Genomic DNA, 222,611 nt, shown 5'->3' with positions numbered 1-222,611 from the left:
TTTCCGGCACGCGGTAGACACCCAGGTTTTCAGGACATTAAACCGCCATCTTTCAAACGAGGCCGGGTCTTCAGCGACGCTGAGAAATTCAACATTCACACCACCTCCCTCCCCCAATCGCGGGGATAACGAAAAAAAAATATATTTTTACCTCCTGCAATAACAATCAAACGTCATTGAAAATCGTAAGCTAATAATGTAGAGCCACGATTATTTTGAAGATTCTTTGGGTAGCAAAGTAGACTTGAAGCACATCGATGGTTGTGCCGCAGGGCTATTGGCACGACCTTGACGATCCTGGGGCGCGCGGAAGACTGCCATACTGGAAAACTACCATAATGACAGAATTCCGCCTGGCCTCTTCGAAAATGGCGGAGAAGTACCATAACGGAAAACTGCCATATTTTCTTAAACACTCAATGGAATGATTACAGCAGCATTGCTCTCGAAGTAGTGTATAGAATACTCGGTAGGTAGCGCTGTCAACCCTCGAGCTGTTTCTCAGGTTAACTTTAAAGCTAACAAAAACGCTCCTGACTGTCATAGTTGCAATCACAAATCACCGCATAGATCGCGCACTAGTAGAAACAAATGTTTCCAAAAATGTGTTATAGGGATAGGGAGCAGCACTGTATTCTTATTACGTTTTAAAAAAATTATGGTTATTTTACGTCGCCTCCATCCAAACAGGAGGAAAAGTACCATAATGGAAAACTTCCATAACTTAAAGGACAAAGGAGAATTCTGCCAAAATTTCTTATACATTCTACAGAATGAGGTAAACGGACTTACTCGTAAAATCGTAATGTAGCTAGCTTCATAGAATTTACATTTTTGCACACTGGAATACTTGAAGTAATTGTAGATAATTATTTAATGAGTGCAAATCCAACGCAAATATTCAAGGATTTCCTTATGTTTTTTCATTTTTAGGGTGACAGAATAAAAAAAACTAAAATTTAGATTAAGATTTTTAATGTCCATATTAAATTATTTAAAGTCTACAAAATGTGTTTTTAAGATGCTGAAATACGAGGGAAATATTTTTGTGTAGTGTAGTTTGTTGGCACAGGGCAAGCAGCACAGGCGATCTAGGGGAGACATAGGCTCGTACATGGAATGATGGTGGGCTTTTAACAGGTTTGCAGTCTTTCAAAAATAAACTCTGCTGAAATTTTTTTTTTCTAAAATTTTTATAAAAAAATGTTACTACGCGTAGCATATTATTCTGCTTCTTTAAACATGTCAGATAAATTGAAATTCAGTGTATTGTGTCTTACAGCACCTATAAACGAATTCTGACAAAATTACGACATACACATCAATAACTTTGCGACAAAATACAAAAAGATAAATATTGATAAAGTTCATATTAACTAATTGGTTACTTTAGTTTTCTCATAAATCTTAAACAGAAACTAAAATGGAGTGTACAAAATAAATATGTAGATTACAAAAGTTTAAAAAAAACTTTTTGCTTAAGTTTTTTCCCAATGAATTTTTCTAGATTATTCAAAAAGATTTATAATTTTTTTACACGTTTTATAGTTACTAATGGTTTTAAACGTGCAAGTTGTGATTCTTAATCCAAACCGATATATTATGTCTGAACCAAATGAATATAATAAAAAGTGCATCACCGATTGAACGTCTAATAAATATAAATGTAAATAATTTACTTAGGAATGTAGCACATTCAAAATAATTTAAATTCCTGAAAATTTTCAATATTAAGTTAAGAATTTTTTTTTTGCATTATTTAAATTATTTTCTAATTAAAATTAGTTGATGCAGATAGTATTATCTACATGTTGGTGGAAAAAAAAGCTTAGCATCCAATATAACTCGAAGGTCTTAAAAGAGGACACCATGTTTAATGTCATTACTTACTATGTGATAATTCTAATTTTGAATTAGTTTTTTTTTACTAAATGCTATCGTAATTCAAAGACGTTTGATAACTTGAAAATCAGATCCGGACAGCTGAAATATCTTGCTGAATAGTTTCACGATTATATTTTTTTTTTTTTTTTTTTTTTTCAAAAGCATCTTTTCTTGATCAATTCTGATTACAGTTAAAATATCATTTATTAAATATTAAAGAGTAGTTGAGATAAACTACTACTTTGCGGAACACCTAATACCATGAAATTGCGTTTGAAAATCTGACTGTAAAGAGTCTAGTTGTAAGATAATTAAAACATATACCACGCATTGCTTGACGAGACCTAAAATTAATAATTTTTTAATCATAATATTGTGTTGGAAAGTTGAAACAAAGAGAATATTTGATTTATATATGGATGTTATACTGGTACACACATATATAATTATATATAAAATACGTGCGTGTGTTACAGACGATCTTCGTTATTGAAAACTACGTGGTTTTTTAGGAATAAAATTCATGTGCCTATAAATATAACATAACAAAGGTATTGTTCAATAGTTGTGACTAAAATTTAACTGTCAATAATACTTCAAGAAAATATATACCGAAAAATGGTTGAACACACAACATCGGTATACAACCACTCACTGACTGATACACACTTAATTCAAATATTTTATGTTCAAAAGCAAACATTTTAAAAATGTTTTTAACGTTTGTTTGAGCTTAGTTTATAACATGTTAGAATTATAATGCTACAGTTACTAAAAACTAAAACGCTACAAAATTTAAAAATAAATATATATATATTTTGCAAAACTCCGTTCCCCCGGAGAAACCCCCGGAATGGCCACCGCATGGGGAGCCCAAGAAAAGAAACGGGCTCCCCATTTGGAAGCCACCTGGAAGGTTTTTTTCTGTTCCACCCACCGTTTCTTTGGTAGCCTGACTTGTTACAAGGGATTGTATTCCTACCAGAGAAAATGCCACCATTTTGTCTGGGCAATCCGCCTTGGAGGAGCCGGGGCGCGAACCCGGGTCCTACAAGTCACAAGGCAGGCGCTCTACCCCAGAACCAGAGTGGTAGAGCGGATACTTGCAGTCTTCTTAACACTGACATGATGTTATTCCACGAGTTTACTGTAGTTTCGTGTTTCATTAACACGTGCAGTAACATCTAACCTCGGTAACGAACAAATTTATGTGTTCTTGCGTTTATTCGTTCAGCATGAATTATGTTATTTCATAACAGTGAAATATAATTTGTGTAACTAGTCTGGCAATTTTTTAGTTGATTTCCGGCAAACAAACTTACAGTCCTGCTGTATACAATAATTATATAGAAATATAGACTAGTGACAAAATATGTCGATGGTAAAGTTATTTTGAAATAAATGTTAGTTTTTAAAAGAGTGTGTTTAGTTAAAATATGTGAGTGCTTACAAGCATGAAGTTATTGTATAATCATTGATTTATTTGGTTTTAAAGCCACAGAAAGGTTAAATTTGTTATATCACTTTTTGGCTTACTTTTGTTTAACCGTGCGGAATTTCAGGTAATAATAGTACTGACCTTAATTGAATCAGTTTGTAAGGACTAAGAATTTAGATGACACTAGTTTTGTGAGATTTGCTTACTTATTTAGAAATATTCACATCATTTGAATACAATAATATTTTATTGGAACTTGCAGTACTCCTGAGTACATAATTCTTAGTAATAGCTTACCTCAGGGTTAAGAAGGAGCATAAATAAGATTTTAACAGGACCATAAATGTTTTATTTCATTCAATGAAACCCTCGGTATTATTAAACATAAACTTCTTTGAGTACACAACCACTGAAAGTTTTTTTTATTTTTTATTTGTGCACATAGCGGTGACATCGTTATTTCATTTTTCATTATTTTAATTGTAACAAAAGTTGGAAACGGTGTTTTAATTTTTTGTTGTGTAATATTTATACGTCTAATAGTATAAAACATGTATTATGTTTTAACTGTTACAGTATCAAAAGTTAATTTAATGATTGTTTATGTTTACTTCCGTCCAAAAAAAATTGTTTAAAGTGAAATATCACTTTTCGTATAATTTTGTTGTTTTTAATTATTATGTTCGAACCTTTCCTTCAGTTTAACAACTTAAGTAGATATAATAATTTCGCTATGCAATTAAATACTCCATGCATACTACACTTGATAATATTATGACGAAAATACATTTATTTTTGCAAACGTACGGGTTTCAAATGCAAAAAAAAAAAACATTAATTTTTTTATGGTTCTTGCCATAGGGGAGATTTATTAGGACATACGACATTGCTGATTACATTGTAGGTCATAAGAAAAATCAGAAAACATCAAAACATATAAAACATAAAAAGAATAGGTATTATTACAGCACAGACGGACAAAGTGGGCTAACAAGGACGAGCCAGTAGCAACTAGAACAGTAAATAAAGACGAAAAATACTTCGAACAACGCAGAATTGAATTTTAAGCACTTTTACTAAAGATTCTAGAGGAAACCAGTTGACAAGGTAATGTTTGCAATACTAAAAGAAATATATTATAATCTTTGGTTATTTTTGCATATATGAAATACGGTTTATCACGGTATAACGGAGTATTTCTTACAAAATTAACTAATAATTTTACATTTTAATTTATGTGTTCATTCGGCATAGTTTTTTTTAAACCATGGAAAAGATAATCGATCGAATATTCAACAATTTGGTTTTCTTTTGTTTTATCGGGCTTAATATGCGCAGCTAATACTGGAAAGCTATTCAAATAACTGTTTGCAAATAACTTTAAATATTGGAGGTACTGGGGCAACACAAAACCTAAATGGTAACACTATTTTGTAGTGATACAGTTATTTTCATGTAAATGTACAAATTAACAAATATGTAAGTTTACATGAATATTTATGTTACATTTACAAAAACATTTACGGTGCACAACGGCAAACAGAATAACTCAACAATGAAACTTATCAGATAAAAATTGAAGGAAAAAAAACTGCTATACAGAGACGCGCAGTGTGAATAAACAGTGACGACAGCAAAGACGAAAACCGTAAGCAACAGTTGAGCGAAAAAACAGATATTTTGAAAACCACAACGATGATAGCGCAGACTAACACAGTATATGATTCCTAAGAGAACATTTGCGACGTTACCGGAAAGAGATCTATTCTCTTTTAAGGCACAAACAGATTGAGGTTTGTCATGACATACAGTTTAATGACTAATGTCCGAAACTACATCTTGAATTAATTTACCTATTATTTAAAATGTTGTTTGTCAATTAAAATTTTAATTTAATGAACTACACTAAATTAGTTGAAATTCACATAGATGCTGACTTTCTTTAAACAGACTTGTGTTTTGTTTGTTTTATGTGTAGTTCCTATAGCCATAAAGAATTATAATGTGCCATTTTCACTACATGCTGTGTTACAATGTTCTCGCTGTCACACATCTCTAATGTCAGTCACATACCTTTACAACAGAAGTAAAGGAATTGTTAGGAAATGAAGGACAGGGTGCAGTCAATCAAATCGAGCACAAGACTAAGATTTCCCAGTGCATTTTATTAAGAGCATAAATTCACATTAATTTCATCATAATCAGAGCAATTTCCATAACAGTATTGATCAGGAGTCCGTCAAAACATGAAACACACGCTAGCTGTTTACATCTGAACCATTTTTTTTTAAACTCAGATTTAAGTTATACTATGGATACGCATGTCCCGAGAAGAATAACTTGACATACCAATACCGCTCTAAAAGGATATTGCCACAGTTAAAATTTCATTGTCAAGCAATGTTTGTATAGCAATACTGTCTTTATCGGTTCGATTTGCGATAGAAAGCCATCTACAAACACTATTTCACTTTTCACTTCTTTAAAATACATCAGTGACACGGATTTAAAGAAAATTTTTTTCTAATTTTCCATAACAGGTAATGAAAGTTTTTGAACTGGAAAGTTGCGTGGATAATTTATCATATGAATATTTGACATTTCCTGAACATTTCCCTTCTCTTAAACCAATGTAGCGCAGATACTATGTCTTTATGGGAAATATCTCATACAACTGTATATGTTAATATCTTCTATTATATTGTTACGAACGCAGAAAGGACCCCGACGCACGCCAAGCTGGCTGGCGAACCCGCACGGCCCCTGAATTCACGCGCATCCACTGGTGTAAGGCATGCAACGCGTGCCTGCCCGGATTATAAAGGTCCTCGCTACCCCCGTTCCCCTTCCACCCCTCCTCGCTTCATCCCGCCTCAGGCCATTGTCAATGACCCTTTTAGTGACCTGGGAATTCTGCGGGTTTCCAGAGACCGCCGCGTGGAGCGGCGCGGATAAACACCGCCTTTCTTGATGTTTCGGGTGTCGGGTCAGCCCGGGATGACGCGACTCGTCACAGCCGCTCTCGTCGGTTCGAGCATATAAGCAGCGACGCCAGCCTCCACGGGAGTCCTGAGAGTTCCGCGAGTGAAGGGAAGTGTTTGACATCGGCAAAGATGGTAAGAGATCCCTTAGAGAGTGGCGCGACGCGGAGTGACGGGATCGAGAGAGTGCGACCGAGTGGCGCGAGAATGTGTGTGTGGACAGGCGCGAGGTAAGGGGAGAACAACTGTTGAGCCTTGCTCCATTGAGTGCGACCTGTGGAACTTGACAGAATTGGGTGACTTGCGAATAACAATTTTTAAGTGCGAGTGATTATTGATCAGACATTTTTAAGTACAATTATTAATAAGTAATGTAAATATTGTATAACTGTAATAAAACTTAATTGGGCTATCCCTTAAGAACCCAGTTATCTCCATATTTGTTCGTAACAATATGAAAGAACGTCATCAAAACCTTTTTAGAGTATGAGACGTGAAATTAAGCTGTTTAATTTTTGCTGATGCATTAATAGGTTTTGTCCTTAGGCAATTGCAGTTCAAGGTTCCAGAGGTTCGAAACGCACTTATAGACATAGGCTTAAGGGTGTATGTCTCGTTCCATGGGATTATTTTATATTTACATTTCACATAATTAAACTTGCCGACGTTTTGAGCGGTTGAACGTTCACAAAAGTAATATATAGCATACCTTTTTGCATAATAAGCTTGAAAAGTTGGCTATTTCACGTTGTTATACACTATGGATAAGGAGAATGAAATTGAATATAAAACTGGAACCTTTTATGTTTAAATTCAGTGTAACTGGCTACTATGAGATAAGGTGGAATTTCTTTCAAAAAATATTTAATTTTACCCAGCCTTTTAAAATCCTCACAATTAGTAATATTTTAAGAATTTGAAAAAAAAAATTAAATACATTTTTCTGAAATAAATTTAAACCATATCTCACAGTAGCCACCAGCATTCCTTTAAAACCAATAATTTTCATTTATTTATTCCTCTTGGTTTTCCTTACCATACTGCACAACAATGCCAAAAATTCAACTTTGCCAGCTAATGATGCAAAATATTTGCCCTTGATATATTTTTATTTTGTTGAATTTCAGGCACTCAAAAAATCTAAAAGTTTAACCGTGTAAAAATGAAAATTAAAATAATGACCTGCAATGGGTCACACCCCCTTTAAATGAGCAAAATTAGTCTCTTTTCCGTAGTAGATTCCTCAATGAAGATAGCTGGGAATGTTAAAAGCTGAGATAAAATATTAAGCGTATGTTTATGTTCGCGGGGAGAGAAAACCAAAAGAGAAGGAATGCTTTAAAATATAGAAAGAGAGAGAGAGAGAGAGAGAGGGGGGGGGGGGAGAGAAGGAGAAGAGGAAATTCAAGTGCCAATAGCGGCCGTTTGTTTGCACTCGTATCAGCTGTTCGTGATGACACGAACACCGCCTGTGTATTTCGAGCTGTACCATGGTCACTTCCGATTGCAACGACGAATAGAGAAGATAGTAAAATCAATCGTGTTTCGATTTACGCGCGATCATCAATCATCATCTTTGATCGAACACGTTACAAACGGTATTTAATATGTTACCAAGAAATTCATTGTTAAAATATTTTCCTTGTAAATATGCGAATATAACAGTTTAAATAAATCGTACAGTAATTTTTATTTTGTGGCATATAGGTATCAAACGAATGATATTCCTCAAGGATGAAGGGGTTTAAATCTCCCAAAAGACAATAAACACGGAGTCACAGTGTTAGAATCGTACAAAGTTTTTACTTGTAGCACGCTACAATAAAATGCTTCGGCAACAAAGGTTTTCAAAGACTTGCCGTGTAAATGGCACAACAATTTTTTTTTTAACAGTGAAACAAACAAGAATAGCTCGTAAATATGCGAGCAAACGATCGGCACGTTGTTACATTAAAACAACGGGAGCAAGTTTTCACTTCAGATTGTTAAGGTCCCCCCGCCTGCATTAGCAAACGCACGGCGTGCAGTGCTGAACACGTGAATTACAAAATTCTCTAGATATCCGAGTGGCGACTGTTCACGATAAAGCATTTAAGAACATGCTGATGACAGAAGATTAGTTTTGTTTCCGTATTTAATATTGTTCTGAAGGGTGAAATTTTTTTGGAAACGCATGTCTTCGGAATACAGCTTCCTGAAAGCACTCAAAAGGGATCGTCTTACACCTTTAAATAATATTTTTTCGTTGCCGTTGGCCCACGCACGTAGTTTTTAAACTTTATTGTTTTGAACAGTGGAAAAATGGTCGAAAACGCGTGTTTTTCGGAATGTATAGATTCTTGAAAGCACTCAAGGGGATCGTCTTACACCTTTAAATCTTATTTTTTCGTTGCCGTTGGCCCACGCACGTAGTTTTTAAACTTTATTGTTTTGAACAGTGGAAAAAATGGTTGAAAACGCGTGTTTTTCGGAATGTATATATTCTCGAAAGCACTCAAGGGGATCGTCTTACACCTTTAAATCTTATTTTTTCGTTGCCGTTGGCCCACGCACGTAGATTTTAAACTTTATTGTTTTGAACAGTGGAAAAAATGGTTGAAAACGCGTGTTTTTCGGAATGTATATATTCTCGAAAGCACTCAAGGGGATCGTCTTACACCTTTAAATCTTATTTTTTCGTTGCCGTTGGCCCACGCACGTAGTTTTTAAACTTTATTGTTTTGAACAGTGGAAAAAATGGTTGAAAACGCGTGTATTTCGGAATGTATAGCTTCTCGAAAGCAGTCAAGGGTCTCGTATTACACCTTTAAATCTTATTTTTTCGTTGGCGTTGGCCCACGCACGTAGTTTTTAAACTTTATTGTTTTGAACAGTGAAAAAAATGGTTGAAAACGCATGTTTTTCGTAATGTATAGCTTCTCGAAAGCAGTCAAGGGTCTCGTCTTACACGTTGAAATGTCAGCGATGATGCCGCGGCTACCGTCGGCCGGCGCGCGGCGGGGGAGACGCCAGCCCGTCAGACCCTCATCTCGTTCATGGCGGCCGCCGGCGCCCTCAGGATGCCCTTGGGCGGCTGCTGCCGGCGCGCCGGCGCGAGGAACGTCGCCGAGCCGTTGAGCGGGCAGGCGTCGTCGAAGCGGCGCGCGCGCTCGGGCGCCGAGTGCTGCACCACGCGCGGCGACGCGAACAGCCGGTGGTGCGCCTTGGCGGGGCAGACCGCGGCGCGCGGGGACCCGGGGGCCGGCAGCGCCTCCAGGTCCTCCCAGGACTTCTGGCAGTGCGCGCGGCGCGCCCGCTCCTGCGGGCAGCCGGCCACAACCATCGATACCCAGCACACATCGATACCCAGCACACATCTATACCCATCATACTTGTGACAGAACAAGAGATCAAATAATCAATATTTCGACGTGACAACGTCTAATAAATCTAGAGGTGTAAAAGTAACGAAAAAATGTGTACCCGTATGTATTCGTTACTATAACAATTAGTACTCGTTACTTTCGTATCGTTACTCGTTACTTCTGAATTTATGATACCGCATAACATGGCACATGCTATGTTATGTAACAGCAACGAATCGAGTCGTATTTCGTACGCGTACAGTATGACGTCGCGTAAATAAAAATAAATCGAATATAAACAATTAAAAATATTTGATAATTAACAGCTTTTGTTAACCAAGAAACAATTAAATCTCATTAGAGCGGCTTTATTATAATATATATTTTAAGATAAGAACATAAAACGTGAAAATACGCGATAATAAAAAACAAAAACATACATATTTATAATTTGTAAAAAATACTTTCTTACGTTGTTTCTGTTCGAATCTAAAACTTTGTCTACACACACAATACCTTTGATAAACAGTAAAAAACTTGGACGACGAATTTCCAAATTATACTTTTATTAATAAACAAACATCGTTCTTTGTAACGAATAAGCGCGCGCATGCGTAAAACATGCGAAAGATGCGAGTAACGAAATGCATTCGTGTGTAACGTTTCGTTACTCGTTACTAGATGCCGCACCCGTTACTCAGTAACGAATACATACGGTTTGCTACAGCTCTAAATAAATCGATGAACGAAAAAGGATGACTCATTGTCCCGTTACTCTTTGTCCCGTTACGCTCATTGTACGCTTGCGCCGCATCTATCTCTCTTCCACTCGATTGGAACAACCATCGATTTGACTTTCTCGATGCACATCAAACTTGAAACACTCCCATTCGTTTCCTACTTTTCCTTTCATCGTCCTATCCTTAACAGAATGACACAGATTGGAAGAAGTTAAATAGCAAATAAAAGTAAATTTATCAATTAAATTGTGTATTTCATTTCACTCCTTCTTTTTATCCATACAAAATAGTGATAATTAAAAAAAATATTCAATTTTATTCATAAAAGTATGCAATCATTTTATCAATGTATTGTTATGACGTTTTCACGTTTAACTATCGTCCGTAAACCGACTTTACAGACAACAATTTTTTTTATCGCCAACTTTTGTTAACCAACAAAAAAATTTTTTTTTACACGAACAAGAAATGTACAAGACGAGCGAACGAAACGAATATCTTGGTTCTCTCACACACTTACTTGCTCAAAATATTTGACAATAAATAGCAAACAAAAAAAAATGGCAGTGGAACTTGACGTAACTGACCCACACGGCCAAATTTTGGATACGTTTGAACTCTTTTTTTTCTCCATTAATTTTTTTTTATTACAAAGATGTGATCGAGTGTTTGAGTACTCGCCGGATATGTGTAACTTATAACTTCGATAAAGACCAAATTCATGTGGTCTGAGGTTGCAAATACTTACGTTTATAATACGAAACTCGGACTCGAAATTTAACGTAGAATTCTTTAAAATCACGCAGAGTGAGACAAATATAAACGAATTGTGTTTTCAGCAACATTTCTAGACGCAAATAACACGTAGTTTCCGCACCAGCCGCTAGAATTCGCTGCCGCAGTAGCTGCGTCGACTATTGAATCATTTTATTAGCAGACCGAAATTTCAAACTATATAACGAAACGTTTTGGATAAAAGTGAAAAAGACTAGTAAAAGGTCTAGACCCCGGCTTTGCATCTGATTTTTACTTAAAATATTGCCCATTTTGCTATAATCCATTAAACAGTTAATACTTTAAAGTTCCCCTTTGGCTTTGTGAACTTTGGTTCGCGCCATCCGCCATAGACGACAGAAACTTGGTTACACATATACGTTCCACGCAACTCCCGTCGCTATTACGAAATCACGCCTACCAAATGCCGCATACCGAGACTTAAGATGTTACAAATAAAAAAAAAAGTGTATAGTATTATTTGGTAGGATGTTTGCGATATGGGTATTTATTCACGTAACAATGTTATAATCTAAACGTTTTTTGTCTACACATTATATTGAATTTTAATAAATTGCTCTTTTTAACTTTCATCTTTATAAAACTAATGTAAGTTTTTCTTAGGTTATATTTTATATATTTATTTCGCAGATATTACACATTAAAAAATGTTTACATTTGTCAAAACACCGCATGTAATTTGAAGTGACTAGATGCGCTCACATACAAGCTTGCTGTCGTGAGTGCTAAATTTCCTCTGGTTAATTAAGGGCTCCGCCTACCCGGGCACACACGCGGTGCGCAGAGCTTCAGGAAAAAAAAACGCGATTTCAAAACGACTCAAGATATCCGAGTGGGGTCTGCTTACGAAAAGCATTTAAGAGTTCGCCGAGGGCCGAAAAAGTACTTTTGATTTCTGATGAAGTTTTTGAACTGTATGGCTAAAAACGCATGTTTTCAGAGTAATTTTCAGGCGTGAAACAACCGGTACAGATTCTTGAAAGCACTTAAGGGACTTGCATTACACCTTTATCTTCATTTCTCGGCCGTATAATGTTACGGTCACCGCTCAAATTTCACAGTTATCCTGTGACGACGAGAAGACAGCGCGCCAGTTCAGAGCCTTGCGCTTAGAGGCTATACCGCGCTAGAAGCACCAGCGAGCGTCGCGCCTATCATCCCGCCCTCACCATCACAGATACGCCCCTGACGAGGCGGGAACATTGTGAACCAAAGTGTGTACAGGGTGTCCACAGTTAGTACCTACTTTCGTACTAGATCTAGTACTTTTATAATTTTTTTTAGTGGTCTAGTACAGATCTGGTACTTTTTTTTCTTTGATATAATAATATTATAGTAACTCCAATATGTTTTATTATTAAGCGTGATTATTTTTTAAAAAACTAGAGAATATGTATGTGTGTGTGGTGTGTGTTATTTAAGTTCGTGTTTTGCAATATCATAATAATTTCCTAAATTGTTAAAAATTATAACAAATTATAATTTAGTACTTTTTTTTTTTAAATCTAGTACTTTTTTCTCGCCTAAGTTGGAACGAAATATTTTTTTTTCCTTGCGGACGCCCTGAGTGTGTGTTATTACCTGCAGGTCCTTTGCCTCGCAGCGCATGCGGTCGCGCTGGTAGTAGATGACGGCGAAGATGACGACGTTGAGCACGAGCAGCGAGCAGCCGACGGCGACGGCGACGCTGAAGGCGGCCGGGTGCGGCTGCCCCTGGGCGGGGGCGGGGTCGGGGCGGCGCGGCGTGGCGGCGGGGGGCGGCGCGCAGGCGGCCGGGGAGGCGGGCGTGGAGGCGGCGGCTGTGTCGTTGCGCGGCTGGGGCGGGGGTCGCCGCGCCGAGCCCTGGTACAGCCGCTCGTCGCCCTGCTCGCGGAACAGGTTGTGTCGCGCCGCGGCGTCGCGCATGCCGGCGCGATGCAGCTCCGGCACGAGCCGCAGCCACACGGACATGTGGTGCGAGCGGAAGTGGTTCCTCATGCGCGGCTTCATGCCTGCGCACAGCGCCACACGAGCCCCGCACTTCTCTACACTTTGAATATATATATATATATATATATATATATATATATATACTGTATAGAAGTCGCGAGTGGATAGGATTTACTCTACGGTTTTTTCAGGAGCGTATGGGGAGCAGCTTGGGAACTTCACCGCTGCCGTGCGCTGCCGTAACGCCCTGTATCGTCTTAGTTGGTTATTTACACGTTAGAGCGCAGCACTGTCGCCCGCTGTCATTCCCCGCACCCCCCCCCCCAATCATTCACTGCAGCTCAAGGTCTTTCAACGGGAGTGGGAAGGGGTGTTTGAAGAGTTCGACACTTGTCCGCTAGGGACCACCGCAAGTCGATGCCCTATAGATGGTGGCGATTGCGGTGGTGAATTAACCGACTACCTCAAACCGTATTAGAAATTTTAACCTGGGCTGGCGACTTCTATACAGTATATAATATTCAAAGCTAGTACACTGCCGATGGTTGGCGGGGACAGCAGATAACACCAACCAATATTAACACCAGCGCTTCCCAAACCATCTAGTGGGTAACGACTCGATCCCTAAAACTATCAGAAACCATCGAACAAACCACCAGGAAAGAGATAAGAAAAATCGAAACAAATCGAATTCTGTGCAACATATATCCGTTGTTAAATAAATAACTTTTTTTTTGCTACAAAGTGCTTATATTTTGTCAACCATTTTCAAATCAGAACACAAATTGTTTACCAATAATCAATCTATATCTTAAAAAAGCATATATATATGTATAGGTATATTTGCAATATTTCATGGTAAATTATATATAGGCTTACATAAGGAAGGGATACGATACAAATATGTTTTTTTTTTACTCCACCCTGGACCGATAGACCTTGAAGGTATTCCTATAAGGAAAGGTGGGTCGCCAGCTGAAAAAGTTTGGGAATCACTGATTTACACCATTAGTTTAATTACAAATTAATTGCACTTTCATAAGCACACTTAATACTCCCCACACTAGAGCGTGGCTCGAAAAGTGGCTCTCTCTACTGTTCGTTACCACTCACTACTCGCTCGTTCAACCGCACCGTGACCCCGACATTCGCACCGAAGCCCTTCTCTCGTCGCCCGCTATAGCTCGCCAAGGGGTCAAGGGGTCACTCAACCCTCTCCGCTTCACTCTCGTATCGCTCGAGGGTTCGCCAGTACATGCCACCAGACTCGCGCTCACCGCTGCAGGTCGGCGTCGCCTTTTTTAAAAAAATATACATCTCTGAGGTTCCACCGCTGGAAAGTTCTCGTAAACCTCCGTCTCAACAATCGAAGCTACCAGAGTAATGGCGTTATAGTCACGCCACTTCACGCTGGGAATCTGCCGAACCCTCGATAGGGACAGAGAAGGCATCTGGATTTTGCTTGAAGAAAGAGGCCCACTAATTGCGTGGGAAGACGGATTGGGGGGGGGGGGGGGAGGTGTGTTTCCATGCGCTGGTAGTGGAAAGAGGAGGTACGGGCGTTACCCGTGTCGCGAAAGGGGGTTTCCTCAAGAGAAAAGCGCGGAAAGCGTGCCTCTCGAACCATCTCTGGCCGCCTCGTAACAGTATTATATCCACCCACAATTTTGTTTGCCTATCTGCTGATTCATATGCTGCAAAACCTATAATTTTTTTCTAGTGGGTTCTTCTTGTATCGGTCACCTCACTGGTTCACAGTCGTAATTATTCAAACAGCTTGGAAAATTATATCAGTGCTGGTGCTCTGTCTTAACTAAGGTCAATTTTCAATAATTAACGTTAAATAAATGTTTTTACCTTCAGTCAGGCGACTCTAAGCTATCGTCTTTCGGTATCTTTATCACACCTTACACTTTAAAAGGGACTCCTTAGTGAGTTTGCAGCTTTATCGTCCCGGAAGATGAATCAATGCGTTTTCCTTCGTAAATTAATTTTTGCAAACAATTGCTCCTGATATATCTTGACAATGTGTACTCATGCCAGAGCTAACGCCGTATTGTAAGGCCCAATAACTTGAACATAATTTGTAGAAAGCTGAAATGGAACCCCTGGACACACTTACTTATCTCCAAGTACTTCTGGTGAATGCTGTCGTATTCGTCCCAGACGAGGTTTCGAAAACGATTCCTCTCCCGGGAAACAGGAAGAACGGAATCTTTCTTCTGGTACAGGTTAGGGTTCCTGAAATCAAACAGATCAGATTTAATGTGGTTTTAATATTTTATGTTGTGTGGTGACTATACAACTACGGATGACATAAATGTAACATAATATTCATCGTGTGTTCTGCATTCGGGTTGGTTTAAATACTGCGTAATAGAGTATTGCTATAATCCACTGATAGGAGGTATATAATTTTTTTTTTCAATTTTTCAATTTTTTCTGGTTTGCTTTTAAAATTTTTATAATTTTTTTTTTAAATTTTATTATTTTCATGGAACATTCTTTATACAATGCCATTTTTTTATTTGGTCGTGAATGGGACTTTTGCTAAGCCAAGAAAATAAGTTACACATTATTTGAAATATGTAAAAAAGTCATAACCTACATTCTCATAGTTATTTTTGTCTGCAAGCCAATATTTCAGGGCTGAATAATTTACCGTGCGGTTCAAACTTCCCTGTTACGGAATATTTTGTGCTAACATGCTGAACGACGGGAAGCCTGCATATACAAATCTTTAAAGAAACGCCCGAATACTGGCCTTCGTGTAACTTCGGTATTTTATAAATAAAAAAAAAAAAACTACCGGTAGTATGAATTTTAGCTTGACACGAAATGAATGAACGAAAATCCGAGTCTTTAACCATAACATATTGTATATTAATACTATTATTAAAATATAGTAATACCCAAGAAAAAATTAAATATTGAACGCCAATGATCTCACATCAGAACATCTTGTAGCACCCAGTTGGGCATTACATTAATTTATATGCTACTAGCTAATGCCCGGCATGCGTTGCAATACCTCAATATTTTTTTTTTGTAATTTGTTTGAAGTAGACATACATAAACAAAGCATCTCTTGCTCTAGTTTTCTATCGATCCATCACTCTAAGTATATCTCTATGTCTTTTTCTATGTCTCTATCTACATATATATCTACCTCTATATCTCTCTTTATTTATCTATATCTCCCTCTATATCTCTCCTCCATATATATATATATATATCTACCTCTATTTATGTCACTCTATAGCAATAAAAATATTAAAAAGCTATGTTTTTACCTATTAATATTTCATCTATCTTTTTTCCTGTCACAGGTGTGACATAGGCATATAAAAACACGCGCATATTCGAATACAACGTTGTGTCAAAATTTAAAAGTACTTAATCGGTGAAGAACTTTGTTACGCAGGTTGGTACTGCGTAACGAGGAAACTCGCCCCTGTGGGCTAGTGGGATACCACCCGCCATACACTGCACGGACTCGGCGCGCGAATTTCAATTGATGCGCGTTGGATAGCAGATCCTCGGGTCCACTCGTGCCGAATCGCCTTTGATCGGAGCATGTGGACGTGGTCGGAAGTTTCCGAGCCGCGTTTCCGATTCAGGATGTCCAGAATATTCCTCGCTGTTTTAGTATGGAGCGCAGCGAGTATATAAGCAGGCTGCTAGCACGAGTTCCACAGAGTCTTCTCTCAACCGGCTGCGTGAATAATGCGGTGACCACGACCCGCACCTTCGATCATCGACGCCGAAAGGCTGCCCGCTGTGGTCTTCAAGCTGCGCACGGATCCCGAAAAAGGCGGTAAGAGAGGCCGCAAATTATACAAGTCAGTTATGGACTTGGTAATAATTCAGTGGTAGCCCAGTAACAATTTGCAAGTTGGCACGGGACTTTGGAAGTAAAAAGTATGTGTCGGACTTTGCAGTAAAATTACTAAGGGGAACATAGAAAATTACGCCGAGGGTCATGAAGTGGTTTGCGACTAGGAGCATAACAGAGTTCTGCTCAGCAATACTTTAAAAAAAAAATATATTTTCTCGTTCTATTAATACGGTGAAAATAAAAGGTGCTACTACTTGATTAAACGTTAAGGGCGTAGTGCAGTGGCATTAGCGGGACTATCAGTCGTGGCGTTTAAGACTACCTATGAACATAAACAAGGAGGTAAATTTTTAATGAAAAACTGTTTTAAAATAATTTCAAGCAACAGCATGTTAGGTGATTTGTCTCCAATTCTCTGCACTAGTAAAGTGTTCGTTTTATTACCAAATAGTGTGAATTAAGAGCCGGCGAAAATGTGCAAGTATCAGGGAATCAGCACGGCGGCAGAGGTAGAATAAAGAAATTCGCTCCGTCGATGTTTCCGGTCCGACTGGGGTGATCAGGTCAAGGATCAACGGAAATAAAAAAACACTCGCCGCTATCACTTAAACGACACTGAAGATTTTAGCCAATTTTATTTGGGGAGAAGTGTTGAAATTTAAATTGTGTCAGAAATATCTCGTTCCTAAGTCTCTAGTACTGTTAAAACAATGTCTAATTTTGATCTGTAAGTGAAGGTTTAAGTATTTTGTATTAAAAAGAATTTGTAATTATAACTAAAAGAAAAGGGTCCAGTTAGAATTATTTATTGAGGAATAATTCGTGTGGTTATGAGAAAATGTTTAAAAAGTAGTGAATGGTACGTAATTTTGTATAAATTTATTTCAGGTGTTTTGTTGGTAATCGCTGGAACATGAATTGTAGCAGTAATGTGTAACAGCCAACATAATAAGAAAATTTATATTAATGTATGAGGATTATATGTGTTTGTATAATGTGTGAATAAATCTCTGTACATGCCGTACTAAATATGTGTTATACATTGCTCTGTGTTTCCTTAAGCTCTTGTTGCCATTCTAATTTCCAACGACTAGGTAACAACTTTCTGAGATTTTAAGATTTTGAACGAACGAACATTTACGTTTATATATATACATATATAATTATTCTTTAACTATTCCAAATTTTTATAATCAAACGACAGAAAATTGTTATGGTTTGAAAAAAAAAAGTGTTGAAGCCAAGATGGCGCCCTACGGTTCCTGTCTCTCCCCATCAAAGAGCGACAGTATTTTATTCACGAACGTCCTCCGAAACACAACTTCATTTCTGTCGTGAATGAGCGAGTGCATTTCCCGCCGGCGCTGAGCTGCTCCCCGGGTGACGCGTGATGGACGGAGGCTGGGACCTCTGTGACCGCAGCATGGAGACCACCCAGCATGCCAGCTGCTGCGCCGTCATTTATTTACACCAACCTTTCAAGCCCCCCCCTTTTTTTTTATTATTCCGCGCAGCTGGTTTGTCGCTTTTAAAATTTTTTTTTCCCGAGTATTACTTTTACATGAACACTCAAGCACGGGTAGAAAAAAAAAAAAAAAAAAAAAAAATCATACATATTCTCTCACGCAGAATATTTAATTTAATTTTATACTCTAATACAGCACTTTAAAAGTTATTTTCAATAAAAAAATACATTTCAAAGAATGGGATATTAAATTACGTGGTTTCTGTGCGTCTGCAAAATTATATTTCGCACTACATACTTATTTTTTATTTTTTGTCGAGATTACATTGTATCTACCGTACAGTAACGGCAGTAATTTTTTTACGGGCTCTCTTTAGTTTTTTATTATTTATATATCTATATGTATGCATTTCTCATCATTTTTCATTGCGGTGAGTGTATTAATGTTTATTTTTTTTATAGCTTTAAAATTCCAACATCCTAAGTAATTGGTAGAGCCCTGAAAAATCAGCTTTTATTATTTGGAGAGAGGTTGGAATGCATACCACGATGTCTCATTGAACCATATAGTGTTTTGTAGTTTTTTTCCCCTGTCCTCTCCCGTGGAAGGAAGTGAAACCAGTATGAACATTGCAAAATTCAAATGAACCAATCACATTCGATCCGGCCGGAAGGTAACACGTGGCAGCGGCCAATGCACGACGGACGTCGACTGACTTGTGTGCAAAAGTGTGGAGATCATTCTGAAACCAGAAAATAACGCGGAATTTCGCAGGTCTGTATTAATTATTTAAGTCAGTTTTAAAAGAGAATGCACGACTGACCGCAGGGACTGTGCCCACCACATACAAGTGCAGAACTGTAGGAGAAACCACGACAGTTAAAACCAGCAAAGGTGCATGTTCTTGAAAATCTTTTAAATCAAGCCTTCCTCCGTTGCAAGAATCATCCAAAGAATGTACCTTTAGCTTAATTAGAGTTTTAAGATGAAAGATACCTCACGCGAGTGCTTCAGAGATAAAGATGAGAAAAGTTTTTTGAGCTAAGTCATTGTTCCTCCCCAAGTTGAGTAATTAATTGAGAGCTCATGACAGTTTAGAAGTTGTATTTATACGTCCTTTAATTTATCTTTGCTCCCGTTAAAACATTTTGGGAACTAACTTGGTGCTTTTTTTTGTTTCGCGGATAAATAACCAGCATATCCAGCAACGACGGGACTATGAGCCAACAGAAAAAAATTTTTTTTTCTGTACTTTACAAAAGATTAATTTGGAAACAAGTTGCCCAGAACTATTTTGTAATTCTACAAGAACAAAATTGTATTTTTGTACAAAAAATGGATATGGTTATTTTTGCATTTATCAAATACTGAGTATTTCTTACGAGAATTATTGCATAGTAGTATATTTTCATTGATGTTTCATTTAATAATTTTTTTCCAAACCATGGAAAATAAAATTGAATATTCAAAAATTTGACTTTAATGATGTGAGCAGTTAAAACGTTCAAGGAACGGTTTGCAAATAAATTTTATCTACTGGAGGTACTGGGACAACACAAAATCATGAATGCCCGGGCAAGAATCCGAGACCGCGTATTACCGCGAACACTATTTTGTAGCGATACAGTAGAGTTTTTTTTAATGTAAATGTACAAATTAAAAAAAAAAAATTGTTGTCTGTAAAGTCGGTTTACGGATGATAGTTTAACGTGACAACGTCATAACAAAACATTGATGAAATGATTGCATACTTTTATGAATAAAATTGAATCATTTTTATTTTAATAATAAAAGAATAAGTACTTAAAATTATACTAGAAATCAGATTTTTAAAATGCAAGAATAATTAACCTTTATTGCCGAAATTGTTGTTGTAATAAGCAATGAAAACCACATTAACTTTTTCACTTCACTTTAAACAGTCGACGAAACACTTCACGTGTAGATGTAAGTTGTGTGCTGCCGCTGTCTTTCTTCTCCTCGGACGCATAGGCCAATCGAGTGGAAGAGAGATAGATGCGGCGCAAGCGTACAATGAGCGTAACGGGACACAGCGTAACGGGATAATGCGCGTAACGGGACACTTTTTCGTGCGGGCAGCCGGCGTTCATCGATTTATTAGACGTTGTCACGTCAAAAATATATCTGTGGTTTGACGTGAGTGTTGCATTGCAGCGCGCTCACCCGGTGCGGGCGAACTTGCTCACGTAAATCATCAAGGACTCGGAGAGCGCCACCTCCGACTTGGTGTAGTTCCTGTAGAAGGCGCTCGTCTCGTACGCCAGGGGCGCTCCGAACACGTACGGCAGTTCTTCGCCGTGCGCCGTCCCCAACCGCTGCGAAGGAAAACATCATATAAGCATACGTACCAGGGCTTTTATTTCAACCTCTGATGGACTATAAAAAAAACTTTACATGACATAATAATTTTACCACCGAAAGTTCGGCAAGGTCTTATTTATTTATTCATTCTACATAAACGCCGAAAAGGCTTAGGCATTTGTCATATCGTATGACACAAGCTTCTTCGAAGAAGTTAGCCGCCAGTGAATAGAGGTACAGGGCCAGCGCCTGGATCCCCCTCTCCCTCACGACGCCGCTGTGAGGCGGGTGGACTAATCACTCGGCGCATTGTGCCGCAATATTCGCAGCTCTTGCGATACGTCTTGACGCGGGAGTCAGTTGACGGGGCAACGGTGGCCGAAGTATACGTTGACTACAGGTATGATTATTAAGGCTAGGCTTCACACACCACGTCAATTTTTTCACCCATCGTTTTTTTCGTTTAATTTTATTTAAGGCTATTTATAAGAAAAATAACTCGATACCTCCCTTGAATTTGTGGTTCTGCCACAAGGCAATGGTAAACCATAGTTGTATCATCCTGCTTAGTAAACATATGAACGTCATGGCTGTCCCCACCGTGGCGTTGCCTATGTTCACCGACAACCAGTGATGCACTTAACGACTCAACATCATCATCATCAGTTTGTGTACCGATATAATGTTTTAATCTTCAAAAAGTTTTAATTTGAAATATTTTGCTGGATGTATTATATTCAAGCCCTTAAGAATTTACGTTAAAGGATATAAACTACATAGTTTTAGATCTTACAGTAGTAAAAACCTAATATCGCCTATGTCGTCCCCTTATACAAACAGATTTTCAATTAGTATAATATAACGAGTGTAAAAAGACACTCAAGTGATAATAATTACGAACACTTACGTGGTAATACGTTGAAATTTCAGAACTAGCCCTTAAATTAAAGTAATTAAGAGAAAAAAAACTAACGAAAATTCAGCAGAGCATGTGAGACTGAGCGTTAAGGACTGTCAACTGTAGTTACATACATGGCAAAAGACTACAGGCTACAAGTCACCAGGCCCGAGACAACGCTGTGTAAACTAATATTAGCGGAAGGACCCTAGAAGTAGATCTCCAAACTGTTTACGTATTCCAACACGGACCCCAACTGCGTTCAAGTTCACGAATTCATCCGCGGACGAAGATAACTTGTTGACGTGACGGTTGCGACAACGGAGCACAAGTTCGCAAATGACTCTCGGAGAAACCAGCGGCACGTTGAAGGAAACCTCGCTGACGAAAAGGATTGTTGAAATGTGTTTGGGGTGGGGAGGGGAGGGGGGGGGGGGCGAGATGGGCTCCGTGCCTCGGACATGCGATGATGAACGACGAGAGAAACATCCAAGAACAATTTTTTTTTTTTTAGATGAAAGTAATGCGAGAGTCGTTAAGAAAACTCGCGAAGAACAGTCGGACCCGAGAGCCAGAACAATGAAAGGGACGAAGAATAGGGGAAAGAGACAGCTGGCGGGGGCGGGGGAAAATGGAATGTGCGAGGAAGAAGTGAAAGGGCTTGAAATCCGCGCAGGCACTGCCTGGCAGCTCAAAGTTCTAGTGTCTGGCAGCGTTTTTATTTTGAGGGAAAGAGTCGTCGTGTTTGATCCCGATTCCCGGCTTGACTCAAAAATATTTATGAGGACCTAGTTGGTGGGCAGGGGTTCGGTGCCCACGAAAATCACGGCAATCCTGATTTCCTAAAAAAAAAAAAAAAAAAAAAAAAGTGTTATACACAAAACCAAACGTAATCATCATACACGTCTGTTAATTTACATTTACGAGGTTTTTGATCAAATAATACAGCGAATGAATTTTTTTTTCAGCAGCAAATGCTGATGCTACATCCGTTTGAAGTAATAAGCTTGATAGACAAAGTCAAGTTTTAAAAAGATGTGACTTTTCTGTCGGCTTCCAGAGCCGGAAGAGTGAACGTGTTTACCAGGAAATTCCGAGGATTTGCCTGGCCTCAGGCTATAATTCAATAGGTGTGCTCAACCCATGTTTGCTTTCCCATTGGTATATTTATTAATGAGAACATTTTTTATCGTTGTTGATTGGACTACCTGGTTCGCTTACTTCTCTCCGAGCTGGGCATCGTTAGCTCACGGTAGTAGACGGGCGTGTCCAAATAACAGCGAGAAAGTGTGAAGGATTACACTGCAACTTGCGACTTAATGAATTGGCGAAATTTCCGTATCTCTAATCATGGATTGTTTGCGAAACGGAGACCAGAAAAACAATGCGCCAGTTTTGTTCTCCTTCAACACGACGTGCCGTGCCACACCTCGCTTCTGGTCGGCGAGTTTTTGACCGAACAAATCCACATCCAGAAATGCCTCCAATCATGGAACCAACCGTCTCGCGGTCCTACAACATAATCGTAGGCCAATAAGACCAAAAAGTCTAGAGTTAAAACAGTTTGAATTTCAGCATATCATGAAATTTTAAGTCAGTGCCAATGACTGTATAAATGTACTGGCTGGTTGTGAAATATACCACGAAATATATATTGGTTATAAGTAACGTGCATGTTCCATAGATTTAGAATGTTATGTGCACAAATCATCCAGTTGCATGTATTGAAGTTTGATTAATCCTCATTTGGAAACATATGACAAAAATAAATTTTGGTTTTCATACTTTTTTTTCCTTCAGTTAACTTCTATCTTGACTGACAGAGCTAATCCAAGGACTGGTGGTAGAAAATTTACCAGGCCTAGACGTGTCAAGTGTTTAGAGGTCAGTGGTATAATTAGACGCATATGTTTGAAAGGCTTAAATTTAAAACATAAATATTTACAAGGGTTTTATTAACTTTCATAAGCAATGTGGGAGTTTCCATAGCTGGCTGTTTGGTACAGAGTTAAAAGTTTTTTTAAGGTTATCGTTAAAACACTAGCGTAAAACAACATACGTGTGTGACTGCCTGGGATAAACTTAAGAGAATTCTTTTCCACATCTAACTTCGGTCTCTCTCGCCAGTTACCAGCTGTCGACTCTGGTGAACCAATCGCTCTCGAAAAAAAGGAAAAAGGACAGCAAAAAAACGCAGCGCTGATAAAAAAAAGTTTCCGGAGTGTAAATAGAACCTGTTAAAAACTTTAATGGGCACTGAGCTAGCACTTTATTTTGGGGCTTTTTCTTCGTGGGCAAGCGGCGAAGGGTTGGGTAGCGGTCTGACAACATTGCCTGGCCAATGTTTTATTTCTTTCGACTCCCACCCCCCCTCCTTTTCCTTCCCGAACCAACCAGCCCTCTCCATCAGCTCGTCGGAAGTTCTGCACCGGAGGGAAACTGGATTCTGGCAGTTGGCAACCAATCGGAAACGTGACTTTGTTTTCTCACAGAGGACAAATATTTTCCCTCGTACAGACGAGAAGAAAAAAAAGAAGAGCATGCTTCTTCTATGTCACGTCCGTCGTTTTAGTCTTTTCGGTACTATCTCTTTCCTATACCAGTGTTTCTTTGAAGGATTTTTATTTATTATTTTACTTTTTGTGCCAAAAAAGTGGCACATTTATTATTTATTGTTTATTGCTTGCTCTTTAGTACCACTCAACTTTTGCATTCATAATAAAGTATTTTTAAAATGGGCGTGGCCTACATATGGAGAAAGCCTGATGCTACCAATAACCATTTCGTTGCAAGAGAGTGATTTTAAGGGTACTGCAACTCCATTCCAAGTTTGTGATTGTAAATAATAACAAATATTTTTCTATGAAAATGGGCTGTTTAGACAGGCCTTAACTAATACCACTTATCCTAATTTTATTTATGATTATGAGATTTGAGACCAATGAATTATCAATTGTGTAAATACATATAATCAATGTCAATTTGACGTTGGAGGAAAATTTATTCTTTTAAATACACACTACGCTTTATTTATTATTAAGATGTTTAATATATGTGCATTTTTTTACAACTTGGGCCCGCATAGTCTTGGGTGTATTTGTGTTAATGACGCGGGATGATAATTTCGGCGCTCGCTGGTGCATCTAGGGCGGTATTGCCTCTAAACTCAAGGCTCTGAACTGGCGTGCAGTCTCCTAACCGGACCATTTTGTCGTGGAGAAATAATGATGAAGAGAGAAGGTGTATCGTAAGTCCCTTGAGTGCTTCTTTCAAGAATCATTACCGGATGTTTCATGCCAAAAAATAATAATCTGGAAACACGCGTTTAAGCCAATATCACACTTCCAAAAAAATACAGTTTACAAAGGAAATATGGAAAGAGAATTTCTAATTCGCCCTCAGAGAATGCTTAAATGGTTTTTCGTAAAGAGACCTCACTCTGACATCTTCAGTAGTTTTCAAATCATGTGTTCTTAAAAAAAAAAAATTGTGTGTCCGTTTGCGTGTGTCCAGGTAGGCGAGGCCCTTGAGGGGCCCACGTCGTCAGGGAGGTATCTGTGTTAGTGAGGCGGGATGATAAGCGCGACGCTCGCTGGTGCTTCTAGCGCGGTGTCGCCTCTGAACTGGCACGCAGTCTTCTCGTCGAGCACAGGATATCTGTGAAATTTGAGAGGTGACGGTAACATTATATTGCGGAGAAATGAAGATAAAGGTGTAATGCAAGTCCCCTAAGTGCTTTCAAGAATCTGTACCGGTTGTTTTAGGCCTAAAAAGAACTCTGAAAACATGCTTTTTAGCCATTTCAACTCCTCTAAAAATACAATTTAAAAACGTAATCCAAAATCAAAAGTACTTTTTCGGCCCTCGGCGAACTCTTAAATGCTTTTCGTAAGCAGGCCCCACTCGGATATCGTGAGCAGTTTTGAAATCGCGTTGTTTTTCCTGAAGCTCTGCTCACCGCGTGTGTGCCCGGGAAGGCGGAGCCCATAAATCCTCCTCAGGGGCAAAGTGGAGAGGGGGGGGGGTGGGAGGAGAGAGAGAGAGAGAGAGAGAGAGAGAGAGAGAGAGAGTAATGACACCTGATAACGTTGGAGGTTCTCCCGGCGCGGCGGTGAGAGTGAGCAGCCCTACCGCTGCTTTTCGGAGTGATCATTCGAAGGAACTGCACGGGAAACCTGTCCTGAATATGAGAAACAAATGAAGACAATCTCCGAGTCGGCTGAATCGAACCCGCCGCCTGTAACTAGTAAACCAGTAGACCTGCCCACCACGCACGGCCGCGATCAGGAGACAACACAGCAATCCAAAAGGAGGAAAGGGTAGGTGATGAAGTAAAAAAAAAAAAAGAGAACATATTCATAAAATTCACTCTTTGAATGGGTAGTTAATGCATTCATGCTTATCTATGCATTTCATACCAAAGCATTAGTTTATGTGAAAAAAATGTCATGATATAATTATATTTTGTATAAAACAGTAGTTGTTTTTAAAAATATTAATTTTTTACAGCCACACACAACGTTTTTGCCAAAAAAACATAAACTTGTTACTAAAATAACATCATTTTATCACCTATAACCGTATTTAATGCATCTAATTTTGATAACAAGTTAGATACTTAATAATTTATTCATTTATCATGATGGTAAACAAGACTCCGTCGTCGCAAGTAACCAAGCACGTCAAAAGGTATATTCGCAAAACAATGAATTGGGATTCCACTACTGCCTAGAAAATCCTGCCCCTTAAACAACTGTGCAGAGCAGTGCGACGTAAAACCACATTAAATCAAATAAGAGCAAGAAACAAAATGAAAACTGTAAAGGCGCGCTCACCTGCGGGTAGTCGCTGTCCTTGGTCTGGTAGTCGAAGACGTAGAAGTAGTGCTTGTTGGTGGAGGCGCCGGGGCTGACGCGGTAGCTGAGCACGTCCCCCAGCTGCACGAGCGGCGCCACGAACTCGGCGTCGCTGAGCGCCAGCACGGTGGCGTCCCTGGTGTTGACGGGGTGCTGCACGGTGCGCTCCCAGTCCGTGTACTCGTTGACCAGCGTGAAGAAGATCTCGGGCACGTGGTACGAGTAGGCGTTTCGCACGTAGGTGCGCAGCATGCGGTCCCGCTTCGCGCCTTCGAAGCCGGACTGCACATCGGACGATGAGAACCTAGCACGAGAACTGTGCCCACACTACATCCACACAAGGGACACACACCACAGATGAGAACCTAGCATGAAATCTGTGCCTACTTTACATTCACACCAGGGACACGCACCACAGATGAGAACCTAGCATGAGAACTGTACCCACACTACATCCACACAAGGGACACGCAACACAGATGAGATCCTAACACATTTACTGTATCCACACTACATCCATAACAGGGACACGCTCCACATATGAGAACCTAGCACGAGAACTGTGCCCACACTACATACACACCAAGGACACGCAGCACAGATGAGAACCTAGCATGAAATCTGTGCCTACTTTACATTCACACCAGGGACACGCACCACAGATGAGAACCTAGCATGAGAACTGTACCCACACTACATCCACACAAGGGACACGCAACACAGATGAGATCCTAACACATTTACTGTATCCACACTACATCCATAACAGAGACACGCTCCACATATGAGAACCTAGCACGAGAACTGTGCCCACACTACATACACACCAAGGACACGCAGCACAGATGAGAACCTAGCACGAGAACTGTGTCCACACTACATCCACACAAGGGACACGCTCCACAGATGAGAACCTAGCACGAGAACTGTGCCCTCACTACATCCACACAAGTGACACGCACCACAGATGAGAACCTAGCACGAGAACTGTGTCCACACTACATCCACACAAGGGACACGCACCACAGATGAGAACCTAGCACGAGAACTGTGCCCACACTACATCCACACAAGTGACACGCACCACAGATGAGAACCTAGCACGAGAACTGTGCCCTCACTACATCCACACCAGGGACACGCACCACAGATGAGAACCTAGCACGAGAACTGTGCCCACTCTACATCCACACCAGGGACACGCACCACAGATGAGAACCTAGCACGAGAACTGTGCCCACACTACATCCACACAAGGGACACGCTCCACAGATGAGAACCTAGCACGAGAACTGTGCCCACACTACATCCACACAAGTGACACGCACCACAGATGAGAACCTAGCACGAGAACTGTGTCCACACTACATCCACACAAGGGACACGCACCACAGATGAGAACCTAGCACGAGAACTGTGCCCACACTACATCCACACAAGGGACACGCACCACAGATGAGAACCTAGCACGAGAACTGTGCCCTCACTACATCCACACAAGTGACACGCACCACAGATGAGAACCTAGCACGAGAACTGTGCCCTCACTACATCCACACAAGTGACACGCACCACAGATGAGAACCTAGCACGAGAACTGTGCCCACACTACATCCACACAAGGGACACGCACCACAGATGAGAACCTAGCACGAGAACTGTGCCCACACTACATCCACAGAAGGGACACGCACCACAGATGAGAACCTAGCACGAGAATTGTGCCCACACTACATCCACACAAGGGACACGCACCACAGATGAGAACCTAGCACGAGAACTGTGCCCACACTACATCCACACAAGTGACACGCACCACAGATGAGAACCTAGCACGAGAACTGTGTCCACACTACATCCACACAAGGGACACGCACCACAGATGAGAACCTAGCACGAGAACTGTGCCCACACTACATCCACACAAGGGACACGCACCACAGATGAGAACCTAGCACGAGAACTGTGCCCTCACTACATCCACACAAGTGACACGCACCACAGATGAGAACCTAGCACGAGAACTGTGCCCTCACTACATCCACACAAGTGACACGCACCACAGATGAGAACCTAGCACGAGAACTTTGCCCACACTACATCCACACAAGGGACACGCACCACAGATGAGAACCTAGCACGAGAACTGTGCCCTCACTACATACACACAAGGGACACGCTCCACAGATGAGAACCTAGCACGAGAACTGTGCCCTCACTACATCCACACAAGTGACACGCACCACAGATGAGAACCTAGCACGAGAACTGTGCCCACACTACATACACACAAGGGACACGCTCCACAGATGAGAACCTAGCACGAGAACTGTGCCCTCACTACATCCACACAAGTGACACGCACCACAGATGAGAACCTAGCACGAGAACTGTGCCCACACTACATCCACAGAAGGGACACGCACCACAGATGAGAACCTAGCACGAGAACTGTGTCCACACTACATCCACACAAGGGACACGCACCACAGATGAGAACCTAGCACGAGAACTGTGCCCACACTACATCCACACAAGGGACACGCACCACAGATGAGAACCTAGCACGAGAACTGTGCCCACACTACATCCACACAAGGGACACGCACCACAGATGAGAACCTAGCACGAGAACTGTGCGCACACCACATACACACAAGGGACACGCACCACAGATGAGAACCTAGCACGAGAACTGTGCCCACAATACATCCGCACTTGGGACTCACCACAGATGAAATGTTATATCATGCACTCAGATTATGCCTGGATTCTTGCTAGAAGGCTAAACAAATAATTAAATCCCTGGAATTCAAGTTTCTGGGTTTTATTCCTAGTTAATCAAGTAAATTGAAAAATTATAGAGTGAATATGCATTCTTTTTGTTATGTATGTCATTTCTTTTTTTCTTCTAGAAAACAATAAATGTTTATGTACATAATTAACTGAAATAGATAAAAGTTTGTACTCTCAACTTTTCACAATACAAATCGAAATTTACACTTGAACCAAGATGACTCATGTAATTTTCTGAAAATCTGTATAGACTATCTCACTCTTAGATTGCAGTACACGGCCACAAATTCTAGGAGATGTGTTTCTTTGGAATTTTGATTGGGCTTGAAGCTTTTTTGAACTCAAATCGTAATTTATAATATTTTATATTACCACGCTTACAATTTTGTAATAAATCGGCTCTTTTTTACACTAACTTACAGCAAGAAACCGTTAACACACGTTTATTTGTTCGAAATCATACTTAAATTGTAAAGTGAACTTGATAAATAAATCAATAATAACACATACCTCACTTGTCCAAACACACGGCTGTGTTTATTCTTACAACAGTTTGGGAGCGAACCTCTATCACAGCACGCCCTTGCGCTGATAAGACACATCTTCACAGCCACGAAAACTGTAGGATAATTTGAGTTGGCGTTGCTTTAAAAAATAAATTCCCCTCATTGTGACCGTGTTCGTATCACGTTTCTGACCCCCGTCTAAATTTAATTGCAAAAAAAACTTTGTGGTGATCAACATTTTGATGTGTCAGTTTCTGAGAAAATGCATTTAGGATTAAAAAAATATATTTAGTAACTGTAACATGGAGCGCTTTTGTCTTGAGATTTATTCGGTGGCATCCTATAACATGAATTTATTAAATAAAATTGGAATTGAATACACTTGTAGGTTAATATCTTTTGATGTGATTCATTTTGGAATAATTCAAAGCAGTTCCCAGTGAGAAAGTAACGTTTTAAAATAATTTCGACCCCTTAAAATGTCATTAAGTATGCAAAATATACATAGTCTGATGTACATTACGACGCTTTACGATATGCAAAACCTATTTGTTTATAAAATACAATTTTAAATTCGTATGATTAATGGCAACAGCGCACGACATAGTTAATGACAATCGGCTTATGTAAGAAAGAAAGAGAAATCGCCCATTTATCTCCACACTGCAATCCAAGAGTGGGTTGCCCTATAACAATAGTATTCAAGGAGATCTCAAAGTAGGCTCAAATGAACCAAACATCCTGGCTAGTAGTAATTCACGTTGATCATTCTTAGGGCGGTATTCCAAGACGTTCGGGTAAGATAGCGAATAAGCACTACCTTGTTGGGACACAACCGTAAACTAACTCGAAGACCGTATTCCAGAACGTGACCGAACAGAATCCCAGTTAGGGATCAAATAGGCATCGGTTTTAAAAAACGGTGCCCCGCGCGAAGCTAGAAACTGGTTACAACGCATTCTAGCGGACGATTGGCAAAAATCGATACAATTTTTTGGAAAAAAACTAGAAAAACAGCACCGTGGCACGAACTAAATGTTATAATTCTAATTTTCTAAAGTAATTTTTTAGTTGCTTTTATTTCTTGTTATGACCATCGAAGTGTACATACCATAAAGTTTCATTTGGCACGACAAAACGTTTGGTATGTACCGCGATGTCCACGAATTTAAATATAAACGAATTAATGGAGCCAGTCCACCGTCTGAACGAAAAAAACGAGAAAAAAAAGCTCTGCTCATGCGCGGAATTTGGGGCAGCAGATAGGTCACGGACGGGACACCGAAATCCGTTCCCACGTATAAACGACTGGTATCGTCAAGGACCGGAAAAATTCGCGAGTTCAATGACCTACAGGATAGACTCCACAGTTATACGTACACTCGGGCAGATGCCACCCACTCATTGACAGCTGCATTGTGAGACGTTCTAACGCAGCAGCATGTGATTCGATGCTGCTTTTTAGCTGATTGTTTCTCATTTGCCCAGAGCCCACTTGATGAAGTAGCGAGCCAATAGCAGACGTAACACTGAGGTATAATGAAATGAATCCGCGAATTTTTCCGATATCTACCTATCGTTAGGGACCGGAAAAATTCGCGGTTTCGATGGCCTTCAGGATAGGCTACACATTCCCCTGTACACTCGGGCAAGTAACGCAAGTTCATTGGCTGCTGAAATGTAAATCGTCTCGGCTGGTTTGTCTGTGATTCGATCGTTTTTTGGTTGAGGGTTTATAATTGGTTGAGATTCGTCCAGATGAACAGTAATCCAATAGAAAAATCATGTATTTGAACTCTAGCCTATCGCCGATTGAATCTGCGAATTTTTCCGGTCTCTACCTATCGTTAGAGACCGGAAAAATTCGCTAATTCACTTCGCGATAGGCTAAAATACAAATAGTTACACCTCAGTGCTGCCTATGCTATTGGCTCACAACTCACCTGGACGACTCTGGGCCAGTGAGAAACACTCGATCACAGCCGTATCGAATCACAGGCTGCTACGTTGGGACACCTTCACAAGACAGCGGCCAATGAGAGGGTGACATTTGACCGAGTGTACGTAAAACTATTAAGTTCATCCTAGAGGTAATTGAACCCGCGAATTTTTCCGGTCTCTACCTATCGTTAGGGGCAGGCATTTATCGCGAATAAATCTGAGCGCCTATTAGACTGCAACAAAGTATACCCGTACCAGTGGTTTCTTCCTTGTGATCGGCGGCCGACTGCGAGATAAGTCAATGCCTTATTTGTCCGGGCCAATCAGGACCTGTTCGCTTCCGCACTGACTCACGGTGATTGGTGTTGTAAAAATCTACATTGACCTGAAAGAAACTCACCCAAATGAGAAACACAGATGATGCTACAGTGTTTTAACTTTCAGCTAGTCTCGGAATATTTTCGCGAAAAATGCATGCCCCTACCTATCGTGCACCGAGGAATACAGTTAGGGGACATAAGTCACTAATAAGGGTTCCCCCCCCCCTTTTTATTTGATAACCCAGCGCTCTTAGCCATAAGGCCCTACCGCCCTGGGGCCCCCACGGGCGTGGATGCGGATACGCCGCATACGCAACCAGGAAGAGCGTTAGAGCTTTTGGCTATGCAAAGGGACTGAGGCTACCCATCTCAGTTTATGCACCACCTCCGGCCCCCCACTCCACTCAGCTAACCAGAAAGTTGGATGCTCCCTTACAGTTAGGGGACAGGTAAGTCGTCGCGTGTTGGAATACCGGCCTGTAGAGAGAGAGAGAGGGAGTGTCGCGCAGGGACTGACCTCCACAAGGCCTCGCCGGTGACGACGCCGAAGAGCAGGTCGCAGCGGTTGGTGCCCGCCAGCGCCGCCAGGGTCGCCAGCGCCGACTCTCCGCCGCCGCCGCGCTGCCGGTCCTTGCCCCCGGGGGCGGCGGGGGCGGCTGGAGGCGGCGGGGCCCACGCCACCTTGGGGTTGGCGAGCATCTCGCGGCGCAGGTCCGTCTTGACGACGACGCCGTCGACGCTGGGGCCGAAGGCGGGCAGGTAGGAGGGCGCGGTCACCTCGGCGCCCAGCAGCGCCTCTAGCGGCGCCTCGCGCAGGCAGTCCACCACGGCGTCCAGGCCGCGGCGCGGGTCCTCGGGCACGGAGCAGTTGACGCGCCGCGCGAGCAGCAGCGCGTGGCTCACGGGGTCCTCCACCGTCGCCCAGCTGCTGAGCGGCGAGCCCGACATCAGGATGGCCCGGTGGAACAGACCTGGCGCGAACCGCCACCATCACCTCTTCGAACCAATCATTCAATACGCAGACACACCTGTATTACGCGAATACATTTCGTGTCAAGTAATGTCACAAAAAACTGCAGCTTTTTCTTAGAGTAATGGCGAATCGTGTGCGTGCAGCAGTACGTTGTCACGTTAAACCGTCGTACGTGAACCGACTTTACAGACAACCAATTTTTTAAAATGAAAACTGCGTGAGGAGTAGCGGCCCGCACCTGGCACGACGGCCGGCGACGTGATGAGGAAGCCGACGCAGGCCGCCCCGGTGCCGTGTCCCATGAGCGTGACGCTGCCCGGGTCGCCGCCGAAGCCGGCGATGTTCTGCTGCACCCAGTGCAGCGCCGCGATCTGGTCCATCAGCCCGTAGTTGGCCACGCTGGCCCTGGCGCGCGGCTCCGAGTTGGCGTTCAGGAAGCCTTCAACAGTCAGCCGGGAGAGGGACACCCGGTCGAGTCAGTGGCGTAGCTAAGGTGACTGGCGCCCCCTCTTGGATTAAAACATTTGATTGGGGGGGGGGGGGGGGGAGGCGAGCTATCAGTAACCACAAAACAGTCGCGGCAGAAACCTCCCCCCCCCCCAACTCCCTCTGCTCAGGCGCCCATGGCGGTGGATATCCCTGCCACCCGCCTGCTACGCCACTGGGTCGAGTTCACGTCCTCCCAACACGAACACGAACCAAACGAGCACAATATCATTTCACTGACGAAACATTCAATAAACTTGTAGAGTCATTTTTTTTGACGTGAATACGTCTTTAAAATTACTTCCATAATGGGATGCAATTTAAAAAAAACGAATGATAACAAAATCGGGGGTTACAGTTTGGTGTATTTATCATCTGCATTCAAAATTTAATTACACCGCTGAGTAGCTAAAGGATCAAAGAATCTACGGCTAAAACTCTTCTTTTGGTTTTACGTGAGTACGTCTTTAAAATTGCTTCCATAATGGGAAGCTATTAAAAAAAAAGAGATTGATAAAAAAATCGGGGGATACAGCTACATATCTATCATCTCCATCCAAAATTTAATTACACCGCTGAATAGCTAAAAGGATCAAAGAATCTACGGCAAAAACCTCCTTTTGTTTTTACGTGAGTACGTCTTTAAAATTACTTCCATAATGGGAGGCAATTCAAAAAACCAATGATAACAAAATCGGGGGATATTGTTTGGTGTTCCGCTACATATCTATCATCTCCAGCCAAAATTTAATTACACCACAAATAATTCGTGACGCTAAGTGAGGACTGTGACGGACCGCGCGCGGTGGAGGGGCGAAGCGCCGCCAATTTGTTGTCATTTTGCTGCGTTTCGAGATTTACATTTAGTATAACTTTTGACTCGGAGAAGCTACGACGTTCGTTTGAGTTTCAATCGTCAGTTCTCGTCAAAAATCTACCGAATGCATATATAAAACATTAGTGTAAAATAGTTACAGTGAATATATATGGTGTTAAAATTAAAAAAAAATTGTAATCAAAAATATATAATTCGTATAGCAAGTCGGCGCCTTCTTAGTGTTCAAACATGATTATAACATACATAAAATAGCGTATTTTATATTTTGTATACAAAATATTACCTGAAACGTACACGTATTCACGTACAACACACGGCTATGTCCATGACACAGCCACACTCCATTTTTGTTTTACTTCCGCGTGTGTGCTAATCTTGTTTACAACGAAACACGAAACTCGTCAAGTCGGAACCTGGCTTAGCTCCTACGAAGATTCATTTATCTGAGATCACATTCATTTGAGATTATATCTTCGTTGAAAAACCCGTAAATTTACTGTTATTCCTAACAGTGAACCCACCCGACGTGGGTTCCCGATAAAAAAAATCACCAAAGGCGTACGCAAGGAAAAAAAAAAGTGGGGAGAGGCAATGTGAGCTCCTAAAACTCTATCACTGTCACCAACAAAAGAAAATAATTTCAAAGTAAATAGCAAGGAAAAAGGTTCTTTTCACCCCTGCCCTTTACCAATTGAAATTCGACGCACGCTCCTGAACATCACTGCAGATTATATTTCATTTATTATATTTATATTATATTTTACCCTCTTCTCCCAGAAATACTAAAAAAAAATTATATTTACACAAACAAAAGGAAATAATTTGAAAGCAAACAGCGGGAAAAGAGGTTCTATTTATATTCCCGCAAATCCTGAAAAGAAATTCTGCATACGCTCCTGGGTAAAATGTTAGTGCAACTTGGATACTTTCCCTTGTCGTTGGATGGCGGGGTGTTCGTCACGCCCTGAACAGCCAGACCAGCGCGACCCGCGAAGAAAGCGAACACTTGGCACGGAATTGATTGCACGTACGTCCGTGGGGTCGCACCGGCATTTAAGGCGCATCGCCAAGGTCTCTACGTACACACATACAGCCACGTTTATTTCGCGAACCAAGCAGCAAAGCATATCCGAATTAGATGCCACAAAGGCTACCGCATACAGGATGCAATAACAGCTAAATTGGGATATTCAATTCTCCAGAGTTACATATAACATTTACATGACATATTTCTTAATTACTAAAGCTCCAACTATGCCACAATATCTGTGTAGGGTGTTTGTTATGTACCCGCGACATTATTTGCACTGATATATCTCGTATTTTTATTTAAATTAATAAATAAGGCTAATTATTATTTTAGATTGAAACAAAATGCACATAATATGCACACCAACAACTTATGTCAACATAACCACAAACTATTAGTAACATGGCATTGGGTATCCCTAAACCAACAGCATCTGGGAACTTCAGGGAAAGCGGTGGAAAAATAAATTCCAGAGAGAAAATAATATGCCAAGAGCAGCAATCTATTTCCAAACACACAGACCCGGGATTACCAGATGTTCGATTACCTACAGACTAAACATGATGACGCGATTTTTTTAAAAATTTATTTGGTGTTTTGGAGGGTTAGTTCTGCATGGCGTTAATATAATTCAACTGTTCGGTTTCTGCCGGTGTTTTTATCGGTGAGACCTAACCTGAGGTGCGAATGAAATAAATGAACCAAATGAAACTAGTTTATTTTTCGCTTAAAATACATAATATTTTCAGTATTTCAGTTATAATTCTGCACAAAACTATAAAAAAGTTTGTTTGGCTACCATTCTTTTGATAATACTAATACCACCAAAATTTAATAAGGGGACAAGAAAATTTTTTGTATCCTCAAAAAATTTAATTAGCGACAAAAACTTTTTTTTCTGTAAATAATAAGCCTCTTTGGCGGCCACAAAATTATTTTTACAGCGAAGAACTGATGCATAGCCAGTGACGTCACAGTTGCGTCAGGCTATATCCGGCGGAGAGGAAAAGAACAGCGGACAGTTGGAAATAGTTTTTATTGGCATCGATGACATGCAGATTCGTATAGCAAGACGGGACTAAGGGTATAATTTTTCTCTTCCACAAGGTATTTTAATTTTTTACGGTATATTATTTGTACTCTTAATAAAAGTAAAATTGTCTGAAATGGGTACTTTTAGAACCGATTATAAGAAGGGAAATTCATGTTACAGAAAATTTATACACTAACGAGATGGTTTATTTTTCGTCAAACAATACTTTTGTCAATAATACCCAATAGTATATCTTATGGTGATTAAAATAAATTTTGTAGTCTCCACAATACCATTTTCTTATTAATGCTACAAAAATTTTTCGGTGTAACTAACAAGCCTCATTACAACTTAAAAAACTTCAACAAAACAAAAATAACAACAAAAATAACAACGGACATCACATTTTCATGTTTAGAATGACACCATAAAACGAATAAACGAATGTTTCACCAACTAAATACCCATTAGTCTGGTGTCGCACTACTGCGGTTGAACCAGAGGAGTGGTTGCCAGTTGCTACATTGTTTGAATGCATTTACTTATGTAGTGCATTCTTGAGAGATGTAAATTGTGCACTCGAAGAAAAGCGGTATGAAGTTTTAGCCACCGGTGGCAGAAACTCACATTTATAAAACTTTATGCACATTTAATAATCTTGTCTTTAGCCGGATATGAAAGTAGTGGTATTGTGCTTTTAATGGGTACACAATGATATTTCCAAAGAAAAAAAATAATTTATTATGACAATAAAAGCTGTGTTAACGTAACTTGTTATTTAAACTACAAAAAAAGTATCGTTATGTATCACGCGTCAGATTGATATGTCTTTTATAAAATAGGGTATAATTTTTTTTTTATTTTCGTCTCATTTACACGACTTTTAACGTCTTTTGAGTTGAGGCAATCATCAGGTAAGTGAGCCTGCTTGCCGCCTGAGACTCAGTAGCTGCCCGAGCGTGTTTTTTTTCCTAGTCGCGGTCTTCCATTCCAGGTAATTTTACCGTCGTCCACGCTGCATCCCCGAGTTCGCAGGCCTCAGCAACAGCAGGAGGAACTGAGAGAGCGCGGAAGAAGGAGAAAGGAGGGGGGAAAGACGTAAGCAAGGGGTGGGAGTAGGAAGGAGACTGGATGTTATAGCTGAGCCACATGCACCCACGGGAAAATATAAAAATCTGTTCGAGCCGGCCGGATCCTTACTCCGTCACCGACGACAAACGCGCGCGCGCGGGGCTCTTCGGCGGCCTGCTCGAAGAGGCGAAGATCCGCGCGAACAGTGCGCAACTGTCGCCCTTAAGTGTTCCTGCGTGTCTGGATTTACAAGGGAACACTGAAAAAGAAAAAAAAGAAAAAAATCTCTATCCAGGCGGCACCCACAAACAGCGAGATCTATTTGTTTTTTTGCCGTACTGCTGGAAACTCCGGAACCTCCATTTCCCGGGGCCGGTAAACAAGAATCACTCTTGACCCGGGTCGGACGCCCGAAAAAATCCATGTTCCTACGTCTCAGAATCTTATTTTATGTAGTTTGTTTATCGTTGTGTAAACATCTTAGCTCTCGGTATACTCTCGGTATACTCTCGGTATACGGCATTAGTAGGAGTAACTTCGTGAATGGAACGGAAGTCGATTGGAACGAAAAATGTGCAAACACGGTGATGCCGTCTGTGGAAGTCTCAGAAATCTCAAAAATATGGTTGACATTCGCGATTCATACGTATAAATTTCTTTCGTGAACATCTCAGAATTTACATTGCGCACAGGTATTAAAAAATAAAACTCTATTTAAATACGACTATATTTTATTACTTTATGTTATAATTTATAATCATAAAAATAAATAATATAAAATTTAAAAAAATTCCGCATTTCAATCTTGAGAATCCTTGGTTAACACTGAAACGAAGAGATAGCGCAGCAATAAACAATAACATAAAATAACAATAATAAATAAAAATAAAAATAAATTGTTAGCCTAAATGTATTAGAAATTTCAAGTTGAAATTTTGACTCTGATATCTTAAATGTTGAATAATCTAAATAATGTTAAGATTTGTTTGGATGAAGTATTTACAATTTGATTTCTGTCAATTCAGCAAAAAACCAAATATACATAGGTACACATACTTAGTGTTATAATACGTGTTTTAAAATGTTTCGGGTTAATTTTGTTTTAATGTATATATATTGAACTACCTAAGGAGAAAAGTAATTTTCAATATGGCTATTAATCATATAATTGGCTATCATTAACATATAGATTCATTATTATATTCCATTCAAGAAAGGAACAGACACGAGTAAAAGTCTCCTTTCAACGCATGACTACAAGTGTTAAAAATTACTAGAGTACCCTAAGAATTTACCCATTCCTTTACCATTTTTGACGTGACACCGTCTAATAAATCGATGAACGCCGGCTGCACGCACGAAAAAGTGTCCCGTTACGCACATTGTCCCATTACGCTGTGTCCCGTTACGCTCATTGTACGCTTGCGCCGCATCTATCTCTCTTCCACTCGATTGGAACAACCATCGATTTGACTTTTTCGAGGCACATTAAACTTGAAACACTCCCATTCGTTTCCTACTTTTCCTATCATTGTCCTATCCTTAACAGAATAACACAGATTGGAAGAAGTTAAATATCAAACATGTATAAAAGTTATAGTTAAAATAATATGTTCGTTAAAGTAATAAACATATTTAAATTAATGAGTGCAAATAAAAGTAAAATTATCAATTAAATTGTAGATTTCATTTCACTCCTTCTTTGTATCCATACTAAATAGTGATAATTCAATAAAAATGATTCAATTTTATTCATAAAAGTATGCAATAATTTCATCAATATTTTGTTATGACGTTGTCATGTTAAATTATCCTCCGTAAACCGATTTTACAGACAACCAATTTTTTTTAAAAGTATTTAAACGAAGATAGCATTCTGGCATTAGGCGCAACTTTCCAAGTCCATTCATTGACTACGGTACACCCGCTATCATAATATTTAATTTGATTGAATTTATACCTTACCAACCGTATTTATAGTATCACTCGAGTACTTTTATTATTTTATTTCTGTTAATTATTTGCACTAAAATCAAAGTGAGTTTTCAATACGCCAAGTAAGTAGAACGTCTAACGCGCGTACTTTAGTACAAATGGAGACTGCCATGCCAAAACGTTGTAAGTGCCAAACCGGGCGAAATGTGTATTCCTGTAAAAATAGGTTGTAAGTGCCATGCTTTTTCATGTGTTAAAAATTGGTGACGATTGTGGCGCTCCAAGTGGCAAAATATGTTATGTGAATCTCAAAACGTTGTAGGTACTTAGTGCCATAGTGCGAGTGCATTCTCTATGCTGTTGCTAGTGTTGTGTGTGTTGCCACCTTTATCTATGGGGTGTTGTTTTCATTGGTTGTTTATAAAAGTGTTGTTATTTATTTTGTTTAAACAGTTGTGTGAAGTTATAGTTTGTACCTTATAATGATGAATAGTGATAGTGAAAATTGTAACAAACGAAAAAGTGATAAATGGAAGAAAAACATACGTAAGAAGAAGCGAAATTCTGGCGAAGCGTACGTTTCTGCAGGAAAAGGCTCAGCTAATGTACCACGCCGGGAAATGTCTGTAGAGGTGTGTATTATATTTAATAAGCAAAGTTACAGAATAAAAAAGTCATAGAAGTGATATGGCATGGGCTTTTTTTTTGCTTTAAAATGGCACCAGAGCTTATTTATTCCGCCTTGATGTTTGGTTATAGTGAAACTTTATTAAACAAATGTTATTAAAATATCTGTCACTGTAGTATTCCTGAATAGTGTTACAGTAACTTACTAGACTTAATTATAACCAATATTTTATTTTGTTCTCAGGTGAACTGTAAGTGTAAGCTTTCATGTAGGACATTGCGCCCAGATTACCGTAGTGAGCTGTTCAGGCAGTTTAAACTGCTTGCTGATTATGAGAAACAGCAGGACTTCTTGGCACGGTTTGTTCACCCTCAGGTGATACAGAGGAGGAGACATGGCACTTATGACCATCCGAGTGAGAGTAGGAGACAGCATACATTTACTTACTTCTTGCCACTGCCAGGTGGTTCGGAAGTGAGAGTGTACCAGAAAGTGTTTTGTAACACTTTTGGTGTCACACCTCGTCGAATCCAGTTGTTAGGAGGGAAAATACTAACAGGAGCCACACACTTTAAGGATAAGAGAGGGGGTGCACGTACTGCCAAGAAGAACGAGGAATGGAAGGCGAAAATTGTTGAACATATTGGGTCATTTCCAACCATGGAGAGCCATTATTCAAGGAAAAATTCTGATAAACTATTTCTGAGTCCCGACTTAAATGTCAGCCGCATGTATCATGCTTTTGTTGAAAAGTATTGCTCAAATTATGCAGTGTGTCCTGTTTAGCGGCAATGGTATCATAAAAATTTTTCAAACCAACTTTAACTTACGCTTCCGTGCTTTGCGAGTGGATACATGTTCTACTTGCGATAAACTAGCATTACGGATAAAAATGGCGGGGATAGGGAAGCTTCCGTAATGCAAGAGCTGCATCACCGTAAGGCAGAGAGTGCTGCAAATGGAATGAAAAGTTATTGTGAAAATGCCAAACAATCAGATGCATATGTTGTTTCTTTTGATATGCAGCAGCAGATGTATCTGCCTCAGTTAACACACACCGAAATGTATTATTACAGGCAGATAGCATGTCAAAACCTTGGTATACATGACTCGGGCAAAAGACGAGGACACATGTGTGTGTGGACTGAAGATGTCGGGGGCAGAGGATCATTGGAGATTGCCCATTGTCTTTTCACATACTTAACAACAGAAGTATCGACACAAAAGAAGAAGTTAATTTTGTGTTCCGATAATTGCGCAGGTCAAAATAAGAACCAGATTCTTCTTGCTATGTACCTGACGCTGCTGTCAAAGGGGATTTTTCCAGAGATAATCCACAAATTCCCAGTCAAAGGCCATACTTTCTTGGACTGCGATAGGGATTTTGCAGTCATAGAGCGACGCAAGAAACGATGCACAGCACTCACTTTGAAGGAAATAATCAGTATCATTACTGAATCAGCTATCGAATATCCATTCATGGTGACAGTTATGACAGAGTTCATTGATTTCAAGGCATTAGCTAAGGAGAAACTTTCCACTGGTAAACTGAAAATATCGTCTGCTTCTCAAATAAAAGTATCTTCTGAAAGATTCGGCGATGTTCTTATAGCAACAAGTCACAGTGATATATTACTGTGTGGTCGGATCCTGTCAATGTCCTGAAGCCTGGTGTTACATCAACAGATTTTCTAAACTTCCCATTGGTTGCATCCAGGACTAGATTTGGGCTGCCTGACAACAAGAAAAAAGACATCAGGCACATGCTAGACTATGTTGCTGGCAATGCAAAGCAGTTCTTATTAGATATCCTTAACGAATGCCCTGAAGTTGTGTCCGAAAACCAGTGATAGTGTGCAAGAAAACTGTGAACTGAAAAAGTTTAGGACCATTTTCACTATTGCTTTTTTCCTAAGTTGTCTCATTACTAAAACATACTATAAAAGTATGTTGCTGAATCATCTTAATATTTTGTAGACTAGTGCTTCCTATCGATTTATGTATTTTGCATTGTGTATTAATCTCTTTTTTCTTTTCCCTGATCATAGAATATTTTGCATATGTGGCACTTACAACATCTTGCTTGGCACAAGAAACAATACATCAGTATTATACTTGACTATGGTAATGGCCATGCAATACAGAATAATCTTTATAAATGCCCTGAATTTATGCCAGAAACCCAGTGACAGTGTGCGATTGAACAGTGGACATTCAAACGTTTTGGAAAATTTTTCATATTTACATTTTATTATTACATATAAGTTTGTCAGATAGTGTAAGTATACGACCAGGTATTATTGATGCATCATATAAACATGTATATGAGTGTATCCCATTGTGTTATTTATATTTAAATATGTATTAATCACATTTTTCCTTCTCCTGAACATTTTAGTCAATGGCACTTACAACGTTTTGGCATGGCAGTCTTCAAATATAAATTTTTTTGATGTTGTAGAAGTTAAAGATAGACAAGTTGATGTTAGATGTTTTAAATTAATAAAATCTTGGAAAAAAATTCGATTTTGTTTTTTTATTCGTTTTAAGTATGTGTATTTTCGCAAAATGGTATGCTTTTTTTTTATTCCGACTGCTAAGTTGCACGAACGAGCCGGTCAACCTCGGATGTGTTCGGACTGTTCGGGATGCCTGACTCCTTTTCGGTGAATCTTGGGCTTCCCGAAAAAAAACCTCCTGCTTTCCTTGCTTCCGGAAGCGTAGGAGACGGACACCGGAAGTTCGGGGCGCCGCCGGTGGATGTGGGGCGGAATTGTTTTTCCACGAGAGAAAGAGAAAGAGAGAGAGAGAGAGAGAGAGAGGAAGGGTGGCCTGCCTATCTTTTTTGAACTCCCCTTTCCACCCATTATTTTCACCAGCCCACTTCTCTCGGCCCGGGAGGTACATTGCGGTCCGCACGGAACTCATTTCAATTGCAGAAATCGTTTCGTTTGAGCTAGCGCCCGGCGAACGTCAGGCGGCAACAACTGATAGGACTTTACTGCCACACGCGGCAAGGCTGATGCGACGGATAACGAAGGGGGAAAGGGGAAGGGAGAAAGGGAAAACACAAACTTCCCCCCCCCCCGGGCCAAAACAACTACGTCCACTGGATCCACCCTCATATTTCCGTCGCAGCCACGACATTTTTACTGCTTTTCCAGGGCTTGTTGTTTTACGGCCACAGCCGATGTAATTCGGATTTTGGTTCCATACCGTGGTTACACTGAACCCGACCGCCCGGTCGATTTCTTCTTGTGACACCGAGGCCACGCCGCGTGTCTGGCAGGCGGTCGCGGGTTCGAGTCCCACTTCGGGCTTGAAGCTGCGCCACGTCACACTTCAAATATTCATATAGTGCTATAATTAGATCCACGATTATTTCACGGATTCACCGAGTAAAAAAAAAGTTAGGCTGGAAGCATGAACACATCTTCTCCGCGTCCATGGTTGGACTACAGTTCTCATGACACTCCCTTGACGAGACCTCAGCCAGTTAACACAAGAAGAAGTGGTCACCCATTTACGTGTAATCCGCCAAAATATGTGAACAATGATCATTATTAGGGGCATGCATATTTCGCGAAAAGATTCCGAGGCTAGCTGAAAGTTAAAACACTGTAGCATCGTCTGTGTCTCGTGATTGGGTGAGTTTCTTTCAGGTCAATATCGATTGTTACAACACCAATCACAGTGAATCAGTGCGGAAGCAAACACGTCCTGAGTGGCTCGGTCAAATAAGGCAACGAATTCCCTCGCAGATGGTCGCCAACCACAAGGAAGAAACCGCTGGTGTGAGTATAACTTGTTGCAGTCTAATAGGTGTTCAGATTTATTCGCGAAAAATGCCTGCCCCCTAGTCATTATAAAAAAGGTTTGGTTATATATAGGTAAGCTGAGTCTGGCCTGAAATTTGCGATTCAATGTCCTCCAGGATGGACTCCATGATCCTCTGCATTCCTGGGCAAACGTCGTCTGTTCATTGGCTGTTGACTTGTGAGTAGTCTAAACTAGATGGCTTGTGATTCCATACATAGTTTCTTGATTGAGGAAATGTAATTGGTCTAAAGTCCTCCAAATTAACGGTGAACCACAAACAAAAGCAGCTAAAAGGTATGACTGTTTGGATTGTAGCATATTACGAATGATATCCACACGATTTTTTGTAGTCTATCAGTTATAAGACGTTAACACATCAGTAGGGCCAAGTATTTTCCCAAAAAATCTGAATGCCTCTTATGCTTACGCCAGCGGTTTCTTCATTGCTAGAGACCTGCAAAATTCGCGGATTCATTCGGTGATAGGCTAGAATTCAAACACATATACCTCTTAGATAATTTTTCTATTGGCTTACTGTTCATCTGGACGAATCTCAACCAGTTATAAACCCTCAACCAAAGAATGATAGAATCACAGACAAACCAGCTGAGACTACTTACAAGTTGGCAGCCAATGAAATTGCGTTATTTTCCCGAGTGTACAGAGGTATGTGCAGTCTATCCTGAAGGCCATCGAAACAGCGAATTTTGCAGGTCTCTATTCATTGCGATTGTCGGCCATCTGCGAGAGAAGCCATTGCCTTATTTGACCGAACCACACAGGACGCGTTTGCTTTTGAATACTGTGATTGGTGTTCCAACAGTAAGACATGTATCTGGAAGAAACTCACCCCATCACGAAACACAGACGAGACTACGGTGTTCTAACTCTCAGTTAGTCTGAAATCTCTTCGCAATAAATGCATGTTCCTACAAAACACCCTGTAGCAGAACAAAGGTTTTCCAAATAAGTGAAGCGATATTCGCTGAAATTACATTAAAAAATTTATGGAATGACTGACGAATAATAATAATGAACCAGAGAGCCTGTACTTCAGCGCACACGGCGGATTTCACCGAAAACCGTTGAAAAACACAGCCTACTCTCACCAAGCTAATAATTGAAACTTCAGCATTTGCAATGCATAGGGACCGGAAAAATTCGCGGATTCAATGACCTCTAGGATAGCCTCCATTATCTTCTGCACTTCTCAAGTAAACACGCGTGTTCATTGGTTACTAAATTGTGAGTCGTCTCCACTGGGTAGCTTGTGATTCGACGCTTCTTTGGTCGATAGTCTCTCATTGGCCCAGAGAGATCCAGTTAAACCGCGAGCCAATAGCAGAACCAGCAGAATTATACACATGTTTGAATTTCAGTCTATCACGAAATGAATCCGCGAATTTTTCCGGGCTCTAGCAATGCACTATTTTCAGTATGGCTTTGCCGTTTACATTTAAATTTTTCTACAAAATTAAAATACGTCTCCGAACCAGAAAAATCAGATTTACTTTGAAAGACTACAATCCAAACATAAATTAAGAGTGTGTGTCCCCGTGCGAAAAATTGCACGGTGATATATCCTATAATTATCACATCATGTAAATCAAACGTTATCATCAATAGTGATATTGGCCCTAATTATTTATTTTGAAAGAATAAATGAATTACATTATTTATGTGGCTGTTGGTAGAAATGGGAGCTCACCTTATATTGGTAGCAATTTGTTGTGAAAACATGTGGTTTTATTTTTATATATCCGGCTACCATCATCATAGACGAGATTAAATACACACCCGTTTTCAATTCTAATCATAATAAGCTTTTAATTACTAAAGGTTTCATCAAAATCGGTACAGTAGGATCTGCGTGATGCTCGAGAAAACGAACAGACAAACATTCAAATATTCAATGATAATAGAGAAATCCAATAAAAAGTAATTCAATAAAACAATTTTTCAATTAAAACTACTTTTAACTCAATAATGAATAATTATCTGTACAACCATACCAAATTATTATGGATAAACTGCGTGGTTTTTGCTAAAAAGCGATAAATAAATTTGAGTTATTATTGTATTAATATATATTATTATAATGATTATACACGAATACGAAATTGTGGATGTGTTGAAAGAACAAGGGGGAGGTTTGGAGGTACGCCTGAATGCTCAGTGTTGCTCAACAAGTGGCGTACTCTGAGCTGAGGGCCTCTGGAAGAGTGAAGCGCAGTAACGAAGCAGCGACCTAGACCTTCCAAACAGTCATGACTCGAGGAAAAGGAAAGTATTGCTCCAGTTAATATTTATTTGCGAAAGGTCTTACTTAGACTTTCCCTTTCCTAACCGTGCCAGCATAATTAGATTTTCCGGATACGTTGAGTCTGCTAATCTAAACAGTATCTTCTTTAACACCTGCACAAGTCTGTTTGTACAAAATAAAGTGTCAAAATTCTAACTCTGCTATGAAAATAATTACAAAATTATAACTACCCTGTAAAACATATTTTTGGTAAAATTCCCAATGATATAGTGGAAGTTATAAAACTATAAATTGTGTGGGGAATTTTATTACACCAATGTGGTGGGTCGCCTATGGTGTTGCCTATAATTTCATGGAAATTATGTCTGCCCAATGTATAGGTTAATAACGTCCATTACATGTTTAGGAAAGTCACCAAAAACATTTTTGAAGAGTGTATTTTACGTGAAACTGTTTAGACATTACCAAAAAGAACGGCTTCCAAAAACAAGACATATAAATATTCTTCAAGTCGTATTCGACAGAAAACGATCTCACGAGACTGATTTGGAAATTTCGTGAAATACGTTAATTACGGTAACCCACTTTGTTGCTAGGCCTCATTGTGTTATTAACATTTTGGTATTTATCTCCATTTAGCGGTGATGATTTAGTTCGCCGTTCTAGATCGCGCTCCGGTTAGCGAGCGTCAGACCGCTGCCTGCAAACCAGTAGAAAACGTCATTAATGCCAGATAAAGACCGGCTTTGTAGCTCTGCGCGTTGAATTATGAATCGACGATAATTGGATGCCTGAGTTGATGCGGTCGCACTGGATTCGAAATGAACCGGCGGATCCGTCATCAAAAAGCCAAAAATATTTTCTCCCCAAGGGGGTCGCGGGATTTGCTCTTTCGCTCGCAAAACTCACCACTGGTGACATACCAACACGTCGGCTACACTGTTAAAATTTTTCATTGGTTTTAAATCATTCAGGGAACTTCGTAAACATGCGAATTGCTTCGTAAAATAACGAGCTCTGTATTTTCTTTCTTTGTACATGGACTCTAGAATCACTGTCTACACTGTTACAAATTTTCACCATAATTTATGAAGAACTCTTGTTACAAATTATTCAGGGATTTTCATTATTTTTCGGTTATCTTCCTAAAGTACTAAGTTCACTTAATTGAACAAGAATATAAAATGATTATCTTTAGTGTATTATAAAAAAATTCAAAAACTTGTTAAGACTAATGAAACACACACTTATTTGTTCTACGCGTGTATTTACCCCAAGAAAAACTTGATTCGGAAGATAAAATACTGCGTAGTATCTACGAAGATCCAGGTATTTGAAATTGCGCAGAACACTTTGTTTAAATGAAGTGAATACTTCGCTTAAAAGTCTGTAAATTACCTGTGACTTATAACAGTATATGAACAGTAACAGAACGTTCAAAAAAAGGTTAAACCCCACAGTAAACACACTAGCATTCCTTACACGCGTTTGTTTACCCTGGTAAAAACGGAGCGTACATCTCGACAGTTTGAATTCAGCATAGTCTCTTCGAAGATTGCATTTTCTGGAACTACGACGAGCGGCCTATTCAGGACAGTAATTGGTGCTAGCTTTGAATATATATACTGTATAGAAGTCGCGAGTGGATAGGATTTACTCTACGTTTTTCAGAAGCGTATGATGAGCAGCTTGGGAACTTCACCGCTGCAGTGCGCTGCCGTAACGCCCTGTATCGTCTTAGTTGTTATTTACACGTTAGAGCGCAGCACTGTCGCCCGCTGTCATTCCCCGCACCCTCCACCTATCATTCACTGCAGCTCAAGTTTGTTCAACAGGAGGGGGAAGGGGTGTTTGAAGAGTTCGACACTTGTCCGCTAGGGACCACCACAAGTCGATGCCCTAGAGATGGTGGCGATTGCAGGCGGTGAATTAACCAACTACCTCAAAACCGTATTAGAAATTTTAACCTGGGCTGGCGACTTCTATACAGTATATATATTCAAAGGTGCTAGTGAGGCGGGATGATAAGTGCGACGCTCGCTGGTGTTTCTAGTGCGGTATCGCTCCTAAGTGCGATGTCTGTGAACTGATGGACTGACGAACTGACAGCTTTCCCTCAAATCGGACTGTGGGCTCGGGAGCACTCAAGTCCGGACGGCCGTGTGTGGGAACGTCTCGCCAGTCCAAACTGCCGCCTTAAACATACACACACACACACACACACACACACCAACACACACACACACACACACACACACACACATATATATATATATATATATATATATATACACTTCTAGGGCCATGCAGATTTCGCGAAAAGATCCCGAGATTAGTTATAAGTTAAAAACCTGTAGCATCGCCTGTGTTTCGTGATTAGTCGAATTTCTTTCAGGCGCACGTCGATTGTTACAACACCAATCACAGTAATTCAGTGCGGAAGCAAACGCATCCTGAGTGGCTCGGTCAAAAAAAAGAAACGACTTCACTCGCAGACGGCCGCCAATCACAAGGAAGAAACCTCTGGTGCGGGTATACCTTGTTGCAATCTGATAGGCGTTCAGATTTATTCGCGAAAATTGTCTGCCCCTATTTATCACTGAAAAAATGTAGAAACTATCGGCCTCTTTAAAATAGGACGCTATGCCTAAGGATATCATCTTTGCGCCACGGACTCGGCCGCAATGCTAGGAGGAACAGGTTAGCAAAGAGCAACGAATATGTTACTATGTAAGCGTGTGAAAACGGAATTCATACAGGGATTTAAAAGAGTCAGTCAATGAGACAGTGATAAGAGTATTTAAATAATTTATATTAGTCGTGGGGTTGAAACGTACAAAGTCACTACTGTAAACGGTATATGGCGAGGGCTCAGTTTGGGGGTTATTACGACGGATAAAAATAAAAGACGTAAAGAAGTGTTTGAACCAAGATGGTGTGTTTGGACTAGTGTCCCCGCGCATTCGCGCCGGGGAGGGATAGCCGCGCTGGGGCATGCATTATGCATGCGGGCGGCGGAGCCCTGGCTAGCCTTCGGCACGGAGGGGGGTTGTACCACGCTTATGGGCCCCCTGAGGGGTGGGGGCGGGAGGAAGGGTAGCTCGGCGCTGCCTTTCGGCCCCAGGCTCAGTTCCTCCTCACAGAACCCATTCGTTTGCCTGCGGTTTGGAATGAAACGCAAAGCAAACCAACGTCGATGAACATTTCCTCTCCGTCTCTGCCTCCGTAAAGGGGAGATATAGGAACCGAAAAACAAACTCCATTAAAAATTTCAATATATTTTTTTTTGCGTTGTTGAAGCATAGTTAGAGGCAGGCATTTTTCGCGAAAAAATTAATTTACTGAACGCCCTATAAACTGCAACAAAAGGCATACCTGCAACAGCGGTTTCTTCCAAGAGATTGACGACCTTCTGTGCTTTATTTTACCTAGCGACTCAGAAAACGCTTGCTTCTGCAATGAATTAACTGTGACTGGTGTTTGTAACAATCGACATGTACCTGAAAGAAGCTCAGCCTATAAAGAAACACGGACGATACTGAAGTGTTTCAACTTTCAGCTAGTTTTGAAATCGTTTCGCAAAATTTGGTAGCACCGAAGCATAGTATATAATTAAATATAAGAATTTGAGTTTAAGTGACTGTTTACTGCAAGTTGTTAGCGTTTAGTATTTAATACATTTTTGTAAATGGATACAACTGTAATAAAAATGTTAGTAGACACAATTTCAAAAGCTTTAAAAAATCTTTGAATGTATTTTCTACATATGTATGTTCAATAAAAAAATTCAACAATAAAAGATGAAAACTTGTTATAGCATAAACCCCGTTGAAGCAAATATGGCATCACCCGGTTAATATCTCCCTCCCATAAGTTAGCCGGAAATTTTTCTGATGAACACAATCACGTTGGTAAGATCTTTTTTTTATCAGAGTGTTATATTAATTATATTGTCATTGTTCGTCATTGTGGAACAGTCTAAGGTATAGTTTTTTTTTAAACTAGAAAAAACCAACGCAAGAACGCAAGACACATGGAAAAATGCCAACGAAATTCCAATGACATACCTGTTCATAAACTACGTAAGATGTAAGGAAAATCACTAGGTTCTTACAAACTTAAAAACTTCTTAGCCTACTTTTCGAATCGCGTTTCCATAATCTCATCTTATATAAGTGCTTAGAAAACTTCTAAAGTCGTAACCCTTGCGAGCAAAGAGGAATACTTTTTGGTTTCGGGTTTCTCCTCCACGTTTTTAATTTACCACACTTTCACAAAATTAAGTAAATAAACGTTTTTGGATACAATTGTTGTGAATTTGACCTTTTTTTTGCGAACGCCGAATTTTTGAAAGATTTGTAGAAAATACAAGTGCTATCTTGTGGTCTTACTGTTTCAGATTTTGGGGGTCGGTGACGTCTTTCGGCTTAACGTATTTCATAAACTGCGTAGTGTAGGACCATGGCGGGAGTATAAACCACAAGATATATGATTGATGTTTTGGAGCAAAACATGTCTGCCAACCACTCCTGCACGTGTCTCTGGACAATAGTAGGAGTTGGAGTGGGGCAGAACGCAGGAGTGTGGGCGGAAACGGGAGAACCCCGAGAAAACCCGTTCCTTCCACGGTAAATTCCACCACATTTCCACTGCTACAAAAAATTAAGCGGATTCTTTCAATTGTCGAATACAAGTCAACAAAAATCACAAACGACAGGACAACAATATTAATTAAAAAACCCACAGAACCTTTTCAAGAAAAAAGGTCCTCGGAATTTGTTGTTGGCTCTATCAGTCAAATAACAATCGGAAAAATGGAGGAGACAAACGAAAAACCACTCGATATACTTATACATCTGTGGTTGGTGTATGCACGTTTCCTAACTTTGAGGAATCTGTGACTGGCCCCTCTCGTACTAAAACTCAAGACAGCTTCTTTCAAAGACGAGCGACCCTGATTACACCCCACAACCGCCGCCGCCAGCAGGCACACACACGCTTTCGTACGTCACATAAAATTCTGTGGAGTGGTGCAAAATCAGAAAAGTAGAACAGTCACTTGGGTAGGTATATAACGAACTGATTAACTAATACTGCGAGGGATATTCATTAAGTGAGGCCCGCTTAGTCATTTGAAAAACAGGTTTTTACTGACAGTTTTTGTTTACCACGCATCTACTTCACTTTTCTACATAATCGCCGTTCAGTTCTAAGCACTTTTCGTAACCCACCACTTTCTTTCACTCCTCTGCATTTATGTGCGCCGCCTGTAAATTAGACAGCCAGGACGCACGGCTACTCGCAGTGCAGACGAGTGAAGCGAGAAGCCCGCACGCAGGGGCAGTTATCGTAGCATCCCAACCCCTGCTACGTTCAAGCCGACGCAACGGCACCTTAGCAAGTCACAAGCCCATCAGACATGGCTACTCACCGGCAAAACCAGGAGACAAAGAGAGAAAAGTCAGACGTGTGAAGACTCGAGGCGTGTTGCGATTCGATTTTGGTGTTTCATTCAAACCATGAGAAATATAATCGAATATTCAATTATTTGACTTAATTTCATCACAACGACAAATATGCTTAGTTCTAATACTGGAAAGATATTCAGGGAACGGTTTACAAATCATAAATGCCTGGGTAAGAACGGGAACTCAGTATCTTATAGTGATACTGATGTTTTCAGTGTAAATGTGCAAATGTGCAAATATCTGTAATTTTTGACGTGACGTCTAATGAATTGATGAACGCACGAAAAAGGGTCCCATTACGCAAATTGTCCCGTTACGCTGTGACCCGTTACGCTCATTGTACGCTTGCGTCGCATATATCTCTCTTCCACTCGATTGGAACAACCATCGATTTGACTTTTTCGAGGCATATTAAACTTGAAACAATCCCATTCGTTTCCTACTTTTCCTATCATCGTCCTATCCTTAACAGAATAACACAGATTGGAAGAAGTTAAATAGCAAACATGTATAAAAGTTATAGTTAAAATAATTTCTTCGTTAAAGTAATAAACATATTTGAATTAATGAGTGCAAATAAAAGTAAATTTATCAATTAAATTGTAGATTTCATTTCACTCCTTCTTTGTATCCATACAAAATAGTGATAATTCAATAAAAATTATTCAATTTAATTCGTAAAAGTATGCAATAATTTCATCAATGTTTTGTTATGACGTCACGTCAAACTATCGTCCGTAAACCGACTTTACAGGCAACAAATTTTTTACATGAATATTTCTGCTCCATTTACAAAAAAAAAAAACATTCGAGTGCAGGTTTGTTCCGTGTGAACGCCTATTCCGGCAAGGCAACGCACCGGGAACAGCTGCGGGAGATATGTACCTGCCGCGGGAAGTAATCGCACCCCCGCGCCACTCGAAGCACCCGCCCCATCCATCCTCACGGCCACTCGTGCGAGACTCCGGGCCGCGGGTCGAACCGATAAATTTGCAGCGAGCCCATGGGTCTTGGGAATAAACTTCCTCTAGTGGCTTTTACATTTAATCTGCAGAATTTGTGTGGTGGGTTTGCATTATAAGAAGAGGATACTTACTGCTAACAAAGACATTATTCTGGGTCTTTAATAAGTTAAAAACGGAAAGAAAAATCAGGATCGTACCTGAATTTCGTTCCGTGAAGTGTAGTGGGGTGTTGTTTGATTTTGGCTTGCAAATTATTTACGTTTGTTGGTGGAAATGATAGTTTTTTTTTTGAAATTTAGGAAATGGGGAAAATTTATCCCCACCCCTACACTATGTACAACTTTTCTTATAATATAATTTCTTCAAAAATCATATTCGTTAATAAACACCAGACGCAGCATAAATAGAATTTCTAAGCATGATAATTTTATTACCTATTGTCACAGTCATTTATAAAAATAAATGCATTATAAACAGATTATTTCCGTCGTTCAATTTTATTAATTGCTGCGCCTTAAACGAAGTAATTTTTTCCATGAAAACCTATAAATAATATTATGGACTAAAACTACTGTATACAAATTTGCGTCTATAGATTTCTGGTTGCCCTTTTTACTACCTAAAATTCTGCGCAAAATTTCATAAATAATGAATGAGCTTTGCTCAAACTAGTGTTACATAGAATTTTTGCCAATTACTCCATCCCGAAAAAATAAGTGCCTGAGAAATCATAATCACAATCATTTGAAAAAGCTCTCGTCTCCTTCAAACCAAAAATGTTTTACTACAACGTGTGATCCCTCGGAGGCATCAGTTCGCGAGCACCATGTTTGCTCAGCTAAGTGCTTTGGGGCTTTCCACACTCTCGAAGATCACGTTTCCTTTAAGCCCGGGCGAGGATGTTTCAGCCCCGAAAATCCCGATACATTCCCCTCGACGTTTACCCAAGTTGCGAAACAAGGCTTGTAATTTGTAATTGTGCGCTGGATTAAGTGTTTAGAAGCAAAGGCACAGTAAAGTGATATTTATCTTAGATTAATGCAAAGTATGGGATTCATATTCACTTTTTTATGTCATCCATAATGTGATCACTTTAGAGTTAATGCACAAATATGTACCTCAGAACCAAAACAGCTTAAGTAACTATAGGGTAACTCTATTGGAGGGAAAAATACTTATCTTTCAACTCTGTAAAATGTTTTGGTACTTTTTTTACAAAGGAAAATCCTTGTAAGCCCAGTCGCCAGCATTACCACTGTAAAACCACAAAGCAGAGCTTTGTAAAATTGCATATAATACAAAGCCCTGCCTTGCAATGATACATGGGATATCTTTGGCAACTGGGTTTACAAGGAATATCCTCGTAAAAGAAAATTTTTAGAGTGAATGATACTGTGTTTTTCCTCAACCTCCATATGCGTGTTGCTGGAAAGAAGGAACTTATGATTACTTACTTCCAGATGAGGCAATTTTTCCAACAGCCACAGGCACATATCATTGTAACTGGAATTAGGTTTTTCTGGCTCAACTAAATCTTTGGGCGTTAGCTCTTATCATCAGTCTAGTTAGCAAACATCTTATTTTCAAGAATAAAAATTTTACAGAAGAAAGAGAAAAACCAAAACTCGTAACTCCAACCTTACTGTTGGCCGTAACAACATACATACCTCATAACACCTTAGGTTTAATTTTCATTTATACTATCAATAATAATGAAACTTCATAAACATTAACACATGATTGCTATTATTTAATAATAATTACATGAATAATTTACATAACTGATCTAAGCTAAAATTGAAACCAAAAATTAGTTAAGTTTGGATTTAAAATGTTTGCTAATTCACTCTTTCGTAACTTAGAGTTGATGTTTCTAAAAGTGGAGAACGGTGATCTAAAAAAATATTTGTTTGGTATGATATATATAGAGAACATTAAAAACATAACTTTGTAAAAAATAATGCAAACAAAAATGAAAATTGACATCAAGTGGAGTTTAGAGATGTTATAATTACACCAAAGTTATAACTCTCGCTATGCTTAGAATATTAACAATACCTCTATAATTTCAATACATATGATGAAATCACACCATTACATAAAAAGTAGAGAACAGATAACATAATTTCTAAATATTTCTTTTTTCTTAATAAAGCTAACTACTACTTCAAAAGAAATTTCCAAATTTGTTCCCCTCTCCTCTTTTAAATGTATGCCTATGTAAAAATTCAGAACTAAGTAAATATGGTAATATCTGTTAACCAAATAAAACCTAACTAATCCCTTTTTTTAACCGCAGATAATAATTTTTTAAATAAAATGTTCGTCTTACTTAATTAGTTATTGAGATACGGTTATTAAAAATAAATTAAAATACGAAGTTCAATAAATGAACAATTTTGCGATACGTACTCTAGTTATAAGTTTTTTCTTAGTGTTTTAATTCTGGCACTCATTGATTCGGGAGTGTTTATATTTCGTTTTCAATACATAACCTGTTGGCTTCAATCCAGAAACCAAGAAGTACAAATTAAAATAAAATAAAAATCTACTGTAACATGACTATGAAAATGTTAGCGTTGTCAACTTGGAATAATCTGTTTTTTTTTTTTTTTTTTTTTCACAATCCTCGTATAACCTCTTATCTTCAGGAGTTTACTCAGTAGGTGGTTAGTTTTTGTGTATTTTTATATATAATAATTACAACAAATTTTAAATTTTCTGTCCAAATTCCAGCTGTTGGCAAGTTAATGAAGTGCTTTAAATATCACTGTGTTTTTAATACGCGTGGAACATTGGTGACAAATGTACCTGTGGATAGTTTTAATTGATACACTGAGCAGTTATGCATTACTGATTCAATATTCGTCTGTAAGTCATCGATGTAAGACCACCTTAATTTTTTTTGTTAATGTTTTTTTGCTGTACTCAATTTATTATCTTTTTGCCTACAGATGGTGAGGGAATCGGAAAACGGCTCTTTTGAATTTCGGATGTGTGAGTCCGGATTCACTATTGACTCAAAGACTGTTTGACGACGATAGATTCTCTGACTACTATGGCAAGAGAGTGCTTTCTCTGGTTTCTCCCATTTACTAACTTATGTATTCGTGTCTCTGATGTTTCACATGAAAACTCCTCCCTTCCCCCCTCATTAATTCATTCGCTACACACACACTCACATACATACACACACACTAGCTGAAGTACCCGGATTTGCCCGGGCTAAACCCATAGTAATTTAAGGAACATAGAAGATAGACAGATAAACGCCCCTGCAACTTCACATGGAGATTATTTACGTACAATACGTTCTTAGCGGATGCTTATGTAGCAATAAGAATATATGCGTTCCTATTTTCAAGTCTTATAGTTCTGGAGGATTCGTGATGTGACAGTGAGTGTTATTTCGTTTACATTTGTGTGTTTTTGGGCGCGCGCGTTAAGTTCAAGTTATTTTCCAGCGTCAAGTTTAGACACCAAATGCGTGTGCACAATCAAGTTGACGTAATTTTTTAAATTTTATTTTGGCTTCCGTCATATTTCCAATTATTATCGGGTCGCTAGTGATTCGATCAGATGTGTTCTTACACTTGTGTGACTGGCTTCTAAGGATTAAGTGCGTGTAAAATAAACTTTTTTTTAACGACAAGGGTCATTCAAGTGTTTAGCCATTTGCAGTCTAATAACGAAAAAGTCACAAGTCCCTACTCATGAACTGTCCAAGCTGAAGCGTCAGCTGTCCCTGTTTGAGCGACAAGTTTCCATCTCGTTCCATGCTGGAAGTGTTGTGATCATGAAACTAAATCCACGCTGATCAAGATTTTCATGCCGATGATTACACTTTCGGCCTTTGCCGAAGCCGCGGCACGCTCCTATCCCCCTCCCCTATCACAGCGTCATTCCACCCCTCCACAATAGGAACAGCACAGTCGCCGTGTGCATGTCGGATCTGTCGCACCAGGATTTGCTTCGGGATTACAGGGATCCATAATCGGGCCAGATGTAATGCGATCGATACAGCTGTTTGCCTCACCTGGGGTCCGACGAGCCAACGCAACTATTACCGAAATATGATTTATGTGTCCAAAGGATTACTTTTAATAGCCGGCCCTGCTATTCGGGAAGGTTTTTTTACCTTTGATGTATTCCATTTGATATATATATTTATGGGGAGTAATGGAGAAAGATCCACGGGCAAGTCTATACGTAGAGACAGGAAAAAAAAATTCGTGGATACATTTCGTGATACGCCACAATCCGAACAGTTAGACGTTTGTGCGGCTTCTGCTATTGGTTCAGTGTTAATCTAGAGGACTCTCGGTCAATTATGTACCCTCAATCAAAGAAGTATCGAATCAAAATTCACCCAGTTGAGACGGCTCACAAGGCAACAGCCAATGAACAGGTGACGTTTGCCCGAGTATGTAGAGAATCGCGGAGTCCATCCTGGAGGTCAATGAACCTACAAATTTTTCCAGTCTTTCGATATATTTCATTGTTATTAATACTTTTAAGTTTCATCGACGCCAATTTCGACTTTCTCGCAAATATCTCCGTCTTTCATTTTCTACTCCGAGCGCATTGGGGCATACGTAGTTAAAGAAAAATAAAGCATTCATGTTTGTAAAGGGTTTCAATTTTTTCCTCATGACCAAAAGTGGCGAGATAAACATGTGCTATCCAATTACTGAGGAGTTTTCAAATGTGAGAATTTCCTACCTTAGTTCAGTATTTAAAGTCTCTGTCACGATAATGTAAATGTTAATAAATATTAGGTTTTTTTTCAGGTTGATATAACCCTGCGGAATATTTTCCTTAGAGACGTACCCCATGTAAAAACTATATTGTTAAAAATAACAGTAAATTTACGGACTTTTCAAAAAAGAAGGCTTTTCAAATAAAAGAAGCGTTCTTCGTAGTTCCAGATACCTAGATTTTCGTAAAAACGAAGCCGTATTTCAATACCTGAGTTACACGTTCCTTCAGAAACAAGGTAAAAATTGCGCAGAAAGAAATAAAATGTGTTTTTTCTTTGGAACTAGCAAATTATTTATCTTTGAAACATTTGTGCAATGGGAGTGCATGTCTTGATGTAAGCTTTTGGACATACGCCATTGCTAAGCACATGTATGTCTGTAGAAGAAAACCACAAAAAACACAAAAGACAAAAATACAAAATAAGCAAATAATTGCTGTTGTCAACAGGATATGGACACCACATAATATTCCATAACAGGAATATGGTCAACAAACAAAGAAAAACAAAGAAAAATGGTTAACAGAACGAAAAAACCCCTCAAATGATGACAGCACAAAAATATTGAACCCAAAAAAATTCAGCACAACAATTATTTGTTGGCTTTATTAATACTTCAGGATGATTTATGATAATTCGTGTCCAAACAAGTTAACTCAGTGCCCGTAGATTCTCAACGATACTAACAAGTTTATGGAGATAGTTGGATGATTTGAAACCAGAGTTCTTTGTGAATTTAAGGTGAAATGTTTAACTAGTGTGTAATAAGTGTATGGAAACTCACATTTTGAACAGAATTTTGTCTTCTACAGCATAGCGAATTTGTTGAGTAAGCCTTTGAATATATTTATACCTGCGTGATATAGTTTCCAGTAGAGACCGGAAAAATTCACGGATTCATTTCGCCATAGACTATAATCCAGTCTGTTTTTTTTGGCTGAAGACGGTAACAGTTGGCAGTTCCCGAAAGTTTAAACTGTTTTGTCATAGGAAACATATTTTAGTCGTCGTTGTATTGTTCATAATATATGTTTATCTTTATCGTTGTTTTTTTATATTTGCTGCTTTGTCCAGGTTTTGATGTCTGTCTGCATTTAGTGTTATTGTTGAAATTGTCTCTTCGTTGTTAGCATACCGTGTTCGGTCTGTGCTGGTTTTTTTTTCATGACTAAAGAAGGCTTGTTTTTTGTTGGTTTTTGTTTTCATTTCTTATTCTGCATTAATGAATTTTTCCCCTCGACAAACAGTGCAAAACTGCAATAATGTATGACCAAGATATTGTATGAAATCGAAATTCTCAATTGCATTAATCATTTAAAGAACGTTTATGATCCAAACTTTTGGCCGCTTCAGTGATTGGGCAACAGTTTCTCTGAAAGGGCTCTGGGCCAATGAAAAAACCCTCAACAAAAGAAGTAGCGAATCACAAGCATCCCAGTTAACGAATGTCATGAGTTACAAGCCAGTGAGCAGGTGTAATTTTCCCGGGTGAGTATAAGAGTCCGTCTATCTTAGAAGTCACCGAAACTTGCAATTTTTTTTTCCAGTCCCAATTTTTCCCTCCTGTATAAAATAAAATGAAATAAGAGTTGTTCGCTTTTGTTGAAACTCGAGTTCGACTCTATCTCAAAGAGCACGCTGCTACCCCAACACGGCTTGGCGACTGATGCTTTATTGGATTCGAGAGAGGCTGGATCCGAGCAGCGGGCAGAGGACAGAGCACAAAGGGGGTTCAGGTACGGGTTAGGAGGGCGCGCGTCTGTGTTGCGGAGAGAGAGGGCCACGAGAAGCAGGACAAAGACATCAGATTTTCCACACGCCTCCGTGGTCAATAACTGATGCTATCGATCAGTTTTCTTTACGCCAGAAGAAAGGCAAGACCGGACCAGAAGTTTCCAGCTCGGGTGGACATCTAAACTGTATAAGCTCAACGGGATTTCCACCACAGAAGGTAAGTTATATTGAAAGGGCAGTATCCTAAACAATTTTGCTTCTAATGTTATAGTTTTTGCATATGATTTTAAATAAGTTCATCATATAACCATATATTATTCTTTATAAAATGTTTTTTATACTAAAAGAGCAATTTTTTAATGTTTTTTTGAACTAAAAGAAAAAAAAAATTGTGTCAGTCCTACCATGTTCTGAAAGCTTGAAATCACGAGGCATACAATTTTTTGAATTAACCGTTTGTATCTAGATTTTGTCTTCAAATGCCTTGTTTTAAGTATCTTAATCATGAATTAAATAAAAATTCATTTTTTTTTTACCAAAACCACAGTCATCTGACTTTTTCAGGGTTTTTGAAAATCTAATTTTTACTCATTAAATGAATCATATACTGAAAGCAAAGAGTTTGAACACGATTGCCACACACAAACGGTTAATCTAAAAACTGAGTACCACATGATTTCATGATTTCATTTTATGCTTAATTTTAGATTAATTTTAGACTTGTTTAACATAAAAAGCATTTTTATATAGTTATTTAATAAATTTATTCAAAATAATGTGCAAAAACACCAAATATTAGAAGCAAAATGATTTAGGATGTAGCCGTCTAAACACCATTATTTAGTATACTGTTCCTCAATTGCAACTCAGTCTAATCCACGAAAAACCACTGGTAAGGGACGGTTAAGAAGTTAAACTCAGTGACATATTTAGACAGGCGCAGAGCATTTATTGGTGATAAGGTTACCAGCTTGGAGACCCGAGTAAGACATGAGAGTGTAACATACCTTCGATCTCCTTTTATAAATATAAACAAAGTCATCGTATATGCAACCAAATCGGAGAGGCTTGGAAACATGCTCAGCAGAACAGTTACTTATCCAGAGGAGGAGATCTGAAGGAGCACATAAATTTAGTATACACACCGCTCAAGTTGAGTGAAAGTGTGGATCGACAAAGGCAAACTCAATAAAACACTGGATATCTGGTTCTAATTTACTGGCTAGTTTCTTTGTCACCATAATCAAGCGTACAAAGATATATCAGATAAATAAAATAAACAGGTTACTTTTAGTTATGATTATAATTAGGCAATCACCATTTATGGATGCTAAATTTGTAGCAGTCGACAATCCATTTTTACAGAATAGAATTATAATTTTATCAATTTTGCATAATTTTTCTCAGGCCGGCCCGTTAGTTGTGAAAATACATTAAGCAATTTTACATGATAGATACTAAATTAAGTCAAGCGTATTACTGTATAATATTATAAAAATATATTTGTCAATTTTTCTAATTTCTCAAGATCCTAGAAGGTCCATTATAAAAAGGTCTTCGCTCTGTGGCAATCTGTTGATTATTTGCTTTTTTTTAAAGAGTCTAGAGATTATAAAATTTACATTTCAAATTTATTGTCTACTCATCCTGCCAGCCAGTACACGACGGAAGCACCGGGTATGGCACAGGCGGAGAGTAGGGGTAGGTCCGAAAACTGGTCCTCGGGCTGAAGTACAATAATTCCCGCTCGTGACATGGAACCCACACAAAAGTGGGTACGATCCAGAGGAATTACTCCGAGGATGGGGATCGGAGCACCACGGGAGCCGATCCGAAACACACTACCACACGCGACATGGTGACGACTTTCAATACTACTAAAGATTGAAAAGTAAGTTGGGATAACTCCCTTACTTTAGGTAACTACATATTTCCGAGTCGATGAGTCGCGGAACTTCGTCGCGGAAGAAGACGATCAGTAGTCTTGGCGGTCGTTTAGCCGAGGCTCGCCGAAAGAAATTGTCACAAGTACCCAAAAGATCTGCCCCCCTCAGAGTGTCGTGACCAGAAGGGACAGAGAAACGCTTTATGATTGGTCAGTTGTACATCCTGGGTAGGTCCTGCAAGAAAATAAAACAAAGTGCGGCTGCGCGACTTGCTTCGCGAAGCTGCCACTGGCTCGCGCCACTAGGCAGGTGCTCTAAGATAGTAGCACAGCATACAGGACTCCAGGAGGTGTTGCTGCCTGGTGAGGAAACCCAGGAGTTACCTATGATAGTTCAAAACGTTGCCAAAATATGGCGCATAGCTTCAGTTAAAGGCCTAGACTACAGAGGGGAAGGAGGGATGTTCAGAGGTTCTTGGGCGGAGCCAATGGTTCCTGTAGACTCAGCATGAAATTGAAAAGGAAGGGGGGGGGGGGGGGTTGTGCGAGGAGAATTGTGTGCGCTTGCAAAGACAGCGCGATACGTTATCCCATGAGCATGATCCGACGTGGGACAAACAAGACATGAGAACTGATTAGGGATGCTGGGCACCAGCGAAATACTAGCGGGAGACATGACTGCAGGCGCTGAAGAGGCACTGACAAGTCTATCTCGTACGTGACACGAAGCGAGAGCTACGTGAAGCTGACAGCAATGGGAGCGAGTCCTGCTTTGGAACTCCCAGCCCTGATGTAATGGCGATGCACTAGCTGTCTGGACCGACCCGAAATATGAAAGAGGTCCATGAGTTAAGTTAATTAAAAAAGACATTTGAGCCTATGGATGGCCTACAAAATTAACCAGTAGAAAGCCAAAGGCTAATTGGTGCCGAGGCAAATGCTGGTTTTCGGCTCAAGAGTAGATTTTTATTTATCTTTTATCAGCCAAAATTTGGCCTAAAAGCCAGCGAACATGACAATGAATACTTAAACAAAGTAAATAATAAGTAAGCAAAGGGGAAAAGTTGGCTCGTTGGTTTTGAAAATTCCGAGTGAGCAGAAAAGAATATCATAAATGAAATGAGCACATGCACCGAAAAACGCTATTATGGATTCTGAGATTTCAAGTCATAACAATATCCTTATCGTTAATTATTGAAAATTTGCTTTTGTTAAAGCAGACGGGACATATTAATATATTATAAAGCCTGTAATGAATGATTATTGCTAGAATTTTTACTGTTTAAGTCATTCTTCAAAACTAATTTCATTCCGAAGTCCCAATTAATTTACAATATTATTTTAGGACAACAATTGTCAGCATCAGACATGACCTTAAATTATGTACAATGCCTTTCAAACGAGGCAAAAATGTTTTCTAAACAAAATATGATAAATTATTATGACCAAAATACGTTACACATTACCAAGGGGCATGTATATTTTCGAGGAAAAAAAAATAGGTAAGCTTGTGCAACCTCCCTTGTAATTGGCAGCTAATTGCAAGAGCATTATTTGGCCAGGCCATTCAGGACGTTGTTAATTCAGCTCAACATGACCGTGATTCGTGATCAGACAGTGGTTACGGGTTACGGTACTTGAAAAAAAAACTCCGACGATACCACAATGTTTTAATACGCAGCTAGTACACACAATTACTCCCCCCCCCCACCTTCCCGAACAATTCGAGCCTCTAGCAGTACCTGTACCAGGTAGTTAGGTACACATGATGTCAAAATTAATTATGAATTTTACCAACGTTGTGTGGATGAACTTTAGTTAATTCCTCTCGACGTGTGCAACAAAAGGCTGCAGAACAATGGGAGCTACATAACAACGGGCGTGGGCAAGGACTTAACCGGGAACGCAGCTTTATTAAATTCGTGACTCACCAACACGACCCGGCGCAGATACGACGTTCTCCGTCTGCCAGACGTGCTGGCGACAGCGGCGGGCGTATGTACGTATATGTATACATAGGGATGCCTGTAAAGTACTAAGTTCCGTTTGGCCATTAAAACAAATAAATCAATAAACCCTCGAAAAAAAAGTTTTTATGGGCATTTCAGTTATCTACATTTTCTACTTCACACTTTCACACAGCCACCATTTTAGTTCCAAAAAACACTTTCCGTAACGATGTTCCAGTTTCTTCAAAACCTTTGCATATAATTTCGCCGCCTGGAAATTAAACCAGTTGTCAACAGTATTTTTTTTTTGTAATTGTTAACCCACGTTTCATCAAATCATCCAAAAAATTGACGCCTTTTTCGTTTCAAGAAACGGTAGCCATAATCTTTTGATCCTAGTTACGGAGATCGCTTAAACGTTTTCCGGAGATATTTACTGAGCGCCTGTAGTTAGGCCACACGCATTGCGTATTCGAAGACCATGCTGCGTATGACCAAGGCGTACGTCTATACGGAGGGTTTAAAGAAACTGGTGCAGCGTTTCGAAAAGTCCTTGGAACTGAGTGGTGACTATTTTTAAATCTAAAGTAGATATGCAGTAAATGAAAACTGTCAAAAAACATTTACTCACGAGTTTATTTTTTGACGTGACAACGTCTAATAAATCGATGAACGCCGGCGGCACGCACGAAAAAGGATGACTCATTGTCCCGTAACGCACATTGTCCCGTTACGCTTTGTCCCGTTACGCTCATTGTACGCTTGCGCCGCATCTATCTCTCTTCCACTCAATTGGAACAACCATCGATTTGACTTTTTCGAGGCACATTAAACTTGAAACACTCCCATTCGTTTCCTACTTTTTCTATCATCGTCCTATCTTTAACAGAATAACACAGATTGGAAGAAGTTAAATAGCAAACATGTATAAAAGTTATAGTTAAAATAAACTGTTCGTTGAAGTACATAATAAATATATTTGAATTAATGAGTGCAAATAAAAGTAAATTTATCAATTAAATTGTAGATTTAATTTCACTCCTTTTTTGTATCCATACAAAATAGTGACAATTCAATAAAAAATGATTCAATTTTATTCATAAAAGTATGCAATCATTTCATAAATGTTTTGTTATGACGTTGTCACGTTAAACTATCGTCCGTAAACCGACTTTCCAGACAACCAATTTTTTTTAATGACCAAACGGTACTCACTTTACGGACAATCCTCGTGTATGCATACACAAAGGATGAGTCTAAATTCGACCGACAAACTTTGCTTGCAGTTTTATCACTACAAAATAAGATGAAAACATTAGTAGGACTTATGATCAGGGAATGCAAAAAAAAAAAAAAATTCGAGGGGTTCAATGACCTACAGGATGGACTCCGCGATCCTCTGCATACTCGGGCAAACGTAGCTTGTTCATTGGCTGTTGCCTTGTGAGTCGTCTCGACTAGGTGACTCGTGATTCGATAGTTCTTTGATTGAGAACCTCTATTTGGTCACGAGTCCTGCAGGTTAACAGCGATCCAACAGAAGAAGAAGCACAGAGGTATAATGGTTTCAATTGTATCATATTACGAACTGTATCCACGAGTTTTTTTTTCCGGTCTCTACTTATGGTATTGCGTGCTGGTATAACGTTTTGAAGTTGGGCTGAACATCATAAAATCATGTCCATGTACACAGTGGCGTAGCCAGGATTTGTGTATGGGGGGTGGTAAGTAGCATGCCCCTCCCCGTATTAAAGCGGGTGGTCCGGGAGACCTCCCCCAGGAAAATTTGGTTTTTAAGGTGTAAAATATTTCTAGTTTTCAGTACTTAAATTTAAGTATTGTAATGGTAAACTTTTATTAAATTTTAATATAAAATTTGTTTGAGTGATGAATAAGAAATTAATTAAAGATTTGGTGCTAAGGGGGGTGGGGGTTTAACCCCTAACCCCCCCCCCCCCCCGGGCTTAGCCTCTGCCTGTACATAATAAGGAAAGTATTTAAGCTGAAACTCTGAGCGTCTGGATTATGTTTAGTTGAATGGATTTCTAAAACTATCGTGAAGTTTGTCGCTGTAGCAAAATTATTTCACTGAAATAATTGGGTGTAGTAACTCGTCACAAAAAAAAATCGTCGAAAATTAAGTTGTTAGCACCATTTATTAAACATCATAAACACTACCCAGTTTTTTTATTCCATCCCATTTCCGTTTCATATTGAAGCGCCCGCCGCGCTTCTGTGACGTCATCTCCGTGCCGCAGCCTTCCTTTCCTTCTCCCCTCTTAACCCCTCTCCGCCTCAAGGTGCCAATTTCCCCTTCCCTTTCTTTCCCCCTAGCCTCTCCTCAATTGTAGCGACTGCAACGCCATCTAGCGAATAGTATAAATGAGCGCGTATAACTCTTAATTGTCTATTTCGTGGGTCTCTCTTGGTGGAAGCAGGTCGTCTCTGGCCCGGTCGAGGGGCAGCTTGTCTAGGTAAAATTCTTCAGGAGACGGAGTTAGTGTGTGCACACGATGGCCGTGCGAGTAACGTAAATATTAAATATGCTTGCCAGCCTTGATTTTCATGTAGCCATCCCTTTTGACTTTGACTTTTCACTTAATTTATTTTCTGTGTAATATTTTCTTTTGTTTCTTCTTTCTGCTGGAAGCATTTGCTTACTCCCTCCTGCATGTGGTTTTGATTTTAGTTGCTGCGCGACTTGCATTGTCGGCAGTGGACTCTTAACTTATTTCAACGGCATCCAGACCACGCTTTGATTGCTTTTGGTTTAGAAGTAAGCACGTTAAGTGCCCGATGCCGCCCTTGTATTTTTTTTTTCATAAGAGCTTTCAGCTCCGTATGACGTAATTTTACGCATCGTTTTGCCTCGATTTTGCCCTCTTTCTTTTCCTCCCAGCTGTACCCCCGACCGGAGCCATTTGGTTAAGGCATACCCCCCGTGATCTAGCATATTTTGTTTGAGCACTTCTCTGTATTACGCTTACCTAGCCTTGGCAGTGAATGTCATCATGACGAGACCCACTGAAAATTGTAGCTGTAACAAACCATGTAACCGATCCCTCGCTTCTCTCTTGGGCTTGCATTTCTGTCCGCGGGACTACGCTCTCTATGAGTAATAGATATTTAATATGTTTTTTCGAGGAGTGCACAATTAACGTTATATTAGGTGTTGGTTTATTTTGTAGTACATAATTCCTTGCCCCTACACGTGTTTGGACCGCTCGTATAGTCTGTATGTATATTGAGTCAGTTCCTAAAGTTGTTAACAGCAACGTACGTCTTGTGAATCACGTGTGTAATGACATAATGTTCACTATGATTTTGGTCTACGCTCGCCTCCGGGCCGTAACGTAATGCGTACGCACGTATACTTGAATATTGGTTTCTCTCCTCTCTTATAGTGTGTGGTAACTGAGTCATAATTTCGCACAGAAAATGAGAAAATGTCTATCCCCATTGTCAGAGGCGACTGTTTTATACTGCATGATCCAGGGCATGCCTAGGAAATTCAACTTGTAACGGAGAGAGAGAAGGAATATTAACTTGTTGCTTGTTGCTTGTTGTTTCGTACGACTGTAAGAGATACGCAGTAGTAGTTTGTTTGTTGAATCAGAGTACATTGGGCACAAGGTTCACCCTAGTTTTTTCCATAAGTAAGGACTCAGTAAAGACATAAGGAGTGAAAATCATTGTGAAGGGAATAAACTTCATTAAATGTATGCTAATTTGTATTTGCTACGCACATGCCTCTAGCTGGCATCGAATCCGTTGACAGTGTATGTATATGTGTTAAGTTTGCGAAATTATAACGTTGTTGAGTGCGACTCATGTTCTTTATTTGTATTTATGATTTATCACTTTCTGCTTAACTGTCTTTTCTAGCAAAGACCCCACACACGATTTTCTTGTGCCCCCATACACTTCGCTTGCATGAGTAGGATAATCAGTAGGAGTGTTTGGTGGCGCATGGATGCACCCTGGTGGTATGCTTAACTGGATACCCCCACGCTGCAACGCTGCGCTACTCTGCTTTTTAGGCAGATTATAGTGATAAATCCGTTTGTATTGTTTGTTTCGGTGCACCATGGCCGTCTCCGTGAGCTGGGTTTACCAGTTGCACAAGACCGATTTGGCGCTGCATCTCGAGGAAAATGGTCTGCCCTTGGCGGACACCGATACCGTCGCCGAGATGAGGGCGCGTTTGGTTGACTACCTGCGTAAATCCGCAGGAGCCGCATCTGAAGTCACGACCAGGCAGCCCCCAGCTGATGTGAGTCCTTCCTCGTCCTCATTTAACGTAAAACTTTTTTTTGCCGCCCTTAAAACCATCCCGTTCCTGGGTGGAAGTGATCCCAGGCAGATATTAGATTTTGTGATTAAGGCTGAGAGCCTGCATAAATTAAATTTAGTTCCACTTGAGGCTTTTCTGAAAGCACTCTTAAGTAAAGTTACGGACATCCATGTACCTCTGTTAAATGAGGCCATTGCTCAGGGTACGAGCTTTGATAAGTTTAAAAAAGTCACGGTATGGTTCATGAAGATGCATGGGTAGCGCGGGAATAGTGAATCCCTGTGTGTTTTTGTTTTGACATAACACATGGAGGTTCCTGAATGTTGAAGTAATTAGTTCAGCTAGTGTGGTGAAAGACATTTTCAATAATGACAGATCCATTGTATTCGGATGACTTTTTACTGGACATGGGCATAGCTGTGAAGGAGGAGATGCCGATGGACACATCCACTCCGTGCATGACCGCGAGCGTGCCCATACCCACTCGCAGGCTGGTGTGCGGAGTAGGCAACTATAATGCGTTCGAGTACGTAGAGATGCCCTCCACGCCCGTGTCGCAGGGTGGCGGGCGAGACGTGCCTTTGGGCAACCAGGATCCCTCCGACCTGTACAATTCGCTGGGCGGGATGACCATGTGGGGGGCACGGGCACTGGAGGAGAGAGAGCCCACAAAGAGCGACTTGTTCCCCATGGATGACGACGAGTTTTTCCAGCTGGACAAGAGCGATCTGATCCAAGGCTCCAGTTTGGTGGAGATCAGCGTCGGCGATAATTTCTTGGACGGAATCAGCTTCGACGACATCATGTTGCCGGAGGAGAGCAGCGTTTGCACGAACGTGCAGGTTGCCGGCGGCGTCCAGACTCAGACGGCGAACTTCCCCGCGGTCCAGGTGACGGGCTCGGGCACACCTTCTGGCAGCGGAGGGTTCGCACCCTCGTATCCCGGAGTGGCGTCCCCCGTCAGCCACCACAGCTCCAGCTCGTCGCTGCCCCACCACTCGGCAGCATCGTCGGCCACCCCTCCCCCCTCGGGAGCCAGCCCCCTGCACTACAGGCACAGCACGCTGCACGAGCTGCTGCTGAGGAAGGAGGCCCTTGCGTGCCTTTTCGGACTCGAAAAATTCGAGTGTTACTTGGATTGTAGAGAGTTCGACCTGTATACAGACAACCAGGCCTTAAGTTGGCTGTGCAATCATCCCTCGCAGCTCGGGAAGCTTGGGCGTTGGATACTGCGGTTGTCAAAATTCCGATTTGTAATCCATCACCTAAGAGGTGCGGAGAACGTTGTGGCCGACAGTTTATCTAGAATGTTCAACCCGGATGATTTTGAAATTGATAACCCTTCCCCCCCGGATGCGGTTGAGTTTATTTCGGTGTGCAAAATCTTCCCCGAATCCTTCATAAACCTGAAAGCCTGCCAGCAGGATGATCCTGCATGTATTCGAATCCGGAACGATTTGCAATGTGGAATGGCCTTACCCTTTGCCGAGAAGGATGGGTTGTTAGTGTATGCTGGCCCGTCAGGACGAGCTCAGAAAGTTGTCGTCCCTGAAAAACTTAAGGGTATGATTATCACATATTTCCATGCCTCACTTGTGGGTGGGCACATGGGAATAGATAAAACGTATCGTAAAATTGCCCAACATTTTTTCTGGCCAGAAATGCGTCAAGACGTGCGCGATTTTGTACGCGCCTGTATTGACTGTCAGCTATCAAAGCCCCCACACAATGCTAAAGTAGGGCTTTACTGTGCCGACGCTCCCGTCGCCCCTTGGCAGGTTCTGCATATTGATATTTTCGGACCGCTGACGCGATCAAAAAAAGGCAACGTATGCTTATTAGTAATTCTAGATATTTTTACTAAATTTGTTGTTTTAACCCCCCTTAAAAACATGAAGGCGTCGTCCATAGTAAAAGTTCTTAAGGAACAGGTGTTTAAAATCTTAGGCCCGCCGTGTATTGTAGTATCAGACAACGCTAAATACTTTCAGTCGAACTTATACAAAAATTTCTTGTTTGAATTTTCTGTAAAGCCGGTGTACAGTTCACCGTATTTTCCACAGGGAAATATGAGTGAGAGAACCAACAAGGTTCTCAAGGGAATTTTCACTTCGTTCTACCGCGCCGACCAGACTCTCTGGGACGCCGATCTTGAACTTTTAAATATTGGTTTGAACGCAGCTCATCACAGTTCTACAGGGCATCCCCCCTCCGTGCCTTTCCTGGGGAGGGAACTTACCTTACCCTTGCTCAACCAGTGGGGGTTGCCACCTGTCGACTCTAGTTTGTCAAGTGTAGAGTTAGATCGTGTCTTGGAAGACGTTACTAAGAATTTAGCTAAGGCTAGGGAAAACGTGGCACGAAATTATGATGAAAAGGGCAGCCCATTCATTCGCTGTTGGCGACGTTGTGCTCTGCCGCTCTTACGTTTTGCCCTCATTAGCGGCTAGCCTAAACGTCAAACTTTTGCCGCCCTATGACGGGCCGTTTTTGATTACTAAGTTTTTAGCAGCTAACACTGTTCAGTTACAGCTAATGAGCAATAAACGTAAGTGGCGTAAGGCACACGTAACACAGCTAAAGCGTTTCATTCAGTGATTTAATGCAACGTTTTGGCGGCTAGTGGAAGCCTTAAGATACTTAAGTTTTTTTTTTTTTTTTGGTGTGTGTATTACTACTTTAGGTATGTTTTCTAATTAGATTGTAGAATTGTTAGTAACAGGATACAGTGTTCAGTCGCAGTTCAGTTGATGATTACAGTTTCCTTCAAGCGCGCCCGCCTCCTTTCTACCCCTCCCTTGGGCTGTGCGCGGACAACTCTAAGAGAAGCCTGCTACGTCTCTGCTTTGCCGCTGCCCCTCCGCCCCCTACGCCGCCAGCCCTTGACTGCTGCGGGGTGAGGAGACTGTTGGACGGCGTGGAGATCTGGTGACAGACTCTCCGCTGTTCGGACGCCACCGCCGCCGCGGTTCAGCTCTAGAGGTATTCTCGGCCCGCCAGAAGACGTCTGCGGGAAGGATGCTGCAGAGTTCCGATGTCCGCCACTTAGCGCTGAGTGGCTGAGACGAGGAAAAGCGCCGAGCGCTGCCTGAACCCCTTGCAACCTTGTACCGCCAGAATAGGTCACCTGATACGGCGCTTATCGTTTCTCTCTTTCACTTCAGAAAAAATGGAGGGGGACCTGTCAGCGACACGTCGGACGCGAGTCGCCTGTATTCTACTTGTGCAGCACCAAGGAGATCGCGGTCCCCTGTTGGAGCTGCCACCCGTCGCACCGCTGAAACGAACACGTTGCTGCCCCCTCCAGCGGCACGATCCGGCTAGTTTCAAGTCATTTCTACATCGTCTGAATCAAGGCGTTCGCAAGATACAAGAAGTTGGCTCATGTCACAAACACTGAACTTCAACACGACTTTAAGCTCGGGCTCACAGGGCAGAAGACTTCGTAAGGGGTGGGGGTTGAAGCGCCCGCCGCGCTTCTGTGACGTCATCTCCGTGCCGCAGCCTTCCTTTCCTTCTCCCCTCTTAACCCCTCTCCGCCTCAAGGTGCCAATTTCCCCTTCCCTTTCTTTCCCCCTAGCCTCTCCTCAATTGTAGCGACTGCAACGCCATCTAGCGAATAGTATAAATGAGCGCGTATAACTCTTAATTGTCTATTTCGTGGGTCTCTCTTGGTGGAAGCAGGTCGTCTCTGGCCCGGTCGAGGGGCAGCTTGTCTAGGTAAAATTCTTCAGGAGACGGAGTTAGTGTGTGCACACGATGGCCGTGCGAGTAACGTAAATATTAAATATGCTTGCCAGCCTTGATTTTCATGTAGCCATCCCTTTTGACTTTGACTTTTCACTTAATTTATTTTCTGTGTAATATTTTCTTTTGTTTCTTCTTTCTGCTGGAAGCATTTGCTTACTCCCTCCTGCATGTGGTTTTGATTTTAGTTGCTGCGCGACTTGCATTGTCGGCAGTGGACTCTTAACTTATTTCAACGGCATCCAGACCACGCTTTGATTGCTTTTGGTTTAGAAGTAAGCACGTTAAGTGCCCGATGCCGCCCTTGTATTTTTTTTTTCATAAGAGCTTTCAGCTCCGTATGACGTAATTTTACGCATCGTTTTGCCTCGATTTTGCCCTCTTTATTTTCCTCCCAGCTGTACCCCCGACCGGAGCCATTTGGTTAAGGCATACCCCCCGTGATCTAGCATATTTTGTTTGAGCACTTCTCTGTATTACGCTTACCTAGCCTTGGCAGTGAATGTCATCATGACGAGACCCACTGAAAATTGTAGCTGTAACAAACCATGTAACCGATCCCTCGCTTCTCTCTTGGGCTTGCATTTCTGTCCGCGGGACTACGCTCTCTATGAGTAATAGATATTTAATATGTTTTTTCGAGGAGTGCACAATTAACGTTATATTAGGTGTTGGTTTATTTTGTAGTACATAATTCCTTGCCCCTACACGTGTTTGGACCGCTCGTATAGTCTGTATGTATATTGAGTCAGTTCCTAAAGTTGTTAACAGCAACGTACGTCTTGTGAATCACGTGTGTAATGACATAATGTTCACTATGATTTTGGTCTACGCTCGCCTCCGGGCCGTAACGTAATGCGTACGCACGTATACTTGAATATTGGTTTCTCTCCTCTCTTATAGTGTGTGGTAACTGAGTCATAATTTCGCACAGAAAATGAGAAAATGTCTATCCCCATTGTCAGAGGCGACTGTTTTATACTGCATGATCCAGGGCATGCCTAGGAAATTCAACTTGTAACGGAGAGAGAGAAGGAATATTAACTTGTTGCTTGTTGCTTGTTGTTTCGTACGACTGTAAGAGATACGCAGTAGTAGTTTGTTTGTTGAATCAGAGTACATTGGGCACAAGGTTCACCCTAGTTTTTTCCATAAGTAAGGACTCAGTAAAGACATAAGGAGTGAAAATCATTGTGAAGGGAATAAACTTCATTAAATGTATGCTAATTTGTATTTGCTACGCACATGCCTCTAGCTGGCATCGAATCCGTTGACAGTGTATGTATATGTGTTAAGTTTGCGAAATTATAACGTTGTTGAGTGCGACTCATGTTCTTTATTTGTATTTATGATTTATCACTTTCTGCTTAACTGTCTTTTCTAGCAAAGACCCCACACACGATTTTCTTGTGCCCCCATACACTTCGCTTGCATGAGTAGGATAATCAGTAGGAGTGTTTGGTGGCGCATGGATGCACCCTGGTGGTATGCTTAACTGGATACCCCCACGCTGCAATATAACAGAAAATTGTTTGATATTGAGCACGTTTTATGATCCGTTAGAACCGGTATTCGTTATAAATAACTATTAGTATTTTCTTATTGCACTTTAAAGTCAGAAACTGCAATTTGATGTCTGTAATTATTAAAAAAATATTGTTTCTTGACGAAACATGGCTAAACCTTATTTGTATAATCAGTTTCTTTTAAGTTAGAGTTAAAAAAGGATTATTGGAACATAAAGCACATTACAGCTTTTCCTGTAAAGAAATCAGTTACTCAAAGATAACTACACCGTAGGGATAAAATAACAAGCGGTAACCATAAACTTTATAACTGAGTTTAGGTATGTTGAGATACCCTATCGGAGTCAAGATTTAGTAACAGAAAGTAAATTATGGCTTTGGCTTAAGAGCTGATAAATCTTGGAGGGCTTCTTTTTTTTTTAATCTCTTCCCTCTTTAAATTGTCTGTGCAGTTTAAAAACAAACACCTGTTACGCCGCGAAAGAGAAATTCGTCGGGCGAAGTTGGTGGCAGTGCTTGTTCTTCTTCCTTCTCCCCAACTCCCCTCCAAGCCTCAACCGCGATATTCGCTTGTTTAATATCGCTGCGAGATAAACCGCGCGGCACATTTGACGACGTCTGCGCGCGCAAGAGAAGGACCGCCCCACGCCTCTCCTACCCTCAGCTCGACGAAAGCAGAGAATATTACCCTCTCCTCCGTCGGCAGGGTGGCGCGAACGGGGAGGGTGAGACCCGGGAATCCCCCCCTCCCTTCCCAGGAGGGAGCGACGAAGGAGACGTATGAGTAGAGACCTGAAAAATTCGCGGGTTCATTTCGTTTTATCCTAAAATTCAAATAATTATACCTTAGTGCTTCTTCTGTCATTGGTCCACTGTTAATCTGGAGGACTGAGGGCCAATTAGAGACCCTCACTCATAGAAGTGTCCAATCACAGGCCACCCAGTCGAGACGACTCACAAGTCAGCAGCCAATGAACAGTTGGCATTTGCCCGAGTGTGTAGAGGATATTGGAGTCTATCCTGGAGGTCATTGAACCTGCGAATTTTTCCGGTCTCTACGTATGAGGTCTGTAAAAGGAGAGCATAGCATGTAATGCGGAGTGTGCGTACACATTGCTCCAAATAACGAGAGAGAAATTATTTTTGACAGGTGCTGCAAAGAACGTTCAAGACTCAAACAGATAATTATTCCTACTAAATAAACCAAATAGTAATCAATACATGATTATCTAGCCTGGGGCTACTTAAATATTGTTCATTTGTTTATCACGTTACAGTGTTTAACTGTTAAAGTTTGAATGTCTCTTGCAACACTTATCACGACCAGATAAACAGTGAAATCTTTAACGCTTAGTAAATTATTAAAATAGAGTGTTATAAATAAGAACAGGCATCTTTTTTCGCGAAATAATCTGAACTCTTATTATACTGCAAAAAAGGCATTGCCACGTCAGCAACTTCTTCCTTGTAATTGGTGGCCGTCTGCAAGAGAACCTATTGTCCCATTTGACCGGACCACGCAGGATGCGTTTGCTTCTGCACTGGATTGTAATTCGTGTGCACTGCAGTAGACATTTGTCTGCGAGAAAACTCAAACAATCACGAAACACAGACGGTGATGTAATGTGAAATTTTCCACTATTTAAAGTATAGCGGTCTCTGGTTACATTAAAATAGCTGTTAGCTGGTATCATTTCATGAGGTTGCTATGGAAAGTTATAACCAGGGGGAAAAAAATTCAACTTTTTTCTACATAGCAATAGACTTAAGGTAGTGAAACGTGTACGCATGCAAGTAGGGAAAGAACGTAATTCCATCTCTCAGTTGGTGTTTTTTTTTATCTCTCTGTACTTTGTTCTCCGGGTTCGGGGAGGTTAACTTTGGATCGATCCCCGCGCGCGCCCAATGGCGTCTCCACCCGTGAGTGGTTCCACTCACGTGGCTATCCTCGTGAGTGGTCTCAGCGGCCGGGGTTTCGCGCGCGTGCAAGGGTTATCTCCTGCTGGCCGACTCGCTGGAGATTGACGCATTCCAACCCCCTCTTACCCCCCTCCCAACCCCGCAAGCACCTCACGCTCCTCTACCGACCTCCTGATTGGCCGGCGACCTCTCGGCACGTTCTTTTTCCCCTCCCCCTTCCCCCTCCACGTTCTGGTATCTCTCCCCCCGCCCCAACAATTGTTCTGCGTCGCTTGATCAGGCCTCGGAACTGCCTCTCATCGAGATTGTTTTCTCCCGGCCTCGGCGGCCTGTTCCTGGCGGGTTCACTGACCTCCAGGATGGACCCCACGGTACTCTGCAGAGAAGCCTAAGATGTACATCAAGTTCTGTCCCTGCCCGAACATGCCCGAATATTCACCTTCAGCCAACCTCGGGATTTGTTTTATTTTTGCGCAGGAAAAATGAATTCAAATATTAAAAGTGGTCGGTTAGGTTAGCTACATTAAAACACTTTAAAACGCTATGGACGGTTTTAGTTAGGTTAGTATAGCTACATTAAAATAAACAGAGAAATATAAATATATATAAATAAACCCGAGGTTCGCCGAAGGTGAATATTCGGGCGTGTTCGGGCAGGGACAGAGCTTGATGTACATCTTAGGCTTCCCATACTCTGCATACTCGGGCGAACGTTGCCCGTTCATTGGCCGCTGAATTGTGTCGTCTCAACTAAGTAGGTGACTTCTGATTAGATACTTTAATTTGCCGAGAGTCCTCAGGATTAACGGCGAACCAATGACAGAAGCAGCACGAAGGCAAATTTGTTTGAATTGTAGCGTATCACGAAATCTATCCGCGAATTTTTTCGGTCTCTACTTATGTGTTCTTATTAAATACTAGCTAATGCCCGACATGCGTTGCAATAACTCGATCAATATGTTTTCGTAATTTGTTTGAAGTATGTACACATATATAAAACATATTTCTATACCTCTCTTTAATTCTCTATCTCTCTACATCTCTATCTACATACCTACCTCTCTCTATCCCTCTTTATATCTCTCCATATTTGTATCTATCTATATATCTCCCTCCTGTACACACCTATATATCTATATACTGGAAATATTATAAATATATGTTTTACATAGCTATATTTTCATCTATATTTCTTACCTGTCACAGGTGTGACATAGGTTCATAAAAACACGCACGTATTGGAATGCAACACTGTGTCAAAATTTCAATACAATCGGTGAACAACTTTCGGAGATGTAAGATTTTGAACGAACAAGCATTACATTTTTAATTTAAATATATGAAGTTAGCTGAGGAAGATATGAAAGATTTTCCCAAAAATTCATTTTTTTTTGCTAACGCGATTTGCTGCTGGTAAACTAACAAGTGAAAGATGATATTAATAAATGCAAGAGTGTTGGAGGAACGCTGCAGGGAAGAGACGGTATTGTCGTCGGCGCAGGCTCGTCTTGAGCTCGTCTACAGCTCACTATCAATCACCTTCTGGAAGTTTTAATTTCATAAAGAAGATTACCAGGCGCCGTGTCCCTTCCCCCCTCCCCCTGACAAGAACCTTCACCTGCTTATGCAAGCCCGCCGAAGAAAGCCGGATCAAGTGAAGAATATAAATTTCTGAACCCTCAGTTAGGTGGAACCTTGGTAAAAGAAAAACTCCAACGTAGCCACAGCGGTAGAGGAAAAAAAAACATTTGTAGCGCCATGCACTTCACGAGAAAAAAACATCCAGACCAATTCTGTGGTAAAACTTTGTAGTTCCAGGAGAGTGGACTTAACACTTGTGAACTTTACGAAAATCCCTGAAATATATATTTTTTCGTAAATGGAACAGAAATTTTCATGTAAAATTACAGATATTTTTAATTTGTGCAGTTACACGAAAAAAAATTATATATCACTACAAAATAGTGTTCAAAGTAATAATGAGTTCGGATTCTTATCAAGGGAATTTATGCGTTGAGTTGTCCCGGTACTTTCAGTAGTCAAAGTCATTTGTAAACCATTCTAAGAATAGCTTTCCAGTATTAAATGCGCAGATTTATAAAAAAAACAACACTAAAACCAAATAAAGTCCAATTATTCAATGATTAAAAAAAACTATTCTTGAATAAAAAATAAATTTAAAATTTTGCAATAAATTTCATAAAATATATATTATGTTTAAAAAGAGAAAAAAAGTATTTAATATATGCAAAAATAACCACAGCCATGTTTTGTACAAAGTTAAAATATCTTTGTTTTAGTGTAGCGAATATTTGTTGGTCACTGTGCAGACGCGCTGCTTGCCCGGCCTAACGACTGCGGGCGGCGGTGTGGCCCGCCCTTCTGCCGCTCGTCAGGAACTGCCCGTTAGCGCGGCTAACGGCCGCGGGGAACCGCTACGCCCCGCTGCGCCCCCCCTCTCCCCCGGCAGGGGCTCGCGTTAACGGCGCAGCTGGGGTCCCGAGCGTGGTCGGGTGTTCACGACCGTTCGCTGCGAACACCGGGCAAGACTCGGGCGAGAAATCGTATCGTCTGAACCGTCCGTGTAACTAGAGGCCTGAAAAATTCGCGGGTTCATTTCGTGTTATGCTAAAATTCAAATAATTATACCTTTGCGCTGCTTCTGTCATTGGTTCACTGTTAATCTGGAGGACTGAGGGCCAATTAGAGACCATCACTCATAGAAGTGTCGAATCACAGGCCAACCAGTTGAGACGACTCACAAGTCAACAGCCAATGAACAGCTGGCATTTGCCTGAGTGTGTAGATGATATTGGAGTCTATCCCGGAGGTCATTGAACCGGCGAAATTTTCCGGTCTCTACCTATAACCCCCCTCCCCACTACCCCAAAAAAATATAGCGCTTATCTCAGTACAAGATATAGAAGTGAAACTTCTTTGGAAATTCAAACCCTCGACTCGTAAGTATATCGTAAGCGGTAGAAATGGCATTGACAGAGAGAAAAAATAATATTTATTTTCTCTAAATAAACACGAATCAACAAAATTATCACCTAATTCAAAATAACTGCTCAGTATATCCATTTTTATTGATCAATAAAGATTATTTAACAGTAAATATTACTCACTGTTTAAATACACCATAAAGAAAAAACTATGCGTGTTACTGTTTCTTAAAACAATTTTTGCCGTTCGGAACACGCCAAATCTCTGAAAGAAATATGAAATTCATAACCGGTAGCGCTATCTATGCGGGAAATGCAGGAACTGTATCGGCAGCGCTCTCTACGCTGCTGGTTGAACAAGGAGAAACACGAGTGCCCTGGTAGCAAATATAGAATACTACTGAATTATTTTAAAAGCAGACCGAAATCTCTAAACTATGTAACTAAACGGTTCCGATGAAAGCTAAAGAGACTTGAAAAAAAATGCTAAACCTCGAATTTGGACCTGATTTTTGACAAGGAATTTTATTAAAATTCACTAAACAGTTAATACTATAAAGTTTCATTTTGGCTTTGTGAACTTTGTTTGACGCCTTCCGCCACAGACGTGGTTACACATTTCTGTTCCATTCGCAGAATCACCGGTAACAAATTCCGTACACCGCGAGCTGAGATGTTTACACATAAAAAATTTTCAAAATCAATAAAACTTAAAAAAATTGGTTGTCTGTAAAGTCGGTTTACGGACGTTAGTTTAACGTGACAACATCATAATAAAACATTGATGAAATGGTTGCATATTTTTATAAATAAAATTGAATAATTTTTATTGAATTATCACTATTTTGTATGTATACAAAGAAGGAGTGAAATGAAATCTACAATTTAATGGATAAATTTACTTTTATTTGTACTCATTAATTCAAATATGTTTATTACTTCAACGAACAGATTATTTTAACTATAAATTTTATACATGTTTGCTATTTAACTTCTTCCAATCTGTGTTATTCTGTTAAGGATAGGACGATGATAGGAAAAGTTGGAAACGAATGGGAGTGTTTCAAGTTTAATGTGCCTCGAAAAAGTAAAATCGATGGTTGTTCCAATCGAGTGGAAGAGAGATAGATGCGGCGCAAGCGTACAATGAGCGTAACGGGACAATGAGCGAAACGGGACAATTAGTCATCCCTTTTCGTGCGTGCGGCTGGCGTTCATCGATTTATTAGACGTTGTCACGTCAAAAACTAATTTTCGAACTGTCAATAATGGGTTACTGTCCTGTGGGAGTGCGTGGGACAGAGGTTCGTCAACCCTTCGCCTGAGTCTTTCTGCGCGAGCTCACACATCCGAGGCGCGGAACACGTCCGCGGCGAATCCGGGAGAGTTCACTGCTCGACCTCTTCTAGCGGCAGTAGCCAGCCGAACAGGTTGTTTACATTAATCTATCCAACAAAAAACATTTTACTGGAAGCAACAATGTTCAGCTGGTACCAGTCATTTTCACCACTTTTTTTTATTAACTTGCCTATTTTATCTTGTATGTTTGCCTGTTCGGTACAAATTGTGCAATTCAATTTTAAACTAAATTCCCGATAAGCTATAGACATTGAACATAGCTCATAGCTGGAAGACAATGCAATATTAACTCGCTTTTTCGTATGTCTGCCTTTTTGTTTGTTTGACTGTTCAGTACATATTTTTATTTAGCAAGCCCCCAGGATTGGTGGCTTTAGGCTACGTGCACAACAGTACAGTTATGCGGGATGCAGAACGCAGTACTCCCAGGCGGCGCCTGCGATACCGACATTCCATCTGTTTGTATCGACTCGGGCTTTATTTTTTTTCCAGGAAAATAACAACTGAACAGTGTGATATATTATTGGTAGGTATGCGTGACTTCATATATAATCAGGTGAAGATAAACTGAAATAAACCTACCAAATATGCCAAATGGCACTCTCTTAATACCATCAATATGTTTAAAAAAAATTGCAAAAATTCACAAACACAAGACTAAAGAGGAGAAAATAATAAAAAAAAAACATTTTGATTTTAAATATACAACTCTCCTAAACTGAACTAAAAGTTAGAAAATGATTTTTCCCAGCTTCATTAGAGATTGCTCTGAAAATTTGTGATTATGAAATTTTAATAGCTATGAAGATACTTGGAAGATTAAAATAAAATATGTGAGGTGCATGCAATGGAATATAATAGTTCACCTATTTCACTAACAATTTCATTGTGCTGTAAATTATATGAACTATTATGTGATGTTTCTCAGCGACAGTTACTCTCACACTCCTGACTATTGCATGCGACACACATTGTTTTCCTTCTGATTTTAGTTTTAAACCTCACAAGTAATTCACTATAACAAATTTTCAAGTCAATCTGTAATGGGATTAGGAAAATTTATGGTTTTATAAATCTGTATGAGACAAGAATAAATTATTTTATAATTTGTAGTATGTTTTAAAAACTTGGTATATTAAATAAATTATTAAATTAATATTTAACACTCCATTAGTTTCATGCGAATTTAAGCCATTTACTTTTTGATTCTACCTTTGTTTATTAGTTACCATCAGTATGTATGTGCATGTTTTTGTTGAAGTACCCTTATAAATATTTTTAAATATTAATTTTTATTCAATTGATTAATACTAGTAAAATGTAATGGGACCAGTATTTTAAAATTCTTTAAAAAACGTAAATGTATTCCTAAAAAAAATTTCCCATACTGGTGACGTTTCTTCAATTCAGAGTACGCGATGAGTACGCAGATTCGTAGGGACCGGAAAAATTCGCGGTTTCGATGGCCTTCAGGATAGATTGCACATTACCCTGTACACTTGGGAAAATAACGCAAGTTCATTGGCTGCTGACTTGTAAGTCATCTCTAGAGACCCGTGAAATTCGCGGGTTCATTTGGTGTTATGCTGAAATTCAAATAGTTATACCTTAGCGTTGCTTCTGTCATTGGTTCACTGTTAATCTGGAGGACTGAGGGCCAATTAGAGACCCTCACTCATAGAAGTGTCGAATCACAGGCCACCCAGTCGAGACGACTCACAAGTCAGCAGCCAGTGAACAGTTGGCATTTGCCCGAGTGTGTAGAGGATATTGGAGTCGATCCTGGAGGTCATTGAACCCGCAAATTTCACGGGTCTCTAGTCATCTCAGCTGGTTTGTCTGTGATTCGATCCTTTTTTGGTTGAGAGTTTATGATAGGTTGAGATTCATCCAGATGAACAGTACCCCAATAGAAAAATCATCTCAAAGGTATAAGTATTTGAATTTTAACCTATCGCCGAATGAATATGCTAATTTTTCCGGTTTATACAGATTCGTTGACTTGCATTCTTGCATACTGCACTTCCAGTTCGGACAGCCTTTGTGACGTCATTTTCGTGGAGAAACAAGTATGAGCTACGTTTCACGCGCATTCGGACATGGCCTTGACTATTCTCGTGGGTAATGCATGCAGGCAAGTGGTGGGGGGTGGTGAGGCCACCGGAACCACACGCCGACCTTCCGGTCCCCCCCCCCCCTCTTTCACTGCTTTCCGGACGTCGGGAGATGTGAAGGATGGGAAACTCTCACCAGAATAAGCCAGGCATCACGAAAAAATATGAAGTAGGGCCGACCTCCGTGGGGTATTTGCATGCAAACGTCGGCTTTTTGTTTGGGCAAAGTATGGGCGTGTATTTGTGTTATTTGGAAAATAAAACGTGTGCGTGTTCTTATGTACGCGCGTTAGAACCTATACTTACTTGGCGTCATAAAAAAACTTTAATTTTGTATGCAATAAATTTATAGAAATAAAATAATAAAAGGACTGAAGTGGTATTATAAATACGGTTGGTAAAGTATAATTTCAATCAAATTGGAAAAATTTAAATAAATACTGAGCATTCAAAAATAATATATAACCTTGTACAAAATAAATAATTTTATTTAGTAAAATCACTGAGATGTATTTTATTTTATAATGAAAACCAATAAACACGCTGAACGTTTATCCTAATTCATAAGCTATAATGCAAATAGATTGTACATAAATGGGAATTGTATCACGGGATACTTGACACGCTTTGAATAATTACAGTGTGAAGAGATTTTTGTACGTTTAGAAGGATAGTCCTTGGAAACTCAGTTGCCAAAGATATCACTTGTATAAATTGCAAGGCTGAGCTTTGTACCATTTGAAATTTTACAAAGCTCTGCTTTGAAGTTGCACAAGTGATATCGTTGACAACAACTGGGTTTCCAAGGATTTGCACTGTGAAGGTACAAACAATATTTTTTACAGTGAGAAGTTAATGCCAAACACCTACAAACCATCTGACCTAATCGCGTGCGATCCGAAGTGGAAGAGACACGTGGCAGTAGCCGATGAAAACGCGTAAGTCGACTTGAGTGCCGCACTCGTTATTTGGAGTCCAACCCTGAGCGCCAAAGAGCAAGGAGTAAGGCGACTGCCGTTGGTTTGTAAGCACGTTTCACCGCGTGCTTCGCGACGCACCACGCATGCGCACTGCGCGCAGGTCTGATACGCATTGCCTCCGTCACGTTCACAACGCAGATTCGTGTGGCTGCGTTTTTACAAACCCTTTGCAGCGCAAAGCACGTGCGTAATTTGTGTCGCGCCACCTGACAGGCAGCTATGTTTAATTGGTCCCCTTGCGTCCAATTAAAGTTCGGTGCAGCTGGTAAAAAAAAAATCTGTTTGCTAAAAGATTCTCCCATAAATAAGTAATAAACAATTCCAAATCTAACGTTATTATTAGTCTAATTAATTTTTGATACTTGCTACTTACAAAATATGAAATACCACTTTATGACAACCGAGAGACATAAAAAGTAGTGCGTGGAGGTCCCTCCGCGCGGAAGAAGTGAAACTTCGTAATGTGGAAATGAAAATAGGAAGGGGTAGAAATTTATTTTTAGTGAAATCATATCGTATCAAATCAAACTAAAATAAATCATGAAATGATTCAACGATAAAAGCTTTTTATTTAATTAAACGGACGGGTTCGCCCCAAGGAGAAAATTGACGCGGCGAGACCTCGTGGTCATTGAGAAATGACACACACTCGCTCTGTCTGTTTCTATTCCCCCTCCCCAGGAGCGTTAAACGTTTAACCCAACCTTGTTGGAAGTCGCATTAGAAGTTTCACTTCAAAATCAACTTTAGGAAATGAATTTCTGTTTTACATTTGTTGGTATTTTAGGCTATGTTTAACCATGACATCCAATATAATTTTTTCCAAAGTAGTAGATTTTTAAAGACGAGGTTAATAAAAATATACAAAGTATTATTTTATCAGTTATTGCGAAGAACTCTTGGCTGCAGACTATCCACCGAAGTATCAGGACCAACATCCAAAATTAACCATCTACAAGCAAAAAATTGAAATTATCTGAGGTTTTCACCGGTGCGCTATAATGGAAGTATGAATCACTCTCGGGAAATATTTCTACACCATCGCTGTAATTTAATCACTTGCTAACTAACACGATTTCATGCTCGCACAATTCATCGCTTATTCTATTCTCTTTCAACACAGGTGAGTTTTTTTTTCCAGAGCGTGGAAGCTTCTCTGTTTCCGATACCTTCACATCCTTTTTTAGCGTAGTTTTTATTTATTAATTATTTTTGCATTCCGCTTTTGCAGTGGCGCACCTGTATGGCTTTAAAGGTAGGAAACAAAACTTAATTAACGCAGCAGAGAGCAGTTTACCAAATTAATTTACGGATTCTGGCCGGAAATAATTATCGGGGAGACGAAACGCCAAATTCCATTGCTGCATTGCTGTTCATTATCTTTTCAAACACATCTGTGAAACTCCTCACGTCATATAATTAGAGACCCGTGAAATTCGCGGATTCATTTCGTGTTATGCTATAATCCAAACAAATGTACCTACTCTTATATTGCTTCTGTGATTGACTCACAGTATATCTGAAGAACTTTCAGTCAATGAAAAACCTTCAACCAAAAAAGTATCTAATCGAATCGCAAGCATCCTACTAGTTGACTTGTCTCCCGAGACAATAGCCAATGAGCAGGTACATCTGCCTGAGTATATTATGGGATTGTGGAGTCTATCCTACAGGTAATCGGAAGCGCGAATTTTTGCAGTCTCTATGTATGAGTTAATATGCCTAATGTGACAAATTTTCTTAAACCCAAGAACAAATCCTCAATTCCCGTGATCGCCAACGAGTACCGCTTGAGTGGCGAAAGTCGTGGGTTCGATCCCAACATTGATGAGTCTTTTATAACCTCGATGGTCCTGTCGTCATAAGTAGAGACCGGAAAAATTCGCGTATTCATTTCGTGATAGGCTGAAATTCAAACATGTGAATAATTCTGCTGGTTCTGCTATTGGATCGCGGTTTAACTGGAGCTCTCTGGGTCAATGAGAGACTATCGACCAAAGAAGCGTCGAATCACAAACTACCCAGTGGAGACGACTCACAATTTAGGACCCAATGAACATGCGTGTTTACTGGGGAAGTGCAGAGGATAATGGGGGCTATCCTAGAGGTAATTGAATCCACGAATTTTTCCGGTCCCTAGTCATAAGAAACATGTGCATAAAAGTGCGACGTAAAAAAACCTACTAAAACCCGAAACCAAAGATTGTGATACGCAAGACAAACGGTACTTAATCCGTAACCTTCGTATTTATCATACGTGGATCTGGAAAAATTCGTAGGTTCATTGACCTCCAGGATAGACTGAGCGATCCTCTGCATACTCGGGCAAACGTCGCCTGTTCATTGGCTGTTGCCTTGTGAGTCGTCTCAACTGGGTGACTTCTTTGGTGAGGGTATCTAATTGACCAAGAGTCCTCCAGAATAACTGTGAACCAATGGCAGAAGAAGCAAAATTGTTTTTAATTGTATCATGTTGCGAAATGTATCAGCAAATTTTCCCGGTAGCTAAACTTGTACTCATTATTCGAGAACGAAAGTTTCGCTCGTAATTCGAACTCGTTCCAGGAAAATGGGAAAAAGGAGGGAGGGGGGGGCGAAGCACCCCACACCCCCTCCCAATCATTCGAAAATGTCCATGGGCTAGATGGTATTAAAGTTCTGTGGAAGCTCCCTACAATTATTGTTGTGGAGGGAGGTGGGGGGAAGTGGCAACTCCTCAAATGTGATAATTGGAATTAGAATAATTTTCTTAGTCGGTAGGATTGTGAAATGTGCTTAGTTGTGGTGTGTATCGTCTATGGCATAGCAAGCGGTGTACCACGAGCCCGTTGCCTGGTAAATAATAAGTAAACGAATCTCTGGTGCATCGATTACTTAAATAATCAATTCATATCACATAGAAAAATAAGACACGATAGTGCTATCTCCACTCCTGTAATAATCTCATATAAATATGATTGCACCGGGTCGTTACTCAAAAGTTTCGAAGGTTCCGTATAATTGAGTCTATAGGTACGTCCGTTATCATTAAAAGTAAAAATTTACCTGGGACGTTATTTATCACAGTATAGGTAATCGGTGTTAGTGATAATCGCTTTTGTATGCAAATTAAAAAAAAATAATTAAATTAAACGCCAAAGGTTACATTACAATAATCAGTTTTTATGGCTGCAAGAAAATATTTTTGTCACAGAAAAATCAGTTCGTGACAAAAAATAAATCTTATTATTATATTGTGGACGTTGTACTATATATATATATATATATATATATATATATATATATATATATATATATATATATATATATATATTCTGTTAACATGAAATATTTGGCTGGGGGTCTAGATCGATAGGCTATTTTGTGGCTAGTACAAAACTAAGGTGATATCTACATACAATAATTTAACTAGGCCAATTTTTTTTTTTTTTAACGCAGGCATGCTTAAGCTTTTGCATAACACCGAGCACGAAATAAAAAAAATTCTTTACGTGTTTCGTAGTTGGCGCTGAAAGATATTCGACGAATTTCACACATCGTGTACGTTGCGCGTGGGTGTAAATGTGTGTGTGTGTGTGTGTTTGCGCGCGTGAAGGACAGCCTTTCCGCAAGTTCGCCGCTGCGACCCGCCGTCCACTACACCGTACATAAATCACTTTCCTTTCAGTCCATAAAACTTAAAGCACCGCAGCAACTTACACTTCCGAAACACCTCTTTGTTCCAAACCCCCCACCCCACCACCCCCGCCTGGTTGGGGGGGGGGGGGGGGTGGCGCAGCGCGCTGGCGAGAGGCCCCCCCCCCCCCACAAAGGGCTCAGGGCGAGTCTCGCGTCGCGAGGCGTGCACGAACAAGGCACGTCCATTAAAAACACGTTCCGCGGGAGCACGAGTCCTGCTTTCTCGTTCATCCGTCCCGTGCACTCAAACATTTCACTTATTAATAATTTCCATATTTGAGAGAGGCGTCCATTAACTTGTCTCCGCTTACAAGCCTCGCGCGGCCGCCGACATCCCTTCTTTGCTGAGACGACCCGGAGCTCTTTTGAAGCTGCCAATGAACTTCCATGCCTAAGAGTAGAAATGGAATGGGAAAGTACTTCCTAAGGATTGGTAGAGACCGGAAAAATTCGCGGGTTGAATTAACTCCAGGATAGACTCCAATATCCTCAACACACTCGGGCAAATGCCAACTGTTCATTGGCTGCTGACTTGTGAGTCGTCTCGACTGGGTGACCTGTGATTCGACACTTCTCTAATTGGCCCTCAGTCCTCCAGGTTAACAGTGGACCAAGCACTAAGGTATCATTATTTGAATTGTAGCATAACACGAAACGAACCCGCGAATTATTCAGGTCTCTAAGGATTGGTCACACACGAACCTTTTGAAGTTTTCATTTTATCGTCAATGCTACTATTAAAGAGACTTGTTTTTCCTTAATTTTTTAACCCGTTATCTCCCTTACATATGTTTTTATGTCTCTAATATTTCCAACAAAATTATGTTCACCTAGTGTAATATAATGGGAGTTGAAAGTCGTTTGTCGGAAATTAGGTATTTCGGCACGCTTTTTTTAAATTTTTATTATAATTATAAAATTATTTTTGGAAATTTTATTTTCTATATAATTTGGTTACAAAAAGGGTGATTTACATTTTGTTAGGCTGGTGTACTCTACTTAGTTAAACTTTGCGCCAGTGGACCGAAGCACCTTTTCTCAGGGACCAATCTGATCTTCTGCAAGTCTAAGACGTCGTTGGCAGCCCGGTTGACATTTCTCCTGCTTACAGTCACGTTCCCGGCCTGTAAAATTATTTCCTGCATGACTAAATTTGCCTACAACAGCTCTGGACGAGTTGTTACCCCTTTTCAGAGACGAGCGTAGAACAGCGCTTACCGTCACGCATACGTCTTAGGTTCCCTCCTCGAAAGTCACGTTAGGAGGCTCGTTCCCAGCCTCGTTGCGTTTTTTGTACTCTCTCACCCCCACAGCTACCCACCGTGGTTCTGAGAATTTAGCCCAGGATCATTGACCTGACGTGAACCCCATCAGGCAGTGGCCGACTTCAAGGACGATTTGCTATAGAAAAAAATATGTGCAAAGATGGACCACCCACGACATCTAGTGGCAGAAACTGTTACTTCTGCCCTTGTCGCTAGCGAGTGGAGCTGACGCCCGCGACACCTAGTGGCAACATTGCTAACCTCCTTTCCTTCCCCTGTAGGCCACCAGAGAGCAGCACTGCTGCGCCATAAGGCCCTATGCTTTCTACTCGCGTCCTGTAAAAGTCGATCGTATGTAGCTTTCTGTGCCCGCCGGTAGAGAGCGCAGTGTTCGCCCTTCGGCGCAAACAACTGAAGTCGTAGTTACGCCCACCTCGGTCACCTCCGGAAGTTTTCGGCCCAGAGCCGAACCTTCCCCCTCTTTTCCCTAGGGCCGAGCGCCCGTTTTAATTAGAAGCTTTGTCCGCCATCGCGGCACTTTGACTTCGGCTCCTTACCGCGTCACCTCGGCGTCCTCTCTGTTAAGAAGCTTTTTCGCGGCAACGACGAACTATTTCGAATAAGGAATGTAGTCAGCTGTGTTAAGGGATGTGATCCCAGCTTCAAAATTCTGTAGTAGCCAGTCAGTCGTAGTAATTAGAAAACAAGTCATGTTTTAGTTTAAAGTTTGTTAATTTTTTTATCTTTCTAAATGATGATTTCTGCCGCGTCATCCGCGCAATTCTCGGTCCGCGCCTTTCGGATGTCTGCGCGAGACATTTCCTGAGTCCAGGAGCTACACCCTGTTTGATGAGTACTCCGGTCTATTTTTCCTCCCAGAATTCCCGTTTGTTGGCCTTTTCGCGCCGACTGTGTTGGACTGTCTGAAAGCAGGTCTAATTCATTGGAATTTGGCTTGTGTTTCAGACAGGGTCCAACATTTGGGTGGCGAAATTGCACCCATCATGTTGTCCAGGACCTCGAGATTCGAGACTCTTTAAGAAGAGTTTTATCGCGGCCTGACGTGCAACTTTGAAGCCCCGGATGATATTTAAAATATAACTTCTCCCTACCACCAACGAAACAAATTATTTAAATGAATACCAGCGAGCAGTGCCATAGAGAAATTATCAAATAAGAATATGTGAAATTGTTACAGTAATGAGTGGACGAACCTAACCTGCTATAATACGTCATGAAGGACATATTCTAAATTGTTTTTCTGTGCTTGTTTTGTTGTTAACAGTATAATATAACGTGTTTTAATAATATCGGGCTCGCCCTCCCTTTTGTAACTTTTGTAACTTTTATTGTGAAACCAAAACAAATGGTAAACAGAATTTAATTTAATTTTTCTTTTTTAAAATAAACCAGGAAACCTATAGACCAATATACTTATGTAATGATTTATTTATTTATCATTTACCTATATCTATTTAAACGATACACTAGCTCCCAAGTTGCTTGTGTGCAGGGAGTATAAAATTGTCTTGTTCACCACCTCGTGCCACCTCTGGTAATACTTGTATTTTTTTTTATAAATTTGCTCAGCTGATTTTTAGGCCTTTTTATTAAATTAAAATAATATAATTTTAGGGCACGAGGGGCGTATCAGTCACGCAAGTATATTAATGAGAGATCAACAAAAGGAAAAAAAAATCATTACATTCAGAAAGTGCCCTTATATTTTAGTTATTATGATGAAAAAAGATCAACATGGCATGTGAGAATGAGACTTAAGTGGTTATAGCTAAACATGTCAAACTAACGCCTTGTATTCTGAAATTAAACCTGCGAAACAAGACTTCCTACAAAATGTGAGATCTGAATAATTTTTTCAATAATAAGAGAGATTAACAAATTTTTGAAATGAAATGGTGGATATATAGTATTTTATATATTTTAATATTATAACTATAAATGAAACAATAAATAAAACATGCTATATTTTGTTTTTCTCTAATGAATCCATGAAATTTAGTGTTCAACGACACGTCGACATCAGGATCAATCAGAAACGACGTTAAGTGATGGGATAAGAACAGTGACGGAATTATTGGCTGATGGAAAACGGGAATACGTCAAGAAAAACCTACTGGCTCACAGTAATCCACCACGTTTCCCATTAAAAAAAAAAATTGGTTGTCTGTAAAGTCGTTTACGGACGATAGTTTAAAGTGACAACGTCATAGCAAAACATTGATGAAATGATTGCATACTTTTATGAATAAAATTGAATCATTTTTATTGAATTATAATAATTTTTTATGGATACAAGGAAGGAGTGAAATGAAATCGACAATTTAATTGAGAAATTTACTTTTATTTGCACTCATTAATTCAAATATGTTTATTACTTTAACGAACAGATTATTTTAACTATAACTTTTATACATGTTTGCTATTTAACTTCTTCCAATCTGTGTTATTCTGTTAAGGATAGGACGATGATAGGAAAAGTAGGAAACGAATGGGAGTGTTTCAAGTTTAATGTGCCTCGAAAAAGTCAAATCGATGATTGTTCCAATCGAGTGGAAGAGAGATAGATGCGGCGCAAGCGTACCACGAGCGTAACGAGACAAAGCGTAACGGGACAATGTGCGTAACGGGAATAAGAGTCATCCTTTTTCGTGCGTGCAGCCGGCGTTCATCGATTTATTAGACGTTTTCACGTCAAAAAAAATAACTTTGTTGCTCGCAGTCGGAAATCGTGTCCTGATCAACCTTGTTGGTCGGGAAGTGATATGTCCACCCAACCATCGTAGAACCCACTCGGTCATGGGCAGTGGGATAAACAAGCAGATATACATTGCGAGTAGCTCAACTCGTTATCTATCACACATACATGTATGTTAAATATAAGATAGGAACTAAATCCAGCTATAATATTTATCTTTATTTAAATAAAAAATTAAATATTATACTTTTCCCGGTGGGATTGTATTACTGGGTTGGAAAGTGTTAAAATTTGTTATTTTGTATTAATTTGATTCACTGCCATTAAAATGGAAGATGATATCAAACGTTTTTGTTAAGTACAATTTTCTATTAGTTACCTGAGAAAAAATGGCAATAAAATGTTCGTAAAACATTTACCCGGCATTGTCTTATAATATATATTTTTTAATCATAGCACTTAATACGCTACTCCTTGCTTCACGTGACTAAGAATTATATGTTATATAAGTAATATATATTTTTTATAGTTGAAAATTTACTGTGGGTAATTTTTCCTAAAAATGGGAAATAGACGATTTTGGAGAATTTTGAGCCAATCTTGTTAATTAAGTTTTTAAGGTCATCTAATATGACGCACGTAAAGTCGCAACCCAGGATTGAGGACGTGACGTCACCATCCAAGATGGCCGACTCAGTTCCTCGGCACCACATCCAAAATCCAGTTTCAAGAGAAACAAACCCATACAGGCCTACTACTGGCTTCTGGTTCCCTATGATAAAGTAGGCAGCAGAAAAGTGGGTCCCGTTCCAGCTAAGAGTAAAAGATGATAATGTCAAAAATTTTAATAAGACACAATTTTCAAAGCAACAAACTGAAATATACTACAAAGGTATAATTACTAATTAAATTTTTAGTCTAGAGAATTATTTCATCCACAATATAACAATAAACTAATGTTGGGTACAATATTTAGGTAGGAGATTAGCGTCGAGTCAAATAACTCGTGGTCCAATGGCAAGGGAAATTTAGGGGTACAAACATTTGCAACCTAGACTGTCACAATAATAACGCAAATCGTGCAGGTTTCTACGTATAACTGTACGGATAACCCACGATTAAATAGCTAAATTACACATCTATCAGCTAACCAAACTCTCCTTATTCGTCCAGTTCATTTTGAAGCTCCGGAAAATTAGATACTTCGAAACTGAAATACTTTTGCAGTAATTGTAGCAGACCCTACCGCTGTGTATGTGTGAACGTGTGTGGGAAAGAGGCGTGAGGGTGGAAGTGGTTAAGGATATTCTCTCCACGTTCTCATTCCGCCTCTGTTCCGCCGTCATTTGTTCTCATCTCTTCCTCTTATTGGCCGCAGGAGCGAGGGGTTGTTTGCTCCGTGCGCGGATGCCGACGCAATAGCTTCGTCCACATTGCTTTAGTTGAGCTTGGGCTGCACACAGATAAACCCTACTTAAAAGTCTAGAGCAGCGATTTTTTCGGTGGATTCATTGTGGTAGTAAAGAGTACTTTAAGTACATATAGGTACACGTACATATACTGAAACATCACACTGATGTTTGGATTACAATTCTCTTGGCGTGTTATTAGCGATCCGGAGTCGGTTACAAACACGTAACCCGCCAAAGGACGTGACTTCGTTATTGACTAATGAGTAAGGCCATGCATATTTCGCGAAAAGATTCCGAGACTAGTTATAAGTAGAGACCTGCAAAATTCGCGGATTCATTCGGTGATAGGTTAGAATTCAAACACACATACCTCTTAGATAATTTTGCTATTGGCTTACTGTTCATCTGGATGAATATCAACCAGTTATAAACCCTCAACCAAAGAAGGATCGAATCACAGACAATCCAGCTGAGACAACTTACAAGTCGGCAGCCAATGAACTTGCGGTATTTTCCCGAGTGTACAGGGGTATGTGCAGTCTATCCTGAAGGCCATCGAAACCGCGAATTTTGCAGGTCTCTACGTCATAACGATATCATTAACTCGTGTAAACATCTTGGGACCCGCCTAGTCAGGGAGTGCATTTGCGCTAGTGAGGCGGGATGATAAGTACGGCGCTCGCTGGTGCTTCTAACGCGGTATCGCCTCTAAGCGCAAGGCTATGAACTGGAGCGCAGTCTTCTCGTCGTGCATGGGGCAACTACTATATTTGATCGGTGACCGTTACATTAGATGACGGGGAAATGAAAGTAAGGGCGTAGTTCAAGTTCCTTGCGTGCTTTCAAGAATCTGTACCGGATGTTTCGTGCATAAAAATTATTCTAAAACGAGGGTGTTAGCAACTTTAAATCTAAATCTATATATATATATATATATATATATATATATATATATAGTTTGTAAACGGAATACGAAAACAGGAATACACATCCACCTTGAGCGTATTCTAAAATGTTTGTCATAAACAGACACCAATCTGAGATATTTAGAATTTTAAAATCCACAAGCTTTGCAGACTGTATAGAGCCAGGTAAATAAGGCCCTTAACCGTGTTCAGAAGAGCCTGATGAAAGTTTAGACTAACATTATTTAACAAAGAATCGAAGTATTATTGAACAGTCACTTTGGAGAAAAACAAGGATCGAAAAGAAAACGTAGTTTTTCGCTAAAGGGAAGGCACTTTTTTTTAAACGCATTGCCTGAACTCGAGTCGTATATTCTCCAGAATAAATTTATTGTGTTCGAAATAAATGAATACCTTTTAAGGAGAAATTTCGCTGGGAACGGTAAGAACGGGAGAAAACAGTTCAGTGACGAGGGCTCTGTGTCATTCGTCGCAGAAAATATGATTTTTTTTCCCCCCAACAGGGAGCCATCGGAAATCCAGTTCGCAACTGCTCAACTGAATTAATTTGTTTCCGATATTTCAAACCCTACAGGTGCGCCAGTGCGGGGTGTGATAAATATCCCTGGGTGGGGAAATTAAAAAAAAAAGATGATGTGCACCCTTTGGAGAGAATTGGAAGGTACCAGGAACCCAATAAATAAACGCGTAAAGTCCTTTTATTCGATTTTGATTCATAATCCTGTGACATAAAATCCGTATTCCAGTTAACAAGCTTCTCCTAACGTATCAGTTGGCTTTACTGATAATAAGTCGCCGTGACATCATTAAAAATCATCGCACTCCCGTTTGTACAATAATGAGCAAGGGTAGCCCTTTATACACATTTTGAGTACGATCATGAGCATGTAACGAGAGTTAAACTATAAATAGGTTAAAATTTATTTCCTATGAATTAAATGTATTTTTCATACTGTTCTACAGAACATTTTTCTAGTTTACATATGGCGTATACAATTACTAACGTTCTTGACATGTTTTATAACTTTACCAAACACATTTTACGTTGTACTTAGTTGATTCCGATGGAGCAGTTCCAACCATGGAGTTCAGAATTGTTAAGGGATGTTAATCTGTGACTTAGTGGGAGTAACTTACTACCTAACCGTCACCATATTGCGAACACCAAAAAAAAAAAAAAAATGTTGAAATAGAGCTTAGATACGCCTAACATTAAATAATAATAATGTGTTAGGATTTAGTCGTTAAACACGCAGTCATTTCCATAAATTACACCCAAAATACACACTTCACCCACAATGATTTTTTTGTAAATGAACAGTAATATTCATGTAAAACTACAAATGTTTGTAAATTTGTACATTTATACTAAAACAACTGTAAAACTACAAAATAGTGTTCGCAGTAATACTGTGTTCGGATTCTTACCCGGACCTTCATGCTTTTCAATGTCCCGGTATACTTCCAATAGTTAAAGTCATTTGTGGACAGCGCACATTATCACAAATTAAAATTTTGAACTTTGCGCACAAATTTCGTAAGAAAAACTCAGTATCATCTAAAAAAAAAGTATTTAATGTATTTTGAAAAAAAATAGCCATGTGTTGAAAGTTACATTATCTTTCTTGTAGTACGGCAGGTGGTTTCCAAAGGGATCTTTTCTAAAATGACAGAACTATTTTTATTTTCTTTGCAGTAACTTTTTAATGTCTCGTAAAAACATGGCGGACAATCATCTGGTAGGGCCATGGACATTTCGCGAAAAGATTCCGAGACTAGTTATAAGTTAAAACACTGTATAGCACCGTTTGCGTTTCATGATTGGGTGAATTTCTTTCAGGTACACGTCAATTGATCCAACACCAATCAGAGTAATTCAGTGCGAAAGCAAACACGTCCTGAGCGGCCCAGTCAAGAAAGGCAACGACTTCTCTCGCAGACGTCCGCCAATCGCAAGGAAGAAACCGCTGGTGCGGGCATGTCTTGTTGCAGTCTAATAGGCGTTCAGATTTACTCGCGAAAAATGCCTGCCCCTATCAGCTGGCCATGAAAGGGGGCTTTTACGTAGTGTCCTACTGGTTTTCAACTGACTCTCAATCGGGGGGGGGGGGGGGGGGTGTCCTCGAGGGCGCTTCGCACAAAGAAACGGACGCTAAAGAAGGTGCAGAGGGGTATGGGAAGGGGGGACGCGCAGACTCACCCAAGACGCCGAGCCGGTAGTTGACGGTGACGACCACCAGGTGGCCGTAGCCGGCCAGCACGGAGCCGTCGTAGGGGTTGCCGGAGTTCCACTCGTACGACTCCCCGTGGATGTACACCACCACGGGGTACAGCGTCTGCGAGCCCTCGTCTGCGACACACAGCATCGGCCACACACACACACGCGCGGTCACTTAGCGCACACTTCATCCTATCCCTTCACAACGAACTTTCATTCCGGGGTGATTCACGTCCAGAGCCACGGTTATTCCGCGTATCCATCGAGTGCCAAAGTAGACTTGAAGCAGACATACATCTGCAATGGTGTTCCTAGAACAAGGGTCGGCAGACTTGCGAGTGGGACGAGCCAAATATTAAGTAAACTGATTCCCCAATTTGTTTTAGAAAGCCGCTGAACGTATTTTCTCCGTATCTACATGAAATATTTAAGACGATAAATCAAAATACTTTATTCACTAAATCAACATAAAGTCTGCTTAGGAAAGAAAGAAAAACACGTGAATGTAAAAAAAAAAATGGTCGTAGTCATTAGTAGAGCTGTACTGATAAAATAATGAAACAAAAAATTATTATAATTTATTAATTATTACAATAAAAGAAGCACCCGGGCGAGTTCATGCAGGGCGGTGCGATGGTAGGCGCGCGCGCAGGTTGGGAACACGCCTTGTGATTGGGCCGTTTAACTGTGATCGGCATATTTTTGACGTGACAACGTCTAATAAATCGATGAACGCCGGCTGCACGCAGTAAAAAGTGTCCCGTTACGCACATTGTCCCGTTACGCTCATTGTTCCGTTACGCTGTGTTCCGTTACGCTGTCGGCGAGTGCAGTAATAATAGGTTATGTTACAATTGACTAAAAAATTATGGTGATTCATATAATTGATGATAGATATTTGATTACAGTTTATTTATATGAAAACATGTGCATAATTATATTTAAACTTTATAGCTAAACGCCAGTTTTTAAAATTAATTACAATTCATCTACACGTGAACTGTTTCGTCGACTGTTTATAAAGTGAAGTGAAAAGTTGATGTGGTTTTCAGTGCTTATTTCAACAACAATTTCGGCAATAAAGGTTGGTTATTCTTGCATTTTAAAAATCTGTTTACTAGTGTAATTTCCAGTATTTATTCTTTTATTATTAAAATAAAAATGATTCAATTTTATTCATAAAAGTATGCAATCATTTCATCAATGTTTTGCTATAACGTTGTCACGTTAAACTATCGTCCGTAAACCAACTTTACAAACAACAACATTTTTTTTCTTGTGCGGTGGAAGCGCAGTGAATTGTAGAGCCGCGAAATGCTACGAGAAGAGCCGCATGCGGCTCGCGAGCCGCGGTTTGCTGACCCCTGCGGGCCTCTGAGCCAGTCACTATTGCAGGGCCCTGATTTTTTTTGAGGGGCTTTTCAAGGGGGGGGGGGGGGGGCTTGGAGGTATGGAATATCCCCCAGGGGTAAAAGTAGCTCGGGAAGCTCTGAACAGAAAGATTTCATGAAAAAAAAAGAAAGCGCTCTAAACAATTTTTTTTTCTTTTAAAGTCAACGAGTAACTTATAATCTCGTCGATGGTTTTACTAATTTATGTTAGAAAATGTTGATATTCTTTCCTAATTATTTATTCTTGGGTTAGTTTTATAACTGCCACCGATTAAAATCCGGTGAAATCAAGTTTTTGTGCGAGGAATTTAAATCTTTAAAAAAAAAGTTTCCGATATTAGTAATGAAAACTCATTTGAAAGCAAAATTTACCGACTAGCATTTCGAATTATGTGCTTATAACAATCTAAGTACATCCTTTTCCCATTTAGTTCTATAATTTTTCACAGAAAACTAGACAAAAGACGAAAAGATGTGGTACGGGGCCCTTGTCAGGGTTTCCCTGCCCCTACAACGTTTTAATTCGCGTTGATGAGTGCGCTACAGTTCTCCTCGCGCGCACTTGACAACGGCAAGCCAGTTATAAAACAAGAGTAACAAGTGGTTGCTCGGCATAATATATGACCTTGCTATCGACCGATAAGCGATGAGCATCAATATATATATATAAGATGTGTGTTCATTTTCAGTTGTTCTCCGAACGTGACTGTTACTGAGTGTCGTCATGGAGTTGAACCTGTTTATTTCTGTTCATTCGTGAAATTTATAATAGCTTGGATAGGGTTGTAATCCAGAGTCTCCAACAATATTTGAACATGTACATCGGTGTATAAAGTTCTCTTGGATATTTGCGGCCGTTTTTTCTGGATTGGCCTTGTTATCGACGAATGAGGATTATATAAAAAAAATATAAAAAAAAAATAATTTCTTTTTGCACAGCTTAAGTTGAGTGTAGCCAGGAGTGAAATTAACACGGGGTATAGTCGTGGCTCCAAAAATAAATTTATAAAATAAAACTTTTTTTTTTAGTTTATAACTACAATTTCTTAATTTCTTCTTGTTCCAGCAGCCATTTAATTACTTATTCTAAATATGTATGACTCCATACTTAAACGTTACATAATTCTCTTCCAAAGAATGCATTTTAATTTGAAGAGCTCTTGGAAAATGCATCGATAATTAAAAAATTAAATTTTTCAGAAGCAAAAAAAGTACCTAATTTGCTCCTTGTCATTTAAATAATGCGAAACATATGCTCTAACACAAATAACACCTCCTATTCTCCTTCAATGTTCTAATCAACATTAATATGCAGATATGTTAAACAATATCATGCTTGAAACTTAATTATTGATATAAGAGAAGCAGTTGAAAACAAACAAGTAAACAACATAAAAGTAAAAAAAAGGTAGGCAACATTTATAGGCTAGCATACATATAAATAAAAAATTACTAATAGTAAGGATAATGGTAATATTTGCTTAAAATACTGTTTACAGTGGTTATTTTTGCTTAAAATACTGCGAACAATGGTAATTTTTCTAAAAATATGTGGGAAATGTTTTTTTTTTTTTGCTGATCTCACTATATTTCAGAGGCACACATCGTACAGTTTCTGCTTCAACAGTTGGTTCTAGGCATGCCACAAGGCATCAGCACAGGATGGACAAAAAATGCAAAATGACTTTTTTATTTTTTTACCATAAGCTCTTCAATTATATTAATTAAGAAAGAAAGACACTAGTTATTGTTCATATGTTTCGTTGCCTCTGCGACTTCATGTCCACTCTCGAATATCAAAGGAAGGTGGTAAATCGGAAAACCTGTACCTACCTCCACGGTAGGTATTTTCTGTCTTCAGAAGCGATATCTAGGCATTGAAAAAAAACTCACTCTTTCAATTACTTTTAGGATAGACTCCACAGTCCTTGCACACTTGGGAAAAATTTCCTCGCTTATCGGTTGCTTGATTGAGAGATTTCCAATCTGGCTTGCCAGTGATTCGATACTTTTTTATGAGAGTTTCTCATTGGCCCGGTGAGTTCTTAACATAAACTGTGGGCCAATCACAGAAGCAGGTCAAAGTTGAAACCTTTTTGAATTTCAGCCTACTACGAAATGAATCCGCTTATCTCTAACGGTATCGAGTTAAATCGATGTCAAGAAATATATGTAGAAAATAGATGAATGAGATTAGGTAACATGATTTCGTATTCGATTGGAAGCAGTTTCAGTTGTGCTCTTTATGCCATTCTGTGTAAAAAAAAATTAAATAATTTGACGATTTATTGCTGTTTTTCGACAGAATAAATCATAGAACTGCTGTGGTTATAACTTGTGAAACGAATGAATGCGGTGGTAACGAGTAAGGACGACGACCGAGTGTTTGAAACTATCGCAGAGCCAACATCCGTCGCAGAGAATAATTGCAAGCCGGCCATTCATCAACAAACCACGAAAAAAAAAAAAAAAGAAAGGAAAAAAAACTGGCGCGATCAACATCCGAAAATTACATTTCACAGCAAAATAAAAAAAAAAAAATAACTATGCTCTCCGAAGCTTGTAATTCCCTTCGTGTTGAGTGTTATAGTTCGTAATGTTCATCAAGCGAATGTGATTTCCCACGTCCCATGCTGACGTCTCTATTGATGCGAGTAACTTATAATTAAAACTAGCTGCAGTACCCGGCGTTGCCCGGGCTGAAAACAGGGTGACGGGGACCTTTTTCTAAATCATATGTAGTTAGTAATAAATTGTCTTCTTAATTTAAATGCACTATAGAAAAAAGCTGAAAAATAAGATATTATATATATCACTATCTCTGTCTCTCTTTTATATTTAAATAAATTGTGTAATGCGTGCGCACTTATACAAAAAAACAGACGAAATGCCGCTATATAACATGAAATACACATTTTTTGAAACGATTCATTCTCAAACTATTTAAAAATATTTATACCGTCTCGGAAACCTTCACGGGCATGCGCATAACAACTCACCAAAATTTCATCGCAATCGGATGCATGGTATAGGAACGCATACGGCACAAACAACCGAAAATTAAAGACATCAAACGATGGTGCGTTTAAAATTCAAGGCAACTCTATCTATTGACGATGTTAAGAACAAAACTGTTATTAGCGCCTTTATTTTGCTAGCCGCTGCGAGCTCCACTAAGCGGGCTGGTCTCACCAAGGAGAAAAATATGAATTGGCCAGACCTTACTATGTGCATGATCGTGTGGCATATATAGAGAAATGACACTCACTCACTATTTGTATGTCTATGACCTATGATTTTTTCTGTTATAAAATGAAATTATCACTTTTTTACTCCCTTAGGGATGGAATTTCATATTAATATGTGGTCTGTGTGTTAATCCAGGTTATGAGCTCGCTGTAGGCCAAATTTCATACAGATCCGTTCAGCCGTTCTGGCGTGATTGAGTAACATCCATCCATCCATACAAACTTTCACGTTTATAATATTAGTGGGATAAACATTTCCATCATACATTACATATGTGTAACTCTAGCGGTTTTGCCATCGCACGCAAGAATAGCTCGCAGATGGTAGATTTTTTCCTACTTACTTGACACTTATCGTCATATTTTGGACAATTCACACAATATCTTTATAAATTGTAGCCTATGTGTTATTCTGATGTATAAGCTATATTATTGTAAAGTTTCATTAAAATACATTCAGTAGTTTTTACGTGAAAGAGTAACAAACATCCATCCATTCTTACAAACTTTCGCGTTTATAATATTAGTAGGATTTTTTTGAGACACATTAATATTATTGATATCGTCTGCCACGGTAACCCCAGCGAGGTGGCGCAAGACGCGATAAACTTATAACTGTAGATTGGACTCCTCGTTTGAGAGGAAGGTGTTCATCCAATCCCGCATCGGAATTTACATAAGGCGGGCTGTTTCGTTGTGTTTAGTTCGCTAAAGCTAAAATTGGGCTTTAAATCAGTGGAAAGAGGTTACCGGAGATTCAGTTTTGTTAAACTACAATACTGACCACTAGTGGTTGGCGAGGTGAACAACAATGTTAAAAATTTTCATCATAAATTTACAAAAAAAAAAAAAAGCTGGTTACAAATTATTTAGAGATCTTTGTAAATTTATCTTTTGACTTCGTTAAATTTCCGGGAACTAAGTTCACTTACTTTAAAAATGAATCGACGAGAATAATTTTGGTATGTATTCCAAACTTCAAAAACTGTTTAATACTACTGCAAAAAACACAATTATAAATTCCACGCGTGTGCTTACCATATTTAAAACGAAAAATTGAACTAGAAAGTTGAATTACAGAGTTGTTTTTGCGAAGCCCGAGTTATCAGAAATTATCAAGCACTCTCCGTTTATTTCAGGTAAATTCTTCGTAGAAAAGTCAGTAAATTTACAGTAATTTCTTGCAGCGTAGCATCTGAGTAATGGAATACTGAGCATTTTTTTTTTGAAAAGCTAAGATCTATAGACCGTAGAGCATTTTTTTTGATTGGCCTTCTGCTAATAATACACGTGAATTTATAAGGCTCTAATTAAAATTGTAAAGGTCATCGTCTGTATTCAGAGATAATTTCAACTGAAATGTTATTACATGTGATGCTAATACTGCCAGACACAAACAGCACTACTGGGGGAAAATAAAAATCTTTGGATTTGGAGATTGGTTTAAAAGAGGGAATTGGTTTGGATCTCTTAAAAGAAAGGGAGTCCACCCGCCGTTACATTGGGGGAGACAGAAGTCCGAGTGAATGCCGTCTGAAATGAGTGACGCGCCAGAGTGCCTGTTCCCCTTGACTCGCCCAAGTTTGGGAAGTCGGGGGGAAAGTTTGGGAGGCATTTCCCAGCTCCGCTGTACTCGTACATTCAGCATTCAGCAGGCTGCTTCATCCATGTTGTGCGGCCAAACAACGTCTCACGCTGAAAATACAGTCTAACTTTAAATTAGCATGAAAATAATGCAAGTGGAACTTCTTACCGGACTCGAGTCCGTTAAAGTCAACTCCAGTCCACTCTCTGTGGCGCCTCGCCTCTATGGTTGAAAGAAACTAAGCAAACTTCTAGTTTTTATGGGTATAAATGTGCAAATTTACAATTTAAATGTTTACATATTCATTTACACAGCGACTGATACAGTTATTATTTTTTTAGACTACCAAACACGAATCCAAAGAGATTAGGTTTGCAGGTATGTACTGTTGGGGAAATAGGTACCGATGGTACTACTTATTTATGAGTAGAGGCTGGAAAAATTCGTGGATTCATTTCGCGATAGGCTAGACTTCAAACTCTTTCACATTCATGCTGCTTCATTCATTGATTGGACCACCGTTAATCTGAAGGACTCTGAGCATATGAAAAACTTTCAACAAAATAAGTATTATCGAATGACATGTATATCAGTTAACACGTGTCATGAGTCAGTAGCCAATGAGCAAGTGCAATTGGCCCGAGTACAAACTTATACGAACCGTAGATTTTGAAACGAGTTGCTTTAATGGGTATTAGGCCCCGCCACTTCGGATTTTTCCATCTTTTTTGCTGTAATTATAATCTTGAACTATTTATCACAATTTACGGCATGTCCAGGCATAAATAATATCTCCCAGACCTTATGGACCTGGTTGCAACCACACATTTACTAACTGGCTCTGGTCTGTAAGCGCCGCGAGGAAATAACTTATTATTTCACGCGGGCGACTACAACGGTCATGATATAATCACTAGAGACCGGAAAAACTCGCGAATTCATTTCGCGAAAGGCTAAAATATAAATAGTTATACCTCAGTGCTGTCTCTGCTATTGGCTCACAACTCACCTGGATGTCTCTGGGCCAATGAGAAACGCCCGACCAAAGCTTTATTGAATCACAGGCTGCTACGTTGGGACGTCTCACAAGACAGCAGCCAATGAGTGGGTGGCATTTGACCGAGTGTACGTAGAACTATGGAGTTCATCCTACAAATCATTGAACCCGCGAATTTTTCCTGTCCCTAATAATCACACCAGTTCATAAGTGTTGACTTCAACAAGTAGAAGCTAAAGCTAAGTCCAAATAAAAAAAAATAGCATTGAAGCTTTATTGCGAAGCGGTATCACAATGTTAGGAATTGCAAGATGGATAGGGCCTAATCCCACTCAACGCAGAATGCTCGGATGTCAGCACCACAGACGGGCTCGTGCTGGTTATTTTTATCGTGCGTGTGACGTGCTGTTCCCTCCGTCTCGTTTTTAAATTTTTTTCCCCCTTCGAGGGCCTGCTATGGATAGTGAGCAGGAGGGGGGAGGGAAGCTCTCGGAAAGATGCTCTGTGCCCAGAGGCTGCGGCGAGCTGGCCTTGTTAGTTGCGTCCCAGCCCTTCAACCCCCCCTCCTCAACCGACCCTCTCGAGCCGGACTGCGAAGGAATCCCGGCTGTCCTCCAGAAGGCCAATCAGGTCGGCTAGCGGCCCTCGTCGCTACCCGCCGGCCGGGACAACCTTTCCCCCGAGGGTACAGTCGGTGCCACGTGTCTCGACTCTGGCTCGACGTTCCTCGGAACTACATGAGAAGCATTTATGTATTTCTCTCTAGAAATATAAAAAAAAAAATACGTTCGCTCATTAGACTGCAATAAGTAGAGACCTGCAAAATTCGCGGATTCATTGACCTCTAGGATAGACTCCACAGACCTTTAAAAACTCGCGGAAATGACACATGTTCATTGGCTACTGAAGCGTGAGACGTCTCGACTAGGCTGTCCGTAATTCGGCACTTTCTTGGTTTAGTGTTTCCCATTGGTTCCCCGGATAAAATGTGGGCCAATCGCAGAAGCGGTACGAAGGTATAGTTGTGTTGATGCTAGCCTATCGCGAAATGAATCCGCGAATTTTTCATGTCTCTAGCAATAAGGTATTCCCGCGCCACACTGTTCAACATTTTCACCTTAAATTTACAATGAGCGTTGGTTAAAAAAGATCTAGGGATCTTCTAAAAATTTACCGCTATCTTCGTAAACGTACGTGTAATAAGCTCACTTACTTCGAGCATGAATTCACGAGTATAATCTTGGAATACCAGCAAAACTTCAAAAACCTTTGTAAAGGCTACTTGTACGAACACTCTTATGTGTTCCACGTGTGTGCTTAACTTGTCTACAACGAAAAAAAAAAGATTACGGTGAAGTTTATACGAACATACTGTTATCTGAACTAAGAATCGAAATCTTTTTTCTATAAATTTTATTGTAGTTTCTAACTACAGCGATTGGCGGCCGGCTGCAAGAGAAGCCATTGCCACATTCGACCGGGCCATACATAACGCGTTTGCTTCAGCGATGGATGGCTGTGATTGGTGTGCTGACAGTAGACATAATTAAACCCAGCCAACTACTGAACACACACAACGCTACAAAGTTTTAATACACAACTGGTCTAGAAAAAAGTTTTTGCGGATAAATACCTGGCCCTACTTTTCCTTCTGCCGGTGCTTTTGTGTCAACATATTTCTGCAACGACTTAATGTTTATTTATTTATTTATTTATTTATTTATTGTCTTTAATGGTGGCGAAGTTAAGGCGGTATGCCTTCTCTTACACTTAACCACTTTTCTGCAATGACATCAAAGATTTGAATATTAGAAACTAAGCATGATATAGACTAAATATTAAGAGAACAAATTAAAATTTTAACTTAATGTTCAAATATTAACTATTACAAAAGATTCAACCATAACTAATTATAAAGTAATTAAAAACTAAGAATAGACATACATAAAAAGGAAAGTAATTAAACATACAGCAAATAGTATCAAAACCGAGAAAAAAAAAACATTAGGTGCTACTACATTAAAACCAGTCACTCGCTCATTCACACACAGAATCAAGCAGTAGGGTAGCAGCGAAGTGGTCATGGTGAGCAGTTGTTACAAAGATGTTTTTTCAGCCTGTACTAAAAGGATGCTAGATTTTTTTGTTTGCCTTGTCGCTTGGTCTAGTTTATTCCAGAGCCTGCTACTCACGGTTGCCAGTGTTCGTAAGCAAACATCGCGTGATGCTGTGCCAGCGGCAGCAGGTAGGACATGTCACGTGGCACAGACTATAGGAACGCACAGACGCAAGTCAGTCGCCTCTGCGCCCCGCTGACTGTCTGCCGGGAATCACCGGAGCAAGTGCGTTCAGCTGAAGAGGGTCCGACCCTTTCGGTCCAGTGGTCGGAGCTCCCGGCTGGTGAGACAACAGGTCATGAGTCGGACATTTTTCACGTGGCAACGTCTAATAAATCGATGAACGCGCGGCTGCACGCACGAAAAAGTGCCCCGTTAAGCACATTGTGCCGTTACGCTGTGTCCCGTTACTCTCATTGTACGCTTGCGCCGCATCTATCTCTCTTCCACTCGATTGGAACAACCATCGATTTGACTTTTTCGAGGCACATTCAACTTGAAACACTCCCATTCGTTTCCCACTTTTCCTATCATCGTCCTATCCTTAACAGAATAACACAGATTGGAAGAAGTTAAATAGCAAACATGTATAAACTTTATAGTTTATATAATCTGTTCGTTAAAGTAATAAATATATTTGAATTAATGAGTGCAAATAAAAGTAAATTTATCATTTAAATTGTAGATTTCATCTCACTCCTTCTTTGTATCCATACAAAATAGTGATAATTCAATAAAAATGATTCACTTTTATTCATAAAAGTATGCAATAATTTCATCAATGTTTTGTTATGACGTTGTCACGTTAAACTATCGTCCGTAAACCGACTTTACAGACAACCGAATTTTTTTTTTCCACTTGTGGAAGATTTACTTCCAGGGCCTAGGGTCAGCTCCGCTGCGTTTTCCCTTCGTCGTAGTATCGCAGAAGACAATGGCGAACCAACGTAGAATCATCACGTCATCTAGCCAACGCCATGATAATCTCCCCATGGCGATCATGGAGGATTTAAACCAGGTTATTGGTTGATCACCCACTGATAGTAATAATAATCATATTCATCGTCACCATCGTTCTTTGAATGATTATTGCAAACGGAAAAAAAAGTATTTTTTTTCGACTTACACCATTGTTGGTTACATTGTATGTCATAGATAAACCTCAAAGCCATCATCGTCATCATCATCGTTTTTCGTCTTCGCCCTCCTCATAATAATCACTAACATCAACTTCAGTCGGCCATCACTATACGCTCCACGTGTGTGTTTATACCCTAAATGTGTTTTTATTTTTAATTATTTCGGGGGCAATTGACACCCAACCCCCCCCCCCCCCCCGAAACAAACACACAACCCGAGGATCCGATGGCGCCCAAAGACCTCGGGAGCACGTTAAAATCAACATACTTCAATCAGCAACGTTAGCTGTTGAGGCAATTCAAAACACTGTTATTAGCGATCGCGCGTTTAAAATTCCAGACAACCTCAGCTATTGAGGAAATTCAAAACTAAACTGTTATTAGCGCAGTTAGTTTGCTAGCCACCGCTAGCTTCACTAAGCGGACGGGTCTCGCCAAGAAGTGTAAAAAAAAAAATTGGTTTCATTGTTATATCTCCGGGTCCCATCACAGTACGGAAATAAAATATACAATAGTTTTTAAGTCAGATCATGAGCTTTAAAACCCAAAATGTTTCATTAAAATCGGTATAGTAGTTTTTTGCGTGATGCTCGAACAACAACCAGACAGTTACAGTTTTACAATAGTGTATATAGAAAGATACAGTAAATTCACACCTAAATCCTAAACACGAGCTTGTAACAATCTGCCTATCCAGTTTATTTATTCAATGCCGTAACTTTTTATCGCCAATATATTTTAAGTGTAAATTAATTTTTATTTCAGATAAGTATCATATTTTTGAGAGAATGGCATTACTCCGGACCTACGAAGGGCACAAAGCACATGAAAGCGATTCATTATATTTAACAGGATGGACGTAACGTAACATTATTACAGCTTCACGTCCGCCATCGGGTAATTTTTTTAAGCACCTTACTATATTTTAATCAACGTGGATGCCTCTTGCGTATTTGAGTTTTTTTTTTGTTCCACTGCCTCTCTGCATTTTGTTTTGACGGCCGTGGGGTGAAGTGGCGAACCTTTCGGCTCGGAGGAAAATTACGAGAGACAGCCACTGAAGTGCTTTCGGGATAAAAATTAAAAAAAAAAAAAATTAAAAAAAACACTGCCCAGCTCTTGCAGCATGGATACATTAATCTACTAGCTTTGGACACTTTTATTCCCCAGCATGGTTGGGGAAATTGAAGCACAAACATCAAACATCGTTTTCCCACGACGTGATGTAAAATATATCACTATTATTAATTAACTATAGTACTGAAAGTTATTACAATAGCGTGTCTCACGCTTCGCGAGGTAAACGTAGGGAATGTTCCGTCGCTTCTTGTGTCGAACAAAAACGTGAAACTGAATCTCTCAAAAAAAAAAAAATGGTTGTCTGTAAAGTCGGTTTACGGACGTTAGATATAACGTTACACTTAAACTTCCGAGTTGTTTATTTTGTTATAAAAAGGGTACACATACACGTGGAAGAAGTTAGTGTTTTTATGCAGTCGTCTTTACCACTTTTGAATGTTTTGCATGGATACTAATATTATTATTGTTCCAAGTAAATGATCCGAGTACCCGTAAATTTAGGAAGATAACGACACATTTATCAAGACCTCTGGATAATTTGTAACCAGCGTTCGTCGTAGATGTAAGGTAATAGACCTAATATTTAACAGTGGATACAGGGATACAGTGTAGTTGTAATGTGAGATAAAGTTTAGTTCGTAACCATCTCAAGACTATTCTTTTGCTGCAGTAAGAATAGTAAGTAATCTAAGATAAATAAATTATTAAAAAAGAAAAATTCGAGCCGTGTTTTGTTCCATAATACTGTGAAAATAGGTTTGTAGATAACATACTTTTTTTTGTCAACCAGCATTTATTACCAAGTAGTGAAGCAACATCCAAGCTACGTTTCGTTCTTCCGTCAACGCAATTCGTGCGCACAAAGGCATCTTTGTGATCAGTTTCAACATTTTATTCGGTAAAATTCCATTGATTTGCAGTTTTTTTTAAATTTCATTAAGGTTACAGTGCATGCACTTACTGTATGATGTGCGCCAAAGGATTTTATTCAAACTGTTTGCGCGTTGAAAGACAGGGTTACTTAGAGCAAATAGGTTCGCGCGTGCAAACTAGGTTTGCACGTTGTCAGAGATAGGGTTGCTAAAGTGCAAATGAAGATAAATATGGATGTATGAGTTTTCATCACGTAACTACTCATTCTGTTTGACCTTGTACGTGGGAGGATGACTTTACGGTCAACGTACACGAATTCACAAAGCACATATTCGTCTTCATGACTGTGCGAATGATGACTCACAGTTCTCACGCGATAACGTTTGAGCGACGAAAGAGATTAAACAAGGATTAATAATTTCGAATCCATTTTCCTACACGAATGTTTGAAACGTTATCAAATCTGATTTTAGCAATTAAAAAAAACAAAATAATTTTTTTTTTAACATTTCATTTTAGATTTTATAGAGTGATGACCATTCACAATATGTACGCTTTACTTGCTTAAATGCTACCAAATGGAGGTTAAAAGTTTGTAAATATGGTTTTAATATTGACCCATTATTGGCACGGAATAATAAACGTACTTACGTACTTTAAAGTACCATCACTTATTAATAGTTTTCCAAAAAATCTCCTCTTAAGTTGTAACAGAGCTAAATATTATTATAATAGATACATATAAATGTGTGAAAATTGTGAAAAAACTTTCTAGGGACAGGCAGAAAATATATGCATCTATGTAATTACTGGTTATAAAATCTAAGAAAGTCTATTTGCAGAAAGTGAGTAATTACTTCTGACCATTGTAATGTAAAAATAAACGAAACTATTGTTTGCAGATGATTTTAAACCTATTTAAATTCTGAAAATACTGTATGCTAAAGTGTAAAACAAAAGTTTACTGTATTTTTTCTTCCCAAAATATTCAAAAGGAATAAAAGCAATTAATTGGCCATTTCACATCAAAAAATCGCATTCACGACCTCCGGTGAGCGGAACAGTGAAATGATGAATACGGGATACATACTTTAATATTGACAAAGCGCTATTTTAGGAATTTTCCGCTTCCTTTTCCCCCCCTTTAGCAATATACATACATATAAACAAGGTTACGCGGCACAGATATATAAAACTGCTCGGGGAGCATTCATCATATTCGCAGTGGGAAGTCCAACAATACGGCAGACTATTCAGCGAACGAATGACATGTGGCCAAAAACCGTTTTTATTTAGGTATCAAGAGATTGCCATTAGGGAAATTGTGAAAAATTCTCCAGGTGCAGGCAGGAGATAGATGCATCATTTTTATTCATAGCAAACGCAGCTTAGTTTGTTAATAACCTTGAGGAATGTTACATTGAATTAAATTTTTTTATTAAACTTCATTTTATATGATTTACTGGCGTGATAAATATACATATATATGTATGTACCTCGGAGAAGGGTTTAAACTAATTGTAAAGAAAAATTGTTATGTTTGATATTATCAACTCGTAGTTAAGCACTGTTTATATTTAAAACTACAAATTATTATTTTTAAATAAGAAATATTCCATGATTGTTTTTATAATTATTTACCCTTGTTGAGGTAACCAACAGTTAGACGAATTTAGTTTTTATTTTACCTAACTCATTTCAATCACGCGCGCGGGGACGTTTATGAAGTTATCATTTCCCAAGAAACACTTTTATGAGTTAGCCACGAAACACCGGAGCTTAAAGAACACTATTCGCTTATAATCACCGTGCTTTAAGGGACCTAAAAAAGAAATTAAGCAGCGTTTAGCAGAATTACGAAGTAATGAACCATTTTGTCTCGCGCGCTCCCTTGAGGTACGCACCTAAGGGGAAAATTTTCTCTTTACGACTCGCTTCCCTGCTTTCTTTCTCTCTCTCGCTCTTTCTCTCTCCCCCATCCAAACTGAACATCACGGCTTATCTCGCCTACTCCCTCTTCCCTTCCCCTTTCCCCTACCCCCCGGGGCAGGGGGGGGGGTGGGAGGGGTGGGAGGAGTTTTGCCAGCACCGCTGGTTTATCACTTTACTGCACTGGCAGGTCTCGTTTACGACCGCGAGCCGTTCATCCGCCGCTTCACGTCGGCGCGTTCGTGCAGCCTCGGCTAACTCCGGGAGGGGCGTTCGGGCCGACCGCTATACGAGCCGCAATCCACGCACGAGACACGCGTTTAGATAATGCCCGGCGTGAAATTTACAAGGGGGAAAAATATATATATGGGGTCATAAAAAGCTACCACAGGCAGACCGCGCCTTACAAGGCGGCTTCCGTCCTCGTGGTTAACCTTATTTGCAGACATTCTATATATATATATATATATATATATATATATATATATATATATATATATGTGTGTGTGTGTGTGTGAATATATATATATATATTCACACACACACACATAGACTTGTGTTTCAGTGGCACACACATGGGTAGGAAAGTTATGAAAAAAATTGCAAGATCTCCGTGAAGGTAGTGTGTTATTTGTTACAAAACACCTGGAATCACAAACAACACAGGCAGTGATGCATGTTGAAAATGATAATGCAATTGTTGAAATCTCTCGATGTTAGTGTAAGTTTTTAAAAATAAAATTTCTAATTTTATTATTATTAATTTCCTCACGAAATAAATTCCTGTTAACGCCAATTAAGTGTTTCAAATAGGGAATGCTTTGGTTTAAACCACAATTAAGTATGTGTTTTTATTTCTTTCAGAAATTCGCGATAAATTGGGGCTGTACTGAAACATTTTGTAAAAATTAATCCTGGGAAGTGTGTAGTGGTGATCTCAAATTAACTTTATGATAAGTAGAGCACAAAAATATTGTCACTTGTTAATATATTTTGGCATTATTTACAAATATCATTCTTTGTTACCAGTAAGATTACTTATACAAATTATTTGGAAGGTGGACTTAAAAAAATGTTTTGTGTTGGTTTAAAAACATTTTCTCGATGTGAGTTCTTGTTACTTGGTAGTGATAAAGACGACGTAAACGTAACTGAAAAGTAAAAAATAAATTGTAAGACCTTTGGAAAACATTCTTGTTCATCTCATGGATTCGCAACGTGTCTCATCAAATGTGACACAGAGACACTCGCACATCCTACAGAACTATCGTGAGACCGAAGCGGATCTGTAATGACTGTGACAGTGAGTAAAGAGTTCTGTTTCTCATTCATACACATTAATTTTCATTCGCCGTAGACAAAAAAATTGGTTGTCTGTAAAGTCGGTTTACGGACGCTAGTTTAACTTGACAACCTCATAACAAAACATTGATGAAATGATTGAAATCTTTTATGAATAAAATTGAATCATTTTTTTGAATTATCACTATTTTGTATGGATACAAAGAAGGAGTGCAATGAAATCTACAATTTAATTGATAAATTTACTTTTATTTGCACTCATTAATTCAAATATGTTTATTACTTTAACGAAGAGATTATTTTAACTATAACTTTTATACATGTTTGCTATTTAACTTCTTCCAATCTGTGTTATTCTGTTAAGGATAGGACGACGATAGGAAAAGTAGGAAACGAATGGGAGAGTTTCAAGTTTAATGTGCCTCGAAAAAGTCAAATCGATGGTTGTTCCAATCGAGTGGAAGAGAGATAGATACGTCGCAAGCGTACAATGAGCGTAACGGGACACAGCGTAACGGGACAACGTGCGTAACGGGACACTTTTTCATGCGTGCAGCCGGCGTTCATCGATTTATTAGACGTTGTCACGTCAAAAAATGTCACCTTCAATTTACGAAGTACGCCGGTTAAAAATTATCAAGGGATCGTAAATTAATGGACTCTGAGTTCAATTACTTTGGGAATAATTAATAAAATATATATTACATGTATATCATCAAAACATTTAAAAACTGGTTAAGTCTGCCGCACGAACACTCTTCCTTTGTCCAAGTGTGTGTTTATCATTTATTCGAACGAAAAATACAACTAAGAAGTCTAAATACGGCGTACTTTCTGCGAAGATTAAATTATTTGAAATTACAAAGTAATGTAATTATTTGAGTTGAATTATTCGTTGAAAAGTCAGTACATTTACTTTGATTTCTTACAGTGTATTTTGAACACAAATTGACAAGAATAAAAGTGGCATATTAAAAAATGATTCAAAAATGTTAAGTCTTCAGATAAACACTCCTGATGTTTTGGCGTGTGTTTACCTTGTTTACTAAAAAAAATAATTTGGAATGACTACGAAGAATCAGTAAACGGAAATAAAGAAGAAACCTTATTTTATGCTAGGTCCATTATTCGTTGAGAAGTCCGCAAATTTACTTTAATTTATAAATGTGTAACTCACGAAGTTTCGTCTGTGCTCCAACGAACGAAAATTTCACCTCCACTCGATCGTATGTGAATGACAGTTCTTTTTCATATCGTTTAGGCCTACGATAGAGGTTGTGTGCGACAATACAGGCGTGCGGTGATTGAAATAACAGGTTTTAGAATCCATGGTCACACTGTAAATTTATTTTGTAAACTTACATCTATTTGTACAACTACAAAATTGTGTTCGCAGTAATACTGGGCTCGGGTTCTTACCCGGAGATTTCAGTTTTGTGTTGTCTCAGTACCTCCAAAAGTTAAAGTTGTTTGTAAACCGTTTCCTGAAAGCTTATCAGTGTTATCTTCGGAAATTAATAAGGATAATAAACGTAAAATCAATTTTTAATATTAGATTTCTTTTACATGGTTTGGAAAAAAAAATCTTTTCAAATTTAAAATGATGCGCCTATTTTCGTAAGAAATACTTAGTATTATCTCGAGAAATGAACTTAATATATGTTTATATAAGTAACAATGTATTTCTTGTAGTAGGTATTACAAATGATTTCTTGCAACTGGTTTTCAAAGGAATATTTGGAAATAGGCTACTTAACATTTTTTCTGCAGTTGACTGAGGTTATTAACATATTAATTTAAAGTCTGATAAAGGTAAAAAAAAAATCATGAAGCCTTTTGTGCGGATTTAGTTTGAATTAGCGTGGAAGCGGGGCTGTGAATTCGGTCCAATATAAGTTAAATAACTTCTGCAAAGAAATACCGGCAGGTAAGTTCTTTTTATTAGTAAAATTTATATCTGTGGGACGTGGTAAAAATACTTCCAGCTTGTTGAAATCGCTTTCGAGATGCGTGCGGGGGAAATACCCTACGAAGCCAGCCCAGTGGTGTTGCGTCAGTTTGGTGGGCGGGGGGAGGGAGGGGGTGCGAGAAGAAGGAACAGTTCGGATCTGCGATTCCCCATCTCCCAGTCAACCGTGACCTGAATAATACAACACCGCGTATTCCCGCGCGATTTTTTTTTCCTTCTTTCTTTCGCGGCACGCTATCTCGTCCCGAAATGTGCAAACACTTGTGGATGCCATCACGTCTCCAAACCAACATTTCTCTTACCTCCCCTCTCGCGCGCCTCCATGTCCTGGAAAGAAACTAGGACGTGCGAATTTACATTTGAATTTAGTTCGCTAGAATTCCCAACCCCCAACCCCGCTTCCCTCAAACAAGTCACGCCTGTGGTAACTGCCTACGGTCTTTTCAATGCTTTCAACGAAATTATGGAATTGAGTGCGATTTCGCTAAACAGGAAGAAAAAAAAATTCTAAATGTTAATGTGTAAATTCTTTTTATTTTATTTTTAATGGCAACAGGAACTTCGATGAAGTTAGACTGTAGGAATTCGTGGCCAGATTCGCTAACTACTTCTCGGCTTCTTGGTGGAGACCATTTCCGTGAAATTAATGGCGTCCCTGACAATTTCAGCATTACACGTTGCAGTCATTTCAATAGTATTTACGTTCCCAATAAGATAAAAAAAGTTGACTCATCGCTGAACACTGCACCATAAAGAAAGTCATCTTCTCGCTCGAACACTTTTGAGTGCAAAGTTACAACGCATACCATAGTCATCAGGCTTTGAAGCATGTGGCAACTATGACCGGTACGGACGTATGTGTAAACGTGTTCTCAAAACCATTCCACACGGTCGTCTTTGGCAACTGAAGTTCAAGACATGTTTTCCGAACAGGGGCCCGCCTAGTTTGTGTGTCGGTGAGGCGGTATGATAAGCGCGACGCTCGCTGGTGCTTCTAGAGCGGTGTTTCTTCTGGACTGGCGCGCAGTCTTCTCGTCCTGCACAGGGCAACAATAATATTTGAGTGGTAAACATAACATTATGTGGGGCGGAGAAATGAAGATACAGGAGTAGTAAAAGTCCCTTGAGTAATTTCAAGAATTTGTATTACTCTTCAAAAAATATAATTTAAAAAAAATTTCCGTAAACAGGACTTCTCGTCTAACCTCATTGTATTCGTAAATACTTTTCGTAAACAGAAACCACTCGGATATGCTGAGCGATTATCCAATCAAGTGTTTTTTTCTGAAGGGATTCTCGGGTGAAGGTAGAATACTGAGCGTCATTCGAGGACCAAGTGTGTATTGGTACCCAGGGCCGGATTTAGGGGAGGGCAACCGGGGCGAAAGACCCGGGGCCTCCACAAACGGAGGGCCCCCACAATAGAGATTGAGGAAAAAAAATCTTTCAAATTCCGACAAGTAAACACTAGTAAACATATTTTCTTTTGATATTCTTTTTTCGCAATTTTACCTTTACCTACAGTATTTTGTACATACATGATTATATTATTGTTAAATATTAACAGAAATATTCATTCACACTAAAATTTAATTTCATATAATTCTTGTCTCCGATTATATTTATGTATGTATTTAAATATTAATAGAATCTACTTGATTTCACAATAAATTATTTATTAGAAAACTCGACTGAAAAAAATTGTTCATTTTATTTGGAAAATAATTTGGGGCCAGGGGGCCTCCGCTCCTCTGTTGCCCCGAGGCCTCCAGACCTCTAAATACGGCCCTGTTGGTACCCTATCGAGAGCCATTAACTTGGGGGAGGTGCCAGAAATCCTTTACTCAAAGAAATATATTTGATCAGCATCTTATTATTTGTATAGGCAGATTAACTGATGGAATTAGAAACAAGTTTAAAACTACAAAAAGAAACTGAAAGCAGAAGAAATATTAGATTCTTGAAGGAGGCGTTAAACTTGCTGCTAGCAATGCTTTGTTCGGGTCTCGGTTCTATGGAATTGAAAGCTGTTAACTTATGAGCTGAATAGGTAATACGAAGGAGTTAGCATCTCCATCAGAAGTGATCAATTATTTACACCAACTTCTCGGAATATCTGCGAACTTCGGAACAATATAGAAGCACTTGCAACTAATAGGATAGAATATTGTTATGAGGCTTTGGCTTTCAAAAGGTGGAAATTTCGCTATGAAATAACGAAAACTGAAATTGTTACTGTAAATTAAGAAGAAAACCTTAAAATATGTATGATATTCATGATAGTGATAATGATTCTAGACATTTTAATACGAAGAGTTCGATTACACATCATGTAAACGTGCGAATATATTGATAGATTCAGATCACTACTTGCTTTGCAAAGAATTGATAATTTATCCCTCATCAAAGAGACATGGACTAAACTTGATGAAATATGTGGTGCGGGATACATTCTATAAATGAGTTGTATGACCGCGTTGCATCTGTGCAAGCTATAAGATGATTGTGTATCACATATATATTTTAATAAAATTAATTTTAATTTCACCCTCGAATTTGCTTTAACCATTAAGTTTCAAGCCTGTATCACTGTTAGGATGCATTTATTATTATTATTATTCACTATTGCACATTTTCCTTTGACTATGCAAGCGTTAATTTTAAATTACCATTTATTTTAAGATATGAAATTTAATGTAAATTATCTATGTGATCTGTGATATTTGTTTATGCACGTTTTTATCTGCTTAATAAAACTCTAACACTCATTGACAGACCACGCACAGCTTAAACCGTTGGGTCTAGAAGAATTTAATTTTGCATAGGAGTTCCTTACATAGCCCCTAAGGGGGTTAAATATGGGATGAAATTTTGTATGGAAATTGGTCATTTTAGAAGTTAGACATATGGCAATTGAGGTTCAGGCTTCTGTTTATAATTAAAAGTCAGTTTTATCAGCGTTTTTGGTAAGTTATTAAAATAGAGTATCAAATAATTTCCCATTCGGAGGGCACACGGCACTCGTCACTGTCGTGGCAAACAACAAAAGTGGAGTTACTGCTACAAATGTGTAACTTTATTTCAGTCAATTCTATGTGCTGTAAATATATTTCATAAAAAAACACCTTGAGCTATTTTTTTAATTGGACGCAAATTAGTGCTCTTGTCACTCTCGTCCTTTTGAAATCTGACGTCGGAGAAAGACAGAAACAAAAATCATCTGTTAAAAACCTTTGCATACGTGTAAATAAAATAATTTTACCAATTACAGGTAGAAAATGTTTCCTCGGTTGTATTTTAACGGAAACCATACTAGTACACAATTACCTACACATACACAAGCAAAAATAACTCCAGGGTGATGTCACGGGTTGTTGGACAGAGAACAAACGACACGTGTATATTTTCACGATGGCGTGTGACGTGTTTTGAAGTCTTTGGGCTGATGCGTCGACAAAAAAAAAATATTTCGCGGATTGTTTCGGTCGCAATGCGGACTGCAAACATTTCGCTCTGACGATTGGTTTAGAAAATGCTGTAGACCTCGCCTCTGCGACTTAAACCAGTCGACTATACCACAGTCACGAGGACCCACTCGGGAGAATGAGATGTTTCGCAGCGATGGACCAGGCGATAGGCAATCAGACGTGGTTAGAGAATACACCTTGGCTGTGAATTTCGGACTGACACCGAAATGAACCCGGGGTCTCTACTGATGAGCCAACCTAGCCTAGGCTCTTCACTGCGCCTTCACCACTATACGTCTCCGCCCTCTCTTCTTCCTTGACCTCTTCGCTCGTTCCTGTCCGGCCTCCCCCTTCCACCGCCGCAAGCCAATCCTAACCTTCCGGTGGGAACAATGGCGGAGGTGCTTGCGACCGAGCAGTCCCCAGATCGATTCCCGCCCGGAGGGATGGGCTTTTTTTTACTCAGGACCTCTTTTTTTTCCCCCCCACGTCGGGGATTGAAACATCGGCCCGCGGCTAGGGACATTACTGGCGCGGGGCCAGCGTCGGACCCAGGACTAAGATTAGGTAAGTCAGGCCGAACGTGGACCGGCCCGCCCCGCTAATAACACCGCCCCTTGCCCCTTCCTGGTCCCTCCACCCCCGGCCTCGCTGACTCGTTAGATGCCAAACTTAATTAACTGCGCTAACTTTCAAGCCTCAGGAAATACTGCCCGCTGGGTAGTCTGTATTTTGGACTCCAGCCGCAAAGGGTTTTGTTTCGTGAATTCCCCACCGCGCTGATCGGGAATGTCATGTATTAAATAAATAAAACAATTAAAAAATAATGTTGTTTAATTTTTTTGACGTGACAACGTCTAATAAATCGATGAACGCCGGGTTGCACGCACGGAAAAGTGTCCCGTTACGCACATTGTCCCGTTACGCTGAGTCCCGTTACGCTCATTGTACGCTTGCGCCGTATCTATCTCTCTTCCACTCGATTGGAACAACCATCGATTTGACTTTTTCGAGGCACGTTAAACTTGAAACACTCCCATTCGTTTCCTACTTTTCCTATCATAGTCCTATCGTTAACAGAATAACACAGATTGGAAGAAGTTAAATAGCAAACATGTATAAAAGTTATAGTTAAAATAATCTCTTCGTTAAAGTAATAAACATATTTGAATTAATGAGTGCAAATAAAAGTAAATTTATCAATTAAGTTGTAGATTTATTTTCACTCCTTCTTTGTATCCATACAAAATAGTGATAATTCAATGAAAATGATTCAATTTTATTCATAAAAGAATGCAATAATTTCATCATTGTTTTGTTATGACGTTGTCACGTTAAACTATCGTCCGTAAACCGACTTTACAGACAACCAATTTTTTTTACGTGAATTCGATGATCGTCTTACATGTGGGTCGGGCGGCCACGCCAAAAAAAAAATCGGGACACCAAACCGCGGCAAACACGCCCCATCGTTCACAAACACTGGCTCAACTGACCCTACTTCAACATCAGAATCATCAGAGAGCATTTCCACGTTCATAACAGAAAACATTTTTCCTGTATCCCACGTCGTTTCTCGCGAGGTGGACGGCTGAGGATTGCCCGACCGCAAATTTTTGCGCCTCGTTCGGGGGTTCGCTTTGCTCCACTGGCTCATTTCTCTCGGTTACTTTTAGCATCGTTCGATAACCACGACACTTCTCTGCATTTTAAATTGCTTCCGTTCAGGCAATTTCGCTTGTTTTCTGTATTTTCTCCAACATAACCCGGCTCCAAAATTAAAGTTAGTTACTCTGTAGTTATTCCACTTAACTTGGAACTTTAAATAATTGTCTTTTTCTTGTATTCTCAATGAAACCGCTGAAGTACCCATTGTAGTCACCTTATCTCGTGCTATTCCGAGTAGCGTACATCGATCGTGCACATTTACTCTGCTCTTAATCGTATTCTGTTAAACTGTTGAAGGAAATTAAATTTATCTGTAGACCTGTGTCAACCAACATGCTCTTATCAGCCGTGGGTTGTAGGCCTACGCAGCCAAATGGTATTTAAAAAAAAACAGATTTTTCTCTTTAGCATCACGCCTAGGTCCATAACTAACGCAGCTTAGTTGTTTTAATTTTGTTTTCCTTGAGGGGTTCATTGGCAGCTTGTGTGCCCTGATTCGTTTCCCGCATCCCAATTAGTAGAGACCTGCAAAATTCGCGGTTTCGATGGCCTTCAGGATAAACTGCACATACCCCTGTACACTCGGATAAATAACGCAAGTTCATTGGCTGTCGACTTGTAAGTCGTCTCAGCTGGTTTGTCTATGATTCGATCCTTCTTTGGCTAAGGGTTTATAACTGGTTGAGATTCGTCCAGATGAACAGTAAGCCAATAGCAAAATTATCTAAGAGGTATATGTGTTTGAATTCTAGCCTATCACCGAATGAATCCGCGAATTTTGCAGGTCTCTACTAATTAGTGTTCGGATTCCAATAAAGTTTCTTATTACCTCCGTCGCTCCGGCGTAGACCACCGCTATCGTCGTCTATTGGGTTAAGCTTAGACGTTTACCTGTACACGTTGAGTCCTCGGGATGAGAGCGATAACAGCAAATTTTTCCTTACAAGTCGCTGCTACCATGTTTCCGTCACGATTCGCCGAAGAAACGACCTTTAATTCGTCGTTGCGCAGTACTAAAAAAGTTCTTGCTGTCTCTTCTCCGCCATCCTCTTCATTCGCTGCTGGCTGTTCCTTCTGTTTTACTATCCCCACCTTTACAATTACGCTTTACTACTTTCTCTCCAATATTTATCGTTTATGTCTACAAATACGAAGATGAACCTGGGAACCTTTTTTATGTATTTTTTGATTTTCCACAACTTTTGTTTGAATTATTTTTTCTTAAACGCCTAGATTCAGAGAAAAACTGAGTCATACCAAATTTAACCCTTTTCTCCAAAAACTTCACGTTCGATTAAAAAAAAATTAACACCTTCGATTCAGCGTCCTCAAATTACCCTTATATCAAGTTTTCAGGTCTGCTGGTAAAAAGTGCTTACTTTGCCTCTTATTGACTGGCCTAACACCACACCAATTTTTTAGTGCCTGGCTACCACGTAGCTACAAGTTCTCCGCAGCCGGACGTATGTGGGTTTGAACGCCGAGCTATGCACTCGCTGTTAACCATATTTAATGGGATAGGTACCCCGCAGGAAGGAACTTCAGGCATGAGTTGCTGTTGCTGATTAAATACTACCTACGACTAAACATTTTACAGCGTCAAGCATCAATCGTCCGCCTCGTCAGGGGTGTACTTGTGTTAGTGAAGCGGGATGATAAGCGCGACGCTCGCTGGTGCTTCTAGCGCGGTGTCTCCTCTGGACTGGCGCGCAGTCTTCTCGTCGTCACAGGATAACTGTGAAGTTTGAGCTGTGACCATAGCATTATATGGCCGAGAAAAGACGATGTAGGTGTAATGCAAGTCCCTTAAATGCTTTCAAGAATCTGTACTGGACTTTTTTACGCCTAAAAATGACTCTGGAAAACATGCGTTTTAGCTATTTTAACTCTTCTAAAAAATACAGTTTAAAAAACTTAATCTGAAATCGAAAGTACTTTTCGGCCCTCGGCGAACTCTTAAATGCTTTTCAGTAGACAGACCCCACTCGGATGACTTGAGTAGTTTTGAAATCGCGTTGTTTTTGACGTGACAACGTCTAATAAATCGATGAACGCCGGCTGCACGCATGAAAAAGGATGACTCATTGTCCCGTTACGCACATTGTCCCGTTACTTACATTGTCCCGTTACGCTGTGTCCCGTTATGCTCATTATACGCTTGCGTCGCATCTATCTCTCTTCCACTCGATTGGAACAACCATCGATTTGACTTTTTCGAGGCACATTAAACTTGAAACACTCCCATTCGTTTCCTACTTTTCCTATCGTCGTCCTAGCCTTAACAGAATAACACAGATTGGAAGAAGTTAAATAGCAAACATGTATAAAAGTTGTAGTTAAAATAATCTGTTCGTTAAAGTAATAAACAGATTTGAATTAATGAGTGCTAATAAAAGTAAATTTATCAATTAAATTGTAGATTTCATTTCACTCCTTCTTTGTATCCATACAAAATAGTGATAATTCAATAAAAATGATTCAATTTTAGTCATAAAAGTATGCAATCATTTCATCAATGTTTTGTTATGACGTTGTCACGTTAAACTATCGTCCGTAAACCGACAGACAACCAATTTTCCTGAAGCTCTGCGCACCGTGTGTGTGCCCGGGCAGGCGGGGGCCTCAACAGCCTAGCCTTCTGCGTGGTACGATAGCATGACCTCTTCTGCCCATCGCGCTCCGCGTCACTGGCACAAGTCCCTCGCCTGGCGCGCCCTGACGCAGAGTCCATCTCATCCGTCGAGTCACGAGGGACTAGGGGTCCCCTGGAATCGCAGCGTCGCACACGCAGATTCATCCTCGGTTTGCACAGCACACACACAGAGTAGTGTAAATAGTTTCTGTGTACGTGGCCACTGACGTTAACAGAGTGCAAACATTTTCTAAACGAGCATGTGCCCTCTCCAATGCATCACGGGAACTAAGTACGTCTTACAAGTGACCCAAAGAACATTAATTATCTTAAAAAAAGCTTAATTAAAATAGGCACAAGAAATAAAATAAGCACGCCAACGCGTGTCCTTTCCAGTAATCCCGGAGGCATTAATGTGCAAACATAACTAGACTAGGATTCACACGTCGTTCAAGTTAGAATACCTCATAGAACTCCCTGAATGCATATTTTACAGGAGAGAAAAAAAAACCTTTAACTCCATCTTAACTGTTAATTGCATCTCTTAGTTTTACTTTCGAATGAGAATATTAACAGTACTTAAATAGGCTAAACAAACACTTATGACTGCTGACTTCAATTTACCAGCCACACGAACCTTGTACATTTGCTGTAACGGGATTTGTGTTTCATAGAAAAAATTTCCCGGTTATAACACTTAGAGAAGACACGCAGAAAATAAGTTTAAAATTGACAATGTTGGAGTTACGAGTTTTTTTAATTAGGTGGATGATAGGCTACAACGAGAAAAACGCTTTTAAATTGTGTCTTCGTGTTTCACCACCCGTTACATAGGCCTAAGTCGCGCTGACTTAAAAAAATACTTCTGTAACCCTCCAGACCATTTATTATCATTAATTAAGAATATTAATTTAATAGTTAAAAGGAATAGCATTCGTTGCTTATGTTTTAACATTCTCCCGTAAAATTCTCTTCATACGTTGTTTGGAAGAATATTAACCCCGTAGAATTTGCCACGCATTGGAAAATGTAATTTAACTGGTTTGGGATAGTTATAAGTTCGAGTACATACTGCTCAAAGATCGTTCCTTGATTTTCGTTACTTTCCTTGATTAGTCTAGAGCGGACGAGAGTTCTTGATGAGTCGAACATAGTTTCGAAACTCTCTTGCTGGAAGTAAATTAAACGAGTTTTTCTCGGTAAATAAATGCTAATTTCAAAACGCTTAATGTATTTTGTAACACGAGTGGAAAAAAAAGTTCGCAGATCGGAGCTACCATTTCGCACAAGAAAAGTTAGCAAACTATTTATTGTAAAAGATAAAATTATGTTAGAAGTAAAAATCCGTATCATTAAATACACAGATAAATTAGTGTTTGCGAAGAAATTTACAGCATCATTCGAGCCAGAAAAAGTAAAAGCATAACAAACTAAAAAAAAAATAATGTAAAGTAGTAAAAATGAGGAAAATACGTAATTAACATTAACCTGTTTCGTTTATACTTCAAAAACTAATTTAACTTAAAATAAACTTTTTTGACTTCAGATGTGTCTCTTTTAATTTAAAAGGAGGGAGGTTAGCCCCTAAGAAATGTTTTGATGACATAACAGGTTTAATCATTTCTGGTAGATATACGTATAGTCAAAGGAATGCATCCAAACTTGTAACACTAATCTATTTATTAGTTACAATACTATACTCAACTTGAGTAAATTATTAGTAATGAAGTATTATAAAATATAAAACACCTTTTCAAAATACCATTTAAAATTTCCTAACGCGTCATCACGCATAACTTATGTACATATTATTCCGAACGAATGTTTATTTTTATACCTTCGCAATATAATTCCTTTGACAACGTTTAGTGATATACTTACCATGGTAAAGATGCATTTAATTTTCTAGATTGTGCCTAACTCTTCAAAGGATTATTAATAAGTAAGGACGAAAAATGTCATAAAAAAAGGTTTACTTTCTTTTTCTTGATAATTACTCTTAAATGCTCTGCAGCATACATTACCATATATCGTAAACACCAAACACGTTATTATATTTTATATAGAATAATTTTAATATCTGCACATATGGTGCACATATTATATAGTAGCTTTTTTGCCCGCAGCTTTAATCTTGTTTAATCTTGCATATAGTGCAGTACTTTATAAATGCAATGCAGTAAAAACAATACTTGTTTTAATTTTTATTTTTAAATTAAATTTACTCAAAATATATTAAAATAAAAAATAAAAGAACAATGCCATATACAAATGGAATGTAAAAATTCGCGATTTCAATAACCACTAGGATGGACTCCAAAACACTATACATACTCGGGCAAATGTCACGTGCTCATTGGCTACCAACTTGTGAGACCTGTTAACCGGGTTGCTTGTGATTCGATGATTCTTTTTTTTAAACGTTCTTCAATAGCTCAGAACTCTTAGGATACACTTTGGTCCAATCACTGAAGCAGCAAAGAGGTAAACGAGTTTAGATTCTTACATATCACGAAATGAATCAGCGAATAATTATTCAGTACTCTACGTATACAGTATTTAACAAAATTATTGTGCAAGAGTACCCGTAAATACATATTGTCTAGCGAAGTTAATTAAATAAGTTATTATGTAAGTTATCACAGACTTTAATAAACTCTTTCAACAAAACAAAGTTTTTTAGTACAGTTTGACTGTATAAAATCAGCCTCTATCTCCAATATCTTCCGTCACCCTTCTGTCACAACTAATTCTTTGTCTCTCTACTCTCTTCCCTCTATCTTCAGTTTCTACACTCTCCCCATCACTCTAGTCTTTCTACTCAACTCCTCTCTCTCCAGTCCCTCTACACTCCCCTTTCTGTACCGTGTCTCTATTTAACCCTCTCTCTCTCTCGCCAATCTCTTTATTCACTCTCTTCAGTGGGTCTACACTGCCCCTTCCCTCACCAGTGTAAATTATTTTTCCTTTAACTCTCTCTAGTTTCTCTATCCTCCCCCTAATCTCTCGTCTCTATACTCTCTCCAGTCTCGCTGTCTCCCCCTCTCCATCCAGTCGATCTACATTCAACCTCTCTCTAGTCTCTATAACCTCCCCCTCTCTCTCTCCAGTCTCTAAATTCTCTCTCCTTCTATCTCCAATCTCTCTACACTCACTGACTCGCAGTCTTTGCGTCGTACATAGGGCAACCATGAGACATGAGCTGTAACCATAACATTGTATGGCAGGGATTTGAAGATAAAAGTGTAATGCAAATCACTTGAGTGGTTTAAAAAAATCTGTACCGTGTGTTTCACGACTAAAACGTATTCTCTGAAAACAAAATCATCTTAAAAAAATTTATTCACGAAATACGGAAACAGAACTATTGATCCACTCTCAATGTACTCTCATACGGGATATCTTGAGAGGTTTTCAAATCGCGTGTTTTTTTTCTGAAGCTCTGCACACAGCAGCAAAGTGTGATAATTAGGGGCAGGCATTTTTTGCGAATAAATCTGAACGCCTATTAGACTGCAACAAGGCATACCCGCACCAATGGTTTTTTCCTTGGCGGCCGTCTGCGAGAGAAGTCGTTGCCTTTCTTGACTGAGCCACTCAGGACGTGTATGCTTTCGCACTGAATTACTCTGATTGGTGTTGTATCAATCGACATGTACCTGAAAGAAATTCACCCAATCATGAAACACAAACGGTGCTACAGTGTTTTAACTTATAACTAGTCTCGGAATCTTTTCGCGAAATATGCATGGCCCTAATGATCTGTCATCGAGCCGGATCCCGGTCAGTTTTGCAAAACCACCGCCAGGCAGAAACCATTTCGGAACTCCCGCCTCGCGCCATGATTTCGTTAACTAGCTGCGTTATCGCGCGAAACGTCGTTAGCGCCGGCAGGTTGGCACCGCTGCGCCCCGGGCACCCGGAGCCTCATCACGGAGCTACAAGCGCGCCCACACACACACAAGCGAGGGGCGAACGTTTGATCCTATAATGAAACATCGCCGACCGTCAGTTCTTGGCGGTAGTTCGGTCCCGCGGGCTGATTCGGCTACCACAGCCCAATCTCGCGGATATTGTGGTCAGAGGTGGCGCAGAACGCGTTAAGGGGGCCGCCTCGTCAGGGGGGGTGTGTGTGTGTGTGTGTGTTGGTGAGGCGGGATGATAAGCGCGACGCTCGATGGTATCCAAGGGCGTTGCCTGTCGATGGCCTGGGGGGGGGGGGATGGGAGCAAATTGTGGGAAAAGTATGTATTTCTTTGCATTTGGCTACATTTTTTTAATCTCTAAGGCTCTAGGGGGGGGACTGCCCCCTACCCCCCTGGCGATGCCCTTGATGGTATCTCTAGCGCGGTATAGCCTCTAAGCGCAAGGCTCTGAACTGGCGCGCAGTCTTCTCGTCGACACAGGATAACTGTGAAAATTTAGCGGTGACCGTAACATTATACGGCCGAGAAATGAAGATAAATGTGTAGAGACCGGAAAAATTCGCGGGTTCAATGACCTGTAGGATGAACTCCATTGTTCTACGTACAAACGGTCAAATGTCACCCACTCATTGGCTGCTGTCTTGTGAGACGTCCCAACGTAGCAGCCTGTGATTCGATACAGCTTTGGTTGAGTGTTTCTCATTGGCCCCGAGTCATCCAGGTAAGTCGTGAGCCAATAGCAGAGAGAGCCCTGAGGTACAACTATTTGAATTTTAGCCTATCGCGAAATGAATTCGCGAATTTTTCCGGTCTCTATAAATGTGTAATGTATGTTCATTTAGTGCTTTTAAGAATCTGTAGGTACCGGTTGTTTTGCCCCTAAAAAGTTACTCTGAAAAAATGCGTTTTAGCAATTTTAACTCTTCTAAAATTACAGTTTAAAAACCGAAGACGAAATCAAAAGTACTTTTTGGGCTTCAGCGAGCGAATTTTTAAATGCTTTTCGTAAACAGATCCCACTCGGATATCTAGGGTAGTTTTGAAATTGCGTTGATTTTCATGAAGCACTGCTGACAGTATGTGTGCACGGGTAGGTGGAGCCCTTAAGGGCGGGAACTGACTAAATCCATTCCTAGAGACCCAGACATTTCGCGGATTCTTTAGATCCCCTGTTAAACTGCAAACATCTATATACCTTGTGCCTAAACTTTAGATACTGGAAAAATGCGCGGATTCATTTCGTGATATGCTAAAATCCAATTACTTGTACCTTTGCGCTGATTCTGCGATTGGCTCGCAGTTTATCTGAAAGACTCTGAGCCGATCCGAAAATCAACCACAGAATCATCGAATCACATGCTACCCAGTCGGGACACCTCACAAGTCAGCAGCCAATGAACAGGTGGCATTTTCCCGAGTATTCAGAGGGTTGTGGATGCTAGCTGATTGGTCATTTGACCCGCACATTTTTACATTCACAATCTCAAAGTCATTCACATAAAACTGTGGGCAAATTGTAAGAGCAGATCAAAGGTAAAACTGCGATATGAATCTGCGAGTTTTTTTACGGTATTTAATAATGACCGCAATAATAGCGTTATTATTTGGCAACAAAATAAATTTCTATTGTTACACAATTGAGAGGTCTTCTGTTATTGGATCGCGAGTTATTTGACACGTCCTTAAGGGATTGACCAATAACAGCCCTGGGAAAGCGTGTGACCCAGTCATATAGAACCAAAAGAGATGATCCAAAGTGGCATCGACGAATTCAAATAAATTATACCATAAGAATTATGCACCCAAAATGTGGAGTCTACTCTGTCAGAACATAACGAAAATTTATTAGGTCCGTGTGTATACAAGCTGAGTCAGAGTTCGACAAATTTCGGGTGCAGGTTGTTATGACAAAATAAGTAAAACATCTTCAGGAATATGGTCTGAAGTAAGTTACTTTCCATATTTGGTGTTAAGTACTTTCAGTTGGAGCTGAACATTATAATTGATATATTAAAGAAAGTATTTAAGATACAAGAACACTGAGTGCCTGTATTAACCATAATTGAACGAATATCCAAAACCGTCGTTACTTTCGTAGGTGTAAAAAAAATATTTCATTGACCCAATTGGAGTATCCCCTTGAATTACCTAATTTTTTATGGCATGATACTACCCCATATTATATAAGTGAATAAATTTTACTACAGAAACAAAATGCAATTAAACATAATTCAGAAGCTCGGTTTTCTTTCTTAAATATTTTCTCCATTATTTACAATAAAAATTGTTGTTCAGCCCTGACTTCAAAACCATATTCCAGCCCGGGAAAGCACTTTAAGACATGTTTCCAATTATTTTGTGATGAAACTGTATCTGAAGTTTATCGTTCAAATTCAGATTTACTCTGTATATATCAAAAAATTCTCAACCAATTTAATAAATGTCAGGATCATGTAAAAAAAATTACGTTTCTCTGCTAGGTGATTTTAGAAAATAATTTGAATTGAACCTATCTTTAGATATTGAAAAAACAATCTCACCCAATCCAAAAAAAATTACCCATTCAGACTGTGTACAAAAAAAAAGAGCGCATGTAACTCAGTACACATGATATAAGTGAAACTTCTTTGGTGATTCATAACACGACTCGTAAGTATATCGTAAGGGGTAACACGGCTGAGAGATAGACATGCAGAGCGAAAGAAAGACTAAATTACAATTTTCTAACTAAATATGTATTACTCACTGTTGGAATACACCATAAGGAAAAACTGTGTGTGTTACTGTTTATTTCAAACAATTCTGCCATTTGGAACACGCCAAATCTCTGAGCGAAATATGAAATTCATAACAGGTAGCGCTATCTATGCGGGAAATGCAAGGACTGTTTCAAAAACACTCTCTACGCTGCTGGTTGAACAAGGAAGAACGCTAGTTGTTCGCTGGTAGCAAATATAAAATTTAAGGCATTTACAGCTGTATCCATAGGATACTTACATAGATTTTTTTATGAATCAAACGCACGTGCACACTCTCTGTCTTATTACTTTGTTCATCTATCTCTCCCGGTCCGGAGGACGTATCATAGCACAAGAGGAGAACGAAAACGATCACAGCAACGTATATATCATAGTGCTCTCTTTATATCGCTTTGGTCAAGTACCCATTATCTGTCCTTTTCGCGTCAGAAATTTTTAACAGTGTTCCTAGAAAACGTTGCATTGAAATTCGACTTAGGTATATTTTACTCTTACAGCGCCCGAAGAAGTTAAAAAAGAAAAAATTGTGGAGTCCGCTCTGAAGTCAGAAAAATAAATGATTTCAGCGGGTGCCTAGATATCAGTGCAAGAGTGATGTAAGCAGACATGCATTCCACCTAATCACGACATGTGTTGTTTTTGACCCCCGCACGCTCGTTTGCGATCAAGCACTCCGTCAGCAGTCACTGTCTAGCTGGTGTGGGGAGTGGGGGGAGGGTGTCACATTGACCGGAAGTGCCATCCCCACGAGATTCTGCCCCGACCGCGATACTCTCGGCCGATGAGCATCCGCTCATAATTGCGATCAGAGTAGCGCTCATTCCCCCTCTCCTCCTCCACCCAGCTACCAGAACCCCCCCTCGGTACATCGGCGGAGGTCTGCTGGGGTCATCTCTCTGCTCGGTGGGCTGGGCGCGCGCGCGGGGCCGTTTGTGTCGTGTCTGGTCTGGCGGAAGCGATCTAATTGGGTCGCTTGCCCTCCCTCCCCCCCACCCTCTTCCCCCCTCCGCCCCCCCTGACGAAATTCCTGACCGAGCCCCCGGAGCTGTTCATTTGTTCTGTCGATCCGAGGACCGACAGGCTCGCCCCTATGGTTTGTTCGCTGCGATCTGTCGCCGGGAACTCGGCTAGGTTCTCAGCTTTCCCGGCCCACGGCACATTTCACGGGAGAGATTTCGTAAATGGAACGGAAAATGTGTGACCCCCGGTGCTGCCATAGGTATGTGGTGGATGGCGCGAACCGATGTTCGCGATGCCCAAGAGAAAAATTTTAGTACTGACTGTACTGGAAAGTAATTTAAAACAATTCATTGTCGAAAATCAGGCCCAAAGCCAGGGTTTAGTATTTTTTATATTTTTTTTTCCAAATATATTCTACTTTTATCGGAACAATTTTATTATATGGATTACATTTTCTGTTTGCTCCGGAAGCGAATTCTAGTGGAGGGTGTGGAAACTACGTGTGATTCGAGTAGATAACTATAGTTGAAAACACAATTTGCTTGTGTGTATGTGTGTATATTTTTTTAAAAAACGTCGAGCGTGATAGTAAATTGATAAATAATAGTATTTTTTCAAAAACCAAAATGTCTGGAAGCGAATCACACACATACTTTCTGCCTGAATCACAAACGTTGATTGCCGCCATAAAATGCAGATAGCAATCAACAGCATGAAACAACCGGATATTTATCAAACTATTAGAAACAGCTCCTGTAAAAACGTCGGATTTGGAACTGATTTTCGACAAGGAGTTTTATTAAAATATTGCCCACCTTGTTTAAATTCACTATACAGTTAATACTATAAAGTTTCCGCCCACTTTGGGAGTTATAATTCTATGGAATTACCAAAATCTTAACCTTATAAAAACATATTATAACACTAAGTATATGTTTTTACATTTGTTTTGCTTGAACGAATGAAACACATATGTAAATACTTCATACGAACAAACCTGTACCTTATTGAGATTATTCAATATTATTATAATATTATGTTATTAAATAAAATAAAATTTCTAGGGACGACGTTTGAACCACTCCCCTTGAGGTTACCAAGGCGCGCGCTTTACCGCTGGACTACTAACCTCTTGGGAATTTAAAAGGAATATATTAATTATAATTGTTGTAATGCCAGCTTTCTTAGTATTTTAAAACTTTTAATTACTTGTTACTATGACTATTTTAGCTTACCAAATATTTTCCAGGGTAGTTTCACTATCATGAAGTTTCATATGGCACACCAATACATTTGGTTTGTCCACTAATTTTTAATAAAAAGTGTCTATATACGGGTTTATGTTGCTACGCGTGGGACCACCATCTTTGTGACAAATTTTCGTCCATGGTCATCCGTTCAATTTTCATGGAAATTACTGCCAATGCCGTATACCAAGAGGTGAGATCTCTTCACATCAAAAAGCGTGGCCGTTTAGTTGTGAAAACTTCAGTAAGTTTAAAATAAAGACGAAACAGTAGTAACAGAATTCAATGAATTTAATGCTTATAACGACATCGCCAGAAGCGACATACGCCTACGTGTTATTAGCAAGTTCTCTAGTCACGGACTGTTATTGTCGTTTGATAACAAGTCTCTCTGCAGCACCTGGCAATCTGTTTGCAGCAGCAAATGTTCCTACGGAACATGAAGTTTCTAATAACTCCCACCAAACGTTGAAACGCCGTGTTTACAAACCGCCGCGAGTAGAATGCCGAATGAGCTGTCGGCGCTGCGGGTGACAGGAAACCCAGTGTTGGTTCGGCGAAACACGCGGCGGCCTAATCAATTCTCGGCGAACACGAACTTGCAAGGACAGTTTCCACTACGTGCGAACGAGAGGCGAGTGTGCACACTGTAAATATTATTATTTGTAAATGGAACAGGAAAAATTAATGTAAAATCTACAGATATTTGTAAGTTTTTACATATGCACGAAAACAACTCTGTATACTTGTAAATACACAATAGTGTTCGGATTCTTACCCGGACATTTATGTATTCTTTTTTGTCTCAGCACCTCCTATGCCTAAAGTTATTTGTAAAACGTTCCCTGAATAGCTTTCCAGTAACAACTGCGCACATGATAAGCGCACTGTGCAACAAAATATAGTCCAATAATTTTAATATTCTGTTATCTTTTCCATGGTTTAAGAAATGCTTTAATTATACACCAATTAAAAGAAATAATTAATGCGCCAATTTTCGTTAGATATGCTCAGTATTATTTCTAAAATGTTTTTTTTAATATATGCAAAACTAACCATAGTCATATGTTGTACAAGGTTACAAAATCATTCTTGTATTATTGCAAACTATTTCTTGGCAACTGGTTTCCAAATATATATTTCGTAAAAATACAGAAAAATATTTTTCCGTGCAATGAAAATATTTTGTGGATTCACAGGGCCAAGAACACGTGTCGCGAAAAAGTTCCCCACCTGCGGTGTGTTATAACTTTAGTAACTTTGCCTGTGTTTCGTTCTTGGCCGGGTTTATTTCAGTATGCTTGTACACTGTCAGAACACCAGTAGGTATTAGCCGTCCAGTGAGGAAGCGAACGCGTCGTGAATGGTTCGGCTGAATAGGGATTTACTTATTTTGCAGCTGGCCACCAATTATAAGAGGACAATCGCTAGCGTGGACATGCATTATTGCAGTCTAATGAAAGATTATATTAAAAAAATTAAAAATACATGCCCCTACGAATTCAATTCAGCATGTTTACACATATTCGAAACTTTTTTCCTGACTAATCATTGGTCGATAGCAATAAGGCCACATCAGGTAACCAATTGTATTCCTTGATTTATATCAGTCTATGGGTCGTCAAGAACGAGTCAAAGTCGCTGTAGTCCTATCATGGAAGTGAAGCAGATGTATTTGTTCTTAAAGTCGGCTTTGCTACGCAATGGAGCCGCGAAATATTATTGGCTGTAGTAATGACGCACTAAGACCTGGCGTGATTGAATTACACTAGAAAACATAACTCCCAGTAGTTCACTTGTAAGAAATAGTGGGTACAAAGTGAATAAAGTTAACCACAACATTTCAAGCAATGGCAAGCATTTAAACAACCTAAGAAGATATTCACATGGAAATAAGAAGTGCAAACGAGCGCTTATTAAAATTAAAAACTCAAATTATATAAACTAACACATAATTTCTCTGCCCACACATATATAATACACAAATAATAATCTTGGATCACGTTATAAATCTTCCCTGGAAAACAATCACTTAAACCCATTATAATAAATGTGGTCGTTAGTTCTAAAATCGAATTCACTTTGGTTATCAATTGGTTAGCAATAAGAAATCGTAGCTCTATAAATGCAAATGCTAGAAGTTTGTTTTAAAGCTTGAAGGGCACTCGCTAGGTACTTATAATGCCACCATGAAGTGAGTGTTTTTGAAAAAAGGTAATAACATATCAGCCAGGAGGGTGGACACGTCCACCTGATTACATGCCTTTTGCGTGAATCCGTTTGTTTCCTTCAGCTAATTGTTGCGCCATATTGGTTAAAAGCCCAAAACATTGGAAAAGACGAGTATGCGAATGCGCAGAGAGCAAGCCGAAATCAGCCGATGCGAATAGTTGGATGTCCGGACCCGTGTGAACTGCACGAGTTCATCCGCACCGAGGAGAGGGGGAACATGCCACGTACCACCAGCCAACCAGCGCGGCGATGAAAGACCGAGTTAACGCGAGCTGCGAATCATCCGACCGAGGGCGTGATGAAGCAAATTCTGTGATTTAATACCCGCGCACGCGCCAACGAGATTCGAGCTTAATGAGCCGGCTGCGCGATCTCCCCCTTCCCCTCCCCAGGGACGGAAGACGGTTTTTTTTTGTTCTGGGACTCGAATTTATGGACGGATGGTTCACAATCGACTGGGAGACGGAGCGGACACCACGCCCCTTTGGCAGGGGTCGCTGAGGTGAGCAGAAAACAATTAAAAGGATTTCCCCCCCCCCAACTAACCCCCCTCCCCCTTGGATGGACGGGAGTTTCGGAAATTCCGCAAAGTGATCGGACGCGGCGCCCAAACGAGTTGGGACGAGGGCCGCGGGTGAAGTTGCAGTTTGCCAAGTGAAGCGGGCGACCGCTCTTGTTATCAGTGAAGCGATGAGGATGAATTCAACACGTCGTCCCGTCTGTCACCGTCGACGGCTCATAGCTTCAAAACACAGAAGAAAAAAAAATTGGTTGTCTGTAAAGTCGGTTTACGGACGATAGTTTAACGTGACAACGTCATAACAAAACATTGATGAAATCATTGCATACTTTTATGAATAAAATAGAATCATTTCTATTTTAATAATAAAAGAATAAATACTTGAAATTATACTAGTAATCAGATTTTTAAAATGCAAGAATAATTAACCTTTTTTGCAGAAATTGTTGTTTTAATAAGCAATGAAAACCACATTAACTTTTCACTTCACTTTATAACCAGTCGACGAAACAGTTCACGTGTAGATGTAAGTTGTGTGCTGCCGCTGTCTTTCTTTTCCTCGGACGCATAGGCCAATAGAGTGGAAGAGAGATAGATGCGGCGCAAGCGTACAATGAGCGTAACGGGACACAGCGTAACGGAACAATGTGCGTAACGGGACACTTTTTCGTGCGTGCAGCCTGTGTTCATCGATTTATTAGACGTTGTCACGTCAAAAAAATATATTTCTGTTCTTTTGCAAAGGATTCATTTGGAAACCAGTTGCCAATAAATATTTCTAATACCACAAGAAAGATGTTGCAACTTTTTACAACACATGGTTATTTTTGCACATATGAAATACTTTTTTTCCCCTGATAATACTTAGTATTTCCTACGAAAATCGGCACATAATTTTATATTTAATTTGAAGTTTCATTCAAGCATACGTTATCAAACCATGGGAAAGTTAATCGATTATTAAAAAAATAGGACATTATTTTGGTTTACCGTGTTTATTAATATGAGCACTTAATAATAGTTTGCAAATAACTTTAGTTATTGGAGGTACTGGAGCCACACAATTATTTCTGCGTATTACTGCGAACAACGTTTTTTTGCAGTGATACAGTTGTTTTCATGTAAATGTACAAATATATGTAAGTTTACATGAATATTTATGTTTCATTTATAAACAAAAGTATAGTCTATATCATCAAAGCATAAGCCTAGCGAAGACGTAGTAAATTTATATGTGACTCCTTTGATCATTATATTGCTATGAGCCACGCCAGAAAAATTAATTTTGATAAAAAAATGAAAAATGTTCTCTTAATGTAAACAACTCAAAATAATATTTTCATATAATTGTTTTACTTACAATCCATAAAAATTTTCTGTCTGCAAAAATATTAAACAATGTATTTTCGTACTGAATTCGTAATGAAATTTCTGATGTTAGCCTTCATTTGTTGTGGTGTTGAAGGAGGGGGGGGGAGGGGGGGAAGAAAACCCAGCCAGACAGAAAAGTTTTTTTTAGTTAGATTTCTGTAGTTTTCATTTATTTTTACTTTGCCGTTTATTCGGGCATATTTAAAAGAAATACTGCGACTCGATTTACATTCAAAGGATTCGATACGCTCCGCAAGCTATTTAATTCAACGGTTTTTGAAAATCGTTTCGGGTATTGTGAGAACACAAAGGCGAAAAATCCCTCGCGTATATTCAAACAATAAGCAAACATTTAAAGCTGGAGTTTTTATTTTTTATTTTTTTTTTAGTGCATGGACATTCATTATCTCTGAACTTACGGTTTATTTCTCAGTACTTTGGTCCTCCCTTCACAACGCGTGGTGTAACAAAACAATGGCCGTTTAGAAAGGAACATGTAGAACTTTGGAATAGGGAGGAAAGAGAATGCTAGGTGATGTTATGCCTATATATACATATTTCTTCCACTGCCCGTTTCTTTCATACTGTATACAACAGCTGTTGCTCACAAACTTCAGCAAGTTTCAAGAAACAAAAGGGACAATATATATATATTTTTTCAGTAGTGGAAAATTTATTAAAAATCTTTCACTTGGTAAGCAAAGACAGAATTGTTTTTATCCTGTTATTTTGCATAAAGTGTAACTATTAAGGACTGATAAATAAAGTAAATAAATAGGTTTAAACATACTGAATTCACCACTAACTGTTTTAGGTATTTTATAAATAACGAAGCATACAAAATCAAATTCACCAACGACTAGATCGAAATTTCACCGACATAACTTTCAGATCTTGTCGTCTTTATGAGGTGCATATTATGAGATTAGAGAAGCTGGCATATTATTGTCTGTGGTTAGCGTTAGTAAAGTAATTTTTGAAGCCCAATTATTATTATTAGTTTTATTGTAAAAAATTTTGAACAACAATCAGCAAAAGTTTTGGGTATTTCGTAGATGAATTAAGTTTACGTAGTTTTATCGTGAACTCGACGGTATTTTATAGTGATTGCAAGACAGGAAGGAGACTGAGGCAAAGGAGCAGAAACACGTATGAAATTTTTTTTTTTTTTTTGCAAAATAATATGAACATAAACATTTCAAACATTGATTTGGAATCTGCGTTCGTCGCGCAAACCACACTCGCGAGACTCGATGTCGTCTCCGTGTGGACACGTCTGTGCGAAGTGCCGACAGCAGACCCGGAGTGGCGCTTTCGAACCGTCCGCTGACCCCCTAAAAAGCAAACTCTCTCTCTCTCTCTCTCTCCTCTCTACCTTCCTCATCAATTCTACATATTTCTATTAATTTCCCTCTCCTACCTCCTTCAAAGGACCTACACCCCCCCCTACCATTTTCCCAATCCCTGCCGAAACTGCGCACGACGTGATTTAGGTGCGGGGACTCGATAAAAGGGAGGGGGCGTGTCTTCGGTCTCTCGCGATCAGATTAGTTGACCCTACCCCGCTCCCTCCACTTCTCGCACAAACGCGGGCCCACCCCCCAGGATGTCGGAGTTTGTGGCGCGCGAGCGGCGAGGGGTAGAGGAGGAGAGGGGATAAAGGCATGGGGAGAGTTCCCCGGGGGGACTCTCGAACGAGCGTCAGCGCCATTGAGGGTGGTAGGCTCGGTTGCGAAGTTGGGAATCGATATGACCGATGAGGGTGCGCGCTGACCGTGGTCGCTAACGACACCCCACTCTCTCCTTTCATCTCCCACCCCCGTCCAGGCCTTATTCGTTACACCCGTCGAGACGTTTCGACATCGTGTCGTTCCGATCGGGCACTTAACGACCTGGGGGGGGGGGGGGGGGGAACACCGCTTGGTTCTGAACATCGTTTCCCATATTTCTTACAAGTACGACAGACTCTACCCCACTTGCGCATACCAGCTTGGAAATTTTAGACGTTCTCAATCCTTTGTTGTTAATCTCTGGGTTATGATGTTCGAAGAGGATAATGCGTAGATTTACAATACTTGATATGGACCCCGGAGTGAGGTGAACTAGAATTTTGGAGTATTACCGTTTGAATAGCTATTGAATGGACGATTTAGGGATTATAAACATACATTTTTAGGTGCTTAATCTCTATCCTATCTCTATCAAAACAAATATTTTACTCAAAGCCCGAAATAGAAATAGCCATGAATAAACCCCGAGAGCAAAAAAACTTCGAACGTCTTTCTAACAGAGCTTTCGTTCTTTACATTGAAAATATTTTGGGCCAAGTTGACAGAATAGTCAAGAAACAAGATATACATACAAGTTTCAAAAAGTCCATAAACAAGATTGAAGGGTTCCTGACATTTGCAAAAGACAAGACAACTGGAAATCTGGATTTACAGAATTCCATGCTCAAGTGACAAAGTGTAGTTACAAACGACAAACCGGCAGGCGAATCATAACAAGGATCGGTGAATATACTACAAACATGAACACCTACGATCAGCCATAGCAGAACACTTCATGGAAATCAGACACAGCATTGAAATTGACCAGTTAACACCATTGAAGCTTATCCCGATACAATAAACGACACATCCGAGAAGCAATAGAAATATGAAATCATAAAAATAGGTAGGTTGGCTACAAATTGAACACAATCTGGGAACCTCCCTTCAGAAACCTTCAAAACCAATCTCTACATTCAGAAAAAAACAGATCGCCTCTGACTGGCAACTGACCCAGCGAACCGGAAGGGAAGAGACCACTGATTGGCCAGCACCTTCAACCAATCACAGAAGTCCGATTAGTTAAACTGCACCCAACACACCAGAAGGAAATAAGCCTCTGATTGGGTCAGCATATTCAGCTTTAACACCAAACAGAACACGCCCGTTTAACGCTGCAAGTCGTGGTATTGCTGTAATTACGAAAACGTGTCTCTAGAGCCCAAACCCGCGAGATAGATAACATAAGACTACGTCAACGTTTACAAAGCATAGAGTTAAATCACTCCCCATGAGCGGTATTTGCACGCACATAAAATTTAACTGCCGACCTTAACTACATTCAGTACACACGATTGTTTCAGATGGTGTCGTTCTAAATTAGCGTCAATCGGCGTAAACTTACAATGACTTTAAACCATTTTTTGGCCTCTCAACCCAAGATTCAGTTCGTCTGTAAATCTTCATCAGCAATTTTTATTTTCAGTAGTGCTTGATTAATTGAAACGAAATTATAACGACACTCTACACTGATTCACTTTCACATACTTTTTTTTGTTCCCATCGCTGAATATGAGGCACGCATGGACTGCGAGGCTCATACGTATGAAGCGATGTTCCAGAACGCGCCGCTGAAAAGGCGCGGAAACGCGGACAAAGCACGGAGGAGACATCACAGGAGGATGCAAGCCAAGAGAGATGTGTATCCCGGAGCAGGCGGGGCGGATATCAAAAAAAGAGAAAGTATAAGTGATGACCCTGGAGACGCGCAGGCAGCGCACAAAGCACATAATTCAAGAGACTGAAGAGCGAAGAATGCGTGGGTGAGGGTGAGGGTGCAAGAAGTATGCTGGAGGGAGAGAGTGTTGAAGGAGCATTGAAAGGGAGATAAATGAAAACGCGCGACAGGTCATAAGACAACACGTATTGGGAATATGTGTGGAACTAGGATACAAAATATAGGAACTGCTAATGATTTCAGAGGAACTCTTTAATAATCTTTTATAACACGTAAAGTTAATTTGATATGTAAAAACATATTTTGATCGGTATCATTACAAACTGTCGCGGTTCAATTTAGTTAGTTAACTAATAAAATAAACTTCAATACGTTAAATTCTATTTAGCGGACGATAAACGACACCAATGAGAATTCGAAGATAAGAGTGGATGAGCAAAAAAAAATTTGTTTTGTAGAATATTCATTTGCAAAATAATGATAAAAGTATAAACCAAGGTAACTGATGAGATATTGAATTTTAAAATATGAAAGCCCGCATTTTTTATTCATGCGAGGAAATCAACGCGTTCAAACTCTAGAAATCTCGAATACTTGCGACACGAAGGCTGTCCAGGTGTCCAGGTGTCCAGGTGTCCAGGTGACCGTCATCAAAGCTGTCATATCGCCCATCCACGGGCTCCGCTCAGCTGTACAAGGCTGTACGGGGCTGTGTTCGAAAGCTTAGCTGGAGGTTCGCGTTTTGGTTAGGAAGCGCAATGTTTCATAATGTCTGTGTTCTGTCACGTCGCATCCTGAAGTACGCTATTGATACCAATAACGAACAGCTATATGCGACAGATAAACTACACTATAATGATATGTTTAAAAATAAATAGTTGAGTTATATTTTTTATTATTTTCCGACTCACATAACTTATAAGTTCTTTGAAGAAAAGAATTAGTTTAACCACAATTATTTAAAAAAAATTATATCGATAAATAATATATTTTACTAAAGGAAAGAAAGCTGTTTACATTTCCATAATTTTCAATAAATACAACTTTGATACTAGACATATCTGCCATATGTTGGAGTGGCGTAAAAACAACGTAAGGTTTTCGCAAATAACTGTAGTAGCTGTGCAGTATAATTTTCGCGTGTATTTGATGTAAGTAAAAGTTTGTTTGTGTTATTATAGGTCTGGTTACACTAGGTAATGTCATAATCTAGATATTAAACATTCAAAACTACTGTATATCAGTACAATTTCACAGAAAACTGTTAAAACTGCTCCAGACTCTCCAAATTCCTCTGATTTGTAAAAGTGAACAGTTTCGTATTTAGAGTGTAGGCCGTTCTCTCTTACTTCAGACTCATTTAGCTTAGTTTTGGCCAATTTGATTAGGATGATTTCATTGCATTTATCCCCCCCTTTTTTTTGTGGTGCTATTACCAACTTATACTACTAATGTACAATCAACCAAGCCTTTTTATAATCAAAATATTTAACTGGTATCAGTTTTATTCCAAAAATACTTAATTTATCCATCGTTGGACTGTTTGTGACACCGGATGATGGATTAAATAAATCCAAACTATTTTCCGTCGCTTTAACGGCAATACGTCAGTGAAGAAAATTCTACGTGATACGTGCATGAAGTTTTTCCAATAATGATAAAAGTTTTCATGGATATTTCTAACAAAACAAACAACTGAACATATCTTGGCATCACCGATGTGTGAATACGAGTTTCTTCTGGCTCAGCAAATAACATCAGTATTATTTTTTTTAGGATTCAAATCTTGGCTTGGAGCAAGAATGAATTTGTTTCCTATTTATTACTCACACACTTATTTTTACACGCTCATTACTAACATTCAAGTCTAGTTCTCGATTTAAACTTTAAATAACAGAAAAATTATACGTTACCATGACACCTCTCTTAAAAGTAAATAATTATGTAATACTTTAAATACTTCAGTTTTATCATAAACTATGGTTTCAATGTGACTATAATCAGTTTAGAATTTAATAGGATTATTTTATTTTCTTTAATAACTATATTTTAAAAAGGAAAACAGTGAATTTATTTTTGTGAAAAGCGACGTTCTAGAAAAATCAAAGTTTCAGCAAGGAAACACGTCATTTTTTTAAGAACCCATTCTTCATAGTTTATGAATTTTCCTGGCAACACATTTCCTGGAGGACGCGAGCAAATGTGCCGTTGGAGTGTTGGACTCACACCTGGGACAGCCTGGGAAGGTGGAAGAGAGAAACACCAAAGGAGAGGGGGGATAGGAGAAGATACAGGCCTACAAGTGCAGGCGAGATGTGTCATATTTTTCTTTGGCAGTTATTCCTGTCTTCTCAGCGTTTGTGCTATTCTCTCGCCAGCTAAGGTCTTTTGTTGCGCAGTCTTCGGTATTTTCTTTACTTACTACAGAAAATGTGTGCGTTAGAATATATACTTACTTGGCGTAATAAAAAACTAACTTTGATTTTGCATGAAAAAAATTAATAAAATATAAGTAAAATAACACAAGGACTAAAGTGATATTATAAATACGGTTAGCAAAGAATAAATTACATAAAATTAAAAAAATAATCTATATTTAGAGTATTCAATATTGATACAAACACGTGTATACCATTATTAATTTAGTTTAGTAAAATAATCGCGATAAATTTTAATTAATAATGAAAAATAATAAATATGCCGAATGTTTATTCTAATGTATAAATTTTAATTATTTTTTAAATAATAATGCAATAGTTATTAGCTAATAATGCATAAAATTATAAGTACATCCGAGAACATAACCTGACATATATTCTTTTAAATATACACTTGAAAAGGTTTTTAATATGTTTTTGACGGTGCACTTTAAAATCGTAGATATGACAACAAAAAGTCAAAAATTATTTAATTTTTTTTATAGAAAAAGTAGCGTAACATTGTACTCAAATAACTGAAAATCTCGTTTTAGAATCTAATTTTTCATGTTTATCTTATTATTTCACAAACAGTTGAGGTAGACACTTGATAACGGTTCTCTCTTCACGCCTGAGCGAATGAAATGCGCAGTTTGGTCGGACATATAAAAATCATCACACGCTAAAAAAAAAAAATAATAATAACGGAGTGCTATTTGTTGCATTTCCAATTATGAGTGTGTTGGAAGTTCGGACATTTAATTAAAACACAGAAAGTGCTATCTTTAAAACGCGAGATGAAAAGATAACATGTCAGAGCGTCGCTAAACAGGGTTGTTTTCGATCCGTCGACTGCTTGCCGCGCGATCGTGTTTCGAGACGCGAGGTAATTGGGTCAGGACAACATGGCGGAAGAGGACACGCCCTCGGGCCTCTAATTCCCTCCCTCGGGATTGGATGAGCGCGTTCCGACGGCAAGGCATCGCCTTAACTACCCTATTTGCCCGCGGCTCGGACGTCTGCTAGATATGCAAGATGCTTGGCGCGGTGCGGTTACAGCAGCCCAGATAAAATTAGCACAGAGAACCATTTAAGTTACACTTAGTAAGGCGCGCCATGAAAAAAAAAAAAGAGAGTGAATTTCTGAGATGCGTGCGCACCATGCAACTAAATTTTCACAGGATTTTTAAAATGGCTACATAAAAATTTAAAATTATATATGTGCTTTTAAATCTTATACTTCAATGATTGATCTTGAATACTGGTCCATAAAATTAAAAAAAAAATAATTACTTTAAATATTAGTGATACAAATTGTGTCTATAAATTTTTTTCAAGAAAATTTATATAAGTGAGGTTATGTTCCCGTATGCATAATGCATTTTTTATAAATCATAAATTATTACATTATTATTAAATATCACATTGGAATAAACCTAAGCATTTTAATTAATTTTCATCATTTATAATAATTGTATCTCTATTATTTTACTAAATTAAATTATATTTATACACGTGTTTGTATTAATATTAAATACTGAGTATTTATTTAAAAAAATAATTTGATTGATTATATACTTTACCAAAAGTATTGATATCGTCACTCCGGTCGTTTTATTATATTATTGATATTAATTATTAGCTTGAAAAATTAGAGATATTTTTTTTATCACGCTTAGTAAGTGTAACTTTTAACGCTCGTACATAAGTACATGTGCCCATTTTATTTTTAAATTTGCAACGTTGCAACGGACTTATCTATAGCCATGCTCTTGTATGTTCAGAAACTAACTACATGAACTGTAATCGTTTATTTACACTCGTAAACTTCTTTTTATCTAAAAGAACTTAATTCAAATTTTAGGAACTGATGATGTGGAATTTAAATGTTGGGGTAGCGGGAAATAATATTTTTCAAAAAACTAAATCAGAGTATCAAGCTATCATTTCACCCAGTACTTAATTCAGCAACAAACAGTCATAACTAATCCATTTAATTGTTTAAATCCAATCAACAAAATCTTAGTGCATCATTACTATAATACGACCTTATCCAGGAATTTTCGCCGCCAGGAGCGCTAGTATCGCTTGTCTCATTCTTATTTGAGGCTTCAAGATACGAGTTTCCCATATTTTAGTAGGCCTATGAATTATTTTTTTCTTGTTTGAAGGTTTTAAAAAAATATATTATTTTTTCTTAAAAGTTCGAAGGTTACATACATTTTTTCTTCGTAGTTTTATGACTCGACAAACTACATGGCCTAAAGTCAACATTCTTGGGCCAGTGTAACTGTTGCGTCAAACTGCAGCCGCTCACATGAAATTACCATTGATTTACCGCCGGCACTTACATCATGGAGCCTGTTCATTAATACAGGACGATAACCGCGCAAAATCAAAACATTTAAATTAATTAATTAAGCCTTTTTCGCCGATGATTATGATAAATAGATCAAAATTTGGTTATCTGTAAAGTCGGTTTACGGACGATAGTTTAACGTGACAACGTCATAACAAAACATTGATGAAATGATTACATACTTTTATGAATAAAATTGAATCATTTTTTCTAAATTATCACTATTTTGTATGGATACAAAGAAGGAGTGAAATGAAATCTACAATTTAATTGATAAATTTACTTTTATTTGCACTCATTAATTCAAATATGTTTATTACTTTAACGAACAGAATATTTTAACTATAACTTTTATACATGTTTGCAATTTAACTTCTTCGAATCTGTGTTATTCTGTTAAGGATAGGACGATGATAGGAAAAGTAGGAAACGAATGGGAGTGTTTCAAGTTTAATGTGCCTGGAAAAAGTAAAATCGATGGTTGTTCGAATCGAGTGGAAGAGAGATAGATGCGGCGCAAGCGTATAATGAGCGTAACGGGACACAGTGTAACAGGACAATGTGCGTAACGGGACACTTTTTCGTGCTTGCAGCCGGCTTTCATCGATCTATTAGACGTTGTCACGTCAAAAAGTAATTTTAACAAAATAACCATCAACTCCCGCAGGTTGGCGACACCGTCTACTTGGACACACACACGCGGTGCGCAGAGCTCAAAGAAACGAAACATCGCAATTTTAAAACTGCTCCAGATACCCGAGCGGTGTTCGTTTTAACGAAGATGCATTTAAGAATACGCCGAGGCCAGATGAGTAGTCCTGTTTCCGTATTTTAGTTTTTAAACTGTATTTATAGAATGCTACACACAGAAAAAGGTTTGTTTGAATCAAACAAATATTTGTTTATATATGGCGAAACAAATATTTACTTGCAGTAACAAAATATTTTGTTAGCTTAACCAAATTTGGTAAGTAAAAAATTTGCTTTGTTATACCTAACCAAATATACAGTTGAGTTGACAAAATCATTTTGTTGAGTCAACAGAAACTTTCTTACTACAAAATATTTGTTTAAGTTAACATAATATATTTATTTCTCCATATACAAACAAATATTTTGTTGAGGCAAACAAACCTTTCTCTCAGTGATTGGATGAAGCAAATGAATTTCAGGCGTGAAACATTCGGTGGAGATTATTTAAAGCGCTCAAGGGACTTTCCATCACACCTTGATCTTAATTTCTCCTCCGCGTACAATGTTGTGGTTCGCCGCTCAGATCTCACATAATTTTCCCCCGTGCACGCCAGCTCAGAGGTGACACCCCTCTGGGAGCACTTACCGACACAGGCGCGACCCTGCAAGGGGGGGGGGGGGGGGGCGTGGTACCACACGGCGCGTCAGTGCCCGTTCCGTCGACCTCGGACCAAGCTGTCGGTCAAAGAGAATGTGTAAACCCAGCAACCTCCCCCTCCCAGGTCTGCTCAGCCTCTATTAGGTGGCCTACGCACCACCGGACCGCAACTCGGACAAGACGGTCTGGTCGTCGCGTCGCGTCGTCCGGACGTTAAGGTCGACGGCGTGCAGGGCTGTCGGCGGACAAGAAGCGACGGCACGGGCGCTCCAGACTGTGCTGGCTTGATCCCTTCCACGGAGATATCTGTGTTGTCCGAGCTCATCCCGAGGTTTTTATATCTACGGCAAATACCGTTAGCAGAAATGGCCTTGCCTACCTGCTCAATATTACGGTAAACCTATCCACTCAACCGCAAAAAATCATTCAGAAAAAGTATAAAAAAAATTGTTGAAACCAATATGAAATTTCCCTCCCCCCCCTCCTCCTCCCCCCCCCCAAGACTCGGTCTCGCACGCCATTTTTTTTTTCGTTTTTCTTTTGTTGTCATTGCTTTTATTTAAGGATTATTTCTACAATCTTAACTCGATATCTCCCTTGCATTTGTCATTCAGCCACAGATTTTTTTTCGACAGCCATTCACAAAAGTGGAATATCACTGGTGTAAAAAGGCGCGCAAGTGATGATAATTTAGAAGATTATATTAAAAGTTAATAACTGTTGAATGTATTTGGGGCATTAACAACAAATAATGTAAGGGAGATATTGGGTTAAGATTTTATAAACACCCTTAAATAAATGTAATGACTATAGCTATATATATGTATGTATAGAGTGAGTTTTTTCAGTACTCGCCAGTGATGTGTATTACCCCGTACCTCGGTAAAGAGACAATTCATGCGTTCTCATGTTGCAGATAAAATTATAATACGAAAATCAGGCACGAAATTCGACACACAATGCTTTAAAATAATGCCGAGCGGGATATACATAAGAACATTTGTTTTTCAACTAAATTGCTCGAACGCAAATCACAAGTAGTTCTCGCACCCGCCGCTGGAGCAGCTACGTCGACTATCGACTATAATGAAACGGCTCGATAAAAGCGAGAAAAAAACCTTGAAAAAAATACTGAACCCCGGCTTTGGGACTGATTTTCGACATAGAATTTTTGTTAAAATACGGCCCATCTTGTTGAAATTTACTAAACAATTAATATAATTAAGTTTCCCTTTGTCTTAGTGAACTTTGCTTCGCGCCATCCGCCACAGATGGCAGCACCGTTGGTTACACATTTCCGTTCTTCGCGACATCAGTCCCACTCCTAACAAAATGGCGCACGCCGAGATCAATCAGGCGCGAGTGTGAGAGGGTGGGACGGAAGGAGGAAGGAACAAGGATACTCTACGGCGGGTTTGTGCTTCTGTAGGTGTCTCCTGCTCTGCGGCGCTGCGCTCTCGTCCTTTCGCAGGGAGTTTCCGAACTTGGAACTTCCTGCCACCAGGGGCGCGGTTTTGCCGTGGGTGCGGTGTTTCGGGGCGTCTTGCAGCCAAGAGACGGTTCTTGGGAGTCGGAGGCCAGTTTCACGGCAGCTGGATGGACACCGGACCACTCGGAACTTTACAGTCGCTTTGCGGTTAACTGAAAACTTTAACAGAGATTCGTCTTTCACACCTCTTTTTATTGTACCTTCCCTCCAATTTTTGAAACAAACAACGAAGCACTGCCACGAATGTCCGTCAAGCAAATGCAATCAAATTTTAGAAAACATGCAATTGGGTTACTATTCAGCGAACGATTATTCAAATGCGTGAAAAAATCCTGAGTGCTGAGAAAACTCCTTTTCGTACTGTCTCAGAATGTTGTTGTGGGACGTACGAAGCTACGTATATATTTTAATGCTTGTACCCAGCGTCAATTAGTATCAGTTGACCTCAGGATGGTGCCCATTCATACTTAGGCCTACGTATATTTTCTTTATCCTTCAAACAATGAAATACTTCCGTACATGCCACGCCGTATTGGAACAATCGCAGTAAAAGAAATGAAGTTATGTTTGCTGCATCAGTGGTAAAGGCAGGGACTTAAAGCTGCACAGCTATGCACAGGGGCTTATGGTAGTAGAACCACATGGCTTACCAAATCGGTGCTCATTTTTTATTCACGACTCTCGCGACATTAGCGTGACAAAGCCCACATAAATAAAAAAAGGACTCATTAATTTTTTTAAAAATAAATAAACAGGCAAATTGGAACATTTACTAACCTGACGAATTTTTTAAGGGGATAAGACTGACATTTGCACCCATGGCGGATACAAAAATTTATAACAGGAGGGAGAAAAAAAATGAAATAAGCAATTTTTAATTAAAAGTAAACTTACGTTAACATTCATCACTGCCTTTGTGGTTTGCGATTCCAATTGTTGTGAGAGCTCACCTTTCATAAACCAAATAACATTCTGCATTCTACGAGGTCTCACTTATTTTCAATGTGTAAATATTTTAGCTATATGTATACGGCATTGTCATAGGGACCGGAAAAATTCGCGGGTTCAATGACCTGCAGTATGAACTCCATAGTTCTACGTACACTCGGTCAAATGCCACCCACTCATTGGCTGCTGTCTTGTGAGACGTCCCAACGTAGCAACCTGTGATTCGATAAAGCTTTGGTCGGGCGTTTCTCATTGACCCAGAGTCATCCAGTTGAGTTGTGAGCCAATAGCAGAGGCAGCACTGAGGTATAACTATTTGTATTTTAGCCTATCGCGAAATAAATTCGCGAATTTTTCCGGTCTCTAGGCATTGATAGTAATTTCGTGAATGGAACGGAAGTCAAAAGAACGGAAATGCGTAACCACGGAGCTGCATCTGCGTGGAAGTCTCAGAAATCCCGACAAAATGGCGAATCCACATATATAGATATTCCATAGCTATTGGGAAAATGGGTGTTTACTGTTATCGTGTGTCACTATTAATTTATTAATTATTATTTTTGCGTGTTGAAGTGTTGTAGCTAGTTTCTTGTTAACAACGATGCGGTTTTAGGTATGTTACCAAGATGCGCCAAGGTAACCGGCATTTTTAACGTATGTGTATGTGTGTTAGTGAGGCGGGATGATAAGCGCGACGCTCGCTGGTATTTCTAGCGCGGTTTCGCCTCTAAGCGCATGGCTCTGAACTGGCGCGCATTCTCCTCGTCGTCCACACGATAAATATGTGAAATGCGAGCGGTGACCTTAATCATCATACTGCCTAGAAATGAGGGTAAAGGTGTAATGCAAGACCCTCAAGTGCTTTCAAGACTCTTTACCTGTTGTTTCGTGCATTTTTTATTCTAACTCTTCTAAAAATGCAGTTTGAAAACCTAAAATCCGAAATTAGAAGCACTTTATCGGCCCTCAGCGAATTCTTAAATGCTTTTCGCAAATAGGCGGATATCGTGAGTAGTTTTATTTTTTCCAAATCACGTTGTTTTTTTTTCTTGAAGCTCTGCTCACCGCGTGTGTGCCCGTGATGAAAAAAAAGGGGGGGGGGGTGGAGAGACCATTAAAGTGTGCACTAGAAATTTTTGAAACGTTCTGAATATTGGGAGGATCCGATCTTGTCCGAGTGAACACGGCCGGCGAAGCGAAGTCCAGCGAGGGTGTTCTGGCCAGAAGGTGTGACGCCAGGACCTTGAGGAGAAAGGGGGGTAGGAGACCCGCGGGCGGCGTCCGGCGGGGGAACTTCCTCCGAGAGCTGCAAAGTTATTGCGAACCGTAAATGGGAAAGAATGTCCCGACTCTTCGGGGAGCCCCGCCGAAGAAAAGGAGTCGAGGTGACAGTTGAAATATTGCAGCTCGCTACCTCCTCCTTCCCCCCCTCCAAACCCCGCGAGCGAATCCTTCACCAAAACCTCTCATCCACGGCCGTCGTCGCCTCCCTCCCCCAATCCGCCGCAGATGTTCCATTCTCAGGTCTCCTGGGACCGGCGGTAGCTCCTCATTGTGCGACTGCGCGTGGCCCTCGTTTGGAAGAACGTCTAGGTAATTATTGCCTGCAAAAAGATCTTCCGCCTGAGAAATCACGCGATGATGATATTTTATTTCCAAACCCATTCATCCTCTGGACTTTCTTGAAGTAATTTATCACCAGTTATGATTCAAACTGTCATAAACCAAAAATTGCATTGTTGTAGTATCTCGACTTTTAATTCGTCCTTTTAAATTAAAATGTATATTTAAATTCTACTTTGATTAAGATTGTAATAATATCTTTTTTTTTAAATTATCTCCAGTACCTTGCGATAAACACAAGGTGAAAGTTTTTTTTTTCTCGAAAAAGGATGCAGACGGTATTTTCTTCTTATTTTGAACGTCAAAAGAGAAAAATTTCACCACGTAGTACCATAATTCTGCTTTAAGAGATGTAAAATGGGGCTGAACTGGTATTTAGAAATCTCATGTACCTAGTCAGTCACGAAATCAGGTATAGACAATAAATTTTCTCATATTTTTAACTTCAGGTGTGCAAAACTTCAAGCAGTAATTTTCCTAAATTATTATTCAATAAATGGGAAAGAGTTAAAGGCCTCCGTAGATCATTTTTCTTTGAAACACATAAAGGTGTAAGAAAAGGGGAAGGAATGGTTTTGCAAAATTCCCCGTATGGGAGTAATTTCTTTTCGAAATCAGATGTGGGTAGTAGTTTTATTCTCATTTTAAAAGTCAAGTTTGCACAAGTTCTTCAATTGGTGCCGAAATTTTGCGTTAAATGTTGCGACAGGGATAGTGTGTTTTTATTGCTTCGAATTTATGTAGACTGCAAGAAGTCTTTCTCAAAATCAGATGAATATATGAATTTTTATTTTGAACGTCAAATTTGCAAATTTCAATAAGTAAAATCCAAATTCTTATTTAATAGGCTAGAACGGAGAATGGCCTAGTTTTATCGAATTAAGGTGCATATAGTCATTTCCTAAAATTCTGGATGTCAATTCTGCAAATCTGCTTTAAGTGGTGGGAAATGTGATGGAGGTATTTTGAAATTAGTATAATGGGTTGCTTTTCTTGAAAATAAAATATCGAAAATTATTTTCCTCTTATTATAAACCATCCTTCCCCCCCCCCCCCCACCCCTTCTGCATGAACAAAATTATTTTATAAAAATGTCCCTCCGTTTTTTTGAAATCGAATCCAGAAAATCGTTGTATATTATTTTTAACGTCAAGTTTTAAAAAAATTATCATTAAAAAACAAAATACTGCTGATAATGTTTTTCTCTAAATATAATATAAATTGATGGATATGGTACTTTTTTTTAAACTCAGATGCAGACAGCAAATTTTCTCTTATTTTTAACGTCAAGTTTGCGACATTTCTTCAAGAAGTACCAAAAATCTACAAGCCACGTAACATTTTAGAGTACGCTGATTCATTTGGCTGAAATAAGCAGTTATTCACCACAAAAATAGTTTCATGAAACTTTTTCTCGGCGTTATTGTTAGCTAGGTATTTATCAACAGCCAACTTTACTGAAAATATTAATTATTTTTCTGCCCACTGATCTCTTTTTTATATATATAAATTTTTTCACCGAGAATATTTGAGTCCTAGCAGCAAGCACATTGAATTTTGGAGTAAATGTATTTTTATGGTTATACATTTAGCTAATTTAAAACGTCAGTTCACTTTTTGTTAAAATAATTTTCAGATGTAAATCGCTAGTTTGATTTTTTTTTGTGAATGAAATCAAACCACTAAGCTTTTGATGTTAGACAATCAAATATAAATATATATATATATACCTCGTTAATAAAAACGAATTTTCGTATTCGCCAGAACTCCCATTTAGTTTTAATTCGCAAATTAGAATTGACAGAGCACGGCTTCCTAAACAAAGACCGGTTTCACTGCGCGATTCCGAAGACCGTTATAATCCCCAAATTTAAATATTTGTAACCGCGGACGCTATAACGTTCTTTTGAAGCGGCGCGCGACCCGGGAACCTGCGGCGCGTCCTCGATTCGGCAGGAGTACCAACTGCGACGAGTTGAAAAAAAAAAGAAAAAAAAATTCAAGCCGACTGTTTCCAATAAACGAGTAATCTGGGGGACACTGAATTCAAGGGAGATAAAGGGTAAAAAAAAAAAAGGGTTTCCGGTATCATTTTGCTTCTCCCGAACGCTTCATTCTTTCGCGAACGGAACCCGTTTCAAAGGGCTCTGGTCAGATCCGCACGTATTGCCAATGAATGGCTGCGGCAGGAAATGATTCTGCGCCTCACGCCACTGAGTTTGAAATGAAAAAAAACGGCGTAATTAAAAGAAAGGTGAACCAGCCCTCGAGTAGAAATATATAGCTGTGCCGTGCCGTTGTCGGCATTCATACGAAATGGTAAAATTAATTGTACACGTTCAACTCGAGGGCTGTTAATAAAAATAAATTTTTCTTACTGAAAATAAAAAAGAGGAAATAACGTTCCCTGAAACGGTTATGACTAATTGGAAATTTCAGAATGACAATTTATTTAAGAGTTTAACAGTTATCTGCTTTTATTAGTTAATAAAAAAATTAAAGAAATAAAGTACAGATCCCAGTAATAAATATTCTTTATCAGTAGGTACATTTCTAGCATTCGTTTATAAATAAGAGTAATAATAACAGTTTTAAATAATTTTTTAATACATATTCATTTTCACAAACACGTGAACAATCAGTAATTTCCCTTAAATCAGATTAAGAAAGAATCTTCGACAACGTTACGTTTATAGATAAACGAATAAACACTAAAAAATAAAATAATTTTTGACCATAACATAAATTTTGACCTTTTTCTTTCTACGCAAGAACAGCTTCAAGATGTCGTGAAGTTTTTGTGAAACTAAAATTCTTTTTTTCACCCAAAAATGTTAAATAAATTATATATTAATTTCTTCTATACTTTGTGTAAAAAGTTCTTTATATTTCGTAAACTCTTCATATGCAATATTATTAATTTTTGCTAAAATAAACTACTGGTTAGCTAAAATTATGATATGTTTACGTATCACATAAAAGGGTCAACTTTTAATGTTTAGTAACCATTTTAATGAGAATGAAATATTCTTTATATATTTTTAAAATATGAAATTTAAAAATTTGTATTATCAGTTTAATAATGTAAAAAAAAATAGATTTCAAAATATATTTGTATATTATTGGGGTGGTTTTTTAACAAAAAAAGCTGTGCTAAAAATTTGTTAAACAAATAAATATATATAAAAAAGATTTTTAAAGAGTAATTCTATGGCAGAAATATGTCTTTCAAGTAATTAAAGGTTATTTTGTTTAAAAGTAAATACATAATCATCGTAACGGTTAAAAAAATAACTAAATAATATTTAAATAACAAATTTTGAAATAACGTAACGTAAAAGGTGTTTAGAACTACGTTCAATTCGTCGGATCTCCCATAAATGTTATTGGTCGGAATGAAAGAAGATGAAAAGTAATTTATCTATCATTTTTTGTGGTTCAAGTTTTTAGAATTAATAATTAAGAACATGCAATTTAGCGAACACGTCATATTTCACATTTTCATTAAGAAAAATTGAAAGTAGGCTAAGTAACATACTTAAATATAAATCCATCTAGTAGAAACTATGGATTAAAATATTGTTACTTTATTTTGACAAGTATGCAAATAGATATTTTTATGATTAGATAGAGCACTTGAAGCCGCAACATTCAGAAAATGACATTATCTGTATAAAATAAGGTGTTTTAGGTGGACAGTATTAACTGTCCTGCAATTAAGGTAACTGATTTGAAGCAATGCAAATAGTTGAAATTCAAATGCAGTGGTAAATATGGTATTGCATAGTCTGAAGAAAATTGTTTGCTGTTTCAATGACAGTGAATTTATAAATGTGTTGAAGATGGGTCATTGAAAAGGGGCGAGGCCGCTAAAACCATTTTTGTCAATATTAAACCCCACTAAATATATTTTTTTAAAGGAAAAAAAAAATCAATTATTTTGAAATCCCAGCAAACTTATTTATTACTGCCAACAAAATCTCGCAGTCACTAATAAGCAGAGAACGGAAAAATTCTCGATTTAAATGACCTATATGATAGACTCCAAGCTCCTCTTTGCAGTCGCGCTCATTGGCTACTGGCTCGTGATACCTGATAAATGGGATGCTTTATTGAGGGTTTTTCATTGGCCAGAATCCTTAATATACACTGTGTTATAATCACTAAAGCAGCAAAAACCCAAACGTATTTGGATTCTAGCCTATCGCGAAATGAATCCCCGAATTTTTCAAGTCTTAACTAATGAGCCACTTAGTTTAGGCCTACATTACAAACAACACGATATTATTGGTAGAGTCTATAACTAAGTATTCAGAAGAATATTCTTAGTGACCACAAAACATTTTTTATTATTGCAGGTATTTGTTTCAAGCGTAACACATATTTATAAACCTGAGAAATTGGCGTTATTTTCCGGTATTAAGATAAGCTCCGAAAAATCGTCCACAATCAAGTCGAATCCAGTTGTTCATTAGCTGCTGACACAATTCACTTTCTCTCCGTGTCACACATTTTATCAGATTTTTTTTTTTGGTGTTGCCTGAGTGATTTATAGCCATTAAGGACGTGTCAAATAAACTGTGATCCAATGAAAATGATCAGTCAAGTGTACAAACATTTGCATTCTACACAGAAAAAAAAGTTATGCATTTGTACAAAATATTCCTTTGTAAACTAGTTGCCAAGAAATAGGTTATAATACTACAATAAAGACATTGTAATTTTGCACAACACTTGGCTACGGACACCTGTATTTTGCGATTACATTTAATGTCAAGGTATTTCACAAAAAACTGTAGCTTTTTCTAAGAGTCATGGTAAATTGTGAGGGTGCAGCAGTACGGTGACCACATTCTCATTGGCCCCGTCAAGAGCGGGACGACACCTCTCACCGACCTCAGCCAATAACCACAGGAGAAAAGCTAGAGTATTTTGTGAAATACCTTGACACGATATGAGTTCGCGAAATACAGGTGTCCCTACACATGGCTATGGAGGTTATTTTTGCATAAATGTAATACGTTTCTCAAGATAATACTGAGTATTTCTTACGAAAATTGGCGCATAATGTAATATTTTAATTTATATTTCATTCCAGTATTTTTTTTTAAATCATGGAAAATATAATCGAATATTCAATAATTGAAATTTATTTTGTTAGTACTGGAAAGCTATTCAGAACTTTAACTACTGGAGGTAGTATGACAACGCAATGAATAATTTCCCAGGAAATAATCCAAACTCAGTACTACTGCAAACACCATTTTGTTTTAATGTTCACATATATTGTGTTTACATTAATATTTATGTTCCATTTACAAAAGAAAAAACGGTGAAGTCATTCGCCTGAATACGTTCGTAATGTTGAAACAAATAAAAAAAAAAGGGGGGTAGGGGGAAGGCGAACGCAAATGTTTAGTTTCGAAAATGCTTTCGCTTGACTTCGGCGCCGGGCCCAAAGTCACCGAGGATCCAATTACGCGTGTCCCGGAACGAAGCGGAGTTCGCCAGCCCGTCTTGCCCCGAGGGGGAGAACAACCCGACAACTTCTTGCTCGGCTCGGGCGCGGCCGACATCAAAAGAAGACGTGTGTCGCCGCTAATTAACGCGGCGCATCCGGGGACGGCGCGTGTTTGTTCCCCGTGGGGGAGGCGCTCCACCTTCGACGCGGCCCCGCACCGTGAGACGACGAAATGGGAGGTTATCCGGAGCGCGCGTGGCTGAAAGCGTCGCCTGACGAACTTCCAGCTACAGCGGCCACGAGCAAAAAGAAACTGACGAGGGATCCGGCGAGACAATGGTGGCGCTCGAGTTCCAAAACAGTTCTTGCGCTGCCTTGCACGCGTATTACAGGTCGCGGCGTTTCTTTATGCTGAAACTACACACCGAGAGAGAGAAAAAAAAGGTGCTCGTAGGAGCAAAAACGGCAGTTAGGGGCAGGCATTTTTTTTCGCGAATAAATCGGAACGCATATTAGACTGCAACAAGGTATACCCGCACCAGTGGTTTCTTCCTTGTGATTGGCGGCCGTCTGATGCGAGAGAAGTCGTTGCCTTTCTTGACTGAGCCACTCAGGACGTGTTTGCTTTCGCACTGAATTACTCTGATTGGTGTTGCATCAATCGACATGTACCTGAAAGGAAATTCACCCAATCATGAAACACAAACGGTGCTACCGTGTTTTAACTTATAACTAGTCTCGGAATCTTTTCGCGAAATATGCATGGCCCTAGCGGCAGTTAATGACAGGGACATCAAAAATGTTCCATAAACAGGGACCTGAAAAATTCGCGGATTCATTTCATAATAGCCTGGTACCCAAATACATTTGCCTTTTTGCTGCTTCTGTGATTGGGCGACATATTATCAGAAGGGCTCTGGGCCAATGAAAAAAAGCCTTCAACGAAAGAGGTACCGAATCACAAGCATGCCAGTTAACAGGTGTCACGAGTCAGTAGTCAATGAGCAGGTGTAATTTGCCCGAGTGCATAGAGGATCATGGAGTCTATCCTATAGGTAATTGAAATCGCGAATTTTTTCCGGTCTCTATCCGTACATAACGACTGGACAAATTCCTGGAGTCATTTCGCGACAGCCTGAAATTCGAATACATATACACATGATCTGCTCTTACTATTGGCTCACTGTTCATTTGGACGACCCTGGACCAATGAGGAACCCTCATCCAAAGAAGTATCGAGTCACAGGCGAACCAGTTGAGATGATTTGCAGGTCAGCAGCCAATGAACTGGCGTTATTTTCCCGACCGTGCAGTCTGTTTGAGGGTCATCGAAACAACGAATATACGTTTCCCATTATCCTCACTGTATTTCTGCGACAAGCAGGAAAGTACAAATGCCAAGAAGGGTCAAAAATTGGTGCCTTATATTCTCGTGAATTCTGAAAGGGGTTAAAGTTACTTTTAAGTAATTCTTACACACCTTAATCAACCAATTTTTCAACTGAATGCTCAACTTTAGCCCAGTTTGCCCTACACCTGTTCCAAATGACTTGTGAGAACGAAATTTTTCCCATTTTACTTGACTGAAAGGAATCACTTAGAATTCAGAAGTGCTCGGATTATCTGGAGTGTACTATTGATTTCTTTTTTTTTAATGCAAGAGGCAGCAATTTACTCTTCTCCATACCTCCCCCTTCCACAACAGGTAGCCTACTATCCACCCACAATATGTTCAGATACAATAAAACAACTCTATATGTTTGTTTTGTTATATATTTTATCTCCTTATTCCTTTTCACCTGCGGGAGTGCAATAGTCTTTTGGTCGTCCACGCAGAATTTATTGTTACGAAACGTGAGCAGAGCTGCGGCGCGCAGGTGCAAGCTATTTTTGATTTATTTACCGTTGACGACACACGGCACACGTCAAGGAACGGTAGCCTATAAGGTAATTGCCATCGCTTGCATAAAAAAAAAATTCCACCCTAGAACTTGTCAGAAGTGATTGGGAGATTCCACGACAAAACCTACATCGGGATCCGAACTCGGTTCCTCCCAAAACGGCCCCTCCAAATCTTCGCCGTCCTCGACCGATGTCAAAAATAGAAGCGCGTTCACGATTTGACGACGCCTACCATTGTCGCCTGGTTTCATCCCCCGTTGGATAATCGTCAGCGAACGCGGCGTCATGCGGGCGTGGGTAGCGTAGTTATTTAATTAATACTCTAGAGAGAGAGAGAGAGAGACGGGGAGAGCGAGAGAGAAAAAAAGAGGCGGATCAGCGGAAAAATCCCGCGGAGTGGCAGTCGAGAACGGAGGGTGCACACGATGTTTGCGTCGACTGTATCGATCCTTCTCGCGCCCAAAAGCTCGTCGCGACAGTTTAAATAGGGGCGTGTTTACGAGGGTGTGCACCAGAGAGAGAGAGAGAGAGAGAGAAGGAAGGGGATAGTCGACCTTTTCAACGACTTCATGAAGCCGGGCGGTGCGCAAATCCAGCCCGTGACACCATATTTTTACATCACCAGGGAGAGGTCCGTGAAAATTCAACCAGTTGTGTCTCTCCCGTTGCGTTTCAAGGATCCAGGCCAGCCGAAAGCCTGCAGTTTTACCACCTCGTAAATCTCGACTGCCGGAGATAGATATGTGTGTGTATATATATATATATATATATATATATATATATATATATATATATATATATATATTAACTGTTGTTTCTAGCTCTTCAGTTTTTCGCCGCAGTAGGCTCACCGTAGGGGTGGCCTACATATGAAGGGCCATGTATTTCAGGCGTGTAAAACGAAATTCTGAACGCTCATTAGACTGCACAGAGGTATGCCACTCCAGCGGTTTCTTTCTTATAACTGTTGACTAGAGACCCGTGAATTTCGCGGATTCAATGACCTCCAGGATAGACTCCAATATCCTCTACACACTCGGGCAAATGCCAACTGTTCATTGGCTGTTTACTTGTGAGTCGTCTCGACTGGTTGGCCTCTGATTCGACATTTCTATGAGTGAGGGTCTCTAATTGGCCCTCAGTCCTCCAGATTAACAGAGAACCAATGACAAGCAGCACTAAGGTATAATTATTTGAATTTTAGCATAACACTAAATGAATCCGCAAAATTCACGGGTCTCTACTGGTGACCGTCTGCAAGAGAAAGACATTTCCCTGTTTGACCAGACCATTCAGCACGCGTTCGCCAGCGTACTGAAAGGCAGTGCCTGAATACAAAACTCAATCAATCACGAAACGCAACCAGTTTTATATCTTTGCTAGTCTCGAAACCTACATGGAGAGACTGGAAAAATTCGCAGGTTCGATGACCCTCAGGATAGGCTACACATTCCTCTGCATAATCGGGCAAATAACGCCAGTTCATTGGCTGCTGACCTGTAACTCTTCTCAATTGGTTTGCCTGTTATTCGAAACTTCATTGGTTGAGAGTTTCTTATTATTGGCCCAGAGTCGTCCATAATAACAGGTCAAATGCCTCTAGCAAAATAAACCCGCAGTATTTCCTGTCTATAAACATTAAAAAATTAATTAATGTTAAGAAAAAGTACTTTTTTGCCGTTATACTTCTTTAGGTGCGGTATGAAAAAAATAATGATAGTAAATTTTAACGAAACGCGTGCACCATGCAATGAAATATTCACAGGATGAAAAAAAAAGCTATATCCAATTAAAAATAATATCTGTGCTTTTAAATTATATACTTTATTTATTGATATTGAATACTGGTCCATATCATTAAAAACATTTATTTTATTGTGAATACCAGTGAAAGAAATTGTGTTTATAAACTTCTTCAAGTGTATTTATATAAGTAAGGTTATGTTCCCAGATGTATAACGATGTCAGGTTGCTTGTAAGCTTCCATTGTCGCTGGAGGGAGTGTCTTTGGAAGGTTTAGTATTTTTCTGGCTGTTTTGATGGGAGTGTTAGTGAGGCTATGTTCCGTATGTATAAAATATCTTAAATATAAATTATACATTTTTATATTATTATTAGAGCCACGGAATTTTCGCGCATTCATTTAGTCGCAAGCTAGAATGAAAACCTCCACACTGTCGCACTGTGTTCATGATTGGACCGTAGTTATCTGGACACGCCCCTCTACGACCGTGAGCCAACGATGTCCAGCTAGGAGAGAAGCAAGCGAATCAGGTAGTGCCAAATAACAAGGATAAAAATGTTCTCGCTAAGAAAGCAACCAATGGTAAAGTAAACATGGGTCGAGCACACCTATAACTTTGAATTCTATCCTGAGGCCAGACGAATCCGCGAGATTTCCGGGACTCTAATTATTATTTAATAAATAATATAAAATAAATAATTAGAATAATTTTTATTTATTTGATTGATTTACATTATAAATTAAAATTTATCTCGATTATTATACTAACTTAAATAATAAATTTTTACTCGGGTTTATATTAATAATGAATACTTAGTATTTATTAAAAATTTTAAAACTTACATTATTATTAGAGTCCCGGAAATTTCGCGGATTCGTCTGGCCTCAGGATAGAATTCAAAGTTATAGGTGTGCTCGACCCATGTTTACTTTACCATTGGTTGATTTCTTAGCGAGAACATTTTTATCCTTGTTATTTGGCACTACCTGATTCGCTTGCTTCTCTCCTAGCTGGACATCGTTGGCTCACGGTCGTAGAGGGGCGTGTCCAGATAAATGCGGTCCAATCATGAACACAGTGCGACAGTGTGGAGGTTTGCGTTCTAGCTTGCGACTAAATGAATGCGCAAAAATTCCGTGGCTCTAATTATTATACAGTACTTATTTATAGTATCATTCAAGTCCTTTTATTAATTTATAACTATTAATTATCTGTATGCAAAATTAAATCTAATCTTTTATTACGCCAAATATGTATAACTTCTTGAGCGCGTTCATAAGTACACGCGCTCATTTTTTAAAAATAAAAAGTGGTCAGATCATTTGACTACTGTCAGAACGATCTGTATTCGATTAACCATTCGATTCCCGATTTCTCAATAGGGAAGTTTGGCAGACGGGCGCTTGTGCGTGGGAGGGGTGGGTTTTCTCGTGGTGCTCCGGCAGTCAATTGACAATATTGACACCGACTTGATTGTGTACGCGCGAATTTCGCAGGTTCTCTGCACCGAAAGAAATTACAGTAAATTTACAGACCTTTCAACGAAGGAATCGCCTCAAATAAACGAAGAGTTCTTCGTAATTTTAAATGACTGATTCTTCAAAGAAACTGCGCCGTATTTGAACTCGCGTGTTCCGTTTGCCCGTATGTTAACGCACACGTGGAAGAAATAAGTGTGTTTTTACTTGAGTCTTGAATCAGTTTTTGATTTTTTTTTTGCACCAAGATCATTTTTGTGGATTCATAAATATATGAAGATCCCTGGATTATTTGTAACTAGAATTCTTCGTAAATTGAAGGTGAATATTTTTAACAGTGTAGACATGACCTGTTGCAAATATAGAAAAAAAAAAGTGTATCGAATTCGACGAACAGTAAAATTTTCCGTCGGTACATCGACACCTCTTGGTAATAATCTAATGCAAAATTACTACATTACTGTTGCGACCTGTTTGATGTCTGGTGTTTTGAAAAGTGCCCCACTTGACGCTGCACCGTCAAACGCGCGACGTATAGCGCTAAACGCCGACGCGACGTCACAGCACTGCGCCAGTTCCCCCCGAGCAAACATCTCGCATGAATGGAACAACCTCCCTTTCCACGTCGCCTTTGAACTGTGCAAACAGCGTGGATTCCCCTCAGGCTCCGAGAGAGACAGAGAGTGTGTGTGTGAGAGAGAGAGGTGAGAGAATACCTGCTTCTCCCCCAGTCCATACAAACACTTTGGGACAATGGTTAGTATACTAAGCAGAGTTGGAAAACTAGAATGTTTAACCAAGCACACAAACATCTCATTAAATTCAAGCGCAAATAAATGGTCGACGATTACTTCGCAGGCTCATTTAACTCCAGGCTAGATTCAACTTGCATGGGTACAATCAAGCCCTTTCAGCATCCCTGTTGGGTCGGTAAACAAGGACACACATTTTGCCGGGGGGTTACATTGATTGGTAGAGACCTGCAAAATTCGCGGTTTCGATGGCCTTCAGGATAGACTGCACATACCCCTGTACACTCGGGCAAGTTCATTGGCTGCCGACTTATAAGTCGTCTCAGCTGGTTTGTCTGTGATTCGATCCTTCTTTGGTTGAGGGTTTATAACTGGTTGAGATTCATCCAGATAAACAGTAAGCCAATAGCAAAATTATCTTAGAGGTATATATGTTTGAATTCTAGCCTATCACCGATTGAATCCGCGAATTTTGCATGTCTCTACTGATTGGTGACTGGATAACGCCTTTTTCTGCTTGTTTATAGCTTGCTCAGGGTAGTCCAAAAGTGTCAAGAGTGCTGCAGTCCAGTCATCAAAGTGAAGCAGATAATGTGTATGTGCTTCGAGTATAAATAATATTATGTTGTCCAACGAATTCGTGAAAACAAAAATCGTGTCTCTTGTCATCGTTAATAGAAGTCATCGAGAAAAAGCAAACATTTTAAGACCTAATGAAGTTCGAGGCAGGCGGCAAGCCTCAGGTATACGAAACTAAATTTCTGCTCAGTCATTTCCTGAGTTTAATTCCACCGAAAGAAGCAGGGTGATGTTAAGACATTGAATTGTAATTATGGAGGACCCAGGGTTCAAATCCTAATACGGTCTCCAACCAATTACGGTCGCAGAGGGAGGATAGGGGGATATATCCTTCCCCCCTTTTCAGAATTTTATGAACAAATATGCAAAATATCAGTGCAGATTGTATATTACTGTGTGAGAAGCCATGTTGACAACGGCTTCTATATTAGGCACGTACGTCCGTGTGTTAGTGTCAATAATAATGTAGGTTATTTAAATGCACGTATAAGCTTACATATATTATTTTTCAGAATTTCCTTTATTCGCAGCTATTTCATGACTTCTGTTTGCCAGAGTTTCCCCAAGACCACTGCTGGCGGTTGGTGGGGTTGTTCATTTCCATAGGCCATGGCTGGTGCCTGCCCAAAAATTGCTCAGACTTTGGTTCGTCGCTCATATGCGTCCTTTCTGACGCATTGCCTCAAAACCTTATATTTTGTAGACCTTGATCAAGAAAGAACTAAGAAATTTAATTGAAAAGTAATAATAATTTCTAGGTTATCATCTCGAAACTCTCGTATTTTTTTAATGTCTGTATTGACCAGAGAGAGTTTTATTTCGCTGTTAAAATGAACTGTTTGATGGACTGTGTAACTGTTTGTAGAGTTTCATTTATTTCTCGCTACGATTACTCTGAGGCATTTTTCCGCATTTAACCGGAACAGCGAGAGTTTCAGTTAGTGTATTGATGAGCTACTATGATTGAAGACCCGATAAATGAAGCGTTTTTATTTCTCAATGGGCTTACAGTTAAAACCACTTCAGTATCTGCCTGCTTCTGTGTTCCACCCCTCAGTTTACTGAAAGACTTTATGAGACAAAAAAAACTCTTCGCTAAAATAATGATGACATCACGGGCATTCTACTTTAGACATCTTAAAAGAGAAGTCAATGGACAGGGAATGTAAAAAACTGTGGAATCTATCCTGGAGGTCAATGAAACAGAAAATTTTTCCGGCCCACGATTTGTTTGAATGTCCCCACGCCATGTTAAACATCTTTCTAGATACCTTTAAAAAAAACCTATGGGGTTTATCTGGTTTTCCTTTTTTTTTTTAATGGTTTCTAATGGCTCGGAGTCTCTCATGTAAACAGTGAAACGATCGCAGAAGTAGGCTAAAGGTTATATTTAGTGAATTCTAGCCTATCTCGAAATAAAACTACGAATTTTTACGGTATCTAACTACAAAATTAATAGCAAGTTGCCTTTTTTTGATAGTTAACCTGGTATGAAACGCTTTCGCGAATCACTACTATTTTTTTTGTATATTTAGTTATAAAACCTTGATGAACAATTAATACGTGGAATAAAATTTTATACTTGTATTTGTAGAAACGTATAATAAGTAGGAACAAGAAAAATTCGCGTGTTCATTGAACTGCAGGATAGACTTAAAGTCTCTACGTTTACTCGGACAGATGTCACCCACTCATTGGCTGCTGTCTTGTGAGACGTCCATATCACTCTATATCTATACATCTATACATATGTCTATAAATATCACTTTATATCTCTTTGTATCTATGTTTATATCTATATCTTAATCTATTTCGCGTTCTAAGTAGGTATATACAGGTACAGCTATCTATATCTTTGTCTCTCGCTCTATCTACCTGTATATCTCTCTATCTTTATATCTCTATACCTCTAAATAGCTCTATCTCTCTATGTCTATATCTTACTATCTAATTTTTACGTATCTTTTATATCTGTTACAGCTGACACAGGTATATAAAAAACCACGCGCGTAATCAAATGCATCTTTGTGTAAAATATTTCAAAGCATTCGGTGAAGAACTTTCGTTTTATAAGATTTTGAACGAACATTTTTACATTTTATATATATATGAGTAGAGACCTGCAAAATTCGCGGTTTTGATGGCCTTCAGGATAGACTGCACATACCCCTGTACACTCGGGCAAGTTCATTGGCTGCCGACTTGTAAGTCGTCTCAGCTGGTTTGTCTGTGATTCGATCCTTCTTTGGTTGAGGGTTTATAACTGGTTGAGATTCTTGATGTAAGTTTTTGGACATACGCCATTGCTAATAACTTTTTCTGTTAAAGAAAAACTAAAAACTAAAATAATTTACTAATAATTTTATGTGTCTTTTGTCTTTTTTGGGTATTTTTTTAAATTTATTTATTACTTTATTTTAGTTTTTAGTTTTTCTTCAACATAAAAAGTTCTTAGCAATGGCGTATGTCCAAAAACTTACATCAAGTCATGCACTCCCATTGCACAAATCTTTTAAAGATAACATGGTTGAGATTCGTCCAGATGAAGAGTAAACCAATAGCAAAATTATCTAAGAGGTATGTGTGTTTTAATTCTACCCTATCACCGAATGAATCCGCGAATTTTGCAGGTCTCTATACATGAGGTGACTCAGTTGTGAGTGGCCAGCTGCTCGGGGCGACCGGAGGCGGAGCTCCTACCTTGGCGCGGCGCGTACACGTTGAGGTAGAGGCAGTCCTCGCTCTGCTCGCGCAGGAAGGGCAGCAGGCGGCGGATCTGCTCCAGCCGCCCCCGCGGCATGCGCGCCAGCGCCGCCTCCTCGTCCGACACGTCGGGCGGCCGCTGGGGGCAGGCGGGCCCGCTGCGCTCGGCCCGCCTCACGCCGTCCCACGGCGGCGGGGCGCGCGTCGGCGAGAAGCGCGCCGCCCCCACGGGCGGGCTGGCGTACGGCACGCCCAGGTAGGCGTCGACGGGCGGCCGCCTGCCCGCCACCGCCACTCCCTGCAGCCGGCCGTGCTTGGTGCGCACGACGCGCGCCGCGCCGCCCCCGCCGCCCCCGCCGCCCCCGGCGCCCGCCGCCAGCAGCTGCAGCGCCACGGCCGCCCACAGCAGCATGCGCGCTCCTCTCACCAGCCGCGCCTCTTCATCCACTGCATCCCCCCTCCCCTGGTCCCTGCCTCAGCACCGCGCCATGTCAGACCTTCCACCGCCTGCAGCTACAGTACTAGCTATCTATGCCTGCGCGATCACCTCTCGGGATGTCACACATGACATGACTACTTGTGCCTTCAAAACAGCTGTTGTTTCTTGTCTTTTCTATTAGTATTCTACGAGAAATATTAAGATTATTTTTTATTTCAGTTAATTTTATAGGTATTTTTGTCCTATGTTTTACAACCACACTTTTTATTAAGATAGTTTTGTTTTAAATTATTTAAATTCTAGCATTTATTCCGCGAGAAAATGTTTTTGGTTCATGTTCCTGCAGTGACTTTTAATATACTACTGTGCTTAGAATTTTTTTTTGTTTTTAACATAATCGTTTGTTTTTCTTTTATTCACTTTTATATATTATTATTAATGTCTTTTTAAACACCTCAGGAGAATTTGTTTGTAATACCTAGAAGGATTCTATTATTTTCACCTCATTTGGTTGCGCATTAAAGTAATTTTACCCCTAGAAGTTCATTGCCGTTCGACGTTTTAAAGTCAATCGACAAATTGGTTCGGTGGAATAGAACAGTTTATTACGTCACTTAACGAATAGCTTTGCACAACAGCTCGATGGATCAAAGAGTCGGTCATAAACGTCAAGGGAAATCCTTATTATCTTGCTTCACGACCAGTCAGCTGGTCCCAAGTTGACGGCATGGATGTTGACACCTGCAAAGAAGGAAAAAGACCGCATCACTTCGGATGAAAAACAACTGAAACTCTGGGAAGTCAAATGCACATTTCGCACAATCTTCATATCATCCTCAAATATACACATAACAAAAACGTATATATGTTCTCCAAAATTATAAAATTATCGATTAAACATTTTCTTACTATCCATGCAGCGAAAATATTATAAATGCTTTTAACTCAATGCATACAGAATCGATTAGCTTAGAACAAATTAAGTATTATACAACCGCAAAAAGTAAACATATATTCATATAACAAGGATGTCGGAACGCATGCAGTCCGGGCGCCAGACTCGGCGTCAATGTATCTTAGGTTTTCTCTGAAATGAAGGCACGCGGGTTTTGTTTTTGGGTATGAGTTGGGGAGGTTGGGGTGGGGTTGGATGGGATGGAATGGGGAAGGGAGGGGTGGGGGTGGAAAAGGGGGTGTAGATGGGGATGGGCGTGCGAAGGGCTCCCAAGGGGACGATTGGCATTTCCTTGGACCCCGGAAGCTGATTGCGTATACGCGAATGGTAAGGGGAGAACGGACGGTGCAAATGTTATTCACGCATTATCACTCTCTCTAGGGCTTGACCGTGGATTCGGATGTAAAATGCAAATATAAATAAAAATGAAAAAAAAAAAATATTCTGGTCAATAGGCCAAAATGTTCTTGGTTTAATTCCGGGTCAGCGAATAATCATAATGGAATATTTCCTTCTTCTAGGTGCTGTGTTGCCCTCTCGCCTACACACACAGCGAAAGGCGACGATAAACCACTGCAGGATCACCATGCCATTACAACACCAGGTGTGTCGCTGCTTCCGCCACGACGACGTTACCTGGGGCCAGAGATTCGTCATCATCTGAAATAATCGTAATGCTACTCGTGTTTACATTCGTGGACTATAACTTCATTAACTGTGATTGATACACAAAAAAAAAATAATGTTTGTATTCTTTCATTCCTTTGGAAATCAGCTACCAAGAAATAGTTTGTTATACTAAAAGGAAAAATTATTGTAAATTTGTACAACACGTTTCTATGGTTATTTTTGCATATGTGAACTACGTTTTCGGAAACAATATTTATTGTCACACTTACGAAAATTGGCGCACAATTTAAAACTTGTAAATATTTTATAAACTCAAAAATTTTCAAAACCATGGAAAATATAATCGAATATTTAACAATGGGATTTTATTTTATTATAGCTACTTATTATTTATCTGCTCAGTTAATACTGCAAAGTTTTTCAGAAAACGGTTAAAAAAATTACTTTAATGTAGCTACTGGGACAACACAAAGCATTAATACCCGGTGAAGAATTCGAATCCAGTATCACTAGGAAAAAAATTTTAGTGTCAGACTGTAGCTTTTATATCAATGTAAAAATTTACAAGTATCTGTAATTTTACATAATGTTTTCAGTTCCATTTACAAAAAAAAATAATTATGTTGTACTCCTTATTGCTGTGACGTTAATACCCTCAAGCAATGCTGCTCAGTAAATTATACTGAGTTACGAATCAGCAACAGGTTATTTACTAAACGTCCAATGAGTAGAGTTTCGTTGACAAATCGTAATCCCAGGAACATTAAAAAATATTTTGGTTTTTATCACAAACACATAGGAAAATACTGTCCACCAAATTGTAATCAAAGGTCTGAACTTTCTAATGATCAAAAAAATAATATTCTGCAGCCATCATTTCAACTGATACACGCGCCCCACCCCTTTCAAGGTAGTTGAGTCTTGCTATTTTATATGCTTTAAAATATGCTATACTGCATGGCTGATTCCAGGGTTTCCCTTGTGTCGGTGCAGGTTTTACCTGAGCTCACGTTAGCTTGCATAAGTCTAGAATATTATAAGGTAATTCGTGGCGAATATTGCTGCCATTACTGGCTAAACCCCAAAAATAGTACGCGATTTCATGCGAAACCTTTTTTTATAGTTTAAAACCAGAATTATCGGATATATGTGCTTAGGAATGAGACGGAATTTAGTAATACTACCCGAAGCGGATCTCTACTAAACATATTACACTTTATATTTTACGAAGTTCAGGGAAGAAAAAAATTCCACAAATCAGCAACATATTGCACAATTTATTGTAAATTTAATCTTAGTTTTAATTTTAATTTAAGCTAAGATCACTGTTTTTAAGTGTTAAATATTTAAGTACCGTGAAAAATATTCAGAAACTCATAACTTCAATACATTTTTAAGGTGGTTTTGTTCTTTTATAGCTATGTTGCACATTGCGGTTTTCTTAAAGAAATGTTGCGTAAAAAATGGCCGCGTTGCGCCAAATAGTGTTTGACACGTGAAACGCTATACCAGCGCACGACTGGGTCTTCAAGTATAGTCTATGTCGTATAAATAGTCTCAAATCTGATAGTTCTCAAAAGCAGCGGTCACTTGCAAGCAACACGTGATCACTTAAGAGCCACGTGGACTTGTTAAGAAACGCTGTCGAAGGAACAACAGTCACAGAAGTAAACGCGGACAGCTGGAAATATATTTTTGATGACTGCCGAATTCGATACAAGTGACATGGCACAGACTATAGGCAGGATCGTTAAGGGAGGGAAATAGCCGCCTTCGAGTGAGCGAGGAAACATGGAAGTCTGGCACGAAAAGAAGTGGCCCGCCCAGTCAGGGGTGTATCTGCGACTATAAGTGCAACTCTAGCACGGTATCGCCTCTACGAGCTAGGCTCTGAACTGACGCGCAGATATGATACGGTAATCATAACACCATTTGGCTGAAAATTTAAGATACGGATGTGTTTCAAGTCCTTCGAGTGCTTTCAAGAATCTGCACCGGGTGTTTCATGCCTAAAATTAATTTATCCTAGGAAACACGTGTTTAAGCCATTTTCACGCTTCTAAAAAAATACAGTTTATAACCGAAATACGGAAACATCCATCCTGAGCGTATTTTTAAATGATTTTCGCGAACAGACACTGCTCTGATACCTCGAGCAGTTTTCTAATCGCGTGAATTTTGTTTTTTAAAAAGCTATGCACACCTTGTGTGTGCCCCGGTAGGCGGGAGATTGTAGTTCCAGGAGTCTCCGCTGGAAGGTGCCTTGGTCCTCTGGAGTGGGGGTATTCTCTAATTACGCACGGAAGAGGTTTCGAGAGTCGGGGTTACGGTGCGGGGTGTCAGAGGGGGTGTCAGAGGGAAGCGCGGAATGTTCCAGGTCAAAGTGCGCTGTTGCCCTTCGAAGGGAGCCGGGCCCAGGTCGTGGATGGACCGGTCTCGGGCCCTGTGAAGATTCAAGAGAGCTGGGGACCAGATAAACCCTGCGTCGAGGTGCTGTGACTCTTAACGTCATGCTAAAGTTTATTGTCGCACCTAGACAATGTGGCCGTTTGAAATTTACAATAATGTAATGAATAAGGAGAAGCTGTGCTTTCTTCACATTGTCATTAGGAAAATCTTTGGTTTTATCTTAAAGATTAAAGGCAATAATTCGTGGTAGTGAATATAAAACTTCCAACACTGTCTTATAATATACTGTCACTTTGATTTCGATTGTTTTGTTCCAAAAAATGTAAACGTATGGATAAGTGTTTAAAACAAAACTTAATAAGAAACTGAATTCCATGGAATAAACGTATAAAGTTCTAAATTCTCTGTGTTTCTTTAAGTTAAATGGTTTTTCAACAGCAGCTTACTGTGATATAAAATCTTTTATATTTTTGCGTCCATCTTGCAAATAAGTTTAATTTTCGTTCTGAAAACTGCTTAGTAACGATTTTTTTTACCATACAAATGAAAAGTTTTCTATCATTTCTGGTAATTTTAAATGTCAAAATATCTTTGAAGCCACGTCAATTAAATGGAGGATAGTACCAAATAATATAATTTTTTTGTGGTACATTTCTCAGTATTTCCTGTGACAGACGACAAAGAATATAAATAAACTTAAAAGAATTTTCTCTAAGCCAATAGTACTTCTCTGAATGATTACCAAACACATTTCAGAGTTAGTTTCAACCAGATAACTTGTTCCAAGAAATAATACTCATTTCTCAAAATATACTTAAGATTATTCAACTAGATGTAAGTATACTTATTCATTAAAACTCAGATATGGTCTCCGTTCGTTTGTGAGTATACACACACACACACACACACATATATATGTATGTGTGTGAGTTTGTGAAATACGACTCACTGACTTAATCAAAACTAATTCTCAAGACCTACAAACTTAATTTTTTCGCAGCTAAATCAAAATTCACTGAGAATTGATTATAGGTAAATCATATCCCAAGGGGGTAAACGGGGATGTGTTAGGAAATTGGGTGGTTGACACTTTCTCTGGAACCAAAAAACATGAAAACTTGATTTAAGCAGGTACGTTACTCATATTATGTGAGCATCCATCAAGAACTGATTTTACGGAAATATACTCCCAAAATTCTGAATGGAGATAGGTAAGTGAATTTTTTAAAACCAATTCAGTTTATATATATACACATAATGAGTAGTGTCAGAGTCAATTGTTTACTTATAGTATTTGTGTCTTTTTAACTCATGTGTTCACTTAAAAATGCCTAAACGATCTTTGAAGAAAAAAAACGCTTGTAAACAATCTTACTTCACGAAGCCGCAACTCGTCTCAAGAACACCTTGAAGAACATCGTCATCAAACTGGTCAGGTTTCTCAAACTTCACACAGTGAAGACTCATTTAAAAAGAGACGTACTAATTCACTTGAAAATTTTGGTTGCTCCATTAAAATTCGTCCATGCAAACAACAGTCACCAAAAGAATTTATATTTATACGATTAGAAACGCATTCATCAGGGAAATGCATTGTATGGATACACAAAATTTCAAATGGTCCTAAGGCGTGATATTGCACAGCTGCAGTAACGGCAAATTTATAAGTCGGTAAATAATTATTAAGTTCTAAAGCCCTACGACGTCTTCCGTCTCGACGTCTTTGTTCTTCTAATCGGCATTCTCGTTGCGTCGATAATATCGAAAAATATTATTCATATTTCATCATTTCATCAGTATGCAATTCGTATTTAAATATAATTATATATGTGGACTTTTTGTAACTTTTTGGCACTATTCCGTTTGTTCAAAGAAACGTTGTTTTGTGTTCAAGACATTGCAGTTCACTGCAACACTTAAAGTAGTAAAACGTGCGAAGTTTGTTCATAGTTATCAGTCGGTTGATCTACGCATATCCACGGGAAAACAAGCACTTGTATGTACTATCCCTCCGCTTTTGTTTGCAGAACCATCCGCACAATGCAATGGCTTTATGCAGTGTGTATCGTGGCCCATTTGTAATCAGCAGAAACCGTATTTGAAGCCGTGGCTGTATTGATTATCCACCCTTAATAAAGCGCTTAATATGAGAGCCCCCCCCCCCCCCAGAGAGAGTCAAATAGCACCGCACGTCCCACTAAAGGGTCAGAAACCTGAAGCCTGTGGTAGAGCTGTCAGTGCAGGATAGTTTATGATGTGGCGTCGGACACAATTTACGCTACGTAATACGCATCGTGCATTTTTTTTGAAGTATAAATAATAGCATAGTGGGCATGATAAGAAATATATTACATTTAGACATTTTATGCGTTATAAAATTTTGAGATAATATAAGGTCATTAATAAATATAAATTATAAACGCCCACTCTATCTTAATCATTTCTGAACGAACGAAAGTAAAACTTAAATCATTCCTATCATCGGCCCACATACCTAATCCAGTCATTGGTTTTTGGCCAAAATATAGTGACATCGTTAATCGGTTTGCGTTAAAATTATGGGTGAATTTTACAGAAAATAATGAATTTATATGACACAAAGAGCTAAAGTTTCACCTTCGGGCCGTAAGTTTCGGGGCTCGGATTTCTGGAGATCTGGGGGACGGTGTGTTGCGTGACTGTAAAAATAAAGAGTGCCTATAGCTCAGTACACGTGATAAAAGTTAAACTTCTTTGACAATTAACCTCGACTCATAATTATATCTTAAGTGGTAAAACGGCCGAGAGAGAGAGAGAGAGAGTGTGAGAGAGAGATAAGACAGTTTTATAAATAAACATGAATTAAAAGAATTATTACTCACTTTAAAATAACTTCTCAGGATATCAATAATTATCGATCAATCAATAATTATTAATTAATTAACAGTGAATATTTCTTACTGTTAAAATACAACATAAAGAAAAACTGTGCGTGTTACTTTTTCTTGAAATAATTCTGTCATTTGGAACACACCAAATCTCTGAACGAAATATGAAATGCATAATAGGTAGCACTGTCTATACAGGATATTCAGGGACTATATCAAAAGCGCTTTCTACGCTGCTGGTTGAACAAGGAGGAACGCTAGCGCGTTGGTAGCATATTTAAAATTCAAGGCAATTACAGCTGACTGTATAGGATACCTATATCTATTTTCTGAAACAAGCGCATGCACGCACTCTCTGTCTTATTCTTTCGTTCATCTATATCTCTCGGTTCTATTTTATTTGGAGCGGTGGACAAATAATCTCACAAAGAAGAGAACGAAAAGAAGGCCAGAAACGTATATATCATAGTGCTCTCTTTAGATCTCTTTGGCCAAGTACCCATCCTCTGTCCTTTTTTGAGTCAGAAACGTTTCACAACAATGTTTTACGAAAACGCTGCATTAGAATTCGGCCTTGAGATTTTACTCTCATCACTACCCGAAGAAGTTTCACTTCAAACAATATTCAGTGTCCATTGAATCACTGCGCGAAATATGTGTGCTAGTTCCTAATGCAGTAACCAGATACAAGCATGCTAAAGAAGTCGCAGATCCCATTTATAAAACCATAGTGGGGTCCGCAGCGTGGAGTACATAAGTGGTCAATGTGAGGCCTATCCCATAGGCGTAACCCATCACACTTACCTATGCCTACACTCTCTCAGCGAGACTCAGACACAATCAACATATCCAAGCTTTTCACAAGCACCAAACAGTACAATGAGCAACAGATAAAACTTCAGGTAATACAATGTAACTATCTTCAACCGTACATTTCGAAAAGCATTTACTAAAACGCGAAAACTATGTTGCTACCAAAACCTACGTTTCGTTTTCGGCCAATAAACTTTGAATATCGTACTACGTTATCATTTGAAAACTTTATCTGACAGTTTACAAAATACTTGTTTTGAATAGAGTATGCCACATATTAAATTTTTTATTTATTATATTCGCACCATGTAGTTATACTGTTAACAATCATCGCTCACCTTCCGAATGTAAAATTGTTTTTGCTCTAACTTTCAAAATTCCTTCGCTATTGTTGATTTTTATTTCATAAAGGTGAACTTTTCCCTAATGATTACACGTAATACCAACTGCAACAGCACTGATTTCCACGTAAGCTTAAACAACCAAAATAATAAATTAATAGAGTTATGTATCTATAGGACCACGGTAGCTTGTTTTGTGTAATGTACGTATAAGTACTTACCGCTCTTTCACAATACATATGTAAATGTTTGTGTCAATGATGGCCCAGCGTCCAGTAGAAGGGTTTCAAAATATATCCTAATTTCGTTACACTCCACTTTTAAAATTTGTATCCCGATTTTTTAGACTTAGTCACGTCAAAAAATAAAAGTTTGTGATTTAAAGAACGAAGTCATGCATCGTCTTCGACAAACATTTAGTGTTACGTAAAAATGGTGCTCATCACATCGACCTCATCATATAGACACATAATTCAAACCACTTCTTTTAGTCATTGCTTTTGCAATAATTGAACGTTTACTGTTTAATTTTTGAAGTTATATTTCTTTAAGTGCGTTGTGGAAAAAAAAAGAGAGTGAATTTATTACGATGTGCGCGCACAATTCAATGAAATTTTCACAGGATGTAAAAAATGCTACATATAAAAAAGGATACATACAAATAAAAATTATATATGTGCTTTTAAATCTTATACTTTAGTGATCGATAAGAAATACTGGTTCATTATATTAAAAAACATTTTTATTGTGAATATTTGCTATTTAAATTGTGTTTATAACATTTTTTAAATGTATTTTTCAGTATATTTATATAAGCAAGGTTAAGTTCCCTTTTGTATAACGATGTCAGGTTGCTGGTAACCTTCCATTGTTGCTAGCTGGGAGTTTTTGTGTAATTTTTAGTAGTCTCCTGGCCGTTTTCATGGGAATGTTTGTGAAGTTATGTTCCCATATGTATTATTTATTTTCATTAAAAATATTGTGTTATTATTTATTAAATGATTAAAATTAATAAATTACAATAACCATTAAACATATATTTATTTTTATTGTTTGTTAAAATATATCTAGTTTATTTTACTAAATTAAATAATTAATTTTATACAAGTGTTTATATTAATATTGTATACTGAGTATGTATTTATCTATTATTAATTTGATTGAATTTATGCTATACCAACCGTATTGATAATATTACTCCGGTCCTTTTTTTATTTTATTTATTTTAATTATTTGCATGCAAAATTAAAGTTAGTTTTTCTATCACGCCAAGTAAGTATAATTTCTAACGTACGAGCACAATTTTTTTGGTACATGGTACACAAAGATATGAAACTGGTGCACGTACTGCTATAATAGTACGTCTAAAAACTCTGTACCGGTCTCGCGGCTGGTTTGAAAGCCGTCAGAGCGAACCCTGAAGGGAGGGGGTGGGGTGAGGAGGGGTAATTGTCGGCTGCGGGGAATGTCCCCACGGTGATTAGCAAAGTGCGTGGGGAAAGACCGTTGGTGGATCGAGGTGAAGGGGATGCGACGCTAGCGCTGCTATAGACGCCCAGCGACAACGCGCCGCGCGGTTGGCGGATTGCCCACCAATCAGGCCTCTCGACACGAGCCCGCGAAAGCGAAGTACGACAAACCTCGTGTATTTATAATTGCAGGCGTACTTTAAACTTGCAGCACGCTCTATTTCAGTTTCATTGTAAGCGTTACAGATTCATTGAAATACATATCCATTTGAATTAAAAAGTTGTAATACTGATCATTTTTACGATGGGAAGAAACCAGTATATTATTTGAGAAAAAAATAACTTGTACACAAATCATGATCAAATACTACTGTTTCGAAGAAAATCTTGTTTTTTGTTATCTTAAGGAGACATTAATGTATAAGGTACTGGACACGTAAATCTCCTAGATTATCTTGTATGTTAAATACTATAGCTTGATAATTAACAACTGTAGTTATCCAGTATGATTGCAGGTGTACAGGTCGATTTCTTGGGATTGTAAGAAAATAACTTTAATGGTGTACCTTTATGCATTAATTTATTTTTTTAAAAATTACGGCGCTTATGTACGTTTCCGATTTTTATGATGACTTGGTCAGATGTAGATTATAAAATCAGCCGTTTCCTCACGATTTTGCAAGCCGCCACAAGAAGCCACCACAAAGCCGTGGTCCCGTAAGAATAACATCAGGCCAGACTCGCCATTCACGTACAACTGAAGTCATGTTCAAAACACAAAATAATAGAAGCGAAATATTTTTAGAATGATTCCCCCCCCCCCCCCCTTAAGGTTGTGCCCCGCTCTCCGTCTGATATTCCTACCATGCCCGTCATCTGGACGCGAGCGAGAGCACACTTGTTGGACGTCTGATCAATACCGCCTGGACGCCAGCCTATTGCTATCCTTCCCCTCCTACCCCCAGCCCCTTCTTGCTCCTCTTCGCCCATGTCTTTGTTTGATGACGTCGACACTCCGACAGGAGACACCTGCTGGGCGTTACTGCTTGTGCGCTGGGTCACGGTCTCAACCATTTTAAGGTGGATGATCTTCTGGAGGTTATGATTTCTTTTCATGTCTGCAAAACCTTTTTGCAGTGAACAACTCAGTTTATTGTCGCCTTTGTGTTTCATAAGTTCTGCACAGTCGACAATCACTTTTTTCAATTTGCTTGATATTGTACAGTAATGAACGATTGAGGAAAACCAAACAGAAAAAGAAAAAAAAAATCTTGCTGAACTAAAATTATAGCATATGAAAGATGTCATCACTATAAATTGAGAGATAAATCAGGCCAATTTAAACATTTTTTTTAAAAAAAAAGTCTGGATTTAAATAATGATGTAGAATATGATGTTAAAAAAAATAATTTTTAAGTATTTGGAAGTGTGACATTGCATTTATTGTTTAGGGTTTGTTCGTAACACACTAAGCTAAATTACCTAGAATTTTAAGAAGAAATTAATGATAAAGTGAAAAATAGGATTGCAAAGTTAATCATGCAACAGCAAAATATTTTTTGAACCTAAATGGGCCATAAGTATTTAATATAAGATCATCATGGTTTCACCTTAAGCACTCAAATTTTCTCAACATGCAAGGCTCTCAATAATTGAGAAGTGATTGTCAATGTGATTCCTACGATTTAATTGCTTTTAATGATGTTTATTAGTTAAAATAATGCATACATTTATGCACCAATGTTCATTACAATTAAACAGGTTCTGGAAATATTCCGTAAGCCATATTTTGAACGTATTGTTTTTTTATAGCATCGATGAGGTACTCTAAAAAATTATTACTTACATAAAAAAAATGCAGCAGGGAGTTATTTTCGACCAATAATGAGTACCATGTAACGAAGTTTAGCGCGCTGTCTTTTTAAAGCTCGAAACGTAACTGGTGAATTCAACCTTTGTGTGAAAAAATTCTGTGTGGGGCTTTTGAAGAGATAACCCCTGGGGCTACTCTCTTTCCCGAAAAGTACCGCAGAGCTCAATCATCTCGCCCACCGCACAACTTCACTCGCAACCTCCCAGCAATTAGACAGTCGCTGCTGTGAGAGCGGCCATCACCGCTCCTGACGCCAGAGACCAGACAGTTAATCTCGTAGCGAATTACCGATCCGGAAGAATCGAACGCTTGTGTTTTTTTTTTTTTTTGCGGAGGCGGATGATGGGGTGCTCGACTCACCTCTCGCATGCGCGCCATCGACAAAGGATTTGAGCGAATTACGCCGCTGTCTGGGGTAATCCAGTTAACCGCGCAAAGGCCGGGTCGGCGCATTGGACGCTAGCGTCGCTGGGTGTTCGCTTCGCTTCGACGGGCAGCCGCCCTCTTCAGTTGTTCGTCCGCCCGTTTGACGTACTGCTATCGTGGTACTCGCGCCATTATCATGGTACCCATGCCATTGTTATGGTACGTGCCATTTTTATGGTACGTACCATTATTATTGTAGTGCTATTATTATGGTGCGTGCCATTATCGTAGGTTTTTGCCATGATCGTGGTGTTCGTGCCATTATTATGGTACGTGCCATTATCGTGGGTTTGTTGCCATGATTGTGGTACTCGTGCCATATTTATGGTTACGTACCATTATCGTGGTACTGTGTAATATTCACGATATTCGTGCCATTGTCACAGCACATGTACCATTATCGTAATATTCGTGCAATTATCGAGGTACTCGTTCCTTTATAATGGTATCCGTGCTATTATAACTCTTACTCATACCATTTTCATGATACTCAAGCCAATATGATGATTTCGTCCCGTTATAAAATAATACTCACGCCACTATCGTGAAAATCGTGCCATTATCGAGCTTCGTGTACCACGTGCCATGCCGTAGCTATCGTACCGGTTAATTTCCGTACTTGCACTGTGTGGTGGTTCGTGCTTGTCCAGTTACGTTCTATTACCCTCTAACGTACATACGTACCTCGAATTTTGAAACAGTCTGTATAGCTGATTTATAGAGAGGAGTTGCAATTCAAAAGCTAAATCATTCCAATCACTTGCAGAGGGGGGAGGGGGAAGAAACAACATTAATTTTTGATTGAAGATATATTGCCATGTGTTTCCTTATACACGGAACTAGCGCGTCTTCAAAGATATACAAGCAGGGATAAATTGGGAGGAAGCAGTCGCGCCCGATGTTTTTTTTTTTCTGAAGCAGAGGAAGGTTCTGAGATAACCCGAGGAGGGACAATCTTCCTGAAGAGCCGGCGGATGGGAACAAGCGACACGAGATGCCTGTTGTTGCTGCGCGACTCTCGGGAAGCGCTGCAGGAATTAAAGGCAACGGAGCGGAGAACGACGACAAGAAGAAGGAATTCTCAGGGAAAAAGAAAATTTAAGTACGTCCCAATTTTACCTCTCACGCATACGGCTTGTTTATCAAAACAGGATTTATCGTAGCTGCTTCAATCTCTCCCAAACAACGTAAACGTGCAAAGATAATTTTATTTTTGAAAACAATTCATGTTTATAATTAATCCATAGAGAATTGTTTTAAATGTTTAATTTTATCTTAAGTATTATACAGTGGTTTATTCTATCAAAAAAATAATAACATATCACAAGTTGGAAAAAACAATTTTTATCTGCAATCCTACCGTGCTCATGGCGCCGTTGATTAAAACATTTTACTTTGAAGGAAAAAAAAATGTTCGCGTGTAACTCAGTATACATAATAGAAGTGAAACTTCTTTGGCAATTCAAATCTGGACTCGTTAGTATATCGTGGTAAAACGGCAGAGAGAGAGAGAGAGAGAGAGAGAGAGAGAAAAGAAGAAATAAGAATATGTTCTAAATAAACGTGAATTAACAATATTATCACTCACTTAAAAATAAACTCAAACCCCGTTGTGTTGCCCTCTGCCCAAGTCTGTGTGGCGTCAGACGCAGGCGGGTCCCTACCGCCGCGACCCGCCTATCCCTGCAGCATGGCGGGGTTCAAACTGAGCCGCACGCCGCCACGTGGAGCCCGCTTAAAGCATCGAGGCCCGACGAGTTCTCTGAAAATGATTTATGTATTCATTTTATTTTTTTATTTATTCTTCTCTCCATTTTCTTGAGTTCTTCAGTCTAAGCTGTTTCAATTTTTAGCTCTCAATGCCTTGAGGCCAACGAATAAATTCAACCATCATCTTTTTGTTTTTGACAAGTGTGGATCTATCTCCTCTTATCTGCCCGTACTTGAGTCAGCGCACATCTTTCAGGTCTCGTTTTTCCGTGTGTATTTTCTTGGAATAATATCAACTGGAGGAGGTACATTTTTCAAGTTTGGTTCGTAACCTTGGCTGTGATGCTAGCAATATGATGATACCGACTTTGCCGTTCGTCGGCTTTAGGAGTCGAACTGTGTAAGAATTGTTTATTTTCATAAAACCTGGACGGTTTCTGCGATTTCATTTATTGGATTCTTTGTTACTGCCCCTGTGATGATTTTATATTCCACTAGCAGACATTGTGAACACTGGCGTTGCCGATATTAATATGAGGGTAGTTATATTTTATATCGACATCGCAAACACTGATTCACAAAAATATTGACATTCAAACAGCAGATACTGGCTACTAGAAAAAAATGTTTTCCCCCCCTTCTATATTACTGTAAAAGCTAATAGGCGTACTACCAGTATCATAATATCACTAATATTTCATTTGGTGGATTCCTTGTTACTGCCCCTGTGATGATTTTATATTCCACTAGCAGACATTGTGAACACTGGCGTTGCCGATATTAATATGAGGGTAATTATATTTTGTATCGACATCACAAACACTGACTCACAAAAATATTGACATTCAAACAGCAGATACTGGCTACTAGAAAAAAAATGTTTTCCCCCCCTTTTATATTACTGTAAAAGCTAATAGGCGTACTACCAGTATCATAATATCACTAATATTTCATTTGGTGGATTCCTTGTTACTGCCCCTGTGATGATTTTATATTCCACTAGCAGACATTGTGAACACTGGCGTTGCCGATATTAATATGAGGGTAATTATATTTTATATCGACATCGCAAACACTGACTCACAAAAATATTGACATTCAAACAGCAGATACTGGCTACTAGAAAAAAAAATGTTTTCCCCCCTTCTATATTACTGTAAAAGCTAATACCAGTACCATAATACAACTAATATTTTTTATACAGTTAGATATTTGTTAGATTTGCCAGTTTTCTCTCGTTATGCAAATGTCTACATAAATCAATATGATTTCCAGCCATGCACCTTATTGGTTCAGCAAATTAGATAGGTATGTATAAAAAAATTTGTAAATTTAGGTATATACCAAAAACAAACTTGCAGTCGTTAACAATGGTTTTTTTTGAGACACGAGCTATCATTTCTAAAGTTTTAGGTTATTATTGAAGTTGACGTCAGGCCCACAGCGAGGTCAGCCAATGGGAACGAGCCATCCTAGCCGTTGCCTGGAGTGATCTCGGGTCCCCGCTCCTCAGGAATGCGAGTCGCCGTCTTCGCTCTGCGACACTCGACTCTATGCACGAGAAGTCAGACACTCGACTCTATGCACGAGGAGTCACTGCTGCAGGAGTTGACTGCTGGCGATACAGGTGTATGAAAACCATTATGTATTCATACTTCCTCTTTTTTATATTTTTTATAAGTTATACTTCTTTAAGTGTTTTATAAAAAATGGCTACATACAAATAAAAATTAAATATGCTTTTGAATATTATACTTTAGTGATAGATATTGAATACTGGTCCATATAATTAAAAACATTCATTTAATGTGTAAATTAGTGATATATGTTGTGTTTATAAAAAGGTTTTCAAGAGTATTCTCAAGTGTAATTATAGATATAAGTGGGGTTATGTTCCCGTATGTTTAATTTATTTACATTAAAAGTTATTACATTATTAGTTAATAAATTAGAATAAACATGAAATATTTTATCGATTTTAATTATTAATAAAAATTTTATCGATTATATTACTAAATTAATTAATTAATTTTATTCAAGTGTTTACATTAATACTGAATTTAATTTTTTAGTTTAATGGAATTTATATTTTACCAACTGTGCCTGTTTAAAAAAAATTCCAATCATTTTATTAATTTATTTATATTAATTATTTACATGCAAAATGAAAATTAGAGCTTTACTACGCCAAGAAAGTATAACTTATAATGCGCGTATAAAAATACCCCTTTTTTTAATTTGTAAGGAACTTACAGTATATGGGATGGAATTTTTCACTGATGAGATGAAATATATACCTATATAATAATTCTCTCTAAGTATCAAAACTTATACGGGGACCATTTATTTATTTTCTTATTTAGACACGAACCAAATGTAACCCTAGGCCGGTTCATAACGCTGTTTTGTTTATACAGAGTATATATGTATATATGTATACATATATGGAATAACGAATTTTAAAATCTGAAATATATGGGCCTGATTTCTTCTACTGAAAAAAGGGAAAAATACCTATATAGAAAACTTACTCTATAATATAAATATTAAGTAAACATAATTATCTTAGACATATTTTAAAAATTAGTTTTTAGTATAGCCATTAATTAGAGTATTTTATGAAATATATCTAACAACGATTTTCTGGTTAGGATTCACATTTATAGCTTGAAAAAAACAGTAAATACGATGTTCTGCAAAAAAAGGAAGGTCTTTACAATACCTTCTGTAACCTCAGCAGCCACACATAATGATTTCTCTTCCACGTACTCCCTCTGGCTGTATTACAACGGTCTTCAATAAAGGTGTGACATTGCGAAGGTTTTTTTTCATGCATCCTGCAGTTGTTTGCACTCCATGAATATTCCCGGGCGGGAGAGACTCCACGATTGGAAAGAACAGCAAATGAACCGTTTCTGGAAGGCCTGAAACAACCCAGAGGTTGTCATGGAGTCACGCGGACAGAATGTTTACATCATGGACGTCGGTCAAATTATTTAGCGATCAGAAGCGGCGCGCTCGCATGTATGTGTGTGTGTGTAGTGAGTGAGCGTAGCATGCGAGTGTAGATGCATGTTGAACTGATATGGGCTTTCCCGTTGCCTGTCACACGTTTTCACGTGGAGTGATTAATCACCTCGGGCCTTAAAATTACACGCCCACCTCGAATTACCAGCGGTGATTCCCCAACGACAGTTCCTGACCTTACTCCCAATTAAACTATTTAACATGGAATACCTAAACATTTTGAATCTTATTTCGCAGTTCAGGAAATAAAAATTAATGGTTAAGGTTGTTAGGATAATAAACGAAAACAGCAATAGCGTACAAGGAAGAGAAGTACACTCTCCTGTACGTTATAATTTTAGGGATGAAGCTGTATCTTCGTACTTCTAAATTCACTTACCCTGGACATAACACAGTTTTCAACAGCTCTATTTCTACATAGAGACAACATGTCATATTTCAAGTGTTTTGCGCAAGTGGGTTACTAAAAAGTACGGTACAGTAGGCAATGCTATTATTCACACTTCAATTTAATTCACGGTGAACATAAAAACGAGATGAAGGTATTCAATCATCTAGTATTATATTTTAACTATATTAAAAATACGTAAATTCATTATGGGGGATTCCGCAACGCCGCGGCAGACGTCCTAACCGCTCCGAAAAACAACCACACATCTCACATATTTTTATTTCGACAGTTTAAGCTCGCTAGACTTCGGTGAATAGTGGGTTATCCTAACAGAAGCGTGGTTGTCTGTTAGTTTGTTCGAGAGTCACGCCAAAAAAGGCCAGTCCGGACTGAAGGCAAGAAATGTACGTGTGTGAGGCCACTCAAGCCCTCACTCTACATGTATGTTCACTCTACGAAGGTGATATCTGTGTTACAACCTATGGTCGGCACCCTCAAACTGTCCTTCCAAATATGCGCCTTTCAGGATAGATTGGGAGTCGGCCTGCAGATCAATTTTTAACATTCCAGAACAGGTAATATTGAGTCAAAGATGTCAAGTGATTACTTCCCCCTTTTGATCAGGAAGGTGTTAGAGCTTCAGCCATGACCAGGCTAGGGCAACCCAGCATGTTCATCACCTCACCCAGCTAACCAGACAGTTGGCTGTATCTGGAGATCTGAAAAATTCGCGGGTTCATTTCGTGGTATGTTAAAAATTAAAATAATTATACCTTAGTCCTGCTTCTGCCATTCGTTCACTGTTAATCTGGAGGACTGAGGGCCAATTAGAGACCCTCACTCAATAGAAGCGTCGAATCACAGGCCACCCAGTCGAGACGACTCACATGTCCAGCAGCCAAATGAACAGTTGGAAATTTCCCCGATGTGTGTACCTAGAGGATATTGTAGTCTATATTGTAGGTCATCGAACCTGCGAATTTTTCCGGTCTCTAGCTGTGTCCTTAGCCCTTGGACCTTGTCAGCACCGCTGGTGTCTACCCCCGATGAACAAAGGTGACAGCACACGGCAACACAGAAGTGCTGGTGCCGGGTGCAGCCGGCGGGCTGAGGGATTCGACGCCTCGAGGTCGAGCTAGCTGACACCAACCCTCCCCGGCATGGCGCAAACAACAGCGCTGAGGACGCCTCGCACAATGGTGCGGCGGCGACAGCCTCGCTCGGTCGCGCCGGAGGGACTGCAATTAGCATTCTGGGGCGGGCGGCCGCGTCGGGGCAACTCTAGGAGTCGCTTCCGCCGAGCCGGCGAGCGTCGCCATTCGTCTCCCCGCGGCCCGGCGCGGAGGACAATGGGGGTCGCGCGCCCCGGGTCTCCGCCCCGCCCGCATTCACACGACCCTGAGGCTCCGAGGCACCACCCGTTCACTCCGTCATCACCACCCATCGTCTCCGATGACCTAGGTGTCGATGGGACGTTGCGTCTCTTGATGTAAGCTTTTGGACACACGCCATTGCTAAGCACATGTATATCTGTAGAAGAAAACTACAAAAAAACCCAAAAGACAATAACACAAATTAAGCAAAAAATTGCTGTTGTCAACAGTATATAAACACCACATAATATTCCATAACAGGAATATGGTCAACAAACAAAGAAAAACAAAGAAAAATGGACTACGAGAACGAAAAAACCGCCACAAATGATGACAGCACAAAAATATTGAACCCAATAAAATTCAGCACAACAGTTGAAAAGAGACAAAAACACGACAAAACGAAAAGACGAAACAAACACAATAGTTTTCCAAAACAGAAACAAGCGAAGTTTCGGGAACTGCTATCTGCTCCCGTCCTCAGGCAGAGACGCACATAGTACGATAACACAGGTGCTACTGAGTAGGGGCTGGAAAAATGAGGGTATTTATCAGAGAATGCGTCTGTTCAGTCATTCTCAGATATTAGGTGACTGTCACACCATTACGGTGCCGCTCTGTGCAAGTGTACGAGTCACTATGTACAAGTGTCCCTTCCTGTAAGTGTGATCCCCCTACAAGTGTCAGTGTAACTCTGGGTAAGTGTCACTCCATGCAAGTGTTCCGCCACATCAGAGACGCGAGAAAACTCTTCACCAGGAGTGACTCGAGTTTAAAACTTATTAACCATTTGGTGTACTAAAACTCACTAGTTTGGGGAAAGCCAGTCAAGGTATGGAATAATTATTTTATGTATTAAGTCTAATATTTTAAGAAGAAATGGGCCAGATGTGTTTCACACAATTTATGTTACCTAAGGATATCGCGGGATTATGTATGATAAAACAATATTTTTATTTTTAGCTTATTTCAGTAAATAAAATTTACATGCTACCTATGAATAATTTCAGACTTATACGGAATTGTGTGCAAGCTTGAGATTTTTCCATCAAAGAGTTAATGAAAAATAGCTGGGGTATTTTTGCTGTCAAGAGAGCAGAAAATCCATCTGGTGGTCAAAAATTAAAAAAAAAATTAAAAAATAAATACTTTTGATATCTGTTTCCGAACGTGTTTTAGTGATTACGTTAATTTCAGTAAACTATGTATATACTTTCGGTACAAACCAAACAGCTTACTTAAATTTGCGTAACGTTACAAAAATGACACGTAACTTAAACCTTTTGAGGTAAATTATTGCAATGAACATATCCCGCTTAATTAGATGCACGCAGTAATAAATTTGCTCAGTCGCGAAGTAATTAGAAGCCGTGAATTTATTAGAGAAGCTAAACAACAAAAGCTAATTAACGAAAACAGTTTCCAAAAAAAAATTGGAACGTTACGTAATCCATTTTGAAGAGCGTCGCGAGTTTAAATTAGGTTGGTGCTTGTAGGCGGGGCCCGGGTCTGCGAGTGTGTAGTATCTTGCTGTCGAGAGGAGAGTAACAGCTACCGGCGCGGCAGTGAGTGACAGGTGGAGGGGAGTCCGCGGCGGGAAGCCTAAGATGTACATCAAGTTCTGTCGCTGCCCGGACACGCCCGAATATTCACCTTCGGCCAACCTCGGATTTTTTAAATATATATTTATATTTCTCTGTTTATTTTAATGTAGCTATACTAACCTAACTAACAGTCCATAGTGTTTTATAGTGTTTTAATGTAGCTAACCTAACCTACCACTTTTAATATTTGAATTCATTTTTCCTACGCGATTTTTTTTATTTTTTTTTCCTAACCTAACTAAACCTAAGTGTATTTTGAAGGGGTCCGGGCTAGGGAGGGACCTAGGTGCGTCTCAGGCCGAAGCCTATACGCCTAGTCATGCTGGGATTAGCCATGCAGGGAGAGGGTCGCATGCATCATGTGCTAGGAGGGGATTGGCCAGCCATGGCAACGATTGGCCTCACTCTTAAATCTAGACTATAACTAGAGATAGGTTGGGCCCAGGTAAAACCTGCATAGACACAGGGAAAACCCTGGGCACATTCATGCGGGATGCAAATTGGCATGCATTACGTGTAGGAATTTACAGGAGACAGAGGATGGTTTCCCTACGCAATATAAGACAAATCCCGAGGTTGGCCGAAGGTGAATATTCGGGCGTGTTCGGGCAGGGACAGAGCTTGATGTGCATCTTTAGGCTTCTCGTCAGCGGCGGACGAAGCTGAAGTGAAGCTCTCGCGTCGTCGGATCGAGTTGACGCCGCGACGAAGCTGCAGCTATGTGCTCCGACTCTGCCCAACCACACTTCATATCCTCGGCTCTCTGAGAGTGCTGGATCACTTGCCGGGCCACAGAACGTCAACGTGACGTGAACGAAAAAAAAAAACCAAAGAAAAAATTCATACAATCAATTGTGATTAGCTGTTCCGTCCAGGTTGCGTTTGAACTAGACGGGAAAAAAACCTTCCTCCACAGGTTCGCCATGACAAATTCTGATTTCGAGATATCAATGCCACCAATGTATGAATGCCACAAATATAAAAGATCGAAATAGATCACAGTAAAACTCTGCCCGCGAACATGAAATCTGGCTGCGGGGGCGGGGCTTGTATTTGTCCGATGAGCGCTGGTTGGTGGAGCCGGTAGAGTCCTGGCCACTCACCTGACCTCGAGGGAGGATGTGCGGAGAAGGAACCAGGAGTCTCGATACGGGTCGTTACCACAACGCCGAAATACCACAACGCCGAAATACCGGTACTAGGCTTACATTGTAAAGCGACATTTGCAAATGCTGTTGGCAACCGTCTAATATACTTAAGTAATGCGATATGCTAGTAGTAGTCATATTTTATGTACACTCGATTTTCTTTATAAATCAGTTGCGTCGCTGTGGCGTGTTTATTAAAAGAAAAAATAATAAAAAGCTTATATATAACGGTATCTATAACACTTATAACATGTCTCAAGGTGTAATTGATGCAAGTTACATTACAGCTTCAAAACGAGAATAGTCAGCGGAAGAAATCGTTAACAAAACCATACAGGAGTTGGCAAACGTTACAAGGGCAGGAGCCCGGAGTACGCTGCAGGAGCGCAGAAAAGGTTGCAGAAGCACGGAGAACTTTGCAGGATATTGTAACAGGGCGAAGAAGCTCTGAAGTCGTTGCAGGAGCGCGGAAGAGGTTGCAGAATCACGTAGGACCTTGTATGAGCTGGGAAGACGGCGCAGGAAATCGGAAGAGGTTGAAGAAGCGAGTTTGAGGGTGAACGTTTTTGGACGACTGAGCAAAACATAACCTAACGTAACCTAAATTAACATCTAAATCTTAACACTAAATTAACACTTAACACTAGACACTAAATCTTACATAACCTTACATAACATTAAAAAAAAATTGAACCTAAACAAATATCAACCCATTCCAACTCATTACAACCCAATCCAACCTGAACCTACCTAACTGAAACGTTTTCGCGATTATTGATATCTAATGATGTAAAATAAAATTCAGTTTGATTAAATTTTACCATCATGAGTGTCCGTCAGGGATTTTACAATGTTGATATAATTAAATAGCCATTACTGACCGTTAATCACCTACAAATACACGTGTAAAGAGGCAGCGCTAATTAAACATTAATTTGCATTTTTACGGGTCCAAAAATTCCAGGAAATGGGTGAGTCACGTGACATTTGTCAGTAACATTTGTCAGTAACATTTGTGTAGCGTATGGTAGATTTGATATGTTTGCGTGGTTTCTATTTACACATTCGTCAGTGTTGAATATTACTGAGTGATCTGTCATGTTATAATTTTTTTTCCTGCGAATGTGTTTGTTTTATTTCTGACCTGAAGGTAATAAATTACTTTGTGCGGATGGATAAAGTAATATGTAGATAATATCGTAGGGTAGTTTTCATCCATTGCAATAGACTTTAAAATAAATTCATTAGAGCTCCACCTACCCGGGTATACATACTATGTGCAAAGCTCCAGAAAAAAGAACATGCTAATTTAAGACTGCTCAAGATATCACAGTCTGTTCACCAAAAGCACTTTAAATATCCATTTCTTCACAGCCTTCAGGGGTAGGTAGATTTCGAAGTACCTATTTCTTCTGTAAATATTAAGCAAACTTCTATAAACTCCTTGAACATTTTAAGAACTTAATGTACATAAAATATTTATGTTCTCCAATATTACAAAATGATCGACTAAATATTCTCTAATTTTTCATGCAGCGAAAATATTACGAATATTTGTATCCGGCATTGAATAGTTTAAAACGCAGCATGAATAGCTTACAAATAAATTAATATTATATGCCAACTAAGGTAATTATAAAAATACAATGAGTTCTGATTTATAGTCATGTTTTCTTTTCAGGTATATTTCAAAGAAATTCTACCTATTGTAGCCGATAACATGGTACGACTTTTCGAAAAAAATTTATATCTTTTTCTTTTCGTGGTCCATAGACCCCAAAACCATCGTCAACTCAAACGTTTATACATATATAAATATCACAATTGTGTGGACACGATAACTGTCGCAAATGTTTCACAAATCACTTTCAAACTGATACATAAAATCTAGTAGTGGAAAATCTCGGTCGAGTTTGTTAATGGTCAATATCTGACCAAATGAGTAGAAAGGGGAAATCGCTGTGACTCCCATGATATGGAAAATATCATCAGTTTGAAGGTATTATAACTGGTAGGAGGAATACAAAAAAATTGTTCGAAAACGTTTTGGATACGACCAACCATAACTGTAGAAGTTTGAAAAAACAAGGGTGGGAGGACAAAAAAATTTATAACTCCCTTCATAGGCACAACATTGAATTCGTACAAATTTTGATTTGATCTTATAGTTTTTAACATAAAAAATTGAAAAAACTTTTCATTAGAAGAAACATTCATGCAAGGGATTGAAAAAATAAGGGGTAGAATTTAAAAAAAAATCATAACTCGTTTAGTAGTTACACTATAAAATCTGTTATATTGGTTTGTAAATTTTATAATTTTTATATAAAACTTTTGTCTGAATATTTTTTTTTTTTTAAATTAGACGAACCATTCCTGCAAAGGGTTGAAAAATTGAGGGGTTCGAATTCAAAAGAGAATATATAACTCCCTTAGTAGGTACACTATAAAGTCCGTTCCAATTTTTCGTAAACCTTACTACGATGTGTTGAAAAACCCTGGGCTTGAAATAAGAAAATTAAAAAAGAAAAACTTCCCTACCGTCTAATAAATCAAAATTGCCTCACGTAATTAATGTACGCTCCCAATGCACTCAAAGGTATTCGCACGACATCTTTATCTTCATTTCTCCGCTATTAAAATGCAATGGTCATCATATGTTTCACAATTTTCTTAGTTTTCCATGTGAGGAAGGGTCTACAGGACTGTATGAGGGGATATGGAGAAACCCATAGGCCATGGCAATGCCCACCACGATTCCCACTTGCGAAAACCCGTGTAGGACCCGCCGGAAATCGAACTCCGGTCGCCTTGGGAGAAGCGAGCGTTCTAACCACTTTTTTAAAATTATTTTTAAAAGTTGGTTGGTACACCGGCAAGTTTTGACAGTCACTAATGTGCCAATCATCTTCCCCCCTTAATGTTTATTTTATGTAACCCCGCGTCGTTGAGAAATTGCAGTTGTAGTTGTTGGTGTATGGGTAAGCGCCCAGGAGACGATAAGGACAACACTAATTACAACCACGTCTTACCCGGGATTCGAACCCACAGCCCCCGCACCGTATCCCAGTGCGTTGCCGACTACGCGACGGAGGCCGACTCTTAAAAAGATGGGTGGCACACAGGCAAGTCTTGACAGTCACCAGTGTGCCAATCATCTTCCCCCCTTAACGATGTTTATTTTATGTCACCCCGAGTCATTGTGAAATTGTAGTTGTGATTGTTGGTGTACTAAGACAACACAAATTACATCCACGTCTTACCCGGGATTCGAACCCAGAACCCCCGAACCGTAGCCCGGTGTGTTATCGACTGCGCCACGGAGGCCGACATACCACTCGACCACTGCGCCTATTTTGAATTTTCTCAGTAAAATTGTTTTTTGTTTTTTGTTCAGGTAAAACTTTTAATGGGGTATAAAATTTAATTCGGAGTGTCATTTTTTTTTTAGCCAACGTGTCACATATCAAGATCAAAGTAACAGAAAGCCAAGATAGAGGCTGGTCATTGACAACACCCACCAACCACTCTGCACCAACCGTTAACTGCTCAGTCTCTTTATAACATTAGTATGATTAGAGTATTTTTTGTTCAGAATAACCTCAGTGAAAGACTTCCAAACATTTGCCAACTGTTTAATACCTTTAAGTACACATTAGGATTGCTGTACGGAAGTATAGTCAAATGGTTTTTGTTTTTACGTAAATATTTATGAATATGTGAACCGATATAATTGAAGCCATAAATTAATTTTAGTGAAATTTTCGTTGTATTTTACACAACTTGTTCGCCACAGCGTTCCGGAGTTATTGGTGCGGAAAATTGATTCCAGTTTACATTAAATGTTTTCGTTTTGTCGGATTAAAAAAAAAATTAAAGCTGAATGTTTTATGATTTATAATTGCTCAGTCGAACTCACAGATCACGTTCAAATAGCGTTACCCCCAACAGCAGAATAAACAAACAAAAATGGCGTAAAATCAAAGCAAATACAGGCGGACGTAGAAGTAATCTCTCTCGACCGCGTTGGTAAACACTGTTTTTACAGTGCAAAAATCGCACGAGATTATAAAAATTTACTTTGTGACATTTAATTGCCTTGTTTTATTGGCTTCTTCAATACAGCCTGCTAAATAAAAGTATTTTTTTACCGCTACGTTGTTATTGATTCTTTTCTTTTGTATTGCAAATAGTCATTAACTGAAGAATATCGCGGTAAAGGGGTGACAAAGCATCCAAATACAATACATGTTATCTTCTGTCTGTGCTACTCAACCATGGCAATTCGAATTGATGCTACTGGTGGAAACTCTAGAAGTGGCTTTGTTCTCCCTACTACATGAGGAGTAACGTCTAACGAATGGGTAGAGACCTGCAAAATTCGCGGATTCATTCGGTGATAGGCTAGAATTCAAACACATATACCTCTTAGATAATTTTGCTATTGGCTTACTGTTCGTCTGGACGAATCTCAACCAGTTATAAATCCTCAACCAAAGAAGGATCGAATCACAGACAAACCAGCTGAGACGACTTACAAGTCGGCAGCCAATGAACTTGCGTTATTTGCCCGAGTGTACAGGGGTATGTGCAGTTAATCCTGAAGGCCATCGAACCGCGAATTTTGCAGGTCTCAACGAATGGGTTTATAAAACCAGCCTAATGTTTGCAGTACTGGACTTTTCTCGTTTTTTTTAAAGTAAATGTGGGTTCATCCGTTAACGTTCCTGCTTTGCATCGCCTCGAATGGCCCGCAAGCCGTTCCCAACGTTACATATGGTGGTGCTTCTCGTGTGAGAACGGCCGTGCAGAAACTGAAGGTCTCAGTGCTGATGAACGTACGTGGCTCGCCGACCTTGTGACGAAAACGTATGTGATGTATCACGTTTGAACGTGATGCGTAGGGACGCCTGTATTTAGCGAATACATTTCGTGTCAAGGTATGTCACAAAACACTGTAGCTTTTTCTTAGAGTAATGGAGAATCGTGTGCGTGCAGCAGTACGGTATTCACATTCCCATTGGCCCCGTCAAGTGCGGGAAAACACCTCTCGCCAACCACAGCCAATAACTACAAAAAAAAAAAAAAAACTTCGGTGTCTTGCGATGTACCTAGACACGAAATGTATTCGCGAAATACAGGTGTCCCTAGACTGATGCGGGAGCAGCCATGTTTTCAGTCTATTTATTAACACAGCATGATGCCCAAGAGCACCAAAATATGGATTCGTAAGTCATATTTAACATACCTACATTTAATTAATTTATACACGTAATTCAATCTAAGAAATTATGACTGACTTACATGCATGCTTCTTGAGGATACTAAAAACACAAAAAAATGTAAGCTGTTTTATTTTAGTTAACTTAAAATATTACTTTAAAAAAATAAGATTATTTACTACTTGCACTTTTATGCGTCATATCTGTACTGTTGGAAAACGTGGAGAAGTTTCACTTCATAATTACAACCCAGGGCATGAAGGTTAGAAACATTTTTAATGAACGCCTCGGCATAGCACGCAGTACCGGATCGCATGGGAATAAAACACGTTAGCAAGTCCTTTGTTACAGCGCAAAGTGTTTTAACAAGAGTACACGCCCCCTGGGCTTCATTAAAAAAACATTTTCCTGTTCCCGGAAAACTTTTTTTTAAAAAAGTGATACAATTTTATTTGAAAGCTTTCTACACTAAGATAAAGACATTAATGAGGCATCGCGAACTTCTGTTCGAATTCAAACTTCCAAGTTTCTACAAACGCCTGAAATGTACGGAAATATCTCCGTTGTCAATAACTAATAACAAATGTCTGTAAACAATGCACCTTCTTACTATAAACATTTTTCAGTTCTACGAAATGTTTTCTGCAATGACACTAAGAAAGTAAATACCAATACACGCAATTACCAGTTTATTGCATCTAGTGAAACGATATAGAAAGTTTCTCTTGATTGGCGGAGCCAATAATTTCAAAATGTCAACCTTCCTCTGCAGTAATTTATCAACATAAATTTACAAGATTCTTATATTTCAATGAATTGTGCCTACAAGGTGCAAGAACGTATTTGTCGAAAATATATAAATTAAAAAAGTGTTTGGACATACGAACATATTAAGAAGGAACATTTTTAAAAACGAATTCTTGATAATTTTTGTTTTAGGCACATAGTAAGCTAAATATGTGGAATTTATTGTTTTTTGCTTAAATATTTCTCTTAACTGTTACCACGACCCTAAGTTTTCACTAAATCGTAGCTGAAATTTTCTTCTGTAGTTACTGCCTAATTTTGAACAATGCTTGTTTGGTATATTAAAATAGACATTAAACCTTACAAAATTTCCCTCCAAACAGCTATGTTGCTATAACTTGAAAGACTCGCGTAACATAAAAACATATTTATTTTACTATTTCTTTGTGTGCACACATATTCAGAAAACATTTAACGTATTTTTTTTTGTACAGGAACGCATCTAAACCTTTTGTACATTTTAAATGAAAGGTTTGTATCTAAAATATAGTTATTATAAAAATAAAACACATGTGAAGTAGTGAGGTTAATTTACTCGAAAACAAACGGAATTGTGAAAATTTTATTAACAAGTCACATAGATAAAGACGATGAAATCTGCTGCTCCATGGATTTATGTCCTATGCATTGGAGTGATTTTCTAATGGCTTGATTTCCTAGCTAGGCTTTATTTACACTAGAGTGAGAACTGGCATAAAACTTGTAGCATCATTTGGTTTCAAAAACGGCCAGAGAAATTTTAATGCTCGTCTACGAGTGGGAAAGTCAACTCGAGTACTGGGCGCACATGTTCGCAGTGAACTGGAACGACAAATTATGCAGTTTTTAAAAGCCAATGGTGGCTCCACCCATGCGTGTGGTCATAAATTTGGTTGAAACCCAGTAGTGAATCCTGACCCAGCTCATTTACAAGAGGACTTGTTGAGCTGGTCGTCGAGAAATAACAACATATATATAGTTAATTATGAAATGGACGTAAAGTACGACCTCAAAATACATTTAAAAAGTCCTGATGGTATATAATTAAGTGTTATTTTCCCCATCCCATCCTGAAATCATTAGCTAGAGTGCAGGATTTGAGACGGAACAATAATTGATTGGTTCAGTCGCCAGGACCTGGAATTACAAGCGGGTTGGAATAAACGCCCGTAAAAAAATCAGTGACTTGCTGAAGATGCTTTTTTTTATTTGCTGATTTACACTTAAAAAAACAATTTTTTTGGTACTGTTTTACAAGTGCGCCTCTTTTTTATTGGCTAAAATAGTTTAATATGTCGTTCGTTTGTAAGATCTTATTCATCTTCTTCGTCTGTAATTGACGTCTCTTTTTACGAAATTCGGTGTAACCTGCGATGGCGCATGTCCAACATAAAATCTTATATTTGGTGTTTAGTGTCTCTAATGACCTCGCTGTCTATGTTGTACGATAAAAAACAACCCGTGGGTGCGTATCCGCCACGCTCGTTAGAAGTGAAACTTCAGGTGCCTGGTTGTGGCTCAGAAACGACTCTGCAGACACTACTGCTGCCATCTGTGTTACTGGCAGGTAGCTTGATAAATAAGACGTTATTGTTAATGCCCGTACACTCAAATTAAAGTTTTACGCGTAAGTTGCACGTGTTTAAATCCATAAAAAATTAAATTGGTTATCTGCAAAATCGGTTTACAGACGATAGTTTAACGTGACAACGTCATAACAAAACATTGATGAAATGATTGCATACTTTTATGAATAAAATTGAATCATTTTTATTGAATTATCACTATTTTGTATGGATACAAAGAAGGAGTGAAATGAAATCTACAATTTAATTTATAAATTAACTTTTATTTGCACTCATTAATTCAAATATGTTTATTACTTTAACGAATAGATTATTTTAACTATAACTTTTATACATGTTCGCTATTTAACTTATTCCAATCTGTGTTATTCTGTTAAGGATAGGACGTTGATAGGAAAAGTAGGAAACGAATGGGAGTGTTTCAAGTTTAATGTGCCTCGAAAAAGTCAAATCGATGGTTGTTCCAATTGAGTGGAAGAGAGATAGATGCGGCGCAAGCGTACAATGAGCGTAACGGGACAATGTGCGTAACGGGACAATGAGTCTTTTTTTTTCCGTGCGTGAAGCCGGCGTTCATCGATTTATTAGACGTTGTCACGTCAAAAAACCTGTAAATTCAGTACTGTTAAGAATCTTTATAAAAAAGCACGCAGCGCGCAATAGATGTATCCGCAGTCGCGAGGCCTCGCATCTCGGTGTCGGTCAGAAGAGCAAATTTTAACAAAATGGCGCCAAACAGCAATGCAGCTACATTACTATCGTCCTGATATTCACACTCCACCGTAATGCTCTGAACGTTGCGCTTATTTTTATAGTTACGCTCTGATCTCGACCTACCCTATCGATGGTAGTTTCCAAAAGTCGACAAGGTATTTTTTAAAAAATGAATCTTAGTAACGAAAATTGACTCAATGAATTTACAGACACGTAACCAACGTAATTCTGAATGAATTTGTAAGTGAGTGAGTGAGAGAATTACAGTATCATTATAAAATTTTTAATTATATTAAAATATTTTTTTCATATGTTTTATGTTAGCGTTTAGTTATATATATATTTAATATTTAATTAATTATTTTTAATTGGTTTGTGGTAGCACATAATTTGGGTGTTAAATTGGAGGATTATTAATCGGGAATCACTGAAATTTGTAATTGGTTAGTTTATAATTTTATGTTTGATTCTTGTATATAAATTATTATACGTTGTTTATGTATCATGGTTCAGTGTAAGAGTAGGCGTATACGACTTAGCTCTGCCAAACAAAAGTCGAAATAAATAAATAAAATAATGAACATTCATTTCAAAAACTTACGCGTCCGAGGCACCTGAAGATATGCTACGATTCAATCTAGGTTGAGACATGTGTGAAGTATTGGCTCTTATATAGTCTTCTAACGTTACGCGAAAAATTGTCACATATAACAAAAAAACATTAATTTGGGCACTTTCTAAGCTCACATTGTTTTATTTCATAAATTCTACTCATTAAACTATTTTACGTTTATATAATTTTTTTGCTTAAATTTTTGTGTGCAAGTCCTAAGATTTATCAATGCATAAATATTCACACTGACCTATACAAACAAATTTGATTTAATACAAGATATTATTGTATCGGCGCAGCCATTTTTTTTTCTCGCTGCAGCAAAAACGGATTATTGACGAAGCCAAAACTTGAAAGTTGCAAAATTGATTTTGTGTACCAACATTCGCTGTTGAATATACAAAACCATTTGGTTAAGAAAAATTATATATATATATATATATATATATATTTAGATTTTGGAATTAACTATATGTATTTATTTAAATCCCGTTTAAAAAATTTTGGGTGATGATTTTTATGATACTCTAAATATTTGCTGAGTAGAATTTTCCTATTTTTACAACATAACGAAGTGGAAAGAGTATAATTATTTTTCGAAACGTAGCTATAAGTAAGGACCGGAAAAATTAGCTGATACATTTCGTGATAGTCTAGAATCCAAAAACGTTTGCCTTGTAACTGCATCAGTGATTGGGCCACAGTTTATCTGAATGACACTCGGCCAATGAAAAAAAAACTTTAACAAAATAAGTATCAAATCACGAACATCCTAGTTAATAGGTGTCACGAGTCGGTAGCCAATGAGCAGATGTAATCTTCCCGCGTGCACGGAGGATCATGACGTCTATCCTGTAGGTCATCGAAATCGCGGATTTTTCCGGTCTCTACGTGTGAGATGAGGGAGCTGGTACGGAAGACTCGCCTGTCTGCCCGGCGCGCGGTATCGAACCACGGACCTCTCGCGGACGGCTGACCGCTAATCCGACAGAGGGCTCTTGTTCCCGGGGCCCTTTACCTGCTCGCTGGACGCCGAAAACCCCTTACCGACCCCCTTCCCCCTCCTCCCTTGGCCGCGGGGGTCTGACCGCCACCGCCCCGGATAGACTGGGTAGCTCTCCTCCGAGCGCAGGAGGAACACAAAGGGGAAACTGAACTACGGGTCCGTCTCTCCGTCGTCCTAGAAGCTTGGACGGCCCCGTCCTGGTCCCGTCCTGGCCCCGTCCTGGCCCCGTCCTGGCCCCGTCCTGGCCCCGTCCTGGCCCCGTCCTGGCCCCGTCCTGGCCCCGTCCTGGTCCCGTCCTGGCCCCGTCCTGGTCCCGTCCTGGCCCCGTCCTGGCCCGGTCCTGGCCCCGTCCTGGTCCCGTCCTGGCCCCGTCCTGGCCCCGTCCTGGCCCCGTCCTGGCCCCGTCCTGGCCCCGTCCTGGTCCCGTCCTGGCCCCGTCCTGGCCCCGTCCTGGCCCCGTCCTGGCCCCGTCCTGGTCCCGTCCTGGCCCCGTCCTGGTCCCGTCCTGGCCCCGTCCTGGCCCCGTCCTGGCCCCGTCCTGGTCCCGTCCTGGCCCCGTCCTGGTCCCGTCCTGGCCCCGTCCTGGCCCCGTCCTGGCCCCGTCCTGGCCCCGTCCTGGCCCCGTCCTGGTCCCGTCCTGGCCCCGTCCTGGCCCCGTCCTGGCCCCGTCCTGGTCCCGTCCTGGCCCCGTCCTGGTCCCGTCCTGGCCCCGTCCTGGCCCCGTCCTGGCCCCGTCCTGGCCCCGTCCTGGCCCCGTCCTGGCCCCGTCCTGGTCCCGTCCTGGCCCCGTCCTGGCCCCGTCCTGGCCCCGTCCTGGCCCCGTCCTGGCCCCGTCCTGGCCCCGTCCTGGCCCCGTCCTGGTCCCGTCCTGGCCCCGTCCTGGTCCCGTCCTGGCCCCGTCCTGGCCCCGTCCTGGCCCCGTCCTGGCCCCGTCCTGGCCCCGTCCTGGCCCCGTCCTGGCCCCGTCCTGGCCCCGTCCTGGCCCCGTCCTGGCCCAAGGCTGTCACGTGATCCCGCCGAGATGTCGAGTTGTTCTCGCTCCTCCTGCCTCGACACACACACGCGCGGTGCGCAGAGCTTCAGGAAAAAAAAAAATTTGGTTGTCTGTAAAGTCGGTTTACGGACGAGAGTTTAACGTGACAACGTCATAAAAAAACATTGATGAAACGATTCCACACATTTATGAATAAAATTGAATCATTTTTAATTGAATTATCACTAATTTTGTATGGATACGAAGAAGGAGTGAAATGAAATCTACAATTTAATTGATGAATTTACTTTTATTTGCACTCTTTAATTCGAATATGTTTATTACTTTAACGAAGAAATTATTTTAACTATTACTTTTATACATCTTTTACTATTTAATTTCTTCCAATCTGTATTATTCTGTTAAGGATAGGACGATGATAGGAAAAGTAGGAAACGAATGGGAGTGTTTCAAGTTTAATGTGCCTCGAAAAAGTCAAATAGATGGTTGTTCCAATCGAGTGGAAGAGAGATAGATGCGGCGCGAGCGTACAACGAGCGTAACGGGACACATCGTAACGGGACAATGTGCGCAACGGGATACATTTAGGTGCGTGCAGCCGGCGTTCATCGATTTATTAGACGTTGTCACGTTAAAAAAAAAAGCGACATGAAAACTGCTCAACACATCCGGGTGGTGTCTGTTTGCGAAAAGAGTACGCTAAAGGTAGATGAGTTGTTACGTTTTTTTTTCGTGTTTCTTTTTCAGAATGTTTTTTTAAAAGCGTGAAACAACCGGTAAAGATCTTGAAAGCACCCAGTGTACTTGCATCACACCTTCATCTTCATTTCTCCGCCGTATAATAGCGTGGCTAGCTCTGAGAACTCACAGTTTCCCTTCGCACGGCGAGAAGACCGCGCGCCGGTTCTTTTCCGACTTTCTGTGTATATAGTTTGAGCATGTTTAGTGTAGTGTATAGACTTTGAACATTTTAAACTTCCCGCCCTGCAGGGCATTGTGGTTGGTCACTCTGGAGTGGCCAGCAGGTAGGTTGGTGCACCTGCGCACAGGAAGAGGACAGTCTGATAATCAACATGGTGGTTGAGTGGACGTTGGTTACAATCGCGACTCGTTTCAATCGAACTACAGTTGTTTACAAATGTTGCATCCGCTAATTATTTAAGTCCACATCTCTTCGTGCAACAGATTCAGAGTTGACACGACGCTGGAAGCACCAGCGAGCGCCGCACTTATCATACCGCCTCGCTGACACGGATACGCCCCTGAACAGGCTTGGCTCTTGGCTGGACGCACGAACTGTAAAAGTGCGGGGACGCTAAGGGCGACACCGGCTCGCGCATCACACGCCCGTTCACCTCTACACGCCAGCCACAGAACCGGCGTGCATTCTTCTCGTTTGTAATAATGTGCCTTAATGAGAGTTAAACCAGTGACCCTGTAATTTTATCCCGGGATATCAAAGATAAAGGCTGCCAGCATTCTTGTGCTACTTACTGTACTGTGTTTAGAATTTTTTTATCCAATTATGTCCGTGAAAACACCCGTTTTAAACCTCTTAACTGTCAAAAAAAAAATGGTAAAGACGAAACCATGAAACGAAAATTTTATAGGCAAGTGCAGTGGCTCGTAAACGCTACTCGTAATCGCGAAATTTCAATAAATGTCAAGCGGTTTTGTTAATTACGCATTTAACTCGCCGGATATATACATCTCGTTTGGTGACTCAGCTGGTCTTTTGCTGATTACACAAAGTTATCCAAATATATTTTTAAAAATGTAAATATAGAGGTATGTATGTTACGAAGCTGTAGAAAAACATGCACAAAAATAATTCCTGGTTTGTGGTCATGGCGCAATTAAATATGCAAATGTTAATCATGAATATTTGCCTGACTTCTCAGATATAGCAGGCAACGTGCAGCATTTCCGGGTCTGGAGTACAAGTACCGTTTGATTATTAAAAATAATAAACTCATGAAAAAAAAGGTTTTACTGAAAGTTTTATTTTACTACATATCTGCATCTCATTTTCAAAGAGTCGTGGCTCAGTTCCAAGCACTTTTTGCAACGCTCTACCAGTTCATTTAAACCCCCCGCATAGAAGTTCTCAGCCTGGGAATGGAACGGACGCCTCGGCCATAGGCAACACAGACTTCGATTACGCAATGCGTGTAGCTAAGTACAGGCGCTCACTGAACATATCCGGAAAAAAGTTTAAGCAATTTCTGTACTCGAGTCGAAAAATGATGGCTACCGTTTTTTTTGGGACGAGAAGGGCCTCTCGTTTTGTTGATTTAAATAAATGTGAGTAAACAATTACAGCAAAATGTAAAAAAAAATACCATTGTCAACTGGTTTAATTTTCCAGGCGGCTAACTTCTATGCAGAATGGTCGAATAAAGTGGGAGAAGTCAGCGTTAAAGAAGACCCTAAGTGCGTCTCAGGCCGAAGCCTTTACCCCTTATCATGCGAGGCTTCAACCATGTATGCGTCATGTGCTTTGATCGGGGATTTGCCAGCCATGGCAGCTATTGATTCCATGCAGGGCTGGATTTAGGGGAGGGCAACCGGGGCGAAAGCCCCGGGGCCCCCACAAACGGAGGGCCCCCACAATAGAGACTTCGAAAAAAAAATCTTTCAAATTCCGACAAGTAAACACTAGTAAACATCTTTTCCTTTGATATTCTTTTTTCGCTGTGTTACCATTACCTACAGTACTTTGTACATACATGATTATATTATTGTTAAATATTAACATAAATATTCATTAACACTAAAATTTAATTTCATATAATTCTTGTCTCCGATTATATTTATGTATGTGTTTTAAATACTAAGAGAATCTACTTGATTTCACAATAAATTATTTATTGGAAAACTCGAATGAAAAAAATTGTTCATTTTATTTGGAAAATAATTTGGGGCCAGGGGGCCTCCGATCCTCTGTTGCCCCGAGGCCTCCAGACCTCTGAATCTGGCACTGATGCCACGACTGACTCCCGCAGCTTAGAACATAGTTGAGTAGCCTAGAGGCAAGGTTGAGCGGGGGTGTGGTGTGGCATGCATTGAGAGTGCAGGATGAGTAGGGGGACACAAGAGTGTGGTGGAACCAGACCCAGGCTCCAGGGGGTTAGGCCCGTCTGTGCCTGGGCCCTGGTGGTCAACCCCCGGCTGGATCGCACCGCCGAAGAAGCTTCTCGCTACCGGCGATGCCACGCGGGGATAAAACTGTCCCCGCAGAACAGAACAGGGCTGGCCTTGCAGGAGATTGCCTCGGGGGCCAGAGAGTAGAACAAAACCTAGGCTGCGTTTCACTCCCTTCCCCCCTCCTCCCCAACCCAAACCCTTGGAGGGGGGGGGGGCAGATGAAAGGCAGCGGCCGGACTCGCACAAAAGCTTATTGTTTTTTTCTCTCTTTTCGAAAGTATGTATGATTAACGTTCGCTGCTAAAGTTTGGGTTAATTATCCTCCGTATCCAAGGTTTGAATGGGGCCAGGGGGGGAGAGATACAGAAAAAAAAATCACTTGTGCTATTGGACCACAGTTTATTTTTTTCTGACCACGCCTCTTTCGTGCTGTGGACCAATAAAGAAGCGCCGGACGATTTCAGTGAAAAAGGTTTCTGGGCGCGAACACCGGGTTAAGGTATGGTTATGTGTGTATGTTATGTGCGTGTGCAAACTGTGTGGGGCCTTTTTTTAGTATTATTGATTGATTTAGTTCAGTTAATAAGCGCTTTTATTCCTATCCTCGTTATTAAATTTCCACAAGAAGAAGGATGATTAGTGGTCATTTTCAATTTGTCTTTGTTAAAGAACTGAACCCACATAAATAGATCTCCTCACACTGTTAAAGATAGACTGTATTATAACGTAAGTACAGCTGTAGTAATTCTTGAAAATTAGTGTATTTTAAATCCTAAATAGTTTACAGCCTGAACAATTCCTTCTTTTTTTTCTTCAGAAAGTCCCATTATCCTGTGGGCCGAAAAACGGTGCCTAAAATGTACCTAGAATTTGGCTACTAAACAACTGCTTGAACTTGAACAATATTTATGAAACTTGACTTATTATTGCAGTCCACATATTGTTTAATTTTTAATTTCTTTTTAAGTTTGTATTTTAACTCTGAAAGTTAGTAAACGAATAGCTTTTTGAAGAAAAAAAAACTGTAGTCCCAATAATTCAATCTTACGTTTTTTGGTCCATCTTGTGGTGATCCATGATGGGCATACATTGGAAAATTTGCTAACACAAACACTTGAGTCCGTACGAATCGAGGCTCTGAAACATGATGGTTCAGCAGAAATCACCATTGCCCATAAATTTTCAGCAAAAATAACCATTGTCTACAGTATTTCAACCATTGTCCTCAGCAAATGCAATTTTTTTTATTTATATGTTGACTGTCCAATACATGTTGCCAACCCATTTCCTTGACACTTATGTTGTTTATTAGTTTTTTTTATAACTGTTTTCCTGAATCAGTAATCAATCAATAAAGAATATTGTTTTCTTTTTTGTACACTTGGGGAATTTTTTTTTGGCAAAAACTATTTTAGTCCAGAACAAAGAAATTTTCAAGCCTAATTATATAACTATATTTGCATATTAATGCTGATTAAAACATTAAATAGGCGTTATTACGTGTTATTTATGTTGCAGTACATAATTTAATTACCAATTAGCAAAGGAGGAACACTTTTCGTTTGTACTGAAAAATCTCATTTTTGGACTGTGGTTGTTTTCGCCCAAAACTCTTCATAATGTTTTCAGGATAGTTTTCAAGCGTCAAAAAAACAATATCTTAAAAGTTTGTATATTATGTAAATGGCCAGCTCCTGTTACAATTTTTTTTAAAGATATTCTAAATCGTTTCCTTACAGAATCAAACTCCGTTTACTATGATAACCTACTCGCACAAAACTCCCAGGACATACACGCACGAGTCTGGCAGGCGAATTTAGATCGTGAGCTCGACTTGGTATATTTTTGGTCATACACGAGCTCTAATAGTAAATTACACTATCCGAAACGAGTTTTGTTATAGCTTGCTGTAGATGCAAAATAATTTTAAAAACCTGCAACAAAACCTACAAAGCTATTAAAGCAAATTTTTTTTAAGATTAGGATCATTCTCTGATTCCTTTATCAGGAGCTACGAAGAACTCTCAATTAAATAATTACGCAGTCTTCTCTGAATAGTCGTAAATTTATAACAGTTTACTTGTATGGGCCGTTTAGGTTTTTGTTCAGTCCAGGGGCATAGCCAGGGTGGTTCTAACCCTCCCCCCATAGCCATTTTTTTTTCTTATCTGAAAGCAGGTTAGTAAAAGCCTGGGTGTCTTACTGCTATCACCGACCACTGCACTGGAGGGGAAGAGTAAGCGAGCCCTAACGATTCTCCTTCCCTTCCCCTACCCCTGTCACGAGCAGAAGCTATAAGGTTGTGACGCCGTGACGGGTCCCAAGTTTTCAAATATCTTACACCTATTGTATTTAACCAGCACGGTAATTATAAGCAGGTGGTGACTGGGTAACTCTTCAAGCTAAAGCTAATTGTTTCCAGGAATAGGCCAGTTCTGCCGAAACCCAAACTTTTTTTTTGTATTGTCGAGCTTCGAGCATGAATTATGATTTTGAGTTGGACGTGGACCAGGCACTTGGATTGATTAAAATATCTTTAATTAATTTCTTACTTGATCACACAAACAATATTTTTATTAAAAAATTAATAATATTTTTACAATTACAATATTTAAAGTTAAGTACCGAAAACTGCTCAAATAGCACTATTTTACACCTTAAAATACAAATTTTTTCGGGGGAGGACCCCCGGACCCCCCGCTTTAATAGGGGGGGGGGGGGACCGTGCTTCTTAACCCCCCCCCCCATACACAAATCCTGGCTACGCTACTGGTTCAGTCGCGTTCTTTTAAACTACAGAAAATATAATGTTTTGTGCGTTGTGTTTATTTTATTTCACAAATTTTCAGTTCCGTTGTAACTGTTCATTTAATGATATTAATTCTTGTCATGATACCAATTGATTTCCCAGTTTGGCATGTAAAAAAAAGTGATAGTGACGTTCGCGCGAAATTATAACTTGGAAATACGCTAATATGTTTAAACTTTTTTTTGTAAACACATACTGTGTTCGTCCCTAGAGCGGGAGTGTTTTTTTATTTTAAAGGGAATTTTTTTCTTTTTTTTAATATTTAAAGTGGCTCTCTGGTGGGTTTTAGTATTTTTGTTCTGTGCCCTCCAGTGTAATACGGCACTCTGGTGCGGAAACAATATTGCATTGTGTTTATTTGAGAACTGCGCTCTGAACGGTCCGTAATCAAATTAATTGCTTGGGCAGGAGGGTGGAGGGGGTAGGAGAGAGAGTGGGGGAAATTACCTGTTGAAAGAGCTGCAGACGGGTTTCGCCAAAGAGCAGGCATTCCGTACGGTTCATTCACCTTTAATTCTGCTTCCAGCCGGAGGTTAATTCATGATTAGGCTGTGTGCATCGCTTCCTCCACTACAGAAGTTTTAATTTAGTGGGATATCGAGCAATAAAAACATCAGAGCTTTGCTAACAGGAGCGTACTTAGGATTTCATTTCGTTTGGGAAGGAGGGGGGGGGGGGGGGTGTTGAATAGAACCGCTTTTCCTGCTTTTTGCTTTCATATATTCTTTCCTTTTGTTAATGGGAATGCTAGATTTTAATATATATTTTCTTAGGATATGAGGGGGAGGGGAAATATATCCCCCGCCCCTCCATGGGTACGCCCCTGATTATTAATGTCGGGTCCGAATCTGTCTGAACCATATAGGCCTTCTTATATTACGTACTTATCACCTGATGTGTTACCGAATAGGAAATTAAGTAAAATATTTAATTACGTTTATTATGAAGTTTCGACAATTATACCTATTGTAAGTTACGGTACAAAGGTATACCTAATCTTAAAGAAGGTTGCCGTACATTCACGTGTCAGTAAATAAGTGCACACATTTAGTAAAATCAGTTTAATCTTTTTTGTTGGAATTAAATTTATTTATTGAAAAAATATATATAATGCCTAAAACCTGTTTGTCTGGCTAATACCGTTTATAGAGGCCAAAACGTTACGCATCCGAATTGCTCCAGTACGTCAAAAACGCGAGTTAAGTGTGCGGGATAAAAAGAACACAAGTGTGCTCTTGAATTCGGACACGGCTCAGCAGGCTTTCGGTGGCTACGATCCTTCAATTGGCGAGACAAGTGTGGATGGTCTCTAACTTGATCCTTGCCATGTTCTTTGTTGATTTACATGCACAGAGTGGATGCCTAGGTAGTTCATACACTCCTTTAATATACGTGGAACCCTAGCTTATTAACTTAATACTACGCATAACCTTCAGCTCTACTGCACATGTTTAATCCTAATATTGTGCTTAATTAGTAGCGATTTATTCACAGGCACTAACGGAGAGCTGATAGTGTGCATTTTTTTATTGTTTGTGATTGTTTAGTATTTGACGTTTCTTGAAACAAACAAAAAAAAAGATTTATACAATAAAAAAGTTAATTAAGTTTCTTCTTTGATTTAATTTTTAATGCTTTTTTTATTTCATAATAGTTTAATTGTAGCGTATTGTTTGGATAATTTTTGGCTAAACACTTTGTGTATTAATATTTAATAACCCTTTTAAGGTCCTCTGTGCACTAGAAATTACTCTCGCCTGCTGGTCTATGTCAGCGAGAGTAAATTATTAATCAGTGGCTTAGCCACAGAAAAGACCCGCTGCATCCTGTCCATTAGAAGGGAGTGAAAGGAGGCGGCGATAAAGGGGGAAGTGAAGAAGCGCCATGAGAGAAAGGGTCTTGAGGAGAGGACGGGAATGAAAGAAAGAAGATAAAAGAAGCCAGGAACGAAGGTTCACTTGCACTGCGGCTAAAAGAAATGAATAACAGCGGAGCAATTTGGGAAGGAAGGATGTGCCGTTGAGATCTTCACTCGCCACTTACAAGTTTTGATCAGCTCCGTTGTTATTAATCTTACTTTTAAAGTGATTCAATTTTTAAAGATGGTTCTTAATTTGGCTTCGTTTTTTTTTGTAAATGGAATGAAAGCCGACCGAACGGACAGTAAAATAGAATTTGTCGTGATTTTCTCTCTACTAAATGTTTACAAATACATCCATTAATATCATCATGTGTAAAGTCTTGTGGGCAGATTTCCAGTCATAGCAATCCGTTTATGAAAGTTTAAACATTTTTTTTAGGGGAGTCCATAGCTCTTAGTAGCCTATAATTTACTTTTAGATTTAACCCGTATACATTTTGACGCCCGTAAAAATGTCGTATGTTCAGACCTGCAAATTTTGGAAGGTTATTCGGCGAAAATTTAGATTGAGAATGTTTGCGGACTTGAACGGTCCTTGTCATTTGATCTCGTGATATTCGACACTCCCTGAATACCCGGAAACCAATTATAGACACCTAAAAATTATCTCATCGAATCAGGTGCGACCCGGAGAGACAGCGGAACGTGGCAGCAGCCAATGAACACGCGCCATCGCCTTGATTGTGCAGCACACGTTTGTGGAGTCTACCTTTGCGCCAGAACACGAGAGGGTAGCAGCTCGCTAGTCATGGTAAATCATGTTAAGATCTGCGTCCAGAGACAATTAAGTTTGTTTAGCTGTAACTTCACACGTGTTGATCCTACAATCAATAAGTCTACATATTAGTCCATCCAATGTTACATGCCGAGACTAAAGTTCGAAAGCGGCTTCGTTGTCATAATTTCCGGCTCAACCCCACTTTCGCCAAAGTTTCATGACATCATACGAGAGCGGCTTCGCGCAAAGCCCTCGCTGAAGAAATTTCCTAGCGATTAATAATTGCAAGCACGATATGCTTTAGGTATTGACTGCGATGCAATTGGAGACTTCCTACTTCCGGTACTCGCGTATGCGAGGACCCTCTTGTCGTTTTCCCACCCCGATCCACAGGAATCATAGACCAAAATGAATTTGTTTTAAGGTGTTTACACTATTATAAATTACAGTACATTTGCGGACTTTTCAACTAAGAATTTAATTCAAATAAATAAGTTCTTAAATTTTTTATAACTGAAACTTGTAGAAACTTCGCCATATTTCGACTTTTTAAGTTGTGCACTGTAATTTTTTTTTGGTAAATGGAACATAATTATTTATGTAAAATTACAGATATTTGTAAATTTGTTCATTTACGTGTAAACAACTGTATCACTACAAAATAGTGTTCGCAGTAACACTGGGCTTGGATTCTTACCCGATTATTTATCCTGTGTGTTATCCCAGTAACTCCAATAGTTAAAGTTATTTGTAAACAGTTCCCTAAATAGCTTTTGAGTATTAACTGTTCCTATTAATAAGCATTATAAAACAAAATAATTTCCTATTATTGATAGTTCGATTATCTTTTCCATGGTTTAAGATAAAATATAAAATTATGCGCCAATTTTTTCAAGAAATACTTAGTATTAGCTCGAAAAAACTATTTCGTATATGCAAAAACGACCATCCGTATGTTGTACAAATTCACTCTTTCATTCGTGTGGTATTACAAACTATTTCTTGGCAACTGGTTTCCAAAGGAATGTTTAATTAAAGTACAAAAAGTTTTTTTCTGTGTACGTGAATTCAAATCATGTCTTTGCGTGAGGAAAATTACGCAATTTTAGTCCACAGATATATTTATCTCAGCGCCTTTATTTTTTTTTCTCCTGGCATCATACGTTAAATTGTCCTTATGTTTAGGAAAACAAGTAAAAATTTAGTTTTATGTTTATTAACACGTTACAGTAAATTTCCTTTAGACCACTACATGATCAAATCAAAACTGAGGGACATGATCAATAGGCACTTATGAAAGAGAAATAGGCGACGGGACCTGGATGTTCGCTAGCAGAATGAAATCCAACGGACTGCACACAACGCCGTTCCAGTGGGAACTGAAACGCCTTTGTCGTCGTCAGAAAAAACCTACAGGAGGCGGATTGCCGCAAGCGGTTCGCGAGCGATACGGCTCGCAAATGTACACGCACCTTTACGTAGCTTTGGGAGTCCGTGCACCGTTAAAAAAATTTTCCACCTTTAATTTACGAAGAATGCTAGTGACACGAAATTATCCAGTGATATTCGAAAATCTACGGCTATCTACGTAAATTTACGGACACTGAGCTCTCTCTTTCTGAACACGAATCCAAAATAATATTTTTGGGATATTAACAAAATATTAAAAAACTGTCTAAGTCCACAGCATGTGTTTACCTTTGTTTAAAATGAAACACACTTCTCCGAAGGCGAAATACGGCGTAGTTTCCACGAAGATTAAGTTATTTGAAATTACGAAGAAATCATCATTTATTTGAGTTCAATTCTTCGTTGAAAAGTACGTTAATTTACTGTGATTTCTAACAGTGGACAGAGTTGATTTTATTTCCCGTAGGCAATCGCAAGGCTTGTATGTTTTCTTTGTTTGACATGAATAATTTTAGGTTGATATTGGCTGTGCTACAAAACAAAAAAAAAGTACTTTTTACGAAAGCAGTGGCACATACTAAACAAAACTTCTGAGTAGAGATTTCAAATGGATCATCTTTACTTCGCAAGTAGCTCAGTTATAATACATTTATGTATTTAACTTACGTTTAAGTTTTTTGTTGCCCTTCATGTGAATTATTGTAATTTCACAAAATAAAAGGTGAAATTATATCTTATGAAAAAAAGGTTTTGGTACTGCAGCCAATCTAATAACAAGACTTGATCTGTGCACCGTCAAAAATATTACTGAAAGCCATATCCATAAAATAAAATGTCCGTTTTTCGTATCAAAAATGTATTTAGTTTTTTTCTTAAATACTCAAGAATCAAAGCATACTAACACGAATGCATATCTAGCTTACCATTAGTCCCAAACACTTTTGATGAGACATTTAAAAGTGCTTTTCTCATATACTGGCACCTGTGCTGAAACGGTTATCGCACTATAGATATGCAACCATCATTTGTTACACAATTTGGAAGTTCCTAATCGTGAATAATTTTTTCTTCGTGTAAACCATCATTTGAGCAGGTGTTGTGAGGTGTTAGCGAAAGTGTGCGCGGAACTTGAGTAGAATTAATTTTATCGTATAAGTACTCAAAATTTATGAACCACATTTGAGGACTTGACAGGGTTGATTTTATTTTCCCAATTTCATTATTAAATTGAATATTGGCTTTCTAAATACATGTTAACAATTCAACAGCCCATAGATATATAAAAAAATCCATTTCAATTAACACCGATTATTAAGAACTGCAATTGAACATAAACCAATTGAAAGAAAATAAATGGTGTAACCTTAATGCTATGTCATTAAACTATGAAAAATAAAACTTATTGATTAAAGTTCATAAAAAAATATTTAAATCATAATATATTAATCACGCGAATGATAAAAAAAAACTAAAGGTGTTATCAAAATGTGTGAATTTAAAGTGGTTCTTGATTAAAAACTTTATTTCATCAACAGATTGACAAGCTAATTCGTAGAACACCTCGTTCACACGTCTGCAAATTTTATTTTTTCCTCAATGTTATTGATTTTAAAATAACAGCGTTAAATTATGGTAATCCTTGCCGGACATCGGCTCGCGTTCTTCTCCCAAACTCTACGCTGCAGTACAGAATCGGCGCCCAACTTTGTGGCTCGGGCCTGAGATCGAGAGATACCGTGCTCCACCAACTCTGAACAGCGTGCAGTTCGACTGATGGTCTCTTTGCAGTGAAGTTTCGTGATCCACCAACTGAACAGCGTGCAGTTCGACTGATGGTCTCTTGGCAGTGAAGTTCCGCTAAGGAAAAAAAAAAAAAAAAAAAAAACTCTCTCGTCGGGTTGCGATATTCCGTTCACCGTCGTCTCGCGGGTCCTCAGCAACCACTGTCCACACTGTTCCGCCGCGAGGGAATATCTCGCTACGGGGCCCGCCGGGGTGCCCATGTCCGGGGGGGGGGGAGGGGGGTTCCCCGGGCCCGCGTCTGGGGGTAGCAATTTCCGACTCTTCTGCCGGCTGAAGGGCCCCTCTCCGCGTCGCAGCTCGCGAATGAGCCAGCCGTGACGGGGGGGGGGGGGGGGGAATGAGGCTCCCCGAATGGAACACACCTACCTCCCTCCCCCCCCGACCCACGTCTCCGCCAGTCCAAACTAATCTCGTCGCGCCGTCGTGTCAATTTCCTCGACCCTAAGCCGGTCTCCGCGGCGCCGACGACTCTCCGACGACGACCTGCGCCAGGGTGGGTCTCGCACGTAAAACGAAGCGCCGCGGAATGCGAGAGAGCGGGGGATCTCCTCAGCGCCAATCCCTTCTCTCCGAGTGGTCGTTCCTTCCTTCCTTACCCGGAGTTCGAGCTGTATCGTTTTCGAAATAAATCGGAAAGTCGACGACCGACTGCCGTCCCCGGAACGCGCTCTTCTCCGCGAATGCCAGGCAGTCTCCCGCTGCTGACAGAAGAAACGGCCGAAATACTTGCCTCTTTTTCTCGACGTTACGTTTGGTTCTTCAACTCATTCGCTTTTTTTTCTTTTAAAGAAGGGAATTTCAGAGAGTTGGCGCAAGACACTGGAATAGAATCCCAGATAAACTCGATTTCTGTTTTTTTCCCACGGGTTTCCAAGAACCACTCCGTGTTAAGGCTTAGATAGTTCCTTACCCAATGCCCCACTTCAGTGCCATTTTGTGTCACCGTCTCTGAATGACCTCGTCGACAGGACTTTAAAACCTCGTTAAAAAAAACATTTAACTGACCAAAATGATTAACGTTTTATTGACAAATGTTCTCTTTTTTGAAAAATTAAATTGTCATACTTGATATTGATATAAAAAATATTTAATATTTCACTTATAACCATGGTTAAACTGTTCGGTCAAAAACATTTCACTCGTTATCTTAGTGAATGAAAGTTCGTGGTAGTTGTGACCCTAGGGCTTCGGTACCCGCATGCCTCGACAACGCCAAATCCTACATAAATGAAAATACATATGTATTTGCATAGATAACCTAGTAACTTACGAGTGCCAGCTAGCGAGACTAGGAATCATTTTATTTGCCTTCTCTGCCTGAAATGGTATTTAAATTTGTGTGCACTTCTTTATACTCAGCCCTTCGGCATTAACAAGCCCTCTTTATCCAAACTAAAGTTACAACGAATTAATTAATCATATTTCATGTTACTATCTAATTTACACAAAGTTAATCTGCAAACAATTTTCAACAATTGCGAACGAATTTTTTTTTTAATCAATCGAAGTATGTGTAATATCGAATTCACATTATGGACCACGCTTTTCGTCTTTGATGTTTGCTACACAGTAATTCTGTGCACTGTAATTTAATCAAAGGCTGAAGTACTACAGAAAATTTTTGTAAATGCTGAAATAGTTTCAATGATTGTAAAAAACAATATACGTGGCTGAATACGCTTCAGTTTTTCTCTATAAAACAAAGCTTTCTCGGTCAGGCATAGCAAATAAATAGTGCAAGATCCAATTCAGTCGTTTCTTTCGAAAACAACTAATTTATTTTAACAGTTCGCAGTGAAACTCAGGTACGGGCCAGGTGTGGACGTAGAAATATTTTATCCACGCATAGAACGTGTTATTCGTCAGCCAGACCCTGCCGTATTGAGTCTCGTCGCTACGTCGAGAGATCAGCACAAGGCTGCGTTGCGCCGGAAGATGGGCGCCAGGTGGAACCAGGAGTGGATTGCCCGCCTCGCGAGAAGTTTCCGAAGGAGCAGCGAGGGGTGGTCTACTCCACCCGGAACCCCACCTCTTAAAGGATCAAGGGGTGGTGGGGGTGTTTGAGAGAGGTCGGTTCGAACGCCGGACGAGGTCTCCATTCGTCTTCGGCGGCGAGACGGATCTCCTACCTCTCTCTCCCCTTCCCCCCCTCTTTCCCTTTCCATTACACCAGCTACGCCTCTTCGTTCCGTGAAATGTCGGCCCTTATTCCCTCCCCTGCCCCCCCCCCCCCCCAGCCCACCTCGCCGTGGGAAGTGCCGCGGCGAAGTAGTTCGGTTTAGTTTGGGACCGGCGCCTCCCGTCGCCGCGGTCTGGGAGGGCTGTTTCCCGCGCAGCAGCCGGCCCGGGCTGGCCGCGACAGCCGGGGTCAGAGGGCGCGAGGCGGCGCCGAGACTCGCGGTGCGCGTCATTAAAACCTAAAAGTCATATCTCCTAAACGTCACTTGACCTAAAAGTCAGTTGCCCTAGAAGTCATTTGCCCTAACAGTAATATCTCCTAAACTTCACTTGACCTAAAAGTCAGTTGCCCTAAAAGTCATTCGCCCTAAAAGTCATATCTCCTAAACGTCACTTGACCTGAAATTTAAAATAATCCTTCAGTCATTTGACCTAAAAGTCATTTGACCTAAGAGTCATTTGCCCTAAAAGTCATATCTCCTAAACGTCACTTGACTTAAAAGTCAGTTGCCCTAGAAGTCATTTGCCCTAAAAGTCATATCTCCTAAACGTCACTTGACCTAAAAGTCAGTTGCCCTAGAATTCATTTGCCCTAAAAGTAATATCTCCTAAACGTCACTTGACCTAAAAGTCAGTTGCCCTAAAAGTCATATCTCCTAAACGTCACTTGACTTAAAAGTCATTTGCCCTAAAAGTCATATCTCCTAAACGTCACTTGACCTAAAAGTCAGTTGCCCTAAAAGTCATTTGCCCTAAAAGTAATATCTCCTAAACGTCACTTGACTTAAAAGTCAGTTGCCCTAAAAGTCATTTGCCCTAAAAGTAATATCTCCTAAACGTCACTTGACCTAAAAGTCAGTTGCCCTAGAAGTCATTTGCCCTAAAAGTCATATCTCCTAAACGTCACTTGACCTAAAATACAATTCGCCTAAAAGTCATTTGCCCTACTAGTCATTCGACCTAACAGGCATTCAGCCGAAATTCATTTTAGGTCGAATGACTTTAGGACAAGTGGAGTGTACTCGGTGTGGGCGAGGGGTCCAGGAAGTTTCTCCGCGGGGACTCTGAAGGACGGTCCCTTCCTCTAAAAGGTCCCCCCCCCCCCACACACGTACACAATCAGTCCAGGTTCTCAGCTCGGACCGAATCAGTCAAATACTTGACAGTTCGGCCTTCCCCACACATACACACACACACGCACGTGTCTCATCGACAGCGAAGTCACCGAAGTCAAAAACAACACAATTCCAAAAATGGATCTTGGGGAAAGACAAGACTGTGGCCTATGACGAGAGATCATCCCATAACCTTCCTACAAATAAAAAGTATATCAAATTTTAGTTTTGCAAGATAGTTGAAGTTGAAGTTGCGTTGCAACACGTTTTTCTTTCCCTCGTTCTTTTTATATTTTTTTTTTTTTAGTAAAATTCGACAATACATTGAGCGTATTTACAACCAAAACCTACAATAAAGACAGTTCACACCCTAAAAAAAAAATTTCCTTAGGAAGGAAAATTGTGTGAAAATCGTCCACATTTTTAGTCCACGACTTGGGAATAAGTCTCTTGGCGCAAGGCTCTTTAATTGGTTCCCTGGCTTTTTGTCCGTAAGTGAGCAACTGTACGACATTGAGATATGACCATAGTTTCTGTGCAAGTACTCATTCTAAATTTATAGGCATCTTGTATGTTTCAAAATACATATATGTAAGCTTGAAAAAGTGATCTTCCAGACATCACTATAACGGCCACGTGGTCTCTGGCCCGGTAAACGAACCCCTAATGTTGGCTGTGCACTGTAAATTTTTTATAAATATTAATTTATTTGTAAATATGTAACATTCGCATGAAAACATCTGTATCGCTACATACATACGTTTTGTGTTTCTAATAGATGCCTTTACTGAAGTTAAACGTCTTTCCTGAGGGGGCTTCAATTCTCTAGCGTTACGAAAATTCCGATCACATTCGGGGAGTAGTTAGGAGGAGACGGCAGGGGAGAGGTATAAATGACGATTCATTCTTTAACACTTGCATTATTTCATATGTGCATAATTTCTCATTTGCATACTTGCGCAATAGCATAAGCGCTCTCATACCTGCATTTTTTTTTATCTGTGGCCTCAGGCCAAAAACGTAAGAAATCGTCTGATGTTTGGCAGCATCCCGTGCAATTTAATAGCAAACATTATTAGCTCCTTCCACGGGTTAACGATCATAAAAGCGAGAGCCCATTTGATATACCCGTGAAAGTCGACCTTGCGGTTCCTCGTCACGCAAAGATAAGCCCCGACCTAGTCGTGCCCCTGAAGAATTTAATTTTCCTCGCGGTCGATACTCCAGCCGGTTTAATTTCAGTGCAGCGCAGCAAAGATGACAGCTTGAATGCTTGACGGGGATCCACATTATAGCGTAATTTCAGCGCAACCCCCTTCCCTCTACCCTCCTCCTATCAGCGCTCTCGCTCCTTCTACGACTACTCCGCATGGTTTTTTCACAGTTAAGGTGTATCCACGATTAAAACACTTAAGAATTATAAACTTTACGTGTACGCTGATGATCACAATGTTCAGTAATACGGTGGATTTCCAGTTTATGACTGAATTATTGTTCGTTAAGTTCAGCCAGCGCAAATGGGCGAGAATGCAGCTATGTTTAATATAGCGGGATTGTTGTACTTGTCTGTACCATCTGCATTATTGAACTGCATTTTTGTTTAGGAATGATTTCTGATGGATAATTTGTTGAATGTAGTATTTTTATTCATGCTTGAATTGGTAATGTGTACTTAAAATACCTGAATATAGCTACGATTAAACCTTAAAAAAATCGGCTCGTACTAAAGAGAAGTTACAAATATTTAATTTTAATATATAAATACTATTACATGTGATGCTAATAATAATCTATTCCCAGACAAAGTAGGGTAACATAAATTGTCGGTATGGTTTAAATTACATTCATATTTTGTGAATATATTTCTATATACTCATGAAAAAGCACAAATTGAAGAGAAACGCATAAGAATATCCTATTCATTAAAAAAGGAAAACAAAAATAAATACTCCGATCAGTGTTCTGTTTAATAGTTGGTTGAATTTCTTTCTAAATATTTTATCATCGTTTCTTGATATGCTGCTAATAATTACGTATTCCCAACTACTTTACGAACACAATAACCTGCTTTCCACAAGAAACATTATTTCTCGCCAAAAACACATTCCAATGTGATATATATGCTTTCCCATAATTCTCAGGAAAGACATAAACTATAACCATTTCTGTTGATTCTGAAGTCAAAAGCTGATTCACATACGACCTGTCGTAAAATCCTACACGACAATCATAAACCATTTCACTAGTTTACATAGAGATATATCTTAAGGAAGCTACTAACACTTAACGTTGATTAAATTCGCAATCGTAAACCCTCCTTTAGGCAGAAAGCAACATGACGCTGTTTATTTAAATGTCCCATAACCTCGATTCGAAAGATATAATTTGTGCATAATAATTTTTTTATAGAAATTAAACTAAAATATTCCTGTAAAATTACAGATATTTATCGATTTGTACATTTACATGAAAACATTTTTATCGCTACAAAATAAGATTTCACAGTAATATGTCTTCGAATTCTTCCCCGGGAATTTGTGCTTTATGTTGTACCAGTACTTTCAATAGGTAAAGTTATTTGTGAAGCGTTCGCTGAATAGCTATCCAGTATTTACTGCGCAAATTAATTAGTAGTATAAAATTAAAATAAAGTAAAATTATTGAATATTATTCTATATTTCCTACCATTAAAAACAACAATTAAAATATAAAATATGAGTCAATTTTCGTAAGAAATCGTGAATACTATTTTGAAATAATAAATTAATTTCATTTACGCAAATATCATAGCAAAGTGTTATGCAAAGTTGCAATACTTTTCTTGTAGTATTACAAACCTATTTTTTTTTGGCAGCTGGTTTCAAAAGGAATCTTTGGTAAAAGTACAGATTTTTTTTTCTGTGTGTCGTGCCATCAAGCACAAAGTCCTCCAACGTCATATTCTATTCCTAACCACTTGGTAAAAAAACAACCAAATCGTTTCCCGCACATTTGAGCCAAGCCAAGGTGCTGGGGTCGAAGCAGGTGACAATCGTCACATTTCGCGATAGGCTGAAAGTATAAAAACATGACTTGATATAAGCTTTTGGACATACGCCATTGCTAAAGCACATGTATGTCTGTAGAATAAAACTGCAAAAAACACAAAAGACAAAAACACAAATTAAGCAAAAAATTGCTGTTTTCAACAGGATATAAACACCACATAATATTCCATAACAGGAATATGGTCAACTAACAAAGAAAAACAAAGAAAATGGAGTAACAGAACGAAAAAACACCCACAAATTATGACAGCACAAAAATATTGAACCCCAACAAAAAAATCGGCACAACAATTGAAACGAGACCAAAACACAGCAAAACGGAAAGACGAAACAAACACAATAATTTTCTAAAAAACAGAAGAGAACGAAAAAAAACCAACAAATGATGACAGCACAAAAATATTCAACCCAAAAAAAAGATAATATATAAATACATGTACATTTGTCATTGGCTCACTGTTCATCTGGAAGACCCTGGGCCAATAAGAAACCCTCAAGAAAATAAATATCGATTCACAGGCAAACCAGGTGAGACGACTTGCAGGTCATCGGCTAATGAGCTGGCGTTATTTGCCCAAATGCGCAGAGCCTTATGTGTAGCCTATCCCGAGGGTCATCGAAACCGCGAATTTTTCCAGTTTCTACATATGTGGAAAACTTTACCTTACAATATTTGGAAGAAGCCCTGGGGCTCGTATTCATTAAGCGAAAATAAACTCGTTAGATAATTTTAACACAACACTTTCAATTACACATTAAAATGGAACAAAATTTTGTTACGTCTAGTTACTTAGCTCAGTTCGCACCAGAATTTTCAAGGTAATTAATACTTTTTTTTGTCAGTAATTTTCGAGCACTTATCCGCAAATCCAGCGTGCCTAACCTATTGTTCCTAATTTCTTACATCATGTTGGCTTTCGAACCAACTTGTTTGGGAATACGACAGAAGTTTCACACCAGTGCACTAGGGCCAACTTGGTTTACGTTTATTATGCAAACAATTTCGCAATTTGTCAAACGATCAAGACATCGCTGACACTTCCACCGGCTAACACTCAACAGGTTATTACAGCCACGATGGAAGAAAGACAAGTATTTTCGCCATGGGTTTACAACCGCGGGAGGGGGGGGGGGGTGTGTTGACAAAAACGCCCCTCTCTGAAGAGGCCCTCTTGCGCTCCAAAATCGAAACTGTGAAATGGGAATGATAAACTTATCCCCGCAGGACCCCCTGGGAATCCCACAGATTTTTTCGCCAATGGTTTTCGCGTTTTGGAGCATTTGTCAACACTCGAAGACGATCCCTATGTGTTTGATATTCCATAAATACGGAGAACTCAGAAAATTAACGAACACACCTAGATAATCTTTTTTCAAAGTGTTCTCCATAAATTTTTCGTAAAGATTATTCGAGTAGTAATTTTAATACGATGGGAATGCATCCGATTTCGAAATTTCGCAAACTCAGCACCGGCTACAGTTGCGGGTGAATTTTTCCCGAAGTTGGTTCTGAAAGAAATTCGGGTAAGTTCCGGGTCTACTGCACTCGCGAGCGAATAATCTACTCCAGGCTGTAGAGGCCTTTGTTAGAACCACATGATAGTTTTGCTCGTCAGAGACGCTCATGAGCAATCTTCCGCGCCTGATGACGCATTTCCATAGTTCGCGGTGTGCAATGCAATGGGCATTTACTCTTTCTTTCCAGTGCGCTATTGCTGCCATTAGAGCTGTTCTTGTTTCTGAGTGCTCTTTTGCCAGGTACACGCCATAAATCACACCAGCTTTAAACACAACTTTATAATGTGATAAGAAATTTAGAGACGTATATATATCTTAAAAATTATTTTTTGCAAAGGAATATTCGTAGCGAGAATTTTGGAAATTGAATTCGTTTTTGTGTGTTATGAAGAGCATCATCTAATGATATTCAAATTTTTACTTCTGAGGAGACGTAACTGAAAGAAGCCATATTGTTTTCAACCATTTTTGTCAACAATTTATTTTTATATTATTTAATATTAACTAAAAAATATTAGCTCTGTTTTATCATAGCACATTATTTATTGTAATGTTTTTTTTTAATACTGGCAGACAGCTACAGATAGTTTCTCCTGCGAAATAATAGTTGTTGTTTAGCGTTGAATTATTATTTTTTTTCCTTTCGGAATAACTACAACCGTAATAATATTGGCAATAGACTCTATTTGATGATGTCATAAAAAAAACAATACTAAAATTAAAAAAACCACAAATGTTAATACTTATTTTAATTAACTAACGGTGGTATGCAAAATGATATTTTGAATGTTAACAAGTCGGGCAGTACCAATCCAACAACAGGGGGCGCTATTCACTCTGTGCTGCGAACTGAGACTGAGACACCAGGGCGAGACAGCGCCGTCCTTCGCGCGACCTGGAAGGTCATAGGTCACGAGGTCTCCGGCCCGACAAAAGAACCCCTGAAGTGTTGGATGTGCGCTGTAATTATTTTTTTAAGGGAACAGAAAAATTTGTGGTAAAATTATAGACATTTGTAAATTTTTTACATTTTCATTAAAACTACTGCCTCACTACATAACAGTGTTCACAGGAATACTGGGTTCAGATTCTTACACGGGCATAAATACTCCAGTAGTTAAAGGTTATTTGTAAATCTTACCCTGAATAGCTTTCCAGCAAGAACTGCGCACATTATTAAGCACAATAAAACAAAATAACGTTCAATTAATGAATATTCCATTATCTCGTCCTACGCACCATGAATATTTCATCTTCTTGATATTGCCTTTAAAAAAAAGAGAGAGATTTTCATACTAATTTATCACTCATAGCTATCTTGCATGATATGTTTTCTTCTTCAATTTTCCCAACAGATATAAACTAAATAGTATCTACAAGCGGTAAAACCTTACTTAAGATTTCATAGTTATCAATGCTCGCGTAACGTTTTTCAGCTTGAAAATAACGTTTCATTTATCTGGTGGAAAAAAAAAATGTTATCTAAAATTGAAAGAAAGAAAGCTATTGAATTAAATTTTCAAGTAAATTTCTTGGTTAAAAAAAATAAAATTAAATAAACAATTTTGTTTGTAGTTTAAATCACTAACTCAACTGCAAGAATTAAGCTCATTAATATTTCTTAATGAAATAAACCAATAAGTTAAAACCGGGGATTGAAGGCATGTAAATGAAAATTTCAAAGAGAAAAAAATTGCCTTATTGGTGTCACTGAAAGCGTCACAAAGAAATAAAGCGAAGGGGAATCATGAATTAATTTTTTTAAATCTCTATGACGGTGATTTCCGTTTCACATGTAGTTTTGGAAACTAACTCAGGCAGGGCAAATCATGGATATGGATGTGCACCCTACTCTTTTTGAAACATTTAACATATATTGTTTCACGTTTTGGGCATAAACAGATATTTCAACACGTGCAATACAAAGTTTTAAAAATCTGTTTCAACTGTACGGAATCTAAAATGAAATTTACCCGATCAGAGTATATACATATTTTTTTTTTCTATCAAGCTACGTCAATGCGGGTTTTGCGTGTTTATGAGTACACGAGTGTAGAAGGTAGGTTTTAGCGAAACGTGACAACGAAAAAGGATTAAGTTATTGTGTTCGCCATGATTATGTTGAAATAAGATTGAATTTATTTTAAAATTTTTTTCGTTGTTAGTTTTAGGATCGAAAAATCGACTCTTGTCGCCTAAGCGATTGGGGCTGCCGAGAATTCTTCGTTACTTCCATAGGCCTATGTTGCGCGTGTTTAGTTCGATTAGTGGTTTTATACCACGGTGGGAAAATATAGGTGTGACCGTCCGGCAGTGACGTCACGCGAGATGACAGTACGTGGCTCGGGAGCAACTCGCGTGACGTCACGGCCGCAGCCGGATGGCCCCACCTGCTATTCACTCCTGCGTCACGGTCGATGCGCTTGTTTATCGCAGCGCGGCGAATCCTGCCCTTAATACGCGCGCGTCGAAATTTACGGTCGCTTTTGCTTTCGGCCGATTTGCGGCCCGGCTCGAGGCCAGAGATAACGACGAGAAAATATTTAATGGTCATTCAGATTAGAAAAAAGGGGGGGGGGGGGGGGACTTTTGGAAAGCTCTCTGGCCACGTGATATTTCTGCTGGGGAAAAAAAAGGCTGCCATTTGCTTCATCCTGCGCCGCGGAAAGACGATACAACCCAATTAGCGGAATAGGTTAAAAAAAATAAAATTATCTTTTTAACTAATATAATGGAATGTTAAAGCTCACGAGATAAAAATACGCATCATCCTTGTTTTTCTTTTATTTAAAAAAAAATTACATTTTGTCGTGGATAAATGAGCAATTTTAAAGCCTCTTTTAAGTTTTATTTCAGTATGTAATATACATTAAGATATATAATTAGATGACGTAATGCTATTTAAAACAAGAACGGGCGTACACAAGTCTGCGTTTAAAGTATGCTCATTTCAGTGTGAGATTAAGAAAAAATAATTTTTGTTTGTTTGTTGTATTGTTCTATTTAAGACATAAATACAAGCAATTCCAGAGAAGTAACATTGGCGCGCAGCTGTGACAATTTTAGATTTTATATGAATTCAGTTCTAAGTGTGATTATTAGTAGTATATTACAGTCAGTTCTGCAAAGTTTGAAAAAAAAAATTAGTAAAAACACGAAACCAATATGATAGCAGGAAAAAAAAAAACATCTTTTGAAGACAGACGATAATGGCTTTGGTAAATATGCAGGTTCTCAGCAGCAATAAAAAAAAATAACTGTATATTATTAATGGCGTAATTAAGAACCTCAGGAAGCATATTATCCTCCATCTTTACGGTAAACAGTTGTTCATTAAAGTCACTCGTTTCTTTCATCTTAACTGTTTTCTTTTCTCTTTTTTTTTGGTTTTGTTTGAAGCGTAGAACTTTTTTTTACGAGAAAAAAAGAATCATAATCCTACACATTCCTTTTTTAATTTTTAGCATATTACGTAATATTTTTAAAATATATTTTACAACTCAGAGCTAATTTTCAGTTATTAAAGGTTTATTTTTAATTAAATATTTTTCAAAAAATTAGCATTTTTATGATAATGAATGCCACTCTTTCGCCAACACAGCTTAAGTTCACTAAAGTACGAAACATTAACCAGTTGATTCCAAGTAATTTCCACACCCGGCATAGAAAAAAAAATAGTCGGTGGGTTTCGCTTATTGAAGATGTTATGTTCGCCGTAATATAGTTTTGTGAAAGACGCCCAATATACCAGATATTGTGCAAGAGATTTGAATTACTGGCTTTCCCAATGGCTGCAGGATTTTAATACATTACCTACAGTCTTTTTTACCCGGCGAAAATAGGTCGTAACAGTATGTTTTTATTGACGTATGTTTCACCGTAGCGTTTAAACTACTCATCCGATTTTGATGAATATGGTGTCAATCGATTCGTTGTTATGGTCCGGTTGACATAGGATACATTTTATACAAACAGAATCAATATTACGGATGATAATTTCAAAAAAGTGGGAGTTTCTGAATTTTTTTTTTGATGTGAAACATCTATGGCCGCGACTTGGGTGTAAGACCGACTCGTAGCCCTGGCGGCAAACATTATGACGCTCTCTTATGGCGTTTTGCCCCCTCTACCCCACCGATCCCTACTCTCTTGTTCAATTAAGGTTCATTGAGGAATAAGCTGAACTAAACAGTAGGAAACAAGTTAGTTGCTGATTACTATCATATTCTAAATTAATTAGACAAATCTTTTGATATGTTAAATATTCGTGTTTATTTAGTTCAATTGAAGCCTTCTTGCATCTTTACGTTAATGACGTTACAATTTAATTCAAATCCGTGGTCGTGTGTTGTCAACTGCAAAAAGCAAAAATTATAATTTGATTGACGTACTAAAAGAATGGAGATGCTATCAATCTATGATAAAAAAAATTGTAACCCGACTATGGTGAAATAAAAATTAAGAAACAAGTAAGTTGCTGATTACTACCATATTATAAATGAGTACGACCAGTATTTTGATAGGTTGGATATTCCTGTCTATTTAGTTCTATTAAAGTCTTCTGGCAGTTTCATATGAATGTTTTTATTTGTCTATCATATCATAATGTTTTATTATTAACCGACTACAACGAAGCCAAAAGGAAGAGTTATTGTTTTGTTGGCAATATATGACCAAGGCATTTTAATTGTAACTTCATTAATGTGAAATTGCAAGAAATCTTCAATAGAACTAAATAAACACGAATACTTAATATATCAAAAGACTTGTCTAATTCATTTGGAACTCGTGAATTTGCTCGTTACCGAGGTTGGATTCAACACATCTCTGGCTAGTACTGAGACTCGCTCACAAATTATTATTTTTGACGTGACAACGTCCAATAAATCGATGAGCGCCGGCTGCACGCGCGAAAAAGTGTCCCGTTACGCTGTGTCCCGTTACGCTCATTGTACCTTTGCGCCGCATCTATCTCTCTTCCACTCGATTGGAACAACCATCGATTTGACTTTTTCGAGGCACATTAAACTTGAAACACTCCCATTCGTTTCCTACTTTTCCTGTCATCGTCCTATCCTTAACAGAATAACACAGATTGGAAGAACTTAAATAGCTAACATGTATAAAAGTTATAGTTAAAATAATCTCTTCGTTAAAGAAATAAAGATATTTGAATTAATGAGTGCAAATAAAAGTAAATAGATCAATTAAATTGTAGATTTCATTTCACTCCTTCTTTGTATCCATACAAAATAATGATAATTCAATAAAAATGATTCATTTTATTCATAAAAGTATGCAATCATTTCATCAATGTTTTGTTATGACGTCACGTTAAACTATCGTCCGTAAACTAACTTTACATACAACCAATTATTTTTTTTATGGATAATCAGCTTGATTTGTGATTCTCAGGTTTGGAATGGGAGGCGATGCGATGTGCGTCCTCTGTACATGGTCGCTTCTTCCGCGGAACGCCTCAATGGATCGACGGCTGGGGAGGGGTGTAGCCGGCCGCTGTTCCGAGGGGGTGGGGCGGGGGTGGGCTAGTTGGTTGATGGATATCCCGGAGCAAATAGAAACATTCCGTAGGCCGCAGGAACGCCAGGGGCAAAAAAAAAAAAAAAGAAAAAAGAAACAAGTTACGACCGGAGCGAACGAAATGCCGGCCTAGCAGGGGTGCATGTTATAAAAAGAAAGAATGAAAAACTTTTAAGCATCCATAGGCGCTGGCGGAAAAAAAAACAGTGTGCTAAGTTCTAAGACCCTGAACCCCCCCCCCCCTTTTTTTCACCCGCCCACCACACAAAGCCAGCTTACCGCGCTTAATAAAGTTATAATTCTCGAAATAAACCAAATAAAATATGCAAATGAACTGCAAAGCGAAAAAAAACGTGAGTGTACTGTGTAAGCTTGTTAGAAATTACATATGATTTATTACAATTAACTATTTTGAAAAAATATTTTCTGTAAAATTATCAACATTTGGTTACATAACAATTCTAACAGAAAAATTGTATTACAGCAAAATGGAAATATAGTTCATTATATGGCCGGGCTTCCCGCAATGTAAAGAGACTTATTTTTAAAGAGGGAATAATAAAAAAATATAATAATTATTTCTTGTTGGATGGAAGTAGTTATTTTTAATCAAACATAGAAAATAAATTTTCCTAGTTTTGAATGTAAAGTGTGCAAAATTTCATGAAGATAAACAAAAATTTAGTGGATGGAAATGTACGAAAGTGTGGTTTTTTAAATAAGTTACTATCTAGGTTGTGATTTTCCTTGTTCTTATTTTTTTTTAAAAATAAATACGTAGACAGTATTTTTTGTCAAGTGTTTGAAAATTTCAACAGGAAGTACCAAATTTCATCTATGAGGCATGGATTTTATCAACCTAATGTGATCAGTGATTTACCTCATTTTTCGAAATCAGTTTTTAGAAGGTAAATTTTGTCAACGTTTGTCAAAACTTCAACAATAGTTACTAAAACGTATTTACAAGGGTCGGGAAAGAGGCGTGGGGTGATTTAAAGCGATCTCATGTGGACAATGAGCACCCGAAATTCTGTTTTTTATGGGAGTGTGAAAGGGGCGTGGTTTGGATTAATTTTTACGAAATCTCATGTAGACAGTGATCCTCCTATTTTTTTTATAATCTGATGTTGACGGATACATTCCTCTAATTCTGTACGCCGGTTTTGCAAAAAAATTCACCATGAAGTACCAAAATTACGCTTTAAGGTATAGGAAAGGGAAATGATTTTTTTTTAAAAACTAATTTAGACAACGACATGAGAGGTTCATGCCGGCACACGCGGTCGTCTCTCTGGGTTCTAGAGGACTTCAGTACGTGGGTACAGCAGGAATGCTCATGCGCATTAGAATTCATAATGTTAATCTTCCGTTCATGTTGCGCGCGTACCTAATTTTGTTGCTTACTAACATTTCACTCCCCACGCGCCTTCCTTGAGGAACTGTTCACGGAAGCCTGCATTATTTGCTTACATTCTACTGTTCAATAGTTAGTCATTCAGTAGCAAGCGAATAATAGGGAGAGTTATTATTGGACTCGAAATAATTTTGTAACGCCTAATACTAAGCGGTTTATAAATGTGCACACCTGCCTAGTATTTTTGCAGTGTCACAAAAAGAAAAATTTTGAACACTTTAACGTCCTTCTGCCGACAGATTATCACAAAATCGTACGACCGAAAATCGGTGCCAATAATAATTTTAAAATGTCCTGTTATTTGTTGCCGTACAGAAAAATAAGTTATTTTATTTGTCATCAATATTTATTTTCTTAATAAATGTTAAGTGTCCTATTGTTTTTAGGGTTATCTTCTTATTTTTCTCAGTATCATGATTTTTCAATTCTTGTACAAGGATAAACCTACTAAAATGATTCTAGTGGCGAGAAGCTCTATGGCTAGTTAATGTTTTTGTTTTATTATTTATCTGAGCTACACTTTTAAGAAGATAATAAACCCCCCCTCCTGAAAGAGAGACGTGACAGAAATGTCATATAAATTACTCTGAGTGTTTTAATTTCCGTAGGCAAGCGTCTCGTTTAGCCTCTCGAAGCTTCGACGACTGTTACGAGAGCCCTGGACGGAAGCACGTGGGAAGATTTCACTTCCCCCCCAACCACAACTAACCATCGCCACAACAACCCTCAACCGCCCCACCACCACGAGCAGCGACGTTCGGGAAAACGATAACTGACGTGATCCGTCGAAGAGCGAAATTCCCGTCGGACGGTTCCCCGCATCGACGCCATTGTTGCCAGCCACCTGCGCCCGCCGGATGAGAGGGGTGGCAACTCTCCCTCTCCCCCTCTCCCCTTCCTCTTCCCCCCAATTTCCCCTCCTCCCCTCTCCATTCCCCGTTAACTACATCCAGGGAGGCTCCGGATTGACATGGTCTGAGGAGAAATTAGTTCTTTGAACGATATTTTCAATGTGCAAGATTTATACTAAAACAAATTGGTTGTCTGTAAAGTCGGTTTACGGACGATAGTTTAACGTGACGACGTCATAACAAAACATTGATGAAAATATTGTATACTTTTATGAATAAAATTGAATCATATTTATTGAATTATCAATATTTTGTATGGATACAAAGAAGGAGTGAAATGAAATCTACAATTTAAATGATATATTTACTTTTATTTGCACTCATTAATTCAAATATGTTTATTACTTTAACGAAGAAATTATTCTAACTATAACTTTTATACATGTCTGCTATTTAACTTCTTCCAATCTGTGTTATTCTGTTAAGGATAGGACGATGATAGGAAAAAGTAGGAAAGGAATGGGAGCGTTTCAAGTTTAATGTGCCTTGAAAAAGTCAAATCGATGGTTGTTCCAATCGAGTGGAAGAGAGAGATAGATGCGGCGCAAGCGTACAATGAGCGTGACGGGACACAGCGTAACGGGGAAATGCGCGTAACGGGACACTTTTTCGTGCGTGCAGCCGGCGTTCATCGATTTATTAGACGTTGTTACGTCAAAAACAAACTAGAAAACGCGCTCCCTCCACGCGCAGTGTTCCTCGCTGCCGTGCGACGCTGGCTTCTGTGACGCTCGTCACGTGGTGGGTGGAGGGGGGGGGAGGCCTGTCCGCGGAAGGGGTGGGTGACACCCCCGCGGGAGCGATACCTCGCAGCCGCGGGAATTAATACAACACACTCCATCAGCGCGCGGTCCCTACGGCCGCTCCGACATGATCGATGCGCTCCGGCCCACGTGGCCAGGGGGGAAGGTTTTGGTGAGGGGGGAGTGGGGTTTATCGCGTGGGTCGCCATGCCGGGAGGGAGGCAGGTGGCGAGGTTAAGACGCCCGCCAGACATTAATCAAGGATCACGTTAATGGGCGACGGCGAACCAAACACCTCGCCAAATTTGCCCCTCCAGCATCGGACCCAACAGGCGCGTCTCTCCCGCGGGAATACCCCTCGGGGCGCGGCTAATATGAAGCCTTGTCAAGGGAGGAGGGGTGGGAAATAATTTTTTTTTGCCCCTTGGTTTTAAGGGGTTGACCTACTTCCTCGGATTTGAACAACCCTGTGTGAGACCTCTCGCCGGCCAGAGAGTTCGTAGTAGGCGATAACCAGGGACATTCAAAATTCTCGTTATTAACAAGGGGCAGCTTTGAGACGTGTGTCAAGTTGGCGACCACGCATTGGAATTTCAAGGTCAAAATATATCAAAAGCTATAACTTTTTTGTTTCGAAATTTTGGCTTCTGGAAGCACAAATTGAGCACTAATTCGTGACATGAAATTCATTCCGAAAAATTGATATTTTTCTTGGTTGGTCGCCAACTTTACGTCACTTTGGCGATTAAATTACTATATACTATAACTTTTTACGTAATGCAGCACAAATTCTGTTTTTTACGGCACAAATTAGCACAAATTGAGCACTAGTTTTTGACCAATTATGACCTTGAAATCCAATGTGTGGTCGCCAACTGGACACACGTAGCATACAGGGCAAATTTGTTTACGATTTAATTACGTTTATCATTGGATAAAGGGTTATTATTTGTATGGCCGCGGAGCCTAATAAAGTCCAGCCCTAATCGCATGCGATCCGGAGAGAAAGTATAAAACGCGACAGCAGTCATTGAGATAGTGACATCGAATATTATGACGCAACCGTTCGTGGAGTTTGTAGGTCTTTAACGATAAAACACGACGACACAGAACAAGGGTTTTTAAGGAGGTATTGCGGGAAAACATTTTAAACACGATTTGCGAACATCAGAGATGGTTTCAGTTTCCGCAGAAACCATTGGAAGGATAGATGCGAGACTGGAC

At 39.4% G+C, this 222,611-nt stretch overlaps 1 protein-coding gene across 1 annotated transcript; it reads right to left on the bottom strand.

Moving 5' to 3' along the window:
* Positions 1-9,319: 9,319 nt before the first annotated feature.
* LOC134541842 (neuroligin-2-like) lies at positions 9,320-207,331 on the bottom strand. The gene is made up of 12 exons (XM_063385539.1): positions 207,163-207,331; positions 194,406-194,469; positions 192,164-193,162; positions 160,714-161,186; positions 93,973-94,122; positions 33,266-33,466; positions 32,572-33,025; positions 26,471-26,795; positions 20,600-20,751; positions 15,234-15,352; positions 12,764-13,173; positions 9,320-9,601 (listed from the first exon to the last, which is right to left on the bottom strand). Exons 1-12 carry the CDS (start codon positions 207,329-207,331, stop codon positions 9,320-9,322), a joined length of 3,798 nt encoding a protein of 1,265 aa, XP_063241609.1.
* Between the last annotated feature and the right edge of the window lie 15,280 nt (positions 207,332-222,611).

This window comes from Bacillus rossius (genome assembly GCF_032445375.1).
Source record: "Bacillus rossius redtenbacheri isolate Brsri chromosome 4 unlocalized genomic scaffold, Brsri_v3 Brsri_v3_scf4_2, whole genome shotgun sequence".
Lineage (NCBI taxonomy): Eukaryota > Metazoa > Arthropoda > Insecta > Phasmatodea > Bacillidae > Bacillus > Bacillus rossius.
Note: the sequence above shows the minus strand (reverse complement) of the source record. Positions and strands in the feature narration are given on the sequence as shown.

Coding starts and splice junctions, on each gene's coding strand:
- LOC134541842 (XM_063385539.1), bottom strand. CDS start 207,331: ATGACGCGCACCGCGAGTCTCGGCGCCGCCTCGCGCCCTCTGACCCCG. Junction 20,752..26,470: donor AGGACAGCGACTACCCGCAG/GTGAGCGCGCCT, acceptor TTTCCTTCGCAG/CGGTTGGGGACGGCGCACGG. Junction 13,174..15,233: donor CCAGAAGTACTTGGAGATAA/GTAAGTGTGTCC, acceptor CGCTGTGCGCAG/GCATGAAGCCGCGCATGAGG.